Raw genomic sequence first — 283,558 nt, forward strand, 5'->3', positions numbered from 1 at the left:
TTTTTGGTACAAATGATGGTGTCACATTGGATCGGTGGGCAATAATGTGGCTTCGGCGGGTTTCGTCATCAGGGATGAGGATGGGAAGCCTAAGATTGCCGGAGCTTTTAATTTAGGAGAGAATACGATTATGGTAGCGGAGGATATGGCTCCGAGGGAGGCCATCTCACATTATTGTCCAAGGAGATTCCAAGCTGAAGCATTCTTGAGGATGCTATTGGGATGCTTGATTACTTCCGGGAGGTCCAATGGTCCCATACTTTTCAAAGAGACAAAATTTGTTGCTGATGTTCTTACATCTATTGGTAGGAATGTTCAAAATTTGCATGTTTTGATATTAGGAAAAGGGATGTGATATCTATACATCCGATTTTACTTCTCACACACTTTTTTTAATTTTCGGCTTTCGGATCGGATGAATTGAAGAAGATCAACGAACAGAAATTATCAAGGATGTGTGAGAAGTAAAATGAAATGTGTTGATAGCACATCCCTTAGGGAAATTGGTTGTGTAATAGGTTTCTTGCTTTAATATATTATTTAAAAAAATAATAATAAACATATACATTTTAAAACTTATACATACCTCTCACTTAAAGCAAAAGGTGTTAAATTTCGTTAAAAATGAATTTTAATCACATTATTATTTAATATAAATAATATCATTTAAAAAAAAAAAAGAAAAAAAAGCTTGATACAAAATTTGATTTTTGAAACTGTACCTTTGGTGTGTAGGACGTTGTCGATCCAAAAGTAATTTAATCCTCCTCCTCTCGTACCCCTTTCTCGTAAAGAACGGACTTAAACGGCTAAAACTCAAAAGGCTCCAGTCACACGATAATCAAATCAAACTCTCTCTCTCTCTCCAAGAAATTTCCAAAACCCTAGGGCATCACCTTCCAGTTCCTTCCTGCAAGATCCAATCTAACCATGGCCGACGAGCCCTCAGTGGCACCCCCCCAATCCGGTTCTTCTCCTTCACCCTCAGCTTCCCCCCTCGGCAACTCTGTGATCCCCATAGTGAACAAGCTCCAAGACATCTTCGCGCAGCTCGGTTCCCAATCCACCATCGAGCTCCCTCAGGTGGCCGTCGTTGGCAGCCAAAGTAGTGGCAAGTCCAGCGTTCTCGAGGCCCTCGTTGGCCGTGACTTCTTGCCGCGTGGTTCTGAAATTTGCACGCGCCGCCCGCTTGTACTCCAGCTCTTGCAGACTAAGCGCAACGCTGACGGCACCGATGAGGAATATGGGGAGTTCCTGCACGTCCCTGGGAAGCGCTTCTACGATTTCTCTGAGATTCGGAGGGAAATTCAGGTGCTTTCTATTGGATCACTTGTCTGGGTATTTTAAGTTTTGTTGTTTGGCTCCTCGGGCATGTTATGCAAATATGATCTGAATTTGAATATTGTAAGAAGTGACTTCATTGGGTTACAAAGTAAGTGCAATTTTCTTTTCTGAGCATAATCGGTTTAGTCCGTCTTCCTGGTCAGTAGTTTAAACGATTACTATTCAGCCGTTCAGTGTTAAAATGCCACCATAGAAATGGAATATTTGTACTTAAATGTAGCCCCTTTATTTAAAATATTTAACAGAAAGTTTGCTTCCTGTCTGACTCTAACCCTTACTTTCATTCTGCCAACAAATTTTTTGTTCCAATGCTTCCTACTTTTGAAATTAAGGTGGTGAGAAACTAAAATTGTTATAGTAAGATTCTGCTTCACTTTTAAGCTCTCTCTCATTTGCTTCTACTCACCCTAGTGTGGAGATCATAATTGAGTTATACTTTCATTTATATTATTTAGTTTTCGTTATATATTCTTATAGAAATTGATGTATTAAGTTATGTACACACACGTATGCGGTCATCCACTTCTAAATAAATTTCTATTGATGTAGGCTGTGACAGAGAGAGAAGCAGGGGTGAATAAAGGTGTCACAGACAAGCAGATACGCTTGAAGATATTTTCACCAAATGTTCTTGATATCACTCTAGTAGATCTACCCGGTATAACGAAGGTTCCTGTTGGTGACCAACCCTCTGATATCGAAGCAAGAATTCGGACAATGATCATGTCATATATCAAAATTCCAAGTTGTTTAATTCTTGCTGTTACAGCAGCAAATTCTGACCTAGCAAACTCAGATGCTCTTCAGATTGCGGGAAATGCAGATCCTGATGGTAATTTCTGCTCTTCTGCATTTAGCATTCCTGGTTAAATTGTATCTGACTAGTTGTAGTATGTGCAATTTCCTATTGACAGGTCTACGAACCATAGGAGTAATCACAAAGGTGAGATTTATTTTTTAAACTAGATTTCTTTTACAGGGTTAATACATTGACACATTTGCAAGATGTTTATTTCGTGCTGATATGGTTTTGGCTCATGTTTTGATGACTTCAGTTGGATATAATGGATAGAGGTACTGATGCCCGTAATCTGTTGCTTGGAAAAGTGATTCCCCTGAGACTTGGTTATGTAGGTGTTGTGAATCGTAGTCAGGAGGTACTTTATCTTAAACATCATAAAAGATTGTTTATTCTCTGCTGTATGTGAGATGATGGTGGTAAGTTTTAATGATACATTATTGCTGTGGAACATGAATATATAAATCTTGTTAAAGATTTAGACTTTTTTTACTACTCCCTTTTTGTTCCTTTGAAAGTCATACGACTCATACCTAATAGTTATTTTAATTTGGTGTTGGCTTTCTTGCGTATATGCAAATATGGATTATCAGATTAGGAAATTAATTTGAATTGTTTCTAATAAGGCTGTTTATTGTTGTACTTCAAACAGGATATTATGATGAACCGAAGTATTAAGGATGCTCTTGTGGCTGAGGAGAATTTTTTCCGCAGCCGCCCAGTATGCTTACTCTTCCTTGAATTATTATTTATCTGTTGGCATGGATTTAGAAACTCTTCTAAATAGAAATTTTTCATATGATGGTATAGGTGTATAATGGTCTAGCTGATCGCTGTGGCGTCCCTCAGTTGGCAAAGAAGTTGAACCAGGTATAACATTTTTTGAACTCTTATAAAGTTGTCTTGTGTTTGCAACTGTTATACTACTGTAATTTGGGCCTTCCCTTATGAAGGTTGCTATATTAATGCAGATAGATTATAAACTTAACCTTTATAATTATTTACAGATTCTGGTACAACATATTAAGGCAGTACTTCCGGGGCTCAAATCACGCATAAGCTCTACACTAGTTGCTGTTGCCAAGGAGCACGCCAGTTATGGGGAAATCACAGAATCAAAGGTGCGCTTATTGTTAGTTAAAACTATAGTGATCTATATGGATTATATTATTGGATGATTGAGTTTTATGCTGTAATATCTTGAGGTTATTGGGTTTCTGTCCTAACCACAATACAGGACTGGTTTGTAACTTATAATCTCTGTCGTGCAATCTTCTGTGCTATATATTGATGTGATAATAGGCAGTTATAAATGTGATGCAACTTCAACGACCGTTGCGATGCCAAAGAGTTGTAAACTTGACTATTTTGACACTTGAATTCTATGCATAGATTCCCCACTTTAAGTTCTGGTGGTCTTTGTCCTGAATATGATTTCTTTATGTTTATATAACTACCTTTCTTATCTTTTGTTGCCAATAGGCTGGTCAGGGAGCTCTTCTTCTTAATATTCTTTCAAAGTACTCTGAAGGTAAATATGGTTTTACGTGCTATTTATCCTTTTGTCTTTCCTAATAAATGCTACAGATCATGTTGTTTAGTTTGTATATTTTACCTGTGTATGCATCTGTTTTGTGTAGAATGTGTAAACTGATCTATGGTATCTGAAATTTCTTGTTGAAAACAGCATTTTCTACAATGGTTGAGGGAAAAAATGAAGAAATGTCAACAACTGAGCTTTCTGGTGGAGCGCGAATTCATTATATTTTTCAAAATATCTTTGTGAAGAGTTTGGAGGTTTGAACTTTGTGTTACATATCTGGCTGAGATCTTATATGGCCGAATCTCTCTGATATTCTTTAATTAGTGGAGCAGCATACAAATAACATTTATGCTTTAATTTTGCATGTTACTTAAAATACAATTGTTTTGCTCTATCCTAAGCATGATTTATTAAATCCTTCATCTTCAGTATGATGACAGCATACTGTCTTACAGTTCCAATAATATTACTTTCAAGAATCTGTTCTATATTTTAATTTGTATGCCAATTTAGGTTATTGGTCCATTTGGACGGTTGAGAGCACAACAGATTGCAATTTAAAAATTATACTATTTTTCACTTCACCAATTAAATGGAGTAATTTTCTTATTTGTTTTTGTAGGAATGATAACTTTTAAAATCTTTAAAAGCGTATGCAGTTTTTTTCAATGTGGACACTGGCGCGACTGTCCGATGTTATATGGATATATGGGTGCTTAAAATTCAAATTAATGCAAGTTTGTCCTTTTTACTTTTTTTCGTTTTTAGCTGTTTAAGTCTTTCTACATGTATAAAGGGTAACTCAACTGTTAAATGTTTCAATTTAAGTTTCTTTGTGATGAAAACAATATGACCTTTGTCCTTAACACATTTTGAATTATATTTCTGTGTGCAACTTTATAGAGTTTAAAAGTGTCAGATCTTGCTTATAGAGAAGTATGGTATGATGAGGTTTAAAAGCTAAATGACTATTATTCAGTCTTTCCCTCTTCCTAAGGTGTTTTGTCGTTGGTATAGGGGTCACCTTTATAAGCTTTGCCATCATTAAATGATATGATAATCGTCTGTAGGAGGTGGATCCATGTGAGGATCTTACAGATGATGACATTCGAACTGCCATTCAAAATGCCACTGGTCCTAAATCTGCATTATTTGTACCAGAAGTAGGTTTTATTACTTTCTCACTTTCTGCTTTCTTTTTTTCTTTTTTTAAATTTGTTTACTTATGATTTAGAGGCAGATTGTTTAATTTTACATTAGCATGTCCATTCTTTCTTTATGTCTTTTCTTTTCTTTACTTGGACTCTCTCCATTAATCTAGAGTGTCATTTTAACCTTCATGCATATAGGTACCTTTTGAAAATCTTGTCCGGAGGCAAATAGCTCGCTTGTTAGATCCAAGCCTTCAGTGCGCTAGGTTCATATATGATGAGTTGATGAAGGTAGAAAAAGTGGTACTTGTATTTTCATTTGTTTTCTCGGTTATACACATTCCTAATTCGGTTTTCAAATAATATTGTTATCTGTTCAGATTAGTCATCGCTGCCTAGTAAGTGAATTGCAGCGATTCCCTGTTCTAAGAAAGCGTATGGATGAAGTCATTGGGAACTTCCTGCGGGAAGGTCTTGAACCCTCTGAGACAATGATTGGGCATATTATTGAGATGGAGGTATGGTGGTTAAGATACTTTGCACTATAGTGGTGGTGCATTATTTGAATTAGTTGGTAATGCTAATTCTTTTTGACCTCTGTGAACCATAATTTTTTTTTTTAATAACTGCCTTCTATCTTTGCTGGTATCATCTATTGCTTAATCTATGCCCCTGTTCTGCCCGAGTTGGAAATGATGTTGGGGCTTTGGTATTTAGTTTCCTTATGTTTTCTGCTGTATCTGGCCCTGCCTGCTGTATTATTGTCATTTGGTGCATATACTGTTAGTGTTTATGGCTATTGATTCTGAGTTTTTATGAAGGATTATGTATTTCAATTTCTGGGTAGAACTGCAGAGAATGTGCGGCGATGGTGATGTGAAAGATGATGATTCTATTGATTGTTTTTTCACACATATAGTGTGATATTACTGTTAAGGAGAGAGGAGAGATTCTTCTCTAACTTACATCAAGATCAAATCCTAGCCTTCAATCTTATCACCCTATGAGATGATTACACATGTCATAATTGATCGCTTAAATCTTAGGCTAGCTAGAGAAGCCGCTTGGACTATGATCCAACGGCTCTCGTTACATCCAAATGAAAACATTATAAAATGAACTTCAAATGTAACTTTGGCTCTAAGAAATCTGGAGAAAGGGTTAAGCATCAACACATAGTCATGGATTGGTTGGCATTAGTGTTTTTACTTATAACTTGATTTTGGTAATAATTTACATTTGTCTAAACTGGATTCAACAAATTCCCTACTGCATAATGTCTCAGTGATGCCATTTTCGTAACGCGGAATTCTATTGGGACCCAATACTTATTTTAAATGTGAATCTTCCATTTTACCCGATATGAAATTACCATTACGGACAAAGCATTTAAAAGAAATTTCACTAGACCCAAAAGCTGAAACACATACCTACAACCCACATCTTCATCAAACCCTCACCGACTCTATTATTCTCACAAGGTCAAACATCTAAGTAAGGCCTAACAAGGTTTAGACGCTCACATTGATGCAAATAAGCTGTTCTTGACGGATGGAGGGTCAAATTGTTGTTTGAAAGCCTCCAAATGAGGTATTGACCAACTTTTTTGAGTTCTTTTTAGCAACCTTTCCATGAATTGAAAACTACTGGTCACGGTTTTGTTAGCCTTCTGAAATAGTTTCTTGGGCATATAGAACTATTGGGAAAAAGTCAGGTTTTGGGAATCATAATAAGCTTCACTTTCTCCACCATCTAGGGATCTGTCATTGTCTGTAATTTTATTAGATTGGGGAGCTTGTGTAGGATGGCTGTTCGAGTTGTACTACATTGTAAGAGAGTACTTTAGTCTTCTTTGAGAGGGTAGCTTTTCAAGTTCTACCACTATGTTTTGTATGGGTTTTTAACTCTGGTAAAATTTAGTTTCTCATAAAAAAATTTGAAATGAGCATGTTGGGTCCCAATAAGGATCCCATGCTTTAATACAGATTTTGGAATAGCAACTTTAGAACCTTTCAGAGCATCTGTAATTGTTTTTTTCTTTGTCTAATGTATTTTTGCGAGCATATTTGGGTCTTATTGTAATTCATTTTGCAGATGGACTACATCAATACTTCACACACAAATTTTGTTGGTGGGAGTAAGGCTGTGGAGCTTGCATTGCAACAGGTGAAATCCTCTCGGATACCACTGCCCCTTTCAAGGCAAAAGGTATATGCATTAGTTGTATAATTTTTTCACTGCAATCAGTCGGTCCCTTTTTTTTTTTTTTTTTTTTTTTTTTAAATTCTTTAATGTCTTTTATTTCTGTTATGTGAATTAGGATGGTGTAGATTCTGATAAGGCACCAACATCTGAAAGAAGTTTGAAATCTAGAGCAATTCTTGCCAGACCAGTAAATGGAATCGTGCCTGACCAGGTATGGGAAAGTTGCCCCTTTTCTGAGGTTCATTATATGGCAACTCAACTTGAGTTGCGAAGCAATTTTTCTATAGTTACCACAGTTACATGTGTAGAGAGACGCTACATTTACTACCATTAATCACAATCAGTGTTTTCAATGGCATTAGCCAAGCGCTTCTTAAGGTTCTATTCAAGTTGAGGCGCAACCAAAACGGTTCAGGTAGTCCTCTGAAAAGTGAACTCCTGAAATTTGTAAGCCTTTTTCATGAGGCGTACTCGTCATTCCTTTAAATTTACCCGTGCCAACGAATAGAGTGAAAGTTAAAACAACCCAAAATATCCCTTTCTCCCTCTCATTAGCAATTGACTTGGAAACCCTAAGATTGAACTCTAAACTGAATAACAGCAGCTCTCAGCTTTAATCCATAAAACCCAACTATCTTGGAGGTGAATTAGGAAATAATCCCTATCTCTGCAGAAATTCTGTAGTTTCTGCTTGTGCTGCTTGTGCTAGTGTCCTTGATAACCCATTTTGGGTTTTTTACATATAAGACCTTGATAAGATTACACTTTTAGAGAAAAACACTTCAAACCCCATGAGAGAAGCGAAACAATTGAATTTCGCAACTAATAATAAATTAGAACATGACAAGTGGATAGTTGAGGTTTTTTCTTCTTCTCCAATTTATCTCAGGAAGTGTTTTATTATGAAACTCATAGTTGTCAGGGTGTGTTTTGTTTCTTTCCCTTTGTTTTTCTGGTTTTAAGCTTTCAATAAAACTTCAGAATCTAGGAACTGGTTTTGTCTTTTTGACTTTCGTGATGAGGACATCAACAAGAAGTTTTTATGGTTCATTGCTGGAAGAGTTAAAAAGAGAAAGAAGACAATCCAATTCCTTTTAGGACTGGATTAAAACTTTTGGGCTGGGTTTTATGATTAGTTCCTAGATTTATTTAAAGTTTCCCGTTTCTAAAAGGATTTGGTTACTTTCCTATTCTAGTGGGAGTGTCATAAAAATTGTAGGGGGTTATTTTATACTATCATATTGATATATCGAGACTTCCACCACCTTGCAATAACCAAACGCCTTGCCTTATGCCTTCACCATTGAAAACACTGGTCACTATTTCAGCTTGTAATTGTATTTGTGATTTGTATGGATGACTGACAGGGTGCACGACCTGTGGCAGACAATGAAAAAGTTGCATCTTCTGGGAATATATTAGGTAACACAATTTCGTTTTTAATATTTTTGGTGATTATGGTAACATGTTGAACACTAAACGATGAATTCAACAATACCTGTATAATATCTATGTTGTCCTCTTGGTGGGATGATAGTGTATCAATGCGTGACATGTTGGAATTCACATGAAATGATGGAATTCAACGTATTTTACTGTGTCATCTTTGCAATTATTTAGGAGGTTCAACTGGTTCAAGTTGGGGGATTTCTTCAATTTTTGGTGGGAATGATAACAACCGCACACCTGCTAAAGAGAGCTCAATAAACAAGTCATATAACGAACCTATCCACAACATTGAACAAGCAGTCTCAATGATCCATTTAAGAGAGGTATTTTGTCATTTTCAATATTGACTTTGCCTGTGGGCCTTTATCTTGTAATTCATTTTTAAATATCCGGCATTATTTTATTTTTCTGTGTTTTCCTAACTTGTTTACCCTTTCAGCCCCCAACTGTATTGAGGCCCACAGAGAGCCACTCAGAGCAGGAGACAATAGAAATTGCAGTCACAAAACTCCTATTAAGATCATACTATGACATTGTTAGGAAAAATATAGAGGATTCTGTACCAAAAGCAATAATGCACTTCCTGGTAATATCGACTTTCATGGATGTGCCCAGCTATTTACTTTTTATTTTGCGTGTTTTTTCCTTTTCCTTTTCTTTTTTCCAATTTTTTCTTTTTCATATTCTAGAATGGTATGATATTATAGTTTTGTGTTATACAATTACCTATGCGGTACAAGTGGTAGAATTGATTTTCATTTAACATGGGATGTCAAATTTATACAATGATGAAACTTCAACTATTTTCTTGCAACCTCTTAAATCTAAATGCTTCCTTATTATACCCACAAATTTTTGGAGTCTTGTGAGTAAACAAAGGTTTTTTTACCTTATATGTGTATTTGTTTGCTCATCCGCCTTGCATATATTCTTGTACTATTTTATTGTATGAAAGTATATGCAGTTAGTGTTTTTTTTTAAGCCATAAATTTATGTGTATTTTCCCAAGATTGATATTGCATGATTAAACTCATTATCAGTTGTGTGATCTAAACTGATTTATGAGCATTTCATAGATTCTAATTACTATTTTCGTCATCAATATGTACTCAGGTAAATCATACAAAGCGTGAGCTGCACAACGTCTTCATTAAGAAGCTTTACCGGTAACAGAAAAAGCATCTGCCAATTTTACATGACACTCTATATGTTTTATGCCATTTACTAGTTTCCTATATTGACTGTTGATTGATTGGTTTGGTTTTTATGATGTCAAACAGTGAGAACCTATTTGAAGAGATGCTGCAGGAGCCAGATGAAGTAGCAATGAAGAGAAAGCGCACCCGGGACACCCTCCGAGTTCTGCAACAGGCTTTTCGGGTATGTTTTTCCGAATTGAGCTTCAGAGGTTGAAGGGCTCAAGTTTTTTCTTTGCTTATGAACAACTCCACCTGGAACTCCGTGGAAATAGTCTCTGCATTATCTGTGCGCATTCCGTACATTGGTGTGTGTAGATCATCCCAATTAAATGCCAATGGCAAATTGAACTTCAATCTGGGCAAAGCAGCATGGGATTTTAGGAAATTTTGATTTACTTAAAACAAATATTACATATTTTGACATAGGTTAATGGACATTTCATTTTCTAATAAAGGTTAATGAAAACAAATTTTCTCTTCAATTAAGGCCAATACTTGTTAAAACTTCTCATCAACCTCCCCTTAAAAACACAAAATGTTGATTGACCGAATCCTAATAATTTATATTTTGTGATCTCAAACAAATCACCCCTTTAGATTTCAACCTCTGCTTTGCAAAAAGTGTCAGTTGCCGAGTATATTTTAAATTCAAAACTAAACATTTATAAAAATGTGGTCACTAATCTGTGCTACTTTACTAAATCGGAACGCTATGTTTGGTAGATGGCTGGGCAGTTTGGGTCTTGTTCTACTTGGAGGTTAATATGCTTCATTTCTGGTAGTTATGTTTGAGATTGTATGTTTTTAATGAACAACTTGTCGACAATGTACTCTATTGTGTCATTAATTAATTGATGATTCTTTTCAGAAAGGAAAACGAAATTACTGCTTTTAGAACATACCGCGGGAAGTGCTCAGTTTAGTACCTGGTACTCACTGTTTTTCTTTGTTTGTAGACATTGGATGAACTGCCTTTGGAAGCCGACACAGTTGAAAAAGGTTACAGTTTGGGTGCTGATCCAACAGGGTTGCCAAAGATCCATGGATTGCCAACATCATCAATGTATAATACAAGTAGTTCACATGATTCCTACTCAGCATCACCTAAGAATACGAAGTCTAGAAAGTCGTCTCACTCGGGGGAGCTTCACTCGCCATTTTATTCTAATGCGGATTCAAACGGAAGTGGACGCACGTACATGCCTGGTCAATATCCAACTGTTGATCAATAAGCGGTTCGAGTAGCACTGCAAGTCTTTCAAAACAGTGTCAAAAGTATTATATTCATTTGATTGCTCTATCCGATTGGAGGTGATTGGAAGTACACCTTCAGTAGGCAGATTGTTGGGGAGTTAGTATCCGGCATTGCCTTTACGTCTGCGTATTTCTCGACCCGTTTATTTTACATAATCGTATAGGAAGCTGATGATTGTATTGTTTTATTGTTCTTAACTGGGCCCCAAGAATAACAGGGACTCACTCTTACCTATTTTTGACAGAGTCAGATGGTTCTCTCAAGTCCGCACTCTCAGATATGCATATTATGTTACCTATATTTTTCGTTTTTGTTTTTTTCATTTGGTATCTGTTTCGAAATTATGCGTACCGCAACAACCATTTGTCAATTATCCAAGCGCGGGGAAATTTCTTTTAATTTTCTTATGTGTTTTTTTATTTTATTTTTTCGGTAAGGAATTTTCTTATGTTTCTTTTCTTTATTGTAAGACTGGATTTCTTATGTTTTATTTGCCATGGATCCTAAGATCAATGGGAATGTAATCACAGCCGTCCTGTTATGACTCATTCTCGTCATCTTTAGTTGTGTGTGTATTTTTTTTATGCTTAGGTGCAAGTCAGTGATATTGGATGCTAATTTGTTTCGTAATTGTATATTCAGTTAACTCGTTTCACGAGATGGGGTGGGCAAACGGGTCTAGCATTTGTAAGTTGGGGCGTGTCCAGATATTCTAAATACAAAATGGCCGTGCCATGGTGGGTTCAACTAATTGGCAGCGCAGGGCGGGGCAAGTCCAATTGTCTTTAATTAGAATTTGTCAAAAAAAAGGAATTGAGTTGGTTTAATGTGTAGGTAAGTGATAGGAGCATATTTGCGCACCTTAGTTTAGCTTGTTTTTGTGCATTTATAGTGTTTTTCCTTAGTAAAGTAGTCTTTTAAGCTAGTTCTATGTGTTTTCAGGTTTTAAGAGCAAAGTATGCAAAAGGATGCATTTTGGAGCCTTTTGGGGCAAATTAGAGCTTGGAATGGACATCATATGCTTGGAGCCAAGAGGATGGACGAAATTGAAGACTTGAAGATGATGATTCCTACTTGAGCAAGGTTTCCTAGTTGAAGTAGGAAAGTCCCTAAATGGAAGATGGTTTCCTAGTTGAATTAGGATTCCTAGTTAAGATGGGTTTCCTAGTTGAAATAGGATTCCTAGAAGAATGAAGATTCCTACTCAACTAAGGTTTCCTACTTGATGAAGGAAAGTCAAAATCCAAATGGTCTCAAGTGAAGCAACAAAGAAGCTTTCCAAGTCCAAGAAGGAGAAGAATTCCAAGATGAAGAAGGATTAGCTTTCCTAATCCTAATGCACAAGGTTTTCAGCCACAAAGAGGAGTCCTAAACACTTTAGGACACCTTATCCTAATCCTATAGGGATGCCATGCACTTTACCTTATCTTGGAGGGTTTCTAGAAGCCTTAGATGCCCTATCCTATCTTTGCCGTGGGTTTTATCCAAATCCCCTTAGTTTTTAGGCTTTCTAGAAGCCCTAACATTATCCCTACAAAGGTGCTGCACCCTTATCTCTTTTTCCCTACAAATTTGGCCCTTAAAACATGATTCTAGGAACCTTATCTTATCTCCTACAAAAGTGGCGCCCCAAATCCTTCTAGAAGTGCCAATTTCTGCCACAAAACACTTTGTTTCTAGAACCCTAAAAATCTGGCGCCTCTATTCCTTTTCCTTTGGGGTTTCCTACCTTCTAGATGGCCTATTTCCTTGTGGATTTGGGTTATTCAAGTCCATATCTGATTACCCTAGGGTTTTAAGTGCCTATATATACTCATATTAACCCCTAGATCAGATTACCACCTCTCATACACATTCATTAATCCCAGAAATTCGTCCAACCCTCTCCACACCCTTGCCGCAGCCACTAAACACCTTTCTCCTTAGTTTTAAGCTTTGCCACACCATCCCCTTCCCCTAAACACTACTACACCCCTCCATAACCATGCATCCATACACCTAAGGCCCTAAACCTGTCCCTAGACCTTTACCGCACCAAGGAGGAGGAGAAGGAAGCTCGGGAGTTCATGCAATTCGAGTTCGCGTCGCTGGAATTTCTAGGTGTTTCTTTTCCTTTGATGTCAATGTTTAATTTCAATTCTCTTTGTTTTGTGCGTATGAGGAACTAAACCCCCCCTTGGCTAGGGGGGGATTCGAAATACATGTTTATGCTTGCGATATGATTTGATTACTTCTAATTGCGTTTCATAAGTTGTGAATTCAATTTACTTATCTATGTGAATTACATTGATTTGTGTGTGTTGGTTGAGAGTGCACGCTTAATTATCATGCATAAATTGGATGCTAGGATATAAGGAAATTTCACCTAATCGTTATGGAATTATATTCACAAGTAGTAAAGGTTGATGATCTCAATCGCGTTAAGTAAATTCTTGGCATAAGTTTCATGCAATCATAGTAACAAGTGCTTCGTCAATGCTTATGGTTTTCATAGAACTTAATGATTCTTGCTTGTATCTCTATTATGCAATCATGTAGGGGACTTGTGGGGAATGTTTTGGGTTGTCGTATGCAATCATCCAATTCAATAACGTTAGGAAAATCTGAAGGTTAATTTAAGCGAACCTAATTAACTTGGGGCGTTGAGAATTCATGGGTTATTGAAAAGCAATTGGAAATCGTTTTATATGCAAGTATAACATGTGTGGAGATGAACCCCTTAGCTAGCTTCCCATCCATTCAATTTCATCAAATTCGTTTTTACAATCTGTTCTAATTTAAAAAGTTTGTTTTGTTTTTAAATTCGTCCAAAACCAATCCCCCTTTACTTTGTTGAGTCATAGTAGTTAGAAATCACTTTAGTTTGTGTTTTTAAGTGTCTTAGGTCAAAGTAAAACCAATTTCGTCCAAAGTTGTGTCTAGTGTTCAAAACTGCCCAGATTGTGTTTTTAAGGCAGTTTTGAGTGTTTTGGTGCTGTTTTGAGTCTTTTGGTTTGTTTTGGGTTTTAAAGTTTAGTTTTGCATTCTTTGAGTTTAGTATAGTGTTTTAAACTTGTTTTTTTACGTATTTGAGTCAGTTTCCAAGTGATTAACAATCCCTCCTAATCCCCGGTCCAGAACGATCCCTACTTACATTCTTCACTACAATTGATAAAAAGAGGGTTTAATTTGTGTGCGTATAATTCTCGCATCAGTAAGAAATAAACAGATAAAGATAATTTGTCAAAAATACTTTTGAATTTAACAGTTGTTTAACGGAATGGAGCGAAGTGAGTCCAAAACAGTTGAAAATGTCAGGTAACAAAGTGACACAAAATCAATTTCAGGAATAAATTGAGACTAAATGACAGTTATAATAAACATTTCAATTGGTAGGCCTTATTAATAATTAACAATTTAATATAAAACATAAAACAGAAACAAGTGTGTCCTTTGTTAAATAATAGATTCCCACTGTGACAGATGAGAGTGGAAATTCAAAAAAAGAGAGAAAAAAAATTGTGAGAGGATAGATCGGAATATAAAATAGGACAGTTTTCAAATATAATTCCACCTGCACAGATAACTGTCAAACATATGATCGACGATTCAGGAGTAGAATTCTCTCTCATTTTCTTATTTCTTTCTTTCTTTCCTTTCACATTTTGGTTTTTTATTTTATTATCTCTATAAAAAATTAATATAAAATGTTGACGTGACTTAACTGTAACCATTCAAATAGAAAGTAAGCAAGGGAAAGAGATATTAGGAGGTAGGATATTCATTCCATGGCTCGAGGGTCTGTGGGCCGAACCTCGTATGCCTGCCTATTTGGGAAACCTTACCACTTTATTTCCTAGGATTCTTTCTCATGCACCCCTCCACATCAACTAATTGGAACTTGGTCGTTACAAAGCATAATAATATAATAATATAGCCACATGGTCACCCATTTCAAACCCTCATCGTTCAGCTAGTAGCTACAACCGATCCCTATCCAACTTGGTCGGCCACCTCCCACAGAATTGAACCTCAATCCTGGGTTTGTGATATGAGTAATATTTTATTTCTCATCATTTATCATTAAGAGATTTTATGTTCAATTTTCATCAAGCAAATTCGAACTAAATTGTTATCGTCAACTCACTGTAAGATTGTGCACAAAAATTTTCTATTTAGATAATAAATATCGTACTTCATGTTAAATACATGTATTATAATTTGGTTAAAGTGGTTTCGTGGTAATCATTATATATCTAGACAGTCAACATACCACGCAATATCTAACTGTCACGCACAATAATTTATTTTTATTAAGAAGCACTGGAATAAATTCGATTCCCGCTTCATTTACTTTATGCAAATTTCTTTCACTCTCATCTCTACACACATTTCCCACTGTCAATATGGTTGCCTATGGTCTAGCGAAGCTTCCTTTAGTTTTTTAGTATGATGATATTTTAAATGGTTGAAGAACCTCCAAACATCATTCTGGGTATTTTATTTCGATACTGTAATATATTCTTATTAATTACAATCGAATCTCTATATCACGCTTTTCCTCATATAATTCCACAAGTTTAGAAGGTAAGCGTTGAACTATTATTCGCCAACCCTTTCAAAATTTTAACAATTATGTCTATAACATTACCACATTGTATTATATATATATAATTGATTTTTATAACTTTGTTTACGGTCGAGCTGCATTTCTTTATTTTTGTATTTGCATGCTTCACCCGATCAGGTGTAGCTGTTGCTCCATGGATAACCTTTTTTTTATTGAAAGTATCTCCATGGAATTTGACAAATTGTACGGAATCACATGCAAATCCTTGCATTACAAGTTGCCAAAGCAAGTGTGCGGTCCTCCTTCTGTCGATCCTTGGTAATTGGATTCGAGCTCAAGTGCTATAGAAAATTAAGACGGAGTAAGAGGACAAAATACATACAAACAAACAAACAAACGAAACCATATTTTAACTTGGCCATATTTCAGAGTTGTATATGATCGGTGAAAAGGTCTGCTATCAATTCAATTCAAGAGGGTTTTTTTTTTTCACAGAGAGAGAGAGATCGAGAGAGAGATATATATATATATATATATATATATTTTTCTGTAAGAGGAATACAAATTAATCTAGAAAATGATGTTAAGAAATAATAAATAAAAAATCCTAAGACTGTAACAATACATTAGAATATGGGTCGCATGCATGATTTGTAGAAGTCAAATCCTAGGTTTGTAAAACGAATCATTCTTCAAACGTACTTAAACAAAAGGTTGTCTGAACGGAAAAGTAGTTATGAAATGTCTTCACTGCACATATATCAATTTCACATGCATGGAACAAATAGTTTTATCAATGTATTTGAACAGTACAGACAAAGTGTGAACACTGAGGGTACGATTCTTAATTAGGTTTTATCTTCCCCCTCCTATCATTCTTGTATTATAAATTAACTAGCTTATGTAAACATTTATGTTCAAATTTATTAGTGAGTATGGCATTAAATAAATCAAATAAAAGCATGCTCAAGTTTGGATCGTACACAAGTTAGTGGTTATCCACGCTTTAATATGTGGTAGCTGTCAGCAGTAAATGTTTGTAATATATATGAATTAAAGAGAAACAAACTAATCAACAGTGACAAACATCCAAACTCACACATGCTCGTATACATATAGTGTTATTAGATTTTAAACTTATCTCTTAAGATCCCAACTTTATATTTTTTTTCTTTAATAATAATTAGATTAATTTACAGACAGCCTGTGTCTTCATATTCATGAGAATCTAAATAAGTAACATAATAGACTCAATTAAAAACATAATTCAATTTGAATCGATGATAAGCTAGACAAATCAAACTCTATCATATATATAATCTAAAATATCAACGTCAGCAACAATAAGCACTTAGTTAAAATCAAATAACAAAACTTACTTATATATGCATCATTTATTAAGAATAGTTAGAAAATATTTCATGTTTAAAATTAGTTGATTACCAACGCTAGCCTTTGCTTGAACTATTATTCAAAAGAAGGAAGAAAAAAAGTCAAACATAAGAAACTCAAACATATACATATATAACCTAAGTAAGTACTCTGCAAACTTTCTTTAAGTTGGTACATATATAATAAACATAGAGAACAAAATAAACTTGTGTTTGCATCTCTATTTCAAACCTGCTTCCTTCACACGCTAAATGATTGTCAATCGTTCACTTACATAAAATTCTGATACATAACTAACAAACGCACTGGACAATCTAAGTGTACATGTCATTACCAATGAAAATATAAGAAAATACTAATTTTCTTCGAGTCTCTTAACTCTCTTTTAATTTACACAATTCAAATATAAAAATAAACATAAGCGCCTTAATTTTATAAGAGAAGAATAGCTGGGCATATACTAGCTAATCGCTAGTAGGCAGACTAATGAGAATTGACTGAGAAAGCCAAAACCCCTCCCAGTCCCAAAAAGCATGAGAGCGCCCTTGGTTTCCAAACACAACGTGTCAATCATCTATACGTCACCCTCGCCCATCATTTGTGCACTCTGCACTCATACAAACAACGAATGCCGGGCCTCTCTGAGAGTCCGAGGTTTCCCAATTCCCCACGCTTTTCATTTACGCTCGCCAACACTCGCTCTCTTCCTCTTACACGTGCCCATTCTGATCTGCCTTTTGTAACGTGAGCACCTCCTCCGATTCCCTCCCGCTGGTCAACAGGCCTCTGTAACTTTATTTGATTCTCCTGGCAAAATATGGCCCCAGAAAGCGAGTAGAATTGTCTTTCTCTACTCTAGTGAGTGGGGGATGCGGTCCAGACCATTACCACTAAGCGGTTTCCCTCCAGAACACTCCATACAGCGTTTCCTCAAATAAACAGGGTTTCTACTTTGTGGCTTTGCGTAGAAAGCATTTATAGGTAGGTATATCTGAAGAAATTAAGGAAAGAGGGAGGCTGCTAGTGTTTTTTATCATAGCTTGTTTCTTCCAAGTAAGAAACTACTACTTTATTTTTTGAGGGAAAAATCAAAAAGGAAAAACGATTTTTTCTTTTTTTAGATAAATATGATGATTTTTGTTCTTTTGGGTTTTCTTGGTTCTTGTTGGTAATCTCGTTTTGCTTCGTATTACTGTTATCTCTAGCATGCTTTTGATCTTGTTTGCTTCAGGTTTTGATAACCAATTCAGACAAATGGGAAAATTTTCTTGAATATGAGTAACTAATTTAATTTCTCTATGTATATATCTACCGATCTGATATAGAAGAAGGTATGGGGAGAGGAAAGATTGTGATTCGAAGAATTGACAATTTAACGAGCAGGCAAGTGACCTTTTCGAAGAGAAGAAATGGGTTGATTAAGAAGGCTAAGGAGCTATCAATCCTTTGTGATGCTGAGGTTGGATTGATTATCTTCTCTAGCACCGGCAAGCTTTACGATTATGCTAGCACTAGGTTAGATATCTCTCTCTCTCTCTCTCTCTCTCTCTCTCTCTCTCTCTCTATATATATATATATATATATATATATATTGCCAGTGAACCTTTTTGTTGGATTGAGTTTGCACTGGAACTAGAGCTACTTGTTCTTTATATATGTCTTTAATGGTCTATCGAATTTTAATTTTCCTAGCTGACTTAGTAGAATTTGTGTATCCATGTTGATGATATGCTGTATGTTCTAGCATAGGATTTGAGGTGGACTTGTTATTGGACTAGTTCAGACGACATATATCAGCTGTAGCGTCCTTTTTTTATGAATCTATATATATATTGCATGTCGAATTACTTACCCGAAGATGTTATTTGGCTATGTTGCTTCCTGTCTTAGGTCATGGATTGTGTAGATCGAGCTTTCCCTTGTCTATTTTGCATAGGAATTCAGAAAGCTATATTATCTCTGATAAGAAACTGCTTTTAAAAACTTCCAACGAAAAAAAGGTCACAAATATAAGTATTTACATATGAATGCTTCTCACAGTGTGCTATATGTAGGATTCAATTATGATATATATGCAAGAGTTGACTATCTACATATAATGATAAATAGACACACGATGGAGTTAATGGATGATACAAAATTACATTAAATCTAGTTATTTAGTAATGTTCAACGAAGAGAGGTTTCTGAGGTGTATGTGTGTGTGTGCATGCACGCGCGTGTGTCCCTCTCAGTTATTAGACCGTTTTCTCTTTAGCAGTTTTGGTTGGGGAGAGAGAGAGAGAGAGAGAGAGAGAGTTTATGATACTTCAAAGGTCTAAAGCATGCACGAGGAGAACTTCTACAGAAGTACTATTCAGGCAACCCCTCCATACTTTGACGTCCTTAAGAATGTGTTGCATGAGATGTTGTCTTAAAGGAGAAGTTTGTAGGTAGTTTGTCAATTCTCGCGAAAAACAAGGATTATGAGGTGTACAGATTCAAGTATATACATGTTAGCAACTGTAATATCATCTAAGAATATCACATTTCTTTAGGGACTAAATTGAGGAATAGTGTAGGTCGCAATTCATCGGTGTCCTTTCTTGGTACAAAGGAGGATGATGGGAAGGGCAGTGTTTTCTGAAAAGACTTCTCTACCACTGAAGTTACAATTTCCCACTCATGTGCACCAATATATATCAAGTTAAAAATTAGGGAATTGTTATTAGCATTCTAAAAATTTCATTCTACACTCATCACAAGTGTATTTTTCTTTTTAATTATAGAAAGTTTGGAGTGCCAAATGAGATTTTTGGAGTGCTAATAACAATTCCCTAAAAATTAATGAACTTTAATTATTGTTTTTAGTATTCAAGAAAAAAAAAAAACATAAGAGATAAAGTTTGATAGGGATGACAATGGTTCAATGGAGCACGTTAATCAGTGCTATTAAATCGTAACTACATATATATATATATATATATATATGTATATGTATATATATGTAGTTGACAAATCCACTGTAATAGCATACCACACACTTACTTTATAAGTGACCTCATCATTCACAGACTCATTTGTGACATTTTGACAACTTGATCAACAGCAATGATGTGGGGAGATTTACTGATATATACCTACTCTCCATGTTAAAAAACCGATTTCTCTTCTGATCTTCCTCCATGATGATTTCATAATGTTCAGCAACACTTGGTTGTTGTAGCCTTTTGAATGCTCACTTGTGAAGAGAACCTTTAGCAATTTGATGTGAATGATTTGTTCACGATTGTTTTATCTTCGTTCAACGTCTCAGTCAAGTGAAGGAAGAGTCTTTATACTTATCAGAACAAGTATGTTTTTGAAACATGATATTATAGTTATATTGAGTTATACTTTACTTTTTAAGTTATCAAATCGTGCAATTTTATAAGCATGAAAAAAAATCGAGAGTTGCCCAATTGGCTACACCAATAATGCTTAGAGAATCTCCAACACTGGTAGCTACAAATTTGTTAGTTACCATGAAAATGATTCAAAATCTATTATAGCTAGTCAGTTTATTATGAGCACCTCCTAAATTACTAGCTAAATAATTCATTTGCAAGAGCTAGTTGTTTTTGTAAAAAATGTTGATTCATTTAAGATGAACAAAGCCTCATGAAATATTGCAAACCTTAAAACCATTTAAATCATTTTTCATCTCAATTGGTTAAAGGGTCAACAAATGAAAAGAATAGTACAGAAACTATAAGTCCTCAATCACAACCCAGCTCCCTTCCCTTGCATTGGATACTCACCTAATAAGTGCTTGAAATATCCAGCCATGGTCAAAGCCAAATAAGCCACAGACACCAAATCAATGTGCCAAAGTGAAACTCGTCATTCATCAGTCAAAACTTCTTGAAATGATGATTTGAGGGTGCAACAAAGCGGTATATTTTGGTTAATTTTCTAGCTAGTAGAGCCTCAATTGAGACAGAAAAAAATAATAATGTTGAAAGTCAATATTTTTCTTTCTTAATTGTAAATTTTGTCTACAAATTTAGTTTCCCGTGTATTACTCTTTCATTTTTATTTTCTTTCATTGGTTGGCATTTGCACATTATTTGGTATTGATATTGGAATTTGCATTGGCATTGGTAACAACATCAACATCAAACTAGCTTTTTTCTCAGTAAACTCATGATCTAGTGTACCTTCATGAGTTTGATGTGAGGTCTTGGAAAAGTTTTGCAATTTGGTTTCTTTATGCTAGGCTATTTTTAGTATTTTATGTCTTAGGATTTCCTACCTTATGTTAAAATATACAATGACGATGATGCATACGTGGGTGTAGCCACATTTGGAAAAAGGGATCATGCATGTGAGTCCAAATCTCCCTCCCTATAGTTTTATGTTTGTTTACTTTTTATCTACTAGGATAAGTATTTTTCTTTGCTAAGTGGGAAAATTAATTCTTGAAATGTAACCATTTTGTTCCCTAGTCCCCTTGGGAAATAAAGCCAAAATGTAACTCTTTATACTTGTTAGCTTCAGTTACATATGAAATAGGCGTATTACACCCCAAATTTGTTGTTGCAGTTGCATTGGTTGTTAGACCAAAAGGGTATCAGCTTAAGAGAGTATTGGCTCTTCGACGGCCGGTCACCAATGTTCTTGATATATATGGCCACCAACACTTTCTTGTAGGTAAAAGTCTATTTGGAGTTAGACGGAGCCATTATTGAGGAGGGTTTGAGTACGCTTGCAATGGTTACTAAAGTTTTCAGAAGATCTCTCCGCATAGATGTTTCCAAACATTTGACATATATGCCCAACGTCAGGTTAGGGTTAGGGTTAGGGTTTTAAGACTCCGAAGAGCTACCAGAGGTGATGGTTGAGTAGAAATGAGTGTCTGGGAGATTTCTTGGTAAGGCTAGGGTTAGGATTTTAAGGGTACAAAATAAGAGGAGAAATGAGTCTCGGTAACTAAGGTAGGATTTCAATCAACTTTTTTTAAGCCTACAAACTAAGGAACCGGATTCTCACTTCAGCAGTACGCTAGATAGCAGCTAGATCAGTGACCTAGTTACCGGATTTGGCTATCAACTTAGATTTGATATAGGATGGCTTCTTTTTCATTTTAATCAAGTGTGGCTTCCTTTTTTGTTGGGAAGAAAAATATCACTCAACAGTGGCTATGCATAATGCGAATCATGGCCAACAAATATCATCATTTAAGCAATTGAAATGACCAAATGACCAAAATATGTAACAACATGAAAAACTATTGCTAGATTCCTTAATACTCAAAGGGACTCTAGCTTAAGTTGCCAATGGCATTTGGCGCTCCCGCAGTTTGTCTGCATACAAAAAACCGGGTTACAGATTTCCACAAATCCATTTAAAACAAATGTTAACAAATATTACTAGTATTTCCCCTATATGCTTCATAAGCTTGTTTAAACAATAGTTAAAAAAGATTATAGGGATTTTTGCTTTAGTTTAGTCACTTGAATAAAGTAGCGGAAGCATTTCAACTTACGTACCATACATATACATAGATATTATTCATAACATAAACAGTATTAACACTATATAGCAATCACATTGGTCGAGAAACATATGAAGTGTATATATCCATTGAAAAAGGAAAGGACAGAAAATATCTCATTACAATCAAAATCTAAATAATATTTACAAGGTACATGATTGTTGCATCTAACGACCATAACGCTTTGACTTTCTTATCAGCATGAAATCAGTTATCGATCGTTTCAACAAACTGAAAGGGAAGCATCAACTGCTGAATCCTGCTTCGGAAGTCAAGGTAACCACTCAACAAAAAAAGCTCCAATTTTCTTTGTGCTGAATACCTGCAATTGTACTGAATAAAGGCATTATATCTATCTGACACTGTCACTAAGCTTCGTCGACAACGAGTACATACTAGCCAGAGTTTCTTTAATCTAATTTTTTATGCTCTACTTAATGTCTACGCATGCATACCACTTCTTTAATTACGTAGCTCTATGGTTTTGCCTATGTATAATAACAAACATTAGCAAACATATATAATCCCTTATGAATAATGTTGGATTATATCCTTTCGGAGAGATTATAGACAAGCAAACATAGAAATAGAGAGAGCTAGCTATCCAAGCGCCAGTGGTCTTTCTTAGTCACAAATTTAACTGTATGGGAAAGTACATGATGGGATTAGTCTAGATAGTCTGAAATAGCATTATGAAAGAACATGTATGCCTTGAAAGTTAGAAATTAGGACTCGGATGTTACCAGTTTTCATTACAAAACTTCTGATAAAATCATAGAGCTCTATCCTCTTCAACGCATTCTTGGCACTTGACTCATGAAGAGATGTATAAAGGATTCTGGGAAGAGAAGCTCAATACATTAAAAAACCGTCAAACAATTGCACCATTTTCCAAAGGTCTAAAATGCATAAGATTGAAAGCCTGATAGGACATTCAGGAAAGACAGATACATGCTCTTGCGACACTGACAATAGTAACTATGAAGTCCAAATTGGAAAAGAAGCATGGAAGAGAAGGGATTTATGTTATTGACAAAATACTATTACTACAATGCGAAGAGGGAAAGGGAGATGAGTTTCACTAATGATGATCTGGGACAGCTTTTTTCTCATCTAGCTGACATAACTTAAGTTCAAACAACTTGTTAAAGTCTAAATGAAGTTCTAGCAAATAGAAACACAAAGTTTACAAGTTGATATTATAATTCGAATTTCTGTCAGAAGCAAAATCTGGTAGTAGTAATAATTCAAGGAGTTCTCGTCAAGGGGTTTTCTTCTATATATCTGGACAAAAGCCCAGCGTTACTTAGGGAAGGGTAGCACTTTCCTTTTAGGGATGCTATTGCTACTTCAGAATATACATGAGACCTAGATTATAATTTTTCTTTTACGAGAGAACTAACCATATCTCAACCACTTTTCAAAAGAATGTAGCAATCTAAAATAGCCATGGTACTTACGGAGACGGGACGGGACGGAACAGGACGGGACAGGACATGACGGGAAGGGACGGGACAGAGGTTTCGTGTATGTTTGGTACGCGCAGGGACGGAACAGAACGATTGTTCCGTGCTTGCAAAAAACAGAAAACCCCAACCCAAATCAAACAAATAAGAAATCTTTCAGACCGATTTCGAACAAATCGTCGGGAAAAACCAAGTGGGTACCTCTCGATTTCAAAACTTTTTCAATAAATTTTCGTTCTTTCTGGCCTTAAAACCAAATTTATCCCAAATATTTTACAGCATAACAACAAATGGTAAAAGAGGAGTAATTAAGTAGTGAGCTCATGAGATGTTGTATCTTGCCATGGAAGTGGTGCTTGTTCTTGAAAATGGCGTTGTAGTAAGCGTCCATGCGGACTCGATCGGAGAGCTTCTCCTTCTGGTGGTAGTGGAAGGCATAGGTGCAGAAGTAGTTGGCGAAGTCGACGCCATTCTCCACCAGGGCACCGCCAGTGTCACCATTGCTGGTGCGGCTTTGGTCCCCGCCACGGCCGCTGTTTCTGTTAGCTCCCCATGCCCTCGGATGGAAGGGAGGAGGAAGAAGAAGGAGACGGAGATGTTATAATTTTGTGTTCCACGGATGTGGAATGAGTCGTTCCAGGGGGTGGAGGTGGAACGAAAATTCACCAAAAACTCGTCCCGTGGAACAACGCGTTCCACCCGTTTTAGGCGTACCAAACGTGGGACGGAACGCCTCGTCCCACTCTGTTCCATCCCGTCCCACGTACCAAACGGTACCTAAAGGAACTATTTAACATCCTTGCAACACCCCACTATCCTGAAATCGTTGTGGAATGAATGCAATACATGAACATGCGGAGTTGACAATGAAGCCTGTCTTTAATGGATTGTAGAAAAAAAGGAAAGTTAAGATGCAAGGCAAGGCAATGCCGTGAGCTAATGCATATTTGTTTGCATTTGCAGAAGAAAATAACAAAAGTCTAAGAGGAAGTATGCTGGTGCTGAAGCTTTGATGGCCCCAAGAGTTTTAAGGATCCAACCTTCAGAAAAATTCCATGAATAATAGTTCGTTTGTGTTGAACCATCAGTTTCAGACTATTCCAACTTGTATCCAATTAGAGGGCTTTATATTTACGAAAATATAGACAACCCGGTAAATGCTATCCAGGCTGAAATTTCAATAATCAAAGGTTTCAGGCATCAGAATTCTGAAGAAACAACAAAGAAGTTAATATATTGATCCATTGAGAAATTCAACTTGCCCCATGTAACGAAAAACTTCGGCCTAGGATTGCAGTACGTGGAAGGGATTATTTTCATTTCCATAGTTATTGGTAACATATGGTTTCTGGAAATGTAAATCAATGTTGAATTATAAGCTATGAGCTGATTAACACTAGTGAATAAGCCATGTGTTTAATTGTGTATCACTTGTGGTTAAGATTGCCAAGTGTAAGGCTCAAATATGTAAGGCCAAGAGTGCCATGTGTAATGATCCTAGTTGTTTAGCTAGATGAATGGCTGAGATCATCTTCTAGAGAGAGAGAGTGATCCAGCTAAGAGTCTCTAATTGTTTTATTCTCTTTTGCACGACTTGTGTGAGAGTAAGAGAAGCAATCAATGTGAAGAATTATTTCTGTGATTTGCAAAGAGAAAAAGAAGCAACTATTCCCTCTCTTTGTGTGCCTTCATCTTCCTTCGGTTCTCTTCTTCCAAAATTATCAATTTACTAAGCTATTTTTCAACTCACTCTTACATGGCCTTAGAGCCAGGTTCGATCATTTGTAGCTGGATGTAAACTGTGAGATTGGGACGTCGCCAAAATTGGAAAAATCAAGTTTCAACTGAGCTCATCTTAGTTTGGTGAAGTTCACCGGAGTTCCTTGTGTGATCTAAAACCACGTGTTTTCGATACATCGGAGCTCACAATGGCTTGATCCGGAAGTTCAGAAGTAAGAACTTTGATCTTATCCGGTGAGAACTACGAGTTCTGGAAGATCAAAACGACAACGATTTTCAAGTCTCATGGACCATGGAAATGGGTAGAGAAAAGGAGTGCACTCCTTGAAGACTCGAAAAAGAAAAAGAAGGGTTGATGAAGCTGAAGCAATGGATGATGATGATGAACAAACTGTTGCGATGTTCATGAAGGATGCTAAAGCACTTGGGATTATTCAAAATGCAGTTTCCGATCAGATTTTTCCTCAATTCGCCAACACAGATTCATCTAAAATGGCTTAGGATATGATGTATGGTGAATACCATGGTGGTGATCAGGTAAGATCGGTGAAACTTCAAAATCTCATACATGAGTTTGGATATGCTAGAATGAGAAATGGTGAATCTTTATCTAGTTATCTACTCGTTTAAATGAGATGATTAATCAAATGAAAACATTTGGAGGGACACTTTCAAATGAGAGATTAGTACAGAAAGTGGATTAGTCTGAGTAAGGCTTATGACCCTATATGTCTTGTGATTAAAAATACTAAATGTCTTGAAACTGTTGAGCTACAAGAAGTGATTATAATTTTGAAAAGCCAATAGCAGCGTTTTGATTTACACTCCTCCGATGCAATTGAGAAGGCTTTAGCCTCTTTATCTATGAGTAACAATGGATAGAATAAGAGCAATACTCAATCTGGTAATTACCAAGCATAGAAGAGTAATTACTAAACAAGTACAAGTAAAACAATGCTAAATAATGGTGTTATTGTCGCCCAAAGGCAAATCCATAAATCTCATCAATGTTGTACTTTCTAGGGGTATTATAGTCGCCCGAAGGAAGTACCTGTCCATCACTTGAAGGTAAAGTTGTATGATACTAGGTTACGCCAGTGAAGAAACATGGTAGGCCCCATCACCTAAAGGTGAAGCTATACACCTTTGGGTTATGCTAGAGAAGAAACATATACATATAACATCACACACCAACACTAGCCGTGGCTAATGAAGTTGTTCGACATTGGTTTCGCCAGTGAAGCTGGGGGTATAACATAAGTATCCTCAACTGTGTCCTATGGCCATAGACGTCTACATATCCATGCTGTGTGGATGTGTTGTATGATAACTCACTAGATATTTACCGAAAACATATCTCAAAAACTCATGCCAAAACATCAGAGCTCAAAAGCTCAATACCTTGCCGAATAAAGCCATGCTAATTCATATTCGTAAATCCACCGAATTTTTTACCTATAAAACAAATAGTTCATAACCTTTAATAGAATGTAAATTAGATAAATCATAAATATTTCGTAAAGCAATTTAAATAAATCACAAATTCTCCATAAACCAAAAATATAGAAATCCGTAAAACATAATAAATCACAAATTCTCCATAAACCAAAAATATAGAAATCCGTAAAACATACTTTAAAATATGCTCAAATTATGAAATAAGATATGCATGCAATCCTAAGATTTATAAAATATTCATTTGAAAAGGAGTCCACTCACAGTTATTCCACTACTGGGATGCCGCTCGAACGAGGGAGGACGAGGTCAAACCACAATTAGAGACCAATTAATAAAACGTTACTAGAACGATAGAATTTGTGAAAACAGAATGCGGATTTGGAATCAGGATGTCAAAATTAGTCTAAGAGAAGTCCTGAAACCTAAAAAAGTCAACTTAAAAGTCAACGATCAACAAGGACCGAAAAGTCAAAGGGTCATGTCAACGGGTTGGATCTAGGCTTAGGTTGTTGGGTTGGACTGGAGTTATTGAGTTAGGCCTGAGTTGGATCTGAGTTCTGGGCTTGATGGATTGAACTGATTTAGGGCTAATGGGCCAAGGGTTTTGGGTCATGAAAAATGAGTTAAAAGATTTGGGCTAGATAATAGGTTGGACTTAGTTTGGGTTGTGGGTAGGGTCGACCCGGATGAACTCACGGGTCGTCGGACCCATTGAAGGAGAAAACCGGAATTTGGGGATTTTGGCCGAAAAATTTCTCAACGGAAACTAGAGATTTGAAGAACAAGCATGCATGAATATATATATATATATATATATATATATGTGTGTGTGTGTGTGTGTGTAATCCCAAACTCAACCCCAATTCATCAAAAATATCTAATAGAACTTACCTCCTTCCAAAATTACAGAAATTTGAACACGAATCACGCCAGAGCTCGACAAAGGGATTTGGAGCTCATGGTTTCATCAAGTCCAGTGTCTTCCCATCATCTGATCGTCCATTCACTGGGAAAGTGTGTTGGTGTGAGTGGTTCCCTCGGTGGTGCTCGGGAAGAGAGAGAGAGAGAGAGAGAGAGAGAGAGAGAGAGAGAGAGAGAGAGAATTACAGAAAAGAGAGGTGAGGGACAGGTTCGAGAAAGAGAGAGATAAGTGTCAGCACTGTCAGGGGAGTGAAAAGAAAACCATGGGATGATCCTACGAAACCACACAGGGGTATTTTCGTAAATTTGTACACAGTTTGAAAAACGGGTTGTTTCACAACGTGCGTTGGCCCTTGCTTCATTCATATGGTAGCAAGACTTCCTTGAAACGGATTCTTGGAAGAGGTAGACAGAAACAGCCGAAGAAATTAACCAACAATTTGTGCCCTAAGCTATGATGAAATATAGTTTACCAATGTTCCTATAATCTTTAATTTGTGAGCACATGCAACCAAAATCAATTGGTGATGAGTGGAGACGCCCAATATATGTATTTTCAAGACAAATATAAAATAAAATAAAATATGCGTGATTTTACATTGACTAACATTTTCTAGTGCTCTTATAAATGTGCTCATCTAGTGAGTTCATATTTCATGTATAACAATATTTACCGTATTTGTATTTAATAGTTTTGGCGAAGGGAAGCAGCAAGCTTGAGGCAACAATTGCGGTACTTGGAAGAATGTCACAGGTACAATCATTGCTTTTTATTGAATCTTCAACATAACCTAGCAATTTGATTCAAGTACCAAAACCTAACAATGCATATTTCATGATGCTTACTGGAAAAGGATATCATACTAACTACGGTTCATCTAACTACCAAACCAGAAAACCTTTTCGACATGGAGGATGAGTAATGAAAAGATGTTTCTTGATTATTCATAAGAAACCGAACAAATAATTAGTAACAATTAATTAAATGCGGTATCAGTGGGCAAGAAGCTACCGAAAAATAAAAAAATAAAAAAAATAAAAAATTAGTATCCAGCTGCTCAGCCCTAACATAGAATATACAGACGCAAAATCAAGAAATCTTCACAAAAGGAAAAACGAAATGTCTCTGAACTCCTAAAAACTGAGCTCCCGAAAAAAGTTTCACATCTTGTCTAATGTATTGATCTAACATATAAAAATATTAATTATATAATAAAACATGTATTGATAGCAAAATAGTTTCACATGTTGCCAAACATGTATTGATCTAACATATAAAGATATTAATTATATAAGAAAGGTTCTGCTAATTTCTTTATATTACAGAGATTTGAGCCAGAGTACTCAATCCCTTCAATCCTCTATTTAGGAGCTTGAGGTAGTGACTGTTATTGTTAGTGTTCTTATTTATATGGTGATGAAACGATCCCGGTGAAGTCTACTTTTCGGCAGTCAAAACTAGTTTTTGGGGACATAAGCCAGTAATCCTTTTGTATGTATTACATGAATTGGAATCGAAGGGAACTCCAAGGATTTTAGGTCTAGTGTAATTGCACTACTAACTTAAACAGTTTGCGCGACAAGGGAGATTTTGTCGCGCAAAGCATTCTTAGGTCGCACAAAAACTATGGCGACCAAAAATTCGTCGCGCAAATTTTGTCGTGCAAAGGTCGTGGAAAAAGACATTGCACGACGAACAATTTCAAATTCGTCGAGCATCAAAACAATTGCACGACGCTTTATTACTCATCGCGCTAAAGTTATACGGACAAAGGTGTCCATCGTACGATATGAATGGGTACAAATGCGCTTTGTGATTAGTTTGTCTCGAAAAGTTTACGTGATGAAAAATGTAAGAGGTGCGTGGTAATGCACGACGAAGTAGTAAGATGCATTTAATTTTGGGCGATGACCCGTCGGAGTTGTGCAAGTCTAATATTATTAAATAAATAAAATAGAATAAAAGGAAAATTAAAAAAAAAAGATTTCATACTAATGGCCAAAAAAAAAAACAAATTAATGAATAAAAAAAACAAATTTTATTTATAATATAAATAAAAATGTACGTACAAATATAAAGTTTTAAAAGAAAGCGGGAACAAAACTATAAAAAAAAAAAAAGCGAAAAAATTTATAGGCATGTCCTTCGGAGGTGTTTGGTAATCTTGCTGCTGGTTGGGGACGGGGTCGGAGGTCGACGGGCTTGATTGCTGTGCTTGCTAATGTGGAAGGGCTCTGAGGGCAATGGTGCAGAAAAACCGAGGAGATGTATTCCATAGGAACTGAGGGCTTATACAAGCATTGACATTTAAGACTTGTACGATGCCAGCTCACTCCTCAAGCCAGCGACTTCCTGCTTCAAAGCCGTAACCTGGCTCTTTGACTACGAGGATGACGAGGCTCCATTCTTCCGCTGCTTGGCACTTCCCATCCCCCGACAATATGTCCCTGGCCTTCGACCGAAAGTCTGGTCCAACGTTTCTGTGATAATGTGAAACCATGCATCCTCAGAGGGATCCACAAACTTGATCGGCGTGTCTGAATGAAGCTGGAAGGCAGACTCCTGAAGCACTGACTGACCATTTTCCACCATAGTCGCCTGTGAAAAAAAAAAAACATGGATTATTACAATTTGAAATAATTAGTATAAATGTTTAATGCATAAGAAATTACTTACATGAAGGGACTCAGTCAACTCATCCCTAGGCCGAACATAAACGTCAGCAAAGACGTTGATCTCCGAAAATTTTGAACCCTCCTAATATCGAAAAAGATAAGGAAAATGTTAGTACGAAGAAAAAATATATTAGCAAAATTTTAAAATTGGAAATAAAAGTTGTAATATATACTTTCCATCACGCCTCCATCATATAGGAGAAAGGCCTTAAACTTGAATGTTGGAGAAGAGTCTTTTTTTCCTGGTTTATCTTGTTCGCCTTCGCCTTCTTCTGTTATACACAAAATAAACGTATTAGTTGTAATACTTAAAGAAAATTAAAAAGTTAATAATAAACATTAGTAAAAATTAAAAAAGTAAAATGAAAGAAGTCATAATTAAAAACGCATCACATAGCCTGGGTCCTGAAAATGATTGCAAAGCCAAACCCAACTATCTTGTCGGTCCTCCAACTCATTCGGACAACCCTCCTCGAGAGCGACATGCGGATCATCAAACTGTTGGAAACATTGGTGCATGTCACTATTCCATTGCTTGTAGCGTTTGAAGAAGAGCCGATTGAGGTACGCGAACATGTCCTCGTCCATGTCCTCCAAATTGTAGTTCATCTGCACTGTAACAAATATTTTGAAAGTATTAGTAATAAAAGACAGTAATAAATATAAATATATAAATTTTACATGAAAAGCATTAAAAAGGTAACGCTATTTATGGACAATTGATTGCGCACCGTGTTCTTTGTCTTCTTTCTACATCGCCTTCCAAAACTTCCACTGCATAGGGCGATATATCCGCACGACATGCCCAATGTCGTGGGTCAATGCACTATGCTGCTCTGCCTTTGGTGCTGCCTGATGTCGCTCATCGTATCTGACTGGGATACGACCGTTGGTCACCCGGATAACCTTCACTGTCTTCAATTACTGATAAGGTCCCCGGGTGTTTTTCTTCATTGCAAAGAGATGAAAAAAAAAATCATTAACCCAAAACTAATAACAAATCCTACTAAAATTTCGGCATAACCTCCCCTATAATTAAAACATTTCTCAAAACCTTGAAAATAACATAAACAATATACGTGTCCAATACAATGATCACAACAGTTTAATAAAAGGTTCGGAACGATGAAAACTTTTTAATCCTTACATGACATAACTTAACAAATAGAACCTAAAATAACAAAACTCAGTTAACATGGGAATGAGGGAGTGAATTAGGATTGTATACTTAGTCGTGTACTCGAGGCATCAGTTGTGGATCCCGATGGTGACATCTGGTTCGTAGTGCGAGGGTGTCAATGAGTACTTCGGGCGTTAACAGGTAACGCCATAAAAAAAGGTGACAATGCCTGCGCCTGTGGAACTGGAGGACCAACTGGGTCAATCGAATTGATCGGCCTATGATCCATCTCTGCCGGAGCAGTGGCGGCAGTAGTAAGTGTAGCCGTAGGACTAGGTGTAGAAGTTATCGCCCTCCGAGTTCTAATAAGGTGTGACATCTACAAAATTGGAAATCAATTTGTTTCGTACACAAATATTTAACTTACCGTACACATGCTAATAATTTAAAGTCAAATTTAAAACGAAATTTAAAAACCCTAATTTAAAAACCCTAATTCTAAACCCAATTCAAGTTTGGTAGAAACAAAACTTAAAACTAATATACTATACACAAAATAATCAATTCATATAGGATATAGACACATCAATTATAACTTATAAGAAGAAACCAGCATAAAAGAGTAGTTGGAGGCAAAATCATAGCCTATGAGTGTATGCGTCCGTCTGTATGTATGTGTTGTGTGTGTAGGTGTGTGTGTATGTACTATGTCTATGTGTGTGTCCATGTATATATGTTGATTTTGGGTGTGTTTGTGTGTGTTGATGTATGCTAATTTTCCATGTACTCTGTCTGTATGTGTGTTGATGTTTGTAAGTTGTGTGTGTGTGTGTATGTACTAAGCAACATAATTTCAAATAGTTTCCACCATAATTACTTAATAGTTTCACAGGTAGTAATAATTTCACAGGTAGCAATGAGAAAGGGGACCATATAAAGTGATTCTCAGTCTTTTTAAACATCCACATTACATATAGAAGTCATATGACTATTGGATATAAATAGAGCTTGCTAACTAGAATAATTAACAATGCAATTTATTTATAAAAGAGTGAGTAGCAGCAAATAACACTTTCTATCTATTTAGGAGTCAAGACTTTCGAGAAAGAACCATTAGTAGGCTAATTAAGCTATTTATGTTCTTCAATTTAAAAAACCCCACAACCCTATTTCTAAAACTATCTCTATCTGATTGTATGACTAACTAATTAAGCTACAACACTATTTCTTTAACAGAGTCATACATTCTTCACATTGAAAAGAAAAAAAAGTTACCGCAATTAATAAGAAAAATTCAATCAAGAGCGAGACAAGGCCCACTTGAAAATTGAGGAACACAGCTAAAGATAAGTGGCAGAAACCCCAATTTTACAACCAAAATTTTTAACCAACATCCAATTCCAAATTCCAACACCAAAGTAGCAGAAATCACACTCGAAAACTGAGGACCACAACTAAAGATAAGTAACACGTTGGTCGTTTAGTTACTAGTACATTTGTTTGACTTATATTAACTGTAACAATACTCTACTTGTTTGAGAAATCCATAACCAATTTTCTAACTTTGGTTCCTTTCCAAGATGGAATGAGTTACAAATTTTCCAGATTATGCATTCTGCAAAATCCAACAACTACATCCAACAACCAGCATAAAAACTTTCAACAAATATCCAAATCAAACACAAAAGTAGTAGAAAGCCCAATTGAAAAACCGAGGAACAAAGCTAAATTGTTGTCTTCATGATTTCTTGTTTAAGAACAGTGGGCCAAGCAGCAAGTTGTTTGTTTAGTTACTAGTTTGTAACAATACTTTACTTGGATAAAGAAATCAATGTCATTGCATTCGTTTGTAGGAAAGGGAACTGCAACTCAATTACCATAACAGAACGACCGAATAAAAATTATTATAGGGTGGGTAACCAATTGTCTAACTTAGGTTACTTTCCAAGAAGGAAAGAGTGTAAATATTTTCCAATTTCTGCATTCCGCGGATTCCACCTACATCTAGCAACAAACATCAAGTTTTTCAACAAAAAACTTCAACCAACATCCAATTCCAAAATCCAACAGCAAAGTAGCAAAAACCCTACTCAGAAAACCAAGGAACAAAGCTAAAGATAGTAGTAAGTTCATTTAGTTCCATTATTTCTCAACATACTGAATCACTTTGCATGGTAACAAGAAAAATTCAATCAAGAGCAAGACAAGGCCCTAATTCTAACTTTTTACTTGAAATCATAAAACCCTTAATTTAAGAACCCTAATCTAACGAAGCACCCTAAATCTAACCCCCAATTTAAGAAAACCTAATCTAACCTCACTACCCAAAATCGTTTCCCTAATTTAAGACCCAAATCTAACCCCAATTAAGAACCCTAAAAACTCTAATTTAAGAACCTAAATGTAACCCCCCCAATTTATGAACCCTAAATCTAACTTGATTGCCCTAATTCTAACCCCCAATTTGAAAAAGAAAAAAAAACACCTAATTAGCATGGTAAATAAAGAAAATTGAAAATAAAAACTGAAGAGGAAATTACCTTTGGAGACAAAGACACGACGGCCGGAGAGAGGGACAGAGAGACATATGGAGATACAGAGGAAGGAGAGAAAGGGTATCGCGCGGGGAAAAAAAGGAAGAAGAGGAAAGTGAGGGGAGGAAGGAGAGACATGGGATTAAAATATAGAATCTTGCACGACAGAGTCTTTGCCTCGCAAGGCTAAAAAATCGTCAAGCAAGTTTTTTAAAATTTCCGCAAAAAAAAAAGCATCTTAATTGAATTTTTAGACACTTGCGTGACGAATACATATATTTCGTTGTGCAAATATACATTGAATGACAAAATATATGTATTCATCGTGCAAGTGTCTGAAATTTCAATATTCCCAATAAAATTAAAGCGCTTGCGCGACTAACAATTGTTATGTGTTGCGCAATTATGTTTTAAAATGGTTTTTTTAATTTTTTTTTAATTTTGTTTACAATTTATTATAAAATACAAATAAAAAAAATTTATTTACAAAGTAATTCACATATAAAATGGGAATTATTCATACCATTTTCCCCATCACTCTATATAATGCATTAACCATTTCATGTGTTTTACAAAAAAAGTTACATATAAATTGCCTTAATCTTCATCCGAACTATAATAACTTTCAATTTGGTCGCTATCATCATTTTTAGTGTCCCATTCCTTATCATTGATAGGTACGTCACCATTGTCGTTTGTGCGCATTGGACCATCATATCGTGGAATATTACCGAGGTCAATTGTGATCGACTGAATCGATATTTTGATTGAAGAAACTCCTTTTATCTGAAATGGTTCTTGGATAAGATTAGTATCTCAGAGTGTTTCCGCACCATTGTCGATGTTGTTGTTAGTACGGTCTTGTTCTAGTATAGTATACACATTCCTATGATCCATCTTCTGAACAACTTTCCAACTCTTCCCTGCTTTAGGGTCATCTAGATACACAGTTTGTTTTGCCATGGTTGCTAAGATGTAAAGGTCATCATTGTACCAAGTTTTGGTAGTGTTCACTGATAGTAATCCATGATCTCTTTTCACACTTCCATGCCTATTTGGGTTTGTATTAAACCATCGACACTTAAATAGGATCATTTAGCACCGGTCTTTGTAAAGCAATTTCACGACACTTGTTAGTTTGCCGTAGAATTCAATGTCTGTACTTTCGCCTCCCCGGGGGACATGAACATCGTTGTTTTGCATACACAACTTGTCATCTCGTGCACCCGCTAAGAACTTGACGCCGTTGACATGGTAACCTATTCAACGTGAATCGGATCGAACTCCAAGTTATATAACTCTTCACTGTATGCAGGGGAATTCAATGCTTTCAGTTGATTCACGTAATATTAGACAAACATTTAAATTTGTTAGTTCGAGCAACTTAAGTGGTACAATATATATGTCCAATACAGAACACTGCAAACTTACATATTCGAGAAACCACTGCAGAAACAATTCATGGTGTTTCTTGGCATACAAATGTGAAGGATGTGCCTGCTTCATCATACTTTCATGCTCGTCTAGGTATGACAGTGTCTCATCACAATTGTTGAGTATGAACCAATGTGCTACCTCCATGTCCTTCATGGAAAACGACTCGCCACAAATCGGATCTTCGAATGGTTGAGCTAGTTGGGCAAAAACTGAAAGTTTCTCCTTTCTCACACCCTCATCATTATCGTGAGGATGACGATTGAAAGTTGTCTCAACATCCTTTAAATACATTCCACAAAATGTAAGCTCCTCATATGCCACCCAAGCTTATATAATGGATCGTTCGAGCTTCACTTTGTTTCATAAACTTTTCTTCAAGTCTTTGAGAAGCCTGCCAAAAGAAAATGATACGATACACATATTACTAATCATAATATATTTAATATTGATTAATAAAAAAGACGAGGAATATATACCTTTCTATTGGATACATCCGTCGAAAGTTGACTAGTCCATCAAGCAATGCCTCCTCTGGTAAGTGAACCATCACGTGTATCATACTTGTGAAGAACGCTAGAGGATATATCATCATAAACTTGCATAGAACTTGCACAATGCCATGGCACAACTGATTAACATCCGTTTTTCGCAACACTTTCAAAGTCAATTGCGAAAAAAAAAAAAAAAAAAACTGGACAATAACATGATTGATTCACTACATTGGCTAGCAAGAGATGTCAAATACCCACAAAAAGTGGGCATTGCAGAACCATATGGCAGTCATGACTCTTTAGGCCAGCTAATTTACCCCCATCAATGTTCACGCAACATGTGATATTTAAAGCATACCCATTGAGAAACTTTACAGACGATAAAAACTTTAAAAATTCTTTCTTGTCATTTGGTTTCATTGAAAAAAAATGCAAGATCCCTTTTGACTTTATCATTGTCCCTATTCATCCATAAACCCCATCGTATTCCCATTCGTTCCAAATCAAGATGAGCTTTGATCATGTCCTTTGTCTTGCTCTCAATATCTAGAATTGTGCCAACCAATGTGTCAAATACATTTTTCTCAACATGCATAATATCGAGGTTGTGTCTCAATTTTAGTTTGGACCAATACGGGAGCTCCAAAAACATAGACTTGTGTTTTCAGTTCATGTGTAGATGGTCTTCCGAAATGAGCAAAATCCAAACGATTAAGCTATTCCAAAATTTGATCACTGGACCAGTCTCTGGGTTTGAGGCGATGCTCTTTCTCCTTGTCAAACTCTTTATCCTTTTCTCACCACTCGTGGTCCCAAGGCAACCATCTTTGATGACCAAGGTAACAAAATTTTCCCCCGTGCTAACTAGATGTTACGCCTTCCTTGCATACAGATCATGCCATATAACCCCTAGTGCTCCACCCGGAAACCATTGCATATGCGGGGAAATCGTTCACAGTCCACATCATTGCAGCATGCAAAGTGAACATCTTGCTAGTACATTTATCGTATATGCGCACACCGTGTGTCTATAAATCTTTTAGCTCATCCACCAACGACTGTAAATATAAATCGATTGACCTACCAGGATTCTCAGTTATCAATAGAGTCATCATCATGTATTCTTTTTTCATACATTTCCATGGCGGAAAATTATACGGAAATATGAAAATCAGCCAAGTACTGTGGTGTTGGTTTGAAACCCCAAACGAATTAAATCCGTCAGTGGCAAGTCCCAATCTAACGTTACGAGAATCAGCAGCAAAATCAGGGAATGTTTGATCGAACTCTTTCCATGCCTCTCCCTCTGCAGGATGCCTCAGGACATCGTCATTAACCCACTTTTTCTTATGCCATCTCATGTATGTGGTAGTATGCGTTGACATATACAATCGCTGCAACCTAGGTTTCAGGGGTAGATAATGCATGACTTTTTGTGGGATCTTAGTCCTTCTATTCTGAGATGTCATTTTGAACCCCAACTCATTGCATACAAGGCATTTATCCAATGCTTTATTGTCTTTGTAGAATAAAATACAATTGTTTTTGCAAGCGTGAATTTTTTCATAACCCAATCCAAGACCATTCAACACCTTTTGCGCATGTCTATGGTATTTCGGCAAACTTTGTCCTTCGGAAGCATTTTCTTGAAAACCCCCAAAAAGTAATCGAAACACTATTTCGACATACGATACTTTATTTTTCCGTGCATTAGTTCAACAATGGCCATGAGAATTGAAAAGCTCTCGCACCCCGGGTATAACTCTTGGTTGGCATTTTTTTAATAGTTTTTTATATTGTTCGAACTCTACACTGTCCATTGGTGTAGGCACGTCATCTTCCCTTTCCTGATTGGTGTTTGTCAATGCAAATGGAAAATAATCATTTATAGTATCCATGACTTGTTCATTAGGATCCACAATAAGTTCAACATTGTCCATTCTTGTGGCGTTTGAAGAAGAAGCATTGTCTAATTGTTCCCCATGATGGTTCCAAGTATTATATGTTTCAATCATTCCATTCCTTATTAAATGAAATCAAACATTTTCATTTGTCTCCCTTAATGTGTTTCTACACCTCCTACAAGGACACCGGATTCTAGTTGCACCCGAGTTGTGTGTACATGCAAAGTCAATAAAATCCTTGACTTCATCCAAGTATTCGTCCGTGCATCTATTCGGGTTCTGTATCCACGTCCTGTCCATAATTCCTCGAACCACAATAACAATACAACAATCACAACAACTTCATACAAAATGATAATGTCACCTTATGCCTCCGGTAAGGGCCTTATCCAATTCAGGAATGCATAGTCAAGTCACGTAATTTACGGCTACATCAGATTAGATTTCGAAGTGGATGAATTTCGGAGCATCTCGATATAGTTCTTCAGATGTACGACCTGAAGAACGTACAGAGATGACACCGAAACCTAATCCTTCAACCATAAACTACGCATCATAACTATGCATTCCCAAACTATCCAAATAATGGGACAATCCAAGAATTAATTGGATCGTAGTCATGCTTTCACATTCATGCACGAAATCCAACTAATCCTTGAACGGGAAACTAAGTTTTACTAAAAATAAAAAAAAAACAAGTACGAAGTTAATTTCAATTAACTCCGTACATTACAACACATATTTGTACTTCACGTACAAATTTAACAACATAATATAAATATAATTTCACAACACAATATAAACATAACAAACTAAGTTCAACATAATTTTATAATTTTATATGTTTAAAAAATAAAACAAAGAAAATACATTCTCAATCGTTCTCACCAATCGCTAATCACACACAATATCCTATAGACAACAAAATTAATGGTGTTAGTTTGAATTTACATTAATACGTTTACACTAAAGACAAAAAACGCTTACCAGACACACTGAGATATCTCGATCAACCTAGAGAAGAAGATGGAGGGAGTATTAGATGATGAAATTGAGAAAAAAATGGAAATGACAAATGCTGGATTGAGCAAAATCAAAGGGATGAGTGTAGAGGCAGAATATGCAATTTTTTTTTCCAGTTTGTCTCTACACATGGCTAAATCCAGATTAAAAAGTTCACTTTTGGACAAACGATTTTGTGCGACGAACCAAGTCTTCGTCGCACAAACACCCATTTGTGCGACGAAAAAAGAAACATTCGTTGTGCAAGTTTACCATTTTTTTTATTTTATATCCTTTACTTTACAATTTATTATTTTCAACACATTGCACGATGAAAGAATGTATTGTTGCGCAATCATATTTTTTAATTTTTTTTTATGTTTTTCTTTTTTATTTGTATTTATTGTAAATTTTTATTTTATTATAAATCAAAAACTCAAACCTAATTAAACATTAAATTAATTAACAAAACTAATTTACTATCCGAAATAGAAATTATAATTAATGCAAATATTAATACTCATCCACATAACATATATTTATTCATTAAATTAAATATAAAGTCCACAAATTCTTATTTTATTAAAAAAATAAAAAAAATAAAAAAAATAAAAAAACCCAACCCTTATCAACTTCAATCCTCCCTCGCCTGCAACACATCAAACTTCCACTGCTGGAAACTCTGCTTGAAAAGCCCATCCACATAAATCCGTTGCTTCTCATCAGTTTCATCAACATCCTAATGAACCTACATTAATGCCAATAACAATAAATTAGTAATTTAAAAAATATTACGTTTTAACAAAAATAATTGTTCATTATTTACCACATACTTACCAATAACTCTCCCAGCATGGACTTCTTCAACTCCTCAGGGACCTTTTTTCAAGACTCAAACTCAACAGAACAATCTCTCCATACCAATTTCCCAATGTCATACTTAAATTCAGTGTACGCCTTAGCCAAATTTTTGCCTTCAAAGTACGGCACTTACTTTCGTCGATACCTCTCTAATTGCACTACAAGTTTCTTTTTGCCATAACCTTCTCCAGAATCGGCCATGCTTTTTTAAACAAAAAAAATTTTGAAAACTAGGGCTCTGAAACTGTGTTTATATAGCACTAGGACACCTTTATGCGACGAACATATTCATCACACAAATCTCCAAGTTCATCATGCAAAATACGTCATAAATGCACAATAAATTGGAAGGTTTGAACGCAGTTTAACTGTGCTTTGCGCGACAAACATATGGGTTCGTCGTGCAAAGATGTTTGACGCGACGAAGGTAGCGTTGCGCAATATATTGCGCAATGAATAAAATAAGGGAACTTTAAATAAAAGCTCCCAGTACTGTTCACTTTAACGAAAAACCACATTTTAACATTAAAAAGTCAATCCTGGTACTATTCCTATAAAATAATTGTAATTATAAAGTTTACGTAAACATAGATATCTTTCTATGTTTACGTAAACTTTATAATTACAAACAAATATTCATAAAATATTTAATACCTTAAATATTTATTCTAAAAATAATTAATACTTTAAATATTTATTCTATAAATAATTAATACCTTAAATACTATTCTATAAATAATTAATACCTTAAATATTCATTCCATATATAATTAATGACACACTCCGACCGAAATCAAGGCATGATGGCCGTCACGTGAGGGTGACGTAGCCATGTGCATAGTGCGGAAGCAATAATAATAAAACAATTACGAATAAATAAAAACCAAACTACTAGATAAACTGGTTAAAGTAATACGTTAGTGTAAGACTAAGTGTGATAAACATAATCATAGCACAAAAAGCCTAAGTGCAATCCAAAAGAACGAATACTAATTATACAACACCTAAAGGTGATCCTACATTTGTGTTGTTATGTTAAAACCATCGTTAAAGTCCTCGTGAGCCACCAAAGCGCTTCAAACTAGAACTTGGAGAGGCGCAAAACAGAAAGTGTGAGTGGGCAAAAACAAAGCTTTTCAAAATCATTTCATTCTCAAAAGTTCTAACCTCTCTCCATAAAACCTGTATAATTTCCCAAAAAATAGAATATATATACCACAACCATGCTTAAAATAGCAACATTCACAAATATGCCATATCGAATATCTCAGCATAAAGTATAAGTAAACCAGGTGATATCAATCAATGCAAATGATGTGTCAGCCGAAGTGACCTAACGTGACCTGTACGGCTGAATCTAGAGCTCAAATCCACATCTCAACAACTATACATTCACACGAGTCGGAACCACCTAAAGTGGTTTGTACGACAGGATTAGGTGTAAATAAATACGCTCAAGTGCTACGATCACGTGAAGATTGTGCGAATAATCGCATGTCACCTACGAGTTGGAACCACCTAACGTGATCTGTACGACAAGACTGTGCGCCTAACTTGGATCCAAGGTGAACGTATGTTGGGGGAGGTGAACATCACGTGAAGGACTGTGCCCTACTCTGGGCGGGAGTACTAACACTGGGGTGCAGGTTTATGAGCTCTCAATGCATCTCACATAACCACTAATTCACAACCATAATTTATAAACTTACCTGGCACTTACCTGTGCGTCCGCTGCACTAAATATATATATATATATGCAACTACTAATGCATAAATAAATAGGTAGACACTTTGCATGGCATTTTAAAACATATTAGCATTCAATTTCATTTTCTGGAAAAATTCTCAAGTATATAGGTATATACGAAAAACTAAAAGCCCACTCACTGGTATGTGGAAGGGTCATAACCCCCAAGCCTCAAGTGACTACGCTCGTCCTTAGGATAGGTCTCACCTATATGCAAAACAACTATAAAAACATCAATTTAAAGCACATAACCAAAACTAGGTAACAACTTCTCATACAATGCTCAAATAGGGTGTTTGAATATACCAACGTGATCTACTTAACCTTACGAACATCCCCATATTTTTAAAATAATTTTCTGACAACCCACACGCCGTCACGTGCTGGCCAAGGCACCGCCAGAAGCGCCTCCCACGCACTGACACGTGCTAGGCACACTGACCGTAAGAGTTAACACTGTTAGGGAATATTCTGTTAAAATAAGCATATACCGTTAGAACTAACCTGACACCGTTAGAATATTCTGTCAAACTTGACGGAATATTCTGTCGTCTCCTTCCTTGGTTCGCCGGACCATCATCGTCGCCGGAAAACTGGAAAAAAAAACTTTAAACCTTTATATCTCAGTCCTTTTTCATCCAAATTTCATGAAATCAGTACCAAATTGAAGCTCATAACTTGTAAAACATTCCCTTACCTGTTTGAAGCCCCAAAAACGATGGAATATCACTGGAAAAATCACGATATTCTGATCACCTTTGCAACTTAGTATTCTTGAGTTTCCTGACGTTCAATTTCTTCCAAAATGCTTCTCCGAGCTTCGTGACAATGTCTTAAAGCTCACTATCACCTTAGAATCCTCTGAAACCTTTGCATTTACGTATGCATGAACAGTACCTCAAACTGGGATCTCAGGTTCTCGGATTTTCGAGGGTTTCAAGTTCTAAAAATGGTATGGATGTACTCAAGAGCTTGCCAAGAACTCAAAGACACCAATTAAAGCCTTGATCCGTGAGTGGTTTATGGTGTTCGAAGGTTGTCTGTACGATTTGTATAGAAAAATGCAGAAAATCGAAAGAGGAAGGAGAGAGAGAACGCACAGGTGGGTGGGTGTGTGTGTGTGTGTGTGGTCCAAAGTTTTCCACCCCAACCAACCAAAACAAAAGAAAATAAAACCCAAGTCTGTTTTTCCAAAAAAAAAAAAAAAAACTTAGGAAATATTAAAATTGTCCAACTTAAGTACATATTACACACAACACACTTTAACGTCCAAGGGTAATTTCGACATTTCACGCCATCGATACTAATATTTCGGGACGGGCTGTGACAATTAATGCATTAATCCATACAATTATTTTCAGCATAAGTACGATATTCATTGAAGATTAAAAACACATATAAACCGAGGATAGGGTGTTTACATTAGGTTTCAATAAAAAAAAAACCAACAGGGTTTGAAACCTAATTAAGTCCAAATACATAACATAAAAATAAAAAAATAAAAAAAATAAAAAAAAACCCTTAAATTTAAATATTGTCATACAAAACATAAATTTAAAACTACTATTTCGATGGTCCTGGTCCATTCCACAAGACTTCATAACACCATCGATTGTAACCTCCCTCCAACGCATTATCCATCAACTTCATCAAATGTTCGTTTGTATCATCATCAAGAGTATACTTACACTATTACACATATATGCAAATAATTAATTCCAACATATAACTAAAAATTTCACAAACTTAATTATTAATCCATCAACAATATACTTACTAATAGTTCATCCATCACAACCTTCTTCACATTCCCTGGCACATCTTCCCAAGAACGTCACTCAACAGTGGGACAATTATTCCCCATGGCTACAGCGATCACATGCACAAACTCAAAATGTTACCTCAAATCATGCGAGTTGGTGTCGCGTACAATCTCATCCTTGTTTTTGTCCGCCATCCCAGCACGAATAGAATTTTGAAGAATAAGGATAATAGAATTGTGAAGAATCAGGACATCAAAAGCGCATATTTATAGGAAGGCTAGGACCTTTGCGCAACGAAGCCTTTGTCGCGCAAACACCTATATTAAATGTGGTATTGATTCCTAGGATTCACCTGCAGTAAATGGTCAAAACTAACAGGAACTTGCGCGACGAATCATTGGTCGCGCAAATGCCCCCCTTTTGTCGCGTAAGTTTTTCATGTCAAACAAAATTACCCCGCGTTTTCTTGCTGACTTTAAGCAACGCCAACAATTATTCGTCATACAAAGTGTTCTTGCGCAATAAATATCTTCATTGTGGATTTTTTTTGTCTTTTTTTTTTGTTCCTATCTTTTCTATTTTGTGCGACAAAGTATATTTTTCGTTACTCAAGTACATCTTGCGTGACAAAATACTCTTCGTCGCGCAAGCTGTTTTTTCTACTAGTGTTGGGTTTTAACTTTTAGGGCATTTAGGTCTATTTAGGTGTGTTTTTTTTGCCATAGTTAATAGTTTTTTTTTAATAAAAATTGGCATTTCTAAAATTGGAAGTTAAGTTTTGGCTATTTATGATAAATTCTCCTTTTAAACCAACTGAAATGCAACTTTGTAAAAATCGCTTCACAATATCCTGATACTGTAACTTAAATATTGCTAAAACACTTAACGTTTTCCCATGAAATGTGAGATAATGATTTATTGGAAAAAAAAATGGTATTACACACACACAGAGTAACATTTAGTATATATGAATTAGTTTGTGAGAACGTTTAGAGTATACCCTCACACCTTCTGTAAATTATGCAGGCAGTTAATGGGGGAAGAGCTTTCTGGTTTGAGCGCCAAAGATCTACAGAATTTGGAAAGCCAACTTGAGATGAGTTTGAAAGGTGTCCGAATGAAAAAGGTATCAAAAGCCTTAGCCCTAAATATAGTCACACTTAATAATTTTATGCTGCCTTATTTATTTAACACATGCATGGCACTCATTGTTTTATTTTTTCTATTCTGCAGAACCAGATATTGAATGATGAAATAAAAGAACTGAACCAGAAGGTTGCCTAAGAGCTGGCTCAATTTCTCCCAGTTGATTAATATCAATTCATTTTATTGGGGGTAAATTGATGCTTATTACTGTTGTTTTTACTTTATTTTCAGGGATCTTTCATACATCAAGAGAATATAAAACTGCATAAGAACCTAGACCTCGTAAGTAAAGAGAATAAGGAACTGCAAAAGAAGGTATTGTCTATACATTAAGTTCTACTTTTATATTTATCACATATTATAATTCATCAAAAGGATAGAGAAAGGCAATGGGTAGAGGGACAGTGAAAGGAATCAAATAAGCATAAACCTTAAAACCATTATGTTATTTTACTTATCAAGCAAATGTGAAGATGTCTTCTCTAGCAAACACTAACACAAAATATTTGGACACCAGGTTTATAAAGCAAGGGATGTGAATCGAGGAAACAAAAGTTCCCAGCCTCCATATAGCATCAGTAATGAATATGATTTGCATGCACCCATCCGTAGGCAGCTAAGCCAGCCACAGATTCAAACTTAGCCTAAGCATGGGCCTTCGAACAATGAAGTACCAGCAAAAACTATATATAACCCTACTAATGTGTAATATATCATACCATATTGATCCAATGGACCAACCCCAAAAAGAGAGAATAAGCAAAGCTCACTGCTTTGATTGACATCTCTTCAAAGTGTGCAAACATATTACAAGTTGTACATAGCTATGTCATAATGCAGAATGCAGGCAACTTGCACCGCAATGAAAGTCAACCTTCAAGGAGTGAAATGTCATACAGTAAATGGATCCAACGGAAGGACCAATAGCTTTGGTATGAAATGTTCTGTCAAACAAACTTTAGCATTCTTGTAAGAGAATTAGACAACCAGTTAGGTGTGACTTATGCAATAACGTAAAAGAATTGTGTTAGGACCAACTTTATCTATATTAAAAATGTGTTGTGACCAATCAAAGAACAAATGTCAAGATTGACTCCTACTTCCAAGACACTTTTTAGAGACCCAAGATTTCATTTTACCACTCACTACAACCAGTCTATGGTATGCCTAAAAGATAAAATGAACAAAAACAGTTGCAAACATAATATATATATATATATAACACCAAGCTGCTAACACTTCTGATTTGAAGAGAAGATGTTTCATGATTGGTATTTATTGTTATCCTAAAATCAAAGAGGGGGCTATGTGCCTACATTATCATCATTTCAAGAAATACATGTCTTATTTAACAATTGATTTTCTGCTTTTCTATGAAATCTATTAGATCAATCTCAACCACTGATTTTAGTTTTGAATACCAAACAAACAATGTGTGCAGCAATCAATAAGTGAATCTACTATAAGATAACACAAGATTCTTGCCTGTGTGGAAATATGACTACTATTGCAGCTCTTAGTTGCTAAATAATCCTTTGTTGCTGGCGACCCAATATTGGAGGAAATTTTTGTGCCAATTGATGTTAAATGCATAAAATAAAGGTAATGAAAATAAATTAATCACCCATTTCATTAATCACTATTTTCTAAACAGATGCAGAATGATCTTTATTTACATTTGGGGTTCAACAGATGTTAACAAAACTCTGCTTAATCTTCTAAAAGGTGGCCTAGGAGTTTCCAGATAAGAAGGGATGCAATCCAATTTTCACTACCTCCATTTCTCTTAAAAACTAAGTAAATATTTCTATCAAAGTCTCCCAGATGAGATATTTGCATTCCTTTTTTTTAATTCACTTTGCATGCTACAAATGAATATTTGTTATCTTGCTTGGTTTGAAGAGTCATTCGATTATTTATTATTTTTGGTTTAACAAACTAGGTAAAAACCCAAGAAAGCTAAGTAAAAGAAAACTTAGACCATAGAAATATGAGTGTTCCGAAGATTATGTTTTTGGATTGGTGATCTGTTTCGATATTTTTGAATACCAATATGGAAAAGGCGACAGAAATAGTTCATGGGAGAAAATTGACTCATCTGGGAGATATTTTATTCATTAAATATTCTAGATTCTTTCATACTTAAAATTGCTTCAGTTTAAATTATCTGGTGGTTGGAAAAGGAAGAGATATTAGGCAACATTCAAATGAACAATTTGAAGACCTGTTGACTCTAACAATTGATTGCAGAGTTTATCAAGTTGGAGGATTGCCTACATATCTCTGGGAAAGAGAATTAAATCACCGGTATAGTTATAAGAAAAAATGATATAACATAAGTAATTAAGTATAACATCATGCGTGGATCATTTTTTATAAGCGGGCTATGGTGGGACGTTAAGGAGATGAGTTCTCCATGGACTTGTCTTTGTGCAGATGGCGGTGTTGCAATTGAGTCCGGAATAGAAAGTCTACATATCTTTAGGAAGGGAATCAAATCTTGTGTAGTTCATATTTTGCTCTTCTAATTGATCTAGAGGTGTCTGAAAGGGGTCCATCTTAGAGTGATGGGGACTCTTCTTCTTGGCGTTAGTCCGCTGCCCTCTATAAATACAATTGATGTTGAGAGTAGGTTTCTTCGCTGGGCACCAATCACCATCATCATTGCACTTATCAGACATGTCCCTATCATTTGGTTCAACTGAATCCTCCTTTCTTGCCTTGCCCATAATGTGTTCCTAGCAATGTCCCTGATCCAGCAATTCTTCAATGTGGTCTCTCAGAAATTTCAAGTTGTATGGCTAGTACTCTAGTGGAAAGAGCAATATTCGTTTGGATTTTTGTTTGCTAGGTGCTTAGGAAGTGACTTTGGACATCAGAGGTAGGTTTGTCCTTGATGTTGTGGAGAATGTTGTTGACATTAGTGTTCAAAGCGGTGTATAACTTTGGCTTGGTAGAGCTTGCAGGTCCCTATGCCTCCTTTTGTTTGTCTGACGCGGAGAAGGTGGAAGAATGTCATGTCGTTCATCCTTTAGTCAATCTTTTTGGTATAGTCCTAATCAGTGACTATCTTCAGGGTTTTATTGTCCCAGTTTGTGAGGTCATCTTCCACGTCGATGCACTCCGCTAGAGTAACATAGTCGTATTTTCTTTTGTTCAGCTTCTGGGAGAGAAGTGAATCGGTCTTGTTTAAACACCATGGGGTCTATCCTATTGTTTGGCTTATCTACTCTCCTAATTCAGCACGGAAACGCTTTAGGTAAGCCTTAAGACTTTCATCCTTACACTAAGAAGTCATTCTGAACATGGCCTCATGACGTTTGTGGACATCACAGTACATTGAGAAAGTGTTGGTCAAAAGGTCAGCTAGGCTCTTGAAGCAATCGACGGATCTGGCTAGTAACACCGGGAACCATCTCATGGTAGGTCTTTCTAGTGTGGATGGGAACATCTTACACATCCAGGCATCATTAACACCATGGCATTTTGGTAATGCATAATGTGGTAATCCGAAACCCAATCTCCGCGGAACGTCTTGAACCGAGGCTGAGTGAACTTCTCAAGTGGTGGCATAGACTCAATTGTCAAGGAGAGGGGGCTCCAGATCTGAATTGTCAGCTTAATAGGGATAAGAGGGTGGTATTCTCTCATCGTCACTTAAGAATAGTTAGTACTACGGTTTAGTGGTATTCCTCTTCACTTGTGAGTGAGAAGTCTTAGGTCCGATTCTCGTCAATAGAGATTTTGAGCCACATTATTACTAACCCATTGTGAGGCTTAGCCCACTCCCTCACCCCTTAATTAGTGTAGATAATATTGTTTGTTAAAAAAAAAAATTAGTTGATTATCAACTCTAGCCTTTGCTTGAACTATTATTTAGAAGAAGAAGAAAAAATGTTAGACATAAGAAACCCAAACATATACATATAAGCTAATTAAGTGCGCAAACTTTCTTTAAGTTGGTACATATATAACAAACATAGAGAACAAAATAAACTTTTTCTGGCATCTTTATTCGAAATCCTCCTTCACACGCTAAATGGTTGTCAATAATTCACCTACATAGAATCCACAGAAATCAGCAATTGACCAACAGACACACATAGCAATTTGAGAGTGTATGTAATTACCAATTAAAAAATAATAAAAAAATTCAATCACAATAATAAAAATTACATATTGATTTTGAGAAAATAGTTTCCTCTCATTTATTTCTTTCTGTATCTTAATTTTGTTTTATTTTACTCAATTTAAATACTTAAAATAAACATAAGTCCCTAAATATATTTTATGAGACAAGAACAGGTGGTGGGCATATATATTAATAGCAGGCAGGGCAAGACTATATATATATATTAATGGCAGGCAGGCAGGACCAATGAGAATTGAGAAAGCCAAAACGCCCTCCCAAAAAGGAAGAGAGCGCCCTTGGTTTCGCAAACAACACGTGTCAATCACCTATATGTCACCCTCTCCCATCATTTGTGCACACACACACACCACGAATCCCGGGCCTATCTGGGAGTCCGAGGATTCCCAATTCCCCACGCTTTTCATGTACACTCGCCAACACTCGCTCCCTTCTTCTTACGCGTGCCCATTCTGATTCCCTCCTGCTGGTCAACAAGCTTTGTTTGATTCACCCGACAAAATGTCGGCCTCAAAAAGCGAGTAGAGTGGACTTTGTCTACTCTACCGAGTGGGCTTTCCGGTCCAGACCATTACCTCTAGGCGGTTTCCCTCCATGGTCCATACCATGTTTCCACAAAAAAACAGCGTTTCTACTTTTGTGGCATTCCATATAAAGTATTTATAAATTTTAGTTAGAGGTTACATCTGAAAAAATTAAGGAAAGAGCGGAGGAGGTTGCAACTGTTTTCTCCATAGCTTGTTTAATCTTCTAAGTAAGCTCTCTGCACCTTTATTTTTTTAGGAAAAAAGACTTCTTTTTGGGGATAAGTACGATGGATGATCTTTGTTCTTTTGGGTTTTCTTGGTTCTTGTTGATGATCTCCTTTTGCTTCATATTACTGTTATTTCTGACATGCTTTTGGTCTCATTTGCTTTAGGTTTTGATAATCAATTCTCTTGAATAGAAAAAATCTACTGAATATGAGTAACTGATGTAATTTCTCTATGTATCTACCGATCTAATAGAGAAGGTATGGGGAGAGGAAAAATTGTGATTCGAAGGATTGACAATTCGACGAGTAGGCAAGTGACCTTTTCGAAGAGAAGAAATGGGTTGCTTAAGAAGGCTAAGGAGCTATCAATCCTTTGTGATGCTGAGGTTGGACTGATTATCTTCTCTAGCACCGGCAGGCTTTACGATTATGCTAGCACTAGGTTAGATCTCTCCCTCTCTCTCTCTCTTTCTCTCTCTCTCTCTCTCTCTCTCTCTCTATATATATATATTGCCTGTGAACTATTTTGTTGGACTGAGTTTGCACTGGAACTAGAACTACTTGTTCTATATTTTGTCTTTAATTTTCCAAGCTGACTTAGTAGAATTTATGAATCGATGTTGATATATGCTGTATGTTCTAGCATAGGATTTGAGGTGGACTTGTTATTGGACTAGTTCAGACAACATCTATCAGCTGTAGCGTCCATTTTTTATGAATCTGTATAAAGCATGTGGAATTACTTACCCGAAGATGTTATTTGGCCATGTGGTTGCTTCCAGTCTTATGTCATGACTGTGTATAACTTTCCCTTGTCTTTTTGCATAGGAACTCAGAAAGTTATATTATCTCTGATACGAAATTGCCTTTAAAAACTTCCAACGCAAAAAAGGTTACAGATAAAAGTATTTACATATGAATGCTTCTCACAGTGTGCTATATAAAGGATTCAATTATCATATATAGGCAACAACTGACTATTTACGTATAATGATAAATAGAAACATGATGGAGTGAATGCATGATACAAAATTACATTAAATTTAGTTATTTAGTAATGTTCAATGAAGAGGGGATTTTGAGATGTGTGCGTTTGAGCGTGTATGTCTCTCTCAGTAATTAGTCCGTTTTCTCTTTCGCAGTTGTTTTTTTTTTTTTTTTTTTGGGGGGGGGGGGTTTGGTTTGTGGTGGTGGTGTTCGAGAGATAGAGTTTATGACACTTTAAGGTCTAAAGCATGCACGAGGAGGACATTCAGCAACCCCATGCATGCTTCTCCTTACTTTTTCGTCCTTAAGATTAATTGTGTTGTCTCGTCATTGATTTGTCAGTAGTTCTTACAATGACAAAGTTCTTAGATGAAGTGTACTTGATCATACCTCCTCCAACTGGAATAACACAACCATGTTAATTCGTGCTATTAAATCGTAGCTACGTTTATATCGTCGACAAATACACTTTAATACCATAACCATGGACAAACTTACTTTATAAGTGCCCTCATCGTTCGCAGACTCATTTGTGACATTTTGACAACTTGATCAACAGCGATGATGTGGGAAGATAGTTTACTTCTCTATATATACCTAATCTCCATGTTAAAAACCGATTTCTTTTCTGATCTCCGTCCACGATGACTTCATAATGATCAGCGGCACTTGGTTGTTGTAGCCTTTTGAATGCTCGCTTGTGAAGAGAACCTTTAGCAATTTGACGTGAATGATTTCTTCACCATTGTTTTATCTTCGTTCAGTGCCTTAATCAGGTGAAGGAAGAGTGTTTGTACTAATCAGAACAAAGATTTAGTTGAAACATGATATTGTGGTTATATTAGGTTATATTTTGTTACTCTTAAGTTTTATCTATATTGGATCGTGCAATTTTGTAAGCGTTAAACAAAATTTTGAGAGTTGCCCAGCAGGCTATAGGCTATATCAATAATGCTTAGAGAATCTCTAACATTACTAGCTATAATTTGATAGTTAGTGTGAAAATGATTCAAAATCTATTATAACTAGTCAGTTTAGTATGAACGTATCTCCAACATTACTAGCTAAATAATTCATCTGCAGGAGCTAGTTGTTTTCGTGAAAATTGTTGATTCATTTAAGAGGGACAAAGCCTCATGAAATATTGTAGCTTCTGTAAAATATTGCAAGCCTTAAAATCATTTTCCATCTCAAATGGTTCAACAAATGAAATGAATAATACAGAGACTATAAGTCCTCAATCACCTAATAAGTGCTTGAACTTTCCAGCCATGGTCAAAGGTAAATAAGCCACGGACACCAAATCAATGTGCCAGAAGCGAAACTTGGCATTCATTTGTCAAAACTTATTGAAATGATAGAATATTTGATTTGAGGGGTGCAACGAAATGGTATCTTGGTTAATTTGCTAGTAGAGCCTCAAATGAGTCGAACAAAAAATAATAATCTTGAAAGAAACGGAGGATTCAAAATTCCAAGAGATGGTGGAATTAAGGAAAGCATCAGAGTAATGTACGGAAGTTGCACTCAATTTTCTTCAGAAGATAGTTCTTGTGGTAGAAAGAAAATTAGGATTTAAGCTTTTGTGTCAAAGTCTATTAGGATTTACAATTTAGGTCCAAAATTGAAAATTCTGTCAACTCTCTGTTAATTATTAGTACTCGAGCCATACATATGAGGCTAGAACAAAACTCTCCGTTAATTGTTAGCACGTGAGGTTTACATGTGAGACTAACTTTATCTTTTTATAGCCTCATATGTGAGGCTCATGTGCTAACAATTAAAAGATAGTTGATGAAATTTCAAATTTTAGGCCTAAATCCTAGCAGACTTCACTACATGGACTTAAATCTTATGAAGGTATATTCAATTGAGATTTTGATAGATTTTAATTCTTTTAATAAATCTAGGGGTATTCAATTAGGATTTTAAGTAATTCTCTGAAATTCAATGTGTATTCAATCAGGATTTTAAGATAGTTTATTAAAATCCTTAGAAATTCGGGTGTATTCAATTAGAATTTTAAATAAGTTTATAACATTATAGGTGTATTCAATTAAAATTTGAATTTAAAGAATTTGGAAAAGTTGAGATTTGGAGAGATTTTGTAATGTATTTTAAGCATCAACAAATCTCACCTCTGCCTATGAGATTTCGAGGGAATTGAATCAACATAGAATCTCTACAAATCGGTTAAACTCCATAAAAATCCATAGATTTATAAATCCATTAAAATCTCTCAAATTCCCAATTGAATACACCCCCATTAATTTTTTTAACCACATGAGTTATCTTCTAACTACCCTATCACCACGGAGACTATTTATCCAATTAAGCCTTTACTGAATGGAATAAGAAATACACATTGGTTGGCCTCAACTTTTCTTGGTTTTTTGCTATTTCTCCTTCTCTAGTTTTGGGCTGTTTTCATTTTTGTTTTGTTTCATCGGTTCGCATTTTCTTTGGTATTGATATTGGAATTTGCATTGGCATTGGCATTGGTATCAGCATCAACATCAAAACTAGTTGTTTCTTCTTAGTAACGTCTTAGGATTTTCTACCTTAACATAAGGATTATGATGCATACGTGAGTGTACCCATATTGACTAGAGAGAATTATGCACGCGAGTTCAAATCTCTCTCTCGGCAGCTTTATGTTTGTTTATCTTATATCTACTAGGATAAGTATTGTTCTTTGCCAAGAGGGAAACTTAGTTCTTGAAAGGTAGCCATTTTGTTCCCTAGTCCTCTTGCTTTGTATGACAGCCCCACATCAGCTTATAGGGGATTCAACTATTCACATACTAATTTTTAGCAATTGATCTTCTTCAATTCATCTGGTTCAATAATCGAAAATTGAGAGGAGTGTGTAAGAAGTAAAAGGAGTGTGTGGATAACACTAGCCAATATATATATATATATATATAGGCCATCCAACACTTTCTTGTACGTTAAAGTCTACTTGAATAGAGTTAGACGAAGCCATTATTGAGGAGGGTTTGAGTCCACTCTTGCAATGGTCACTGAAGTTTTCATCAGATCTCTTCGTTAAGTTGGGGCGAGGGTTTTAAGGCTCCATAGAGTTACCAAAGATGATGATTTGAGTAAAAATGAGTGTCTGCGGGAGATTTCTTGATAAGGTTAGGATTAGTGTTAAGGATTTTAAGGGTACAAAAATAAGAGGAGAAATGAATTTCGGTAATTAAGATAGGGTTTCAACTAGCTCATTTCAAGGCTACAAACTATGAAACCGGGCCACTTATATTACGGTCTAATAACATTCCTCTTCACTTGTAAGTGAAAAGTCATAGGTTCGATTCTTACCAAAAGTGAATTTGAACCACATTATTGCTAGCCTATTGGGAGGTTAAGCCCACCCCCATCCCTTAGTTTAAATAATATTGTTTGCTCAAAAACTAAGAAACCAGATTCTCACTTGAGTAATACGCTAGTAGATCAGTGACCTAGTTACTGGATTTGGCAATCACCTCAGATTTGACATAGGATGACTTCTCTTTCTTTTTAATCAAATAATGGAGGGGGATTCTAACGTAGGGCCTCTTTTATTGGCGGGAAGAAAAATATCACTAAACAAATATTATCATTTCAGCAATTGAAACGAACCAAAATATGTAACACCATGAAAAAGTATTGCCAGATTCCTTAATACATAAAGGAACTTATAGCTCAAGTTGCTGAACATTTGCCCCTCCTGCAGCATTGTCTGCATAGAAAAAACGGGTTTACAGATCTCCGTAAACCCGTTTAAAACAAATGTTAACAAAGATTACAAGTATCCCCTAAATGCTTGATAAACTTGTTTAAAACAATAATTAAAAAGATTATACGGATTTTGACTTTACTTTAGTCACTTGAACACATACGGTACAAATCAATTGCACTTTCTTTCTTACATTTGCCTTCTGTCTTTTTACGCACAAAATTGTAGGAATTTTACTTGCATCAACACTAAAGCAATCACATTGGTCCAGAAACCAAAACCTATAGAATATTCAGAACTTACATGATTTTTGCATCTAACGACCATAACGCTATGAATTTCTTACCAGCATGAAATCAGTTATCGATCGCTTCAACAAACTGAAAGCTGAGCATCATCGACTGCTGAATCCTGCTGCAGAAGTCAAGGTAACCACTCCAATTTTCTTTCTGCTGAATACCTGCAATTATACTGTATAGAGGCATTATATCTATATCTAATACTGGCAAACATTAAGCAATAAACTTCGTCTACAATGAGTACATGCTAGCCAGAATTGCTTTCATAAAGTTTTCTATGCTCTACTTAATGCCTATGCATGCATACCACTTCTTCAATTCCGTAGCTCTATGGTTTTGCCTATGCATAGTAACAAACATTAGCCAACATAATCCCTCCTGAGCAATGTTGCATTACATCTTTAGGAGAGATTATAGAAAAGCAAACATAGAAATAGCGAGAAAGTAGTAGAAATTACGACTCGGATATTACTACCAGTTTTCACTACAAAACTTCTGAGACAATTGTAGAGCCCTATCCTCTTCAACGCATTCTTGGCACCTAACTCATTAAGAGACGCATAAAGCATTATAAGGAAAACAGGCTAAGTACATTGACAAACTAAGTGGCAGGAGAAATCATACAATTGCACCATTTTCCAAAGGCCTAAAACACATGAGAATGAAAGTCTCAAATAAATTATCAAAAAGTGAGAACACTTAGGTCGGAAGAGTAGTGGAATGCAAAAGGAAAAACAATCCGATGCCTGGAAATACAAGATCATTCAGGAAATACAGGTACATGTTCTTGCGACGCTCACAATAATCAACTGTGGAGTCCAGATAGGAAAAGAAACACGTAAGCGAAGGGATTTGTGTTAATGACCTTGTCCTTCAACGGACTCAGGTGAAACGCGGTGTTTAATGAAGTTGTAAGGTATGCCATGCAAACTAGTCATTCTTCCTAGTTGAGGGTTTTAATTTAAAATACTAATACTACGACGCAATGAGGGAAAGGGATATGAGTTTCACTAATGATTTTCACGATCAATAGACTGCTCTGGGAAAGCTTCTTTCTCATATATGATATAGCTGACATTAGTTAAGTTTAAATAACTTGTTAAAGATTAACTGAAGTTCTAGCAAATAGAATCACAAGTCTACAAGTTGATATTACAATTCGAATTCTCTTCAAGGGGCTTTCTTCTATATTACTTAGACAAGGATAGCACTTTCCTTTCAGGGATGCTACTTAAGAAAATACCTGAGTAAAGCCTAGATTATATTGTTTCTTATGAGAAGAGAACTACCCGTATCTCAACCACTCTTCAAAAGAATGTAGCTATCTAAAATAGCCACGGTACTCAAAAGAACCATTTAACATCCTTGGAACGCCAAACCAGCCTGAAATTGTGGTGGGAAGAATACAAACGTGAACATGTGGAGTTAACAATGAAGCCTGTCTCTGAGGGGTTGTAGATAAAAGGAAAACAAAGATGCAATGTCAGGGCAACCTACACTTATCTTATGTACAATAGTCCACTTCAATGAGGCAATGCCTTAAGCTAATGCATATTCGTTTGCATTTGCAGAAGAAAATAACAATAGTCCAAAAGAAAGTATGTTGGTGCTGAAGCTTTGATGGCACCAACAGTTTAAGGATCCAACCTTAAGAAAAATTCCATTGAATAATAGTTCGTCTGTCTTGAACCAGCAGTTTCAGACTATTCCAACTCATATTCAATTTGAAGGCTTTATATTTACAAAAAGATAGACAGCCTGGTAATCCTGCCCAGGCTAAAATTTCAATAATCAAAGGTTTCGGGCATCAGAATTCTGAAGAAACAACAACGAAGTTAATATATTGATCCAATGAGAAATTCGACCTGCCCCACATAACAAAAAAACTTCAGCGTACTATTGCAGTACGGTGGAAGGGAATATTTCCATTTCCATAGTTATTGGTAACATATAGTTTCTGGAAATGTAAATCAAGGCCTCCCACAAGAATTCCTTGATTGATGGGAAGAAAAATTGAAGAAACAAGTGCAGAATGAAAATCTTTGTGTTGATGGACACAAATGGTGATATAAATGGTGTGGGCAAGCAACTTCCATATCTTTTGAAAACCAGCAATAACGATGAAGAGAAAAAGGTGACATGGTTGTATCCTAGGGTTTCAGTAAAACATGGGAGCTATTAGAGTTTACCAAACAAGATTGCAGCACTTCTGAACAGCTCACAACAGGTGAATGTTGTTGTAATTTGCTCTTTAGTGCGGAGGATACTATGCATGGCAGGTAACATCCTTCAATTTCAATAAAGGTAAGTCATCGGTAATGTTGTTGTTTGTTCCATCAGTAGAATGATCTAGACACCTGCTCTCAACAAGTTTGTACCATTAGTAGTCATCAACTAGCTTAGTAAATAAGTGAAAATGCAACCTTTAGAGCAGACATATGATGCACGTTTGGGATCAAACAAGGAATAATAATATTCACCAGCATAAGATGCACGTTTGTGACAAACCTCAAACCATACGCCATCTGAGTGGACCATCCATGATGTTCTCAGTTGGCATGGTCCATCGGGCTAGTTGACCATGTGTGGTATAGACGTATTCATGTAAACCCCAGTCAACGGGCATTGGCCTTTGCTTTATTCAGATTGGCTATGATAAGAATAGAAATGGAACAAAGCGAGTTACTACCATATGGTAGCAAGACTTCCTTGAAACGGATTCTTGGAAGAGTTAGACAGAACAGCAAAGAAACCACCAAATTGTACCCTAAACTATGATGAAATTTGTAGTTCACCAATGTTCCTATAATCTTTAAATTGTGAGCACATGCAACCAAAACCAATTGGTGATACGTGGAGAGGCCCAAGATATGTATTTTCAAAACAAAGAAAATACAATTAAAAAATAAAATAAAATACGCATGCTTCAGACTCCTGATGTGTGATTTTACATTTGCTAACATTTTCTAGTGCTCCTATAAATGCTCATCTAGTTAGTTCTTATTTCATGCATGACAACATTTATTGAATTTATACCAAATAGTTTTGGCAAAGGGAGGCAGCAAGCTTGAGGCAACAATTGCAGTACTTGGAAGAATGCCACAGGTACAATCATTGCTTTATATTGAATCTTCAACATAGCCTAGCAATTTGATTCAAGTACCAAAACATAACAATGCATATTTCATGTTGCTTATTCAAAAGGATATCATACTAATTAAGGTTCATCTAACTACCAGCCCAGAAAACCTTTTCGATGTGGAGGAAGACTAATGAAACGAGGTTTCTTGATTATCGATAAGAAACAGAACAAATAATTAGCACCAATTGAGGAAATACAGTAGCAGTGGACAAGAAGTCCACTGAATCTACCAGAAAAAATAAATAAATTAATAAATAATTAGTATCTAGCTGCTCAGCCCTAACATAGAAAATATAGATGCAATCTCAAGAGATCTTCACAAAAGGAAACAGGAAATGTCTCTGAACTCTTAAAAACTGAGGACCACAATGGAGCCCAACAACACATTGACCTAAACCTAAATGATCTGGGTGTTCCCTATGCTTCCTCCTTAGGCAGTTTTTAAAAGAGACGGAGCTTTAAATCAACTGAAATGCAACTTTGTACAAAACATTTCACAAAGTAACATTCAGTGTATATGAATTAGTTTGTGAGAATGTTTAGAGTGTACCCACACACCTTCTGTAAATTATGCAGGCAGTTAACGGGGGAAGAACTTTCTGGTTTGAGTGCCAAAGATCTACAGAATTTGGAAAGCCAGCTGGAGATGAGTTTGAAAGGTGTCCGGACGAAAAAGGTATCAAAAGCCTAAGCCCTGATTATAGTCTCACTTAATAATTCCATGCTCCATTCTTTATACAGCACATGCATGGCACTCATTTTTTTTTTTTTTTCCTATTCTGCAGAACCAGATATTTAATGATGAAATAAAAGAACTGAGCCAGAAGGTTGCCCAAGAGCTGGCTCAATTTCCCCCAGTTGATTAATATTAATTCATTTTATTGGGGGTAAATTGATGCATATTACCTTTGTTTTTCTACTTTATTTTCAGGAAATTTTCATACATCAAGAAAATATAGAACTGTATAAGAAGCTAAACCTCATAAGTAAAGAGAATGAGGAACTGCAAAAGAAGGTATTATCTTCACATTAAGCTCTACTTTACTATTTAACACATAATATAATTCATCTAAAGGATAGAGATAGGCAATGGGTAGGGAAAGTGATAGGTACCAAATGAGCTTAAAACACAAAGCCATTATGTTAATTATACTTATCAAGCAAACGCAAAGATGTTCTCTCCAGCAAACACTAACACAGAATATTTTAATCTCAGGTTTATGAAGCAAGGGATGTGAATCGAGGAAACAAAAGTTCCCAGCCTCCATATAGCATCAGTAATGAATATGATTTGCATGCACCCATCCATCTGCAGCTAAGCCAGCCACAGAATCAAACTCAGCCTGGGCCTGGTCCTAAGAACAATGAAGTACCAGTATATAACCCCACTAAAGAGTAATATAGCATACCATATTGATTCCAATGACCAACCCCCAAAAAGAAAAAATAAGCAAAGCTCACTATTTTGATTATGTTATTAACATCTATTCAAATTGTGCAACAGATTACAACTGCATTAGCAAAGCTGTTTCACAGTTGTGGATGGCCATGTCATAATGCAGAATGCAGACAACTTGCACCGCAGTGAAAGCCAATCTTCTAGGAGCGAAATGTCATACTACAGTAAATGTATCCAACCGAAGGACCAAAAGCTTTGGTACGAAATGTTCTGTCAAACAAACTTCGCATTTCTGTAAAAAAATTAGACAACCAGTGTGTAAGTTCATACAATATGGGAGAGAATTGTGTCAGGACCAACTTTTATCTGCATTAAATATGTGTTGTGACCAATCAGATAACAATTGTCAATTGTTATACCTAGATGACTTTCAAACTGACCATTATGTTTTTATTAATTCTAGCAGTAAAATTCTGATGGAAAAATAGTTAAATAAGAAATATGGAGACACGGAACAATATCATGGAAGATACATTTAAGAAGATAACGAGATATTCTCCTTTAGAGAGTAAACCTGTATTTACCCTGCTTGTACCAGTATATGGCTTCTATCGTATTGTTTTATTTTTGTTTTTCTTGTTGTTGAGGATTCACAGGTATATTGAGAAAAACATCTTTTGCATGAACAATTAGTACTTAACAATCCAATTATTATTTCAGATAAATCTTGTACCTCTAAGAACAAAGTATTGATAACTGTAGATAAACAACCTGCTGAAACTATGAGTCAGCAACATACGCAGACTAACAGAGTAACACATAGAATAGATGAGAAAGAAAAAAAGGCATGTCCTATAAACAGGATGAAAATATTTTTATAACTAGTAAACATTTATAAACCAACAAAAAAAATTTAACTATAATTTCTAAGAGTTTATCAATTTGTAGTTGAGTTAAAGATTAGCAGTACATGAGATCACTCATATGAAGTTTGTTATAATTCTGAAGGTGAAAAAGAAAGATTTCCCTGAGTTCCATTCATAAATTCCCTTGTCACTTAAAGGTAGTACATTAGAAAGTGCAGTGACAGAAAGCCAGAATTTCAGACATTGGACTCCCCAGAAGTAGAAGTAGATTACCCAAAACCACATAACATTGCTCTGCACATTAAAGGAGATCTGAGATACAACAATGAGAATGTGTGCACTATGTTCACATTTTATATCACTACCACACAGATGATACAGAAAACACAAGTAGGCATGGGTTAATATATTTAGTCCGCACAATGTCCAGCGCATTAGCAGACCCATTTACTTTGATTTATTAATTTGGCACATAATAAGAGACAAACCACTAGAATCTTCGTAATGTAAGGGCTTAATTGCATTAGTAGTGCTTGCAGGCTTCTATGATGTACTCAGAGAAATTAAAACGTATAGCACATTATGTGCATCTGCAGTGAAAATTGATAAGAGGAAAAACCTCTACACTGAAATTCTGAAAATCATGGAAGATCCAAATCTCCCGCAGCAATCTTTTCAATCTCAGCTAACAGATAGGACAATTCACTACTGTCGTTAAAGCTTCTCAACGTGATTTTAATCCAGAAAGGAAACTTCCAAATAGTAGATTGCTGGCTCAATAATTTTTGCCAAATTGAAACTGTTCCTATTATTAGCCACTGTGCTAGTCTAAAACAGGCCTCCTGAATGATTGAATAAGATATTTTACTACAAAATCTTCAACTATATCCTCTGTTTCTAAAACCAATTTGTGGTTGATATGTGGTAAGTAGTAACTTTCTGTTTTATTTGTAATCATGATAAAAAAAACATAACCAGTGCATATTTAATAACTTCGAAGGCAATCAATACATATTTAATAAACTAGAAGGTCATCATGCCAATACTTTAAAAGTATTAACACTCTTCTCAAGATTTACTCCTACTTCCAAGACACTTTTTAGAGGCCCAGGATTTCAAGAAGGAATACTACTCACTGCTGTCATTCTATGGTATGACTAAAAGATAAAATGAACAAGAACAGCAGCAAGCATAAAAACAAACAAGCTACTAACACTTCTGATTTGAAGAAAAAATGCTTCATGGTTGGTATTTATTGTTATCCTAAAATCAAAGAGGGGGCTGCCTGCACTACCATGATTTCACAAAATGCAAGTCTTAAAAATAATCGATTTTCTGGTCTTCTGTAAAATCTATTACATAAAGCTCAACCACTGATTTAAAATTTGAATACCAAACAAACAGTGCGCAGCAATCAAAAAGCAAATCTACTATAAGCTAACCCAAGATTCTTGCCTGTGTGGAAACAATGATCAATATTTTAGCTCTTTAGTTGCAAAATAATCCTTTGTTGTTGGTGACCCAATATTGGAGGAATTTTTGTGCCAATTGATGTTAAATGTATAAAAAGGTAATGAAGATAAATTAATCACCCATTTACTTAATCACCATTTGCTAAAAAAGTGTGGAAGGATCTTTATTTACATTTGAAATTCAACAGGTGCTAAAAAAACTCTCTATTTAATCTTCTAAAAGGTGGCCTAGGAGTTTCCAGATAAGAAGGGATGCAATCCAATTTTCACTACCTCCATTTTTTCTTGAAAACTGAGTAAATATTTCTATCAAAGTCTCTTAGATGAGATGTTGCATTCCTTTTTTTAATTCACTTTGCATGCTGTAAATGTACATATGCTACCTTGCTCGGTCTGAAGAGTCCTTTGAATATTTTTTTATTTTTGGGTTAACAAACTGGGCAAAAAAACGCAAGAAAAAGATAAACAAAAGAAAACTTAGACCTTAGAGCTATAAGTCCTCCGAATATTATGTTGTTGGATTAGTGATCAGTTTCGATATTTTTGAATACCAATATAGAATAGAAAGGTGACACAAATAGTTCTTGGGAGAAAATTGAGTCATCTGGGAGACATTTTATTCATTAAATGTTCTAGATTCTTTTATACATCCAGTTGCTTCATCAATTTGAATTATCCGGTGGTTGGAAAAGGAAGGGATATCGGCAGCATTCAAATGAACGATGTGAAGACCTGTTGATTCTAAAAACTGATTGCAGAGTTTATCAGGTTGGGGGGTAGGTCTGGATGGGGAAGTTCTAGCACATTTTCCTTGCTTTGTGTGCGAAGTACTTCACTTAACTTGAGGTACTGGGTGTAGCTTTTCTACGGGAAAAGATGCCTAATATTAAAACAATCAAGTATTTAGAAGAGTTTTTATTTCTAAACACCTCTTCTTCCAAACTTAATCTGTACTTAAGAACTTGAGTTTCTTAACTAATATGCTAATCAGGTATGCAGACCCATAGATAAACCTACATGCGCATGCGTGCGCACACACATACACACATACATTTGGGAAAATAAGATATTAATGATCATACTGTGCTTTACTTATACTGTTATTGTATTTATACAGATGTAAACTTTACATCTGTATACTTCAGCTTGCCTATATTTCACCACAAACGAACCACAATGGCCTAAAACCAATGTAATCAGGTCACCAATGTTGTGGTTTGGTTTGGTTCGGTTTGCGGTTTAACATGCATGTTTACCCAATGGAAAATTCAGAGCTATTGACAAAGTAAATATTAGAAAAAAAAATTTTAACTTATCAATTAAAAAAAAAAAAATCATAGTCAACATTGGAACTTAAATTTACAAGCTCATAACGTGAAAATACTTAATCTCATAACTCAACTAAAAGTCTCAAACTTCTAATCTCATAACTCCAAGATGTTTGATAAAATATTAATATATATAATATTTATGTGTGTTCTTCATACAATATTATATGTATTATGTATTATGTATTATGTACTATTTTATATTTTATTATAAGTGGTTTGGTTTGGTTAACCCACGTTTGTAAAAATCAAAACCGCACAGTAAACTGATTCTTTCTGTCTGGTTTGGTTTTATAAACCAACAACAACAACATAGCATTTTCCCCCTAGATAGGGTTGGCTAACCAACCAAACCAACCAACCAAAATGGCTTGGTTTGGTTGGTTTTTCAGGTTTTCGTTTTCTTTGCCCAAGTCTAATGTAAACCTACACCTATTATCTTAAACTTTAATACAAAGTGAATTATCACATTCTTACTTTTACTTTTTAATACACTAGACTAGATACATAATTGTAACTTATTGCTTGAACCAAGTGCAGAAGTTGGTGAGTTACTTTCATACCAAAGCATCGATAATTTGGCATCCAATCATCTATTGATCCACAAACAAAATTTTCAATGGGTAGATTCAACAGATACCCATGATCCATAAGGCTTCATAAAGATTACTGAAAACCCAGACCAATTTATATTCAAAAACAAAACCCTCAATTGCTTTACGCGATATGAACAGAATTGATTTATACCAAAAGATGGATTAATTAATAACAATTTTTTTTTTTTTGAAAAAAATAAATTAATTAAACAAGGGTCATTTTGGGACTGCATTTGTAGGAAGAACTTATGCTCATAAACACTTTTTTCTAGAAGACAAGTTCAAATGACCCAAAATCATTATCAAGTTTTTCTGCCAAATGATGTTGGTAATGGTAGGGCTTGTCCTTAGCAGAAAGCACCTTTAGCCGTTCCAGAAGCAGTCCCAAACTATACATATTAGTACTAACTCCTTACTACATTATCATATATTACAATCTGAATGGGCTGGTCACCGTATTACTCTAGTCTCTAGCACCATAACATGAATATGATAAGAAAACATTACCCTACACACACACATATATATTCCTAATACACAGCAGAAAAACCTACAAACCCAAAACTTTGCAATCGTTCAAGTAAATATCTACCAAAAGCTTTAGAAACTCTAATATTCAGTACTAGTCCAAACCCAAAACCCTAAACCCTAAACCCCAATCCCTGTGGGCAATATAATAAATAACTAACTTGCATCCAATTAAAAGTGCTATTTCTTTGTAGAAAATAGAATTTCATTACCTGTTTCACCAATTTCAATCCAATCCAATCCAATGCAATGCATCCACCTCACTTTGATCGAACAAAAACCGCTACGCCGAATCATCCCAGCCACAAAGTCTACTGTCAATATACGGAAGAAAATGCAAGAAAATACATAAATATCAAAAACCATCACAAACAGAGGAAATACTTTCAGTATATACACGTTACAGAAATACAGTCGCCGCACAGATATGCATCTTCAGATACACATCACGCCATAAATAACTATAACTATATATATATATATATATATATGTATACATACATATACACACATATGTTTATCGTCTTCACCTGTGCGTGAAAAGGAAGCCATGAAAAATACATCTGCGGATCTGAAGTCCTCGATTACAGGAAACAAAGTGTGATCAGCAAGAAGCTTAACTCGGATTAAGGAGAGGAGATGAAATCTGGTTCAACAAGCAACGAAGAGTCCGAATTCCGACGAAACCAGAAGGAGCGTTGCTTGTGCGTAGAGAGAGAAGAAAATATCTCAGGAGCTGTTGATTACTTGATTACATTTGACTACATGAGCCCACGTAACTTGGGCCCCATTAACGGATACAAGTTTAGCGTACAAGTGTCGCATTGGCTGCCAATGTGGCATATACTAATGAATCCGGATCCTCTTGTGAGGATTTGGAAATATGTAAATCGCATATGTTCATTGTGTATTGTGTAATTATTTTTAATCAGATATTATTTGTGTTTAATTTAAAATAATTTATGATTGCACGATATACCGTGAATGGATACGATACACGGATTCAAATAATCCTCACAAAAATGATCCAAAGATGATCCTTATTCTATACTAACATCATAAATAGTATTTGGATATGTTAGGAGATTTAATTTTTTTAAGTATTGATTAACGTGCTTATTTACTATTTATGATACATTATTTAGTTTACAAATTTGGTTTATATTTTGATCTGTAAATTTAGTTTAAAATTTTGAACACTCTAGCATTATCCATAATCTTTAAACTGAACTAACTTATCATATAGTTTTTAACTTTGAAAATTAATTAAAATCTTCTTTAAACTTGACTATTGCACATTAAGTTGATCATTGCCGTTTATTTTCTTCAAGTTTTTCACGTAGCACACTTGTGGCCAAAACAACCAATGATTTAGTGTCATTTAAACTACATATTAATGAAATCTTTTTTGTCAACCAAAAGATGATAAAAATACATTTTTATCTTCTATCACAACAAAAAAAAATTAAGGATAATAACGTAATTTCATAAAGCAAAATTTTGTTGTTTCTTGTTTAAACCTCACCTACAAATGATTTTATCATCTCTAATTAAAAATAAAAATAAATAAATAAATAAAACATAAAAAAAAAAAATAAACATCTCTCCCCTCTCTACTCCAACGTTCTCTCTCACCCTCTTCCTCTCTTCTTTAATTTTAAAAACAAAAGTAAAAAATTTCACACACTTTATGTGTGGGCATATACTAGTGCAAATGATAACAAAAGAAATATTGCTATTTAAGCAAATAAAATTAGGAATCTTTTAGTGTAAATACTGATTTTTAAAGAACTTTTAGCTAAAATATCATTTTTTTTTTTAGTTTAGTTGTAATGAAACGTTAACCAAAACAACTCTATAAATACTATAATAAAATATAATTACATGATTACCGCTCAATCTACCACATTTTAGACCAGTTGATCAAATTTTTCAACCATCGGCCAATTATAAATTTTTTAATTTTGTTGTGTATACATGTAGATACATGTAAAAATAATTAACTCACGCAAGAAAACATAATTGAAAATTGACAGTGCCCGGTGACAATTTGTGCAAAACATAATGAAGATTGATCAAATTTTTCCGCTACCATAAAAAGTCGTTTTGCTTATGATTAGATATAGTTAGTTTTCGTCTACCCGCCGATGAAAACATATTTGAGAATATTAATATATTATTTTACTGGTCAAAATGATTTACGATTGATAATTAGAATTTACATTAATATATTTTTAATGTGAATTAAAATGAAAATTATGACATACAACGATTTTGGCTTAAAAGTTATTCTTGAAAAGAAAAACTAATGAAAAAAATTAAAAACTTTGAGTTTAACGATAAAGATAAAATAAAAAATAAAATAAATAATATTATATTTAAATTTTTTTGTATAATAATATAATTTTTCGTTAAAATAAACAGGACAACGAAGTTTTTGTACAAACTCCCCTTTTGAAAACATTTATAATTGCCTGGTTTCGACCGAAAATAAAGGAAATACCTTTGCCTGGCCCCGCCATGGCAATCTCTCGCTGAAGTGAAGTCGACCCTCTCCTGAACGGCGTCGTCAATGCCTCATTCCCATGTCGGAAAATGGAGAACCACCATCTTTGCCTCGGCTTCTCTGATGTCACAAGCCCGGAGCTTCCGTTCAGACGCAGCGTTAGAAGCCCTGGCCAAAGCCTCTCAAGACAAAGTTCCCAACTTGCTTCTCTACAACTACCCTTCTTTCTCTGGAGCTTTCTCCGCTCTATTCGCTTATCTCTTTCACTCTCGCCTCAACCTCCCCTTTCTCTCTCTTCCTTTCTCCTCCGTCGAACCCTTCAGGTTCAATCTCTCTCTCTCTCTCTCTCTCTCTCTCTCTCTCTCTCTCTCTCTCTCTCTCTTATATTTCTTAGCATCCAAACATTCCCTTAACTTTTTGTTCTTAATTTTTTAATTTTGGTTTTACAGAGTTGATGAGTTGCGGACTGAAGGGCTGGAAAGGTGCTATCTTGTTGATTTTCTTGGCCGGGAGGGATTTGCGGTCGAGCTTGCGCAGAGAGCTTCGTGCGAGTAGGTTTCCATTTGTGCATTCTCCAGTGATGAATTTGTTTTGAAATGCATGTACATTTGTGTGAATGATTGAGATGTAGTTGTTGCCAAGTTGTTTTGCTTATGATTGTCGACTGTTGCTCTCAAATTTCAATTAGGGTAATTGCTTTTGATCATCGAAAAAGGGTACTTCCACAGATACCCTCTAAGGAAGATTGTCCAAAGAACCTCACATTTCATGTGAATCTTGAAAAGAGTAGCTCTAGCGCTGCGTATGACTACTTTTCAGCTCAACTGGCCGGTATTAAATATGCTAATGTAAGTTGGATTGTAAATCTTTTTCATTTGCAGTTTTGGTATCGAGAAATGGTCTATTGAGATTCTTCAATTTTATTTTGCTTTTCTTGAAATTAGGGAATGGATGCAAGTTTATTAGAACCCGAGGACAGAGATCGTGTAGAAATGGTGCTGAAGTACATTGAGGATGGAGATCTCCGTCGGTGGAGCTTGCCCGACATTAAGGCATTTAACATTGGACTTGGCGAATGGCGCTCCAAGTTAAATTGTGTTACTAATCCGTACATGTATGAACAGGTTTGGAATCTAAATTTGAACAAGGCGCCTACCCATCCCAGGAATACTTTTCCCTTCATTTTCAGTTCACCATGCCTAGTTCTGAAGTCACTATTGACTTTCTTAACATCATCCTTGTTGCAGTTACTGGAAATAAATGCTGTGGATGTAATTGCCAAGGGGATGTCTTATATTTCCGCTCGCCAGAAAGCTGCAAACAAGTTACTGGATAAGGTTTTTAAAATAAGGCTGGGCAGAGGGTTTTACGGGGAGTGTCTGGTAAACTATTGATTTCTCCCTTTCAAACTGTTTGCCTATGTGCTACTTAGTCGCGATTAGCTTACATTGACGACAATGGTTTAGTAGGATTTGCATGATTGGCATGAAATTATGTAATGCCATATTATATGATAGGATTAAAAGCAGTTATTCTATTGCTTCCTCAATGGTTTCTTCTCACCATTTCTATTTCCTAGTTTGATCCTTTGGAAGTATATAACCAGATGTTTATTCCTACATTTTTATTGTAGGGAGTTAGAGCTGACGGGAATTCTGAGTTAAGTGATGAAATTGCCAAGCAGCTTAGTGTACAAAGTGCCGCTGCTGGTCTTAGGTAATTTAACTGGTAAAATTTTTTACAGTTTCTATTTCTTAAAGGATCTGCTCTCTTAATATAAGATTATTTCTGCACTTTAACGCAGATGCCTATCTGTACAGTGACTACAGTCAACAGTTAAGTATGGAATTGGTTTATGGGTTTTTGTATGGACTTGGATTTATGATCTGCCCCCAAACTGTGCACATTACTAGATTCCTTTATTTTTTTAATTGCGTGACCCTCAATCATGCAAGGTTCCTGGGGATATACAACTGGCTTGATCTTTACATTCATGCCAAAACGATTCCATAAAGGTTTTCAGTAAGATGCTTCTATTTTTTGTTCAGGCTTTCACAGAGTCAGAATGTGGTTCATTTAGTTTAGGATTCCCTAAATCTTGTAAAATTGATGAGCCAGCAAAATCTTGTTTTGGAGAAGTATGAATGTCGAGCAAGACATTTATAGGTGTTGTGGCTACAATTTTATTAGAAAAGAAATATCCACTTTGGATGCCAAGACTAAGCCTATTAGTAACAACGGAATAAGTTAAAAGGTCAATCTAAGAGTTAATGTCAAGCGCCAATAAGAGTGAATGCCTATTTGAGCCTAATTTTGAGACAATCTGTTTTTAAGTTTTATAAGGGTCTCTTATTGTTTAACAAGTCTCTTGATTTTTCTCTGTAATTTAAAGGATAGATTTTGAAAGCCCTGGCGCCTTGATATGTCCTTTACTTTTCTCCTCTACCTTTTGTCTCCCGTTCTTCTATGTTTCACCAATTTCTATAAAAATGGCCATGTATAGCTAATAGCTATTCTATTTACTATATAGCAAACCAGTTTGTCCTGTTCTACATCATATAGGTATTAGAGCTCATGTCGGCTCTTTTTTGGATGGTGAGGAGAGGAAGGAATCGAAGAATTTTTTATGATCAAGAAGAACAGGTGGATTTTTGTAGGGTAGGATTCACACTTCTCTATGGACTTCTTTGCCTAAACAGTTTAAGATGCTCCCTTGATATTTTTTTTGTATTTGTCTGTTTTTCTGGTTTAAGAGTGTTTGTGAATGTATAACTCACAATGTACTTGTATTCTTGGGGTTTTCAGTGCCTAGGCTTTGTGTAGCATAGGATTTATGGTTTTGAGTCTGATTGCTTGCTGTTTGCATTTCTGCATTTATAGTTCATAAGTAATCAAACTTTGGTGGAGGAATTTGCACCGTGTAGTGTTCGTTGGATTAAGTTTCAGAATATCTCAAAAGCATTTCCATTCATGATGCAGGCCTATAGGAGCAGTTATATTCATGCAACGGAGAAACCTGAAAATGTGTTTAAGGAGTACTGATACTGCTACTGATACCTCTGAAGTTGCAAAGGTGTGGCTTCAGTACTTAAGCACGTATCAGTATTTCTTTTCATTTTTTATTTTTTTGCATAACTATTGAGTTTTAGTGTTGTCATCATCATCACTATTAATTATTGTTGTTGTTGTTATTTCTGATAATGCAACTTGATATGTGAAGGCATTTGGAGGAGGAGGCTCCCCAAGTTCTAGTTCTTTTATCATAAGAATGGATGAGTACAATCAGTGGGTTTCAGGATATTCAAGATGAACATGTCAAGATGTGAAACACTATCGTTAAGGTAATCCTCAAAATTCGTTGAATTACCGACCACCTCTTCTTGCTGACCTTTCTATTTAAGCTATAAATACAGAAATTTTAATCAGGTGTTCTACCTGTCTTAATTTCATCTTGGAAATTTAATATTTTCCTGCAACCACTTTTGAATTTACTCGCACACGTGAACTTTGATCCGTGCAAACAAACATTACCATTATAAGGGTGACAGGGTTCAATTATATTTTTTTTTAATGTATCTCGCTATATAGTAGTTAGTTTTCACCAGTTCAGTGAGCCAAATAATAGATTTCGGTAGACTGTTTGAAGTTCAATGTTCCAAGCCGTTGTCAATTATTTCCAATGGGGTGTGGTGAATGCCTTGTGCATTTGGATGTGGCCTATGTCAAATATTGTGGAGGATGAGAAAGATTGGTTGCAAATTATTCAAACACTAAGTTTAGATTAAGATTGTTCTATATGGCTATGAGGGCTCTAAGTAATGGTGCTTCCCTTGTAACGAGATATGGGTCTACAAATCCTCCCAAGTAGCCATTTTCAGTTTGATTTCCAATCAACAGAAGAGTTGGATAAATTTAACTTGTTTATGTCTATTGTTTTTGCTTTCATATAAGGGAGAGCAAGCCAGTGATTCATCTTTATCGCCTTAGGAGACAAATCCATTGTACATTCAATTATATTCTAATAGCTTCTCGTTCTGTCTCTGCAATTTTAAAAATAAAATCATTTGTAACTGGTGACGAAAATGGGCTTTAGTTCACCGGACAACTGTCTACTGCTATGCCCTTGGCAGTTGGACAAGTAGCCAGGTCACAGTGTTCACCATTTGTACCCCACCAGGTCAAACTTTTATTCTCCATGCCTACTGAAAGGTACAATAGAACTGCCATGAATGCCACCCCAGCATCCATCGCTGCTGAAAGAATATAGTTGTACCTCTGCCACCAGTTCTTCCTGTAACGGAAAACAAAAAAATTGAAAATTGTTCCGACTATGATCCAGGAATTGTAGTTCAATGCTGTTGCTGGTGGCATCAAGCCTGTTGCTCCCAGAAGGACTGGAAGATTAATCAGCCTTATCCAATGTTGCTTTGGGTATGCCTTGTGCAGTACCCAAACAATGACCGGTCCTACTGCACCTCCAAGGAAGAACCAGTTCATGGCACCATAGTTTCCAAGAGATCCAAATATACGTTTAGGTCCTGCCAAACCCCATATCACGGATGCATCAAAGAAAACTCGGTCATTTGGGCATGTCCAAGGGCTATCCGAATGAGGATCATCCACGCACATATTCTTGATAGAGTTTAGCAACCAATGTGCTACTGCAAGGTTGACGGTTCCTGCTAGAATTGTTCCTATGAACTAGGCATACATGTAAGAATGCATCAGAATATATTCTGAAAAGCAAAGTAAAAATATAAACTGGAATATGTTACCATAGATTATTTCAGATTTTAGTTCTTTACTTCAGCTCTCCTGGTATTTGTTAAGAGGTACTACTTTTAGAAAAAAAAAAATCTCAAGTTTTTCACAAGAATTTTAAGAATGTTTTCAACTATGCCATTAGATTTTTCATTTGTATGTTTCTGTTACATTAAATTTAATATACCTGAACTAAAAACATTGATCTTGGAGGGATCTTCATGTAATGCCCAAGCTTGAAATCGTTCAGGAAGGAGACTGCCTGAGCCATGCTCATATAGCCATAGGTTTTGAAGCATACATTGGCTATTGGTCTTCCCGGTAATATGATTCCCATGACGTACTCTGTTATTATGTTTAGCCCTGGTGTCTGTACATGGAGATTGGAACATTGGTGAGTGCAGCAGAGTAAGGGGACTGAAATGATGTCCTCTGTGTTATATTTATATAAAAATAAAAGTATCAATTGTTGTCAATTATAATGCAGGAGTGTGATGGTGTGAACTTATGCGTCCAATTAATTTGAGCTGGATAAATTTATAACCAGCCGTTTAAAGTTGTATATCACTAAACTCAAGTGTTGTGTCATGCATTTGTTTACTGAGCATGTGACATGGAAGTCCGGTATAGGCCACCTTGCATGGAAAAACCCACATGACTACTCTAGATAAGCTGTTGTAATGATGACTTGATAGGTTTGATTTTCTATCAAGTTATCCTTTTGCTGCAAGTTAAATGAAAAAGTGAAGACGTCTGAGTCACCTGGTTTGTTGTTGCTGTTATGATGCTGATAGGAAGGGTGAATGTAAAGGCCATGGCACCAGCAAATAGGAGTCCCCACCATGGCATCTGAACCTCATCATTCAAGACGATGCAGAGTACAAGAGAAACTGCTACTGTAATGATGAGCAACGTGTAAAACCACCAGCTAGGTATGTCCTTGTATCTTCTCATCAATCTTGTATGGATATCTTCCTTTCCTTTGTAAGAAGCACGATAGCGATCAAGGATCTCTCTGCCATTTAGGTACATCAAAATGTAACTGACTTTAAATCTTTCAGAATGATAATCTTATAGGGGAGAATAGTGCTTTTGTTTGTTGATTTAAAAGGTCGTATATGTTATTTCTTTTCATATGTATGTGTGTGATAAAACATTTAGGAAAACTGGAGGAAAACAAGTGAAGTAACATGATCAAACAATGTGTTACGTTGTTACAAACACTTTTCAAACAGAAGAAACAACGCTCTTACTATCAATATGCAATAAACATTAAAAGAATTAAGTAAACTCTAATATTCTCTCTTCTTTTTTTTGCAAAGTTTATGTGAAAATTTTACATTTGAGAGCTTATATATAGAAGGTTTGACATGTGAAAGTTGTGAGAGCTATGTTACCTTCCATAGAATAAGGCTACATGTGTGAGGGTGGATGCAATGGTTGCAAAACCAAAGCCATAAGTGAGAGCGAAAAACATGCTTAAGTGAATCCGCCCTTGCTCCTCATACTTTGAAATATCTAACTGAAATTTATCATCGACTATAGCTGTTATGTTGTAATCTTGACCTTCTGCCGTAAACAAGTGCGAGGAAAAAATGGGGAACTTTTGTGCACTGTATGAGTCCAGTCCCCAGTATGCCATAGGGATAACTAAATAGAGTATCAATGCATACCCCGCAAAAACATTAACGATGACAAAGAAAGGGCAGATGAGGGGGCTGAACAAGAAGGATGCCACTGCCGACCAGTCAAGTGTCAGGGCTCCTACTCCGAGGCCTCTCATGCCCGAGCCAATCTGCTGAGCTGTAACTGACTTTGAGAATAGCCAGCAAACCCATGAGATGTTAGTGAGTGTTGTGAAGAGATACCCTGGGAAAGCATACCATGTAAAACTGCAAACTAGAGTAATTAGGAAGAACTTTGCCCGCGACATACGTTGCTCATCTTTCTCGTGCAGTGCCCTGCACGTTAAATATAAAAACGTAGTTAGCCATCAGCCGAGAGGTTGACTGTAATAACTGATTATCTAACATAGGATGCTATGCACTGAAGATTTTGAAACTACATTGTCATGAATTTAGCATGTCGCAATGGGATGTTTAGATGGATGACGTTCAATAGAAAGATAGTGTAGGTTCTGTGGATTACTAAGTAGATAACGAATGTACATGAAGTTAGCAGTAATGTCTGTTGAGATTGCAAGCATGTGAGAAATGTGGATGCTATGAGTATTTTTGTTAAGGTCTTGAGAAAATATACGAAAGCGGATATTTGATGTTAGAATTGAGAATGGTACCCATACCCATACCCATACCCGTATTTTTCATACTTATTCAGTGATGCGAATAATCGTGTCGACTTGATAGAAGTTATTTGTAAATTCTTTGTTTGTCTTTGTAATGATCATGTAATGCATTTCCCTAAATCCCTTGGTATTTGAGAAATCACCCATCCAAACTTAGGGTTAGGGTCACGTGATCCCTAAATTGGATTGGATAATTCTTAAGGTTCAAGGGTATGTATGTTCAAGTAAGAATGGAAAGTAGATGTGAGGGATTTATTAGTTTGTAGGAATTAGAGGCTAAGAGGTGTTGAGATCCTTTCATTTTGTACGAATTAGAAGTGGCGAGTGTTATTGATGAGTAATTCATCTTCCACCGTCAACTTGGACACAATATTTTCATTTCTTCCTACGATATATTTTGAAATTAACGAGTTGTACATTTTAGACGCTAAACGAGCCATTAATACTTTAAATCAAAAGTACTATTTCATCTCCAGACTATAGTATTTAGGAAAATGGAAAAACTTGTCCTGTTTCAATTTCAAAATGGTTTAACAATTTAACACTTCAGTGACTTCAAACCTCCTGGGTTTATGTTTATAACATGGGAACACACGCTTTTATTCTGTTTGCATATCTTTGTTTAATCTTTTATGTTGTTTTTGTTTGATTTATTTAATCAGTATAACCCGAAATTAAAAATAAGAAGAAGAAGGTGGTTTTGTAAGAAAGAAAAGATATGTTAAAAAAATCAACTTCTCCAAGTTTCTTTTGTTTTTTTTTTTTTTTTTTTTTTTTTTGAAAGGGATCCTCTTCGGATCCTTTTCTTCTAATCCACCAAATCAGGTAAACGGTGTTATTGAAATTTAATCCAACGGCTACAAACAGGGGTTTACTTTAAAAGTTATAATAACTTCAGTCATTAAATCAAATTTTAATAGCACAGACTGATTTGATGAATTAGGAGGAAGGGATCCGAAGAGGATCTCTATACGGTTTTTTTTTTTTTTTTCAAGTAAATAAAAGGACATACCGGAAAAGTGAAACCTGTACAAGTGTATTGGGCCACCACATATGGGCAGGCTCCACAACATACTTCCTTAAAAGCCCAGCCCAGCCGTATCCCAATACCTGCAAGCCATTGTTGTCATACTTACCAATTAAAATAGGTTTTTTTTCTAGTAGTCATCAAAAGTTGCACATAGTAACGAAAGTCGTCGGATTATTTGATTTACCGTCAGTTTTCACTTTTCATAAAAATGTAAACTAGAAACCAAAATGTGAAGGCCAAATTTTAAAAATTCAAGAAAATAATTTTCAACCAAGATCTCAGTTTTCAGATTTCAAATATGTGAAAACAAAATATTTATTGCAAATGACGCTTTACTTCAGTGGCGGAAACAATCATGCATATGTATCCTGGTGAAGGTTCAATCCTCACAATTTCTCCTCACCTCTAACAACTAACAATTTAACTCACTAGCACTATCGCTAGTTAAAAAAAGGAAACTTTAACAAAAAGCTCTTGGTACTGTTTACTTTAACAAAAAACTATATTTTTACACTAAAAAATCAATCCTAGTACTATTCATTTTATCTTTTATTTTGTCTTTATCGTTAAAACTCAAAGTTTTTTAAGTTATTTTCATTAATTTTTCTTCAAAGTTTTCTAAGTTATTTTCATTAATTTTTCTTCAAAACGGTCCAAAGATAAAAAAACCAATAAACAAGAAACAAAAACAAAACCAAAATATCCGGCAAGCAAGCCAACTAGCAGTTAATACGACAGGTTAGCACATTTATTGGCCAACCACGTTCGAAACCCACTTTTTATGGGACTAAACTTAAATAACTTGTACTCCTAAAAAATCAAATTAAAAAAAAAGCATCATACCTGGGTAGTGATGATAAGCAGCCAACTAGCCAGAAGAGAGATTTTCCGGTGATAAAACACTTTGATTATGTTAACAATCCCAACAGCATAAGCTGAGCCAGCTCCAAAAGCACTTCCGGCATTAGCAAAAATAGTAATCAGGACGTGCTCTTTTATGTTAAAAGGACCCGGATTCAACGAAAACGTCCGGGACCCGAACCCGGGTACGTGGAACGTTTTCGTTGGGAGGACTTTGGCCATGAAATAACCAATAGGGAGTGTTGATACTTGGACAGTGATTTGGGTGATGATGAGGGGCTCAGTTCTGTAGGAGAAGAATTGGTTGAGAAATGAGAGGAGGGCACATGACACAAGGCCCAAGAACCACATCCGGAATGTCCATACGGGCAGGGTCGGGTTGTCGGTGTTGGTCACCGTAAGACGGACTTGTTCTATCGGAGAAACATCGTCGTCTTCGGTGTCCGGTTCGAGGGAGTGAGTTGGCTTGGGGGTGGTGGCAAAGGAGGGGTTGGGATAGGGCTGCTCTATTTCTAGAGTGCTCATTGAGGATGGGTTGAGAAGTTGAGAGAAATAGAGAGGAAAATTAAGAGTGTGAAGTTAAGGTTGGTTTGTTGTTTGGTTTAGTATAATTTGTAGGTAGGGTTGCACGCATGTCAAAAAGTTGGAAAGTAGACACATGGGAGACACTAATTTGGGGACAACAGACCTGACCCAAAACCCATACGGTAGCGCCTACAAAATCTAATTAAATGCACTTATATTATGGGTAATATTAGGAAGATCAAAATTTTAAATTAAATTTTATAAACACGTGATTGTTGATGATTGGATTATTACTTAAATGTTGATTAACGTGTTTATTTCATGTTGATAACACATCATGTGGTTACAAATTTGATCTCCCTCACATAACTTCTTATATTATATATACAACAACCAAAAGTCTTCAAATTTACTTCAAATTTCGAAAGTGCTAGGTTTTGTTGGTAGACACCACACCAGATGGGCTCCAAGCTTTAATTAGATAGAGCCTAATTAACTAACCATATCTACCAAGCAATCGCGACAACCAAGAAGAAATCGAATCTTAATAAACTTAAATAACCAAAACAACCCATTGAAAGCATCATTAAAAACAAATAGTTCTAAATCACAACTTAAACTATATCAATGCATGTGTATGATATGAGGTACTTATCTTAGTGGATGTCTCCGATTTTACTTGACACTCGATCAGAAGCACGTGAAACAAACTTAAGACTCCAACGATTATATTAAAAATATGTGCTAGTCTAAAATTACAAATTGATGTATTTTATTAGGAATTGTCAATTTCTTTTATATTTAAAACAAAATGAATGTATAATGACCTTTTTTGGAATGACACTTGTAAAGGTACATGGGCAGTGGCAGTCAGGGGGTGGGCAAACGGATCATGGACCCGCAGGTCGGGACGGTTCCATGCAGTTCGAGGTGGATACGGGGTGGGTCCAAAAATTATAAATACAAAACGGGAAGGGTCGGGCCGAGTCCTAGTAAATAACAAGGTGGGCCAGTTCTAAAAATTGGAGAAAACGGGTCCTCGGCCCTGACCATTCATTGCCTAATTAAATCTTTACCGTCTAGCTGTCTATCACCCAGACGCAATTCACTCAAACTCTCCCTTCACCCTCTCTCTCTATCCCGACTTCGAGTCTTCGACAACACCACTATGAGTCTCTTCCCTCAATCTCTCCTCCTTGAATCTTCTTTCCTCTCTCGTGTCAAACCTCAATCTCGAGCCCAGGCTCCCATCTCAGTACATCGACTCTCCACACTTGTTCGTTCTCCCCCACCCCCACCCGTAGTGACTGAGTTGACCTTGACTGTGTCAACATCACAGCAGCCAGCCACCATCACCATCGTGGCATCTTCTCCTGACTCTCCATCATGGCATCCCTAGGTAATTTATGAATTAGGGTTTCTAATTTAGGAATTTAGGGTTTTTGCATAAGCTTTTTGATTGATTTAGGTTTCTGATTTTGTTTTGATTTTGTGTAATTTGTAATGGTGAGGTGGAGGTCTTGGATATGTGAGGAAGATGATGTTGTCTCAGGCTCCTACTTCTCTTCTTCTCGGCATCTAATTTCAGTTTTATATTGAATTCGAATTTGGGGATTTGGGAACTAGGGATTCAATTACTTTGTTTTTCAGAAGATCAGAAGGGTTGCAGTTGCAAATCAAATTAGCTGGGAGTTAAATAATCTACTTGCATTTATAGAGAGAAAGTAGAAGATGAATCCCATGTTTTGGAAATCTGTGGTTTGTTGATCACTGAGATGTGGCAAGCAGATGATGGCGATGCCTTTACACAACGAACTTTGCGATGGAAAACTGGGGTCGCAGACTGGTGGCAGCAGTAACGAAGCTACACTGGGGGCAATGTATGCTCACGACCCCAATAACCTAGTGCTCCTCCTTGTAATTTGTTGTCTTGACCACATAATTTATTCAAAGAAGACCAAATTTGCTGCTGTAGGTGGAGCAGGGCTAGATATTTTGCATACCATCCATTTGGAATTTGGCTTCATCCATTGGATTGAAGATACGAATTTTACTTCCTGTTCATGTGGGCTGGTCTTTGTTTGACCAGTTTGTGCACTACATATGTTCATCTTTCGCTTGCTAATTAGAATATTACATAATTCACTTAGTTACGTCTCTCATTAATTGTTTCAGCAACTATCTTTTATTAAGTCTTGAATTTGATTACATTATCATACTAGTATCAATGATGGAGTATCATTTTTCTTTTCAATGGATTAAATTGATCTAATGATTGAGCATTTGTAACGTAAGACATACAATGTGAGCCTTATGACATTCTTCTAAGTCTCAGGGCAACCGATTACATATATTTTGTAATCTTTTTAATACAACGAAATATTTATACTAAAGGGTGGGGGAATGAATTGGGGTCAACTCATCATTCACGAGATTCGAACCTAAAAACTCTCATTTATAAGCGACTCATGTATCTATACTTATAAGTAGGTTAATTCATTAAGTTTTCTTCCTTGTGAAAAGTTTATTTATCATGACCCCATCATTACAAAATCCTGGCTCCGCCACTGGGTGGCAGTATGCCCAAAACCGAGAAAAAAAAAAGAAAAAAAAGAGTAGTTGGACCCGTGGACCCTTCCCGAACCGGGCCATTTGAAACGGTCCGGGTTAGGTCCGGTTCCTAAACTCAAAATACATCTACCCGCCCTGGCCTGTTACATTTTAAAACGGATAGGGCCAGGTTCCTCCAAATTTTGGCCCGACCTGGCCCTTGCCCAACCCTAGGCAGTCTTAACCATTACTCCACAATTTCTGCAATTGTCCTCGACAAGCCTTTACAGATTATAGTATTTGTCGACATATGTTTCAGCAAATGTTAGTAGTAATACACAGACGTCCACCAAATGCTTGATGAAATGATCCAATATATATATATATGTATATATATATATTTTTTTTTTTTTTGTCGGAATCATAGCCCCGTATGAAAATTATGGCTCTGCCACTCTACTGGGGGACGTGGTCCACAGCCAAACGATAAAAAAGGCAACCCAAATAAAGAGAAAAATATTAACAAGATAAAAATGGTCGGTAATTTAGTGAATCCCTCCTTTCACTCTTTCACCTCACAAATCTAACAACAAATCCATCTTTCCTTGTTTATCTCTTGAATCAAACAAATGAATTGTAATCAATTATCTGAATAATTAAATATTACTTAAGCAACATAAATAGAATAGTAATAAGTGATTTGATCAAATTTTTTTTTTTTTTTTGAAAAATCAATATATTATAGCTGAAATGATAGATAAAATAAAGAAAGTTGAGTCAGCGTAAGATCAATTGATAATATAAAGAATAGTAAGTAATTTATAAGAACATGCAAGATCTCTTTCAAGTGAAATTTATTCTCTAAACAATAAAACAAAAATACAATATTTGTACGAGTATTTCTAATTTGGCTTGTTTCTTCTTTTGTTTTGTTTAATACATGGGAGTTTTAACGAAAAGCCGCGGTATTATTCTCTTTAACGAAAAATCATATTTTTACACTAAAAAATCAATCAGGATACTATTCACTTTGCCCTTTATTTTATCCTTACCGTTAAAACTCAAATTTTTTAAACTATTTTTCATTATTTCTTTTTAAGTTTTCAAGCCGCTTTTGAAGGTAGTTTTCAGTTGTTGGAGGCGGAACTTTCCCAGAAAACTATTCGTTATCTGCAGAACGTGTGTTGTGTCATCTTTCTTGTTTTCAACGCCGCTTTGTCTCCCAAACCATCCCACCATCTCTCGAGTTTGACCAAAACAAAAAGGGTACATAAACATGCAGCTGATACATCATAATCTTCGTTTGGAATTGTTCAATAGCGTGTGGCTGCTCTGAAACTTTCTGGGTTTTCTGTCTTCCGCCGCTTTTTGATGGATTCTGCTGCCTCTCATTTGGTGCAGTGCTGGATTTCTAGCTTCCCAATGAGGTAAAAAGATTATCCATTTCCCCAATTTTCGATCTGGGTTTTTTGTTTATATTGTTGGGGATGATTTGAATATAGTTTTCATGTGTATTTTCAGGAACTGATGATTTGGGATGATTTGAATTACATGGGCTGTTCAAGTTGATAAGTAATATTGATTTCTGTTTCCATTGGATCCAAAGAGCCTTTCCTTTCCTGTATATATTTGACTTCCACCATCTTTGGCGTTTGTAATATATTTGGACCAAAACGTATTGATTTGACAACATACAGATTTGCAGTTGGGAGGCAGCCTGCAGTTTTTGGTTGGACCCGAAAAATGATTGGTTAGAGGTTTTATATGATTGGTGGGTAGGTGGATTCAGGATTTTGTTGCTTATATTTGACTTTGATATAATTGCAGACCTGTATTGGTAGTATTAGATTGATTATATTATAAAAGCTACACAATTATGGAGCTACCTGATGAGGAGGCCGTCGCCAACGGAGAGGCGGAGGAAATGAACAGAGAGCTCTCTGCGGAGGCTCCTCTCCGGGAGCCCCATTCCTACCAGAGTCATTTTGGGGGGATGGTGAGGAAGAAAGCTTATATCTTTGATGGTCTTGGAAATTTTTACAACAAGGAATGGGATCTTACAGAAGGTAGAGGCAATGAGTTCTGTTGGTACCATGTTGAACTTCCAAAAGGACATCAGAAGCTTTCTCAGTCTGCACAGTACCTCATTGGTGTTCTTTGCCCGCCTTTGAAACTTCAGGATATTCTCTCTCTTGTCAGCAATGGACCATTTTGTGGGTATGTTGATGGGGCTCTGGTCTTCAGAGTCAACTCTCCTGGCCCTCCCTCCAGTGATTTCACATTTAGAATTGCCGCAAGAATTACCAAGAATTCAGTTATAACTGTGTCTTTGGGCCGCGTTCCCAGATTGGGTTTCTCACCGGTGGGTCAATCTCTTCTCTCAGAGATTCCTAGTGTGGAGAGTCCCTCGTATCATAGAGGTGAGCAGAGGGAAAAGAGCGGGATTGTCATAGGGGAGCATGTTCTTGAGTTCTTATTGACAATGAATCACTCTGAGGAAGCTGATAATCCCGTGCCAAAATCTGTCTCAAATCTTGTAGTTCATATTGTTGACACGCATGTGGACCACCTCCAAGATGTTGTGACTAAACTTGAGATAGAGTTGGATTCTGTTGAGCTTCAGATGGATAAAGGTGAGTTTCACCTACTACGTTTAAGCTACCTTCCGGCTATTAATTGTTCATCCCAGCATATACTGTTTTTTTCTAACAAATTCCTAGTCAATTTCTTATATCTCATCCAGTGTGCAGAAAATGTTATAAAACTTACAAGTTTCATATTTCATTCCTCGCATTTCTAATCAATAGTGCTGTTCTCTATCATAAGCAATTCTAAGTTCAGTTGATTTGGTATACCTTCAGTAGCGGGTGGGACGTACTTCGTTGTTCTTTTAGTTATCTGACATGAAATTCTTGAAGACATATTTTCCTTAGACATCATTTTAAACTGCTGATGTTTTTAGTAATTGTATTATCTCCCATTTGTAATTAGGACTTTGACTTCAAGTGTAACAAAACCACTACGGAAAGATTAAAAGAGATAAATGCACATTAGGAATTGGTGAAATTCCATATACACCGACTAACAATCCTATCCTTTGTTTTGTGATGTATTTTATATTCTTTCTGTTTTCCTTGCTTAACCATTTCCTCAATCGAGAGATTTGGTAAATTAACATATCAAAAGAAAGTGTTGTATACCTTGATAATATGCATCTGGGACAATGTACATACGCATGTCCTTCAAATAATGTACATAGTTAGCTCAGTACTAAAATATTTAGAACATTCTTTGATCGAAATGCATTCGTGTTCTGATTTGTAACAGGTGGGCTTGCTTTAAAGAAACAAATGCTGGATGACAGGAGATTTCCTAAAATGCATCTAGATCTGCAGCGGCTCCTACAGGTAGTTTATCAGTCCATTGTTTTCTTTAGTTTGTGGAATGGAACAAAGAGGGACCAATTAAAGCATTACTGCTTATTTTGAGAGGTTATTTCTCAACCTTTATGATAGCAAACAACCCAAACAAAGAAACTAGCGCACTGCAAAATTTCTTCTGTTTGGATTTTTATGCTCCTACTGTTTTGGGGCATCCCGACAATTATATACCTGCTAATCCAATGCTCACCCCACATCATATTTTGCCAGAATGGTATTTCCTACCGATCCATGCCATTCTTCGTAGTATACCTGACAAATTGGAAGGTGTAGCCACAATAACACCTGTTTTATGTCTGTTGGCTTTACCTTTTTCTAAAAGTATGTATGTGTGTAGCTCAAGTTTTTTCCCTATTCACTGAGGAATATTTTGGTTGCTTTTGGCGGATTGCTTACTAGGGTGAGGTTAATTGTATATTGCTGTTCCGTTCTTTCAATTAAGCTAATTCCATGAGTTTAAAATATTTGATTGTTCTTCCACCAGCCATTTTGGAGGCTGGGCCTAATAGCACTTAAACATCTAGTTTGTAGACATGTGTATATGCTCATTGATTGTTCAGAAGAATGTGAATGGGGGGGTAGAAATTGTTGCTCCGAACTGATTTAAATTCTCGTTTTAGGAATGACCATGTGGGATAAACCTTCTTGATTGTGCATTTAATATTAATGACCTCAGGTGATTGCTCATGGGGAGCAAGTTTTTCCTCGTGTCAAAGAAAGATGTTCCTCTAAGCAATGGTTTTTGGGTGAAGATATTACCTCTCTTGAAGAGCTGATCGGACGGTTGAGGAGGCTAAAGGAGAATGTAGGCTTTATAGCAAATCGTGTCACGGCAATACAGGCTGGTCTAGACAGTTGGCAAGCTGAGCAGATAAACAGGAAACTGTATTATCTCTCATTCCTATCTATAATATTCCTTCCTTTATCCATCGTGACTGGAGGTACAGTTGTTTGTTAGCATAAATTTTCATTTGCAGGTTTTTATGAGGCATTCTTATATGTTCCATTGTGAGCAAGAAGCTTTTGACAACAAACCCTTGTGTCTCTTGCAGTGTTTGGCATGAATGTGGGGGGAGTTCCGTGGACGGAACAAAAAAACCCAACGGTGAAAAATGGTTTCCGTAATGTCATGTTACTCTGTGTAGCTATGCTTCTTCTGGCACTTCTCTGCTTCAGCTTTCCTGTTTTTTATACCCGAATAGCTGCTTGGCACAGGAGAAGAGCCATGAAGAGGAGCTGGTCCCTCAACAGGAAATCATACCTAAAGAGAACCCATGGAATTGAAGCTCGAGAAAGAAGGGGCTACCTCCGCATTTGAGAAAAGCATCTAGATTTGCAGTATGTCCTTTTATTTCTTCATGCTTGGTTTCGCATTCTTTCTTGTTTCGTTTTAACATTCATATCGTCAAAATTGCTTTAATTCTGCTCTAGTAATCTTGTGTTGCTTTCTAAGTTCATGGGCAATAATATCATTTTACTTTGCCCTAGATCGGAGATTTCGCTTGTGCACTTACTGTTATCTGGACAACCAAGAGGAAAAGTTAGAGATTTCTCGTTGGAGACGGCCTGTTCTTTGGATGGTTTTGTTTCTTTACTTGATTTACAGTTCCTCCATTTTTTCACCTTGGAGGTCAGCTTGTAAATGTACAGTCTCTTGTATCATATGTTTAATACTGCTGCAGATGGTGTTGTACAATTTCCACTCAAAAGATTAACAGCTTCATGATCATAAGCAAACATTCATTTCAACTGTTGTGAGGATTTGGGACATGGGGAATAAGCTGTTACCAGTTTCATTTCGATTACAAATTGCTCTTTTTCGACGAAAAAATGAAAGAAAGAATTTAGCAGTTTCAAAATGATGAGAATGTCCATTACAGTTTCATTTCGAATCATGCGTGCTGAAATTTCAACAAATTTTCAATGTTTTACATTTTTTTTCTTCGTGTTTGGACCGTATAATAACCTTTTGTCGAGTGTTAATAACAGTTTTCTCTAAGTTTTGCAAATGAAAATTTAATATGGACTTGTATTTTGTTAAAAAAAAAAAAAAAAAAAAAAAAAACTATATATATAGTAATTGACCATTACCATTACCCACAATCCTATGCATACCTTGAAGAACAAGATTTCATGAAGGTTAGCTCTCTGCAATTTGACGCCACCATCTTACCGGATCATCTCCAGCTTCGAGCTTCTCAACGAATGGTACGGAGCGGAGCTTGGCATCCAAGAATTGTGCACACCATACACGATCCGAAAGTGCTCAAAGCAACGCTACTTCCGCATTCAAGATGCTGATGGCAATTTTGTTGCAGCAAGATCTCCAGGTTTTGAGAATGTCTTTTCCCCAATTTAGATCGAAGCTTTGGCCACTAGATAAGGGGCTGCCTTGGCAGTTGAGACTTGAGAGGGGTATGAAAAATGAAGTTTGAAGAGCCACGAACCTCATTCTCGATTTTCTCTTACGAAGGCTCTGACTAATGGCTCTAGGTGTTCTGATGGATTATGTTTTGTCTCCCTAGATGTTTAGCTTGTATTGCCTCTTTCTCAATCAATGAATGAATCTACTATCGTTGCTTTGAAAAAAAATGATTCACTAGAGCTTGACGATTTAGAGTGCTACCATCATAAGAACGTGTCGTCTTGTGAAAGATAAGGGGTTTTTTTTTTTTTTTTTGAACAAGCGATATTATCTACATTAAAAGGAAATGTGAATTTAGCCTCACAATGGGTTACTTAATAAAAGAAAACTAACGAAAAGTCATCAAAAACTTTAGTTTTAATCAAAATGACAAAATAAAGGTATAAGTGAATAATATCATGAGTGATTTTTCAAGGTAAAAATGTCATTTTCGTTAAAAGTAAACAGTACCAGTATTGTTTTTATTAAGATTCCCTAATAATAATGTCGTTCAAACTCGTCTTTTGCGAGAATCAAACCTAAGATCTTTTTTTATTTTTTTTTTATTTTTTAGCAAACGATATTATTTACACTAAAGGGGAAGGGATGGACTTATCCTCATAATGGCTAACAATAATGCGGTTCAAATTCGCCTTTGACGAGAATCGAACCTAAGACTTCTCACTTACAAGTGAAGAGGAATACCACTAGACCGTAGTACTAAGTGACTCCACGCAAACAAGCATAAATATCGTAATGGGACACAAATTGTCTTAATGAAAGGAATCAAGTTCTTGCCTCAACTGTATTTCAAAATTTCCATTTATCATGTTTATTTAACATTGGTTGATCATATCATGTGCATGTATTAAATTGTATATTTACCTGCATGATTTATGTGATTGATTTAATAATTGAACTCTAATTTTTCAAAGAAATTACACAAATTTATTTAATTAGATTTGAATTTAGAAGCAATTAATGAAACACGCTGCTTTAATTGAGTTGAATGAACTAAATCTAAACACGTCTAGTTGGACAGTTCGGGGTGCAGCTCAAGAAAGCTTCTTCATCCCGTTCCCACTAAAGCAGGCCGGCACATGATCAAAGGAAAGGTCAGATCAGACTTCCTCCTTTGGCCACGTAGCAAACAGCTTACCCGACGTCGTCTCGCCAATACAAACCACAAATGACAAAAGCCCTGACGGCGCCGTTTCGTGTAAGCAGATAGATCCAGAACCTTCCATACGCATCCTCCGCTCATTTTTCCGCCTCATAAAGCAACACCCTTTCCCCAACAAAAACCCTAAACCCTAACTCAAAACCCTCTATCGTCTTTTCTCGACCTCCTCGTCTCTCTCTCTCACTTTGCTCTAGTCAGCCATGGCCACCGCCGCCTTGCTCCGCTCGCTACGACGCCGTGATTTCGCATCGGCTCCTCTCTGCGCCTACCGATCCGTACGTCTCTTTACTTTTTCTGAGATTCGTTTTTAAGTTCCCAACCTGTCACTCTCGCCACGCGATCATTTCTCTGTTTCATCTGTTTTTTGGCTGAAAGTTATGAGATTTTCAGCTTGTTGTAGAATTTCTTGATTTTATGGAGTATTTGTTTGTTGTGATCCAATAGAATTGAACAAGTAAAAGATTTATAATTCAATATTTGAATTTTTTGGGGCTTCTGATGTGTTATTTTGTCGGTTCGATTGGGTAATGATAGATACCTTTTCCTGATCTGTTATTTACGCCGCTGGCGTATTGTTGTTTTTATTGTCAATTCAGATTACAATCGTTTGATAGAGCTTTATTTTTTTATTTTTCTTTTATCTTGCATATATCACTGCAATTCCCTTGTTGCAGTTTGCTTTTTGTTCTGATTAATTGGAGCTAATTGATGAAATGGGTTGGAGTAGGAAGCTTGGGTATTAATATAGATGAATTGAGGATTGGTATAATAGCTCGATATGAATCGTGGTGATTATTTACGTGATTTATGTTTTTGCAGTTGAACAGCGCATCTAAGTCGTCGCATCTTGCTCAAAAATGGGCAAGCTTGGCAAGACCTTTCAGGTATTTTGGGCATTCCCTTGTACATTACGATACTATGTCATTCTTTTTGTATTTTGGATTTTGTTTCTAATTGTATCCTGTAATGTGAATAGTTCCAAACCTGCTGGAAATGATGTTATTGGCATTGACTTGGGTACAACCAACTCATGTGTGGCGGTGATGGAAGGAAAGGTAATGGCCGTTTACAAGTTCTTGTTCATGTTCTGACTCAAATTATTGTTTAAGCTTTATGCGCATGTGGTTTATGTCTCATTAAGTGTGAAATTGTTATAGAACCCCAAAGTGATCGAGAATTCTGAAGGAGCTCGAACCACACCATCAGTAGTTGCTTTCAACCAGAAAGGAGAACTATTGGTTGGTACTCCAGCAAAGCGTCAAGCTGTTACCAACCCCACAAACACTGTTTTTGGAACCAAGCGTATGATTGGTAGACGCTTTGATGATCCCCAAACGCAAAAAGAAATGAAGATGGTTCCATACAAGATAGTAAAGGCTCCAAATGGAGATGCTTGGGTTGAAGTCAACGGACAGCAGTACTCCCCAAGCCAAATTGGAGCCTTTGTTCTAACAAAGATGAAAGAGACGGCGGAGGCTTACCTTGGAAAGAGTGTCTCAAAAGCTGTGATTACAGTTCCAGCTTATTTCAATGATGCACAGAGACAAGCAACCAAGGATGCTGGCAGAATTGCAGGTCTAGATGTTCAGAGAATCATCAATGAGCCAACAGCTGCTGCACTTTCCTATGGTATGAACAACAAGGAAGGGCTAATAGCAGTGTTTGATCTTGGTGGTGGAACGTTTGATGTATCCATTCTCGAGATATCCAATGGCGTTTTTGAGGTTTGCTACTTTCCTAGTAAGCTAAGTCTTTTAATTTTCCTTCATTTTGGACAATATTGTCAACAACTTTTTCTTATCTAGGTGAAAGCAACAAACGGCGACACATTCTTGGGAGGAGAGGACTTTGACAATGCTTTGTTGGACTTCTTGGTGAGTGAATTCAAGAGGACGGAGGGTATTGATTTGGCAAAGGATAGGCTCGCCTTGCAGAGGCTTAGGGAGGCAGCTGAGAAGGCTAAGATTGAACTTTCATCAACATCTCAAACCGAGATAAACCTTCCCTTCATCACAGCTGATTCTTCAGGTGCTAAACATCTGAACATCACATTAACTAGATCCAAATTTGAAAGTCTGGTGAATCACTTGATTGAGAGGACAAAGTCCCCGTGTAAGAACTGTTTGAAGGATGCTAATACATCCATTAAGGACGTGGATGAGGTTCTTCTTGTTGGAGGGATGACACGTGTTCCCAAAGTGCAAGAGGTCGTTACAGAAATATTTGGAAAGAGCCCAAGCAAAGGAGTGAATCCTGATGAGGCTGTTGCTATGGGAGCTGCCATCCAAGGTGGTATCCTTCGTGGGGATGTGAAGGAGTTGCTTCTTTTGGATGTTACTCCTCTGTCACTAGGTATTGAAACATTGGGTGGAATCTTCACCAGGCTGATTAGTCGCAACACGACAATTCCAACCAAGAAAAGTCAGGTCAGTCAATAAAGCCAAAAATATCTCAGATTACATTGACTAGGTGTGTTGTGTCAAAGGGCAATTTTTGAGGGAAGCATTTTGTTTGTTTTTATCTTCTAGCTAGAGTTAATTGCATCTTTTCTAATTGGAATTAATATGACTTGATCGTAACCTTGCCTCTGTTAGCCTTAGAGTTTGATCTGACTAAACATTTTGCCAAAGTATGAGACTCTTTCCTTTTGTTGTGGATCTTGTGTTCCTAATTTTGATTTTTATTATTGCAGGTGTTTTCGACTGCAGCTGACAACCAAACCCAAGTGGGTATCAAGGTGCTACAAGGAGAGCGTGAGATGGCTTCTGACAACAAGATGTTGGGAGAGTTTGAACTTGTAGGCATTCCTCCAGCACCAAGGGGCCTGCCTCAAATCGAAGTGACCTTTGATATTGATGCCAATGGTATTGTCACTGTTTCTGCCAAGGACAAGGCCACCAACAAAGAGCAGCAGATTACTATCCGCTCATCTGGAGGTCTTACTGACGAGGAGATAGAAAAGATGGTCAGGGAAGCAGAGCTGCATGCTCAGAGAGATCAGGAGAGGAAAGCATTGATTGACCTCAGAAATAGTGCGGATACAACGATCTACAGTATTGAGAAGAGCTTGAACGAGTATCGTGACAAGGTTCCAAGTGAAGTTGCCAAAGAAATTGAGGATGCGGTAGCAGATTTGAGGAAGGCAATGGGAGAGGACAATGCTGACGAAATCAAGGCCAAGCTTGATGCTGCAAACAAAGCTGTTTCTAAGATTGGGGAACACATGTCAAAGGGTTCTGGTGGCGACTCATCTTCCGGTGGATCACAGGGTGGAGGAGACCAAGCTCCCGAAGCAGATTACGAAGAGGTGAAGAAGTGAGGTGGCCGAAGCTGGTAACTCGGCTTTTTACTTACAAGTAATTTCTGATTCACCCCTGGATTTTTCTGTGCTCGTAAAACCTCATTTATGTCGGCTTTTGTATCTAAGTGTTGGGAGTTTTAAAATGTATTAGGATAGCCATAATCTATTTTGCCTACTTCCTGTCTTTTCCAGCAAGTACATTATTAATTGAGAGGATTTTTCTTCTGCGGTGGTTAGTTATGCCTGGTTTTGACCAGGCTTATTACTGTTCATCATTTTTCCGGGTAAACTACTGTTCATCATTTTTTGAATAAAGAAATAGGTTCAGATTGCTCGCTCAATCTGTTTAAATGTGCATTGTGTTTTGCTTCAGTTCAGATGCCCTTGTGAAAAAAATCTTGAGGATCAAAATCGCTTTTGCTTGCTTCAAAGGAAATTGTCATAAAATAATAGAAGGATGGCGTTAGTGGGTTGAACAATTAGTTGTTAGGGGAGTTGGTTGGGATCATTCACGCACTTTGTAATTGGTTGTCAGGGGAGGGAGTTGGGGATGCGATAACGCCAGTGGGTTGGACAATTAGTAGTTAGGAGAAGAGCGCTGGTGCATATCATGTTAAGGATTTTGGCTCGTCAAAGTTAGTATCTTATTTTGTATAGGATTGATTGTATTAGGGAAATTAAAGGTGCACTAATTCTTCTCCTAAATGGAACTAGGAAAGAACCAAAATTTCCTTACAATTAGATTGGGAATTCGTACTTTCCTGTTCCATTTAGAATAAAAAACTTGAATCAGAAAATAGGCATGTAAATCGCACCCTATACTTAATCAGAGAATAGGATAGTAGTTGGAAAGCCAGAAACAACACAAGTGAGAAAACCCAATGATAGCCGCCGGAAAGAGGGAGACAGTTGCCAGAAAGAGGGGGATTAGTTTTAGGATTTGCAAAAGTATTGTTACTCTATTATTAATTAAAAGGACCTGTGGTTTCTCTTCCTAGGGAAATCACAACTGGACGGTGGCCAAAATTCTGCCGAACAAATATAAATCTTGTGTGTTTGTAATTTTCTCTATTTTGCTAAGTTTTAGTGTATTGTGGGATAGATCAAAGAGCAAAATCCAGAAAGTCAGAATTATGACAGATCAATCTCACACCAAAGTGTATCGGCTTATTGTTTTTTGCACTATGGTAAATGGTCATTTGCATAGGATGTGTTTTTTTGAATGTCAATAATAGCTCATATTTTAGAGGACATTGGTTTTCATTCACACTGACAATCCTAACTCGATTTTTGAGATGTGTTAATGGTGTCACCCACCAGTGTTATACCGCCATGATTAATTTCTAGACGTTTAAGAAATAATAAAGGGCGCCTAAATTCGTTTGGACGCCCGCCTAACCTGCCTAGACTCGCTTGAGATAAAATATCTTCAGGGTAAGTTTAATCAGCAATTCATGAATAGACAAAATTGAAGCAAAATGATCAGCAGGATGTGCTGGCTACTGGACCATTTTTCATGTTAGTACAGTTTGAAACATATGCAACAAAGAAATGGTGTACAATGACTACATTACCTTGAAGAAAACACTTGTTTTGACGTGTTTTTTATTTTTTCATAATGATAGATAAATCAAATAATTAAAAATAGATAAATCAAGTAATAGATAAAGTCAACGGTACGACAAACAGCACTACTTACATGCCAATTAGCTTCTGAGGTTGAGCAGTTTCAATTTCACTATAGGATTTGCAAATGAATGTTGGGTTGGGGCACCTCGAATGGTAGAACTCAAAGCAATCATAACATTGATTCCCTTACCTACATAGCCATTCTTGGAGACCGGGTGTTGCATGGTTGTTTAGAGCCAATGACACTGTAGCTACTAAAGTGTCAGTCTAGTTGGTTCTTTGTGCCCAATTTTGGTGTAGCAGCTATATTTTGATTCATCCTCTTTTTCCAGGGGTTTCATAATTGAACATTGAACTCATTTCATATGATGGGAGTTGTTGAAGTGTTGGGCATTGCTCTGTTATGCGCTATTCATGGTGCTACCGTAGAAGATACTTTATTTGAAGATAATGATGGTGAAAATACATTCCATGCTTTAACCCAACTCAAGCTTACTTTTAGCTTGTAAAGCTGGCTTCTGTTATAGTTGGATCCTAGGTTGCAACTTTAGAGAAAGACTTTCTTTTGTAATAGGCGGAGGCCACCCTTTTTTTCCTTTTTCAGATCAAAATATGCTTGGGGTTCACTAGCATTACAATTTATACAATACAGACCACCAAAAGTTAGTCTAGAAGACAGTTCCAGCTCAATCCCCTCCATCTTATCTTCAAAAAAGGACTGGATTGCATCTGTGGTCTGATGCCGATGTAATGGGGCTTCTAGGATAGCTCATATTCCATGATACATGCACATTCATGCTTGAGTTCCCAGATCCGTGATCCCTTCTTGAGTGGCTCTCTATTCTTGCAATTGTTAAGGTTAAGGCCCTTCCACTATTAAAACGAGTCATGTAGTTCTCTTTTACAAAAAAGTCATCGTATACACACGGAACACTAACCTTATCTCAAAGAAAAAAGGGCTTTCCTTTTATCAATCCCTATTCTTGAGTCTTCATCTTCATTGGTGATTGTTTATGGTGGTGAACGTCGTGAACATGAACTATTGTCTGTTCTAGTATCTTTGACTTGTCGAGGTAGAGCATACCCCTGATAATTGCATTGTTGTGCTTGAGCTATGAGGCTCTCAGCCACATAGATAGTTAAATGTGCTCATCAGCGTCTGACCATGCCTTTTCATATTTTTCTCTCTCTCGTCTGTTCCTATCCTAGTAGCTAGTTTTGAGTTCTCTTCCTCTTCTTCGTGGTGAAATTCAGTTGGGGCAACTGGGCCAGATGACATTGATAGCTGAGTTTCCAAATGTCGGTCTTGGGCAGACGTTCTCCACTAGTACAAACAATCATCCAATGAGTGATGACACTGGCGAGCAAAATGCAAAATTCGAATTTAAATACGTACAAAAATTTTAAGAAAACTCAGATACGTGTAGGCTTGTAAAGCATCTATCCTTTGGGGAAAACTTTTGAACATTTTCTTCAGGATATTGTTCTTCAGACGACTCTAAAGTACATGTAGGGTGATTTGAACTCTTAACTCAAATTTGGGTCATAAAGAGAGTACTTCCGCTACAGCTAATATGGGTAAACCCATGTTTGATACACAAGATTGACTTGAGTTGAACTAATTATATGGGTCGTCTTGAATTAGTTTGGCTTAGGTTGAGTTGTTTCTATTTAAGCCGTCATTTTTAAGGTTCTAAAAGGTGTTAGACACTAGTCGGCGGGAACAGGCGGATAGCGGTCTTATATAGGTGTCTAGGCAAGGCCTCTACAGGTTTTTATTTTTTTTATTTTAATTAAATTTATTATATAACATATAAATAAATGTTTATTCATACTTAAAATAGACATAATTGTATTGAAATATATAAATTACAAAATAGAATGATATATAAATTAGAAAATATTAAAACATGAAAACATTACAAACAAGCATATAATGAGTGTTTATTCAAGTATTGAACAAATATCTTATAATTTATTGAAAACATAAAATATAAAATAAAAGTTATATATTTTATGTTTAAGTGAAAGACGCGACCTAGGCAGGTGCCTAGGCTGGTCTAGACGCTCTTTCTTAATTTTCAAACATCTGGAAAAAAAAAAAAGTTGAGGTTCCACCATCAAACCAATTGATAATATGGGGAGTAGCTCAACTTATTTATAAGCTCATGCAAAGTCTCTCATTCTATCAATGTAAGATTCTTCTCAACAACATTTAAAAATTAATCGAAATGATGACTAGCCTCTTAGCGTTTAGGTGAGAATTGTTAGAATAGTGCTTATGTCAAAATATCTAAAATAAGCCAACATAACACGTCAGCCGTCAAGATCCATCGTGTGGCTCTTCTTAAACACGCACTTAATCCCCCACAAAAATGACCTCCGTACTAGAGAAGCAGTGCCTCTTCTATCCAACCTAAACCCCCAAACCTAAACCCTTCTTTCTCTTCGGCTCTTCCCTTCTCAGCAGCCTCTTTCATTCATTCTCCCATTGCCTCCCAAATTTCCACAACCCTAAGCTCCGATTGAATTTTGATTCAGATGGGCAGTAAAAAGAGAAGCTCCACTTCCATGGAAGCTGCGGCTGATGCCGTCTTTGACGACGGCGGCTTCAGTAATCTGAAGAAATCGAAGAAGGGCAAAATAAAGCAGGAGACAGCAGAAGCTTCTGCCCCTTCTTCTTCTACCGCTACCACCGCCGTCAAACCCATGGAGAGACAAAAGAAAAGAAAAGCTTTGGACAAAGTGAGGCGCCTCCACACCGAGGAGACCAAACCCAAAGAACCTAAAACAATGGAGGTTCAATTGACAACTGAGGTGCCAGCTTCGTCTTCGACGAGCGGGATTCTTCCGGAGTTCCATGTGGGTGTGTTTAAGGACTTGGCTTCGGGTGATGGGTCTGTTAGAGAAGCTGCGGCGGAGGCTTTGGCTATGGAGTTGGTGGCGGTGCAGAGAGCTTATGATGGGCTTGAGAATAAGGAGTTGGTTGAAGGTGGAGTGAAGATGGAAGCCGAGAAGGATGATGGGTTGAATGATTGTGCGCCTTCCTTGAGATATGCCGTGCGGAGACTCATTCGCGGTGTTTCTTCATCAAGAGAGGTTTTCATTTTACCCCATTATTTTGTCTTATTTGTTATGTGATTGTTGCATGGTGTTCGTGTTTTTGAATTTTTGTGTGTCATGATTATGGTTTTAAGTTTAGGCTATCCTGAATTGAATGCTCCTTGATTTAATGTTGTTGCTTTTAAGAGTGTAATGTGGGACATATTTGTATGCAAGTCTTGGAAGTATTTAGTCTTGCAGGAATCTAAGCTTTTGGAGCTTTGGTATACTTACATTAGTCATTGTTTGACCTTTGTTATAGGCTGTGGTTTATTATCTGATTTAATACTCTCTCGAATGTAAACTGTTTCTTTCTTTTGAAGACGTCGTTCTTCAACTTAGATTTTGTGGTAATAGGTTCATTATATGTCTCGCTACAAGCAACCAGAAGCATCTTTGTTTTTCTATCGTGAATCTCATCCAAGTTCATTATTGAAAGCTTGCAATTGCATACAAGAGGCTTGGTTTTGGGGTACATAAAGGATGTTTTGTAATTCATTTCTGGACCTGTACAATGTGCAATAAAGTTTTGGAGAAGCATATGTTAATGTGTTGAGTTCAATTTTGTGGGTTGTTGTAGTGCTTTTTTGTTAAAATCTATACAGGGTAATTTGCTTTTCAATCTGTCAGTTGTGCAGATTATTATAATATAGTTATCAGTTTGACCTGTTTCATGGTTAGAGACTATATTTGAGAGTTTGAAAATTTTGATTATGTCAGTTGTGGTATGGAAATTTAGACTGTGCGCGACATCTTACTGAAATTCTACTTACATTAATAAATTTTGTTGAATATAATTTATCGAGAATTTGGCATGAGTTAGTGTGTTCTGATTTTAACTTGAAAACCTTCGAATATCCTGTGCTTACACTAATGCATGTATTTTGGGTTTATAAACAGTTTGATCTTGCCAAAATAAACTTGAGAAGCTAATGTAGTGCAACTTGTTTGGCTAACTTTTGTTATATGTATTGTATTTCTTTTCCAGTGTGCAAGACAAGGGTTTGCATTAGGTTTAACTATTTTAGTAAGTACGATCCCTAGCATCAAGGTGAAGTCATTGTTGAAACTCATTGTTGATTTCTTAGAGGTTTCTTCATCAATGAAGGGTCAGGTAGGCAAAACCTTTGCTTTATATTTCAAAGAGTTCTTCGATTCAGTTTTTCTGTATTTTCCCTAGAACGTTTAGTTAGTTGCTTCCTCGTTGCATTGCAGGAACAAAGGGATCATCTTTTGGGTCGCTTATTTGCCTATGGAGCTATTGCCCGATCAGGAAGACTAGCTGAGGAGTGGGTTTCTGATAGAAATACTCCTCTCATAAAGGAATTCACTAGTCTTCTCATTGCCCTTGCGTCAAAAAAGCGATACTTGCAGGAGCCTGTTGTTTCGGTTATTGTAGACTTGATTGAGAAGGTAAAGTTTCCTAATAAACGAAATATTGGTTTGCAAGTGGAAAATTTATAATCTTTATGCCTAGTCAGGTAACGATTATGATTTCAGCGATCTATGCCGCTAAATTCAGTTCCAATCAATATAAGGTGGCTACATAATTGTTCTGAAATTTACTAATTATTAAGTATTTTTTCAACTCATTGAATAAGCCGTAATATATAAGACTGGTTGTATAAACTTAGCATGTTATGTCATTGGACTGTGTTAGTATTTGTCAGCTCCTATCCATGAATATAGTATCTGCATATAACTTTTCATCAATTATTCGGATTTTATTTATCAGCACAGGCTAGGTGGTGTTAAAATTTGCCAAAATTCTCAACCTTGTCTTAGCTTTCCAATTGTTTATGCCTCTGTATTACAGTAGGCTGGGTTTTTATTAAATTGTCTTATCCTAGATGTTAAATGTACATTAAATTCAAATGGTCCTTGATTTGGTCATGAGTTGCAGAAGCTTTCCATGTCGATTAATTTCTCTAGGACTTGGGCATTTCGCCAAGTGCCATGTCGTTTATGGTACAGGCGACTGTTTATAGATTGTTGTCCTGTTTCGTCATAGTCCATATCCAATTTATTTTAGAAGACAGAAACAGCAAGTAAACTTGTGTCTTTTTATTTCTTTTCATCATTGCTTTCATTTAGTGAAGGCTATCCTGATAAATTTATTTCACTCACATTGTAGATTTTATATGTTAGTTGCATTATTCAATAATGTATTCTACAGTGTTTCACTGAATATCCACAATAGATAGATTAACTGTGATTATGTGTTCTAAATACAGCCTTCCTTTGTACAAATTTTGTAAGACAATTTCGTACCTAAATTTTGGTACTAGACTATAAATCATGCATTGGCGTATAAGAACTGGTTAACTTTGTAGCTTTTAGACAACATCGGTAGGCTGCAGCGCTGGTTTCAACTGGTGTGGTTCTATGCTTTGAAGTCTACGTTTTACAGCTTGATTGTGGATCTCTTTTCTTTGTCCTCTAATAGGACTTTTATGCTTGTAGTTCTAGTCAAGCTCAAGTCTTTAAAAGATATAGAACTAGAAGGAAAAGAAAAGCATTTTTCATTCAAATATATTATAAGAGCAGTCTATAATGGTTAGTCCCACGGTTCCTTGGAAAGAATCCAGCCCGAAGTTGAAGGGGTGGGGAAATAGTGAGAAAATATGTCTTTGTATGCAACACTTTGGTGAATGGTTCTTGTACTTACATTATGCCATCATTTTGAGGGGTTGTGCGTTTCCGCTTCTGGAATCTGTCTATGAGTAGAGATTGGGGGTTCTTGCTTCTGTTTCCACTGCTTTGTTTAGCTCCTTGTTCTTTCTTTTTTTAACCGGATTTTTTTGAATGTGAATACATACTTCCTTGTCATCATCATGTCGTAATACATTTACTTCTGTCTATTCGTTGTTTGCAGTTGCACTCGGAGGCCTTGCTGAACCACATGCTGGAGGCCCCAGGACTTAATGAGTGGTTTGAAGGAGCTATTCAAGTTGGAAATCCTGATGCATTGCTTCTGGCTCTGAAAATCAGAGAAAAAACACTTATTGAAAGTTCAAGTTTTGGGAACCTTTTACCAGTCCCATTCAGCCCCAACAAACTGTTTTCTGCTGACCATCTGTCTTCTCTTGCTACCTGCTTGAAGGTAATGTGGGTTTGTGTTGCTGGGTGATGTACACTTCACTATGGTGGAAACTTTAACTCTTCACAAAACCATTCCTGAACTTTTTTGTTTGTGTGGAATATGACAGGAATCCACCTTTTGTCAGCCTCGTGTTCACAATGTGTGGCCTGTTCTGGTGAACATGCTTTTACCTGATAGAGTTTTGCAGGCTGAAGATGCAATTTCTGTTTCAAATTCCTTGAAGAGGCCTAAAAAGAATCGCAAGTCTAGCTCTTCTGATGAAGAAATTGCAAAGAATTTCCAGTGCTTCTGCGAGGTGATCATTGAGGGATCACTTCTACCATCATCTCATGACCGCAAACACTTGGCCTTTGATGTTCTGCTTCTTCTTCTACCAAAGTTGCCGGCATCTTTTATTCCGATTAGTCTGTCTTACAAAATTGTTCAGTGCATGATTGATATACTTTCTACAAAGGATTCTTGGCTCTATAAAGTTCTGCAACATTTTCTTAAAACTTTAACTGATTGGGTTGGGGATGATGACGTGAGAAGGGTTTCTGTCATTGTGGCTTTGCAGAAACATAGCAATGGAAAATTTGATTGCATTACACGAACAAAGACAGTTAAGGATTTGATGTCAGATTTCAGAACAGAATCTGGTTGTATGCTGTTCATTCAGAACCTGTTGAACATGTTTCTGGATGAAAAACATGCTACCGAGGAACCTTCAGATCAAAGTCAAACGACAGATGACAATTCAGAGATAGGTTCTGTTGAAGACAAGGATTCTGTTGGAACCATGGGAAATTCTGATTTTTTGAAAACATGGATTGTGGAATCCCTCCCTAGTATATTGAAAAATTTGAAACTGGATCCCGAAGCAAAGTTTAGGGTCCAAAAAGGAATTTTGAAGTTTCTAGCAGTTCAGGGATTGTTTACCGCATCCCTTGGGTCTGAAGTAACATCCCTTGAATTACAAGAGACATTTAGGTGGCCAAAAGCTGCCACCTCAAGTGCCCTTTGCAGGATATGTATCGAGCAGCTTCAGTTACTGTTCGCAAACTCTCAGAAAGGAGAGGGGCCACGCCCTTTGCCAAATTGCATAGAGCAAATTGACCTTGGCTCATACTTTATGCGCTTTCTTAGCACTTTGTGCAGTATTCCTTCCGTCTCTTATTTTCGGCCTTTGGAAACCGGGGAAGAAAACACTTTGAAAAAATTGCAAGCAATGGAAACTTCACTCGCAAAAGAGGTACTTTCTTTTACCATTTTCAGTTCCACATAATTATTGGTGAGGTACTTTCTCGAAAGAGGCTTCACTCCACGTAATTATGCATCTGATCAACTTAATTTACTTTTGATCTCAACGTGGGTTTCAAATTTTAGATTGTAATAAGTTGGAACTTGGATATGACCACAATATGTCATAAAACATGAACTCAGTGAGGATTAAAATTAGGGGATGGTGTTTCTGATGCGTTATTTCCTAGTAAAGGCCATTTTTCTCGTTGTTTTCATCCAACTCAAGATAGGTTTGATTCTACTGATGCCTTATTCAGGGGTCTTATAAATGGTGTAGTCTTGCCTTCTAGGCCATCTTCAGTAGAACTACTTTGAACTCAAGTTTAAGATGCAAGCTTCTTAATTATTTCTTTTTATTCTTTCAGTTTCTTGGTTGTACTGTCCTTTCCATGTTCTTTGGCATGACATGAAGCTTCTTGAATGCTTCAATTGCAGGAAAGGAATTGTGGGCTTAGTGGTGATGCAAATAGGTTGCATGCACTAAGATACTTGCTCATCCAGCTGCTTTTGCAAATGCTCCTTCGACCAAAGGAATACTTAGAAGCAGTCTCCGAGCTTATTATATGTTGTAAGAAAGCTTTTCCTGTTGCTGATCTTCTTGATTCCCCTGGAGAAGATGACTTGGATGATGATGGTGCACCTGCCGTGATGGATGTTCTTGTGGATACATTGCTTTCTTTGCTGCCACAGTCATCAGCTCCCATGCGAACTGCAATTGAGCAGGTGCGGTGGATGCTCTTGTGCATACTTGAATGATTGTACAGATATGCTATGTTGGAATGTTAGGAATTTGTTTGATGTTACAATGTTTTGAATTTTATTTAGGCAGTCGGACAATTTATCTCTGAATGATATCATATGCCTTCACTGATACTTTACTGGAATTATTCTTTCTAATTCTGTAATTTGATTAGTTGGGGTGTTGAATTATCTCTTCTGATGCGAGAGTAATATATTTCATGCTGGAGTTGCATTATTGCATGCCAGATTGATGAACTAGAATACCACATTGATGTACATGTGTCTGTGCGCGCACATGTGGACGTTTAAAGCAAAACCTAAATGAAGTTAAAATTTATGTGACTAATTATCTGGAGTCCTTGTCTTGTAGGTATTTAAATACTTCTGTGGTGATATCACGGATGATGGTCTGTTGCGGATGTTGAGGGTCATTAGGAAGAATTTGAAACCTGCTAGACATCAAGATGCTGATAGTGACGACATTTTTGACGATGAAGAAGATGATGAAGATTTTCTTAACATTGAAGAAGATGAGGGAATTGATAAAGCTGAGACAGGTGAAACCGGTGACAGTGATGAGCAGCCAGATGACTCCGAGGCTGAGTCTGAGGCTGTTGATGCTTTTGAGGCAGTTGGCAAAGAAAGTCCTGAAGCTTCTGATGATTCCGATGGAGGAATGGATGATGATGCAATGTTTCGAATGGATACTTACCTTACCCAGATCTTCAAAGAGCGAAAGAATCTAGCTGGGGGTGACACTGCCCATCACCAACTCATGCTGTTTAAGCTTCGTGTTCTTTCATTGCTAGAAATTTACCTACATGAAAATCCAGGCAAGTGTGTTGTATTCAAATTAGCTGAGATACAAAATGGCGTACAACATGTTTTGCAAGCACGAATTTAAAAATATGTTTCTTCCATTTAAAAATTTATCCCTTGGAACTTTTTTCATTTTTTATTCTAACTTTTCCCTTTTGTGTTTGTGGGCATGGTTGACTCAATTAAACAGGCAAGCCGCAGGTTTTGTTGGTGTACTCAAACTTAGCTCGGGCATTTATTGAACCACCCAGTGCAGAAAGTAGCGAACAGCTAGGACAGCGTGTATGGGGGATACTGCAAAAGAAAATATTTAAAGCAAAGGACTATCCGAAGGGTGAAGATGTGCAATTATCTACTTTAGAATCTTTGCTGCAAAAGAATTTGAAGTTGGCCTCAAAACCAATTAAGAGAAAGAAATCCGCAACCAACCTGTCCAAGAAGAAACAGTCAGCCTCGTGGAACCGACACAAAATGATGACCAGCCTTGCACAGAGCTCCACTTTCTGGATTCTGAAGATCGTTGAAGCAAGAAATTTTCCAGAGTCTGAGCTGCAGAGGGTTTTTGATATTTTCCAGGGAGTTCTAGTAGAGTATTTCAATAGTAAAAAGTCTCAAATCAAATCTGGATTTTTGAAAGAAATATTTAGAAGAAGGCCATGGGTAGGGCACCATCTCTTTGGCTTCCTTCTGGAGAAATGTGGCACTTCAAAGTCAGATTTTCGGCGAGTAGAAGCACTTGATTTGGTGAGTGAAATATTGAAGTCCCTGGGCTCTACTGATGGAAGTAGCCAGGAAGCGCTGAAGAATATTATGAAAAGCCATCTGGAGAAACTCTGTCGTCTGATAGAACAATTGCTGACAAATATATCAGAAAAACAGTCGAGGCAGGCTGAAGCGCGGAAGTTTTGTGGCAGGATTCTTCAGATGATAACAACCCTTAAGCTGACCAAGTCTTTCTTTAAAAATTTATCCCCAGATGCTCATGCCCAGTGTGAATCGCAACTCGGTGCCCAATTTATTAAAATGAAGACAGTAGCACATGAGTGAAACTTGCTGGGCTCATGAACGAATTATGTTTCATATTTATGTTTAGGGAGCTTCTTTCAGTCCCCAAACAACAATACTCGGAAGCAGTCTGGAAATATCAGTCACTATTTTTGACTTTTGAAACAAGGTTGAGCCGATGCTCTTCGACATCATTTTCTTGAGGTAGGTACGTATTATAACTTGAAAGAACTTTCCGTTGTTCAAACATTTATTAAGTTTTAGTGTGATTTCGTTTAGGAGTTCTTTTACTTCTTTTTACGAGTAGTTTTTTCGGACAGGAAGAGTTTAGGCGATAGCAGAGAATTATGTACTTCGAATTCTCAGATTTCACTTATTTTTGTACCGAAGAACCTTGCGGTACTTGAATTCCCCAACTTATCTTGTTTTCAAGTGTATGCTGCATGAAGTGCTGAGCTGATTGGTCTATTTTGTGCACGTCACGTTTCGAGTCATGACATTTTCTGTTTTGGGGGCTGCATTTTTGAATTTGAAGACTATGAAATAAACAGATTGGGACCATTTGAAAAGCAAACATGATTTTGACATTTCGCATAGTTTAGAATTCATTTTCCTCTATTCCATACAACACCAGATGGAGACACGTTTACCCCAGTCCAAAAAATGACCCGAAATTGAGGTCAACAGCAGCATAAAAGTGAACCAACAAGACTTGGTGGAACTAGTGTTGTGAGTTTCTCATGTGTTGGGGATCTTATCATCCCGACAAGTTCTTCTGCCTGGGTTTGGTAAAGTTCATTTGGAGATATGCTAGGATCAGTTGCTCTTGCGGTTGAGGTTAACTACCAAGTGACACGTGGATATTTACTATTAAGGTATCAAACAAAGCCAAAGCCTTTACAGCCACAGGTAGACTAGTCATATGATCATATCATGCCGACTTTTCAGTTTTTAATTTTACTTTGTTGGGGAATATGGTATTTGGAATATCAACTTTGGTAGAAGCTGCCAGGCATTTTCCCTTTGATTTTTGGCAGGCGGCAGATGCACTACACAACAAGCACATCAATCTGTTTTAAAAAAATCACTCACCTTACCCTTATTTACACTTTAGAACTGTTATTGATATTTTAAAAATCTCATTCTGTATAGTAAAAGAAAATATAAAGGTTTAAAAGACAAAATTAAAATTTTAAAACGTCAATAACAATTTCGTAATTTAATTATGTTGTTTGGTTCAGTTTTGATATAAGGAATTTTAACAAAAAACTCCTGATACTACTCATTTTAACAAAAAAATCATATTTTTATACTAAAAAAATTAATCTTGATACTATTCATTTTACATTTTATTTTGTCTTTATTGTTAAATTCAAAATTTTCAAACGGCCAGATTCCTTATGACAGTCGGCTAGTCTATTAATTTAGCGGCTACGGAAGAGCAGCACATGCTTAAAGAGATGGAAAGTCTGGCAACTTATCATGCCTCCTCGACCTGCAAATGCAAATATTAATACTTCTTTTTACTCCATCATATCATATTATTATATTCAAAGCAACCCCTAAATTGGTATTTAATTACCTCACCACCACCACCCCCATCACAGGTTGTTTACTCTAAAATATACTTTCCAACTTGCAAAAAATCTGATTTGGAAGGATTAAGGGTCAAACCCTCGGTCTTGTTCAAATAAGATAAAGCACTCTAAACAACTTTTGAGTTGCAATCTCTCTCTTCTACATGGTAGAATCTCTTTGTTTCGAGAGGAGGAAAAAACAGTCAGCAGGCACGGAAGCACAACAAATAAGAGCAGAATGTAAATGGGGAAAATTATGTACTAACTCTCTTTCTGTAAAATATTGTGTACAAAAAGTGTTTCAAATCTCTCCCTAATCTCTCTTTTCTCACTACTAACCCCCATCATTCCTTCTTCCTTCTTTCCACTACTAGTCCTGTTACACTACAATTTTTACCACCTCTCTCTCTCTCTCCCCCTCCCTCTCCTCTCTCTCCTACAAATGTTTTCTTCACACATTTCTTTGTTTTTACACCTCCAAGCAAAACTACCAATTCCCGCTACTTCTACTTCCAAATCCCCCACAATTGCAATGCAAGCAACAACCACCACCACCCGATCATCACGCCACAAGTAGCTCACACATTTCACTTCTGCTCAGTAGTTCCGATTCCGTCAACTCCCAATCCTGCTTGCATCAACACAGCCAACAATACAATTCATTCAGCTCGCGTTTCCCAAACCATCATCAGCAGCGGCAACAATATCATAATTTCACACAAGCAATTTCAGCAAACCGTACCTCAATAAAGCGATCCACCCAAACAGTTAAAGGCCCTCCTCCCCACATGGAAAGCATGCTCTTTAGCTTCCTTCCCACTTGGAAAGCATGCTCTTCAATGTCTGTCTTTCAATCCAATGCAATTGAATGCACAGACTAGGATTGAGCGTTATCGTCATCTGAGTCACTCCCTGAAGAACTTCCAGAATCTGAATCTGCAAACATCCCACCCCACAAGACGTTTAAGCACTCTCTTTGTTTTGTTTTTTTCATTCTAATTCAGAAACAATAAAACTTCATTTACACCAAATCTAAATCCATTTCAGTTTTGGGTTATACCGCTTGATGAGGAGGAGCCACTGCTCGAACTACCAGAGCTGCTTGAACTATCACTACTAGCATGGCCACCAACATCTTTCTCAATCTCCACTGGTGGGAAGCTGCTCATTGGCATGTCATCCCCAATGTCCACATCTTCATCTCCCGCTTCACCCTTTTTCGACCTCTTATGCTCTGCAGTTGGTGCAACTTCAACCTTCTCACAAGAAGGTTGTTCCTAGAACAGTAAAAACAAAGATTACAATTTCAATAAGAAAACAATGTGCAAGAAAAATCATAGTATGAACACAATGCCATTGTAAAGCGACTTCAAAATTCAATCAGGCCCTTACCCGGTGCCCTCTGTTTGAAGCAATGTTGCTATTGCTGTTGCTGTTGGCGTTACCCATCAATGCTTGCCGCTTAATCTTGCTAACCATCTTCTTCCAATTCGTCACAAGCCGATCAAGCTCCCAAAGGGTCTCCGTATCAACGGCCTCAATGTCAAGCTCAATCTCATCCCCATCCTGCTTCAAATGCCCATTCCTCTTCCTTATAATCTGCACAACCTGCTCCATCTTCTCCTGAGGCAAACTCTGCAACCCAATTCCCAACTTTTGCTTCTCCTCCATACTCATATTCCTCTTGTTTGGGTCCTTCGCCTTTGGCTTCGGCTGCTTCAATGGCTTCACTCCCGACCCCTTCAACTGTGAATTCGTCCTCACAGGAGAAGAATGCGCCAATGCTGGATTTGACGACGGGTTTGATGAGCTCACAGGAGCTGGAACGGGAGACGATCGAACTGCCGGAGGCCGAACCGGCTCAGGTTTCTTCTCTATCCGAACAGGCGTCTCCCTCCTTGAAACCCTCTCGGGCTCAACATGGTTCCAGGAACTCGCCTGCAATTCCTCATCAGAACCCTTTTCGGACCGGAACTCATCTCCGTGTTTGTCAATCAGAGGCTGAAACAACTCCTCGAACCTCGAACGAAGCTGATTGGCAAAATTGTAGACCTCGTGGCCTTGGGGATTGTACCGCATGGCATTCTCGAAAGTCAATCTCACATCAGCTGCAAAATCAGAAGGCGTTAGATAGAGACCCTTGGCGAGATGGGTTTTGACGGTGCCGAGATCCATCGGTTTCTTGATGATGTCGTAGTAATCGTGAAGGCCCAACGCAACTACATCAACTGGTTTGTTGAAGATCCAGGCATACTTCTGCTTCATCAGCTTGGATAATACCTGCCCGCAATTCTTCATCAAATCCCCATTTTCCAAATGCGACCTCTTGGAATTGGAACTCGATTCCTTGCCGTGAGCGACCGGCAAGGGCCGTTTCGACCCGGCCATCTTCTTGTTGCCGATCGGCTTCTTATGAGCCGACTTAGGGTTGAAGTCGCCGGCTTCAATTCGGTTCTTGAGAACGCGAATCTGGTCGAGCTCAAAGAGGAGGCGGTTCTTGAGCTCAACCAGCTCTTTTCCCGAATAGCTCGCGATGTTGAAGCTGACGTATTGGGAGTGAACGAGATTTACGTCGTTCGTGTTCGATCGCCGATGGTGGTTGATCGACGAAGCGTCATCTGATGCAGTCTGAGTGACGGCCGGTGACTCATCGTTGAAATCGGGATGATGAACTTGGAATTGTCGCTTTTTAGGGTTAGGGTTACGGTTAGTGTTTGAAGAAGAAAAGGGGACTTTCCCCATGAATCCTCCTCCGGCTCCGGCTCCTCCACCTCTGGGTTGCTGCGGCCAATTGGGTTCGTTCCGGTTCGCTAAGACGGCGGACGCCATAGCTGTACGGTGTTCGAAGCTTCGGGTAGGATTCCAGTTGGGCTCCGGTTAGGGATTCTCAATGCAGATGAAGAACCAGGCACCATGAATCGGCCCCGACGTAACCCACACGCGCCGCCACTAATTGGGATATAAAGAGGGGGACGAAGAAGGTTTGCGTAGAGAGAGGTTAGGGTTGTGGGACTTCACCCTAATCTGAGCGAGGAACGAAAGGAGGACGAGGGCCGCTTCTTAAAGGCGGCCAGATCTACCCGAGGACGTTTTGGGCACTTTCATGACCGTCAGTTGGGCTAGGATCGTTGATCCGACGGTACAACATGATTTCCTTGCTGCCCGCGGAACTGACCTTGTGAACTGGCAGGGACGGCAAGGATGGAAAAGATGAGTGCACGTGGCGGAATGTGGACCGTCGATTTCCGGCGAGGGTTTCCTCGAGGCGGGATCTGTAATTTGGAGTTTGATTTTGGCGTGAATTTGGTGTGAATGTGTCGCGCATTTAGGGTTTTCCGAAAAGTTTGAAGCGTGGGATCCACCGCCGATGACGTGGACTGGGCTCGGTCATGTGTGACTGTGCGTTCCTGCCGTAAACGAGAAGTTAAGCACCCGCGCAATGGAAATATTTTTTTAGTGTGATCCGCACATAAGATCGTACATCACTTATCATTATATAAATGGTATAATATGTGTATTAAAAAGTTAATAATTTAAAAAATAAAAATTTTCATCATTTACATAAAAATACATAATGTATTATCCGTATTCCGATCACAATAAAAATTTCTCCATGCGATGAGGGGGCAGTGATCTCTTGTGAGGTTCCTTTAGTTTCTTCAAGGGCATTTTGGTAAATGAAAACAATATACGGGTTTATGAAAAAGTGTTCACATCTACCGCATCCATTTTTTGTGTGGCATCTACCATTAATTGATGCGTATCCATAAATTTAACATTTCTTAATTCTCTTGTAATAAACTTAAGACGTATTAATCAATAACATAAGCCACAAACAAAATACGTACAGAAGATTTAAACTCTACCAAATGGGTATATATCCCAGCACGAGACCTAAAACAATAAGAGTTTCAGTGTTTCACCCCAAAAAAGAAAAATAGACAATAAAATTAAAAACATGTGCGTAAACTTTTTGATATATATAAAGCGTAAATTACATAATACCCCTTCAGGTGAGACCTCATACAACATCCTTAAAATAATTCACTTTCATACCTTACGTACTATTTTATTTCAAAATAATACCTCTGTTAGATTTTTCATCCATTGATCTGTTAAATGCTGATGCGGCTGCCACGTGGCAAAAAAAATAATTTTTTTATACATTAAAAATATTATAATATTAACCCTATTAAAAAAAATTAAATAAAAAACCAGAAAAACCCAAACCCATAAATCCTTCGCCACAACCCCACATCCCACCCCAACCCCCTTACCCATCTCTTCTGTGAAATCCCGTTCCTGTATTTCATTGTTATAATCTACGTATTTGTATTATTGAGATTTTATATTATTTCTCGAGAATTTATTTTAAATTGTTTGAATTTAGATTTTAATTAAACTAGTTATAGAGTGAAGTTTGGAAAATTATTATTTACTAGTTGACCTTTTGAGGTTACAAGTAACGTTTCTGAATAGAGCTCGATCCCACGAACGCAGAGGCGAAAGCTGTTTGCAAGTCCAGATTATAACGGTATAGTTACGGACGTTTGAAGTTGTGATACTATAGATTTTAGGAATTAATTAATTCCCACTTTGTGGGTAGGAGGCCAATCAGATATTTGGGTTAAGGGGCCAATTAGTTAAAAGAGGGAGGGGACGAATCAGATTTTGGGGGGTGGGAAATGGATAGGCAGCAGCCAATAGAAAGGGGAAAAAAGAAAAAAGAAGAGGGGGGGGGGGGTGGGGTGGGGTGGGGAAGGGACCTCCCTCTTCCCGTTAACCACACCCACGACAAAACAGGTTTCGACCCGGTTCTAATTCCGGCCAATTTCTGCCATTTTTCAGGGGAAATTCACCCATCCAACACCTGAAAACTACTCCATAACCTCCCCTCTACCACCTCCACCCAAATTTGAGGGTTTTTAGGCCCAAAATCGTGAGGAACTCCACCGGAGTATCGAAGGTGCTCGACGGTGATTCCGCCGTTCCGGTGAGTTTCACCACGCACCACCACCCTTAGTCAACTTCCCTTGGACCCAGGAACAAGAGCCATCAGGTTGTAGGGGCGTTGGAACATCGAGGAAGTCGAATTGAAGAACACCCATCTTAGGGTTCCGGCGGTTCGTGGCTAGTTTGGGGTGTTTTCCGGCCAAATTGGCCTTAGCCGCAGATATAAAGTTTATTCTACTTGTTGAGATCTTCATTCTTGTAAAATTTGAGAATTTTTTAAAAAAGTCGAATTTCCCGTTGTGTGACATTTGATTTATGAAAATTCTGTTGGTTGAATATATTATCGTTAAGGTCTACCACTTGATTATTCTAACAATTGACAATCTTACCATTGAATTGACACCAAATTTTAGTATGCTATGGTAGATATTGTTTAAGGACCTTAGGAACTTACTAGTGAAAATCTAGTGATTGGATCTTATGAAGCAAGTGACGTAAGATCATGGACCCTACCTCAGAACGACGGTTCGATCCCTCATTAAATGTTGTTGTGGGAAACATATAAGAGTTTTTGAGTATGTAATATGGTTATTACCTTGATTTCTTATATTGGTATCATCTGTGAATATGACTTGGTTTTATAATGTGATTTCTATTGAAATGTGATTATATATATATATATATATATATATATATATATATTTAGCCATAGACCTATGTTATTAAACATGATTTGGCTTGTGTACTGATGATGATAGTGATATGTGATTGACGTGCATATTCGAAAGGTGGTTGATTTGCATAGATGGTATGGTATGATATGATGAAATGTGAGTGACTTTAATATATGTGAATATGAAATGGTTTTATAATAATGTTTCCTATAAATTGTTAATTTTTACATTTAGCCATCGATATAGTTATATGAAGTGGGATTTGTGAAATGGTTTGTTTTGTATGATTGGCTTGATTTAATGAAAGGTGAGGGCTAGTAGTGGACTGTTAACTCATTGTCATGGGGTTTGTTGTGTCGAAACATGTGTCAATGCTCGTGTCATTATTTCATTCTCGATCGTTGAGTCTTTGTAACTTAAGTAACTTGATTCATGTGTTGTTTCATTGATTGGTTATTATGCATTGTGCTCCACGATTCCGTTGAGTGATGGTCTAGGATCCTTTCTACTCCACTCCGTGATTCCGTTGAGTGATGGTCCGGAATCGTATCCTGGTTTAGATTCCGTTGAGTGATGGTCCGGAATCTCTTTTACTCCACGATTCCGTTGAGTGATGGTCCGGGATCGCATCCCCCTTGGATTTCATTGAGTTTGGTATTGATTTCTTATGAATGGTTTATATTCAAGGTTTATAAATTGTGATTGATGGCTGGTTTTATTATTGTATCACATGCTTATATTATTGTCACTCTCCCGAGCCTCGCAGCTTATATGAGTGCCTGATTTGCCAATGCACCAATCCCATAATGTAGGCATTGACTTTACATATGACAGGTCTGGGTAGATTACGAGAAATTGCTTGATATTTTGGTTCCGTTGAATGCTTCGGAACCCGATGTTGTTGGATTTCGTTGAGTGGTCCGGAATCCTTGCTCTTGTTCATTTCCTTAAGGTGATCTTAGAATTCTAAATTCGAGTGGATGGGAATTACCCACAATAGATATTGTGAATATAAATTGCAATTACCATGTTTATTACTCATAATTCAAGTGGGGAATTATATAGAGTTCCTTGGTTAATTCGTGAAATGTTTTGTTATCGCATTGCTTGATTAACGTAATTAAATGCTAAGATTGTGCATCTTGATTCACGAATTGATTAATTGACGGGATTGTGGAATGACGTTGGATATGAGTATTGTTATTATGATTATTTTAGTTGATTAATATTTCTAGAGAATAATATTGTGCTTTGTTAATTCTTTAATATGTTACACGCTATGAATTGTGATTTTATGTGGGAACGTGATGATTTATGTGATAGATGAAGTGGAAATGTTATTCGTCTTGTGGGATTATTATGTTGGATATCATTGTTATGGTTATGCTAGACTTGTTGATAAGTATGGCGAAAGAATATGATTGTGCTTCGTTGTTTGTTTGTTTGAAGGATTGCATGATATACATTGTGATATTTTGTTGGGACATAACAACTTCTGTGATGAATGTTTGAGTATAGTGAAATGGTGAACTACGAAGGGTTTAATCCCTATTAAGGGTACATAGGCAGTCTAACGAGAAGGTTAGATGCAGCCATAAAATATTTGGAAATTACTAAGCAATTTGGACCTTGAGTGGTGATTTATTCATATCCCGGAGGCGAGGTATGTTAGATATACGAGTATTTGGTGGCGTCACGTGTTGATCTTGGACGTATGTCTGGATCGGGGCGGGACATCTTCCTTCCTGTCCGTCCATCCCATCCACCCCTTCACTCGAGCACCCCTCAGCACGGGTCTCACCTCGACCCCTCTCTCTCTCTCTCACTCACTATCTCTCCCAAAAATCCTTCCCTGCAACCCCACATCCCACCCCCACCCCTTACCTATCTCTTCCTTCATGTTCGTCCATCCTAACTTCGACGACCTTCTCCTTTTCAACCCTTCCAACCTCGACCTCTCCTACCTCGCTTCCCCCAACCTCCTGCCATGTTTCTCGAGTTCGATGACTTTTTTTCATTATTCGAACTGGACCACCCTTTAAAGCAGGTTGCGCTCGAGTTCGACCCAACCCACGAAACCCTATTATGACAAGGCTCCAATCTACTCATAGACCTCTAAGTGCCTTGAGCAATGCGGAGCACTTGAGCCCGATGACCGAGCTTCCCTAGTTGCTTCGTACGAGAACGGATGAGGGTTTACTGCAATTTGAGTTTTTACAAGCTTGAATTCAAAGAGGGAAGATTATGGTTTTTATGAGCTTGAATCGCAGAGATAGCAAAGCTTCGAGTTGGGGAAGTTGAAATTAGGGTTTTTACGAGCTTGAACATAGAGAGAATATTGAATTGCAGAGAATCAAGGTGTGATTTCGAGAGTTTCGAGGGTGTGGATGTGGTTTTGGTGGTGAAGACAAGGGGGGCGGATGAAGGGTGAAGAAATTAGGGTGCATATGTGGTTTTGGTGGTGAAGGGAGGGGGGACGGACAGAGGGGGAAGATGAGGTTTTGCTGATGGATGGAAGGAACACATGGATGGGTGGGAGCCAATGGAGGTGAGGCAGCTGACGGCTTTGTGGGATCTGAGGAGGAGGGCGCCATTTTTATGGGTGTGAGTTCTTCTGGGCGTCGGTTATGGAGAAAGAAGGGAGGGAGGGAAAGTGGGTGGGGTGCAGGAGAAGAAGGTGAGTCGAGAGGGGGGGAAGGGGGAAGATGGGTTCTGGGGATATGTTTTTTCTTTAATTTTTACAATAATTTTTCTTTAATTGATTATTTTTAAACGTATAAAAAAATTTATTTTTTTGCCACGTGGCAACCACATCAGCACAAATGTGGCAGCCACATCAGCACAAATGTGGCAGCCACGTCAGCATTTAACAAACCAATGGATGGAAATCTAACAAAGGTATTATTTTGAAATAAAATAGGACGTGAGGTATGAAAGTGAAATGCTTTAAAGATATTGTATGAGGTTGTAATAGACCTCAAACCTAAGGAGGTATTATGTAATTTACCCTAAAAAAAAAAAATTCAAAAATACACTCTCTGATGATTTTGCAAGCATCATCGTAAGGTTGAATTATAATGTTTTGCATGTTTAGAGAAATGAGTGAAATTAATTAATTTTGATAATTTTAATTGAAGGATGTGTTTGGTGGTTAATTATGGTAAGATGGTTGTATTGATATGTTTGTATTTATTCATAAAAATAAAAATAAAAGGAATAATTCTTGCATTGCATTGGAAATTTGAAATGCAAGTACCAAAAGCATTTGGACAAAAAGAAAGTGGTCTGTGTAGGGAAATTGGATTTGTGAGTTGAATTGATGGAAAAACTAATCGAATAATGCATTTTCCATTTTACAATCATACCAAATTAATGCAACTTGGGTATTGTTTGAGTTTGAATACTTAACATGTCTAAAACCATGGTCAAAGCCTTGATTGAGTGCGTTTAAATCGTATGTCACCAACGTTTCCTTTGGTTTTTATTTGGTTTCCCATTTTGCCCCTTATGAACAACAAGAAACTGCAAACCTTCTAGATCTTAATTACACACTCATCATCCAATGTGGGGGGGCCACTTGATAATGCTAAGTGGCAGTACACAACACTTACAACTTGCCATGGTTAAGCATTAAATATGATTTCTTATAACACACTGGATTCAAATAACTAGATGAAAACCCGAATCGAAATAGGTTGGTCGACACTCGAAGGGAGATGAAACAAGAACGTGCATGCAAATACGTATAATAAATAGCTTCGAATAATCTACTAAAAATTCGGCAAAATTTCCTTTGAAAATAGGTTTAGGCCCAAATTCAAAATCTTGTTGAAAACTTTATAATTATTTCAACACAACATCCCCAAAGGGCCACACCTAATCGATTGTATGTCATCCATTACATGCATGATAAGTTGTTCAAAGCACGACATAAGGTTACAACAAAAAAAAGGGAAGACATGAAGGTGCTAGGGAATCTTAGTTTCTCATCCACTAAGGAATACACGTTCATACAAAAATGACATAAGGGACTAGTTCTACTGAGTAGGAACTGATCAAGGCTATAACAAATCACCTCGACGTCAAGACGATCTATGCCACTAAGTCTAGTAGTATAGCATACAATTCCATATACAAGCGGTAACTAGTGTGAGTTGAAAATGTAGCCATACACTAGCCGTAGCTAGTGGAAGTTGAATGGACATGCCCACGGTAGGGACAAGTTGAATATACTGTAATATAACGCATACACTTGTACGCTGAATATCATGTTTGTATTATAGACAAGATGAATATGAATCATATACGTGTAACACGAATGACATGCTGGTAGTATGGACAAGCTGAACATGAATCATACACATAAGTGATAGCTCATATATTTCATACATTTATACCATCCATGTCTAGTCCCTTTGTGATATTTTTGAGTTAAACTAGTTGCATTTTACACTCTTTTGTGTTGGTGTGCAGCTAATTGTATTTTGGAGCACAGTTGACGACAGCAAAATGGTGCTAAAAGTGGAGAGTTGAATAAGCATGCTAATGTAGACAAAGAATTAAAATTGGAAATTGAATATGGCTCTTTATAAGACCATTAACAGAAAAAAAAAAAAAAAAAAAAAAAAAATGGGAATTAAATGCCCAATTATTGAGATGTGTTGGCAATCTGTAACAGCCTCTTTAACCTTATAAAACTGAGAGTTTCAGCCACTTTTACAAAAGTTTCCCCTTGGGGACGTCCATAGCTCTCTCCCTCTTCTCTTTCTTTGGCTTTTCTTCCAAAAACAAAATCATTTCTCTATTCACCATCTGCAGCCACCAAATAAACCACGCAGCTGCACTGTTCTTGGAGAAGTTTAACATCAGAATTGCTTCAAGGGGGTTTCTTCTATGAACTTTAATTTCATTCATGTTGTTCTTGATATTTCTATATTATGTAATCATGTTGTGTAATTAAGTTCATAACTGGGGATTTTGATGTAGCTTTGCAAGCCTATTCTATGTTCTTAAGTTAAAGTATTCAAATTCATCAATCTGTTTTCATGTTTCATTCACTGATTTTATAGTATAATTTATTTGTTAATCTTAATGTTTGATCACCATTAGGACTGCTTATGAATTATTTGATCAAGGTTATAGTATACATCATGCTTACTCTTGGTGGAAATGTGAATGAATGAAGAAACTGATATGCATACATCCTGCCATGTGATTTCTTTGGTTCTTTGATTGTTCTTAATGGATTCTTATTTGGTAATCTAAGTTGAACATCACAACTAGGTTGCAGATTAGGAGTACTTGATCACAACCACACATCAAATGGATGATCATAAATAAGTAAAACGAACCCTAGTTGCAAATTGGAGAGTTCAATGCGTTTTGACTTAAATTTCATGAAATTGGCTTGTAATGGTGAAATCGGTATCCCTAGTTCCGTTCTCATCGTTTCTGAATCAATCTATCATTCATCTTTATCTTGTATTGCATTTTAAGTTACTTTAGATTCCAAAACAAAAATCTAAATGCAGTTTTCATTTTCATTGTTAGTGAGGGTTCACATAAAGCTAGTAATTTGTAGAGTTCTAATCAGTCCCTGTGGTTTGACACCCTTACTTATGCCATTATACTATCCTTATATTTCCACTTGAAAGGAACACAACAATAAGCTAAATGTCATATTTGTAGTATGGTCAAGCTAAATATAAATCATGCATGTGTAAGTTGAATGTCATGTTCGTGGTACAGACAAGCTAAATATGAATCATATATGTGCAAGTTGAATGTCATGTCCGTGCTATGGATCATAGATATGTAAGCTGAATGTTATGTCTGTAGTATGGACAAGTTCAATAGTATCATCATACTCGTGTAAGTAGAATGACATGTTTGTAATATGGACAAGCTGAATAATATCATCATATATGTGTGAGTTGCGTCCTACGACCATATACTGGTACAATACTCTAAATATGTGTAAGTGTATGCATATCACAACATAAATAACAATCGATTAATCAATATTCATACAATCATCATCATCATTATCATACTCGTGTAAGTAGAATGACATGTTCGTAATATGGACAAGTTGAATAATATCATCATACACGTGTGAGTTGCGTCATACGGTCGTATACTGGTACAATACTTTAAATGACACGCCTGACCCCAATATCTTCCAAATATCAGGGTAGGTATGTGTTGGCCGACATTCGAAGGTGACGAAGCCATACTAACATGCATGAGAACTATGAAGAAAGAACGAGCATAAATAAAACTTGTAAATTTAACTATAATGAGAATGCAATTATGGAACGTGTTCAAAGCATACAACTAATCTAGAACATTTAAGAAGGAATATTATACAAATATACGAATAAAGGAAATGATCCTACACCGAGATGACTCAAAGATACTGATGCGAGAGTGCCTTGATGCTAGGATTGTACGCCTCGATTCTACGTCTTGAGGGGGCGCAAAATAAAACATGAGTGAACCAAGTTATATATATATATATATATATGGAATACTAAAATAGTTATTCTTCAACGTATTAACCTCCAGTTTAGAAAACTCATATAACTTAATAAGTAATAGGTTTTCTGAAAACCCCAGCATGCCATAAAACCTTCATAAAACATATATCATATATCATATATATAATGCTTAGTAGTAGTATCACAAAGGCATATATATATATATATATATATATATATATATATATATATATATATATATATATATATATATAACTTCATTCGCTCGAAGGCTCTTCATCTTCTACCTGTAGGCATATATAAATCTTCATTCGCTCGAATGCCCTACATCACCCGACCGAAGCCATATATAAGTACCATTCGCCCGTAGGCCCTACATCACCTGACCGAAGCCATGTATCATTTGCCCGTAGGCATATATAAGCACAGAAAATCATAAACATAATATTTCCAAAATATATCTCATCAGAGCTCAATAGCTCAAACATCATATCATAAATCATTGGAGCGAAATCATCATCATAAACCATGGTCATAAGTATATAATCATAAATATTTCAAAGGACGTAAATCCGATAAAGCATGATATTTCATAAAGTGTAAATCCAATTTCTTCATAAACGTTTCATAAAACTTAGTAAAAAAATCATGTTTTTCATGTATGTATTTCTAGTAATAAAATCATGCATTTTGGAAGGGGTCCATTTACCTTACTCTGTCGTCGAAGAGCTGTGCAAACTAGAGAAGACAGAAATGCCACTAACAAATGCACCTAAGCACATAAAGGGACCAATTAATAAAATTGTACTATAACAATTGAATTTGAGAAAACGGACGTCGTAAATGGATTCAGGACATCGAAAGACCTTAAGGGGGACCTCGGGTACCCCTACGCACACGTCGCCATGCTCTGAGTTAAGTCGCCAGAAAGTTGGCCAGAAAAGTCATCGCGCCGCCGTCCACGGTGGTGAAGCACAGTACCTCCAGCGGAAGTGCGTGTGCTCCACTCGCCAGCCATGATAGGTACCTACGTGCGACGAACTGACCTGGAACCTGGGAACTGGTCGAGTCGGGTCGAATCTGGGTTTCAGGTATAGGCTTGGTTTATAGGTTTGGGTTTGGGCTTGGTTTAGTAGGCCGAAGGCCTGGGGTGGCCGGGTAGTAACTTGGGTTTAGATCCAGGTTTAAGGGTAACGGGTCGGGTCGACCCGATTTCAGGTCGTGGGTTCAGTCAGAAACGGGGCAACAGTTCTTGAGTTCCATTCGAGTATATGTCTACACCATTTGCAATGATTCAAAAGCCAAAAAGAAGCTTAGGATGAAAAGAAAAGATTTGTACCAATTTGGAGCCGTATGGTGGCCAAAGTTGGCTGGAAAATAGCATCGAAGTTTCGAGGTCTCGCCGGAATCTGGGAAAAGCTCATTTCAAGTTATTTCTGCATCTAACAAGTGTGTACAACTTAAAACAAGCTTTGAGCTAACCTTAAAACACATTGCGAAGGTTCTAGAAGCTTACCATGTCGGAAAAACCACAAAACACGTCAGAGTTCGTTGAGGAAGATAATGAACATTGACTCTGTCACTGAAGGGGTTCCACGACGACTATTTTGGGGTTTTTGAGGTTTCCTCGTCCAGTGATTAGGTTATTGTCATGTGAGTGAGGCTTAGAGAGGAGAAAGAGAGTTTGTAGAGGAGAGAGCTTGGGGGTGAAGGAAATGGGAGAGAAAAGTGAGAGGGAGAGATCTGAGAGTTGTACAGGGGAAGGTGAGAATGGAGAGAATGAGAAAAAGTGGGGTCGGGGGACCAAAAAGGAAAGTGTGCCCCACATGACACACCAAACAAGATCCAAAAAGTAACCATTTCAAAATATCTCCCAACCAAAGTGAAATTACAAAATTGCCATTTCGATTTGTAAAATTCAGGACGAGTCGTTACACTAAATATGTGTAAGTGTATGCGTTTTGGACCGCCACTCGATGGGATAGGCGAAGATCTAACCATTAGATCGTTATGGAATTATAGTATGTGGTTGTGTATGTAACACAATGCCTTTGAGAATTTACAGATAAAAATACGATGTGCAGATCTTCCCGATTAGAATACATATGGTTGTTGATCGTAGCGTTGACCGCTTTGACTAATGGTTGACTTTTGGTCAACATGCTGCGAATCATTCTCGAATATCAATGTTAGCATCACTAGAAACCCAATAGAGCCTAGCAGTCAGATTTTGCCCATCGTCACTGTATTTCTTATTTCGGTGAAACCTTCATTTCTACTAAGTATGGATATTCAAAAATGTAGCATACATTGAATTTCTGTTATGATGGTGAACTACAATTAGCTTGATCCATTCATATAGTATGTAAGCAGTCTAACTCAAAAGTAGATGCAGCCATAATGTTAAATAAAATTAAATGTTGTGTAATGTATGGAGTTCGGAACATGACATTATTGTGTTTCGGTCTAGGTACGAACTTTACTAGATTGACAAAGACAAAACTCCTTAAGGGAAAGCTAGCCGGAGGCGTGTTTCGGTCTAGGTACGGACTTTACATGTATGAATATTTTCAGAAATGTTTTCTTTAGCAAATATTAAACATACCTTCATAAATATGAATTTTAGTAGTTAAACAACCTTTTAGATTTACTACAAAGTCTTATGACTTATGATGATGATGATTGTATGAATATTGATTTCTTGATTGTTAGTTATCTTGTGAACTCACCAAAAGTTTGTCTCGGAAAATCAAGCTAAACACAAGTTCACAGGTCACTAGAAGGTCTTTAGCATTTAGATAACACTCGTGAATGGCCCCACGCACTGCCACATATGTTGGTAACCATGGTGGAAGGTTTTGTAAACTTAATTTTTCGACCTTAACCAAAATGGTACAACTTATGAGGTAGCTAAAGCTCGACAAGGGAATCAAATTTCATAATTGGGGCCACAACTAATTGTGGCCGGAAACCGACCAAGTGCACTTGCCAAAACTGGAATTTCAAGGGTTTAGATCCCAATACTGTGGACACAAGACCAACCCAAAGAATACCAACATGTATATAATGAAGAGTAGATAAAGTTTCATACCTCACTCGACGGAAATAGTTGCCAGAAACACTAGAAAAAATGACGAAGAAAGTCCAAATGTATTGTTGCCTTCTCAACGTATTTTCTTAAAATCCGGTGGCTCCTCAACGAAATTGACACTACTAGAATGATGCGCTCGTTGAGGCTTGCCATAGAAACCAAGATCACCCCAAATAGAGGACGGATGAGGGAGAATCGATCGGGTCAAGTTTGTGGGTTACAGGGTCCAGAGTGACCCTCAGTTCTGATAGGGGCTTTCCTGTTTAGGAAGGCTCCTGATGCTTATAGGGAGAAGAGGTACTCATTTGATCACCAATTGATGTTATGATGAAACCTCAACTTACTCTCTTCATACAAACATAAATATATGTAGTGGTACTGAAACATATATTTATAAAGATACAGGTATATGTTTTGATGGTCAGTACAAATTTGTGTGTATTTAAATACATGAAACACAAGCTGTCCTTTCAATTTGTTCCAAAAGATGATAACATTATCAGGTAACAAATATAATGGAGGGGTCGCAGCAACACTCATCCAAGAGACAACAGCAACACAACGCTGCAAGGCTGCATAATTAGTGCAAGAACAAATTAATTAGTAACTGCATAAGAAGTATATTAGAAAGAAACTACCACATCCCTTATTCATACATGCATCCTCATGTGATTACATAATACATACATTTATATAAACATATGACTTGTTCAGAAGTACTTTTGGAATAGCTGAAAGTGCTTTTAGAAAAAGAAAAAAAATGTTTTTAAATTTCAAAAGCATTTACATTTTTATTAAGAATTGATTCTAAAAATATGCTTTAAACTATTTTATAAACATTTTCAAACAAGTCCGACGTTGTCGAATTAAAATAAATTCTGCTAAAAGTAACAAGGAGAAAAGGAAAGAAATAAAAGTTAGCGTGGCAGAAAAAAATATAGAATAAATAAAGAATAAAGTTAATACCATCCTTCAAGGAAACCTGGTTCTCTTTTTGGTGGTGGAGCAGCATTATATTGTGGAGGAGCCATCACAGGAGGTCCTTGATAAGGCCCTGACATCGATTTACAAGTAAAAACTACGTTAATCAATAATCTAGCTCCTAAATGCTATCAATTCCCAATAAACTACATCAAGATCTCGATCTCCTAATTAATTATTTTATCATCAAATCATATATAATTAGAAGAAGTCCAAGCAGTCCTAGCACAATATCAAAAAGATGAAAATAATTTAGAGATGGTTAATCCATGGGGATGCAGCAAATTATTTGATATAAAATACAGATCAGATCGAAACCTAAATATATTCTTTAGATTGTAAACAAACACAGAGCAAATAATATGATCATGACCAGCAAAGAAGGATCGATCAACGAACCACAAAACCAGTAATCATTATCCATATAGATTAAAGAATAGATCAGAATTTTAATTAAGCAAAAGATTAAAAGAAGCCCTGCACTACAAATATGATATATAGTTTGGTAATCAGAAAGAATAAAATAACAAGTAGAATACGTTCGTACGTACCTTGAGGAGGTGGATACGGGTAACCATACTTAGGCTCATTCATCTCCAACACAAGACAATGATCGATCAGTAAAACACCAGAGAGAAACACAACTGCATATATTTTCACAAGTTTATATAGATATGGGATTTATATATGGTTCTGGCACTCATATATATAATATTTGCATGATGAAAAGAAGGATCGAGAATATATTTGTTGTGATAAGAGTGAAAGGTACTGCTTAAGAACTAAGAAGGAAGGCTCCAGAATATGGCTTTGAAACTTGACGATGACTAAACATCCTCTTTTCAATTTTTATTAATTTAATTGGGGTGTTTTGATTGGTTGGTTTACAGGCATATCAATTTAAAGTTTGAACTTTCTTTTCCATGATCTATTTTCTTTTCTATGACCTCTGTGTGTGCGTGTGTGGAATGATGAAGAGGGAATATTAATTTTATTTTTAGGGAAGCTGCTTTTTTCTTGAGACATGGGAGTTGATCGAGTTGCGTGCATGAGATGAGAGATTATCGGAAAAGCTTATGTATTAAGTTCACAAGAATATCATGGGAAGTACCACTTGGGGCATTGAGATATTGGAAGCTGCTCCGAAAAGCTTATGTATTAAGCTCACAAGAATTTTGGGAAAGAACTACTTGGTGCATAGAGATACTGGAAGCTACCGCACAACTTTTTTATTTATTTTTCTGTTGCTTCTTTTTTATATCCCCTTCACATTGACATTGTAAAATAATATCTTAATTTACTTCAAATCAATACATTTTGGATTCAAACTCTCTTTCTCTTCTTAGTGTAGTTTAATAGAAATAAAATCTCTTTGTAACACATCCTCGTGTAGGAAATTTTATCTCACTTGTGAGAGTTGGAAATTACAAACATTATATTTGCACGATGATTTTGGTCATTCTTTTAGGCTTATTAATATATTTCAAGGTTCTAAAAAGCGCTAGACGCTAGTCGGGCGAAGAATTGGAGCCTAGCGCCTAGGCAGACTAGACGGTTTTAAGTATATTTATTATATATTATATAAATTAACTTAAATCATAACAATAAAATAATAACTTTATACGTTTTGAATGATTAGTAATTTAAATTAATTTAATTTATAGGCATAAAATAATAAGTCAAGACATTTTAAATAATTAGTATTTAATTTTAAAAAATAAAAAATAAAAATCCCACGTAGTGGGTTGTGGTTGTTTAAAATTTTAAAATCAAAGGCTTGTTTTGTAAAAAAAAAAAACAAAAAACAAAAAAAAAAATCAGTATGATGAGGTGTATCACTATTTTATAAAAATTGGAACGTGTCAGGTGTGACCCCCCCCCCCCTTCACCCCACCCTTCTCACGTCAGGCAGGATTCTCAAAACGGTGTGCCATTTTACACCTTGGAGAGCACACAACATTATTTCTTTGGTTTTTCCCTTCCTCTTCTTCCTTGGAAAGCGGAAAGCATTATGACTTTGGATTTTTTTCCTTTTTCTATTCTTCTTCTCCTCCAATTACTCATCTTCTTTTTCTTTTCCATTTCCTCTTCTTCTGTTTTGCTCTATAATTCCCTTTCTTCGATGGAGTGTAGAAAGAAAGGGAGTCACGACGGCGAGAGAGAGGAGGTCATGGTTTAGAGAGAGGGAGTTGAAGCGGCGATAGTGTTTTCAATTCTAGGTTTTATTTGAACTTTCTTCCAAAATCCCTTCACTCCTCCACCTAAACCGCCGCCTAGACCGCTTAGGCCGAGTAGGAGCACCTAGGCGAGTGACTTACAGGTCCACGATTTTGCCTAACGATTTGGACCAAATCGTAGCAGCACAACGACGCCCAGCACCTAGGCCGATTTTTAGAACACTAATATATTTGCTTGTTGAAACTGCCATTTTCATCTCATTTAGTCCCAGTTCACCCATTTTCCTCCACTCCTTCTAATCGACGTTAAATAAGAAGGTAATATGGACATTTCGTATCTTACATAGGCGAAGATAAACCCCATGCCTAGCAATGCGGTACTTACATGGAAATTTTGGGTGATCACCCAATATTTACTAGGCTGCACGTGAATTGTAGCGAAAAATGTTGGGGAAACAAACTAGGGTTAAGTGAAAGAGGAGAAATGAATTTAGGCTTGCGAATCTAGTCCTTGAGTTCAATCAACAATTAATCTTCTTGTAAAATGTTTATTGTATGTTAAAGTCAAAATTTTAGTTTGAGTTGTCAAAAATAGAATTGGGATCGTTTTAGCTGGCAAGATTGGAGGCAAAGAGTTGTGGTAAAAATGAAGCGTCCATACTACCCTTTACTTTAGTGTTTATATGATGGAATGAACGAAAAAGGTGATTGTGACTAAATGAGATGAAAATGTCAGTTTAGGGGGCAAAGTGAGATAAAACCAGGGTTATGGCTAAAATGAGACTAAATAATAATTTCACGGGAAAATTAATTAATAAACCTAATGTTTTTTAGCCACTATCGTTACATACTTACTGTTTAATGATCTTCCTCAGTCCCTTGCAGAATTTCATTTCTGTTGCATCTCATCAGAAGTTGGCTCATTTACTAATCAATGATCAAAGTGGGAGGAATTGATTTGAGGGGGATTGAATTGTTGAGGAGTACTTGAATGGAGAAGAGTCAAAATCAGATTCGTGTTAAAGTTGTTTATTAAAACCTTCCGGAATCGGAATGGATTCCATATAAATTATTTACTAATTCACTTAAATCAGAGTGATAATTAATATAATTACTAAAATACCCTTAGTTGAAATAAATTATTGGGTAAATTACATTTTACCTCCTCAGGTTTGGAGTCGATTTCAATTCATTACAACATCTTTAAAACATTTCAATTTCAAACATTTACTTATCATTTTATTTCAATTTCATACATCCGTAAGAAAATCTGTTAAGTAAACCGTTAAGTGATAACGTGGCAAATATGGGATCCATATTTGTGCTGATGTGGCTGCCAAATTTGTGTCACGTTGCAAAAAAAATATTTTTTTATGCATTTAAAATATTAAAATATTTATCCTATTTATAACATAAATTTTAAAAAATAAAAAATAAAAAAAAACCCCAATCAAACCTAGAAACCATTCCCCCCCCCCCCCCCCCGACCCACTCCCCCTCCTCCACCCCACCCCTACCTCCCCCGCAATCCCCCCCCCCCCACCTATTATCTTTCACCTCAACCCAACAACATGGGGCTTCGTTCCCCCCTACTCTCTTTCTCCTTCCGTAATCGAATTTGATTCACAACCCAAAACCTGCACACCTCCACACCCGTAAACAATGAGCAGAGCCGGAGAGGAAGAAGACTAAAACAATAAGTGCTTCTACGAGTCCCTCGATCGCATTGTCTCCTCCTCTTGTTCTTGTTCAACATCGAACTTTGACAAATGAGGATGGTTTCTGGGTTAGTGGGGGAAGGAAGGTGACGGACGAACGAGGATGGATGGGTTGGTGGGTCTCTGGGGAGAGAGAAGGGAAGGGAGGTGAAAAGAGTGGAGGAGATGGAGAAGGTGGGATGGGGTGGGGCGGAGGATAGGGAATGGGTCAGGGAGGGAGATGGTTTATGGGTTTGATTGGGGTTTTTTTTTTTTTTTTTAATTTTATTTTAATTTTATAAATATGATTAATATTTTCATACTTTAAATTCATTAAAAAAAATTTGCCAAAGATATGAATTAGATAATATAATTATAAATATGTGGAGAAAATCGAAAATAAATCAATTTATGGTTATGAAAATAGAATTGGGAATTTTAAATTTTTATTTCTGTAAATTATTATAATTTACGTTGTAAATTTTATCAATACGTGGGAAAAGGAAAAAAAATGCCCAAGTGGTATTACGTAGACATAGGAGGACGTATTTTATTCTCATATATCTTGTCGTATTTCTTAGCATAAGTTGATAGAATTCAATTCTATGAGTGTGTAGGTGAAAACCGTTCGTCAAACGAAATTATAATGAATAAAATAGAAGTGAACGAAAGTAAGGGCAAAATAGTCATTTAACCATGATTTGGAAAATTCTAGATTTTGGGGTGTTGTGGTGGAAATATGCCACGAGAGTGGCTGGCAAGGGAGGAGAGGAAGTCAGTTGGAAAAGAAAAGGGGGAAAAATGGAAAAAGGAGGACATACCAAGGAGGGTGACCAATGGGGAGAGAGAATCGGGAGGAGAAAAGAGAGAAAAGAAAAACGGAGGATCGGGACCCGGGCATTGGTGACCCGACCTGATCGGCGCCTATACATGTTTCCAACGGGTTTTCACCCCTTTTTTTGGTGAATTACATCAAACAACCACTTGGAAACCCCTCCACGACCTTCCCTCTTCCTATTACATCCCAAAATATGGGGATTTGGACTTTAAATTGGGAGAAACCGCACGGTGGGGTGCGGTCCGTGCGGTGGGTGTGTGTTCGAATCAACCAAATCTGAAGCAAACTACATCCATCTCCACCACCATTAGACTCCCCTTAAGGTCTGAAACAAAACCCAAACAATGGTAGTGGCGGTGGAGCACCGGAGGTGACGTTTTGAGGCCACCCATTTATAGGGTTTCTGGCGGGTTCGAGACAAATTAGAGCCTTTACAGGCCAAATTGGACTTCGCCTCAGGTATAAAGTTTGTTCTACTCTTTGAGATCTTCATTTTTGTAATTTTTGAGAATTTTTAGAAATAGTTGAATTTTCTGGTGAGCTGGGGCCGCTGACCGCCACCTGCGGCAGCGCACGACCAGGGAACCAACATTGTGTTTTTATGCAAATTTCGTTATTCTAATTATGCTTTTGAGACCTAACTGCTGAGGTTTGAATATTAATACAATTGCGGTATATGTTGGATTAAATGAATATATTCGGATTTGGTTTGAATTTTGGAAATGTGAACTACGAATGGCTTGATCCCTGTTTAGGGTATGTAGGCAGTCTAACGAGATGTTAGATGCAGTCATAAAACAAGTAAGATTAAATTAATTATGTTTATGTTTATTGAGAGGGAGTTAAGGAATTTAAATAAAGAATTGTGATTTAAAATTCTGTGAAATAAAGCAAAGTTTTTGGGCCGTCACCAATATCATTTCCCGAAATTAATATTTTCGGGCCTGGGAAGTGACATCAGCACAAATGTGGATCCTATATTTGCCACATCATCACTTAACGGTTTACTTAACAGATTTTCTAACGGATGTATGAAATTGAAATAAAATGATAAGTAAATGTATGAAATTGAAATGTTTTAAAGATGTTGTAAGGAATTAAAATCAATCCCAAACCTGAGGGGGTAAAATGTAATTTACCCTAAATTATTTTATAAACTATTTTTTTCGTTAAATTTTATATACTAATTATTAGAAAAATATGTCAAATGCCTTTGTTCACCAAATATTAAACACGCTGAAATTTGAGTTTTTAATTAATTCTAATTATTGTTAAATTTCATATTGAACTTGTCAGCAGTTGGTCTGTTGGGTTAATGCGAATGGTAATCTTGGAATTTTAGAAATAAGTAGGATATAATGGAGAAGAAAAATCTATTCTGATTACCCAATAACTAGGAATTCAAATTATCTATTCTAAAACTAGGGAGCAATTGACTGTTCATTGGGCTACAGTCAATTGTTTGCCCCTTGATTTCACGCTATTTACAAAAAAACCATGAGAATTGGGCTGGGTTTGAAGGATATTATTTGAACTGATAAGGGTGATTTTGTCCGGACGGTTTAGGACGAATTACCCCTTCATTTCAACTTATTTGCAAGAAACCCATTATATGTGAACTAGGTTGGAAGGGCAATTTTGTCCTCTCGGTTTTGAGTGAATTAAGGGGTTGCCGTGTAAGGGTTCCACTTCCTGTCCTTCATTTATGGTTTCGGGGAAATTAAGCTCTCACAGAGAGCGGAAGAAACGGAGAGACAGAGAGACAGACAGAGAGAGAAAGAGAGAGAGAGAGAGAGAGACAGAGAGAGAGAGAGAGATGCCGAGGGGAAGACAGCGCAGGGAGAGGTATGGCTGATGGATTTCAGAGGTGGGAAAGTGGGTTTTTTCTTCTCGGTTTTGAGTGAATTCGAGGGTTGTTGTGTGCAGTTTCGTTTGCTGTCCTTCAAGGAGGGTTTCGGGGGGATGGACTCTGACAGAGAGCGGAAGAAAGAGAGAGAGAGAGAGAGAGAGAGAGAGAGAGAGAGAGATGACGATGGAAAGAGAGCGAAGGGGAAAGGTATGAGTCATGGATTTCAGGAGTGGGGATAGGGGTTATCCGGATCTACCGCTGCATGCCTGGATTTCGAAAGCTAAGTGCTTTTAAATTTTTTTTTTTTTCCTATCAGCTTAGATCTGGCTTTTTGTTGTCGATTATTTTCGAATTTTTTAGTGTGTTAAGTCAGATTTTGGGGGAATCATCAGAGATATTTATTTCCCTTATTAGTTTTCTTTTCTCTCATTTTGCACATTTTGGGGGAATTCACATCAAGTCATTTTGCACATCAAGTTTGGCTGACAAATATGTTGAGATATGTTATTTTTTGTAGCAAATTATGGTTGCTGTTGTTAGAAATAGATTTAATGTTTCTGTTTGGTTTGATTATAGCTTATGTCTTTTAACAAGCATGCTTTTAAAGTTGCTGTCAAGTGTTTCTCATCGTAAACATGATCAACAACTTTGGCTTTCTTTGCGTTTTGCGTGATAAAAACAACAAATATATTGATCTTCAAAACCAAGGTTTAGGGTTGACTGTCATTCGATGTATAGAATTTCACCCCTTTTATTTGTTTTTTTAATATTTCAATCCTCTTTCAGAATACTAATCCAAATTTATTAACCAGGTGATTTTTCACTCAATCCCGAAGTTCGTATTTCTCAGATTGGTGTTGTGTGCAGATTACTGGTGGTCAGCTTGCTAAAGCATTGTATTTAGGTGAAGGTATTTGACCTCCTGATCAGTATTCAAACTTAACTTTTTGTCATATATTTTCAGCAGATATTGTAGTTAATCAATTCGTCCCTGACGTGTTGAACTTAACTGAAAATTTTAAATTCAAGTTTGAAAAATCTTCTTTTTGGTGAAGCTATTTGTACAAGTAAAGAGGGCACTGACAACTTTGTACAATCAATTCGCATCCCGCCTCAGCCTCTAAACAGGGCACTGACAACTTTTCATTGTTTAACTTTTCCCTCCCTTAGATAGTTGCATATGTTTGTTAATCTGCTTCTTACACATGTTGTGTCCTAATGGTGTAGGTGGGTTGCCGGATGCATGTGCATATTACTCGAATAGACGAAGCTAAGAATGACTTGGTATTGAGTGAGAAGGAAGCTTGGGTCAGTTGGATTTCGACATTTAATTTATTCATGTTTTTTGTTGCTTGCTATGTTCTCTCATTGTTTGATCTGAGATTCTATGATCTTAATTTTCATAAGAACTGACATTGGTTTGCCATATAATGTGTCAGGAACTGTTATACCTTTAAGGAGGGAACACTTTTAGTAGGAACTGTCAAGAAAATCTTTCCATATGGAGCCCAAGTGAGGATATGAGAATCTAACAGGAGGTATAATGACTTTCAAACTTACGTGTGTAATTACCTCCATAAGTGTGGTTACAAGTTGAGCCTTTTCTTTGTTTTGTTTTTGGTTGAAGCTTTCCACGCCTTCTTTGTATTCTTTTTCCTGTTTGTTGACAAATAAGATCATGTTTATTTTTCTTCTAATTTTTGAGTGTGTGTGTGTGTGTGTATATATATATATATTTCTCTCCACCTTCCAGTATCATTCTGGTAGTTTCCTCCTGTCTGATAACTCTGTTTTTATTTTTTTCCTGTTTGTGGTTTTTAGTCTTTGTCATTTTGGTGAAGCTTTGCTAGCATCTCTGTTCCGGCAGTGTGTGATTAGTGCTAATGGAATTTCAGCATTGTTTCTGAGCTATTATTTTCGTCGTTGTTCTGTGAGTTAGTGCTAATGGATTTGCAGTGTTTGCGGTTTTCAAAAACTTGGATCGTTGGATGGAGCACTTGGCCCTTTGGCTTTTAAGGTATATTTGTTTACGGTGGTTTCATGACTGTTGTTACATTTTTTTTTTTTGCTCACGTCGAGACTGGATTTGGCTATGTAATTGTGGCATCCTTTGACTATGTATGACCACGATAACAGTGGAATGTATAATTGCTATGTCTTTAAGTTAGTGTAATGTTAATGGTTTGCAGATGCTTAGGAGACCATCTATTGCCATCAATAAAATTGTCATCGATGAAACTGGGGAAGAAATTTCGAGAAGTAATGTTAATGGTTTGTAGAATTATTATTAACAAGCTTTTGTTGCTCCCATTGTTTGTTAATTTTTATTAACAAGTTTTAAGGCACAGACCCATTAGTTATTGATGGTTATTGGCGCAAGGCCATTATTGTTTCACCGCTGGTGAGATTGTGTTATTTCTTGAAGCTTTTTTGGGTAAGGTTCATGCTGTGTGCATTTTTTTTATTTTTTATTTTTTTTATTTTTTGTGTTTCTTGCAATCATAAAGTGGGTTGAGCTTGGTTCATGAAAAAAAAAAAAAAAAAACAACAACAAATTTATTGACTTTTGGACGTGTTTCGCTTAAAAACAAGAAGTTGTGATGTGTTTGTCGTTGTAAACATGATCGGGAACTTTGGCTTTTGATGTGTTTCGCATGATAAAAACGGAAAATATATTGAGCTTGAAAATAAGGGTTTAGGTTTCACTGTCTTTCCATGTATAGAATTTTACCCCCATTTTTGGTTTCTTTATGATTTCAATTATCTTTCAGTAACCTAATCCCTAAACTTATTAAATTCATTGACCAGGTGATTTTGGATTCAATCCCAAAGTTCCTATTTCTCGGATTGGTGTTGTGTGCTCCTTTCTGGTGGTCAGATTGGTAAATCATTGCATTTTACTAAAAGTATTTGACCTGCCTATGCGCCTTTCGTCTCTAAAATGTTTGAATATAGTCGTCTTGGGAGTCTTAGGGGAGTCTTAGTGTGATCGTTCTTCTATTTCTTAGATTCAAACTATTTTTAATTTCTCATTTAATTGGTGTAGCTTTGCTCATTTAACTAGAATTTAATCAGATTTGGTCCTCAAATTTCTCTGAATTGCTAAAGGATTTATTTTCTTTGGAATTTTCAAAAACTCGGGTCGTGGGAGGAAGAAGCTGGTTCATAACTGTTTGGAGTCCAGTGGAGTGGTATCCATATCTTATAAATATGTTGGTCAAGACATATGTTAGCTTTCATTTTGCTTTTGCTTTCATTTTGTTTTTTCATTTTCGTTTCTTATATCTTGCTTTTGCTTTTGATGCGTAGTTTGAAAGCTTCTGGATCATAATATGAATTCCGGTGTGTGTGAGTGTGTGCAGTGTTTGTGCATTTCAAATTCTCAAGCGTGATGATATTGCCTAAACATGTAGATTTTACACTGCTTTTGTGCCATGCAGTACCGATATTCTATGTGGCCTCTTAGCTAATGATACAATCACATTATATGAACTTTAATTAGTTTTCATGTCACAGTTTCAATTTCTTTGCTTTGTTTGGAAATTTGTGGGTTTATCTTCAGAGCACTTAGTTGATTTAGCTTACAGTTTAACTATTGAGGATTCTTAATGCATTTTGGTTTTACCTGGATTCCATTTATGTGATTGCGACCCTTAGTCGATGGTATTATCTTTACAATGGATTTAAATTGGGGATTTGGAGAATCTAATAACAAAACTGAATTATACGTTCCATGCTTTTCGTTTTCATTTTGGGTTAAAAAGTTGGAGCTTTGGATCAGGATTTTTCTTTATTGAACTATAATTTTGTGCTTAGGAGACTATCTGAAACTGCTTAAATTTGTTTGCATAGGAACTTTGTTTTTTCTTTTCGATGTAATCTGTTTTGTTAAAGGTGATGATAAAGATTTATCAATATTGTTTGTTTGGAGTTAGGTGGAAATTGGAAGGGAGTAAATTGTGATCATTTATCCAGCATTTGATAAAATTGGGCAAATAATGTTAATGGTTTGTAGATGCTTAGGAGATTGTCTGGGGCTGCTTAAATTTTATATATTTAATTGCATAGAGTCGACCTGACATACACAACCATGGTCAGATTGCCACCCTTAGTTCATGGTTTGTAGATGCTTAGGGGATTGAGAGGTCATGCTAAGGAGAGTATATTACTTGCCATTGAGGAATATACTTCATATATTAGCAATGTGATGATGTGTGGCATGCTTTAACTAAGGGATATTTTTGTGTAGTAAGAAAGCCATATAGAGTCACATTTTTGTTTTTGTTTTTGTTTTTTTTTTTTTTTTTTTTTGGATTTGGTAACTGAAATTTTATGTGTGAACTACATGTTTCTTCAGGAAACAGAACTTTTTTGGAAACCATCTATTTCTAATCAAAGACATTCAGTTTCTTCCTGCTCATTGTACAATGTGTTTATATGCCAGCTCACTTGAATGTATATAAAAAAAAATTGCTTATCTTATCAATCTCATTCACTCATGTATCCCTCTGTTTGTTCATAATTGTGTTAAATTTATTCAACTTAAATGTGTTTCATTCATCCGATTACACCTGAAACAACAGGTTCCCGCAGCAAAGCGCGGACATTCATCCTAGTACTACCTAAATGTAGGGTCAATTCCCCAACTTTTAGAGTTAGTTACTAAAATTTGTGTAGATTCCACCAAATTTTAATTCCCCAATATTCGATAAACATTGTAATATCACGTAAACGGAATTTAATTTCACTTTTGATTCCGATTACCTTTACCAAAACGTGACATTAAGCCCTGGTTTGATTTAGCTTAACTTTTTTTAAAAATGGGTATGAAAAAAAAGTTGAGATATTTTAGGTGTTTGATAAACACTTCAAAACAATTTTTTTTTTTATCTATTTTCTTTTCTATGACCTATATAGATATTTACGTGGAATGATGAAGAGGGAATATTAATTTTATTTTTAGGGAAGCTGATTTTTTCTTGAGACATGGGAGTTGATTGAGTTGTGTGCATGAGATGAGAGATTATCTGAAATGCTTATGTATTAAGCTCACAAGAATATTAGGGAAAGTACCACTCGGGGCATTGAGATATTGGAAGCTACTCTGAAAAGCTTATGTATTAAGCTCACAAGTATTGTGGGAAAGTACTACTTGGTGAATAGAGATACCGGAAGCTACCACACAACTTTTTTTTTATTTTTCTGTTGCTTCTTCTATATCCCCTTCACATTGACATTCTACAATAATATCTTAATTTATTTCAAATCAAGACATTTCGGATTCAAACTCTCTCTCTCTCTTCTTAATGTAGTTTAATAGAAATAAAATCTCTTTGTAACACATCCTCGTGTAGGAAATTCTATCTCACTTGTGAGAGTTGGAAATTACAAACATTATAATTGCACGATGATTTTGGTCATTCTTTTAGGCTTATTAATATATTTGCTTGCTGAAACTGCCATTTTCATCTCATTTAGTCCCAGTTCATCCATTTTCCTCCACTCTTTCAAATAGACGTTAAATTAAAAGGTAATATTGACATTTTGTTTCTTACAGAGGCGAAGATAAGCCCGATGCCTAGCGATGCGGTACTTACATGGAAATTTTGGGTGATCACCTCATATTTACTAGGCTGCATGTGAATTGTAGCGAAAAACGTTGGGGAAACAAATTAGGGTTAAATGAAAGAAGAGAAGTGAATTTAGGCTTGCGAATCTAGTCCTTGAGTTCAATCGACAATTAATCTTCTTGTAAAAAGTTTATTGTAAGCTAAAGTCAAAATTTTAGTTTGAGTTGTCAAAAATAGAATTGGGACCGTCTTAGCTTGCACAAATGGAGGCAAAGAGTTGTGGTAAAAAATGAAACGTCCATACTATCCTTTACTTTAGTGTCTATTTGACGGAATGAACAAAAAGGGTGACTATAACTAAATGAGACGAAAATGTCAGTTTAAGGGGCAAAGTGAGATAAAACTAGGTTCATAGCTAAAATGAGACTAAATAATAGTTTCAGGGGCAAATTAATCAATAAACCTAATGTTTATTAGCCACCATCGTTACATACTTCCAATTTAATGATCTTCCTCAGTCCCTCGCATAATTTCATTTTTGTTGCAACTCATCAAAAATTGGCTCATTCATTGATCAAAGTGATAATTTCTTTCTGATGACTGAAAATATATATTGCGGGATTTACACTTACAGATGGCGTGGATAATTTTCAAATTGGTTTCAATTCTTAGTTTCCTAGTTATGCTAGGGAGCAAAATGCTGATATTTTGTCCACGTAAAGCTGATGAAAAACAGTTCCTTTGTTACTGTGACGGACTCCAAGGGGAACAAGAAATTTGGGGCGTCCGCTGGTTCCTAACCGGAAATGAAAGGAGGACCAAAATTGGCCTAGTATGCTGCTGAAGCAACTGCCGAACATGTTGGACGGATGTCAAGATATTTCGGATTGAAATCAGTTGTAAATGAAGGTGAAGGGGTTTACTTATTTTAACAAGAAAAGGCAAGCTATCATGAGCTCTCGAGTGGGAGTCGCAGTCCAATTGTATACATTGAAGATACAACCCGAAAGCCCCACTCGAGAACTAGTTTGGACGAATGCTATAAACAGGTCATTGTGTGTTGGTAACTGGTTGTGCTTTGAATGAATTCCAGTGTGTCAAGGTAAGGTCTGCAATCCGAAAATTGGCAGAGTTTACGAGTTAATGTTAAGCAAAGGCATTGTGCTTCATGTATATGCAGCTGATGGACCATAAAAGCCACCAATTGCTGCAGATGCAAGCTGTGTTAAACTATGACTTGGAATCGAACAATTTGGTTTTCAATTCCACCATGCACCCTTCTCCGATTCCCTCATTCTTCACCATCTTCGTGCTTTGCTAACACCGAAAACTTTGTACATGGCAAGAAATTCCTGGTTCTATAAGATTCAGCGGGAAAATAAGGTGTCAATCTGCATATGCAACCATCACGACACGTTTTCCTTTGATGCTTAAATCACGCAGTAAGCACCATAACGTTATCAGTGTATTCCGACAGAAAGGAAAGGATCAAGGGATAGTAGTAGATGCATACAATAACTACATTTGTACAAAGGAACTGGGGAATGAAATTAAAAGCACAACTGAACTGACCTCGGAATGCTCAAGTCCTTCCCAGATTGCAACTTGAGAACCAGATTGATGGAACTTGGGAGATTCTGTGGAGAATTTTGGAAGATAACAGAGGCTTTAAACCTTCCGAGAATGATCTATTTGACTTTGTTGATATATATTGTAGACAATGACCTATTTGACATCACCTGTAATAATATAGAAAACCAAAAACAACCAGGCTGCAAGGGACTTCACAACTTCCTGCCTACGGTCATGCCTGAATTATCACCATTAACAGCGGAAGGGGCAATGTTGGTAACCATGGCTATAACATCTGAACCTTTAGCTTCACCGTCAATCTGATTTAATAGCAAAAAACAAAGAAAGGTAAACACCCATGAGGAATTTCCTATGACCTATCAAAAAATAAGGATCCTTAGAACATAAGGAACGATATATGGAGAGATGGATTGACACTCACAGAGTTTCCTGTATGCTCTCATCTTGTACAGATCCCTGTGTAGCACCAGACGAAGCAGGGGACTCAAATTCAATCACTGAAATCAATTAAATGCATATTAAGAGCATATTCGCGAATGAGCAGGTCAACACGTCACTGAGAGAAGCTGAAGTACACAATTCTCGGGCTCTTACCTTGATGACTGACCTCTTTTCCAAATGAACCGAACCTCGATACCACATTCATCATTAGAACTAACCTTGGATGATGTAGATTGACCTTTTTACGCTGCATCAGAAATATGCACACACAATTGAAAGCGGCAAGAACGATTCTGCATTGCAAAACGTGTCATTGAACAAAATAGAAGACAACGTACCTCTCCATTAATGCTATCATCTTTCAGGTCTATGATAACTGCAGAAACCCGGACCTTCAATTTCATTTCATATCCGTGCCAGTTTCACTGTGCTACAGAAAGCATCACAGATTTCCAAATAAAAGACCAGATTGTGTACATATTCAAGATAGCAAACTGAGAAAACATGTACATGAATCTGTACAGCAAATAGTCCTCTATGGAAGAACTTAAATGTTTTATAACGCTTTATTTTCTTCGAAAAAGCTACTTATACCAAGTCTCAGCTCGAATATATTTTGTCTCAAAGGAGAACATCAAAAGCAACAACGTTATCAGAAGCTGTATACAAATGACAAATGGTAGTAGGAAACGATAGAATCATGAACTACTTTCTTTCCAAAGGAGATGGAGTGTGTTTGTAAGAAGGGGAGAGAAATTTCAATTGACAAAAGACAAGGAAAATGAATAAACAAGTAAATGATCTTGCATTACCTGAGTGTAACAGATTTTCATATCAAAACAACGTTCTTTTCTCTTCTCGCGAAATCGAGTTAAAGATGCACCTCTCTGCGGTTGAGTTGGCTCTACAGGCAAGTCATTCGTACCCTGGAAGAGAAGAGATGTCATTACAGCAGCAATGTGACAGAAAGTAACAGCAACTGAGAGACTATATTTTCGAGAAACTTGAAATGATATACACATTACGCATCTAAAACTACATGCTGGTTAGAATGAACCGAACCAATGGAAGGAGGATCCAGAATGCTAAGAGTAGGTTGCAGTTGCACAAGAGGTTTATAACTAGGGACATTTTGGATTTTCTATCCTCTAAAACTTTCTATACCGGAAAAGGCTTATCACGGTAATGAAAATAGGAAGAATTGAAAGGAGGAGGAGTTAGAATGAGGAAAAGTCAGAATCGGATCCTTGTTGAAGTTGTTTACTTAAATATCTTGGAATCGGAATATAAATGACACTAATTCCATAAAACTGTTTACTAATTCAGCAAAATCGAAATATAAACCAGAATGATTACTAAAATGCTCTTGTCCCAAATCAAATATTTTATATACTTTTTTTTAATAAAATTTAATACAAAATATAATAGTAAGAAAAAACTTAAATTGCTTTTTTATTTCATAGACACACTAAAATGCTTTTGTTTATTTATTTATTTATTTTTATAAATTTAAGTATTTACTTTAATGTTTAAATTTTCTCTCTTAAGTTGTAGTTTCTTCTCTTCGGCATATGTATGGAGTTATGCATAATGTGAATGAGAATAGAAATAAAAAAAAGTAAGGAGTTGTGTATACTTAAACTAGGGTTAATGGGTTTGTAAATGATAGTCTTGGAAATAAAAAAAAGTAAGTGAGGGTATAAAAGGAACAAAAGTGTCATTCCGATTGCCTAAACAATTAGGAATTGGATTACCACCTACATCTAAGAAATCCAATTCCACCAATACAAGGAATTGAATTCCAAAATTTATGTGGGCCCCACTACTTTTTTTATTCCTCAATGTTTAATAAACTCTGATTACGGATACGTAAACATGCCCTTAAAATATTTCTATTTTGGCACTTTGAAATCCTTCTATTATGGCTATTCTCTCTCTCTCTCTCTCTCTCTCTCTCTCTCTCTCTCTCTCTGTGGTTAGGTTGCTCTCTCGCTTTATTGCGGAGAGCCTTTGTGATTGGGGTTCTGTGTTATGGTTTAGTGCTTTTGTTTATTTTATTTAGGTTGTGGTTTTGTTGTCTATGCCTGGCAGAGGACTATGTCGACTTCTCTGTGTTGTCTCATAGCAGGGCTTCTTTTGCGAGGTGCATCGTTGTGTGGAAGTTCATCAAAAAGTGTTGCAAAGGTTTTGCCCTTGTGAGCGTAGTTTTCATCTAGTTCAATGTGGTTATGTTGGTTAGGTTTTGTTTCATCTTTTTGTTGCATTAGTAATTTGAGAATTTATTCTTGAACGGTGATGTATTTGGTTTTGTTGTTTAATGAAATTTCTACCTTAAAAAAAATAGAGAGTATTTTTTAAAATATGTGAAAAGGAAAGTGCTATTCACACATCCAATTCTACCCTTCACACACATTTGTTAATTTTTTATCATTAATCTTATTTAATTCATTTGGTCGACGCTTGAAAGTAAAAAAAATGTGTAAAGTAAAAATAAAGGTTATTTGAGAAAAAGATTATGCCGCCATGATACCAATTTTTTTATTTTGCTTTTGGGTTAATGGACTACCACCACATTAGGCGGTCTGCTATATTAACCAGTTATATCAACCCAAAATTAGGGATGGGCAACGGTTATGGCTAGCTGGTAACCGCAGTTATTTATCTATAACCGTTTATTCTCATACCCGCATAACTGTTTACCTGTTGGGTAATTGTTTAAACGGTTATACTCATATCCATAACCGTTTATAAACGGTTAACCATACCCATTTAACTATAACCGTTTAGTATCCATTTACCCATTTATCCTTTCTTTTTTACCATTTACTCATTTTTTACTCATCTACATGTTTTTTTAACAACTTGAAAATTAAAAAAGAAAAATTTGTCATAATTTTTTTTTCTGACAATTAAACACCGTTATTCATCATACATTTCCACATTTTAATTTTTAAAGTCCTTATACCATTCTAATAATTAAAATAATAGTTTACAGACGATATTTTTAACTGTTATCTATGAAAGTAATGTAAAATTTGCTAAGTATTCTTGGGTTACAAACACTGTTAAAAGACAATATTCTTGGATTATTTAACTCAGAATGTAAAGTACTAAGATAATATATATAATCGACCATAAAATTTAAAGTGGTTAAGGAAAACTATATTATATTAGCTACAGAAACCATGCACTATAGTCAATAGCATTGAGCTAAAGTTTTGTCTGATAGGGAACATGGTTTATGTTAATGTTACATATATCCATAATCATCCATTTAAATTTCACAAGTAAACTATTTATTTATCTAAACGGTTATTTAATCGTAACCGTAAAATTTAAATAGGGAGTAACCGCGGTCATGTTATGGGTATTTGCCCATCCCTACCCAAAACCCTAAAAACCACTCTCGTCTCCGTCTCTCCTCCCCTTCTCTGTCCCCGTCTCTCTCAAGCCCTCGTGGTTGTCGAAGACTGACAAACACTTGGACACGCAGAACAGAGTTAGGGCAAATCAAGATGATCATCCCAGTGCGCTGTTTCACCTGCGGCAAGGTACCCCCAATTCTCCCTTTACCTAACCGTAGGCCTTTGGTTTTCTGCCCCTATTAGTTTTATTCATCGTTTCGATAGGGTTTTGGATTTGGGGATGATTGAATAATTGGTGGTTTATATGTTTAATTTTAGGTTATCGGAAACAAGTGGGATACGTATCTCGACCTGCTGCAGGCCGATTACACTGAAGGGTAAGTTGCTCAATTTGGATTTTTAAAATTTAATAATGTCAATGATTCTTTCTTTGTTTATGCTAATGGAGGCATGTTGTGAATTGCACAATATAATGTCACAAACCAGTTCTGTAATGCTTAGGCATAAACATAGACTAGGGTTTAATTGGGTTGATTATGAGGGGATTATGACGATATGTATGTTGTACGATTGGCAGAAAAACAAATAATAAAATAGGCTATTACAATGACATGGATACGAGGTTTTTCGATGACCAATTCTCATTTTTCAGTTTTGACAGACTAATCAGTTGGGTGTAGTTTATCGATCCTTGAATGGTACATAATCTGTTTCCATGATTTTTACTGTTACATCTGCGTGCATAATAAAATAGGCCTTGTATTGACATGGATGAGAGGTTTCTCGACGGGCAATGCTCATTTTTCAGTTTTGACAGACAAATCTGTTGGGTGTAGTTTATCGATCCTTGAATGGTCATAATAAAATAGGCCTTGTAATGACATGTATAAGAGGTTTCTAAATGGGAAATGTTCATTTTTCAGTTTTTACTGAGTAATCAGTTGGGTGTAGTTTATAGATTCTTGAATGATGCATAATATGTTTCCAATATTTTTTTCTGTTGCATCTGTGTGCATACAATGTGTGTCCACAATCCACATTGGAGTTTAACGTGCAGACAAATAGCTATAAGTAATTTTAAAAGTGTGCTCATCACCGGTTGTAGACAGCCAGCGTGAATTGTAGGAATAAGTTATCAAACTAGTTTGTTCTAGAAGAGAGTTTACTAACTGGTTTGAATTTTCTGGAATACAGAGACGCACTAGATGCATTGGGTCTGGTCCGCTACTGCTGCCGGCGTATGCTTATGACTCACGTTGATCTTATCGAGAAGCTTCTCAACTACAATAGTAATCTATCTCTCTCTCTCCCTCCTTCCCTCTCTCTCTCTATACACATGCACAAAATCTACTAAAAACGTGTCCGAGAATTCATGTACTAACACAGTGACTCTGGGCTTTGTTACAGCTTTAGAGAAGTCTGACGCCAGTTGAGGAAGCTCGTGTAACAAGTGCGAGATGCTCGTTTTATGTGATCTTTGTCAAGTGTCTTAATGTGGTAAAACCTTCCATGTTGTTTTGTCTGGATCACCATCGATCCTTATTACCATACTTAGAAACTTGAAATGTCTAATATGATTATCTATATGTAGGGAGATACTTATGTATGCACTTGATGCATTTATGTTGCTGCACTAGTTTACGAACTTATTAAATAGAATGAAAGACTGAATGCTTCTGACAAAAAGTAGTGTTATTGTTAGTGTTCCTTGATCTAAATGATGATGGTATGCAAACTTTCGTCTCGCATGTAACTTTGGTGTGATTTGTTCACCATGCTACTGTAGATGCAGGATTTCTAAGGTTAGGTTCCAGGAACATGGTTTGAATTGCTCTTAGTCACAGGGGATAGTTTTCAGAAAAATGGTGGAATGTTGGGAAAAAGAAACAGGCCAGGAACACGGTTCCACCTGATATCTTTTTGTTTTCCTCCCACCTCCACATAAGTGAATTCCCTGAACTCATCCTCCCTTCCTGTTTCTAGGTATTGACACCTAGAAACAGTTCTAGTGTTTATTGTTCTCTCCTTTTCCATGGCTTTTTTTGGCCGCGTGATTGTTTTCTTCCGAGCAATTTACTCGTTTGTTGTGGAAGAAAGAACAATCTCCAAGTGGAATTGTGGGTGTTTTCTTACCTTCAAGAATTATAGGCTATTGTTACTGGCAGTCATGAACGGTCACCTTGTATTTGCTCTCCTAACACCAATTAGAGGACAGGACTTGTTTCAAGTGCAAATAGCAGCATCCTAAGTGTCTGTTTGGTATCCTATTGAAAGATTTTCAACATTTCTCAAAACATTTCTTAAGAACATGAACACCTCTTGAAAACAATTTTCTTTAAGACTTCAAAACTTGTTTGGTATAAGATTTAAAATAGTTTTTAAATTTTTAAATTTAAAATGGACAAAGAAGTCCAAAGAGAGGTCGCAAAAGAGGGAGAAAGAGGAGAGGAGGGAAAAAATAAAATAAAATAAAAGCGAGGATCGGAGAAGTGAGAAAGAAGAGAGGATCCAAGGAGCTAAAAAGGAGGAGAGAGGAGGGGGGAAAAAAGTGAGGATTGGATAAGTGAGAAAGAAGAGAGGATCCGAGGAGAGAAAAAGGAAGAGAGAGAAGAAAAAAGAGATTTGGAGTGAGAGGGGAGGGGGTAGAGAAAAAATGAGTAGGTTTAGGTTAACTCTTCAAGTAACGGGGTTACAAATGCAACCGTTGTGATTAGAATAGTACTAATCTATTCAAGGATGGCGGTATTTTGCGCAGGATAACTAATTATGGAATGCTAATCAGGTGGATTAGTCACTTGCCATGAAGGTGATGGTATGTATGCTATTGAAGACCTGCTTGATGCGTTTTCTGCTTTGCCCCACTCACATTATGGTTGATTGCATCCGGCCGACTGTATTTGACGTAACATCCACGCATTCCTTTTTATAATTCTTGCACTCTTTGAAATTGTAGTCGTCGTGTCAAATGAATTGGAAACGGTCAAAATGACATGTGAGAGTACCATCCTATATATATAACTCACTGGCATGTGAGAGAAATTGGGGCAATTTTAGCTTTTTATGTCAGGTGGATTGACTTGTACATTCAATATCTCAATGATATTCAACTTTAGAAAATGCGCCTCAATGACATCCTTATTTGTAAGGAAATTGCGGGAGTGAGGGTCACAATTTTCATCTCCAATAATGATTAAAGCTCGTAAGAATAACAGTTACGGCGAAAGTTATAGTTTAACCAGTGAAGGACCACTCCTGAATAGGATTTTATAGCACAAGATTTTTTAGAAGGAATTGGGTCCACTCTGGATCTTAATGTCCGGAACCTAGGAATAAAAAAAAATCTAGACTAATTGAATCTAAATGTTCTTATGAACTCATCTTGTTGGTCCATTTCACACAAACAAAATGATTTTTTCTGCCACACAAATCAAATGCTAAATTTTTGGATCTCTAAACTCCGAACACTAACATCTGAAGTGAATCCAATTAAGTTTTAAAGACGCTCTCGGTTTATTATTGATAGAGATGATTAGAGATGAAAATATAAATAAGCCTAGCAAACCCCGGTTGAGAAAAGGAAATAAAACGAGGAATCAAATAAATAACTTTATACATTGAAAATTGTTGCCCTACCAAACATCATAAAAACGTCAAAACCTACTTTTGTGTCATGGTGGAGTGACAACCTGAAATCATCACCTCATTTCCTTTGCGGAAATTTAAATACACTCTTCACCGTAGGATTTCATTATTCACATTATACATCACGTTAACATTTCGAGCTTAAGATAAGGTCTCTTCGGAATACAAATCATTCAGTAAAGATAATATATGCAAAACAAAACAAAAAATTAAAGTCATTTAGTCAAATAATTATAATAAATAGGATAATTTTTTCATAATATTTTTATTAATTTTGAACATCTAATTTCATATAGTTCAATGGCTAAATGATTTTGTTTTACATAGTGCTTTATAAATAAATTAAAAGGAAAACTAATGAATATGACTTTAAAACTTTGAGTTTTAATAAAAAAAGATAAAAAGTGTTGTAATTGAACAGTACCAGGAGTGACTTTTTAGAGTAAAAATGTCATTTTCGTTAAAAGTGAACAGTTTCGTTAAAACTTCCTAAAATAAACGATTTTGATAAAACAAAAACATCTGTTAAATAAGCACAAAATGTTTTGAAGAAAACTTCCTATAAAACTCTAAAATAGTCAAGTATTGTTCCATTAATAATGCAGCATAGAAGTAGTGAATCAAAATTTGAAAAGGAAATATTAATGATTGACACGAACGCTAACATGTAGCTGCACCCAATTGGTCTAAACAATAAAATTTTCCATGTCCTTGTTAAATATATATATATATAGATATATCAACTAATTGTGTCAATTGTGTGAATGGAGACATTATGATGGTGGACAGTAGCTAGGAAAATAAGATAAGAAAGGGACTCCTGATACATGATTCATCCTTACCTTTTGCTTGAATTCAAAGAAACATGTCACGTGGCAACTCCCAAATGCCTAGTGGGGCAGATATTTTCTGATACAACGACTTAATACACTAAATATCATAATACAAATAATTGGATACTTAAATAAAATTCTAACTGTTTAAATTATACAAGGGAGTATTCCCAATAATTTGTACAGTGTAGTTGTCATTACTTATTATTCATGCTTGATTCATTGCCAAAACAATCGCACACCTGTCTCTGGAAATCTCTTTCATTTTTTAATTAGTTTAATTTTGTTTGGATTTGCATGACATTTTAGAGATAATTACACCTCAGCACTCCGTCGATGTACGACGAGAGGGAAGGACAACATATATATTTATAATAAGTTTCGACAATTTTTTTTGTCACAATTATTTGTGATCAGTTTCATGGTGCCGAAGTGGTTTTATTGTGATAAAGTTCTTAGGAACTTGATGAATGGACATTTTTCGTTAGGACAAATACACATTATTTGCATATCAACCAGCTTATTTTGTTTATTTGCATTTGGCAGCAGAGTATAATATATAGTACATTGCAGATGTACAAATAATTTGTCATTGATGCCGTTTTGTTTTATTTCGAAGTAATATCTTTTTTAAAGAGTCTACTTCGAAAAAACAAAGAAGAGAAGAAGGATTCCTACATTCCTAAGTCCTTTTGGCTGTGCTCTCTCCCCCTCTCTAAACGGAAATTCTAACTGATTGTAAGTCTTAACCGTCGGTCCCTTGCTTTAGTTTGAGACCGGCGAGAGGCAATCCCCCTCCTCTAACCTATCCATCTACTTGGCCTCTCCCCGTGCCTCCCCCTACCTTTCCCCCGATCACTCCTGTGCTTACCTTTTCTCTCTCTTTTCTCTTTCTCTCCGGTCCTTGGTGCTGCACAACACCTTTTCTCCCCCCCCTACCATTGTATGGACAACTAATTTTCACGGCTTTGCAACTCTAGTTTGCGTGTGTTTGTGATAGCTAATTAAGGTATTATTATTAATGCTTGTTTGTGCAAACTACACCGATAAAATTAATCGCTATCGTTTCATTTCATAAAAATTAATAATTAATGAGAGTAAAGGATTATATTTGCGCTTATAAAATTCTCAAGATCGTAAACAATTGACTAGAGTTGCAAAGTTCAACACGGAACATGAATAAGATTATTCTACTAACCTCATTACTAAAGTTTTCATTGCCCCGGCCCCCCAAATAAAAATTTGCATAAACATTAGTACTTCAAATTCAAATTAGACGAGTAATATCTTTTGTCAAAATTTGAAGATATCTCAAGTTCAAATTCTAACTTCTAAAACTAATTACTAACAACTAGGTTTAAATAAACACACAAAGCATAAAGCCATTAATCTCTCTCTAGTAAACCATACAACAAAAACAAAGAAAAACTGATAAGATCTTTGACTATTTAATCAAAATATAAGATGAACAAGAACATAACTAAATGTCGAATTACCAACAAAAACAAGAAACCAACTTTCAAATTTATGTCGTCATATATAATATTTTCAATATCATAAAAGAAGCTGCTAAATAATTAACAATCACACTCAAGCTTGTGGGAGCTTTGAACCCACCACCTTACCCTCCTGACCCAACCCACCGGCCGCTCGCATTTCTCCGCCGACCGGCGCGGGGCCCACTGCTTGGTACGCCTGCTGCTGTTGCTGCACAACCCCTCCCGGCGCGGTATAGTATACCTGCCTCCCCGTCGTGCTATCGTACGCCACCTGTGTATATGGTGTTGTGTCGGCGTACGTCGCCACGTACTTTGGCGGCTGTGGCGGGAGATTAGTCGGCTGCTGCTGCTGCGGTTGTGGCACTACATTGTACATCGGCGGCTGTTCCCGGTAAACCTCAGACCCCATTCGCTGCGGCACGTGGTAATACCCTTGACCCGGTGGCCCGGTTACCGGTCGCACCATCGGTGGCTGTGCGTGGTACACCGCCCCACCTCCGGGAGCGGATGTAAACATGTACATCGGCTGTTCCGGAGCTCCCGCCCCCGGAAACCCCCCGCTTGTAACCTGCTTCTCCGGCCAGTAGCCAGCTGGTGGGGCAGCCGTCACCGGAGGAGCCTTCTCCGGCATCTTCTGTACGTAATAATCGCTGGGGCCGGTATAGCCTCCGACGAGATTGTCGTCGTTCTTTCTCCTGTACATAGCTTGCTGATCTTGTTCGCCGATTTGTAGCCTCTGCAAGTGCCTCTGGAACTCCACCGAAGTCACCACTGGATCCGATCCGATAACCCGGTCTACGTGGCCCGATCTGACAAACTCAGGCGGCGGCGCAACTTGTCCCGGTATCGTAGGCGCTGGAGGAGGAGGAAGCGACACGACAGCAGGGACGCCACCCTTTTCCATGCCGAAGAGAAAGTCGACATTATTTTCGACCGGAGGCTTGGAATTCTGGTCGGGCGCCTGGGTGGGACCCGAGTTAAGAGCCTCGACGAACCGATCCTTATCGGACCTTCCATCATCCGACCCGAAGCCACCGTTGGGGCTGGCATTAAAGAGGAACAATCTCATGCGGGCGGGCCTACCGGAAGCCCGGTAGAGGCGATCGTACTCGTGCATCATGTGCTCCAAGTCATCGTCGTTGGTAACGGAGATCAAGGCGTCGAGGTCTTCGCCGGGGAGTTGGTACTTGAACGACACGTCGTACTCGGAGAGGGAGGAGAGCTTGGAAATGATGGCGGCGAACTTGATGTTGCGATCGACAGCGAAAATCTTGGTCTCGCCGCCGACGTAGCAGAGCTGGTTGTCGTGCGGGCGAGGGAGGATCTTTCCACCGTAGCTGCACATGAACTTGGCCTTGTAATTTTGGGTCTGAGGATTGGCTGGGTCGACCTCCCATGGCGGAGTGTTCTCGAAATCGATATCTCGGGATCGTGGGGACGAGTTGCCTGACTCGGGATAGGAGCCGTACGAGTAGTTTTCCATTGTTATGGCGATGAAAGCTTGGTGCTGTGAAGAGACAGAGAGAGGTTACTGGGTTTCTGAGTCGGGGAAAGAAAGAGGAAGGTTAAAGACGACTTGGTGGATATTTTAATTTATTTTTTTATTTTTTCTCAAGATCTTTTATTTGGGTTTTGATAACCTTCACCTGGGATTTTTTATGACAAACCCTCAGTTGTTATCGGTTTAGAAAAGAGTTACTTTTTGCAATTAATATTACGGCAGTATTACAATAATAAATACGTAACTATTTGACAGTAAATAAAAGAGATACATAAAATAAAACTTCGAAGTATAACAAGTAACAAATATCGTGATCTTCGAGGGATATTTTAATGTGTGATGAATTAAAAAGTATGTCATATTATTATATAATTAGAAAAACGTTAAAAGAATTTTCTCTAATTATATAAAAACATATAACTTATATCTTTGTGTTTTAATCATAATGAAAAATATAATGTTATTTATATATATTTTTAATTTTAATTACCAATATTCTTTAATTTATATAATCAAACGGTCAAAAATTAAAAAAAAAATGTTAGAAACAAAGACAAATGTACTAACACTGTCCAAATTTCTGGTGATTGACAGGAGATGGGCGTGGTGATTGACGCAGGTGGCATTGAAGGGTTGGGTTGCGACTTGCGATTGTGTGAGGTGAGTGGGAGATAGACTTTTGGGGATGGGGTGGGGCCACTGAGCGTGGAGTAAGGAACGTGATAAGAGAGTGATGGGTTGACTGGGATTGGACTCAATGCCAATCGAAGTGAAACGGCTAAAACAAAAGTAACCACAGCTAATAACTGCAGTGATTCGTGATTGTTTGGAGCAGGTTCAAAGTGATGCTCATCGTACCACGTTCTAGAAAACCGGAAATCCAAATTTCAATTTAAAAATAATAAACTCGGGTTATTATTTCCTTCATTTAAAAAATTGATTTACTTAGATTATCTTCAACCGAAGATTGACCGGAGGGTTCGTTTTAACCCTCTCATCATCTAAGATATTAATATTTTAATAAACAGTACAAGACCATATTTGTCTCCATCTCCAACAGAGGGCCAAAGGGCCATAGGACTCGTTTTAGCTCTGTCACAAAAAACTGTCTTCAACCGAGGATCATAGGGCCAAACATAATTTATTATTTATAAACTACAACTTAAATTCAAATCCAACGGCTAAGTGATGTTAGCTAGCCATTTGATTTTTTTTTTCCGCTATAAATAGGGTGGATATTGGGTCATAATTCACACAACTTTGAATTCAATCTCTTTCAATTCAAGTTTGTAATGAATTTGGATCCTCTTCGGATTCCAACTAGGGGTCCTCATCCAATTCCAAATTGGAAGAAAAATGAGCGCAAATGAGACGAGAAGATGAGGAGTCTGATGAAGAAGTTATAGGAAAAAAATAGAATTTAAAAAATATATGAAACAAATTTTGTAAAATAGAAGTTATAGAAAAAAAATTGTGTAAAAAAAAAAATTCAAAATAATGGCTAGCTGACATTAGCTAGCCGTTGCATTTGAAATTTGGCCTAGAATTCCTATCGGTTATTAAATATATTCATGTCGGTTATATCCGATAAGAATGCTAGAATTTCTAGCCCAGCCCGGGACTGGCTGGCTGGATTGGGCCAACCGGTTGGCCCTTTCAAATTCTATGGGGTCCACGAGCCCTCTGGCCTAGCCCTCGGTTGGAGACGGTTTTCGGGTTATTTTTAACCCTCTGGACCCTTCAGTTGTAGATGGCCTTAGAAAACTCAGAGATCTTGGTTGCATTATAATGTTGTCAACAAATATTTTTATAGGAATAAATTAAAATTTATTTAATCATCTACTGCCACATTACGTGAGCTACAAATATGACCTAAAAACGTAGTTTCTCTAACATTTTCCTTATTTAAGTGTTGTTTTCTTAACTTCTGGTCAAGTAGAATTGGTTTATCGTTTGTGTCATGTGTTTGGGAAGAGATTCCTACGCAATTTTTCTTCTTCTATACAGTTTATTTAATTTTAACCTTCAAATTGATGAAATCAGCTAAACATGTGTTTCTAATGTCATTTCTCAAATTTGATCTAATCAAACGTAAACAATATATGTTGCAAAATTGTCAATCATAACCACATATACATTCAAATTGAATGATCGTATTAAACATTATTGAAATGAAAGGAAAAATGAAAAAAAACACATTAAGCATTATTATTTGTGTCTTGTAGAAACATATCATGGGCGTATCAATGTGCATGGCACAATTTAGAAGCAGCATACTAAAGATATGCTTCAATTATTTTGCATGTGTCCAAAATATGGGAAATTATGTCAACAAAGGCACTACATTCTCCACGCAAAAGCAACTCTTGGATGTTACAACTATATATTAACAACAAGCTTCCAAAATTCAAGTTTTCATCAGAATCTCGAACTATGTGGAGCCATACTAAGATTTTTTTCTTTCAATTAAGAAGTGTTAGTAACAACTTTCGAAATAATTAACTTTAGTCGGTTCGTGTTCAGATTCATAATTGTACCGGTATAAGTGAGACGAAGATGTATGACATAGCACTGATGTGAAAATTAACTTGACACACAAATTAAACCCTATTTGTGACAATTGTAGTAGATATGTAAGTAGGGATCGTTCTAGACCGGGGATTAACTAGGGATGCTAATCTATGTAAATAAGACTCGAAAACACTAAACTAGACTCTATGGACTCAAAACTAACTTTAGACACTTAAAACAGCAACCAATACTCAAAAAGACTCACTTTTAGACTCAATAAAGGTTTTGGACGAAAATAGGACTTGACTTGACTCAAAAGACTCAAGGAAAACAAGTTTTGACTCAAATATGAAGACTAAATAACATGGGGATTGTTTTTGACGAATTTTAGACTCAAAACAAAAACTTAGTAGAAAACACTTTTGAAAAACGAATTTATGTAAAATAAATGGGTAAAAGGCTAGTTAGAGGGTCCTTCTCCACACATGATATATGCATACAAACCAATGTCCAGTTATTATTCCTTTAGACTATGAATGACAACGCCCCAAATTAGTTGCATCGCACAACAAACCCTCAAGTTTTCCTTATTTCATTGAATTAGATGGAATACGCATCTAAACCAAATTATCTTTTTCAAGTTCTTTATATGAGACGCATAACAAAGATACATATCAAAAGTCATTAAGTTTTGTGAAAACTATAAGCATTGACAAGGCATTCATCACTATGAAACACATGAGACTCATACCAAGGATTTACTTAACGCGATTGTGACTAGCAACCTCCACTACTTTTGAATATAAGTGAATAACAATTACGTGAAACCCCCCTATACTCTAGCATCAAGTTTATGCATGCAAATTAAGTGTTAACCCCCAACCCACATACATAAACCAGTTTTAATAACTTAGATAAGCAAATCACATTCATGCCTTAAGAAGAACTAACCGGACGTAATCAATTCATATAAAACATATAATCATGGCTTCAAATTCTCCTCTAACTAAAAAGAAGTTAGTTCCTCATGTTCGCAAAACAAAGATAATTAAATTTAAACATTGAACTAAGACTAAGGATAGAATACATCTAGAAACTCTCCACACTCCAATGGCAGATTTCGAACCCTCCTTGGATGGCAGATTGCACAAGTCCTCCTCTCCTTGCTTACTTGCTTGCGGCACTAGGGTGGTGTAGAATGGATTGTGGTGTTTTATGGATGAAAGTATGAATGAATGAATGAGTGAGTGGATGGCTTAAATGGTGAGGCATTGGCTGTTTATATAGGCTAATTATGCACACTTAGTGAAGGACAAGGATTGCACAATCCCATGGAAAAAGGGTTAAGTCTTTGTAGAAACCAAAAGGGAAAGGGATAGGGAATTTTCGCCAGAAATTAAGGGCTTCTAGAAACTAGGTATTTTTTTGCAGAATTTAGACTTCTAGAAGGGGTAAAGGGTAGATTTCTGGACCTAAATGGATAAGGACTCAAGATATAGGTGTAGAGGAAGGATTGCAACTCCTAAACCTGATTTGGATAGGATAGAATAGGATAATGTTAGAGTTAGGATAAGATAAGGTTTCTAGGATATGATAAGATAAGGTTGGATAAGGTTCCTTGTTTCTTGCTTCTTCCTTATCTTCATTGCATTAGGACTTCTTCCACCAGATTTGTAGCCTTTCCTAGCCCTTCTTGACTTCAATTTCGTCCATCCTCTTTGCTCCATGGTTAAGCTATCCAATCCATGCCCAAAAATGCTCCAAATAGCCTAAAAATGCACTTTCTTGCTCCTTTTGCCATTAGGACCTAAAAACATACGAAAATAACTTAAAAGACTGAAATAAATAGTAATTAACTTCATAAATGCAAGGAAACAACATAACTAAGTAGCATAAATATGCTCCTATCAAGCACCACTACGAAAATGAAAGATGACCTCTCAAGTTAGTTGGGATATCTGATAATTTTAGTATGGAGCTTCAAGGATAGGTTTGTCCAAACATCAACTTCAAACCACGCGTTGGCCACTAACGAGGAAAGAAGTCTATGAAGGAACATAAATACTGGCATACCTAGCCCTCAAATAAAGTGATTTTCAACCATTCTCTAACGAGTGTTGTGCTCAAGACGCGTAATGCAAGTAGCTCATTGTAAGTATCACTTTATTTCCACATGTCGAGTGGATAATGGAAGAATAGCTTATAGGTCGTATCTACGTGTTCGGTCCATTATGCTACATTTTCTATAGAGCTATTGTAATCCACATCAAATATATACATGAGATCACTAAAGTGGGCGTAACCTATTTTTAAGGGTGAACCACTTGAATCATATTGCCAATTATATAGCTTTATATTTTTAGCCCACAAAGGGTTGACTGTACTGATCCCAGTTTTAAGCATTAAGAATGATGTTATTAACTTATTAGTTATGATATTAGGGACTCGTTATTAACATTCCTAACATTCAATATGTATAAAGAAAAATAATTTTCTTCTTAACAAACAATATTATCTACACTAAGGGAATGAGGGAGTGGGTTAAGCCTCACAATGAGCTAGCAATAATGTGATTCAAATTCGTCTTTGGCGAGAATCGAACCTAAGACGTCTCACTTACAAGTGAAGAGAAATACTACTAGCAATAATAATTTCCTTATATTATTCAAATGATAACACATAGGTTTAATTTTTATTAGTATGCTCTATAAGTGAGACATAAATCGTATAGTCCACCCTTACTATAACAGGTAAAATGACACGTCAAGTGACTTGTGTTCTTGATATTCGTAAAAATTTATCTTCTAACTTTAATATACACGTATGACAAAGTATTAGACACAAAACTAATCAATCTACTAATCATCTTCTCTAAGTGAATCTCAAGTACAATAATTTTCTCTGTATTCGTTGGGAGGGTTAAATTTACTAACGCGAATTTAAGTGGGTGAGATTTTTTTTTTTTTTAATTTTTATATTAGTATTTTGGATGAGCATAGAAAAGTGTAAAGAACAGTTATTAACAGCAAGAACAGAAGTGTTGAATATTATCTGTAATTGGCAGGAATACAATACAACTAGATCTTTCTAGTTGCATGTGCAGTTTTGTAGTTTTATTAACTTCGTGTCTTTCAAATTCATTACCCCCCGATTTTTTAATATTTGACTAATTTTAAATGTTTGTCTATTGATAATCTCAATGTATATGTTTATTATATTGAGTGCTTTAACTCAATCAAATAATTGTCCATGGCTCAATGGAATCTCTAGTAGAGTTTTTAAGTAGAAATTTTATTCTAACTCATTGTTCTACGTTGATCTTTACTAAAATTTCTCATACTTTATAACGCTTTGTCAATTTCAAAAACTGATAGGAGAGATGAACCATTGAGAGCAAAATTAGGCTCAAACCTTGAGTTTGAGCTTTTGGGGGTGTGATAATTATTTCATTCTAACGCATAATTATTTCATTAAATTCGGATTCAATTAATTATTCTTTAAATCAACAGACTCATCTTTTCGAATCAAGTATGAGATGAGGAAAGAATACCACATTAGCACACACCCCTTCTGAGAAGATGCCTCCCAGAAAATACATCCCAAGCATACCTATTGCAAACAAGGATATGGGCATTATATATAGATCAATCTGCATGGTTGGCATTTAGAATATAGAAAAAAGAATCCTCCTTATGAAATATCAAAACCTTCTTGCTGAGAGCAAAATGAAGATATTCACCAAAAACTAAGTTTTTCTGTGCTGGAATCTTAGTTTGATTGTTGAATTTTGATGAAGCAGATGTTCGTCGAACTACAAGGACTGAGTAGGGACGAAATTCTGTTTCGAGGACTGCAATATGCTAGCCTTGATCATTGTTTTTACTTGATTGATGTTAATAATCTGTCAATTTATTGAGTTGTAATTATTATTTATTAGCATATTCGAATATATATATATATATATATGTTATCATATCTTATTATATTATATTATATTAAATATTTATTATATATATAGAATGCCAATAGAAAAGTGCACAGTGTAAAACAGTGCACATGCGGACGAAAACTTTGGTGTCACCGGCTTCGACAAACAAAATTGGACGAAAATACCCCTCGACCAAAAAACTTTCAAAGCTTGAAATATGAATGCATAAAATAATCCAAAGGTAATTTGGTAAATTTACTTTTAAATAATCTTGTCATAATTGGGATGAACAATGCACATGCAGCCAAAATTTTAGGGTCACGCATGGTTGGACCAAAATGCCCCTCAGCCAGAAAAAACCACAACTGCAAAAATGAATGCAGTCAGGGTAATTTGGTAATTTGGCTATCTAAAATACAATATAAATATAAGTGGGAAGAGAGAAAAGAATAAAAAAATGAAAGGGAAGAAAGAAAAGAATAAACAAATGACAAAAACATTTAAAATGTATAAATCACAGGTAGCGCGTTGTGATTCAAAAATGCATTTTGCACGCGATTGTTTATTAAATATTATTTCTCAATTTTTAATTAAGAGATGCATAGTGCAGGTTATAAAAAATTTTCTCACACGCGTATAATAATGTGATTCAATTAGTTGTTAAATGATCATTTTTTTTCTTTATAAAAAGATTCTTTCGCACGCGGATAATAATGTGATTAAATTAATTGTCAAATGATTTTTTTTTTTAACAAATAATATTATCTATACTAAGGGAGAGGGAGTGCATTTAACCTCACAATAGGTTAATAATAATGTAATTCAATCAATTGTTTATTAAATATCATTTTTTCTATTCCTAATGTAAATTTTATACAAACCGATTTTATTATGTTAATTCAGCGACTTTAATTGGTTTATGAGAGGTTTGTTCTATAATGATCGGAAATTATTCATTTACTTCAAATATTTAATTTTTCCATTCTCTTTGAGGAATGTATATATTCAATTTTTATATTTTTATTGTATAAATTTTATACTTAAACTTTTCAATTCTTAATCTTCATTTGAAATGACGGTTGTGATCATGCTTGTGTTTAATTTGGTAATTTTCCTCAAATTATACTATCTAAGTTACAATTTGATATGTATGATTTAAAGATTCAGAGAGATCTTCTTTCTCATATGTTTTGTTCTTCCAAAAAAAGAAAAAAAAAAGAAGAAGAAAGAAAGAAACTGGTAATAATGAATTAATTAATTATTTAGTGGGCACTGCACTGACTAGAGTTTGTTTTAGTAGGTACAAATTTTTATGTACAAGGTTTTAGTAGGTACAAATAATAACTTTTTGGCATGGAGTTCCAAGGATAAGTTTTTTTACGCATCTCACTTGTTGATCATCGATGAGGAAACAAGTCTATGAAGAAACATATGTACTGTCAAGCTTAGCTCTGATAAAATGCTTTGCAACCACTCTCTAACAAGCATTGCGCTTGTTGCGCTCGAGACATATTGAGCCGAGAAATCATGCAAGTAGCTATATGTAAATGTTAATTCCTCTCCACTTGTCGAGTGGATAATGGAAGTATAAGTTATAGATCATATCCACGTGTTCGACTCATTAAATGATAGGATGGTGAGAGAATTAAGAGCCCATGATTTTTTGGGACTCACTCATGGCCTATATAAAGGGGTTGAACACCCCTTATAAGTCATCTGATCCACAAGGGTAAAATTACACTACTTTTTTCATAGAGCTATTGAAAATCCACATGGAATATACATACATTCATATATATATATATATATATAGGTAATGTTATAAAGACTAAATTTGTAGACAAAATTTTATAAATTAAATGACACAGAAATTGATGATTAGATTATTACTAAGTGTTGATTAACGTGCTTATTTTTATTGGTAACACATCATTTAGTCTATAATTTAGTCTATCTAGCATTACTATATATATATATTGTCAAATCCCGGCTCGAGCCCTCACCATATCACGATATTGTCTGCTTTGGGCTTCGATCACACTCTCACGGTTTTGTTTCTGGGAACTCACATGAGAACTTCCCAGAAACAAAACCGTGAAGGCGTGGTCGGGGCCCAAAGCGGACAATATCGTGCTACGGTGGAGTCGAGCCCGGGGATGTGGTGGGGGCCCGGGCTGGGATGTGACATATACACCACTACAATGGGTGTATCCCATTTTTTAGAATGAACCGCTTAAATCTTTTTGTCAGTTATCGAGATTTACATTTTGAGCCCACCAAGGATTGATCGTATTGGTCTTGTGTTTACCTCTCAAATTTGAGTATTAATAGTGATGTTATTAACTTATTAATTACTACGGTCTAGTGATATTCATCTTTACTTATAAGTGAGAGGTCTTAGGTTCGATTTTCGTCAAACATTAATTTGAACCAAATTATTGCTAGCCCATTGTGAGGCTTAGCCCAATGTCCTACCCCTTTTAGTGTATATAACATCCTTTGTTAAAGGAAAAAAGCAATTACTATATTAAAAAATTGTTATTGGAATTCCTAACATTTAATATTTAGAAAGAAAAATAATCTTATAAAGAGTGCACAATTACATGTTTGTAATGTCAATTGTAGATTTAATTTTTATTAGTGTGAGACATAATCCATTCTTACTATAACAGTCAAAACGACAGATTATTCTTAAAAATTTCTTCTTCTATTATAATGTACAGATATAGCAAAGGTATTAGACACAAAACTAATCAAGCTACTAATCACCTCTTTAAGTGAATCTCACGTACTTTAATCCGGTGAGATTTTAATAGTAATATTTTGGATGAGCATAGAAAAGTGTAAATAATAGGTATTAACAGCAAGAACAAAAGTGTTATTGTCTGTGCAGCCAGATCTTGTAGTTGCATGTGCAGTTTTGTATTTTTAAACTTTGTGTCTTGCAAATTCATTACTTCCAGTTTTTTTAATATTTGACTAATTACCTGATGGAATTATATATGAACCCATATTTGAAATGTTTGTCTAATGATAATCTCAATGTATATGTTCATTAAACTATTCAATTTCTTAATCTTCATTTGAAATAATGGGCACAATCAGAGGCAAATTTGAGATTTTAAGGGCTACCCTGTGCAGCTGCTCCTTTTGCTCTCCCGCAAAGTCGCCACTAATTATGATTATGCTTTTGTTTGATTTGGTAACATTCCTTAAATTATACTACCTAAGTTACAATTTGGTATGATGATTTAAAGATCCACAGAGATCTTCTTTGTAATCTGTCTTGTTCTTCCACACACAGAGAGAGAGAGAGAGAGAGAGAGAGAGAGAGAGAGAATTGCAACTGGTAATGATGAATTAATTAATTAATTAGTGGGCAGTGCACTGACCGGATTTTGATTTTGTAGGTACAGCAAATGAGAACTAAATTCTCGGCGATATTTGCTGAAATGAACACGCCAATGGCAGGCATGCACCATCTTCATGCATGTTCTTCCCATGCATTATGCATATGCTCTGTTGCTATACTACCCATTTCATAATCTATCTCATGTGTTTAAACTAAGGACCATAGGACATACAATAACATTACCTATCTATATAGGGTTTGTTTAGAAGTGTTTTCAAAATGGCTAAAAACGCTTTTAGAGAAAATATTTATGAGGTCCAAAAGTACCGATGATTGGTTTCAAAAACATTTTCACCAAAAACATTTTCAGTCATATTAGAAGCACTTCCAAACGAACTCATAATTATAGGGTTGTCCTTTGTTCAAGATTTTGAAAATAGGTTTTGTTCAAAAAAAAAAAAAAAAAAAAAAGATTTCTAAAAGAGAAGTGTTATTGGCACTCCAAAAATCTCATTCTATACTTCTCACAGGTGTATTTTTTTTTCCAAATATAGAAAGTTTGGAGTGTAGAATGAGATTTTTGGAGTGCCAATAACAATTCTCTTCTAAAATAGGTATTTAACCTCAAAAGTCTCTAGTCACTTATTAGATAAGGGAAAACTTTGAAAGTTTCAAAAGAACTACCAATAGTTCGTTTGTAAGTGTTTTTAAAATGACTGAAAACACTTTTGATGAAATTGATTTTGAATTTCAAAAACATGCTTTTTGAAAGAAACACCAAGAGCTCATTTGTAAGTAGTTAAGCTCAACTCCATTTGAGAAGAAAATGAAGGCCAATTCTTATCTAAGTTCTCCAAGATTTGAACGTGGGACGAGTGGAAGGAAATTTCTTTCAAGCGCACAAAATATCATTTTAAGGGATAAGTTGGTATAAATAAGAATAAAGTGGTACAAGAGAGTACAAGTACGTAGAATGTTACCTCAAGTAATAATTCAGTTAAGGCAAATGCATTAAACAAATTTATGAAATTTTAAAACAGAAGTAGAATCATCTTCACTTGTAAGTGAGAGATTTTAGGTTTGATTCTCGCAAAAGGCGAAGTTGAACCACATTTATTATCTCATTTGAGACTTAGCATATTCTCTCATCCCCTTAGTGTAGATGAGACTTAGCATATTCTCTCATCCCCTTAGCATATTCTCTCATTTGAGACTTAGCATATTATCTCATTTGAAAGCTTAAGACATAAAACTTGTTTGACAACTGCTTTTAATTTTCAATTAAAATAAATAAATAAATAAATTGAATTTCAACATTCCACTTGCATGAAAGTTGTTACTTGTGTTCAAGGTACAACAAAGCAGTGCAGATCACTTTGAAATGATTTGGACTTTCACGTTATCCGTTCAGGTTGAGAAATTAGCTTTTCAAATTGAAACTTGGTAATTAATTTTGGATGGTGCTATTTAGACACCTATTTTTACTTCTTTCACACCTTTCTCAATTTCTGACAGTTGGATCGAATGAATTGAAGAATATCAATAGACAAAAATTACCAAGGACGTGTGGGAGGTAAAAAGGAGTGAAACGAGAGAGAATTTGGTTTGGTAATCATACTACAGAAGCGTAGAACAATTTTGTCTATAAAATGAGCAAATGCTGAGATAGTTCAAAGACGAATACGCTGATACCGATTGAAGGACACTGCTGTTTGTACTTGAAATAACCATTTCCCAGCATCAACCATACAGGTCTCATAAAACGCAACCCTGTGCTGCCATCTTTTTCATGGACAATATCCAAATTTGTTCACAACTTCTGGCAGCTTCCTTTCTCTATAGCTATTTACGCTAAGTTCGGACCTTTTCGTTCTCACACTTCTTTTCATCAGCAACATCACTAGGGAGATCCGGCCCCGGAGGAATCTTTCCTGGATAATCAGTTGTTGATAAATCTGACCCTGTCATACTGGAGAACAAACAGAAATATAAGAATCCTAATCAAACATAAGGGAACCCTTGCGTAAATCACAAACTCACCTTCTGTCAACAATGATCATGGAGCGAAGTTCGCAATTTGCAAAGCTGCAAGGACATAAACGAATACGAATGTTGGCATGATAATTGTGAAAATAAGTGCCTAACTTTAGTAGTATTGAAACATCTACTAAGCTTGTGATTCTTGTATGGAGTGCACTTACTGTGTGGACACTTCTTTTTTCATCGAAGGATGACAATCATTTCCTAGTGCATTTAGCGTGTGAAACAAGAACCCGTTATGAGTAACAATCGCTATTTCTTTCTCTTTCCTTGTCCACAACCTGTGAAGTGACAAGAAGAAGGCACCAAACGCATATCAATTCAAACCCATATAAGTTTGATGATACAAGAAAACAAGTAAAAAAAAATGTATCGATCTTATGGAGGATGAGCCTCAAATGGGCTGATAAACTTTAAAACTCAAAATTTTGTGGAAGCGACAAAATATAGCAACACCAACGGAGCATGTGCTCCATATGATGAGCTTCTTGCTTCTGATGGTTACAAGATAAGATACCAGTTCATGAATTTCATTCCCCTAGCTGCAACTTCCTCTGTCGTCTCCCTCACATCGGCCTCCCACAATATATCCTCATCAGTTTCTATCTGTAAAATATAAAGACTATAAGCATACGCATATTGATAACAAAATATTGAAAAATATTATAACATCCAAATGTACAGCAACCAAAAGATGAAAAGCACCATAATGTAACTTATAACCACTAATTCCTCCCCCAGTTATCGTTATCTATCCAACTACTTGCCAGAGAAAAATTAACAGCAGGAAATAGAAACTGATAGTCGCTGATATTCCTCCTGCTATCACATGGATGAACGCCCTGCAACCAGAAATTTACAACACAAATTTAAAGCCCTGAGCATCAATATAACATCAAGACTACGCACCAACTCTACTAAGAACCAAGTTCACTATGAGTTCTAACAATTTCTAGTTTAACATACAGAAATAAATTAAAAAAGTTTTTCTGGCATCTATTCTAATCAACTTGATAAGAAAAATTATGACATTAAAAAATATTTGGCAAAGACAAGCCAAGTTAACCCACACTACATCACAGCAATGTAACTATCAAGGGACAAATCAAATAAACAAACCTGCCTAAGAAAACTTAGCTTTCTTCCATAGATATTGGAGATAGCCACTAGGTTAATAATGTGCAATAATTGAGGATTCACCCTTTTAATTGAGGATAGACGTTCCTCCCCCGACCCTCGCAAAGCAAGGAGCCTTGTAGGCTTGGGGTCGCCCTTTTAATTGAGGATTCACTCAAGTTCAGTTCAAATAAAAAATAACATCAAAAAGTCAAAACATTTTCGTTCTTAACAGACATACCAAATGTTCTCGACAAAGCTCTACTGCAATGATTGGTGGGCAGTTGAGACTTGAAATTGCAGGGCGTTCACTATTTCCTGCATTTTCCACCATTAGAGGCAGTACGTCCATTCCATCCTTGTAACCCTCGCCTCCAAATACTCCAACAGCCGTTTGCAGAGTCCTATTCAGTCAAATCAACTTTAATTACAGCATAACAGAATCTAAAAATGGAAATGTTCCTCCAGGGAGGAAGAATCTTCCTGATCAGATTAAGCAAGTTCATCAATTGTAACTTGGCTATTGCATTAACAAAGAAAGTTCCAGAAAAACCAAGCTTAATTACAATGAAACAAATGTAATATATTTCTTTTCTTTTCAGTAGCTTGGAAGAAAAGATAATTTAAGATTTGGTTCAAATTATATCATCTTTTCAACATAAAATAACTAAGAAAAGGCTCCATTTGCGATAACCTCTACAACCCTAAGTACTAGTTATCATTTAATCTGTGAATTCCTAATCATAAATAAAAGAAGTTATTTTCATACTTATGTCATCTTGTACCAAAGGGGTAGAGGAAGCCCTAGAAGGACTTTGGAAGAGACTCTAAGAAAAGACTTAAAGTACTTGGATCTAACGGAAGATGTGACACAGAACCGAGCACAATGGCGTTCTAGGATTCATATAGCCGACCCCACTTAGTGGGAAAAGGCCTTGTTGTTGTTGTTTGTCATCTTGTACCAAGAACTCTGGGAGTTGCTGTCACTGACTACCAGAGTCTATTCATGTCATAGTAAGAATATAATACTCAGGTCCCGAAATCATACGCCAAAAATTTCTCTGAAAAGAAATAGTTATGTTATACAACTTCGAAATTGTTTCTATATGCTAACCAAAAACCTAATAAACAAAACTCTCTTGACAGAAGAAATTACAGTTTAATATCCAAATGACCCCCCAAATTACCATATTTTCGACTCTAAAAACTACTGTTAAGACCAAGATTCTTGAATACAAGTACAACCCAACCTTTTCGTTTCATCTCTCCTCTCAAGCTCCTGTATACATACAACTTAGTCCAACTAACCAGATTACGCCTTTACAGTTTTTCAATTTTTTTTCCATGAGAAAATTCACGAAACGGATCCTTTTCTACAATGATTTTGTTTGTTGCACTCAACCTTTCAAGCTGAAAATATTTCAACAAAATATAGAGAGATGAATAAAAAGCACCATCCAGGAAACAAAAAGACAGAGGTAGGCTAGATTCCACAACTATGGCATAAGTACCTTAGCAAAGGAGATGTGATGACCAACTCAATCCTCTTGGAAAGCCCACATTCATGAACATGCTTACGCAAATTATCAACCTGCCACCATAGCAACAAAACAATTCATAAAATTATCTTTGATGACAATGTCTGTTGTTTGTAGTAGGAAAATATCGTTACAGGCTTTGTAGTTCTCTAAGTTTTCGTAACATAGCATCTGTAGAAGAAAAAGTCCATGATTTTCTTCCCACCTGCTGCCAGCCTAGTGGAGTAAGTTGTGCATCAAAATATTCAGGTTTCATGTATGCTTTGTAGTTCTTAGCTCCCTCTACATTGTGGATTCCTTGTCCATGCCTCACCTGGATGAATGGATTTGTAAGACCACAATGCAATGATTTCGTGAGACAAAAAGACCAGAAGGAAGACAATCTTGAATGCCCTAACGAAGAAAGTTGAGGTTCCACCATAAAACCAATTGGCAATATGGGGAGTAGCCCAACTTACTTATAAGCCCATGCAAGGCCCCTCCTCCCATCAATGTGGGATTCACTCTCAAAACCTCAAACCAAAGAAAAGTACGGCTTCAAATCTACAACAAACTGTATGCAAATCCAAAATCAAAGTCGGTACCAACCAGGTGAAGGGTTTTGCTTCGGTGCAGCGGAAACAAACTTGGACCTGAACCATTCTCCATATATGCAGCTTAACCATAGAATGAGAGTACAATCAAAATAAGGACTTCAATCCAGTATTTGGTGAAAATTATAGGCATAAGTATATAGCTGTAGCTTGAGAATTTGAAGCTTGGCAATGATAAAAATCACATGTTAAAGAAGAGATTCATGTGCGTTTGTAGCTTTAGCCCATGAGAAGTTCGACCACAAATTTCATAGATCTTACAATCAGCCATTACAGTAAAAATTTTAATAACACGGCATGCTACTGTTTCAAAATCATTATTTGTTGCAGAACCCAAATCTCCAAGAACTATTAACTCTTTTCAAATTCATCGGTTTTCGATTGATACACTAGTGAAGACTTTGGGGAAAAAAATTGTAGTTACTAGGACATACTCTTCCTAGGAGTAAATTACCTACAACAGAAGCCTGTCACAGTACATGCGGAGTTATGGAAGTGAAGTGCTATAGAACAGTGTATTGTCAAGAATCAGGTAGTAGCACCAACCAAAGTGCATTTTATCAAATGTCATGAACTAGTACTGTACACTGTTAAGCATCGGGTGCAATCACCATTGAAAGTGCAAATAATAAACTATCATTGAGAACTCAGTCCACTGTCATACACAGATTTTATGCGAAAACTTTGAAATTGTAATTTTGTCTGCCTCTATAGTGATTTTGTCTCCACTTACTATCAACCTTACAAGCCTTGGCTCTCACATTGAGCACTCGAAAAACTATAAATTGGGTTAAAAACAATTGAACATAAAACAAATGAGAATGAATCTCTGGAAAAACCAACAGCAATCACTATCTCTGACTTTCTTAAATAATCGCGAGCAGTGGATTTCAACCAGAAAAAAGAAAAAAGAAAGCAAATTTAACAGTTCAACGTCAACCCAGTTACTTCAGGCCAAAAAAGTTTGGGGACAGATCACCATTCCCCAATGAGATGATCCAAAACCAAAATCATTCATGCAGTTTGGATTGGAGAATTTGACGATGTAATTCTAATAAAGCCAGGATCTTACCATCCAAATTCATAAATCAAAGATACCAAACAACCATCTAAGATACTATTATCCAAATCATAAAGTAATCTGGGAAATTAAAACAAGCCCATGTTAAAGAATTCACCAAAAACAAATTGCAAGTTAAGAATTGAAAATATATGCTATGAATATGAGAATAGTTTGGAGATGGGAGAGTTTACCAGGGCAGGGACAGACAGTGAAGATAAGCAAACGGCAGAAGGATGGTGATATCTGGGCAGTGGGGAAAGAGAGGAATGTTAAATAGGAGGAGCAGTGATAGTGATATCTGTAAGAGTGGGATTCAGAATCCTGCTTTCCAGTCTCCACTTGAGAGACCGACAGTCTGTCTGTGCCTCCCAATTTTTTCTTAAACTTTTGGACACGGTTTCATCTCTCCTGTAGATTGTAAACTGTAAAACAGGAGCCTCTTTTTTTTTTTTTTTTTTATTATTTTTATTGTTATTTACGGCAACCCCTTATGAAACTCAAAGACATTCTCAACGTCAAAGTCAATCTCGCTTTGTCCATGAAACTTAAATTGTGCGATTGGAAACCCTGAAACTTAAATTTAATTCCATTTTGCCCATACAGTCCATGTCCATAAACAAATTTGTCAAAAGAATAATGCTAGGTAGGCGATATTTTTAAATCACATGATGTGATTGTTATTTATCGGAATATCACTTAACTTGTTTATTTTCTATTAGCAACATATCATTTAATTTACAAAATTAATTTAAAAATTTGGCTTACTTAACATTATTGTGGTCAAAAGATGACATGATAAGACCCAATTAGGTTGCATTGTAAGCCATGTGGGCCAAAATTATAAAAGAATTTAAACTTTTAAAAATGTTAAACATTTGATAAATCTATAGAAAATTAAATGTTATATGAAATAATACACCTTTTTTAAATTGTTATATAGAATAAAATTTTAAGATATTTGTCATTAACTTTCCAAAATCATTAATTTGTCATCTTATCCTAACTACGTTAAGTTTTTCATCCAAATAAACCATGTACTTTGCACATAAATTGGCTTCAAGGTTATTTCGGGCTTTCTAACTCCCCAAACCCCTACAAGATTATTTCGGACATTTCAACTCTTTTTTCTTTTTTTAAGAACGAGATAGACTATTTAGAATCTCAAAGCTTGCAATTTGTTAAACTTCATATTAGTGAGCCTAATGTATTTGTTTGGGCCCAAAATAACATTGTTGGGCCGAGCAGCAGGTTGTGCTCGGCCTAAGGCGTGTCAAATGCTATGGGGCGAGTGATAAATCCCGGGCCAGTTGGCAGGGTCGGTCGAGTCCTATCCTAAGAAGTAGTCCAGATAAACAGAAAGGGTCGAAGAAGTCCTGGTGCGACCAGGATTCCCGACCGGCAAAGAATAAAGCCTCGGAAGAGGGGAAAGTTCAAAGTCCTAATGGGAGTAGGTGTGTTCGAAGTAGAGTTGGAACGGGACAAGGACTCCCAATCCAGATAAGGATGCAATTCGGTCTCAAGGAATGGGGTGCTATAAATACAAGAAATCATGCAACAAAAAAGACCCCTTCAATTCAGCATACAATTGCCCTGCGCAAAACCTCTCAAATACCTTGAGATTTTTCCTTTTCTTTTTCTGCCGACACACCTTCAGTTTGGATAAACAGCACTGTGAAGGCACCCGGCGAACACCTTCAGTTTGGATAAACAGCACTGTTGCCGCAGAATTAGTCGACCGAGAAGCACCTTCAGTTTGGATAAACAGCACTGCGTTGAGGCCGACCGGTTACCTATCTAAGTCTCGGCCGAGAAGGGTTTTCGAACCCTTGTTGGTAGAGGTCACCTTGCTAGCCTTCTCGGCGTAGCCAGGTGTTACGAATTGCGTTACTCAGCGTACTGGACGCCGAGTGATTTTATGATTTTATACTCACAAGTGAGTTTCAGAGTTCGACATTCCGACAGCCGAACTACATTCACCATCAAGACATACATCACATTTGAGTACCTGTGTCCATATAATTTGGTCTCGATTCGACGTGCTTATACTCTTACGAATATAATCACAGTGACCGAATCGGGCTCCGACGATTTGTGAACTTCGCAGAATTAGTAGCCTTGTCTTCAGGCTCTAGAACCCAGAGACCGAAAGTGTTCCTTCCTCAGTCGCAGTCGCAAGATAAAGAAGTCAACAACGTGCTCAACGCGACATCAACGAATTTTACTTCTCGGCCGAGCTCGGCCGACGAGTTGGTACGCCCCGCATTCAACCGAAGAACGTAGTTAGCTTATTAGTTACTCGGCCTGCGCGCCACGTATGTTTTGTAATTTTTAGAGTCAACAGTATTACACCATAAGTTTTTGAGACGAACATGACATGTTTTTTTTATAAGCCAAATTTCTTTTGGGGAGTACTAAAAAGAAGTAGAGAACTTGTGAAAAGGAGTTCAAAAGTCAAAAAACCAATACCATAATAAAAGATCCTATTGAAACGGCTAATCTCACGCGTATTTTCTATATATTTGGTCGCACAAATTGCATGGTATCATAAATACAGATCTTTGATATTATCCTTCCAACTCCTTGGGTAGATATATCATTGTGTAAAATCAAAAAATTCATAGAGGCTCAACTCCAATTTTTATGAAAAATATTTTTTAAAAGCAACTTATAAGATATTTTTGAAAGCTGAAGGTTGTTTCTTTTAAAATAAGCAAGTAATTTTACTTTACCGGACACTTTTATTGTTTAAATTTAAAATTAAAAAACGTTGGATGAAAAATAAAATTCCAAACGGGGCTAAGAGTTAAATGATCTTGGTCAAGGGGTTGGTTGCAATTTGCTTAAAAGGAAGAAGAGGGCTGAATTCAATAGAAAAGCACCTTCAGCCGGTTTTTGCAAAGACTGAAAAGACATTGGTGTACCTCTTTTTTCTCAAAAATAGCAACAGATGACAGATGCTTCTAACAATGGCACCCAAGCTCCTCTCTCCCCTCTTCCCATGGCTTATTCTACTGACCCTCTTCCTCCTCTTCCTCTACTCCTCACTCCTCCCCTTCCACCCACCCTCTCCACCAACCCCTCCATCCAACAAGTTCCCCACTTTACCCTCCTGCAATTTCTTCAAAGGTCATTGGGTCCAAGACCCCAACCGCAGACCCATGTACGATGAGACCTGCCCATTTCACAGAAACTCCTGGAACTGCCTCAGGAACAAGAGGGACAACATGGGAATCATCAATTCTTGGAAATGGGTCCCTCAAGGTTGCGTCTTGCATCGGATCGACCCGGCACGGTTTCTGGGTCGGATGAGGAACAGGAATATTGGGTTCGTCGGCGACTCGCTGAATGAGAATTTTTTGGTGTCGTTTTTGTGCATTCTGAGAGTGGCTGATGCGGGTGCTAAGAAGTGGAAGAGGAAGGGGGCTTGGAGAGGAGCTTATTTTCCCAAGTTCAACGTTACGGTGGGGTATCATCGGGCAGTGTTGCTCGCTAAATATGAGTAAGATATCCTAGTTTTGTATCAACTAATTTCATGGGATTGTTAGTTTTTGCTATTTTGTTTGATTTATGAACATGCGTTGCGCCTTGCATTGACCTTTTTAACTATCTAGGATTGTGGTCTTTGATTGGATTGTGAATTTGTTGTTGTAAACCAATTTGATGTTTGTCTATTCTATTAAAAGAATGCAACTCTGTGTTAGATTAAGCATTTTCGGGCTTTCGTTGGCACTGACATTAGGAAGTTTCTGGATCTAACCTTGAGCTTCTTAATTTTGTATGTCGAAATGCATGCTAGACATATGTAGATCGACTTGAATGAAGTCATGGGAAACTTTGATTTATTCTTGCTTATGCATTTCGGTATTGGGTTTCCTTGAGTTTTACGGGGACCGGTGGTGGTTTTAGTATTTCCCTAAACTGGAATTTTAATCTGGAATACTGTTTACTGTCTTTTTTCTGAGTTTCATTTTTCGTGTAAACGAGTTATGAAAATGGAAACCTCACATGCTCATAGCTGATTGAATCAAGGTGGCAACCAAAACAGACTGCGGGTGGGGATGAAGATGGATTGAAAGGAACTTATCGAGTAGATGTTGATATTCCTGCCAATGATTGGGCCAACATTGCTGATTTTTATGATGTCCTAGTTTTCAATACAGGGCACTGGTAATACCCTTCTCCTTCTGATAATTCACCAAATCTGTTGATTAACGAATTGATTTATTTATTGATATCTTTTTTAAAGCATCGTATATTGTATGGTCCTCTTCAGTAGTCTATTTGATTGATGAAATGGCCCATTCTAACCCTAATCATCAATGAGATTAAATTGATTAATGAATGCCAGGAAAAGGTAGTGGACATAGAGATAAAAAAGAATTTATTTATTTATAAAATACACACACACTCACACAGAAAGAGAGGTTACAGTCTGGTTTTTGAAAGGAACATAAATAACTTCAAGTAATTGAAAAACTTTTTAAAAAAAGAAAATCAGAAAGCTTGCTTTACAAGTATCCTACAGTAATCCTAATTGGTATATACGGGAAGCATTTCCTCTATCTCCCGAAAAGGACATCATATGGGTTAAAAGGGTCGGTGGCCCTAAAATTAGGATTCATTTGATATTGAACACACTTGTGCTACACTCAAATCTCCTGTTGAGTTTGTTACTCTGAGCTAGCACTTCATTAGTTTTTGTTTACATGTCTGGCCTCTGTTATCAGTTCATATTCTGCATAAAACAGCATCTGAAGAATTTGTGCTTAACTAGGTGGAATTCTGATAAGTTTCCAAAAGAGAGTTCTCTCACTTTTTATCGTGCGGGCAAACCAATACTACCTCCCCTTGATATATTAGATGGATTTAAAGTTGTTCTTGAGAATATGGTACCATACATACAAAACAAAGTTCCTCACAAGACACTCAAGATATGGCGTTTACAATCTCCAAGGCATTTTTATGGAGGTGATTGGAATCAGAACGGCAGTTGCTTGTTCAATAAGCCCCTTGAGGAGCAGCAGGTATGAATTCATTATGGCTACCCTTATACCACTGACCATGGTTTCATACACCTGCCCATTGTGAAACAAAACCGTAAAATTTTGTGATTTTCTTTTGAATTTGATATTTTTTGGAACATGTCACCAACAATTCATAATCAAACAATGGCTTGAAATTGAAACCAGATCTTGTACTTCCATTTTTTTCCTTCCTTTGATTTTTGTTTAGAGTGTTTTCTTGATAAACTCATAGTAATGCCTCAACAGCTTGACTTGTGGTTTGACCCCAGCAACAATGGACCAAACAAAGAAGAAAGACTGCTGAATCGTCTGATTGAAGGTGCATTACAAGGAACCAATATTCAACTGCTTGACCTGACTCAACCGAGTGAATTCAGAGCAGATGCCCATCCAGCGATTTGGTTGGGACAGAAGGATGCCGTTTCAGTCTGGGGCCAGGACTGCATGCACTGGTGCTTGCCTGGTGTACCGGACACATGGGTTGACATATTATCAGAGCTGATCCATGTTGGGTTGGAGTTGGGATGATGAACAACACTTGGTACACCTAGACTGGAAATTGCATACAGGGATGACTTTTGTGGAAGCCGGGTTGAGCAGAATCAACTGATTCTTTTGTAACACAAACTAGGCTGAGATAAAGTGGGGCATTGGCTGCATACAATCACGGCACAAGTTTAATTGGAAATTTGTTGACATCTTTTTTTATGGAGGATGGCGGCTTTCTGTTCCTTCTGTTGTGAAGGAGAATGGCACGGTGCAGATTCCACTGAAACTGTAACAAAACCAGACCGCGAAGAAAAAAATTGTAACAAGTGAGAGGCATCATATTTCTTCATTGTTCATTGAAATTATTTCCGGAGTCAGAGAAGGTAGTTCCTGGATAGATCGTGGTTTTCTCGATCCTCTAGGTTAAAACAGAATTATCAAGCATTCAGAATCGGGTTTATGTTTGTAATTCAAACTCTTTGTTGCTTAAATGCTTGCTTTCTAAAGAAATGCAAATCAGTTCATATGTTACAGGCTGTTGTATGCCGTACTTGAACTCTGTACACTTAAATTAAACAGTAGCTGGTATAGCGGAATGATATTGTAAAAGTATACTTGTGTTTGTATGTATGTTGTTTATCACTCGAGAGCGTTTATCCTTACACTTGTTGTCATGTGTTCTACAAAATATCGATTGTATCGCGGATATTGACAACTTTTTGGGTTGGACGTCATATAATATAACAGTGCAAGGGCCACAAATGATGTTAGCATCTGGGCTGTGGCCCAAAAACTCAGGGTATTAGACCCAAATCAGAAATCTGCAACAGCATCTCATTAGCTGTACTACTTCATGGTTCCTTTCCTTCTTCTGAGTTCTCAACCTTAAAGACATCAAACAACCTTAACTCCTCTGAAAATGGCGTTGAGAATCCATCTCCTTTCCCCAAAACTCCCCCACCAACCTCCGAAACTGCACACCAATCCCTTCCCCTCCTTATCCAAATCCCATCTCAGCACCGCCACAAGACCCAAAACCCGAACAATCCACTGCACTAGCAGCGGCGGCGGCAGCAGCAGCAGCAACAATGACGTGATGAGTGACGTGGAGCTTGCGTCGGATTTGTCCAAGATGAACAGTCTCTTGGCGCAGAGGGAGGAGGCCATGAACAAGAGCAGGCAGCTCCTCTTCGCGGAGCTCTGCCAATTCGTGGGTTCGAATTCGGAGGAGGTGAAGAAGAAATGGGGGAAGTTGGAGGAGGAGGAGAAGATGGTTTTGGTGAAAGGGTTTGTTTCGGTGTGGGGTGTCAATTTCCACCCGCTGTCTGCAAAGTCCGTAAAGCAGTTGGTGGAGGAACATGTCCAGGAACAAAACCCTAAACCTGCGAATTCGAAATCGTCTTCTTCTTCTGCTGTTTCTGTTCTGTTTCCTGGTTTCAAGAGAATGATGGGCTTCTCTGATGACGACAGTTAGATCGATCGATCGATCGATCGATCGATCGATCGATCCATCCATCCATCCATCACTTTTCATTTTTCACTTTTGTTTTGGATTTCAGTTTCATCAGTCATTCATTTTAATTTATTATCCAGAAACATGGTTTTTCGTTATCAAAGTTCAAATAGCATTGTAAATCCACATAAATGAGAATCTCTTTGGGGAGCATGAAACATCAAAATTGGAAAAACATATGAAATTTGATGAGAGAGGCAATCTTCATTTGATAACTAGTCCGGAATGATTTTCTATATACAAACTGATAACCCACATGGATACAATTTCCCCAAATATCTTACCATACCTTCAGTGGCGAAGTCAGGAATTGTCGGGAGGAGAAGCAAAAATAAAAAAGCATCACTCCAAGCCTGTTTCGACAAGGCAGGAAGCTGTTTAAACAGTAGAAAACCTCCTCCTTGTGATAGAAGCAATCCTACTCTTACACTTTATGTAAAGCGAGTCCAACACGGCGGCCTATCGCTGTTATTATCAGTGTTCATTACAATAAAACCAGCCAAGAGTGAAAGGAATAAAATGCATAGGCATAACTAAGTTACCTATTTTCTTACATAAATGCATTAGGGACCATTTGGTGCTTGGCTCACCAGTAGCCGTATTCTATCAAGTTTCCCAAAATTGCTTTTCACAAATGCAAAGTTCAGTAACACAAGCTTGAAACCAGAACATAAATGAAGTTTGAAACTAAAAGAACTTCAGTACCGGCCAACAGCTTCAATCTGCGTCCGGGAATTTGTTTCCGCTAACAGTGCTCCAGTAAAAAATGCTTCAAGCTGCATATACAGTGAAAATCAACTGTTACATAGAAAGAGGAGGTATTACTCTCAAAAATGCTCCATCTATGAGAAGGGATATCAAACTGTATCACTGAAACACAACTTTTGGGTGAGAACTGAGAAGTGAGGTTCCTGCAACTGTCAATAAGCAAAGTGTGACAAAAGCTTCAGAGATTTTAGTGGCCAGAAATAAAGCATACAAAAGGAGTTTAAACCCGTTCTGTTTTCCATGCGCACCGCGAAAACTCGTCTAAGAAGGAATTTTCCACCAAGAGAAAGAATACCGAGTCCACCTAAGGCTTTTAGACTTTCCCTTAGAAGCATTGGCCAAAAATATTTCCTCTGCTAGGTTCTGCAGAAAAATAAAAACGAAGGAATGATGAACAAGTGACAAAGAGCATACACGAGATAAAAGGTGCAAAAGTGACAAGACAAATTAGGCATAGATGACACATAAAATTCCCTTAAAACATGAAGCCATTGATAGTCAAAACAGGTTTCCTGTATTGATATAGATGAGGACATCAATCATATCTTTGTGATTGGATTGTGACATTTTATTGGACTTCCCGAAGTCTCCCCTCATAACTCATGGTACTTTACGTTGCTGTCCATCTTTGCGGAAGATGCTCTTGACTGCAAGATTAACGTTTCAATCGAATCCCACTTTTATCTCCTCCTCTCTCTTCCCTCCATCGAAATTGAATCTTAAATTGAATTCTCTGTCGTCCTTCTCCTCCCTCTCCTCTCCTATGTTCACCAAAATCTCTTTCCTCCCTCTCCTACCTCCATCAAAATCTCTGTCCTCCCTTCCTCTCTCCACTGAAATTTAATTTTCAACAAAAATACACAAACCAAACCCACTATAACCAAAACAAAATTAAGATTTTTGTTTCTTCAATATATTCTAATTTCTGCAATTTCAAAGAAATCAATGACATTTCAAGACTTCAATTTTGGGTTTTGAGTGACATTTTCGAAGAAATCAACTTACATTTCCAGATTTCTGTTTTGGGGTTTTGAGTGGCAATGGATTATAGGGTAAATGAGTTATGCCGGAGGAGGAATGTCAAGAAACTATCATTTTGGTGATCATATGGCAGGAAGGAGGAGGAGTTGATGCCAAAAGATTTGTTCTGGTGAAAGGATCTGACGTGACCCCATCAGCTCAAGGGTCTATCCGAGATGGGTAGGAATTTAAGATTACAAACGTTAGTGGTTGTGACATTATCTGGGACTTCGCGATTACTTGTGGGACTCACACTCCTATCCATCTACACGGAAAATGCTATGAGTCAGAGATATTGAGGAGCTCCGAGATGGAGAAGAATTCAGCATTCGTGATCCGACAAAGTTTTAGGTGCTACACTTACAATGGAGCTCTGAGATGGTTTGGTGGTTGCCTCAGTGGGTGACATTCATTGTAGGTGTAACACATAAACTTTGTCGGGTCCCCAATCAAAATGTCTCCGTCTCAAAACTCCATTGTATGTCCGAGCTTAGCTAACGTGGGTCTTCTTTCCTCCAGCCAAGAGCATCTTCCGAGAAGATACGCAGGAGCGTAGAGTCCTACGAGTTACTGGGAGACTTTGTGAAGTCCAATAAAATGTCACAACCATTAACTTTTCCCGATCGCAAATTCTTCCCCATCTGGAATAGACAGTTGAACTGGCGGCGATCCTAATGGTGCTGCGTAAGATAATTTCACCAGATAAAAACGAATCTTTTGACACCAGATTCTCCTACACCGAATGTAGTTTCTTGATATTCCTCCTCTGTCATGACACCTTTACCTTTATAATCCATTGCCGCTCAAAACCCAAAATTGAAATCTTGAAATGTCATTTGATATTCTTCGAAATTCCAAAAATTGGAATATATTGAATAAAAAGAAAACAGCAAGAGCCATAATTTTGTTTTTGTTATTGTGGGGTGGCTTGTGTATTCTTGTTGAGAATTCAATTTCAATTGAGAAAGTAATGGGAGTGCAGAGATTTTGATGGAAGGAGGAGAGGAGAGGGAGGAGAATGATGACAGAGAATTCGATTGAAATTCAAATTTGATGGAGGGAAGAGGAAGGATGAGATAAAAGTGGGATTTATCAGCCTTCACATTAGCTTCGTTCTTCTTCAACTACATTAAAACTTCAACACTACATGCAATGGTAGGGTTCTAAATTTTAGTCCAGAAAATTAAGAGCCTATTTGGTACTACATGAACTCAACTTTTTAAATCTAACGGTAGGGTTAAAACTTAAGTCTGTTTGGTACTCTACTTGAATTCAACTTTTAAAATTTAAAAACAATTTTCAAGTTTTAGATCTTAAAAACTTGTTTGGTATGGTTATTTTCAAAAACTGAATTTAAGACTAATTAAAAAATATAATCTATTATCTAAAAATACAAAAAATGAGTTTTTAGAGTTTTTTTAACTTAAACTCATTTCTTCATTTTCTCTCCCTCCTCCTCTCTCACTCCAAATCTATCTTTTTCTTTTCTTCTTTCTCTCCCCCTTCTCTTTTTATTTTGTATTTTTACCTTTTTCTTCTCTCAAAAGAGGTAGAGATGAGAATATACATACAAGGCTTACAAGATCTACTTCCCTAGACGATGTGGGGTGTTACAAATATTTAGCATGAATTTAGACTATTTATTCTCGGTAACTTTTTAAAAATAAAATTCATGTAGATTATCATAATTTATTTTTACGAAAATTTTAACAAAAAAAAATATTTAAAGACTGATAAATAAAGAAAATTTCACTGAACCTATCCCATGAAACATGAAAGTCATAGAATAACATGAAATATATGTTTCATGTAATACGTGGAAAAAGAAACATGAAGGTCATAGAATAACATGAAATATGTGTCTCATGTAATACGTGGAAAACCGTTTTTACACGTATGAAACACATGAAACAACAAAAAACACATGAAATATATATGAAACACATCCATCCATCCACCACCACCACCTTCCTGTCTATAAGCATAGGTTGAAAGTCAAATCTACATACACCGTATTCTTCAATCATCCAATTTTATATCATTTTTGTCTCATAGAATGCTTTAACAAAATATGATTGTCAGTTTAGGAATAAATAATATAACTGCAATATTGTTTCTCTATTTTAGACTGGAAATCTAATTAAACAAATACACTAAAATAAAAAAAATAAAAAAACTTACTTAAGACTAGAGAATTACTTGAATATGTATACTTGAATTTTTATTGGAATTTTTTTTATAAAATAGAGTGTTGACAAAGGATGTTTACGAAACTTTACAAAGAAGGATTCGATGCTTGCTTTGTGAGTTGAGATGTAGACGTAGGTATTATTTGTAGGTATTGGTGTCTTAATTGAATACAATCAGGCTATATATAAAATTGAAATTCATTTAAGGTCATGTCCAATGAAGAAGGCAGGTCTAGAGGTAAAAATGGGCATCTCGATGATAGGCATGTGCGCCGACACCCAAGGGTGATGAAACCATTTTAAATATGCATACAAATAAAATATGTAATTAGAAAGAAACATGCCAATGCGGGAACATGTTCAGAGCATAAAACTAATCAAGAATAATGTGAAAGAACTATTATAAAAAGGTACGAACAAAGGAATGGGTCTTACACAGAGAAGGCTCGAAAGATACCGATATGGGAGTACCCTAACGCTGGGATCATATGCCTCAATTCTAAATCTTGAAGGGGCACTAAACAAAGGGTGGATGGACCAAAGTTTATAATAATAATAATAATAATATTAATAATAAGAAAATCATTTTCTTTCTGAACATACTAACTCCCTGTTTTGAAAACTCGTGTGGTACTACATAGTAGGTTTTCTGAAAACTGTAGCATGCCATGAAAAACATTCATAAAACATGTATGTGTAAACTAGTGCTCAGTAATGGTAATATAGTTGCCCGAAGGCAAATCCATAAAACATCCGTAAATCACATTAATGATGTACTCAACTAAGGGTATTATAGTCACTCGTAGGCATGGTCATCACCCGAAGGTGAAGCTATACGACATTAGGTTACGCTAGTGAAGAAATATGGTAAGTCCCATCACTCGAAGGTGAAGTTGTACGACTTTGGGTTATGCTAGAGAAGAAACATATACATAACACACCAACACTAGTCCTGGCTAGTGAAGCTGTCTGACACTGGTTTCGCCAGTGAAGCTGGGACTATGTCATAAATATCCTCAACTGTGTCCTATGGCTATTGACTTCTACATACTCGTGTTGTTTGTATGTGATGTATGAATACCCACTAGATAAGCATAGAAAACGTAACCAAATTCTCATACCAATGTAGAATTCAAAATCTTGATTAAATTAGGGGTGCAACTCGGGCGGGTTGGGAGGGTTAGAAGGCCAACCCAATCCTAACCCAACTTTTACAATTCAGGCTCAGGTTCAGGTTAGGTTTCATTTGGGTTCATTTGGGCTCGGGTTTGAGTTAAGGTTTACTTGGGTTGAGTTTGGGTTGCCCAACTTTTTCAAGTTTAATCTTGTAACAACTTAGTTTCCAAGAATTCCTAAAAAAAAAATTAAGTCAAGTAGCATCAAAGCTAGCTAACTCTAATTTCATAAATCAATCTACTATAATGTTTTAGGATTTAGAGACTGCGAATATGGGCTGACTAATCAAAGCCTCTTATTCCCTAAAAGCTTAAGTAATTGTAAAGGGTAATTTACTAAAAAATTATTAGAAATGGTGTTGGTTTTTTTACTTGGCACACTTGGGTGTAGTATGAGTATAATTGATATGGGTTACAATCTGGTTAGACTGGGTTTGGTTAGTCAGGTTAGGTTGGGTTGGGGATGGACGGGCAAATGATCAATCCAACTCAATCCAATCAATGAATGGGTTGAAATTGGGTTATGTTCGAGCAGGTTATAACTAAAAAAGAACCCGCTTGTTCGGGTTGGACATGGACGGGTTCGGATTTGCCCAACCCAAGTTGCACCCTTATCTGAAATCATAAACAAGCCATAAATGTGATTCCTCTAAACATGTCAATTTATAAGCCGTAAAAAGCCATGGTTCATAAATTTTTCGTAAACGTAAATTCAACAAATCGTAAATAAATCATGAAGCGTAAAATCATGAAACCATGCTTTTCATGAATGCAAGCCTAGCATTTAATAAAAAGCTACAATTTAAGAAGGGGTTCACTCATAGATACTTTGTTGCCAAAGAGCCATTCGAACTAGGGAGGACTGAATTGCCACTAACAAATGCACCTAATCACATAAATGGATTAATTAGTAAAACCTTACTAAAATGATTGAATTTGGAAAAACAGAACGCGAATTTGGTATCAGGGCGTCGAATTACCCTATGAGGGGTCCTGGGAAAAGTCAACGAAAAAGTCAACGGTTGACATGAAAAGTCAATCGAGATGCCGAGCCGGTCAACTACGTTAAAACTTCAGAATTTCACTAAATGGATGTCAAAAATGGACTCAGTGCGTCGAAATTAGTCTAAGAATGTTCCCAAAATTTTTTTGTAAAAATCAACATAAGGAATATTCCCAAGAATATTTTATCTGTGTCGGGTTAATGGGTCAAGGGGTCGGTCAACGAGTCGGGTCAAATGGTCGGGTTGTTGGGTTGTCGGGTTGGGTCGACCCAATTTAATGGAAGAAGAAAGCCATAATTTGAAAGCTCTGTTCATCCTCGAATCTCAACTAAAAATAGCAATCTAATATACCAATTTGAAGCCCAAGGAACAAGGAAGATTAGTATACCTATCCCGTGGCCGAAGTTGGTCGGAACATGACCTGGAAGGTTGCAGGTTCTCACCATAATCTATTGAGGTCTCCCCCGAGCTGTTTTTGTGATGCTCCGACATCCAAACATACAAACACGATAAAAAAATGAACCATGAGAATAAAAGGAGAAGGTTTAGAATGTTTTCAAAGCTTACCTATGTTGGCATCGGCGAGAGGTCGCCGGAGATGATGAACAGTGGCCATGGTAGCTGCGATGCAGTGAGATATAGAGGGAGTTAGCGTGTTTTCCCCATGTTTCTGGTTTCTGGGTTACGAGGGTGGTAAATTTCGTCGAGATTGCTACCTGGTGGTGCAGTTCGCCGGATAAGATGGCGAATGGTGATGGTGTCGTGGGTTCGACAGAAGGGAGAGAAAGTTTGAGGAAAATGAGAGAGTTCGAGAGAGGGAGGAAGGAGGGTCCACAGATGGTGATGGTGCTCGTCGGAGTGGCGAGGCTAGTGGTAGTGGAGGTGATGCTGTCGTTGTTGGTTATGCAAGCTCGGAGAAAGAGTTGCAAAGATGAGGGGAAGATACAAGGAGAGAGATGAGGGAAAGAGTTCGAGAGAGTCCCCGAGAGTTTAGGGAGGAAAATGACACGGGGAAGGAAGGGAAGTGGGCCCCACGGCCACAAAAACCCACCAAAAAACAAATATCCAACCATGATATCTAGAATAATGAATTGACTACTTTGCCCTTCGACTTCGTAATTCTGTAAAACGTTCATCGTAACTCGGAATTCGATTTCACTTGCTCCTACACGTTCGTAGTGACGAGTTCTATGTGAATAAATTAAGAAAAAAGTTTGTACATGTCATAGAACGAGAGTCAGCGAAAGTCAACACTTTCTTCGTTAGGGGTATATTCGTAAATTCACGTTTTAAAATTATAAAACTGTAATATTTGGGGATAGGTTGTTACAATCTACCCCCGTTAAGAAAATTTCGTCCTTAAAATTTGAAGGGTGCTGATCTTAAAACTTGCATTCTGGTGCAGGACCATCTAGGTTACCCTCTGTCCAAGATGGTGAATGTTTTACCAGTGTAGCCATTTAGACATTTCATTTGTTGTGGGTGGAATATCTATGAATAAAAATGTGATTCTTATTATATATTTGTATCATTCATTTGTATCATCTATCTAATAGAGATGAAACTCACATGTGTTAGCGGGTTTTACCTCTATTAAAGAGATGAGACAAATAGATGGTAAGTATATGAAGACTAAATTTGCTCTATTTTCTATTCAATTTTTATATCATTAAATAATTTTTACGCAAATTATTTAGAAAATAATTTTTTTTATTCAAATCTTATGAAGACTAAATTGTCATTTCATATTATGTAGACTAGTCCTAACACATGCTTACGTGTTATTTTTTACTTGTAATTTTATTTTTGTTTAAAATATTTTTTATTAAAAAAAATTAAAAAATAAAGGGAAAAAACTGCCCACTAACCTCTTCCAAATTTGATCTTGCTACCTTTTTGCCTTCTTGCTTTGTATATATAGATACGTTATTAATTAATAAATTTTGATGTGAAGTGTATGTATTCAACAAGATATAGGGTGCTAATAAAAAAATTATTTAGTTTTCTTTCTTTTAAATTGTTTTTGACAAAACAATATTCAAAAGTTTCATTTGGAATTGGTTTTTTGAAAGAAAAAAAAACAGTTATGTTTCAAAAGTACTTCCATTATTACATCAATATTATTGGTACAAATGTGAGTACTTTCTTTGAAAAATACTTGAAATGTTGTTTGATGGAAGCACATGAAAATGATTTTTTATTACTTAACAACACTTTTAACTTTTTTTTTTAATCAAACAATGTCAAAAATAATTTGTCTTAATAATCTAACAATGTTTTTAGTTATTTCCAAACGTGTCTAGTTAATTATCAGTAAGTGAATATGAACCTGAGTGTTAAAGAGAAGACACACTGTTTTGACCACAATTAAACCGTAGCTTTGAAAAATCATTATTAAAATTAGACAGTAAAAGCAGATGTGTCGATAACATCGATATTGAACAAAAATTAAAAAAAAAAGAAAAAAACTCATAATCCAACAAGGAAGAAAAGAACTATGAAATAAAAAAATAAAAATAAATAAAAATTGAGAACGAAAAGTATATAAATTGCAATTTTTTTCTCAGCTGCTTCTTCCTCTTCAGCTCTCTCAGGGATGGAGTATAATTTCTCACCACAATCTTCGGTTCCACTGCCCAAATCTAGGGTTAGGGTTCTTCCAATTATGCCATTCTCCTTCTTCTTCCTCTTCCTCCTCAATTTCTCCGCCACAGCTTCCGCCTCTTTACCCCAAATCCCAAAATTTAGGTTCTGATTCTAACATCCACCAAAATCTCTTTCAGTACATTAATTTAGTCTTCAAACTTGAAAGACTCAATTAATGTACCTAAATGTTAGTACCGAAATGTATTATATTGAACTAATGTATTTAAATGTTAGTACCGAAATGTATTATGATAAATTAATATACCTAAATGTGTGTACCGAAATATATGCACCGAAATGTATTATATTGAATTAATGCACCTAATGTATGTGCTAATGTACCTAAAGGTATGTGCTAATACGTACCAAAATGTATTATATTAATTTCCAGTAACAAGTTATGATTCTAACATCCACCGAAATATTTTTCAGCCGTCTTTGAAGAGATTCTTTACTAGGGTTGGAGTGGTTATGAATTTGAGCTTCAATGGAAAACATTAAAGGAGTCATGACTAGCAATTCGAGAGAAGAAAGCATGACTCCCAATCAAGAAGCCATGACTTCGAGTCAAGAAACCATGGTTGCTGTGATTAGAGTGAAAGAAGGAGTGCAAGCTATTCCCATAAAGAAGGCGCTGATCTTAAAACCTGTGTTCTGGTGAAAGAATATGCAGGACCATCTGGGTTACCCTCTGTCCAAGATGGTGAACGTTTTACCATCGGAAACGAAGATTCTTATGATGTTTTCTTGGATTTTTATGCCTTAAGGCCCTCTATCAACACAAGTGAAGGTTCTCGAAGGGCCTTTACCATCATAACTGAAGGTACAATCTAATGGAGCATTCGAGTACCTTCACTTGTGTTGATAAAGGGCCTAAAGGCATAAAAATCCAAGAAAACATCGTAAGAATCTTCATTTTCGATGGTAACACGTTCATCATCTCGGACAGAGGGTAACCCAGATGGTCCTACAGATTCTTTCACCAAAACGCAGGTTTTAAGGTCAGCGCTTTCTTTCTTGAGAATAGCTCATCCTCCTTGCACTCATTTTTTCACTCTAATCACAACAACCATGGTTTCTTGACTCGGAGTCATGGCTTATTGACTGGGAGTCGTGCTTTCTTGGCTTGGATTGCCAATCACGACTCTTTTAACATTTTTCATTGAAGCTCAAATTCACAACCACTCCAAATCTAGTAAAGAATCTCTTCAAAGACGACCGAAAGAGATTTCGGTGGATGTCAGAATCAGAACCTATTGCTGGAAATTGATATAGACCGGTAACAATGTAAGAAGCGAGAGGAAGAAGACATGAAGTTCAAAAAGAAGGGGAGATGTTACAATTTACTGGAAATCAACCTAGACTGGTAACAATGGAGAGGCATGCAGAAGAAGATGAAGTTGAGAATATATTTTTAATTTGTAAAATCCAATCTGACTATTACACGCATGTGAGAAACATTATACGGTCATTTTGCGCTGCCACATGTCCAAACTAAAACAACCCACTATAGGTTTCCCATTACTTTAAGGTTCCTTACAATTATACCCTGAACATTTTACCCCTTACAATTAAGTTCAAAATAGCTTACAATTTAGTCTTCATTACAAAATAACTTTTCTCCCTTGTGATCGAAGCAATCACAACACTCAGTTCATAAGAATACTCCCTCCTTGGAAAACCTTCACGTTGGCCTATGGGATTCAAATACGTTAAAAGCTCTATTAGTATGCTAATGTGGTATATGTGTATGCCAACTTCACATATTTATTGCCATGCGGATCAAACGAATTCAACAGGTAACCTAAATGATTATATTTTGGAGTTTATAGGCTTGCTAATAGATCCAGTGATGTTAGTCCTATTTTGCTAAAAAGTAACCTTCTAGGAGGATTAAAACGTGAATTGAAATATGATGTTAAGCTATTAAGGCCCTCTGTTGTGCATGATGCTATTGCAATAACTCTTCAGATTGATGCTAAGTTGAATAATTTGAAGCATAATCCCTCGACCTGTGTCCTTGCTTAAGCCTCAACCATAGTTGATTCTTCAACTGCCAAGTTTACTCCATTTGAAATTGTATATGGAATAGCTCATCCTCTCATTACTACTTACGAAATGGGCATAAAAGCTGAAAGTGGTAGAACAAACACTACTTGAGAGAGAGATAGGATGCTGGCAGTGTTGAAATCCAACTTGAAATGGGCTCAAAACAGATTGAAGTCTCATGTTGATAAGCACAAAACTGAGAGAGAATTCTCTGGGAGATTTGGTGTATTTGATACCAGTTACAGTCTTTAAACTCTCATGCCTGTCACAGGTTACATCCTAAAATTTTATGGTCCTTTCTGAAGTAATGAGAAAATTGGAAAAGCAGCTTACAAACTGAGATTGCCAGAAGAAACCAGGATTCATCCAGTTTTCCATGTCAGTTGCTTGAAGAAAAAGTTGGGGTCTTAAGTCATTCCTATTGCAGCTTTACTACAGCAAGCCACAGATGACTTCAGCACCAAGGTTCTTAATCAAGTGTTGCAGAGAAGGGTGTATAAGTGTTAGTTCATTGGGATGGTTCCATAGCAGAAGAAGCAACTTGGGAAGACTTTGATGCCTTCACTGCCAAGTTTCGAGAGTTTGGATTTTAAACCTTGAGGACAAGGTTGTTCTCTAGGGGAGAGGTAATGAAAAGAATTTGTAACTTAATCACTTTATTTGGGTTAATTGTGGGATTAGTTATTATTTTATGGACTACAAGGTCTGGCAATCCTTTTATGGACTACAAGGTCTGGAAATACACTGCATAAATAAGCAAACCCTGATGACCAAAAAACAAGCTCTGATATAAGCCAAAAGTACCATTAAATGAGAGTTAACAAGCAAACTTATACCCAAAACAAGTACAGAAACTACTTCTGCGTACAATGGCCGCAGCAAAAAATTATATATATATATATATATATATATATATATATATATATGGGCAAAATGGGTCGAGAAATTGAGTTCCAGAAAATTTCCATACGAGTGATGATGAGATCACATGCAGCAATGGAAATAAACAGATTCAACACTCTTTTGCTATAGTTTGAGATTTAGGTTTACCAGATTGACTATACGTCCAAAGTCTCCATTCTGCTTCACCTGGCAAATGATTTTCTCCTAGGAGACGTTTAACCCGAAAAGAAAGTTGCTTTTTATGATGTGCATAATATACAATTGGGTTTCTAAAAGTTCACCACATCATGTTCACTGGTTCACTGCACAACACAAGCTTCATTTGGTTCCATCTTAACAGAAAATGTGTGTTGATTAAGTTGTGATAGTTTTGAAAAAATCAAATCTTTTCTGTAGCACAAAATAAGGTCGGTGTGAGCAATCAAAAAATCAGTACAATACTCAATAAACACACCAAAAAAATTTGAAAGACTTACTGCGACCTGCTGTATCTAATTGTAAGGATTTCAATTCTCCTGTTTCTTCTTTCTGTCCTCGGATTGTGTCAATTATGCACCACAGTAGTGGCATATACAAGTACCATACATCCTAATACAAAAGAATACTAGTTACAGTTATCAACAACCTTTCTGCAAAATCCAAATAAACCTCACCCAGAAGGAAATAAATATTCAGATTTCGGATTCCATCTATTTGCAGATCCTAATACAAGCAAGCAAGCAAACAAGGCAGATGAGATAAATACAAGAGAAGAAGAAGAAAATAATCTTGCGGCTTCAAGTCTTGATCTGTATCACAGAACAGGATCACCGTCGGGGACATAAAGGCTCCCCACACAAACAGTTGTTGTAAATTTATGGGGCAGACCGTCAATTTCAACATGTTGGACACTCTTTGTCTCTAAATTATACCCAAAAAAAGGCTATAGTAGTCTGTAGAGTGTTGCGACACAAGAACCTTATCACCATCCTTTGAAAACACCAAAGGTTTGCAGCTACAGATTCTCCAAGACAAAGCTGCCTCCTTAATAGAATAAAGCAGGGTCCATGATTTTGTCCCTCCACATTCTTTCATAATCCAAACATCACTTCAGTTGTATAAGCAAACTGCGGAAAAACATAGAGATCTTCCCAAAACCTCCAAACGAAGGTGTATAAATAGACCACCCCCGTTGATAGGTGGTGGGAGAAACTCCTCGTACTTGTGACTAGAAAGATTAAGGGTTAGAATTTTGAAGGGATTTCTATCCGATTTGTTATGCATGAGCCCAGCTAGAACATCCTCCAAAGACACGATTGAACCAGCAAGGTGACAAGCAGAACTGCTGCAAGGCAAGGTTGGGATCCTTTTCCATGAGTTGGGCTATATATAGAGACTTGATAACACACAGATACACTACCTGCTACTATCTTCTCCTCCCTTATCTCCATCGTATGCGCAAGCTTCACAATTGCTAAAACTTTATAGTCATCATGAGTTGAATCATACCAGAGTCCATAGAAGAGGGTCTTGCATAAACCTGGCAGAATCCGATCAATGGTTGTTGGGTAAGGAATCGTCTTCCACCTTTGAATTGACGGATTCCACAAACCAATATCCTCGTGTTTGTTTTTAACGAAAATCAGGCCATTGGAGTAGCCCAACACAACAGAAAAACTTTGTGGGATTTCCAAAAGGTGTTTAATTTGCTTATATATGTGGAATTGGAAAAATTCTCAAGTAGAATTTTCAACAAAAATCTTAATCTCAAGCAGCATAAACCAGATCGCCGCCGCCACATCTACGGAGGAAACCAAACTCCGAACTGAGAAGGTAGACATCACCAAGTCCCCTTCCCGAATCCTTGCAAATATATACAAAGAAGGTATCTTATGGGTAGAAAGTGAGCTAAAGGGGTTTGTAGAATACCCTTAATGTGGCTAAGGCCACAGAACACTTGACCTCAATGAAGATCCGACAAGTTGGTTGGGGGAGGTGGAATGAGGGAGAGAAGTGGATATGAGATTCAATTTTTGATCGAAACCCATCGATCCGAGCACATGGTGGGGTGGGGATAGAATATCACGGCTAAGGAAGTGGGAGGAAGGAAAATTTAAAAAGACAAAAAACAGTAAAAGCAGGCGAAAAATGAGTATTTATCAAATATAGCCAAATATTAGCCCTTAATTTAAAAAATGTTATTTTTTATAAAAACTTTCAAATATATACAAAATATCACTTAAATAGACACAAATTCCCTTAAACTTTAAAACCAAATAAATTAAAAAAACCAAAACCCTATTAGATTGATATTTTGGACGGCAAAACCTAAAAAATAGTGGAGAGATAGTGAAGACATCGGCTACTGTGGAGACTTTGTGCAACCCTAAACGTATGAAGGTGAGTGTAGATGGTTAATTTTTTCATTCTTCCTAGTCTATGTTTTCTCTTTGCTTTTGTAGTTTCTTCCTTTGGTTGACTTTTATTGAAGAACGAATTGTCAATTTTTGTAAAGTTTACGAAATAGAAATTCTTTAGCGCATATTAGAAAAATTAGGTTTTTTATGTCAATGGAAGATTGACAAATCTAATAGCATTTGCCAATCAATTAGAGGTAGTGCTAATAGTTCTTCAGTGCATATTTGAAAAATTAGAGTTTACGGAATAAAGTTTTTCTTTCTGTGTTTTTATTCATCTTATGTTGGTTTGGTAAGCAATATTAATTTAATTTTTTTCAATGCGTAAAAGTAATTGGAAGTTAACTTCTAGAATAGCACCTTAATCAACAAGGTTCGTCTTCCATTGCTGAAATGCATGATGTTTTGCGTAGATATTAACGCCCAACCTTTCTCATGATTCGGTCCAGGCGAGGGGTTAGAACTTTTGAGAAATGAAATGATTTTGAAAAGTTTTGTTTTTGCCCACTCACACTTTCTGTTTTGCGCCCCTCCAAGTTTTAGGTGGAAGCGCTTTTGTGGCTCACGAGGACTTTGATGATGGTTCTGACAGAACAACACATATGTAGGATCACCTTTGGGTGTTGTGTAATTAGTAATCGTCCTACTGGACTGCACTTAGGCTTTTTATGCTCTGATACCAAACTGACACATCCCGACCGAAATCAAGGCGTGACGGCCAGCACGCCTTAATTTCGGTTGGGGTGTGTCAGTTGAATATATATATATATATATATATATATATATATATATATTTTAGGTGGAAGCGCTTTTGTGGCTCACGAGGACTTTGATGATGGTTCTGACAGAACATCACATATGTAGGATCACCTTTGGGTGTTGTGTAATTAGTAATCGTCCTACTAGACTGCACTTAGGCTTTTTGTGCTCTGATACCAAACTGACACATCCCGACCGAAATCAAGGCGTGACGGCCAGCACGCCTTAATTTCGGTTGGAGTGTGTCAGTTGAATATATATATATATATATATATATATTCATATATTCTATTTTCTGGGACAGGTTTTATGGTGAGGGGTTAGAACTTTTGAGAAATGAAATGATTTTGAAAAGCTTTGTTTTTGCCCACTCACACTTTCTGTTTTGCGCCCCTCCAGGTTTTAGGTAGAAGCGCTTTGGTGGATCATGAGGACTTTGACGGTGGTTCTGACAGAGCATCACAAATGTAGGATCACCTTTGGGTGTTGTGTAATTAGTATTCGTCCTACTAGACTGCGCTTAGGCTTTTTGTGCTCTGATTATGTTTATCACACTTAGCCTTACACTAGCGTATTACTTTAACTAGTTTATTTAGTAGTTTGGTTTTTATTTATTCGTAATTGTTTTATTAATTATACTTCCGCACTGTGCACATGACTACGTCGGTCGGGGTGTGTCAACTATAGTAGGAGGTGGGCTAACTCAACGTACAAAAATTACAAAACGAAAGGGTTACTTGTTTTAGACAAAATTACATTTGTGAAGCTTCAGAAGAAAGTACATGGTATTGTGAATGTGGACCCAAATGAGTATGAGATAAGTATGAAAGTCATATATAACGCAATGGAAACTACATGGCCTGCAGATATAGTTGATGATGATGATGTGAGGGCATTTATTTTTGAAAACCCTTCGAGGTCTTGAAAGATTCCCTTGTGTGTTACATTAAAGCAGAAAGTATTTTATTCGGAAGATAATGATGACCCATTACAAACAGGTCTTAACTTTGTTACTCAAGGTGATTTGGTTGGGAATATTTTTTTTGGTTGTTTAGTTCTTCTTTTGTTTGAGTAATATATATGTATGTGAACATGTAGGTATCGCTCATTGCAACATACTCATTTCATGTATACGATGGATCTCATATTGAAGTTGTGAATTTAGAGGAAAATAATTGCACATGCCGACAATTTGATCTTGACCAACTCCCTTGCTCACATGCTTGTGTTGCATGTAGACACAGACAACTTTCATGTTATCCTATGTGTTCTCATTAATATACTACAAACTCCTTAGTCATTGCCTATGCAGAAGTTATATGGCCAGTTGGTGATCAAATTGATTGGATAGTAACTGATGATGTGCGTGAAAGAATTGTCCTACCACCAATTACACAAAGAAGATATGGTAGGCGCAAAGAAAAGAGGATCCCATCACATGGATGATGCGAGATTTATACGCACACAAATTAAACCCTCTTTTTGTCAAATTGTAGTAAGTATGTAAGTAGGGATCGTTCTGGACCGGGGATTAGGAGGGATTGTTAATCACTTGGATTTGACTCAAAAACGTAAAAACACAATATAAAACACTATACTAGACTCAAAGAATGCAAAACTAAACTTTAAAACACTCAAACAAACTAAAAGACTCAAAACAGCACAAACACACTCAAATCTGCCTAAAAACCACTTTCTGGGCAGTTTTGAGTATAAACACAAATTTGGACGAAATTAAGTTGTAACTTGACTCAAGACTCTTAAAAACACAAACTAAATTGATTTCTAACTAAATTGAACAATAAAGTAAAGGGGGATTGAGTTTTGGACGAGATTAACTAAATGCACAAATTCTAATTAAAACAGATTGTAAAAACGAAATTGATGAAATAGAATGATGAGAAACTAGTTAGAGGGTTCCTTATCCACACATGAGCATATGCATATAATTTGATTCCCAGTTATGACTTCAACAAACGATGAATGACAATGCTCCAAGTTAATTAGGTCCGCTTAAATTAACTTTCAGATTTCCCTAGATTCATTGGATTGAATGGAATACGCATTACAACCAAATTATTCCTAATCAAAGTCCCTAACTATGGAATACGCATGATAGAGACATTCAACAAAGATCATTAAGTTCAACGGAAATCATAAACATCGACTAGGCATTCATAACTATGGAATACGCATGTTAATCCAACCTAGGGTTTACTAAACACAATCGTGACTAGCGATTTTTACTACTCATGAATATAAGTTCATAACGATTAGGTGAAATTCCCTTATATCCTAGCATCAAGTTTAGGCATGCAAATTAAGTGTCGACCCTCAACCCACATACATAAACAAGTTCTTAATCAAAATAGAAAAGTAAACCACATCTAAAGTTCATGAATTCATAACTGGAGTAAATCAAATCATAACCAACATATGTCCATGGCTTCAAATTCGCCTCTAACTAAAAAGAAATTAGTTCCACATGTTTAATATAATTGAACAACAAGTTAAATTAAACATGAAAACAGAAACAAGTTAATAAACTAGACAGAATGTAAATATGAAATTGTGATAGAATGAATGGAATGAAGGCTAGCTAAGGGGTTCATCTCCACACATGTTACACTTGCATAATAAAATGATTTCCAATTGCATTTCAATAAACCATGAATTCTCAACACCCCAAGTTAACCGTGATGCACTAATTAACCTTCAAATCTTCCTAACGTTATTGAATTGGATGATTGCATAAGACAACCCAAAACATTCCCCATAAGTCCCCTACATGATTGCATAATAGAGATACAAGCAAGAATCATTACGCTCTATGAAAATTATAAGTGTTGACGAGGCATTCGTTACTATGATTGCATGAAACTTATGCCAAGAATTCGTTTAACGCGATTGTTTATAAGCAACCTCCACTACTTGTGAATATAAGTTCGTAACTATTAGTTGAAACTCACTTATATTCTAGCGTCATATTCATGCATGAAAATTAAGCGTGCACTCTCAATAAACATACATAAATAAGTTCTCAATCAAACGGTTAAACAAATTGAATCCACAACTTATGAAACGCAATTAGAAGTAATCAAATCAAAATGCAAGCATAAACATATATTTCGAATCCCCCCCTAGCCAAGGGGAGTTTAGTTCCTCATACGTACAAAACAAAGAGAATCAAAGAAACACCTAAACATTCCGACAACTCAAACTTGAATTGTATGAACGTTTAGGCCCTCTTATCTTCCTCTTCGTTGTAGCACAAGGTCTAAGGATAGTTTGATGGTGTGAATGGTTTGGGGAGTGGTGAAAATGGAAGGGGGAGGCCACGGCAATAAGGGATGGATTTGGTGTGTGAATGGAGATGGTGTTTGGATTAATAGGGAAGTGCATGTGCTGAAATGATAAAGGGGGAAATGCATGTGGCTGCAATGGTAAAGGATGGGAGGGCATGTGCTGAAATGGTAAAGGATGAGAGTGTATGAAAGCCACGGCAATGATGGTGTTTTTCTGCAATGGTTGCAATGATTAAATGGATGTGGGTGGAAATGTGGCTGCAATGATGAAGTGAATGCATGTGGAATGGGATGGGAATGCAAAAAGGGGGGAGCTGGAAATGCATGTGTGATGCACGGCTTTTGGGCAGATTGGGTGTTGTTTATGAATGTGTTTGCATGTGGATTAAAGGGAGAAGGTATGGTTATGGTTATGATAAGTGATAAGTGAATGGTTTGATAAGTGATAAGTGAATGGTTTGGTCTTCAATTTCGTCCATCTACTTGGCTTTAAGCATATGCAATCCATTCCAAACTCTAATTTGCTCCAAAAGGCTCTAAGAGGCATCCTTTTGCATACTTTGCCCTTAGAACCTGAAAACACACAAAAGAAGCATAAAGGACTAAAATAACTAAAGAAACATAACGTAAATGCACGAGAACTAGCCATTTAAGTAGCATGAATATGCTCCTATCAATGGAGTAGAAAAATCAACTCGAAAGTGTTCAAAATGTGGTTCAAATGGCCATTATAAACAAGCTTGCAGGAATCCTGTTCAACTACATCCTACTTTGTAGAACCCTTTTAAATTGGAGTTTTATGAATACAATTTTCTTTCTATCATTTTATTGTTTGGGCTAAGAAATTAGGGTGCAACGAATAAATATTTTCTTTTGATCATTTTATTGTTTATTTTGGTTGTACGTATAATTCTTTACATTTCCGACAATTAAAAGATAATTACTTTTATTTCTTTACTCTGATAGTTCACTTTATAACATACAAGTGTTTTCTGTGAACCATGTGAGAAAGAAAGGTTTCCTTGATTATTTATTAAAATAAAATTGAGAGAAAACTTTTGCTCTCGTTTGGAAAAGAAAAGAAGAAAAAAAGGAGAAAGTTTTAGTTAGAGATTATAGCAAAGTTTGTAAGTCTAACAATTAGTTATTCATATAAATTGAGGGTAGTTATGTCTATTTAAGTAAGATTTTGAAAATATATGAAAGTTTTTATAAAAACTGATATTTTTGAAATTAAGGATTAATTTTTTGCTATATTTGATAAATTCTCGCGAAAAACACTGGATAAAGGGCATGAAGCCCGAAATAGTTGAGACTCGTCTCAAGAAAAACTAAGGTTAAACTCAAGGGAGAACCGATAATTAAAAAGGAAGGAAGAAAACTGGAAATGTAGAAGGAAGAGGATCAAGGATGTGGGGAAAAGGAATGAACAGAGGAGATGAGAGGGGAGGAAAAGAGGGAGAGGGCAAAGGAGAGAGAAACTGAGAAAAGCTCGGGGGTGGGGGGGGGGGGGGAGGAAGGGGGGAGGAAGAAAGAAGAGATAGGAAAAGAAGAAAGGAGGAGGTGTAGATGCCTCCAGCACCTAAGCCAAAGGCTAGGACAGGCGGTGAAAGTTTCCTGGGTTTGTGCTTCACTTTCACACAAAGAGTTTGAGAGAGAGAAAAAGGAGACAAAAGAAAGAGGTTTTAATATTCTTTTAATTCTAAATCACAAAATTCCACCACCTTGCACTACTCACTCAAAAAACTTCTATCATATAGTGATGAAACTACCAGTTGGTCTCCTTTCAAAAAAAAAAAAAAACCCACCACTAGGTTCACTACTTCACCTTCTACTTGCCATCATTTACAATTAGAATTGGGGCCGTACAAACTCAACTTTTGGTTTGTTCTTCAACCACGCAATCTACACATTGCAATTCCTTGATGAGAGAGGCAATGGTCATTTTCTAGGGTGGTTTCAAACTTTCAAACAGAAACTTTGTATCGCATCACATTCCAACACATAAAGAGGCAAGTTCGACACTTTTATGCAAATTAATCCTACATCAAGAATCAAACGAGTCCAGAAGGAATTTCTATATACAAACTGATAACCCACATGGATGCTATTTCCCCGTATATCTTACCATACATCTCTTCTTGCAGAGGACCATCAAATACCATTCAGAAATATAGCGGTCTGCACTGAGCAACTGAAGCCTCCGCCGGACAGTATGGGCATTTAAATGTACGAGTGCCGCTTTTTGACAGCTTCAAGATCGACTGCTTGCAGAGTACATGCAAACACGGCATCAACATAGGTGGATTCTCTTGGCTGCCTTGATCTCTACTCACAGGACAAACAAATATTGAATGGAACTGAAATTCCTTTCCCAAGTCCACAGGTACTGGCAATTGTTTCATTGCCTGCCACTCCTGCTTCCTTGCAGCCATTACATTTGCCAGCTTTAAGAGAGTCGGCAACCCCTCAAAACCAGCAGCCATTGTCATACTCAACGGGCTATTATAAGACTGCCCCAAGAGGCTGCAGAACTGCCGTGTAAGATCCTCCATCGATTTCTCCCAATGGGTTGGGGATGTAATCTCAGAATATGGGGAGCTGTCCAGCCTTCCAGCATATATCAGGCAACCCATGAGCTTCACGACCTCATCCTTGTGAGGGGAGGGAGGGGAAGCAAAAGGAGAAAGGCAAGTCCTGGCATACTGAAGTGCACTGGCTAGATTTCCCTTTTGTAAAATCTCCAGAAACTGCAAACTATGAAGTTTAACCTCGAGATTCGAACCAATTTGATTCAGCTTCTCACGGTTAGCCGAGACCCAGTTCAGAGCAGGCTCAAGGTTCTTAACCTTCATAGCCTCAACTATCTGATGCAATTCCATGAACTGAGATTTTAAAATGGTTGATTCTGGTTCTCCAGCCTCATCTATTATGCCATCTCCCAGATTAAATGAACCTTCCCGATAAAAATGATTCGCAATCATCTGATTCACAATATGATGGTCAAAATCAACATATCTGTATGCTTTTGATATGTCGGAATTCAAAGACCTTTCAAGGAGTTTAGTGTACTTGCTAAGGTTTACAACTAGTTCCTTATGTGACCCTTCTAACTGGGGGATTGGGCCAATTCCATTGAGTTTGACTTTAAGGTCTGCAAGGACAGATCTATAATCAACAGGAGAAGTGGGATCATGAGCCGAAAGGATTTCTGTCAGTGTCTGTTCAATTTCACGACCAACTTGGTAGATTACGTCTTGGGATTTAGAACAACATAGCTTTTGCTTCTTAACGACACACTCAAATGCATCTTTGATGGTACTTAGCTCCATCTTCCTGTCCAAGTGGCAGGCTCCTGCAAGGCTGACAAAGGCAAAAGTTTCTTTGACTCCACAACACCACAAAATAAGCAACACAAATGTATTTTCTTGAATGCAATTATCAGAAGGCTGGAATTTTGTTTCTCCTCAGACATAATTGTGCTAAAGGCAATTAACAAAAGCTAAGAAAATGGAAAGTTACGCCACTAATGAGAATAATTAAAAAATTCATTTGAGCAATAACGATCAAAGAGGATAACTGAACCAAATTATAGAGAAGGGTAGGCAGATGACATTTTATGCCATAGTAGTTAGATTCCTGCACAGCTCCACCTGAGTTAGCTAGTCATCTTTACTACAGTAAATTGGTATTGCGGATAGAGATATACGGGTCCGAACCATACTTTAAAAATTTTGAATCCCATGACCCAAAATCAGACAAGGTTCTACACAGCATGCCAATCTATGTGAAAAATCATCCTAACTTCAGTTACGGACCACCACTAAATCCCATAGAAGAGTTTATTTTCAAGGCAATCATTTTCAAGGATCAAGCAAAGAAGGGAAGTGACCAAATGAAGGGGCAGGTATGATATTTGGACAAATAAAAGCACAGAACACATCATATTTAAACTTTGAATACACTATATGAAGAACATATACAACAACATGATGCCAAGAGTGGAAATATTCTTATGAACAATATAACGTCCATTAACAAAAATGCCTAAAACACCTTTGGTGCTTAAATTACTCAACTGATTAAACAGTCAAGTGAGGGCTGCATCTTGGGTTGCACGGAATCATACATGCAAAACGAGGCTTCTGAAGTTCATGAAGATAAATGCACACATGAAATGTCCCCACACCATCCATATCATACAAACACCAATTCAACATCTTCCATCACTCCGTTTTAAGAAGCTCTCTTCTATGTATGAAAGACATATCCCAAGGCCAACAACTTGACAATGATGAATGAAGACGCCACAGATAGAAGAAGAAGATTCTATTAAGCTACTGCAAAGCAAAGTAACAACAACTACAAGGTAGGTATTCTCCCTACAGTTCACAAAAACCTCCAACAAAAAACACCACAGTGATATCATGGATTGCTTACAAGATGATAAAGTTAGCAACCAATATATAAAACTCTCTATTATCTTCATTAAATCAAGCGCTAGAGTGATATCACAAATTGCTTACAAAAAGATAAAGTAGGCAGAAAAAACACAAAACTCGCATTATCTTCAATAAATATTAGACACGATTTGCTGCCTTCAAGAAAAAAACACAAAAGAGAAACCTTAAGGAGAAGCAAGGAATACCTTTTCTTGCTCCTAATTGTATCAGTTGATCAATAAATTGTTCCAGTAACGAAAAAGAACGTATCAATAAAATGCAACCCAATAATTCATCAAAGATCAAATTTTGCACACCCTCATTGAAATTTTGAAACTTGTAAAAACAGAGACAATGCCAAATTCAAGTTACACAGAAAGCAATTGCGAAATTACAATCCCACACCAAACCAAATTTCACTACTCATCCAATTAAGTCTACTACTAATTTTACTTTTCAAAAACACCGGGTAGCGAAAACACGTCACAATTTCACACTTTGTGAACGAAAAACAAAAAACAAAAATTAAAATCTCCACCCTCGAGCCTGATAATTACAACTGCTACTACTAATTTTAGACAACCCCAATCCTTGTTTGATTCGATAAGAAAATAAACTGAATTAAAAAAAAAAAAATGACTTCGTTCAGCTAGTTTCGATTCAATCATGCCTTTACACAAAACATAAGATTTGGAATTTAATTTCACTTTTTTTTCCTACTATTTCTCGGCAACCAAACAGAGATTAAGAAATTGATATTTCACAAAAATTCAGTTAAAGTAAATGAAAATTTACCGAATTGGATCGAAGTCGAGGGGGTAAATTCCTCGAAAAGAAGCTCTGGTTCGATGTTGGGAGATTGAGGAGAGAGAGAAGACAGAGAGAAGAACGCAAGCGTGCGAGTTTGGGAGAGAAATTTTGGTGGTACACGTGCGAGTGTGTTGGTCTGCTGAATTTGCCCTTGAGCTCTACGTAATATCGCCTGTATCCTTTTCCTTTACGTTTCTGGGAAGTTTGGAGGTCGAAGGGTTTTGTTTGTGTACGACTAACAATTCCACCCATGCGTTTTCCATAAAACAATTCCACCCATGCTAACTTTGGAAAAGATCCCTTCCTTCTAAGAAATCAAATCTTCTGCATCCAAAGTGGGTGTGGTTTGCTCCAATAAACTTATATATATTAAATTTATGATAACAAAATTAACAAAAGTTAAGATAATAAATATGTCAGACACTTATTGAGGCCACAGGAAGGTCACACCTATTTTCGATGCAAAAGATTTGATCTCTACTTCTAATCCATTAGTTTGGAGATCCGAACCATTAAATTTGATTCAACGACTAAAGTTATTATAAATTTTAAAGTGAGCCCGTTAGATCAAATTTCAATGGTCCGGAACCCCAAACTTGATAGATTAGAAGGAAAGGATATGTCTTTCCACTAACTTTTTGGCGACAATCTTTAAACCATTCTTTGCTATTGAGTCGTTTATATTTTTTGCGACTATTTTTCAGTAAATATTTTGTCATTAAGATTTTTATTTGAAAGAAAAATGTAAAAAAGAAAATAAAGACAACTGATATGATTACATAGTTGTGAAATTGAGGAAAAAAAACAGTAAAACTATTTTGATCTTTTCATCATTTTTCAGTTGACATATAGAGTTTTATTAATAGTTACTAGATTCTTGGATTCAGTGATTTCTACCGTTTCAACATCTCCACCAGAGGCAATTGATCATTTTGACGTTGAAGACGAAGATATTTCTGATGAACATTAATAAAATAAAATATGCTTCCAAAAAAAAAGACATGATATTTTAGGAATAATACTTAACTACTCAAAGATGAGTATGAACTTTTTCTCAAAATTTCTCAAAATTGTTCGTTGTTAATTTATAAAACTTCATGTTTATAATAAGAACCGTTCATATTATAAATCATTCTATAAAGATCACCTCTGCCAAAAATTAATTAAAATTAAGATCGTTTAGTCATCAAACTGTTTAAAAACAAAGAAACGGTATTGGCAAAAACATTATGAATCGTCTATGTATTTGCTACAATAGATTAATTAAACGATCTTAGTTTTAATTTATTTTTTGCAGAGATGATCTTTACAGTGTGATTTATAGTATAAACGGTTCTGAACATAAGTACAAAGCTCTGTGATTAAAATACGAAGAATTTTGAGTAAGAGTTATATTGTTCACATCTTGGAAGGAGGGTGGTCAGCATACAATTTGAATTAAGGTTGTACGCAAAATGCTCCCGAAAAAGAAAGAGGACATGTCTAAAAGTAGTGTTATCTAGACTATAACACTGAAATTTCATTGAATTGTTACAAGAATTACATCAATTTCCCCTCAAAACTTTGGCTTTGGTGCCTACGATCTTGAACATTTGTTAACTACGTTGATTTGGGCAGATTTAATTGTCCCCCAAGAATATAAATCAATAAACACAAAGCCTCCAAATTACTTTCTATGCATGCAATGGCAAGCAGCAGCGTCAGTACGTGGAGCTCTAATATAATTGCAACTCGAGCTAGGACAAAAACAGCTACAAAGGGCTCCTTATCTCCGGGTTCGTTCCACCTTGGCTCGAACCTTTTCTTCCAACAAAGATGCATCTGTCTCGAGATCAAACATTCTGTTTAGAGCACGCATATTCTCTAGTATCTCACTCAAAGCACGATTGTCACTTCCATCACATCTGAGGTGTTCCATTGGACCATGAAGGAGTTTGTTCACTATTCCCATGCTAAGATCGTAAATAGCCTTTTTTTGCTTCTTAGAGATATCATCACCCATCTTTGACAAACACTTTTCAACCTCGGAAGCCCTGATCCTCTCAGCATAAGCTCTAAACTTCTTGATGGTAGGAACAGTCTCAAGAGAATCCTTCCAAGCTTCAAATTTATTTGATTCCTCGGTGATAATTGTCTGAGCTTCCATAGCCTTCCTTAGCCTATCCTCCTTGTGAGCAGCCACAACCTCTTTGAGGTCATCTACATTATATACAGTCGCAGCTTCAAGATCTGAGACGCATGGTTCCACATTCCTAGGGACAGATATGTCAATGAAAAGCCGATTTCCAAGTTCTGGACTCACAGAGGGAAGCGTCTGTACATGTTCTTTCAAGAATAATGGGGTTTCTGATGCAGTGCTGGTGAAAATGACATCCGCTTCAGCAGCACATGCTAGCATATCTGAGAGTGGCCTGTAGATTATTTCAACATCCTTTAACTCTTCGCGTAGGGCAGCCACTCTCTCCTCACTCCTATTAACAATCACCATTTTTGTGCACCCTTTTGCAACTAAATGTTTAATCACAAGTTTTCCCATCTTGCCCGCACCAATCACCAACACTCTGGCTGTAGCATAAGAAGGTTCTGGAAGCTTCATTAGGGCTAGCTCCACAGCAGCTGAACTGACAGAAACTGACCCTGAGGCAATGTTGGTCTCAGATCTAACTCGCTTCCCAACAGTGATTGCATGCTTGAACAGACCACTGATTTTCCTATCAAAACCTGGTACTCCCTGTCCAACTTTCACAACATGTTTGACTTGAGCAAGGATTTGACCTTCTCCTAGCACAAGAGAATCAAGCCCAGCAGCTACTTCAAATAGGTGCTGGGTGGCATCTTTGTTGTACAACAAAACCCGATGTTTACAAAGCTCAGAGACTGGAACACCACTGACCTGAAGAAAAAGGTAAATAATTAACCCATTTTAACATAATTTTGCCAATAAACTGAATGAAGGAAAATTGTTGAAAGAAGAACAAATAAGATTCGTACCTTTGACATCCATTCAGTCACTTCTTTAACCCCACGATGCTGAGAGAGAGCTACAACATATATTTCCATACGGTTACAAGTACCAAGCACAGCAGCTTCTTCTATATGGTTCAAAGCACAGAGCTCGCCAATGGCTTGAGACCACTGCGCTTCAGGGATGGCAAGTTTCTCACGTATCTCAACTGGAGCAGTGTGAACATTCAGCCCTATTACTGCAATGCTGCTCCTCTCTTTCGTATATCCTAATAGAAATTAAAAGATCCCCAAATTAAGTAGTGCCATCAATATCTTTGTAAGATAGATAACTACACACTCACTGTACAAAATGGAGAGTTGAGAGGAAATACAAATATTAACCCCGGATTTATCTGGCAGCTAGTTATTCAGCTAGCAAATTTCATCACGATTACACCAAATATAACACAAAACAGATGACCACTCCCTGAAAGTACACACACGTATACCACTACAACTATAACCCATAAACCCCAGAAAGGGAAAATCTTTTGACAACATGGGAAAAATCAAAGAAAAATGGCGACTCGCTCGGACACCTCATGGTTTCCAAACTTCTGAGAAAACCAGATTTCGACAATGGGTATCTGAATGCTGGATTAAGGCCCGTAAACATGATCAATTAAGAACCCACTAGCCCAAACCCCCAAAGAAAGCGGAAGAACAAGTACCCTGCACCTACAAAAGGATCTGAGACGCACCGCAATTCTCCTTAAACAAACAAGACAATCTAACCTCAGACCTCCCATGGACTCATCACCAAACATCCTTAGACTATTAGGAACCAAGCACTTCCAACTATGCTAATTGGCAGATGAACACATAATTAGTGATTAAGAAAAATGATTTTAGTATTAGCAACCACCCTTCCAATTGAATAATACACTAAAATACCAAATCAAGGATTGAGCATATTATGCAAATCAAGTCATTTGACAAATTAAAATTGCCATGCAATTGGGAAGGCACGGTATATGCAAATGAGTAATTGAATGGAGATGAAGGACTCACTGTCAGCTGCGGAGGTTTTGAGGAGCTCGAGAGCCGAAGAGCTCAAAGACCTGGAACCGATGTTGACCGTCTGAACCGAATTCTCGGAGCCCATTTCACACCTAGGGTTCAAAGCGGGTCCTCCCCTGAGCGTTGTGGTTTGGAGAGGCCTGTAGGGGATCCGGATTTGGGAATGCAATGTAGAGAAAGAATAGGAGGTGGTGCGCTCCGCGCTGGTCCGTGGAAGAGAGGCCGCGAAGCCACTCGCAGCCGCCGCCATTGGAGAGAGAGAGAGATATTCGAGTTGAAGGTGGATGATTAGATGAGCTGCGATGCGTATATGAAGAGAGAGAGAGAGAGAGAGAGAGAGAGAGAGAGAGAGAGAATGGTGGAAGGAATTATTCAAATGTTTTATTTTTATTGGGGATTTGGGATTTGGTGCGAAAGATGAAGAGGTTTGAGTCTGACCGACGACCAGAAGGGCGGAAGCCAATGTCAAAATTGAACAACACGTTTTGAATTTTGATGGCAGACCAAAACCGTCAAACCAAACCAAATAAAAAAGGAAGAGGAGTGTGTTTGGCATTAGTACTTCGCCAACTCCATTAATTGACCACCGTCCATGCCTAAGACTACATCCAATCCTAGGCTAAAAGCTAAAATACCTCACTTATTTCCCTCCCCCACCCCCTCCCCCCAAACATAACACAACCCAACCCAAATTTTTGGGCTAAAAGCCAAATACCCCCCAAGATTTAGTCCATAAACGCGTGGACTCGCCCAAAATTACCCCACTCTCGGCCCGTTCACTTGCCCACTTGCCCCACGTGGCCCGTGAGCCTTTAGCACACGACAAGGGGGCCCACTGTCAGGGCTGCTGATGGCCACAACCTAGAGCCCAACGACTCTTTTCTACATCTAACTGTTGGCATTTTTGGACCGTTGGTTGATCCAACGATCTATATTCAAATTTTGTTATTTTAAAAAATGTTAGTTAAAATACATTGAATCCAATGACTGAGATTGAATATAATCAAATATAACGGTAAAATAAAAGATCTAACGGCTCAAATTTAAATTAACAGCTAAAATAATTTAAATCTTTTATTTAACTCAAAGTTCACTCAAAAACTCTATAAATACCTATGTATTTGTTCAAACATCCACACAAAACACATTTTTCTCCTACAATTCTTCCAATTTTTCCTTCTACAATTTCTTTCCATTTCCAAATTGTTCAACATGGCAAAATAGCATATTAGATGACGTAATTGGACCTGTGAGGAAGATGTTGTTTTATGCTTGGCATGGGTTTCTGTTAGCGAAGATGGTGTAGTTGGCACGAATCAAAATAAAAAGGTTTTTGGATAAAATCATTGAAAAGTTTCATGAAAACTATCAACAAAGCATGCACTTTATGGAAGGGAAGCTTGGAGAGGGCCGTGGTTGGCATGGCTAGTGGAAGGAGGAGCGCCACATAAATTGTGAGTTTTTTTATATTTTATTTGTCATCTACATAATATTATTTTGCAACTAATTGTATTTATGTATTTTTTGCATAGGGTGACAAAGCAATGGAAATTTACAAGACAAGAGTAACACCAAAAAATCAAGTTTTTAAGTTGCAACATGCTTGGGACGTCCTCAAGAATTGTCCGAGGTGGGGAACCGATGCGGACCAACAATGGGGAAGATTATTTCAACGTGAAGCCGCTCCGACAAATGTTGGAGATGAAGGTGTCAATGAAGGTGTCGATGAAATGGCCCCAACTCCTTCTTTTGCAAGGCCTCCGGGAAGAGATAAACAAAAGGAAGCAAAGAGAAAAGGGAAGTCCCAAGATCCGATGAGTGGACACATTGCTACCGGAATTGCAAGATTGAGCGAAACCCATAACGCTTGCCAAGAAGAAACGGCCCGAATGCATTTGCAAATGAAGGAAGAAGGGGATAGGGAGCAAGATGGGTTTGAAATTAATTTCATGATGGAGGACCTCAACAAATACACTCCAGAGAAGAAGAAGTTCTTACGTGGTAAGCAAAGGGAAATTTTGCGAAAGTATGCCACAAGGAGTATATTTCAAGATGATGAATCATCTCAACCCTATATCCCAAGTCCACCACCAAGTCCATCACCAAGTCAAGATGGTGGATATCATTATTAAGTATATGTAGTGTATGAATTATCGGTTGTATTAAGTTTATGTGGTTTATTAGTTGTCGTTTGTATTAAGTTTATGTACTTTATTAATTGTCGTGTGTATTAAATTTATGGCTTACTAATTATTGTTTCTATTAATCTAGATGCCTTCAATAATTATTGTACTTAGTATTCCACACTTTGATGTAGAATAGATGCCTTCAATAATTCAACCTCCATTCAATAATTTATCCAACGTACTAGACAAAATACTTTGCACAAGAAGACACTTAAAAATGTATTACTAGAAAATACCAACATAGTACACTTAAAATTATTACATAAATGCTCAACCAACATCATCAACGTTCACCTTCTCGGTGCCATACATGCTCAACCAAATCTATGCGGAGTGTGTCATGACCTTGAGGAACTTGAATTTTATTTAAATGTCTCATATACTCACTCAATGTGACCAAATCCTGTCGGGTCTTATATGTGGTTGTAGCGAGATATTCAACATCTCTTGCAATAGCTCTCGCATGTATAGGTTGGTCATCATCCACATCTTTGTCTAAATCTTCTTCAATTTCGATGTACTCATCTTCCACAATCATGTTATGCAAAATTATGCACGTCATCATGATTGAATGGAGGTCTTCAATATGCCAAAGTCGTGCAGGCCGTCTAACAATGGGCCATCAAGCTTGTAGAATCCTGAACGCTCTTTCCACATCTTTCCTGTAAGACTCTTACCGCTGCGAAAATAATTTCTTCTTTGCACTATCGGGATGAGAAAAACTTTTGACAAAGGTAGACCAACTAGGATAAATACCATCAGTTAAGTAGTAACCTAGCTCATACCTATTACCATTTACCTTGTATCGAAATTCTGGTGCCCATCCATTGACAACATTATCGAATAGAGGAGAAGACCAAAGAACGTTGATATTGTTGTTTGATCTAGGAACGCCGAAGAATGCATGCCAAATCCTTGTGTCATAAGACGCCACAGCCTCGAGCACGATGGTTGGCTTGATATGACGGCCTTTGAATTGGCCAGCCCAAGCAGTAGGACAATTCTTCCATTCCCAATGCATACAATCGAGACTTCCTATCATGCTAAGGAAGCCTCTTTTGTCTGCCTTGTGTAGAAGCCTCTTCAAGTCTTCACGATTTGGCTTGCTGAGGTATGTGGCTCCATATATAGCTTGAATTGCCCTACAGAAGTGTTTCAGGTTCTCAACAGCAATAGTCTCCGCAAGTCGGCAATACTCGTCAGTGAGTCTACAGAGCACCCATTAGCTAGCATCCGAAATGTAGATATGAGCTTCTGATGAGGTGATAGACTTTGTTGGCCTACGACATCTATCTTTCTTGCAAAGTAGTGGTCATGATTGACAACTGCGTTCAAGATGCTTTCAAAAAACTCTATCCTCATTCGAAATTGCCTCCGAAAACCATAAGCAGAAAATCTTGGACGCTCGATGAAATAGTGTTTCATCATTCGGTCATGACACTCTTCTCTATCACGCTGCACAAATGAACGCCACGTGACAGAACCACAATAGCTAGATTTGGCATGGTGCTCATATTGCATAAGCAAGTTTGCAAGTTCATTTATGCATCCTCAATGTCAAGGTTTGCTTGGTATTGTGTCGTCTGTATTGCCATGTTACACCTTCTTCTATCACTCATTGATGAGAAATTGAGGATTTTTAGGAAACAAAAACACTTTGAAAGTTGAAAGATTGGTGAATATAGAGGATGATTGAAGGTTGAAAGATTGTGTGGTCAACTTATATTGAACCTGTGTTTATATAGAGAATGATTGATGAAAGTTGAAAGTTTGGTGAAAGTTAAAGGCTTGCTTTATGGAAAGATTTAGTGATTTTTCAATATTTATCAGAATTTAAATATTTTTAGATAAAAATGTTCATAAAATTAATCACAATAGTCTACGTAAATTTTTTTAAAAAAAATTAGCCTAAGTTCATTCTTTAATAATCCCCGGCTAAAATTTTAAGCCAGAATGATTGGAGCAAAAAAACTGTTTCTGGGCTAAAAACTAAATTTTCCTGGCTAAAAAATTTAGTTTTTAGCCCAAGGGTTGGAGATGGTCTAAGGATTAGGTAGAAGTCTTATATTTTTTTTTAAAACAAAAAATAATCAAATTTTAAAATAAAGTAGTTGAGCATTTGATAAAATATATATTTTTTAAATATTGTGAGAAAGATTTTCAAAAACACTTGTCGAACCAAAGGCGTATCTAAGTGAGGCCTGGGCGAGGGCTTAGGCCCTTTTTTTAATTCTAATTAAATTTATGATTAAGTACCTAAAACTTCCAACCTTTTAGTGTCATTTCAAAATATTGTCAACCTTTTTAAACATTTCAAATAAGTAATCAACCTATAAAATGTCATATCCGTTAAGCCCCAATTAAATTTTTGTTAAATTAACTAGGGCTCACTTTGTCTCCAAAATCAATATAAGGTCATGGAAGCATAGCCTCCACCAACTTACTATCAACACCACCCCCACCATACTATCACCTCCAAACTCAACGCACAATCACCAACTCCACCCTACAACTCAAGCCACCAACATCAAGAAGAAGGTCACAGAGGTTATTGAAATGGTATGGACTGCCTTGATGCGGCCATCACCATCTTCATCTCTCGTAAAGAAGAACTGAAAGCTTTATGAGCCAAGAATCGGCGAATGAAGAAATCATGAGTAGAAACAAGCTCTTCGATTCAATTCAATACTCATTTGACCGTTGGATTCCATATTATATAATTTGTTTTCAAAATTCAGATTAGAAGGCAACTAATATTACTACTAACCATGATATACCCAATTGGTGGGTTTTGAATATAAAGGTTGGTATGAGAATGAGGTTTTAGTGGTTGTAGGAAGTGGCGGAGGCTTGATAATTTGGCACGACTGTAGTCGATGCTTCGAATCATTTTTTCGTCCTTTATGAAAAAAATGCGTTGGAGATGTGCCAAGAAGGGACCTTTGGCAACATCTGCAAAATCTAACACTTATTACGAGTCTTGCAAGGCTCTGTTATTTGTTGAGGATTCCAAAAATGCCCCAAGCGACTACAATGCCAAAAAAGGTTCTAGAACCTAAACAACTGGGGACAATCATCATTTGGTTCACGGAGAAGTTAGTCTTTTTAAGTGAAGCAATAAAAGTTCCAGATCTTATAGTAAGGAATTCTAACCCCAATACACCTCGAGTATGAGGTGAATCTACTTGCAGTTCTCGTTTTCAAACTTAAAGTGGTTACAGCAGTTTTGTGCCCATTATGTCACAGATGTAACACTCGTCACTACGACGAGCGTTAGCAAGGGAACAAAAGATGTTATACATGTGGCCAGATTAGACATAAGGCCAACCAGTTTCCTCGAAATCAGCATACCCAACTCCCAAGATCAGTTCCCCAGCGACATAATCTACACATGGGACCTGGCTCATACCAGCAACTAGGATACAAAGATGCCTTCCATTATCAAGGCAATACAAACATAGTATCAAATAGGTGTTTACCAGTACCCGATTGACGTGCCACCGTACTAAGAAGGTTATCCAACCATTCCAGGGTGGTAATGCATAGTGGTATGGTGGTGTTAATATCAAAATCATGTTATAGCGTTCAACTGTGGCGACATGGTAGGCAAGAAATTCAAACAAACTAGGGACAAGGCAATCAGGGTCTAGCCAATCAAAATCAAGGGATCAGGGATGCCATGTAGACGGTCAGCAGACCCATGGCCATGTCAACAAAATCACTATGTATGACGCACAAAATAACCCTGGCTTGAATGTTCTACGCTATTTTGCTAAGGTCTTAACTGATTCAGGTGTCAAGCACTTGGTTATACCTCACTCGTTTTCTTAAAAGACTCAACCATACTCTACTCTTTTTGGGTATGATTTGGAATCTTAATGCCTAGATGTGAACTTTGTTATGTACAAGAGGAGTACCAAGGATGTCTCGTCCATGTCGAGGAAGAAGTGATGCTAGCTAATCTTATTCCTTTGGACATCGTGGATTTTGATGTTATCTTGGGTACGGATTAGCTGCGTCACATTAGGCTTGCCAAGTCTCTAGAAAGTAACTACTTTCTGATGACAATTCACCAATTATTGGTGATTCTGACATCGACCTAGTAAATGTTGGAAATTAATTTCCTATATTTATATAAATATCCATCCTGCCTAGGGTGAGAATATTCTTACCCTGGTTCAAGTTCAATCCCCGTCCATCCTCTAATAGATAACCTACTAACACTATAGTTTGTAAAAAAAGAAACATTTAATCAATGAACCAAAGAAATGCTTGAATATAAGTTCACTTTCTTTTGTAATTTAGGTAACCTCCTCTGCATTCAGACAAATTATGTTACTCCACTAAGTTTGCCTAACAATTTACTTTCTCTACATTTGGACAAATTATGTTACTCCTAGGGGTGGGCAAACGGGTCATGGACCAGCGGGTCGAGGCGGATCCATGCGGTTCGGGGTAGGTCCAAAAATTATAAATACAAAATGGGGCGAGGTGGGTCCATGTAAATAATGGGGTGGAATGGTTCTAGAAATTGGAGAAAACATGCCCTTGGCTTGGACTATTGATTTTCTATCTTGATTAAATCTCCATTATTTATCACTCTGTCTCTCTCTTATTCGTGTTCATCCATCCGTTCACCATCGTTCATCTCTTCGCGGTCGTCATGACTTCGTGTTCTTTGATCTGTTCACTGTCCACAGTCCCTGCCTCACATAACTCGAAACTCAAGGTCCTTTTCGCAACTCAAGGGTTGCAGTTCAAACGCAAATCGAATACCCTGGAAAACCCCAACTCAAAGCTTCCAAAACCTCAACCCAGCCAAGAATCCTTATGTGCCCGCCCTAATGCCCGCCGTTTCCCTTTTCCAAGCCGCTAGTGAGTATCTTTCCGATTTCGTTTCATTCGATTTCCAATTTAAACTATAAATCCTCAAATTTTCATTATGGGCCAAATTTAGGGGCTAGGGTTCTTCTTTGTTTCTATGAACGACTCTTCTTCGAGCATACTCTGATTAAAACGACGACGAATCAAACGAGCCAGAGAAGCAGAGTTGTTGGAGATTAAGGACCCGAGGACCCGTAAGAACTGACTCGTTTGAAAAGGGTTGGGTTAGGTCCGGTTTCATTTTCTAAAATAGTAAAACCCACCCCGTTTCATTTATAAACGGGTCAGGTCCAATCCCTTTAATTTTCGGCCCGGCCTAGCCCTTGCCCACCCTTAGTTACTCCACTAAGTTTTGCCTAACAATTTGTTTACTTCCTATTTTCATGACTGACACCACGTGACATAAACTCAATAGTTGTTTTTTTTTTTTTGAACAAACGGTTTCATTTACGCTAAGAGGGAGGAGGTGAGCTTAGCTTCATAATGAGCTACCAATAATGTGATTCAACTTTGCCTTTAGCGATAATCGAACCTAAGATCTCTCACCTACATGTGAATAGAAATACTACTAGACCGTAGTACTAAGTGACATAAGTAGTTGTACTTATATATATATTAAATTATATTTTGTAAATTACATGATATAATAATTGATGGTTGAATTCTTGTTTAAATTATTAAAGAAAGTGCAAGTGGCTCTTTACCACAGTAGTGAAAATGTGTTATGTCCTTGCATGACGGTGGGTTCGAACCTCGTCAGTGGTTAATCTAACATTTAACTTACTAACGTTATCATTTCATTCAAAAAAAAAAAATCATTAAAGAAGGTATCCAATCATCTACAAAATATAGTTTAAAAACATAATCGTCCTAATATTTTTCATTCATAAAACATAAAGATTTTGTTTGGTCAGAAATTAAATAGAAAAATTGAAAATATGAAATTGCTTCAACAAAAATGAAAAATAATAAAAGATGGCTCCCAAAATGGCAGGGTGCATATTCTATTGCAGTTGAACGAGTCCTATCTTGAAATGGGCTTGCACATTCTGAGGTCATCTCCCCTTTCTTCCTCCAAGACCATAATCTTCAACCCCACCACCATCACCACACCCACTCTCTCCAACCTCCTCCGCCCTCCAAGCCCTAAACCCGCTTCTCTCTTCCGAACCCATTTCACAACTTTACCTCCAAAACCCATCGCAAGCGTTATACCGGCTGCTGGGTTTGCTGGGTCTTTGCACCGCAGCAAGCGGAGCTTTCGTGGCGGGGTAGTTGTAGCCATGGCTGCACCTGGGTCGGCTCAGAAGTCTGAGGAGGAGTGGCGGACCGTGCTCTCTCCCGAGCAGTTTCGGATTCTGAGGCAGAAAGGCACAGAGTAAGGCATTTTTGCAATTGTTAGTTTAGTTGCTTGATTATTTTGATTTAGACTTGCAGTTTTGTTGCATTAATGTATAAATTAGAGAAAGAATTAGCTGTTTTGAAGCATGTTTTGATTTATTTTGTTTATTTAGTTGATTTATTTTTGTGGATGTGTGGGCATCCGAGGAATAATAAGATTAGAAATGAGGATATCTGAGATAAAGGAGGAGTAGCTGAAATTGAAGGAAACATGAGAGAAAATTGGTTACGGTGGTTTGAATATGTGAAACGAAGGCCTATTGACACTCCGGTTAGAAGATGCAATTACGGACAGAGGTTCAGGGCCGAAGGGATAGAGAAATACCGAGGAAGACTTTGGAAGAGACTCTTAAAAAAGACTTAGAGTACTTGGATCTAACGGAAGAAGCGACAGACGACCGAGCGCAATGACGTTTTAGGATTCATATAGCCGACCCCACTTAGTGGGAAAAGGCTTTGTTGTTGTTGTATTTAGTTGATTTATTTTTGTCTAGTATAGCAGAGATAGCTGTTTTTCACTAAATGAGGGAGTTTCCGTTTTTTGTCTAAATATAAGTGGCAAAACAAGCGTCATTAGGGTTGTTTTTACTCTGTCATCTAAAGTATTCTGCTTATAAACATTGGCATGTTGATTGCCATGACTGCCACTTGCTCGAGGAAAGTGATGTTAAAATGTTAATATGATATGAGAGATATGATACGAGTAGTATCCAAAAACCAAATAGTTCAGATTCTGTACTGAAATTGGCAGACTTACATGGATTGTCCCGAACAGAGAAAAAAAAAGAGGTCCATGTTCATAATGTGTGACTATGAGACTAAACTTGAATGTCATCCTAATCCTATAGATGTTTCTCTCTTTGGGACCGACTACTATAGAAGGAAGACCTGAAACATTAAGCATTATACAAGTGGAGTTGAAATAGGGGATGCTGCTTTACATTGCAACGGTTACATCTTACACTTTTAGAGAGATTTCAAGTATTAATCTGTGAGCAAATAGACATTTGGTAAAACAGGAAATGTGATATGTAGTCTCTTACACGTAGAAAGTGTCGTTAGTATCTGTTATTTGTATTTCATTTCTTTGCTAATTTCTAGAGGACCCTTAGATTCATTCTAATTACTGAAACTCTGTGCGAGGAACTTGCGGGACTTATTTATTTCTCCTACTTCCAGTTAAAACAAAAAATGAAATGCATGATAGGCTTCAATCGAAATTGCTGTTGCAAGATCTTCAGAAATAAAATGGATTGCTGCATTGAACATCTAAATTAATCTATCTTCGAACTTTCATTACAAAAGTGTAATGTAACATTATAACATGCTTAATACTTTACGATGATTTGTAAATACAAGAATGAAGGCTAACTTGTGCTCTGGAAATTATTTGGTGCTATAAAGGTATCCGGGCACAGGAGAATATGACAAGTTCTTTGAGGAGGGAATCTATAACTGTGCAGGATGCGGGACTCCTCTCTACAGATCCACAACCAAATTTAATTCTGGTTGTGGCTGGCCAGCTTTTTACGAGGGTCTTCCTGGGGCCATAAATTTTAACGTGAGTAATCTTCCTTGTGGTAGTCCTTGTTTTTTGGTTTTTTCATCTTAATTTAATTGGAGCTATCAGTTTTATTATTAATGAAAATCTTATGCTTTCAGCCAGACCCAGATGGAATGAGGACTGAAATTACATGTGCGGCTTGTGGTGGACACCTGGGTCATGTATTCAAAGGAGAAGGTTTTCGAACACCCACAGATGAACGCCATTGCGTTAATAGTATTTCACTCAAATTTGCCCCTCCCACTTCTAATCCATCTCAGTGAAGCGTTTGATCCTCCCAGTTCTAATTCATCTCAGTGAATCCCCTTGCATATTACATTTCAATATCGTAAGTTACTGTCAATAAAGTGGTTGTCATGTGAAGAATAAAGATTGATGGTAAAACCTTTTGTGCTAATGCTATCGTTCTTCTTTTTGTATGCTTCAACTAACGCATAATTTCGCCAAATGGGTTTTCTTTTGCTCCCATTCCTCCAGCCATCCCAGATTATGTTCTGTCTGAGTTCTGATGTATGGTCACCTTGGTTTAACGGAAGATTTGTGTAAAAGGATAACACGGTTTTGTTCGTTTGTCGTAGGGAAACCCTTATATGATGTCTGTTGAGTAAAAAGAAAATCTTGCGTCCGTCCTCATTGTAAAGACTTCAGCTGCTGGTGAGGTTTATTACTGTGAGAGGGTTGCAGTAATATGCATCCATTCTGTGTGTGAATTTCTTTACAATAGTACGGTTTAATGGTTACGTGCGGTAGAGCTTGAAAGGATTTTGTAGAAAGACAACCTTCGGAATCAGGGTACACAATAATGCAATTTGAACTGATAAGACATTAGCCCGTTAAGGTTTGATTACAACTAAGGCATGGATTAAGGACAGCACAGCAGAGCGAGCTTCTATATTTTACCTTGAATGCTGACAGTTTCCTCAAGTTTCTAATTTGTTGCTGCATAACTGAGGATGATGCCTTCTTTTTCATATGCGGTTTCAAGTAGGTTTCCAAGATGAGAAACCTAGAAAAACTTGGAATTGCGCTACTAGAATTCAAGAGAATTGTTATTAGCCCTCTGAAAAAGTTTATGCACTCTAACCTCATTCGTCCTAGCACCTGATAATGAAGTGTGATGGTTGCTTAAAAAATGGAGAGGCTTTAAGCACATCCCATGGAAGCGGAAACGCCGTAAATCTTGAGGTGCTCTGTGTTTCCAGTGGCGGATGGGTGAGTAACGCGTAAGAACTTGTCCGTGGGAGGGGAACAACAGCTGGAAACGGCTGCTAATACCCCGGGGACTGGCAAGAGAGATGGTTTGTAATCATCCCCTCCCACAGGACTATTCAGATGAAAGCTTTGGAGGAAGCATGGTGTTAAATGAGGTTAGAAGCGGGTTTTTATTTTCCTCGTATTCATTCAGTCACCGCCCACTTTACGACATTACCTTGAGGTAATGTTCACTTACCATGAATGAAAATAGGAATGGTTACCATCAATTTTAGGTACAAGTAACTTGAAAAATGAAGGTATCCCATTAACATATGAGGTTGTTATCCATGACCGTTTGAAAGTGATTTTAAAATAACTGAAAGCGCTTTTGATGAAATTTTTTTGAAATTAGTCCCAAGTAAAAATCTAAGTGAATTCTAGAAAAACACTTTAAATGTTTCATGCAAGAAGCACATATGTAGTTCTTCTTCCGAAAAACACTTAAAGTGATTTTGGCACTCAAAATCAATGTTATCAAAAGCGTTTTCGGTCATTTCAAATCCAAACGAGCCCCAATCATTCACATCCTCGCCCGTTCTAATCCCTTGTACCTTCATATTTTCATACCTATGCTAGCTGGTGGTAAAAGCTAAAGCCAATTTCACCAAGAAAAAGGGAACTTGCACAAGCATTGGTGGTGATTCTTTTCTTTATTCTCTTATCTGCTAAAAATTCTTGTCAGATAATTACAAGTGGCAAGGTCTTTGCAGCCTTGGAAATCGCCAGGTTGACAGTATTAAGGAAAAATCAGATTGGCTTTTGTCATTTAGTTGACGTGACTTGAAACCCATTTCTCGTTGCTCCAACGCCTGCCTCACACCCTGCCCTTCCTCCACAAACTGTCAACACACACAGTCGCATGCAATCCAAGCTTATTGGATTAAATCTCTCTCTCTCGTTTCAAACACATTGGCAGGCAGGAGGCCTCAAACGTGTGCACTTTTCGTCCTCAGCTTTTGCTTCTCCCTCTCTCTCTCCCATCTTTTACTAAGAAGGTTCAAATGATTTGGCTCTCTGCGTTTTCCTCAAATCTTTGCATGACTAAATTGTGGGTTTTGTAAGAAAAGCAACATAAGTCGTGGGTTTTTCTTTTCTTCAATGTGGGTTTTCTTGTGTCATCAGCCTCAGCACTACGTTGGAGTCACTCACTTATTTTGAAAGCTCTAAGGTAAATATGCTTCTACTTGTTATCCTTCTTCTGTATATTTCATGCGTACCAAATGATGAACTGAAAAGATGTTGTCTTTCTTTTGTACCTGGTGACCATCACCATCAGTAGGGAACAAAAATTCAAACTTTTATTTATGTGCTCAACATTTTGCCAATTTTTCCTTATATTATGTCAAGTTTTCAATCCACAACAGGAAACCAGAACATGCAATCAGCCAAACTTTCGGAATTTTGTTTAAAATCGAAAGCCATTAAGTTTTCCATTCTTCTTTGTTCCTGCATTTTGATAGTGGAGTACAATTGTTTAAGTTAATCTAGCCTATATCTTGTCTTCTCTTCCTTGCAGGGATACAACACTGTCAAACAAAAGAGCCCGTTTATGGCCTGCTCTCTGTCCATATCACGGTTTTCTGGGTGTTCTTTTATTCCGTATTCCAGTAACCAGCAACTGCATCCATTATCATATGCCACTAATTACAAGACAAGGCATCGCCCTTTTGTTGCAAGAAACTTCTTGCGAAATCCTTTACTAGCTTCCTCTGTATGCGGATGGAGAGGACTTTATTTCTCAAACCACAGACCAGTCCTTTCAAAAAGATTGCGGATTATACGTGCAGGACTTGATGTTGCCAGCGCTGCTGATGTCATTAATGATTTGGGATTTGATACTTTGACGTTCTTAGCTGTTACTGTCATTATCGTTCCAGCATTCAAGATCATTAAAGCTAGTCCTGTAAGACTGTTGTTGAATCGCACCTATATTATTGTTATTTTTGTAAAATTTACACGAGATCACTTCTTAGATGAAATACAGTATACGTTATGGTTTTCAGATACTTGGTTTCTTCTTTGCGGGGATTACACTCAATCAATTTGGCTTGATTCGGAATCTTACAGATGTGAAAGTTTTGTCTGAATGGGGGATTCTTTTCTTGGTAAGCATTCTTTGTTGATGTTTACTGGCAGAAAAGTTAATAATATCTGGCCTTCTATTCTTATGCTGTACCTGTACCATGTCTATGAATACTGCAATTCATCACCTTTCTTTGTGCACCTGTGATAGCCCTCTGTGTTAGCTTGATTTACATTATTGGTTCATTTTTTTTCATATTCAATTACTGTTATCTATGAGATTTGACTCAAGAACAAAGTGGAGACTAAATGTCTTTATTCCAAATGGTCATTGCCGATATACATAGTTGGTGTATTCCCTAACAACTTATCCTTTTGGGGTTCAGTAGTTGTCTAACAGGGTATCAGACCTGAGTCGCATGAGATCATGCCTTGAACCTCCTATTGGCATTTCCCATATTTTGCTGTTTAGGGAGGTGCAGGTGAGGAAGGAGGGTGTTAGCTTGATATGCATGCTTGGCTCATTCTCTAACTTGAGTTTTTGAGGTCTAGTGGTTGCCTAACACTTGAGATAAGCCGAAAAATTCTTTTCCGTTATGAAGACAGAACTTCTTCTTTTTGCTTCGGCCACCCCTGTGTACTTCATAGAAAGAATGAAAATATACATTCTCGTGCGTACTTATTGATGCTCAAACATAAGTACAATAACAACAACAACAACAAAGCCTTATCCCACTAAGTGGGGTCGGCTGCGGGTCCCAAGCCCACATAAAGGAGGAGGGGGAGGGCCCAACACTCCTATCTTACGTCGAATCCTTATGATGCTCAAAACATAAGTACATCCATCTTAAATTAGTTTTCTATTGGTTAATTACCGGATTCACCTAACTGTGACACTAAGAGTAAAAAAGAGGATTAATACTTAGGGTTCACTGCCTGGACTTACCTCAGATTATGGACAGCGAAATACCTGGGAAGGTGTTTGGATGAAGTGTCCTCTGCTTTGCATAGTTTTTTCTTAGACGCTTGTGCCATTTCTTCTGCAATTTGTGTTCTCCCAAAAGTTAAAGAATATGATTTCTAAATAAGCTTATATTCCTCTCATGGTGATATGTTAGTGCAAACCTTTTACATTGTTTTGTTTGACTGTTATGTTTCCCTTTCAGCTGTTTGAGATGGGCTTGGAGCTTTCATTCTCGCGCCTAAAGGCTCTTGCAAAATTTGCCTTTGGAATGGGATTAACTCAGGTAATTTGTAGACAAAGAGAAATACTTGGTGTTTCTAGTGTCCATCTGGTTGTGTAAATTAGACGATACTATTCTCGTTATTGAGGATAATTATGAAATTCAAACTGGAGTAGTTAGGGTATTGATATAACTGGAAAAATGTAAGTTTTGAGGTTATTTCAGATTTTATGGTTGTATTTGTATTCTGGAAAGCTATAAGGCACCCAAAAAAAAATAAAGAAGAAGAAGAGTATTCATATGGAATGGAATAAGATAGGAATTGAGTTGCTAATAAGTAGGAGGAAGAAATGGACGTTGCATTTCAGTGTTTTGTTCGCTTAACAAATTAATTGATAGGAACCAAATAATTTAATTATAGTTTTATATATATCATTTTGTGAAAAGCTATTTATATAACAAATTACTTTTCAGTAACAAATATCACTTTTTAGATTCGTCTCTCTCTTACTCTGTGTGTCTGTGTGTATGTGTGTTGATCAATAAGGGTTGATATAAAATTATAATTAAAGTTCTGAACTTCTGATTGAATAGGCATAGGGACATTTGCATTTCTTAAGGGCTAAGGCTCTTGCAACATCTTTGTTGTGGAAAATTCCATGAACGGTTATTTTAGCATAGCTGGAAGCATACTTGGTGCTGTTGATTAATAATTCTAAACACCTTTGAATGGCACCTTTGTCATTATGTAGTCCTATAATTGCTCTTTGCCCTGATCTTTTATGCCAAGCTTCTGTTTGCACTTTATGAATGCTGCAATTGCATGGAAAAACACAAATGACCATCTATAGTGCTGCTTGAATTTTTGACCTTGTTTTTTTTTTCCCTCTTGAAGGTCGTATTATCTACTCTTGCTTTCACAGCCTTCGAACTTCCACCTAATGGGGCTATTGGAACCCAAATTTTGACGTTCCTCTTTAACTCAAGGCCCGATTTGGTGAGAGCTCTGTTCTGTAGAACACTTTTAGCATTTGTTTCATCTATCTGTAACACGGTATTACCATTCGTATTCTCTTGTTATATATTTGAATCTTTTGACTTAGTTACTTGTTTGATTCCACTTTATTATATAGTTTTCAGGATTGCATCCACATTAGGTGCAGTGTTTACGGTTTTCTTCTATTATTCTCTTCTTTTAGTTTCAACTTATGGGAACATACTTTTTAACTTTATTAGGATAATAAGATTTGAGCTTATGGGCAAGGTCAGTAAGCTAGTGGCTAGTTGAACATATCAGGTCTGATATTATTCTTATCCGTCCTTTCTGTCCATAAATTCAGGATGGTTTTACTTTTATGTTCTTTGTTTGATATATTTTTGGTCTTTGGTTCATTGGAAGGGTTCAAGCTCTGGGCCTATCTTATTCCCAACCCATTACACAAATAACCCGAGGAGAATAATTTAGTTTTTAGCCCAAGGGTCCTTTGTACATTGAAGGGGTTCAAGCTCTGCACCCATCCTAATCCTAACCCATTACTCCACCCTCCCTCACATCTTGGGCTAACCCAGCGAGTATAATTTAGTTTTCGTAAAGATTTGACAACTAATTTAGTTATAGTGGTAATCCAATTTTCTTTATTATCTTTGTCCAAGTGCTTGTCCTGGTAAAAATATTCAAGTATGATAGATTTGTTTTGTTAAGTTAGCAGGTCTTCTTGATGTTTAAAATCACTATTGGTTTGTCTTTCAGTGTCACCAACTCGAGTATGATACGGATTGACCTCTGTCCTTGTCCTTGCCATTTTTAATTTTTATTTTATGTTCTTCCTTTCATAATAGGTCAACATTAGAAGCGTTGATGAAGCCGTAGTGATTGGTGCTGCTCTCTCTCTGTCTTCTTCAGCTTTTGTACTTCAGGTACTTTAAATATGGAACTGCAGAATTTTTCAAATGAAGAAATCTGTTTCAGTTAGCTGCTATTATGATTCCAGATATAGCGGTGGAAGAAAATGGCTAGTTATATTTGAGGAAAAGTGATCATTTTCCTTCTTCCTTCCCCCCTTGCTAAGCTAAAGTGGCGTGCTTTAAATATTTCATTTTCTTTCCAAGCTTTAGTAAGAACCCTTTGATGATAGTTTACTTCTTACCAGGGGTAATAGCAATCTATATAGTTGCAGTCACACCATGACATTTCAGTTGTTGGGTTAACCTGACCAGGAATTGGGCTGTACTGGCTTTAAACTTAAAGTCGTTTTCATTGTTAAGGATGCTTTGTTGTCAAACTTTAAAACCATGCTTTTAAGCTTGCCCAAAATCTCAATCACCATGCATAATGTATGACCTATGAAATATAGTACTTGTGTCCAATCTATTACATATCCTATTTGTAACAAATATTTTCACATTTTTAAATCAAAGCTGAACTATTAATCTAAAAAGGAGATTACCTGGTTTTGATTAATTGTCAAATACACCTGAAGTTGAACGTTAACAATATAATGGTAGAAATAGTTGTCTAAGGAGGTGCTGGAAGGGTTTGCTGTTTTATCATTGGTGTTAATGGTGCTTGTATGACCTGACTATAACACCTTACCAGCAAATAAAGCATAACAATTTAGTAAGAATTACAATAAGCATGCATGTGTGTATTATACGCTTCCCAGCATATCATATCTTTTATCCAAATTTTGGTCCCTTGAACGGGCATAATCCATGTAACACGTTACACATATAAGATCCTAGTGTGGGGAATTCACTGTCTTAGTTTTTGAGAGTATCCAGTATTTCAATTTCATTAACTTTTACAAGTTCTAAAATGGACAACAATGCAGAGTGTGTACTTTATTCCTAGTGCCAATAAATTTTCTGTTAATTTATATGTAATATATTTAATGACCATTGATATCGCTGCTTACATAGCATAATATATAGCTACTTGCAGAGAAAGGTGAACTCCCTACAAGATTTGGGTCAGCAACTCTAGGGATACTTCTTTTACAGGTTCTATTCCAAACCATGCTTGGAGTAATATTTTTTCTTCTTTTCCTTTTTGGGTTCGTTTTGATTTGTTGAATTGAATGGAATAAGCAGTGTTGTTGCTTTTTCTTTTACTTCCCGTTATGGATTTTGATAACGTTGCCATGCAAAGTATATAACAAGAGTATGATATCGGTAACTTTTGGCCCCCCACTACTTGATATTTTCAGGACATAGCAGTCGTACCTCTCTTAGTCATACTTCCAGTGCTGGAAAGCCAGGTATATGAGAAATTCAACTAATATTTTCTTTTAACTACATAATTACAGTTGAATGTACAATTGTGTTAATGTAATTAGGATTACTGAATACTGATGGTAGAACACAAAATCATTGCCTCCTTATATATAATAAAAAAAGAATTGATTGTATGACCGTGAGTACTGGGTGGTTTGTCTCTTTAAGATGAGCAGACCTCTGTTCATCTCATTATGTAATCTGTGCAATGTCTTCTGTGAAGAGAATGGAGTATGGAAGAAAGAAATTCCAGAGAAAATCCAACGAAAAACTCAAATTGATTTGGCAATTTTCAATTCTAATTTCTAGGTCTGATCCAAAATATATTATCAGTGAAGGATACTTACTGCTGGAAAATATCACTCTATTTGTAGGGAATTTTATTTTTGATGAAGCTAGCTTCTATTCTGTTAAATTATTAATACAGAAAACCTGTTTTTATTATCAACGGCTTCATGTTTTGAGTAAATTTTATTTTATCAACCATCCCTGATTTGTGTCGTGACTTTTTGCACCTTTTATCTTGAGTGTGCTGTTTTATTACTTTTTGTTTTCTTTTTGAACATTTTATCTGCTTTCAGATACTAGTCACTCATTCAGCATTCCTTCAATTTTTATTTTCTTCAGAACCTAGCAGAGGAAAGTATATGGCCAATGCTTCTGAAGGAAAGTCTAAAAGCCTTAGGTGGACTCGGTATTCTTTCTCTTGGAGGAAAATTCCTTCTTCGACGAGTTTTTGAGGTGCGCATGGCAAACAGAACAGCTTAAACTCTTTATATATTTGCTTTCTGGCCACTAAATTAAGTTTGTCAAATCAGTTTGTGGCAGAAGCAAGGAGCTCTGAGGCTTTTGTTGCACTTTGCTTATTGACAGTTGCAGGGACCTCACTTCTCACCCAGAAGTTGGGTTTCAGTGATACGGTTTGATATTCCTTCTCATAGATGTAGAATATCTAAGATTATTACCTCCTCTATCTATGTAATAGTTGAGTTTCACTATATATGCAGCTTGGAGCATTTTTGGCTGGAGCACTGTTAGCGGAAACAAATTTCCGGACACAAATTGAAGCTGATATAAGGCCATTTCGAGGCCTACTTCTTGGATTATTTTTTGTAACTACAGGGACGTCCATTGACATGCCGGTACATAAGTACTGTTTAGTTTCGAACATCGTTTGCTGTTTCTGGTTTCAAGCTTATTTTCTAAACTTTTCTTTTCTGAAAAGCAATTTTTGGATACTTGTGTGGCTGCCTGCTTGTTTTCAAACGGTTCTCTTTGTTAAATGTTTCAATGACAGAATACTGTTAGTGAACTAAGGCACCAAAATGGTCCCTAATTTATTTTTTGTATGAAAACAGTAAACTTGGTTATGCCTATGCATTTTATTCTGTTTCCTTTAATTATTTTATTGATCTGGTAAGTGATCCTATTTTCTTGATAAATAACCAAATAAAGATTTTTTGACCTGCGTGACATTAACATATCTAACTTCGTGTTCGGTTTTCATATACAACATTTACAGATGCACCAATAATAGAAAAAAACAGAATAATCATTCATAATTTAGCCTTCCTTTTCTCTTATATAAGTCATATATTCTTTTATATGCAGCTTCTTTTCCGAGAGTGGCCGAATGTGCTTTCTCTCTTGGCAGGCTTGATTGTCATCAAGACACTGATAATAACAGCAATAGGCCCTCGTGTTGGACTTACTTTACAAGAAAGTGTAAGAATAGGACTGCTTCTATCTCAAGGAGGCGAGTTCGGATTTGTAGTTTTTTCGCTTGCAAATAGGTGAGTTATAACTCATAACTCATTATATCAAACAAAGAATAACATGACTGAACATGTCAGGATTTCTATCTGTTTAAATAACTTCCTGCCTTGTCAAAACAGGCTTGGTGTACTTCCACTCGAGCTTAACAAGTTGCTTATAATTGTTGTTGTCTTGTCAATGGCATTGACCCCATTGCTTAATGATGCTGGAAGAAGGGCTGCTGAATTGATTGATGACAAATTTGGTGCCGAGGATGTAAGTTCCTACATCAAGTAGGAATTGATTGATGATAAATCTGGCATTGATGTATCTGGATTGATTTTTCATGCATCAACTCTTTACATTACAAGGCCATAACATTACTTGTTTAACGTTTTATCAGAAACTGAATATAACCGTTTGAAGTTTCTTCACTCTAATCAATTTTTTTTTCTACTTTTCCTTTTAATAATTATTTATGATAAATCATAAAGTACAACCATCCAGTTTTTCTGAATTAGTTTTTTATTTATAATATTCCCATATATTCAGTTTCAATTTAGTGCCTGAATTTTGAACAATTGTGTACAGAAAACTGCTGAGGTGGTGAACTTTGATTCAAGTGAACCTGTTGTTATTCTTGGATTTGGACAAATGGGACAGGTAAGGTTAACTTATGTTCTTCTGCAAGATTATAATTGCGAGTGGGCTGTGGGACTCTGATCCTATTGTAATTCCTTTTGCTCTCTTTCCTTCATGTCCAGGTCCTTGCCAATTTCTTGTCCACCCCATTGGCTTCCGGGATAAATAGCGATAATCTGGGATGGCCGTTTGTAGCTTTTGATCTGGATCCTTCTGTGGTGAAGGTCAATGAAATTTATTTTCGTTGCTTTCTATGTTAAAGAGGATTTTATATGAATGATTGCTTGCTCAGTCCGAAATATTTGAATGACTTCTTTTTTAGTCTGAAATAGTTGAACACTTTTAATAAAGCAAGTGAAATCTTCTTAATTGCCATAATTAATTGAGGAAGTCTGGTTTTAATAACTTCAACAGAACAGTGGATTTTGAATTGTCTGGTATAAAGTACTATATAATTTTACACCCCCTGAGAATGAAATGATTGTCACCCACCAAATTGGTTTTTGTATAGTTGTAATATTTTCTGATGGCATGAAAACAGTAAGGATCTCATCAACAATGCAGTAATCTCGATATCATAAACGCTATATTTAACAAGCCTCAAGAGCTAAACTGTGGTAGACACACCTTCTAATCTAGATATCATATGTTGTTTTGGGACTCTAATTGCATAATTGCATTAGAAGCTGGGAATCAGTGCTGAAAAAGTCAAAATGCTTAATATGCAGATTGGAATTTGCTACCCAGATAAAGTTTATGATTGTTTTCATTTTATTTTCCTTAAACCGTATTAGTTTTTTGATTGACACTTGAAGTTTGACATCTTCTTTAAACAAATGGAAAATCTATATATTTATTGCGGTTCTTTTTTTTCTTTTACGTATGTTAAGGATAAATTGATATACTTGGTGATGACATTAAACTATTTTCACCATTCCATTTACAGGCGTCTAGGGAACTTGGTTTTCCAATTCTGTATGGGGATGGATCACGTCCAGCAGTTTTGCAATCTGCTGGCATCGCTTCCCCAAAAGCTGTCATGGTTATGTACACTGCAAGGAGTAAAACTACTGAGGCCGTTCAAAGGCTTCGACAGGCTTTCCCAGCGGTAATGCGCTCTCTCTCTCTCTCTCTTGTCAATCCATTATAAGCACATAGGATGCAATCACACAAAGTAGACAGAAAAAGTCCTTGCCTTGTGACAAAACAACAAGAGGACAGAAACTGTATTTGGGTTCACTAGAAGCCACATCAAAGGGAAAAAATTGTTGTCGGGAGCTTGTGAAGTTTCAGTGCTTGTGATTTGATAGAAACATTTTTCCTTATTTTAAATATGTTGTTTTATATGTAAGGTCCATGTTATCCAATCTTGGGCTAAAAGCGCAGGTTTCAAACTTGCTATTGCTGCATGAATTATCCTTGAATTGAGCTTCTCTTGTTTTGGATTTCAACTCAATGTAGGACATTCAGTGGTTTTTAAACCCATTTTTTAGATGAAGCCTGAAATTGTTTTTGTTTTCCTCTTCTTTATACAGTTTTCTACTGACTTCGGCACGTCTCTGTGTGTGTGTGGGGAACCCCGTCCCATTTTGCATTATCTTCATTCCAGCTCTTCTGTATTCATCTGGACCATGACGTGGTTTAGTTATACAGCTTACAATCATAGAAATTTAGAGTAAGAAATATTACCTATACACACCGAGTGAGATCATACCGTTTGTGCTTCAAGGAGTTTCCCATTGAACTCTGATTTGAAGGGCATTGTAGAACCAATGAATTTGATACTGGCATCCAATTCGATTTGAGAATCCCAGTCCTTTTTGGCTATACATTGATTGCACCAGCTCAAGTACTATGAAGGCTAAACTCCTGCCAATACCATTTCCTTTCCTCTGGATTTTAAACCCTTTTGTATACTTCTCCACTGTGGTCTGAATATGGTAAAAGTTCTGTATTGCAGATCCCAATTTATGCGAGAGCTCTGGATCTCAAGCACCTTTTAGAACTGAAGCAATCAGGTGCAACAGATGCTATTCTGGAAAGCGCAGAGGTATCAAATTAATTGATTGTTATTGTTTGCGTTATTGAATACATAACTAGCAAGTCTTTTTTTAATACAATTTGACACCAGACTAATATTTTAATTCATGCAGACGAGTTTGCAGCTGGGCTCCAAGCTTTTGAAAGGGTTTGGAGTTATGTCCGATGATGTGAACTTTCTTCGTCAACTCATTCGGGATTCCATGGAGCTCCAAGCTCAAGGAGTGAGCAAAACTGATGATAAAGAACTTAATGATTTGCAACCGATGCAGGTACTTGCAAGCATCCTACACTGAAATTGCTTTGTCTAATCTTATTGCTCATTATCTTTCCCCCTCGTTTTCATTGTTTCTTGTATAATCAAGCGACCTTGGATGCCCTTCGTGACATTTTGAAGACGCAAAAGTTATAGCAACGTCAAGTTGAGCTACTAGAATTATTATGTAAATCTTATTGATAAATGCAGTAGAATGATCTATGTATAATAACGATTGGTTTGGTTGACAAGGTGAGAGTTGCGGACTTAATTGATGATGCTGTACCCCTTTCACCAACTCCATCAGAAGACGAATCATGGGGGGTAAACCAGGAAGATGCTTCTTATAGCATGGCATTTGAGGGCGATGTGGATGAAGCAAATCATGACAGTGAGCTCCACCGGTCAGAGAATACAGAAGAAAAAGAAGAAGTTTCATATCGCAGCTTAGATACAGAGAACGGTATTGCAATGAAATCACAAGACGTTGAGGGATCAACCTCTTGCGTAACAACGAAGGATGAACTGTGATTAAGGAGGGAAAATAGTTTATAAGCTTGACTTTTCGGTCAAAGTGAAATCATAATTCCTTGATGAAGGTGTCAAAAACTAGTCTGTTTTGCTTGAGACTAGCAATGCGCGCAGGAACAAACTGAACTCTCGGACACCAATATTCTCTGTTTCAGGAAACGGAGCAAGGGGTGCTAATTCTTCTTATCAACCCACAGGCTTGTATATTGTTTCAATTCTTTGTTTCCTGACAACGCTCGAGAAATATACGATAGAATGTTTTAGTTTTAGTGTTTTTTTTCCTTCCTTTTGTTCCGAAGTCTTAAGCCATGTGGTTTACACCAAACCAAAAACAAAGGTGCACGTAGAAAAAACAATGGAAATGATAACCATATACCCTTTTTAGCCTCATACACATATGTTTAATTTTGTTTGTCGTTTTCGTTTGATTTGTTCAATTCATAGTCATAAATAAAAAAAGGAATATGAAAAGTTTAGAAGTTGTGTGTATAAAACTTTCTCGCAACGTTAGAAATCCGGTTCCAAAAAGAATCCTCGCCTTCCAACACAAAATTGAAAGAAAAAGAGAGAATTTTTTAAGATTTTTCCATGAAACATGTGTCGTCCCACCATGAACCAAATGAAAAAGTGAGTTGAAAAACATGCACATATGTTTCTTCCAAAAAAAAAAAAAAAGAAAAAAAAAAAACATGTACATATGTCCGCTGATGGAAAATATAGAACAAGCATGAAAAAGAGGAGAAGTAGGATTTTCTTCCCTTTTATTATCATTTCCTTTCATCCGTTTCTCTCACACTTTTTCTTTTTTGTCTTATTCTCTATATAAAAATTCAAAACAAGATGTAAACGTGGCGTAATCGCAATCATTTAAACAGGAGGAGATTGAAGGGAATAGAGATGAAGAGAGAAGAGAATCCTACTAAAAAAGAGGGTGCTTGCTGTACAACATGACTCTTTATGCTTTTATTCTTTTGTTGTGCAAGCGAAAGAGTAAAGTTGGCACAAATTGTTTATTGAAATAAGTACATAGAAAGAAAAAAAAAACTAATGAAAAGGGTTTGAAAACTTTGAGTTTTAACTATAAAGACAAAATAAAGAGTAAAGTGAATAATATCATGATTGACTTTTTAGTGTAAAAACGTGGTTTTTCGTTGAAGTGAATTGTACCGGAAACTTTTTGTTAAAAATCCCTAGAAAAAATGGGAAAACTTTTACATTACGAAGGTCTCTTTATATAGGAAAGCCTTATCATCCATAAAAAATAACCGGCTCTCATTCATTTTACTATTTCATCCCTCTAAGACTTATTTTATTTGTCACTTAGTATTACGGTCTAGTAATACTTCTTTTCACTTGTGAGTGAGAGGTCTAGGTAGAGGGGGCGTTGATGGGGAGCGAATGGTGCAGTTGCACATAGTCCCAAATTTGAAGGGGCCTTAAGCTTTTGTCATTTAACATCATGTAATAATGTTCTATACTTAAAAAATTGTTTTTATTAGCATTTTAAACCGCATTGTGCACTCCTTATAAAGGATACTTTTTTTTATTTCCAAAACATAAAAACTTGGAGTATAATGAGATTTTTTTTAATGTCAATAATAACATCTTGAAAAGCAACAGTTTCTTAATTTATAATATAACAACGTTATTATATATTCAAATGAACTTTAAAGTTAGAGGTCTGATGCTTTTTTTTTCTTCATGTTTGGTTGTTTAAGATAAAACTACTTTTGATTATTTAATGAAGATTATGTTTATAGCTCTTTTTATTTATCATTAAGGACATTTATAAACATGCAATCAGTGAGTACTAAAGTTTGTTTTGATTTTTTTTTTTTAAACAAACGATATTATCTATGCTAAGAAGGTGGGAAAGTGGTTTAAGCCTCACAATAGACTAACAATAATATGGTTCAAATTTGTCTTTAACGAGAATTGAATATAAGACTTTTCACATACAAGTGAAGAAGAATACTACTAGATTGTAATATTAAGTGAATTTATTTTGATTTAAGTGAATGTTTTCTAGTATCAATAAATTGTCATACTTTTTAAAAATTAAAACTATTTTAAGGAGGATTCATTTTATAAATTTCGCACAAGATTTCTAAAATCTCAAAGACGGCCATGGTCTTCGGTTTGATCCTTTAATTGGTGTCACTGAAGACTTCAACTGCACGTTGCCTTGTTTCTTCATGCATTTATATATATATGACAATCACACCATATTTCACAACATATCAATCATTTGTCCTAGTATTCTAAACCAAGCTATTGACCTATAATTTATTGAGAATGTGTTTTGATCCTCTGCAAGCACACGCATAGAATCGAATTCCCCACAAACAAAATAGGAATCTTAAACTCAGACTTTAGTTTTGTTTTATTTCTCTAATTTTTGGAAGGAGACGATTGGTAGACAGAATAATAATCATTGGAAAGATTGATCCAACTTTGCCATATTCAAAACTCCAAAAGTGATCAAATTTTCAAGCTTCTTAAGCTTTACCATAAAAACTAGCAAGAAACGAAGCCATCAGAGAGGGAGGAGGGAGGAGGAGGAGGAGGAGGAGGAGGGAGGAGGGTAGAAAGAGCACCCTTCCCCCACACAACTACCATTCCAACTTCCAAATTCCAAATCAGAAAAATTAAAAACATTTTCTTTACTTAAAACTAAAGATATTTTTTTTTACCAAGATTAAAGAATATTAAAAGTATATTCTACTCCACTTCTATGGCACAAAAGGAAGAAGCAACAAAGTCTTCTGAAGAAGGCAAGCCCAAGCCCCCTCCGGCGGACACAGCCATGGCTATTGCTTCAACCGCAGCTCCCGCTCCTTCCTGGTTCACGCCCAAGAGGTGATTCGTTTTCTTACACTTTTGTGTTTATTTTTTCTTTTTGTTCTGCTCTGGGGTATGTTTGGTTGGTGAGAAAATACGGAATTCAAGAGAAAGTTTTGGCCTTTTTATATTTTTTAGGGTTTTTGATTGTTTTTGTTACTTGGGTCTGGGAAATACACGGTATTTCTATGTGGGTTTCAGAGATTTTGGTGATTTCTTAGTTTTTCTCTACTTTCCCGGCAACCAACCCGGAAATTCGGTTTTTCTCCATGGTGGGCACTAATGTATTTATAAGTTTGAGCTTTCAGCTGGGTTGAGTCAAGTATCATTTGAAGGTTTTGCAAGACTTTTGAGTCACTTTAGTATCTCGTTGTGCAATATAAATGTCTTTATGCTGTGATTGCAGGTTACTTGTTATCTTTTGCTTGATTAACTTGATAAATTATGTGGACCGAGGAACAATAGCAAGCAATGGTGTCAATGGGAGCCTCGGAACTTGTACAGATAGTGATATATGCACGGCTGGTACCGGGATACAGTAAGATACTAAGAACTATTTGATGGTTTCCTTCTTTCTCTGGCTTTTCATATTTGGCTGTCTTCATGCATTGGTTGATTCCATTTATTTGAATGTGCTGAGTTTTCAGGTTTTTGCATATAATCACGTTCTAGGTGCTATGGTACAGCAACATTATTGAGGCTTCTGAAATAAACAAACGTGCATCCGTATCAATTTGTTATGGATAAAAAATTTCACTTGATTTCTAAGAGAACCATATTTGAGATGTTGCCAAATTTGTTCTCTGATTAATATCCTTAGCTATGGTGTGTGAAACATATCCACCAACTACAGTCTGCAGCGGTGTTGAGACTTTAAGGTTGAGGCAGTTGCGGATTATCTGCATTTTATCCTTTTTTAACCAATTTCTGTTCTGTTTACTACACGATGCTTGCAACATGCAGTATTTTGAGATAAGTGTCTTCCTTTCTAATATAATATTTTCCTAACAATTCTCACCATTTCCTTGGGTATAAGATTTGCATAAAAATACTTTTGAACAATTGTTTGAAAAGCGTTGTCCTGGTCACCTTTTATACCTTTTATACTTCTTTACATTCTATGCCTTTGTTTTTGTTATTTTTGAGCTACTCGTGGGCCTTTCCTTTTCTTGTTGCCCTGCATGTGATAATTGTTTTCCATTTTATTTTTCCTATTTTCTGATAAATGTTTTACTTTCCATAGAAATATAAATAATCCTTGACAGTTCCAATATTCTTAATTTCTTTTTGTATGTAGGGGGGAGTTTCACTTGAATAACTTTGAAGATGGATGTCTGTCATCAGCTTTTATGGTTGGACTGCTTATTGCTTCTCCTATATTTGCATCATTAGCAAAGAGGTAACAATCACCTGTTAATATAGACCATACATCAAACAACAGTCATACATATTATGTCTGTCTATGAAGAGAATTTTGTTGCGTGTGTACACACACACACACACACACACACACACACAATCCCTTCCTCCTTTATGCACGCATCTATGAATATACATACATATAGATGAGCTTCAAGTGCAAACAGTCTACGTGCGGACTAGTTTCGTTTGAAGAGCAGGCTGGTTTTCGCCCCATTCTGTTGACAAGTTGATGACACTCCTCCTCCTCCTCCTCCTCTTCCTCCCCCTCCCTCCTCCTTTATGTACGCATCTATGAATATACACGCATAAAGTTGAGCTTCAATTGCAAACAGTCTACATACGGACTAGTTTTGTGTGAAGAGCAGGCTGGTTTTCGCCCCATTCTGTTGACAAGTTGATGACGTCAGGGTGTAGGGTTTAGGATTTATCTCGGTTTCTGGGCTTAGGGTTTAAATTTTAGCACTCAGGCTTTGGGTTTCTGGAGAGAGATAGGGTGCTGTCTATGATGCAGTAGCAGTACACACGATCATATAAGAAGTGGACTATATATATGTGTATATGTGTGTGTGTAGATATGTATAAATTCAGAAGCATTTAGATTTCTTAATTATGCCATTTTAAATTTTGCAGTGTAAGTCCATTTAGGCTCATTGGAGTTGGATTATCAGTTTGGACCTTTGCGATAGTTGGTTGTGCTTGTTCATTCGATTTCTGGTCCATTACTATTTTCCGCATGTAAGTAACTTCATCCTTCTTGTTTTATTGATATACCTTCTCCCCCAGCTTGTTGCTCCTTGATGTTAAGTTTTTGAGCAATCCAGTAATATGGGATATTGTTTGATCATGTTTGTTTGTTTTCATTGTTTTAATTCCTTTTCTGTTCTCTAAAGGCTAGTTGGTGTTGGGGAAGCTTCGTTTATTAGTCTTGCAGCTCCATTCATTGACGATAATGCCCCAGCTGCTCAGGTATGGTATCTTGTGTTTCATGGCATGCCAAACATTTTAAATTTGTTGGTTCCATTTGGTTTTTACTCAACGGTGGGATATACTTCCGAAGATTTTGAACCTTATTAAAAAAGTATATCTCGAAAGAAAAAACTACATTACCTAAAAATAAGTATATCTCAAAGGAAAAAACTATATATTTATTCTCAGTTTAAGTGTGTGAAAAATTAAAGAAAATATATAAGCAAAATATTGTGACAAAACCCATTTAAAAATATGGCATCTAATGGATTATAAAAAATTCAAGATGTATTAAGTCGAGCTGTAATTTTCCTTTTTTTTCTTTTCTTTCCCTATATAAAGCCAGTGTAATGTAACTTGGCCACTGCCTTATCTAGGAATGCCATAGAACATATATGATTCCCTGTCAGAAATATGTTAGAGTTGCAGTGCTAATTGACTTTTCTAAACTATCAAGAGCTTTGGATATGTTCTTAGTAGTAGGTTTTCTTTTACGGTGTCATTCTGAACACACCCCACCTATTCATTCATGTATATATTCACCCCATTGCTTTTTTATTTTATTATTTTAATATCATATATATTTTTAGATTTGCTGTCAATTGACTTATGCTGTGTCTATTATTTCAGAAAACTGCATGGCTTGGTATGTTCTACATGTGCATACCAAGTGGATATGCACTTGGCTATGTTTATGGTGGGGTGGTAAGTTATACTTAATTGCGACGGGGGTTAGTTTCATTTAGCATATGTGGTGTCTTGACCCAAATAAAAATTTCTAGATAGAATTCTTTATATAAAAATGCATATTTGTTTACGGTTTGATGGTCCTCACTTGTTCCCATGTTGATCATTTTTTGGTTGTCTGTTATTTATAATACATAGGTTGGAAGTCACACCAAGTGGCGTTATGCATTTGTGGGGGAAGCAATCCTTATGCTTCCATTTGCTATTCTAGGGTTTGTTATGAAGCCTTTGCAGCTGAAAGGTGTGATTTTAGGCATCAATTCATTGTCTTCCACGGTTTTACCATATTTTTAAGGGTCATTGCTAAGCAATTTGTGATTACAGGTTTTTTTCATCCTGAATCAAAAAAAGCACTGACAGCAGTGGAAACGGCTGTTGAAGAAGTTCAAGTTAGTGATACATATGGTAATGTGGAAGCTGTATCAACAGATAATAGACCATTATAAAAACAAAGCCATGTCCTCTACCTGACTAGCTGCAGAATAGCTTATAATTAATTGGAACATCTCTAATAGGCTATGTAGATGTGAAGCATTCATCAATGAATAACTTTGTGATTTTAGTATTTTACCGTCCGTTTATACTGCATAACTGCATTTTTTAGGAGTTATATTAATTTATATGATAACTTTTCTCAGATTTTCTTTTTGGGATAAAAACTAAGTTGAGTTGAGTTGAGTTGACAGGAAAATTTTGTTGAGAGTTGTCCCACATTGGTGAGGGACAAGGTTTGCTATGTGCTTATATGATCTTGGGCTACTCCTCATATTGCCAATTGGTTTTATGGTGGAACCTCAATTTCATCATGGTATCAGAGCAAGGTTGTCCACGTGTGAAGCTCAACAGCCACACACGCTCCACGTCATCCAATTGTTGTCCACGTGTAGGCTTGAAAATCCGCCACACGTGCGGGGGCGTGTTGAGAGTTGTCCCACATTGGTGAGGGACAAGGTTTGCTATGTGCATATATGATCTTGGGCTACTCCTCATATTGCCAATTGGTTTTATGGTGGAACCTCAATTTCATCAAATTTATGTTAGGATACGGCCGTCTGATAAAATTTTATGAAAAATCTCTAAATCCCCTATCCTGTAAGAGGATTGCTTAACTAATAGGTTTCCTCATTTCCTCAAGTTTTTAGGTAGCAAATGCTCATGATTCTGAATAAATTCTGAACATTGTGTTATGCATTACAAAGTAATGATGCAATGTGTCATGTTCGTTAGAGGTGCTATTTGGCAAATCTTAGAACCATAAACTCTTATGATGTAAAAGGTGTAAAATATGTATTTTAAAAGTTCTGTTATGTTAGTTAATCACTGTTACCTTAGTTTCTGTCCCTCTTTATTGACCAGAAAGTACTGCTGATAATGTTTTATGAACTTTTTATTTTTATCAGGATAGTGAAGGTTTCCGTTCTGTTAATTGTATTATAGTTACTCTTTTCCTTTGACTGCTAATTTTGTTTTGAAACTCTGCACAGATTCAGATATTTCGAATGGTGAACAAGCTTCCTGTTCGATGAAGGAACATGTGAGAAATTCTAACTTACAAAAATCTTCCAAGTGAGTCACTCATCCTTAAGCTCATATGTATGTAATACATTTCTTAGTTCCACAATCAAAGATCTTGTCAAATATTAGATAAATCCAAAATCATTAAGACATCTAGTTGTTGCAAAAAATTAGATGAACAGAGTGTTTCAACAAAACACTAAAGTGGCCACCATTTAATTGAGAGGGTAAATAGTTTCAGATTCGGGTGACTTTTTGCTACAATGATCTTTGATAGAGGACCTAAAAACTAGACATTTTGGATTGTTGAAATATAATGTAGAGTGGGCCTACAACGGGTGTCCCTCAATTGAAGCTACCTCTCTGTAATATAATCTCTAAAATTTATAGTTGTGCTTGTATATACCTAGACACACAACCACCTTTTTGGTGGGGGATAAAGCATTATGATTCATGTGAAAATTAACTAAGCTTACAAGTTCAGTGTGCGTTAGCCTTGCTCAACTTGAAACAATATTTCAGCCGACATAAATACACTGCTTTTTTTTTCTTATGGGATGAGAAACACGAGGTTTATTAGAGAAAATGCAAGGGATACAAGAAACATGGACTCATAGTCCATGAAACACTATTCCAGTTAATTAAATGACACTCCTTTCCTAAGGGATAAGAAACACCAATATTGTTAGAGAAACACAAGGAATCCAAGAAACATGGTCGTGCATTCCATGAAACACCTAAAGAAACTACAGAAACACTCCATAAACTTCACTCTCTATTTGAATTTCTGTATCCTTCTTAAGTGGTCAATTATTTCCATGCTCACCCTGGTCATACTGAGACAGTAGTTGAATTACACAAGGAACAAAGAAATTTGAAAAGAATTAAAAGGTATTAATGAAATATATATCGTTTAAACGGAACATTTATATATCAAACCCTGAATATGTTAAGCATTAATGATTAGCATAAAATCAGTAACCAGGTGGACTTTTCAGTGAATCATTTATGAGAATTGGAAAGATTAATTGTAAGCTGGACCAGCCTATGAACCTGGTGTAAGTTGCTCAGGTGTTTTTTAATGTTGGCCACCGTTTTCTCCTCATAATATATCCTTGAGGATAAATTCGGCTTTTTGTTTAAATGGTAATGGTATGCACATGTTTATCATATCAATAGTGTCCACTATAACTGTTAAATAAAGCAACTGTGAGAGGTCGCATTAGGCATTGTAAGGATTAGGACAAACAGCTGGTTTCCTATAATGAAGTATATGTGGGTTCCACTTGCATGACAGTAAAGCATTACTCGTTAAATTATTGTTTCGTTTAACTTTGTATGTTATGTCACGCGCTATTATGCTCAATAAGTTTTAGAAGAAATAGTAAACATATATGTATTGATACCTGAGATCTTATTTTATGGCAGGTCAAAATTGGTATCAATCATAAAGAATCAAATTTCAAGGTTTTTGAAAGATGTGAAGGTGCTATTGGTGGATAAGGTTTATGTTGTGAATGTTCTAGGTACTTATCTTTTTCTTTCCCCACCTGCTTTACCAACTAGTGTTTGTATATGAATTTCTTTGGTTCATGGTTGTTTCTTTGTATAGTTCTTTCACTGGCTAGTTTCCTGAGAACTCATTCAGTGGTGTAATATTTTAGTCATCATTTTGCTTTCATCTTTATCTAAATACGAATTCCCTGAAAATGTGAAATTTTCATTTGTAGGTTACATAGCATACAACTTTGTCATAGGTGCATACTCATATTGGGGGCCTAAGGCTGGATATAATATATATCATATGGTAAGCATTTCACTTTGATTGTATAGATTTGTATTATTCAATATTTTTTTCCTTTCTTATTCTCGGTGTAGTCATAGTTGATGTTAAGTAGTTAGGAGATAGCTCCATGATAAAAGCTGCTTTAAATTCATGGTCTTTTGGCAGACTGATGCAGATCTTATATTTGGAGGTATTACAATTGTGTGCGGAATATTGGGCACACTAGCGGGAGGCTTTCTTCTGGATTATATGACTAACACCATCTCTAATGCTTTTAAGGTAATCCAAAATGTTTTACTTGATACCATTATCTAACGAATCTATAAAATGAAAGTTGTGTATATGCAATACTGCTGCTTGGCTATGGATAACTTGTATAGTCATTATCCAATCATTGTGTTCCTTTTTGTTTCTTTGCCTTTGCATCACTAAGTACCAGACCGTATTGCAGCTTCTTTCAGTGGTAACGTTAATTGGGGGTGCCTTTTGCTTTGGTGCCTTTTGCTTCAAGAATATGTATGCTTTCCTAGCTCTTTTCGCAATCGGTGAACTACTTGTCTTTGCAACTCAGGTACGTTCCTATTCAAAGAAATTTTCTCCTATTATTTTTTTGGTTTTGTTCAATTTGCCTATGCTGCCGAACACTGAACTACTTTGCATGGCTCAAAAAGTAGATAATTACCGTGTTCCACTGTTTGCATGATAGATATTTAGTGCCAGACCTACGGAATACTCACCTCCTCTTGGTCTTCTATGTTTCCCTTTTGCAGGGTCCTGTAAATTACATTAATCTCCATTGTGTTAAACCTAATATGAGGCCATTATCTATGGCTATTTCAACGGTTTCAATTCATATCTTCGGTGATGTACCTTCCGCACCTCTTGTTGGAGTTCTCCAGGTTTGCCTTCCAGTATTTCATTATATGTCATTTAACTTGCAAATGATCCCTTTAGAAATCCTTAGTTGCACATTCTAACTGAGTATTCTTCTTTCTTTCGGTTTTGGATTGGTTGTCGACTGTGCAGGATGCAATTAACAACTGGAGGAAGACTGCTCTTATTCTAACAGCTATTTTGTTTCCATCAGCTATAATATGGTTTATAGGTAAGTTTCTAGCAGTTGCCCCGTTATTTTACAGTGGAACTTTTTGAATTTGACATTTTGTCAGACGATGGAATTTTAATTAGTGCATGGATATTTGAGTAATTCCAAAATAGATGAGACGTTAGTATTCCATGTGTCACAATACAAGTGGAGGGACACGGAAAAATATGTCATCTCTCTACTTGTATTGTGACACGTGAATTACCAGCTTGTGTAATGGGTACATGGAAATCGAGATTTGTAATCCTTATTTGGCTACCATCACAGGAATCTTTCTGCACAGCGTGGATAGATTTAACGAGGAAAGTGAGCATCAGGTGACCATCCAAACGGAAAGGTCAAACACAACGCCGTTGCTTGAAGGGAAGAAGATAGAAACAAGTGAATCTGTTGCTGAACCATGAGACAAGATATTTTCTTTTCTTTTATCTTTCGTTGCAACCTGTCACATATCCAGGTCTTGTTTAGTAGGGTGTTTGAGTTCCTGTACATACGGTCCCAAGTGCTATAATTTCTTATAAAATTTCTACTTTCCAACGCACGTGTTCATATTTGTTCTTTCTGAATTTTTTTCCTCCAAGGTTGTACAAATGAGATTGTTGTTTAAGGTTTTTTTTTATTTTTATTTTTTTATTATTATTATTTTTATTTTTTTATTTTTAAATTTTTTTGTCCACATGGCACCGATGACAGCCTTGTCATAAAATTATAGATGCCCCCTGGGGCGAATCATTATTTAACAGACCAATTAACAATTTTTAACCGTTGTATGACATGCGATGAAATTCTAAGTTATTGTTATTGTATGAAATTGTAATGTTATAAGGATGAAATCTATTTTTGGGCAGCAATAGTCTGTGAATCTCTTCCTGACCAGGCCAGGCTGAGTTTCACTTAACCCTTCCCCTCCTGCAGCCAAGTGTTAGCGGCTACCCTGCGGGGGTGGGCTTTCTTATGATGCATGCATGAGGTTGTAATTGAACACAAACTTGAGAGTGCATACTTTAATTTACCCAAATAACAAGTCGGATGTCCAAATACCACTTTGAGGCTGGGAATAGATCTCACAAGATTAGGGACTTTGAAACAACGTATACCTTTGCTACTTCACCACCATTATTCCAAACCTGCAGTATGCTGCATAATAGAACACAAAACTAGGGGCTAAGTCCAGCTTAGCATCACCAGTTTGTCAAAAGGAAATATCTCTAATGAATCACCAAGAAACAAAATATATCTAGGCGCGTGGAGTGGAATTCCAATTCTAGCAATTTATCTATGCAAGTGATAGTTCTCCAGCAGGAATTGATCTCTTGACAAGCTTTGCCCACGATTCATTGGTTTCGGATATGACCTTAAGAGCATAATCCTGTTCATCATAGGAAATGTTTCTAAAATTAGACATAAAGCACATCACGCACGCAGAGGTTGTATAATTCATATCTAATGTTTTGCAGATGGTGGCAATGAATTTATTTGTTTTTTGCTTATACAAGAAAAGCAAGAGAAGAAGGTTTAAGTGCGACAATTAGTGTTATGCTACTGTGGACAGTACCAAACCACACCAGGAAAGAATTTCCAGCAATAAATAGACAGGAACAAGAGATAACTAACAACCAATACGATCAAAGTTAGAACATCGAACTTAAGTTTTAGGGGCGACAGACCCAAGAGCGAAGTCTTTAATCAGAAATTTCTGAATGTGCAGCATAAAACCATGCACAAAGCCTCTTAAAAGAGTAATTCTATAGACTTAAAAATCAAATCATCGACCTTGATTTCTTAATAAATAATCACGTAACCCTATCCATAAAAACAAAAACAAAAGATAGAGAGAAAGCAATTGGATCAAATTGGAATGTTGATAGATGAGTTCTAAGGCAAAGAGACCAAAGAGAAACCCTAAATCTGATTGTTTGCGATAAGTTGGAAAAAAGCTGCATGCAAATCCCCTCTGGAAACAGCATTTAAACCTGGGTAATAGCAGCCCAAGGATCCAACCCCTTGATTACTTAATTATTTAATCCTAATCTTCCAAAATACTTTAGACTCACATAACTGTCGGATGATTGATTAAAAAGACTAGGAGTTTACCAAATAAAACATGGAATTCAAACAAGACAAATAAAAACTAAGAAGCAACTAAAACCCTGAACTAACTAGAACCCAAGCCAAAGTTGGCTACCTATTTACGTTGGCAGGTATATTTTCCCGCATGCCATGACCACTATACTAATTTCACAATGATGCATGAATTAAGACTTGCAATTAATGTCCAGCTAAGGTAGATTCATGCATCGTGTTTTGACTGCCTTTATGTTGTGGGACACCAATTCGTTTAAAGCATGCCCTATTCCTGAATATTGAGTCCATGCAACATATCAAATGTATCACACCAAAAAAATAAATAAATAAATACTGCAAAGAAAACAATTACCTCGCCCTTAACCTTAAACCCTCCCACTGCACCCCAATCCTACTGCCTGATTTTGAAGTAAACTCTTGATACACTCAAGTCCGATGACATAAAGAGACAGTCTTCATGAATTATGCATTTACATAAGCAATTATTGAAGACATTGAAATCAGAAAATCAGATTTGACTTGGACAAATGCATTTTCTAAACCCATCAGTGTGTGCTCTAGAACAAGTAATTGGGCTATAAAACAGGAGTAATCATTCGATGACCTTCACCCTCCCCCCATAACTAATTTTGTAATCAAATATTGTCATCCCTCCTTGCAACACTGGCACTTTGCAAGGAGTACTATACTACTAGGCCAGAGTGTCAACAAATGCTGGTGACTGAATCAATAAAGGAACCAATAATGGGAAAAAGAAAAAAGAAACACTCCATAATAGCAACTTGGCAGCCTAGATAGAATTGAAAAATAGACAAAACAAATAGAGTACTCAAAACGATTCAGGGATAGCAATTGAAAATGTCACTGTAAAATTACCTTGTTTGCTGCTTTGTTGCCAAGACCAAATTTGTTAGCAGGCTTTCCATCAGGTATCTTGTAGTCTCTGAACCAGTCCCTTATTGCAGTGAGAGTCCCCTGAAGTAAACCATAAGATTAAGCCTCATGGGTTTTGGCACATTTTACTGAAATTAATTCTTCAGCTTACCCTTAACCACTCCACTCCTACTAGCATATGAGTAATGTCCAGGTACAAATGCCAATGTGGCTTGTGGATTAATTATGATAAAAATAAGAACTACCATGACCACCAATGCCTTTAGTTGTTTTCAACAATAATTTTATCCCCATACATTTTTATGTGAAAAATATTTATCACCATTTCCTTTCATTTTAGTACAAAATTTACTCGCAACACCACACACGTACTAAGTCCATTCGAAAAGCTTACTCTAGTTTATGAAGGTAGATAAATTGTAACTAAACAGTAACGTATATCATAACCATCCACTTCACTCAAAAGAGTTAAGGTAGACTTTATCCATTTTTTTTACAGTAATCATATAATGGAACAACAATGAATTTAAAATCTGAAAACATCTATAATTGAATATATTAATTACGGTGGCAAGGGTTGGTGAGTGTGTAATTACAGAAATTTGATAGTGCTTGGTTAAAAGTAATACATACTGGGAAATGCTTCTCAACATCACCAATGTCGTTAACTAGAGAAGCCCTTGGATCATCCAATGAAATTGCAACAATTTTCCAGTCAAGTTCCCCTTCATCAATCATAGCTAAAGCAGCCAATGGCTTTACTTTGAGAATCTCACCAATCTTTCTCCGACTATCACCTATCTCAACAACGTCAACTACAGGTTGTAGAAAAACAAGATTTTTAGTTTTCCTTCTAAAGGTGACACTTGCCTCAGACAAAAGTTGGTAACATAAAACACAGACAAGTGAGCATACCTGGATCATTATCCCCAAATGCTCCTTCAACTTCATCGTTAGCAAGCGATGGGTCTTCCCACGTTTGTGGAAGCAACCCATAATTCCAATTAATGTTGTAGCTGAGAAGGATAGGCATTCAGATAGATAACTATTTTTTTTATACAACGATGCATTTACACTAAGGGTGGGGGAACACATCAGATAACTTTAAGAATTTAAATAAACAATGATAGATAGATCGTGCACACCCAATACCCGTGCAATGTCATGGTGGTTGCGTAAAAGAAAGACACACTTAGAAATGATGAGATAAAAAGAGTAACTTGGAAGCAAGGTAATGTGTCATTTTATAAACTTTAGTTCCTAATTTTATAACTAAAATTGCTTAATGGAATTATTTCGTATAGTGTGAATTTTCTTTTTCTTTTATATGTAAAGAAACAATTGTATATGTTTCTCTTAATAATATAAACAGAAGATGACACGTCCAGAGTGTGTATAGCATGTGTGTGATGTCGTTCCAAAGGAAGAAAGCGTAAGATATGTGGAATGAGAGTAACTACTCTAGCATGTCTGTAAATAATGGTAACAGAAGGTTGTGTAACCTCAATATACATTGTTTGTCCATCTCCTATCATCTTAAACTTTTGGGTAAGTGGTTGTGTAACATTAGTTTGTAAGAAGTCCTCTATTCAGTCCCCAATCCCCATTTCTTAATTGGTTTATAGGAAAAAAACAAGTAAACTAAAATATCGAACTCTTGCCACAATATTGCTCATATATGCATGTGCTTATCTGCGTATTACTCATATATGCATGTCCTTATCTGCGGGCATCTATCACCCAGGGGAAAAAATGTGCATCTAAGAAATTAAACAAATAAAGATAATCAGCAGCAACAGTGACTTACTTATAGTCATGATGCACCCTTAGCCAAAAATTACATTGATTCAGGTAACATATCCAAGCATCACAAGAACAAACACTATAATATAACCTTGAGAAAAGTAAAATTAGACTTACGGATAGTAACGAAGTTTTCCTTTCTTTGTATCCTGCTTTATCGGGGTGTGTGGCTCATCAGTAGCAACCTCCATCTTTGCACTTGATTCTTTGGGTATTTCAACCACTAAGTTGAATACACCATCACCCACTTGCAACGGTATATCATGCCAAGGCGAAACCTATGTATAAACCAACACATTGTTATAGCAGATTGAAACAAGGTGAACTAATTAGCGTGAAGAAACCCAACGATGTATCGAATACTCCGGCAATTTGAAATTCCTCTTACAATTGCATATACACATTTTCTCGTTTGAGTACAAATTTGAACTACGAATAATCAGAGACAGCCAAGGGCTTAATCTCAAACAAAGAAAACACATAAGCATATCCATATAATCACAAACCATGGCATTACATCAGTCCTCTCTCTAAGGCCCTAACGTGGTTACTGAATGTTTCATTTCGTTTTGTTGCCTCCATTTCCCAACCAAAACGACACAATCCTGAAAACTCAATCAAATTTGAAACGGAGAGACCTCAATGAAATATATGCCATCTAAAGTAAAATAATTCAAAATTAATTCACACCTTTTCTGGCCATCAGAAGCTTCCATTATTCCATTAATTACCAAAAAAATAGTATATATAGTAAGAAATTTAAGAATTCATGAGTTATTACCACATTTTATGCATTTATGGGAAGTTTTCACATTGTCCAGTTTTTTCCTGCATTTTCTCAGAATCCAAACAAACAACACAACAGAAAACGGAAAAATGGAAAGAGAGCAAACCTTTTGACCGGAACGGTCGACGAAGAAGAGGCGGTAGTCTAGGGTTTCGGGCTGGCCTTCCTCCTTGATCTGAACCTCGGGATTGTAGATAGCTGTGCAAATGAAGGACCTCCAGCTCCTGGACGAAGACGACAACGACAGCGACGCTGCTCTTCTTCTGGTGAAGCAAAGGCTGGTAGTGCTGTAGGGACTCTGCTTCGGAAGGAACGACGTCGCCTTGGAGAGCAAGCAGGAAGTATTGGCGGCGGTCAGCACTCTCGCGGTGGCCATGGCTCCTGAATGACGGCTCTGATGAAGGGACGAGTGAGAGTGGGATTGATCGAGTGAGGGTGTGTTTGGGTTTCTGAGCCACAGGAACTAGCGGTAAGCTTTGATTGGCTCTTCTTGTCGTTTGCGTAAATTGTTGGGGGTGCATTTTTGACCCTGATTAAAATTTTTATTTATTATTAATCTATTTTATTATATTAAGAGAAGAGCGTTTGTCAACTTTTTATCCCATTTTCTTCCAATTTTGCCATCACTTTTGAAAACACAATGTTGACATGTGGAGGACAAAATAGTAATTTTGTATCTTTTGAACTTTTTCTTTTTTTCTTATTTTGCTTTCACTTTTGATACACAATATTTACATAAAGAGGACAAAATTGTAATTTTATATCACAATATTTAAATAAGATAAAAAATATGCATTTATTAAGAGAAATTGTTCCACCATTATTTTTTCATATACGTAAGTGAAATCATGATTTTTTTTTTTTGGATAGTTTGAATGAACTAAAGTGATTGCGCTTGAGGAAAACGTGGGAGGAGATAGGCGGTTGAAGATGCTTTAATTTTGTACCTTTTGATAAAATGACAATCATATCCCTATATTTCCTATTTTACCCTCATTTTTTTTAGAAAATGACAATTATATGCTTATTTTGTTCACACACATAAAGTGTGTGCTCTCTGCTAGCATTTTATTATTATAATGCTGTAATCATCATTTTAGCATTTACCTTTTAATTTTTAGTTAATATTTTTATCTCAATAGTTTCATCCCTATCTTCCTCCTTCCTCCCATCTCTCCTCGTCCCTCCGCCGCATCAACATCGTTCCACCTTCCCTCAGCCCGAAAACCCAGAAAATAAAAAAGCAAAATTGAGGAAAGGTCTGCCCACCAAGCCCCAAATAATGTCATGGAGGTGGGAGAGAGGCAGGATTCGTGGCGGTTCTCGAACACGATGAAGGAGGATATGGTAAGTGGTGCGTGGGCCCACCCACCAGACGATGTGCTCTATGTGGAGCCGTCGCTTCCGGCGCCTATAATTTCCATCTCTCTGTACAACTTGATCATGATGGATCCAAGCGGAGCCGTCGTTGGTGAAGATGCAATAAACAACAATGGAGAAGAAAGAGGGGACACAGTGAAAAAGGGAGCGAGAGAGATGAAGGGTTGGTCGGCGCCTAGGGGACAAGTGGTTGCTTTGGTGATTGTTCGGTTTTTATTATTTTATTTATGTTTAGTTTTTAATTTTTGAATTTTTTTTAAAATCAATTACAAAAGTTAACTATGGTTGAGTGGGATGACACATGACAGCCTAGAAAGTGTGTGTTGAGCATACACCACAGTTAATGTGGGTGAGCAAAAAAGCACCCTTTTGTTGGGAAGTTGATAGATCTTTAATCCTCTGTCCCCATTTTCTCTGTCTCGCTTATGTTCCCTTGCTAATTTGTTGCCAGTTGTACATTCACTAACACTATATAAGGTACCAGATAGGACTAGGAATACGAAACCAGGTGTTTGGTGTCCATACATATTAAATAGTCACCGGATTAATTAATCTGGTCCTACCTCTTTTATACGGCTTACACCCGCTTGGTTTTACGCTCCAAAAGCACCGTATTATTTAGTCAGGTAGAAAATGTTATGGACTAAATTGAGAGATTTTGGATTAATTAGTGATTGATACTTTGTTGTGAGGTAATTAAACTCAAAATTGGGAAAGATTTCGTTTGGGCTTTTGAAGGAAATTAAAGGTGGTGATGAATTGATGATAGATTTGTAAGTTAGGTTTTCTTGGGAAATATTTCAAATTGAGAAAGATGATAAGTTTTGCTGGAAATTGATAATAGGATTTGATAGAAAATGATAGGATTTGAAAATTATGAAAGATTTCATCTAGGCAATTTGATCGGGGAAAGATGAAGAAAAGAAGACAACGAGCTGGGTTTTTTTTTCTTCCTCTTATCGGCACAACACGAAGCATAGTATAAATAATGCGGTCGTTATCTGATATTGCACCAAATGTCCGTTAATTTAGTCAGTACTATCCGATGACTATTTATCCTATCCGACTGAAATAGTCAGTACAGTCCGAACTGTCAAACGATGCTTTATACACAAAATTAATCAGTACGCCATCATTTGATAAAGAGGTATTTGTTAGTTTCTCTCTGAACTTATATAAAGCTGCTAATTTCCCTGAACTTTAATTTTAGCCATTAGGCTTGTTACCCCTTAGAGAAGTTAAGAAGGAAGCGAAGAAAGTTGTGAGAGAAGTTAAGCTAGCGACTTTTGACGATATGTATAAGCGTCTAGATACCAAAGAATGAGAGTTGAATATCTATAAACCAGTTAAAGCAAGGGAAAAGAAGACAAGGGACCTAAACTAAGTGAGGTGCATCAAAGATGAGAATGGAAGAGTTCTTGCTACAGAGAATACGGTCAAAGACAGATGGAGAGGTTATTTTCATATGTTTTTCAATGAAGGACATGAAATGAGTACTTTTCTAGGAGAGTTGAGTAACTCAAAAGAGTGTAGAAACTACTATTTTTACCGTTGAATTAGGAAGGAAGAAGTGATTGTAGCTTTGAAAAAATGAAGCATAGAAAAACAGTGGGCCCATATGATATATCAATCGAAGTGTGGAAAGTCTTGAGAGAGACAGGTATAGCATGGCTCACAGACCTTTTCAATAGGATTTTGAAAACAAAGAAGATGCCAAATGAGTGGCGAAATAGCACTTTGGTGTCTATCTACAAGAATAAGGGTGACGTACAAAATTGCATGAATTATAGGGGTATTAAGTTAATGAGTCATATAATGAAGCTCTTGGAGAGAGTAATTGAGCATAGACTGAGGCAAGAGACATGGGTCTCGGACAACCAATTCGGGTTCATGTCAGGGTGCTTAACCAGAGGCAATCTATCTCTTATAAAGATTGATGGAAATATATAGATGAAAAAGGATTTGCACATGGTCTTTATAGATTTGGAAAAAACGTATGATAGGATCCTAAGAGACATTCTTTGGAGGATTTTAGAGAAAAAAAAAGTACGAATAGCATATATCCAAACTATAAAGGATATGTATGATGGAATAATGACTGTCATAAAAGACATTCTTTGGAGGATTTTAGAGAAGAAAGGAGTACGAGTAGCATATATCCAAACTATAAAGGATATGTATGATGGAGCAATGACTATCATAAGAACTTATGAAGGACAAATCGAAAGCTTCCCCATAACTGTAAGGTTACATCAAGGCTCATGTTTAAGTCCTTACTTTTTTGCATTGGTAATGAATGAGTTAACAAGACATATTCAAGATGATATTCCTTAGTGTATGCTTTTCCCAGACGATATAGTGTTGATAGATGAAACTTAGGAAGGAGTAAATGCGAAGCTTAACCTTTGGAGAGAAGTGTTGGAATCTAAAGGTCTTCGCCTAAGTTGATCAAAGAGAGAGTATATGGAGTGCAAATTCAGTGCAAACGGAGACTCAAATGAGTTAGAGGTGACGATTGGACACCAAGAAGTACGAAAGAGTGACCGCTTTCGCTACCTAGGATCTATCTTGCAAAAGAACAGAGAATTGAAATAGACTCTAAGAAAAGACTTGGAGTATTTGGATCTAACGGAAGACGTGACACAGAACCGAGCGCAATGCCGCTAGAATCATATAGCCGACCCCATTTAATGGGAAAATGTTTTGTTGTTGTTGTAGGCCCGTTACCCCTAAACTTTTATAATCAGCCACTTTTCCCCTGGATTTTAACTTTAGCCAATTACCTCTTAAAATTTTATAAATAGTCAATTTCTCTTATAGCTTTACGTTTTAAAAATTTTCATCTGTCTAATTTTCCCTTTTTTTTTTCCTTTATACAATTATCATGTATTGTCCTGACCAAAATGAATGAAAACTTAACTAATTATAAAACTTTAGGGAGGTAATCAGTTAAAGTTAGAGTTCAAGAAGAAAATTGGTAATTATAAAAGTTCATGAAGTTATTGATTAAAATTAAAATTCAAGAAGAAATTAACTTCTCTGTACAATTTCAGGAGTCAAATTGACAAATGTCCCTTGCAGATAAAACCTCGAAAGAAAAAAAAAGGGTAAATTACACTTTACCACTTCAGGTTTGGGGTCAATTTCAATTCCTTACAACATCTTTAAAACATTTCACTTTCATACCTCAAGTACTATTTTATTTCAATATAATACCTCCGTTACATTTTCCATCCATTGATCTGTTAAGTGCTGACGTGGCTGCCACATTTATGCCACATAGCTGCCAGATGTGCGCCATGTGGCAAAAAAAAAAAATTAAACTTTTTTCTAAGAAAAACCTTAATCTTCTAAATTAAAAAAAAAAAAAAAAGGTTAGAAAATCCAAATCCCATCACCCCACCCCCAAAACCTTGAACAAGAAGAAAAAACCCGGATCCCCTAAACCCCTCCCCCCCCCCCCCACCCCACACCCCGCCCTCGTGCGAAACCCATATCCTATACCCCCTGCCCCCCCCGCGAGACCCAAATCCCCCCCCAGGTCGGAGCCTCATCATCTTCCATCCGTCCGCACCCATCCTCCACCACCTCCTCCGCACCCGTCCTTTGCCTCCTCTGTGCACCCAGCTTCCCTCTCCCCAACCCAAGCCCAACCTGCAACCCAGAAAAAAGAAAAGAAAAAAAAAAACCAGCGCACCTACCCTCGCACGCATCCTCTTCCCTCCTCTACACACCCCACTCCTTATTGGGAAAGACGGGATCTGGGTTGCAGGGAAATAGAGATGGGTTTTTTTTTTCCTCTTCTTTTCTAGGTTGTAGGTAGTGGGTGTGGATGAGGAGGTGGAGGATAGGTGCACGATGGGTTTGGGGAAGATGGGAGGGGGAAAAAAGGGGTGGGTTGCAAGGAAAGGGAGTCAGGGAAGATGAAGATGGGTTTTTTTTTCCTTTCTTTTCCTCTCCTCTTCTTCTTCGTCTGGGTTGCAGGTTGGGTGGGTAGGGGGTTGCGAGTTCAGCTTTTGTTTTTGGTTTTTTTTTATTTTAATTTAGAAGATTAAGGTTTTTTATTTTTTTTGCCAAGTGGTAGGCATTTGGTAGCCATGTGTCATAAATGTGGCAGCCACGTCAGCACTTAACGGTTGAACGGATGGAAAATGTAATGGATGTATTATATTGAAATAAAATAGTACTTAAGAAATGAAAGTGAAATGCTTTAAAGATGTTGTAAGGAATTGAAATTGACCACAAACTTACCCAAAAAAAAAAAAAAGACTCAGGAAACAAAACCCAGCAAACCAAATACCCGCCCCCTTCTTCCCTCTTCCTCCCTCCCTCACTCCCCACGGCCCAACCCACCACCGTCAGAATCCATTGCTGCAGTCAAACCCCTCTCTCTCTCGGAACTCCACCAGTCCGAAGGCTCAACCCTCCTTTCTCTATTCCAGCTTCGTCGCAAACCAGGTGACTATTCTCTCCGACTCCTTTTCTCTCTCTCTCTCCTTCTGCTCGTTTGATTTGTGATTCTTGTTCCGAAAACTGAAAAGAATTAGAAATAGAGTTGAAATTATGAATTATTGTTCTTATTTGCGGATTATTTTTTCCTCTCAATTTTTACATGTCGTTTTTTTTCTTGAATCATTTTCGACAAAGAAATGCGTAATTAGTAGTTAGATGGATGCATTTGGATTGGACCCATTGCAGTTGAGGACATGGTTTGTGGTTTTGTTTTGTCGCTTGCATTGGATGGATATTAGTGTTGGACAGGTAGCCGTGGCTTGGAAGTCTGTACCAGTGCAGTACAGCAACATATGGAATTAGGCTTCGAGTATCAGTCACTGCAAAGGTAGAAGTTTGGAGTCCACATCACAAATTGAGGGACGTTAACGGCGCCACAGAAATGAAGGTCAGGGTGGTGTGTCGGAAAGTGTATGATTACATACGTTATGATCTGAAAGAGATTGCATTTCCATCTTCGCTGCCGGACCCTCCTCATATCAAGAAGCGCCGTAAGCTCACCATGCATGAGTGGTTCTTGGTATGCCCCTTACATTCATTTCCATTACACATATAGATATAGGCTATGTAGTTAATCATACTCACATACAATTCTTTTAACTAACTCATGGATCGTTGAAGTAATTACAAGTACTGGATTGTTAAAATGCTTTTTGAAAATAAACTGGACAAGTTACAGCATGTTTGGGAGTTCTTTTGACCTTTCAGATATCAGAAAACACATTTTTTAACAATTGCTTCATGGAGAAGTACTATTGAGCTAACGGATAGGTGCTTTCCAGGAAACACTTGGATTATCACTGAAATCTACTTATACGCTTAATTGCTTATGATAAAAGTACTAATATAAAAGTGCTACTGAGCAGAAGCGACCCGTGTAGAAAGAGTCTAGTTTTAGTTTGTGTGTTTTAACTGTTTATCTAACACGGGGGTTGGGTACATACCAGCCTCTTATTTGGCTAATCTAACCATTTGATCTTTCTCTTGACCAATTCTGATATGAATTTTGATAATAAGGTCAATTGTTCAACCGTAGAATGCATTAAAATTTGAAGTTCTGAGTGTTAAAGTTGATTTTGTTTCTGATGATTTGAGCTATTAATAATATTTGGCTATTGCTTTTCTTTTCATCTAGGTTCAGATAAAGTTTGTCTTGTTTTCATTGAGTATGAACTATGTTTTCTTGCTTAGGATATGTTAAAGCTTATTAGTACATTTATGCATGTGGTGTTAACATGAAGGATGGTAATTTATAATTTTATACCTTGTATTGGCTGTCAGGTGTTGAAGGAGGCTTCTAGGCTTTATGCTGCCAGCTGGGTGCGGGATGTTGGTCCTGAACTGCGACCTAATGATTATAAGAATAAAGAGAGTGAAGATGGACCTGGTGGAGCACAGAGAACGGCTAAAGAGAAAGAACCCTCAACCTTAGAGGATCTTGGTAAGTAATGTCTACATTATGCTGCCATATCGATCAGTGTGACCATTTTAACAATAACTTAGTGGAATGCCTGCTTGTTCTATATGATGTATGCATGCATATGACTACGAAGATAATGACTGATGCCCTATAGATCTTTGCTTTTTGTTCTTTGATTTGGTTTGCATTGGTGTCCTGCAATGTTCTTACTTAGGAAGTTGGCATAAATAATCATTGAATCATGCAACTTGATCATTCGATCCCATCAAATATTTTACATGCATCAATTCTGCTTCAAGTACAGTAGGTTAACTTTTTAATAGTTGTTTGCATATCCAAACAGCTTCAAATAAAATAAAATAAAATAAAAAATCTACATATGCTTCTTTTGAAAGTGGTTCAACTTTATGATTGTAAAGGGAAGATGAAGTAAACCTGTATGAGTAACAAATATAGAAAGGAAGATTTGCGGACACTTTTTTGTAAGGCAGTTGTTCCTGGCTGGTTTTTGTGTGTGGGTTCACTTTAATCTGTCGATTGCCTATGTCTCTAAACTTCTGAATAGAATTTGGGTTATGATTCTGTAACTTTTACCACTCTGTGATAAAAACACATAGTCCTCTCTCTCTCTTGCCCGTGTCATTTTCTTTTTCTGTCGTAATAAGCTTTTTTCATCTCATCGGCCCCTTCTCTAACAACATAAACAACAAAAGAATACCTGTAAAGGGAAGATAAAGTAAACCAGTATAAGTAACAAATATAGAAAGGAAGATTTGCGGACACTTTTTTGCAAGGCAGTTCTTTCTGGCTAGTTTTTGTGTTTGGGTGCTCTTTCATCTGTCGATTGCCTGTGTCTCTAAACTTCTGTATAGAATTTGGGTTATGATTCTGTAACTTTTACCAATCTGTTGTGATAACAACACATAGGCCTCTGTCTCTTGCCTGCGTCGTTTTCTTTTTCTGTCGTAATAAGCTTTTTTCATTTCATCTCCCCCTTCTCTAAAACATAAACAACAAAAGAGTACTTGTTTTTAGTTAAATCTTTATGCTTTCCAGTTATAAGGGTTTGAGATCTGATTATGTTTAATGCTTTTCTCTGGAAATAAAAACAAATAGCTGTGGCTGCGAGGGGAGGAATGGAGACATTAAAGCCTGCTCTGCAGCGGGTGTACATGACAAGAGCGTCTGCATATAGAGATGCTCTTCAAAGTTTTATACATGGGTACCAAGAAGGCATCCAGCAGGTCATGGAGAGAAAGGCAAAAGATTCTAAATCTGAACAAGAAAGTGATAAATCTGCGTAACATCCTTGTTACTCTTCATAGTTGTTACCGCACCTACTGACACCCCTTCTCTCGAAGTCATGGGGTCATTTTGCCAAGTTCCTTCGACATGGTTCTCCCAAGCACCCTATTATGGTGTACTTGTTATCTGTGTCAATTGCAAGTTCTTGAGCTCTACTTTTAGCTCTGTTTTAAGAACACCTGCCATGGTTTTTCATTCAAGTATTCAAGAACTCGAAAGCAAATTTAAGAAATGTAAATATAATGTAGAGTTGCACTATTTTTTCTCTTTTGGGACTGATATAAATCTGCTTTATTGAAGTGATGAATTTTTACTTTGTCACTAGTGGTAATAAATATTTACTTTTAGTTTTATTATTTTCTTGAAAATCAAGTAATCTGCTTTAATTTTTTTTTATTTTATGGAAGTAATCTGCTTTATTGTCTGTAACATACATTTACTCTTTGGAAGGTTTTTACTATTTTTTTAATCTTCCAAATGAACAATTACATGTCATGAGACATGAATGCCTGGCGTGAAGGATATCTTACATGATGTATGAGTTGACTGTCGCATGGTATCTGATGCTTTAGCTTTCACCTGTGGGTCTAAACAGAAATACTGCCCGAATCAGATAGAATTGGCCAGCTTGGTTTGGTTTTCAAATAAAACTAATTCTCTGATGTCAGATTGCCACATATCAACAAATTCCCACGATTCTTTGAAGACGATTATATTTTTATGAGTTGTATCATACTATTACGGCGTTATTATCTAAGCATTTTTCAATAAAAATTCAAAAGATGTTTTTTTTTATTTTTTTTATTTTTTTTTGACTAATAGATAGTGTAGTGGATTAAATTGTTAAATATTTGGGGAGGAGGATCGATGGAATGCCCGAATCAAGGTGCCCAGACATAATTGTTTTTCACTACTACGATGTGGCGCTATATGCAAAATTCACAAGATATATATAGCAATATTTTCTTAACATGATTTGGTATTAAAAAAATAGATTAAATTAATTAAAAGAGTGATGGTAAGCTATCTTTAAACTGAACCCATATCTTCTCTGGATCTAATGATCTTGAGCCTAAGGATCAAATGATCCAGGCCGTTGAAATTTGATCCAACGGCTACAATTATTATAACTTTTAGAAGGTTTCCTATTTGTAGCCGTTGGATCAAATTTCAACGGTCCAAATCATTTGATCCTTAGGCTCAGGATCATTAGATTCGGAGATGATCTAGGACCATCTCTTTTATAAAGAAAAGATCTAGAATAAAAAAAAATATTATGATGGAGATAGCCGTCATCATGACACATTGTGATGGATTTTTGCAACCAAAACCTCTGTCAGTAGTAGTTACTATAGAAGTAGAGGAAGTAGAGTTCCGCAATTCACTTGAGAGCAAGTCCACCGGGGACTTTTAGGTCGGCACCCAACACCATTTTTGGCCCGGCACCCAGCCAATCCCCTCCAGCCCATGTGGATAGGACAACACCCAGCCCAACCTGGTCTCCAAGCCAACCCAAAATGGACTAAGCTATGGGACGGCCTGCTTGATGTCATGTTGACGCCAACATGACGTCCCAAGCCAGTTTAAATTTTTTTTGCGCTAGGCGTGTGTGAAACACGCTCGCATGACCATGCGTCCTGACAAGAAAATGTGGGGGTGGCCCACTAGCGCAGGCGCACTTAGGGATCTGATGGGGGAGGCCACACGTTTATTTCTCGGCCGTTGGATTTCCAATGGCTAGTTTTTTGGACTGTTGGATTCCCAACGGTCAAAAAATTTTGAATTTGACATCCAACGGCTAGTGACGTGGCTTGATCTGGACCATTCAATCCAGAGATCAACGGTCCACGTTCTCCCCCCCCCCCCCCAAAAAAAAGGCACAACAGTCATAATTATGACTGTTGGCCACGTGTCAACGTATGAGCTGTTGGATTTGAATCTTTTTCAAATCCAACGGTCCAGATTAATTAACTAAATTAAAATTTATAAAAAATTAACAAATACAGAAAAATTTTAATTTTTTTATTTATTTTTCTATAAATACCTAACCCTTATCTTCCACTTTACACCACATTTCAATATTTTCAACACTTTCTACCAAAGCTTTCATATAATTTTTGAGAGAAAAAAATGACTACATGGAAGCTCATCGAAGATGTTACGTTATGTGAATACTGGGTTCACATTACTCATGACTCGATTACGGGTAATGAGAGGGATAAGCGAGAAATGTGGAGTAAAATTACGAAAGCGTTTTGCGATGTACATGGAAAAGACGCCAGAAGTAGTCAAGGTCGTTGGAAAAAACTCAACGCATCCTTTACTTGTTGGAAGAACGCTATCTCTCATGCTTCCGGTAATCTGCGTAGTGGGACAAGTTTAGTGGATCAGGTGACAATATTTTTATTTATTTATATGTATTCCACCTGCATCAATATTTTAATTTATTTATTTGTGTTACACCCGCATTTTATAATATTGTCTTATCCCACATTTATAGACAATACAAGCACAACCATTCTACAATGCGAAGATCGACAACAAATCATTCAGCAAATGGGAATGTTGGCAAATTGTCAAAGATTGCCCCAGATACAGAATTGTGGCAACCGGCCCAAAAGTTGTCATGCACGGCATGGGTCTACATAGTTCACTAGAAGTAGACACGCCCGAACAGGAAGAAGACACAACCGCACAGGAAGAAGACACATTTGAAGAAGTGCCAGTGACCCAGGCGACTAGTCGGTCCCTAAGGCCTCAAGGTAAGAAGACGGCAAAGAAAAAAGGGAGTTCTTCCAAAAATGACTACACAAAATATATGGACGGACTTGCGCGCCAAGGTGAACTGAACATGGCGCGGGAAGCGGCTAGGGATGAGGAAAGAGCTACTGTTATGGCAGCAATATTAACAGCTACTGAGAGACGTGATGCAGCGGCTGAGAGACAAAGAGAAATAGTTAATTGAGAAAATGAGATGATTAAAGAAGCACTTAATCTAGAAAACGAGATGCTTAGAGAAGAAAGGATAACTCAAGTAGATTGTGACACTATGAACAAGCCTCTAGTAGGATTGTCTTCAAATTCAAAATATTTTTGGACATCGGAAAAAAGGGACGTGGTGCGAATGAGGCGTGCAAGAGACGCGGAAACAAGTCGAGGGGGTTCTAGCTACACAGATCCTAGCAACGAAGATCCTAGCACCACATATCCTAGCTCTACAGACTTTGTATAATTTCTTATTTTTAGTACTTTATTTAATTTCATCTTAATTTTTAGTACTTTATGTAATTTCGTCTTTATTTAATCCTATCCGAAATTAAAACTATTTATTTATTTATTATTTTATAAAAAATTTAATAATATTTTATGGGCTAGATGCTAGCTCATTTTGTAGAGGTGAAGATCATTTGTGCCAGCGTATTTTTTAGACTTTGTTTCAGTGCATTTTTTAGAGAAAGAGATGTATTTGGAGTATTACTATTCGTCTATCACTGTTCACTTTCCCTGAGCAACCCTATCATCTGAAATCCTCAATCCCTCCTCCGTTACAGTGATTGATTGCCCTCCCTTACGTTGTTTGCTCTGCAGCGATGGCTTCTTCAGAGATAGAGGTGGTGTCATCGGAACCAAATACCCAGAAAAACCCTGCGGAGGTGTCCGTGCTCGACGTCTTCTCTGCTTCTGCTTATGGTGATTTTCAGAAACTAAGAAAGTTCGTCGAGCAAGATGGTGCCTCTCTCTCCAAGCCAGACGTCCATGGCTACTACGCCCTCCATTGGGCTGCTCTCAATAACTTCCCCGATATCGCTCACTACATAATTCAGGTATCTGTGCCCTAAAACCTTTCTCTTTCTGTGAATTAGCTTGTTTTCTTTGCTGGGTTTGTGAGGAAAGGTTGAATTTTGCAGTGGGTTTGTGTGGAAATGTTGAAATTTTGCAGTGGGTTTGGTTACTGATGATGAACCATATTCTGTTTTTATTTTATCCCATTTTTGGTAGTGGACTGCTGTATTCTTTAGTGAGGTTGGCTTGATCTGTATTAATATACTTGTTATTGATGTGGTCAAAGCATGGCTGCGATGTCAATGCGACTGACAATGTACAGCGGACAGCATTGCATTGGGCAGCTGTGCAGGGTGCAATTGCGGCGGCGGATGTGCTCTTGCAGAATGGAGCTAGGGTTGAGGCAGCTGATGTACATGGCTACCGGGTAATTGTCTCATTTCCTCTCTTTTTATTTTTATTTTTTCATTTTCCTTAATTTTCTTGGTTGAGTTTGTCTATTTTGAAATAGAAACTATTATATTAGGCTGAACCAGGTATATGATTAAGGATTAGGATTCATTGATGCATACATTTCTTGTGAAACAAATGATGAAGACCCATGGTCCCTGGATAATCGGCTTCCTTCCTTGCTTCTGCAATTTCATCCAACCCCACAAATAGACCACCTCAACAATCTCAGTGCCTACCCCCTTAATGCCCGCCAAATAATCTGGTACTGGACTACCCACCAGTCATTTGCACCAAATACTCCACAACTTTTTCTTCTGTTCATCTGAAATGATACATCTTTTCCCATACCGCATGTGTATCTCTCTACTGCAAAGGATCTCTAATTAGGGTTCTCTGAGACTTCTAGGGCGGTCCAAACCCCCATATCACCCAGTTCTTGCAAAAGGAATTACAGAAGCTCCATTGGGGGGGGGGGAGATTAGAGAGAATTTAGGAAGAGGCTTAGAAGAAAATGCCTTGGGAAGGATGCTCATCCTGTCATACCTATTTTGGTTCCCTGTGTATCATTCTTTACACTTTTGACTTGGGACCCATTTCTTTAAAAGTAGTTCCCCAAAGTCTTGCCCTGCTCTTGTATATCTGTTTTGTGGGACATGTATGTTCTATTCATGTTCCTAATTTTTTCAGCTCTTGTATCTATGTTTATGTTTTACTGATGTTCTTTTCTCTTACAAAACTGTTAGCTTTGAGTTCATTGAGATTCCACCATTTTATTGGTGGAGATGAAGAACTGAAAGTGGAGATGTGGCGTGGATGAGAGCTGGATGAGATTCCAGAAGCGAGGGAGTGTGTTATTCATGGGTCACATGTAGTTTTCATTAGTTTTACTTAAATTAAGTATTCAACTGCCGAATCCAACGACTAAAAGTGAAGCCCAGTTTTTAACACTAGTTGCATATGTAACATACGTTAATGAGATGAAGTACATGTGTACAAATTTTCTTTGGTGTGGTGACTTGCAGATAATCAGTTTTTGGCACTGCAGGTTGACTGCGATGTGTTGGCATACTTTGTTGCAATGTTCTCAATATGTAGCATTATTTCTTTTATAAAGCGATTATTATATTTATAATCATATTATTGTTTGGAAGATTTATATTTAGTATGAATTTAATTTTGATGGGGTGATGTATACTTTAAAACTAGTTGTGAGTCCTATATTTTCATGCATGCAAAGGATGTTATTGCTACTAGTTTTTTCTTGTCACTTGTTTAATTTACCGCAGGCAGTTCACGTTGCTACTCAATATGGGCAAACATCTTTTTTGAATCACATTGTTGCAATATATCATGCTGATTTTGATGCCCCTGATAATGAGGGGAGGAGTCCTCTTCATTGGTATGTTGAAAGGCTATACTATGGCATATTGACGTGGTTTATGTTTACATAGATATTCTGTGACATTGACATCGTGCTTTTTTAATTTCTCCATGACAACATGGGCTGTCATGAATTAAATCTATTATTCTGTGGTTTAAATTATTCTGTTCTGTGTAGCAGTCTTACGTATCTGGTAACATGAAATATTTGTTTTGAGACTGTCTACAGGAGAATTAATCAATTATTATATTTTCAACCAGGGCCGCAGATAAAGATTTTGCAGATACAGTTAGATTGCTTCTGTTTAGAGATGCATGCCAAGGGAGACAAGATAAAGAAGGTAAATGTGCACTATTCACCTAAATATGTTGTGTTCTGGTTATTTTAGTAGTACAATTAAATTTCTACATCAGCTGTTTATGTAATGTGTCAAAACTGGCTTGAGTAGAAGAGAGTGATTAGACATGTTTCGTGACGGGTGTCAAATAATGCAATACACAACACATCGACGGCTATGATCATGAATTTGCTACCTTAGGATACCTGTAAAAAAATGATTTTCTTTTATATTGAACAATATTACTTTCAATCATGCTAATTCTTCTTTGTGGTTCTCTGCTTTCTGGTCTGATTTGAGTATACTATGGTATTAGGTTGTACCCCTTTGCACTGGGCTGCTTTAAGGGGGAACGTGGAGGCTTGCACTGTGCTTGTCTATGCTGGCTCTAAGAAGGAATTAACGGTCAAAGACAATGCTGGTTTTACTCCTGTTCAGATTGCATCTGATAAAGGTCATCAGCGTGTCGCTCTCTTCCTTGTACGTAAATTTATATTTATAGCACTACTGATAGCTTTCTGATCACCAAATCTAACGAGACTTGAAAAGCAGATATGGGAATATGAGGTTCAGTTTGGGAGGAGGTTTTGATATCGGACCATGTTTTGCAATGGTTGCATAACTTGTAGATTCATCTCATAGATTTTGACATTTGTTATTATTCACAGTTTCTTTTCTTTGTTGAGAATTTAGTGTAATGTATAGTACATATATAAGGTAAACAAATTGGTTACTGGTTCTCATGTACTTTCCATAACTTACATGCCTCCCCAAACATGAATTTGTTTTCTCTTTTCTGGAATAATTGCAGGAGTTTGTAAACATATATGTCATATGTATCCTTATGTATATTTTCTTCCCACGAGAAAAGTAATTTCAAGTGATGTGTCCCCTGTGGATGGGAAAATTGTATTCTACAACATTTGGTTAACAATTAATAGGTATATTTAAAATATAACCATGTTAGAAACAAGAGTTTATTTGTATCTTGTGCAGGCTAACCAGCAGCGGGCTCATAGAAACTGCTGGAGAGACAAATTTTGCATTGGGAAGATGGCGGATGTTGGTTGCGCACCTGTTTTGTTGTGTATAATAGTCTTTCAGACAGTTCTCTTTATGAACTCAGTCCTCGCAGGTAGTAAAGCCTGTTCCAGTTTTCCTTAAGATTTCAGATAGATTGAGTTCCCTTGCTAATTATTCCTTACTGACTTCATACTTACTCATGTTAGCTCCTCATCTGACAAAGGTTACTGCTGCTGTCGGTCTCTGGGGATGGGCTGCCATTTCATTAGCAGTGGGTTCCTTGATTATGTTCTACAGGTGCAGCAGGTAATTCTTTCCTGGAATCCATAATTAAATGTAAATTCAAATTTTATGTTTTGTCTTCTCCAGTTCTCTGAAATGGGTATGTTTTTAATTAGTTTCAGTAAGAAAATTTGAATGTACGTTGATACTTGAACTTCTAATTTACACAATTTAGTAGTCATTTAGCACTAAATGTTGGTTTCCAGAGCCACCAGATAATCCCACCCAGTCCTTTTTTGGAGGAACCTAATACATCTGAAACATTGCCAAGAGATTACCAGCCTGGCAAATTTATGCTTTAATAGTAGATGTGCTTTATATATATATATATATCACAAATCTTCTGTTTAGTAATGAATTATCTGAACAATTATCTGCCACATTTACTACTGTGATGTCGTTAAACAATTACCACATTTGCTTGTAGTAAAGATCCAGGTTACATCAAAGGAGCAGGGGATTTCAGCAGTCCTATAAATACAGAGGTATGCAGTGTTTCTGTTTAGTCTTTGTCATCTATGTTCAAAATAAGTAGTCTTCTGATGACTAACCCTAACAATTTCTATTTATTCATTTATTTTCTTTTCTGAAGCCATCAGTTTCTCTAAAACAGAAGGTGGTAGGCATGAAACTTACTTCGAACATATTTAGGTTGATAGTTTGAATCTCATCTGATGCAAAAATGTTAGGTGTATCTTTAGTGACAGCATCACATATGCATAAGTAAAAAAATCGTGTATCACAAGATTTGGAAGAAACGGAACTGAGAGAGGTCCAAAATCAAGGAATTGTCATGTAAAGAAAACTCTAATCCTTCCCATCAAAATTTTGAATGATCCTTGTTTTTGTTTCCAACCACAGCACTGAAAGCTAAGCTATTGATCTGCAACTACAGAAGACTTTCACCTTCTTCCCCAAACTCAAAGATCAATTATTCTGATAGAACAAAAGAACCCTTGATTTTGGAATAATGCAAGACAAGTCAGTCTCCCTCAGCAATATTTATGCGACTAGGCAATAAATGACCCATATAATGCAATTGAAAAATAATGATGTCACGAGACATGCTCGAGTTTTTAAACCTACATATTCTGCGTGCATATGTGGTAAAAACAATTTTACTACTCTGTATGTGGCAGTGTTCAGAAATGCAGCTCCAGATGGGGCTTTGCTGACTTATATACTAGTGTAACTGAGCTTACTAATAGGGCACCAACATTTTTCAGGATCCTTTGTTGAATATTGCTTTAAACAATTCCTCTGTATGGATGGGAAATTGGTCTCAACTTTGCCCCACTTGCAAGGTTAACTTGATGTCCTATTTTCTTTCAAAGAGGATACTAAATATAATAATATATTTGGATATTTCTTTATGGTGCACATGATTATTGTATATTTGATTAATGTCATGTTTTTCTGACGTTCTTTTATTTCAGATACTTAGACCTGTTCGCTCTAAACACTGCCCCACATGTAACCGATGCGTAGAACAGTTTGACCATCATTGTCCATGGATATCTAATTGTGTTGGAAAGGTAAGTAGTGCTAACTTCTTATCATAGTCCAAGTTGTCCAACTCAGTATAACTATGTTATGGATTCTTGAGGTCACATTTGTTTCCACCAGCTCCACTGTCTCTTAATTTGCTTCTTGCAGAGAAACAAGCGGGATTTCTTTATATTTATCTGGTTAAGATCTTTGACGTCACTCATTTCTACTGCTGTTGCAGTTCAAAGTATGTGGGTAGCAGACATTATGAACTTTGTGTTGAACTATTTGTTTCATTTTTTTACTAGATGACAGCTGTCTTTTCATGATGACAGGGATTTGGAGTGCATTGCCGGGATTGCAAACAGAAGAAACATGGATTTGCCGTGTGGTAGTTCAATATCCTAGTATTGTTGCTTTTCTGTTTGTGGACATAATCATTTTGATATATGCTACAACCCTAACGACGGCACAGGCAACTCAGGTAATTGACGGAACCCTTACTACATAATGTTAGCTTAAGTTAGCAAAAGACAAAACATGTGTTCCTCCAAAAATGTGAAAACTACATCTTCTGAGGTGGGAATCATACTCTCGAAATGGATTAACTAGCATTCTGTTGCATTCAAGGATTAGCCAGCTCATACGGTCTTTAATTTGGAAGACAATTTATTTTTTGTTTACCTCCTTTTTCTTCTTTCTTGAGATTTTTCCATTTGCGGCGGTATAAATATGGATTGAAGAACCCATTAAGTTATGGGAAAAGAATGTGGGAGCAGATAGCATTTGATAAGAAAGTTGTGCCCCTTTTGGCATCCTGTTGAGAATACTAGCAAGAGAAACGAAAATGGCCACTAAGACTATGTACTTACAGTAATTGCCTTTTAAACTCATCTAAGTTAGTGAGACTATACTGATTATGTTGTTTCATTTCTGAAACAGATAGCTCGAAATATCACCACCAATGAATTGGTAAATGCTAATCGTTATGGGTATCTTCGCGGTCCAGATGGGCGGTTCCAAAACCCGTATAACCATGGGTGCAGGAAAAATTGTTCTGATTTTCTCATTCAGGGCCACACAGATGATGATGAAATTGCCTGGTCTCCATTGCAGCAGGTTGCCAGTTAGTACTCAGAACGTTATTCGGTCCTCTCCATTGTCCCAGGCTACGGATGACGCTTGGTGTTCCACCTGTATTTGCTTGTACTTTATCCCACCATATCTAGGTTACCCAATTCGTATACATAATTCCCGGTCATTTACTACTACAAACTCCATTTTCAGTTAGCCACCACATGTACACAATTGAAACAACAAAATGCAAAAGAAATGAAAGCTTTTTATCTTGCGATTGTCTTCTGCACAGATCGTCTTTCTCCTCAGTTTCAGATTATTATTGGCATGGATAGAGAGTTGATGCTTGAAATAATGCGACCTCTTATGCCTCCTGATAATTTGTTTACCATGATGAGAATTGCACATATTTCATTTTATTTTTTATTCTTGCATGGTGGATGTCTAAAAGTTGTTGTAACTTGGTACTTTGAAACGTACATCATAGAATTTGTTCAGCTTTGACACCATGACACTGTCAATCACAAGACTCAACTGGATTGAGATCCACTTCTAGATTTGTGTCTCGAGCTTGAAGAGATTTAGACTACTCAATTTCAATCATGTGACGCCTATTAGCCCATTTCACTGGTCACTTTCCAAACACTCAAACTTGAATGGCTTGGATCTCGTACTCTCTTTTGAACGATTCGAACACAAAGATCTGAAGTGGATCTCATTTCCAACTTGAAACTGAAGAGTGTCCCACAATATATTACTATAAATAGATAGAGCCACCCACTGTTTTCCGGAGATTGAGAGAAAACCACCATCTTTTCATCTCTTCAATGTTTTGTAACTTCTTGACGTAATTGGCTCTTTGAGGGTTGGCTTTGGCCGGGTACTTAAATGGTCAGGCTCTTAAATGCGTCTCAAATATACTACACAAAATTTGAAAAGTAACTTATGTAGAACGTGTTACCGTCAAGTGACCATCTTTTCTAATAATATGTATTGTCACGGTAAGTTTTTCTATACATCATGTAAGTTGCACTCGACAAATGTAACTCTCAAATACTAATTTGTTCATTACGTGGCAATTTAAAGAGTAAAATTTACAAATTTACAATTTTAGACCTCAACTTACTTTACAAACTTTATTGTCGGATTAAAATCTTTTTTCTCACTGTGTTTATGGTCAAAATCTATTTTGGCAATTGGGTTTTCAATTTAGCAAATTTTGACCACTCTGTTTTACAAAATTTGCAATTTTAGTTACAGCAGTCAATTTTGTTAATGCAATATTAAAAGGGAAATGTTATTGGCACTCAAAAAATCTTATTCTACACTCCTTATAAGTGTATTTTTCTTTCAAAATATAGAAAGTTTGGATTTTAGAATAAGATTTTTGGAGTATCAATAACAATTCTCTATTAAAATTAGTTTACCAATAAGTTACAATCTGTGGTGTTTATTGGAGATGCTCTTCTTAAAATATGTTAGAATTTGAGATGTCAGCCAATCACTCATCCATGAAAGGAAAGATTGATGGAGGCAGATTTGTCTGCCCTCCTCTTTGGATGCTCTTCCCATCTCCTCTTATTTGTGCGGTCACGATTAAACCACGTTAACATTTTATATTCCTATTACTTTTTGTTTTATTATCTCCTATAAAGCATGGATACGGATACGGATATGGCGATATGACACGACGATACAAAAAATCTCTAAAAATTAAGATAAGATACGATACGTTATGGATACGGCAAATAAAAATGTATATAGCAACAAAAATATACATTTTAAAACATAATTCATCATTCAAATCAAGTACATTTGAGTCGTTAGAGAATAAAATTTCGAAATCTAATCCTCTTTAAATTGTAGATGAAGTGTGAGAGTCGTATTCATGGTTTTAATTAGAGGGAAGCTCTTTGTATTTAGCAACTTTCAATTATAGATGTCTCCTATTAATTTTCTTCTCATTACCTTTTTTGAAAGTGTAAATGTATTCTAAAAGACGGATACGTGTATCCTAAATGTAGGATACGCATATCCATCTTGTCAAATTCATGTCCATCAACTAGGATACATGTCGGACGAGTATCCAAGAGTATCGGACAAGTATCTTATCTGATACAGGACCAAACAGAAGTATCCGTGCATCATATATTATCTCTATAAAAAAATCAATAGAAATATAAAATGTTGACGTAATTTAACTATAACCGCATAAATAAAAAAAGATGAGAAGGGTACCCAAATAGGAGGGTAGACAATCTGTCTTCAAGATTGATGCCAAGTAAGAAAAAGAAATCAGAAAAACTGCAAGTGATGTGGGATTGAAGTCAGTAAGGACTCAGGACTCACCATATTAATCATCAATGACAGATCAGAAAGACGCAGAATCAGTTATATACTGAGTGCTGACACTACATGCGCGTTTCAATTCATTGCCCATATGGATGGAAGTAGCCGCAACTACTACTTTCTGCAGATTGGTCACAAGTGACGCCACACCATATAGATGTATATATTATATCCAATGAAATCATGCCTTTCTAAAGCTCCATTCTGTATACACTTGTCCAGAATTTATATATCCAATCATGCAACTGCATATATCATGGGAAGTGATTTTAATACAACCTTTTTTGAACTCATATTTGATTTGATGTACAAACATTCAAAATTTTATTTCTCTTCATAATTCTTCTTTAATTATGTATTCCTTTATCTCCCATCACCCTTCTTTCATCTTTCATTTCTCATGTATGTTTTTCTCGTATCCCAGATAGATAAAATGTGAAAATTAAAAAGAAAAAGAAAAATCACTATCAGCCAAACTCTATATTTACAAATAGTATAAAATAAGGGTGATGATAGAAAGGCCATTTGTTTTTTTTTTTTTATCATATTTGTACACCACAAGGTGTGGCAATTGATGGTTGAATTTTTTCTTTAATTCATTAAAAATAAAATTTCAACCATCAACCACTACATTATTTAGTTACAAAATATGGTCTAAAAAGATAATATCCTTAGCATTTTTTACAATTTTCGATGAAAAAAAAAAAAAAAACCCAAAAAGCTAAAGCAGCAAAAGGGGGCTTCAGAAAACTAGTTTTTTTGGTCTCATAACACAGGTGAATAGTACCCATGAAATGAATTTTTCAAAATTCCAATCATGCATGCCATCCTTTCTCTCTTTGTTGTACGCTATCAGTCTTGCAAGAACCAAATTTGAAATTTGGGGCGTCCCTTCTCTTAGCGATCTCTCTCGTCTCCCACGTCGTGTTCTACCAGCTCACATCCTTCCTCTTGTAAGCTTCTCTTATATGAAAATTTCAACCAAATTTGATTACTACAATGACTCTTCATAACTACATGCAAGGGCATTCTGAACGTGACCGTCATTTTGATGACCCTAATGACTTTTCTAAAGAAAGCGATAATGATACTGATAAAGAATACCATAATTATCAAGCTGAACGACCATATGAGACAGAAGCATAAAGAAATTGCATAGTTTTCAGTTTGATGAATGCATCTAATTAGACTACTTTGTTATTGAAACAACTTTTGGATTGTTTTTATATTTTAAGTGTGTATCAGTTGATTGATGGTATTTCAAGTGTATAGTAGTGTTGTGCTAATGAATCCTAGCTACCAAGTTTGTAATATTCTAATATTTTAATATTAGAGATCAGTTTAAATTAAGATATAATATATTTTTAAAGTATATTTAATAATTGACCTTTATTTGCCAAACAATTAAAGTAATAGCACTGTAGACATCGAAATTTCGGTGAAATGAATGTTAACCAATAATTAAAATTTCAACGCTTACGTGTCACATAAATTTTACATGTAGCGTGTGACTCAACGAAAAATCGAAATAAATTGGAAAGGTCATCAAATAGGACACGTGTCAATATCTGGCAGAGATGATTTATTTCATCTGATTATTTAAATCCAAAAATCAAGTTTTGGAATTCTATAAATAGGAGGCCAAGGCATTCATTTCGGAGGGGGGGAAAGAAAGAAAGGAAGAAGAGAAAGAAAGAAGGGAATTTACATCACACCAAAACCTTGAAGCCTCGAAACTCTAAAGCTCTCAAGCAAATCCCGAAGGATCAAGAAAACACTCTTCGTTCTTCGTCAAATCCTCCTTCAAAGGTCAAGCCCCAACGGCCCTTGAAGAACTTCCGCCGACTCAAGATCAAGCCCCGACGGCCCCCTTGAAGAAAGTGTTCATCATCCGTTCGTCCTAAGATCAAGCCCCAACGGCCATTTGGATCAACAACCTCAACAAATCCACACATACACTCAGTCTTCAAGATTAGGCCCAAAAGCCCTTGAAGATCCGCTCATCCATCAACCCTCAAGATCAAGCCCCGACGGCCCCTTGAAGAAATCCATACACCCAGCCTTCAAGATCAAGCCCAAAAGCCCTTGAAGATCCGTTCATCAACTGTTCATCCCTAGATCAAGCCCCGACGGCCCTTTGGATCAACAGCTCATCCACAAACCTACACCCTACGAAGATAGAATCAGAGGATCAAATTACAAAGAGATTGTAACCCCAAAATCATTAAACATAAAATATATTTTGTACACGGTATTCTTGTTTCTTGTGTTTCAGGAACTTGCCGTGTTTACAAATTTGGCACGCCCAGTGGGACTATCTCTACCTCTCATCTCTGTCTCCGTTAAAGATATTCAAGCACAGTCCATGGCTTCAAACAAAGAACAAGTCACGACTATCGGCACTACCTCCATTGAAAAACAGCTGGTTCAGATGAAGGAAACAATTGCAAGGCTGATAAAGACTGCAGAGGAAAAAAACTTGCAAACCGCCGGACTCATCAACCGTCTGGAGGCGCAACATGGTGTCATAGTGAAACCAAGCTCTCTTCCAACTAAGAGGACCGAAGAAGGCTTCAACCCAAATGCCTGCGAACTCATGTCAAAGGCTAGGCATGACTTTGCTTCCTCTTCAAATCTTGGAAAGAAGGTTTCAAACACCGTCAACGACAAAGATCGCGACCTCACCAAAACTCAAAAGAAGTTGAAGGAGCATGGTTACGGAGTTGACAACAACCAAAGCACACCTCCAAAATCAATGGCATCAAGCAAGGGACAAGCCGTTCTTGCAACCACCAAGGGAAGAAGCATAAGCACTTCCGCCACGAATGGAGCATCCATTGGCACCACAACCACTCATCAACATGCCGCTTCAAAATTGGTACCGCTAAGCGAGCAAAGGGAACATCAAAGGCGCGAGTCTATCATCAACCTAACCTTGCTGGGGGCACCAAAGCATGCTGCTAAGGCGCATAAGATGACATCCCAAAATGGCCAATGGGTTTCTTCATCAGCACCCTGGATGTCTGAAGGAAAGTCATGCCTATTGGTTGCACAAGTCATGACCATCGGCGTCACCTCTGTTGAAGAACAGCTAGCTCAGATGAATGAAGCAATCGCAAAGCTCACACAGACTGTGGAAGAGAAGGACTTGCAGATTGCCGCACTTGTTAACCAACTAGATGCACTGCCCGACGTAAAAGTCGACCCAAATATTAGCCTATTAAAGAAAGAAGGTGACGAAGAAGAGGAGCCACCAGTGGAGAAAGCTGAAGAGAAGCCGAAGCCAGACCAAGCAATGACATCCATGGGATCTCTCTCTATCCAGCAGCTACAGGAGATGATTGCAAGCACTATCAAGACACAGTACGAAGGAAGCTCACACGACTCCGTACTGTACTCAAAGCCTTACTCCAAGAGGATTGATGCTTTGAAGATGCCGAGGGGTTATCAGCCCCCAAAATTCATGCAGTTCGATGGAAAAGGCAACCCGAAGCAACATGTCGCCCATTTCATTGAAACTTGCAACAATGCTGGGACAGAGGGGGACTACCTCGTCAAACAGTTCGTGCGTTCGCTGAAAAGTAACGCTTTTGACTGGTACACCGACCTCGAACCCGAGTCTATCAACAGTTGGGACCAGCTAGAAAGGGAATTCCTCAACCGTTTCTACAGCACTCGTCGTACTGTAAGCATGCTAGAGCTGACCAGTACGAAACAGTGGAGAGATGAACCTGTCATCAACTACATAAATAGATGGCGTTCATTAAGCCTGGATTGCAAAGATCGGCTTTCTGAAACCTCCGCCATCGAGATGTGCGTTCAAGGCATGCAGTGGGGACTACACTACATCCTTCAAGGCATCAAACCACGAACATTTGAGGAGTTAGCCACCCGCGCCCATGATATGGAGTTAAGCATCACCCGTCATGGGAAGAAAGAACAGATCGCCGACTACAAGAATGACAAAATTTTGGGGCCCAAGGTGGATAAGGCTACGTGGAAACCCACCAAGGAAGCGATGACGGTCAACACAACTCCAGTCAAAACCCATACACGAGGCAAGGCGATTCAAACCGAAGCTTTTCGTGATCAAGAGATACGTAGACGCACTTTGAAGGAGCTTGAGGAGAAGACTTATCCATTCCCCGACTCTGACGTGGCTGCCATGCTAGATGACTTGCTGGAAAAAAAGGTGATCGACCTACCTGAGTGTAAACGGCCAGAAGATATGAACCGTACTGACAGTCCAAGGTACTGTAAATTCCACCGCTTCATTAGTCATCCGACAGAAAAGTGCTTTGTGCTAAAAGATCTCATCATGAAGTTGGCTCAGAAAGGGATCATCGAGCTAGATCTTAATGATGTGGTGAAGTCAAACTATACCACCGTCACTTCTGGCTCTTTGAACTCAAAATCTTCACCTCAACTGTTGGGGGCATGCTCCAAAACCATGTCAGTCAAGTCAAGTGAAGATGAAGGATGGATTCATGTCACTCCAAAGAAAATGTACAAGAAACATAGGTCTCCTCCACAAGTTCACCAATCGGAAAGGGGGCAAAGCAGCTACCGTCAACCTTCAAAGCTACATGAAAGTGTTGAGGATGATGAAGTTATGACACAAAGATCGTCCGTTGCCATCACGATGCGCGATTTCTTCCCAAAAGACTTCATCAATCACTCAGTCAAGACTCCTTGCTATGAAGATTGCAAGGAATGCCTCTCTAAGATCGCCTGACAACAACAATCAAAAGCTCCTCGTTCGCACGAGCCTAAAAGGCGACAATCAAAAGCTCCTCGTTCGCACGAGCCTAAAAGGCGACAATCAAACGCTCCTCGTTCGCACGAGCCTAAAAGGCGACAACCAAAGCTCCTTGTCCGCACGAGCATAAAAGGCGACAACAAACGCTCCTCGTTCGCACGAGCCTAAAAGGCGACAACCAAAGCTCCTCGTTCGCACGAGCCTAAAAGGTGACAACCAACGCTCCTTGCCTGCATGAGCTGAAACTGCAAACGGCAACCAAAAGCTCCTTGTCTGCATGAGCTGAAACTGCAAATGGCACCAAACGCTCCTGGCCCGCAAGAGCATAAACTATGTACGGCAAAATCATCACCAAAATCATCATCAAAACCATCACTCATTTGAACTACGTTATGACTTGATCTCTTCTTTGGAAGAGTACGTAGGCAACTTGAAACTTCAAAACTTCAAGTACAGTCATATCAAAATAAATAAATAAATGTTTCATTAAAGAAAGTTAATTTTATTACAAAAGAAAAGAAAAAAAATATATATACATATGTTACTATGTATTAGAAAAGAATATATATATAAAAAAAAATATATCTATCTTGGTGGATCAGCACCACCGAGAGCAAAAGAAAAAAAAAAAAAACAAAAAACAAAAAAAAAAAAAAAAAAAAAAAAGACATTTTCCTGTTTTTCCTCCCCAAAACAAGGAAAATGTTTCTCCTTTTCTTCCTTTATAATTTTTTATAGCCAAAAGCATTTGCAAGTTGTGGTCTAGCTCCGGATGTTGAAGAAAAAAAAAAACAAAAAAAAAAAAAAAAATTCCTGTTTTTCCTCCCCAAAACAAGGAAAATGTTTCTCCTTTTCTTCCTTTATAATTTTTTATAGCCAAAAGCATTTGCAAGTTGTGGTCTAGCTGAAAGCATAGCCAAGTTGGCCACTTTCAAAAAAAAAAAAAAAAAAAAAAAAAATCTTAGTGATGTATATGTTTTATCTGTATTTAGCACAATACGCTGAATAAAATAAAGCATGTCCATTATATCTCTGATAAATTACAGATATGTGCTTACATATGAAAAAAAAAAAAGAATTACAAGATTGGAGCTTTCACAAAGGATGTTCACGTGAAGCCCCATTACTTGGCAAAACTCTAGAAGTGGAAGGCATCGGAGCAGAAGGCATCGGAGTGGGAGGCATTGAAGCTAGAGCATTCCAGGCCTCAATACTTGGCCAAACGCTGGAAGACCCAGGAAAAAGGTGCCTCTGGAGGAAAGACGAAAACCTTTGACGGTCACTTTGAAGCCGACCTTCAGATTCTTGCAGCTCATCAAGCTTCCTCTTCATGCCCGTCGAATAGTTGTTTGCAAGCACGTGCAAACTTCTATTCTCATACTTCAGCTGCTTGATCTCTTGCTTGAGACTTTCCACCTCTGCCATCAACGATTCAACCTGACGGGAGCGAGCAAGTAGGCGTTGGCCCATGTTGGACACAGAGCCTGCACACTGAACGCTGAGAGCGAGGGACTCTTGAACGGCCAACTCATCGGACCGTCCTGACAGCAGCCTATTATCTTTTGGAGTAAGGAGGTTCCCAGCTACTATTGTAGCTGTTGTGGCATCCTGCATCACGGAGTCTTCACCTGTAAGAGGACCGTTAGAAGATAAGAAAGAAGGGCGCCATACATTACCTTGACCGGGTGCAACCGGATCGCTGCTGAGACTCAAATCTAAGCAAAGGTTCGATGAGTTAGTCATTTTTTTCAAAGGTGTTCAGAGAGAATGGGTGGATGAAGATAATTCTCAAAAGGCCGGAGACGATTTTCAAGAATGGGCAATTTTCAGAGTGTGTATGTTGGAGTGATCGATACCTCTGTAAAAAGCCAAGCGACACGACCACCGATTCAAAAATCCGGATTTTCCTGCGTGAAGTTCGGCGACGCGTTCGCGGCTTTTCAGAAAACGCGTTCAACTTTGTCAAAAGATATCTGACAAAGTCGAGAACACGTGGAGGCCATCATCGCAACTACACGTCTTTAGCCGACAAGCGCAAAGTTCGGCGACGCTTTCTCTGCTTTTCAGAAAACGCGTGCAACTTTGTCAAAAGTGGCGCTCGTTCAAAAATCGAAGAGGCGTCGTTCAGAAATCGAAGAGGCGTCGTTCAGATATCGAAGAGACGTTTGTCGACAAGGGTAAAAGAACGGTACCACCACTTGCTATTAAGAAATCCCTATATGTGTCGACCTTCGTCTCTTATGGCAAGGCAGACCTGAAGAAAATGCCCAACTCTTCCTCACCTCTGAGGGCGCACTCCCAGCAAAGCCTCTCGAAATACACAATTCTTCTTCTTCCTTTGAGAAAACCTATTCAACCTTTGAAGATACCAGATGCCTGGAGTACAGATGACCCAGGAGGAAACGATAGATTGAAGCATGTGCTGATTCATTCACCGCTTCTTCAAAAGCAAAGGTATCTCATATCATCAAGGGCGAAAGCAAAGGTATCTCATATCATGCTTTTTCCCTATCTTTTACTTTGCCCTTGTTCTCACCTGCCAAGACAAGGACAAAGAAAGCAATATGTCGGAACCTCCACTCAAACCAGTTGCCACCAAGAAGTGAAGCACCATTTAAATGCAAAGGTTGCATTCAACTCCTGCATCGGAGGATAAATACTACAAGAGAAGATGCTAAACCTGCATAAGGAAATACCACTTCTGCAAAGGGGAGCAAGTAAGGCAAGTGAAAATGATACATCGAAGCATGTGGAGACAAGCATAACAAATATATGTGCTGATTCATTTGCTGCTTCTTCGAAAGCAAAGGTATCTCATATCATGCTTTTTCCCTGTCTTTTCCTTTGTCTTTGTTATTACTCGCATGGCAAAGTAAAAGAGAGCAGTCAGCGGCACTTGGAGTCAGTCTTCCGATCTGGAACCGACTACCTGGAATCTATTCCTGATTGCTTACCTAGTATTGCTCTCGAGTAGTCATCTTCAACGGTTGATACACTGCCAGAGAAGGGACAAGGAAACTTCAATCTTTCCAACCCTCTTCAATACGAATTGGAAAGATTGAACAAAGAAACAGGTCAGCACCTCCACCTTGTACTTGCCTGCCATATCCTGAAACCGCTCGTAGACCTTCGGGGGGAGACCAAAAGAATCCTGCTGCCCAGTTCAAGAGTAGCACAAAGGAAAATCAACGAGCGGAGGAGACCAGAAAAATCCTGCTGCCCAGTTCAAGAGTAGCACAAAGGAAAATCAACGATGGGAGGAAACCAGAAAATCTTCCAGTCGAACTCAAGATCAAGCCTCAATGGCCCTTGAAGAAATCACAAGTCCGATTCAAAATCAAGTGTTCACCACCCTTGAATCAAATTCAACTCCTGATAAAAGGAGTAAGTTCAAACCTTCGGAGGAGACCAAAAGAATCCTCCAGCCCAGTTCAAGAGTAGCACAAAGGAAAATCAACGATTGGAGGAAACCAGAAAATCTTCCAGTCGAACTCAAGATCAAGCCTCGATGGCCCTTGAAGAAATTTCCAGCCCAATTCAAGATCAAGCCCCGACGGCCCTTGGATCGACATCTACATTAAGGAACTTCAAAACGCATCTCATACACGTGACAAGCACATGTCAACGACGCGCCTTGAAGTGGGGGCATTTGTAGACATCGAAATTTCGGTGAAATGAATGTTAACCAATAATTAAAATTTCAACGCTTACGTGTCACATAAATTTTACATGTAGCGTGTGACTCAACGAAAAATCGAAATAAATTGGAAAGGTCATCAAATAGGACACGTGTCAATATCTGGCAGAGATGATTTATTTCATCTGATTATTTAAATCCAAAAATCAAGTTTTGGAATTCTATAAATAGGAGGCCAAGGCATTCATTTCGGAGGGGGGGAAAGAAAGAAAGGAAGAAGAGAAAGAAAGAAGGGAATTTACATCACACCAAAACCTTGAAGCCTCGAAACTCTAAAGCTCTCAAGCAAATCCCGAAGGATCAAGAAAACACTCTTCGTTCTTCGTCAAATCATCCTTCAAAGGTCAAGCCCCAACGGCCCTTGAAGAACTTCCGCCGACTCAAGATCAAGCCCCGACGGCCCCCTTGAAGAAAGTGTTCATCATCCGTTCGTCCTAAGATCAAGCCCCAACGGCCCTTTGGATCAACAACCTCAACAAATCCACACATACACTCAGTCTTCAAGATTAGGCCCAAAAGCCCTTGAAGATCCGCTCATCCATCAACCCTCAAGATCAAGCCCCGACGGCCCCTTGAAGAAATCCATACACCCAGCCTTCAAGATCAAGCCCAAAAGCCCTTGAAGATCCGTTCATCAACTGTTCATCCCTAGATCAAGCCCCGACGGCCCTTTGGATCAACAGCTCATCCACAAACCTACACCCTACGAAGATAGAATCAGAGGATCAAATTACAAAGAGATTGTAACCCCAAAATCATTAAACATAAAATATATTTTGTACACGGTATTCTTGTTTCTTGTGTTTCAGGAACTTGTCGTGTTTACAAGCACATCTAGAATTATACCATTTTGAGTCATTTTACAAAGTTCCAACTATTTTACATAAAAATTTACCAAACCCAAGCACTTATTATATATTTTATTTTATTTTTTTTTCTCTAAAAGCACTTACAATTATAATTTTCCAAACATTTTGCTGCTTTATTTCACAACACAGCACAATTTTTTTTCAAAGCACATCAATATCAAACTAGCCCTTAGTTATGTATTGCTTTGCCAAATCACAACTTGGAATGCTACTCTTACATGTGCTTCCATTGCATTTCCATGATCAACAATAAAATTTGGTTGGCTCTTTCCCATTTCACGAAGACCTCCCTTCCTGCAGCAGTACTTTCTTCAGTTAAGGCAGACGGCTGAGATTGATTGAAAGCAATATTGAACTCTAACATCCCAGATGGATTTCAATTCCCTGCTGCCAACTCTTGAAGTTATTGCCATTCAGTTTCTCAATGTTAATAAGAGCATGTTAAATCCTGCAGACAATATTAAAAAAAGATTTGCAAATTCATCAATGTGTTACCAAAACAATGAACATTAATCCTTTTTTGTCACACTTAAAACTCTAGATCCAGTCTACCCACTTTTTTTGGCGTGAAGGAGGAGGATCGGCTAGGGTTATTCAGGAGAAAGAACCTAGACCTAGGATGATACCATGTGAAATTATATTTTCCTGTAGTGATTAATTGTCAATTTACAGATTAGATAGAGTACACATATACAATAGAGTAATTACTATTGGATTGCTTGGAGTGCACACCAAGACTCGTCATATACAACTTTATATATTTAACGTAATCTAGGAGATTGCGGATAGATTTGAGGAGATGAAAGAATCTCGCTAACACTATTCACTTTCATGAAGCTATAACTGCCTCTTATTTCAAATTTGAGTTCATTAGTTTGCCTTCATATAATGTTTAATACTAGTTTAAACAATATTAAGTCTAATAATAACGTCAGTCCATACACTTATATGTCGACATATATATATATATATATATATATATATATATATATCCTTAAGTGATAGTTTGATCTTACTCACACTATGGAAAACTCATGTACACCACTTTTGTATATGGTATGAAGCAACAAGTTAAGAACTACTACTGAATTGCGAGTGACAAGAGCAAAGTTATTAAATGTACATATGGCATTCTTCAACCATTTACAGAACTATGAACTAAGGCAATAATTAACTTGCTATGTAGTCTCAGAACTTATCTAATATTTAAACGGAAAGTGAGGTCCGTAAAATGCCTTTCACTGCAAGGAATTCTAAGGCCACCCACTTGATGATCAAAACCAAACTCTTCGGCAGCCTGACTCAACAAATCTTGGAATGAAGGGTGGTTCAAGTAGGAAACCGGAATCACAAACCGCTTCTTCTCCTCGTCTTCCTCTCCGACATAAACCGCAAAACAGCCTTTCGGAACATCCAACGTTGTTGTTGCTGTTATTGTCGATGCAAGTGGTATATATAAGAATTGGTACTTGAAATGTTGAAACCTCTTATGTCTTCGGACAATTTGCTTAGCATGATGAAGAACAATGTCTGCTACACGAATGCCCATTTAACTTAGTAGAGCAAACTGAAATTGTACACAATAAGAACTTGAGAGCTTTTCCTTGAGACTTGATTGTGTTGATGTAATGATTTATTTGTGGGTGTTTATATAGAGAGAGCAGAGGAGCCTGATTTTTTATGGACAACTTGTACCTCGCTGTGTACTGTACTTTTTTGTTCAATTATATGGCCCAATTTGGAATGGGGTCCAACGATCAGATGACTTGCCCATGGTTTCTCCATAGAAAGAAGAGAAACCATCTGGTTTTAGGAGTGAATTTTTTATGGGAAATGATATTCCACAATTTTTTTAGATTTCTATAATTTTTGTTTATTTATATCTATTAACGTTCTTTTATTATTCAATTTAACAGTTACAAATTAATAGGCACGTGTAAATCTCTTTATTTTTTGACATGTTTACGCAACAACTCGATTTCAATTCTTTATGAAGTTTTGAGTTTAAGTTACTCATTGCTCAATGAGAATACAAAGCATTACATGATTCGCTAAGTATGAGTAACAAACTGATCAAGTTAGTATCAAACTCACAGCTAGTAGTAACATGAGTTTGATATGGCAAACATGTTTTATGTGGTATTACATGAAGAAAATGATATGAGAGTTTGTATCCATTGGATGTCATGGGAAAATATGTGCCGTTCCAAGGAGGAGGGTGGTCTTGGCTTTTGGTCGTTGTATGACTTCAATCTTGCGCTCCTTGCCAAGCAAGGGTGGCGGTTGGTTTAGAATCCAGATTCCTTGGCGTCTTGGTTGTTAAAGGCCAAGTACTTTCCTCATAATACTTTATGGCAGACGTCACTTGGATCTTCCTCGTCAGTGTGTTGGAGGGGCATTTTGGAAGCATGATCAATTTTGGAAAATGGGTCCTGCTGACGGGTGGGGAATGGTAGCTCGATTAGGATATGGTATGATCGGTGGCTTGATCGTCCCCATCTTTTTCGACCTCTTATGCCTTCTTCTCCGGTTGTTGGAGTGGAGTATGTGGTTGATTTGATTTTTGCGAAAACGGCATCTTGGAACATCAACTTGGTCACTGACTTATTTCCTCATGATGAGGCTGCAATGATTCTTGCTACTCCGTTGAGCTGCAAGCTTCCGTCAGATAAGTTAATATGGCATTACAATGCAAAAGGTTTGTTCTCTGTAATGAGTGCTTATAAAGTTGCTTTTAAGTGTTGCTTTGAGGCTTCATCTTCATAGTCGAATTCGAGGAGCGCTTTGGTGTTGAAAGCTATATGGAGGGCGGCTATACTGAGTAAAGCAAAGATGTATAGTTGGAGGGCTTGCCGAGATATTTTGCCTACTCGTGTTAATCTGGAAACCAAGGGAGTAGTTGTGGACAACATATGTCTGTTTTGTAGTTCATCTTCGGAGTCGGCGCTACATGTGTTCAATGATTGTCCATTCGCTCGTGTAGTATATGCTTCCTCTCAATTGAGAATGGGCTTAAGGCTCTCGGGTCAAGGTTCAATGTGTGATTGGCTATCACTATGTGTGGACCATTTATCCAAAAGCCAAGTGGATTTGTTGTTCATGACTCTTCAAGGAATCTGGCGTGCTAGGAACTTGCTGCTTTAGGTGAACAAAGTAAGTAATCCGTCTTTGGTCTCTCATCTTGCTAAGTTGTAGCTGGCTGAGTTTGTGAAAGCCAAACCTGGTTCCACTTCCTGCCCCCTTCAAGCACCGTCACGTTGGAGCGCCCCCCCTCAGCTGGGTGGGTGAAAGTCAACGTTGATGGTTCTTTTCTTATTGGATCCAATATGAGAGGTATAGGTGCGGTATTTCGCGACGAAGCTGGTAGCTATGCTGGAGGTTTTGTTTGGAATTTCACGACGAAGCTGGTAGCTATGCTGGAGGTTTTGTTCGTAAAATATCTCCTACATCAAACCCTACTATGGTGGAATTGCTGGCTGTTCACGAGGGTGTTCGTTGGGTTGTGGATCGGAATTTGGCTTGAATTATTGTGGAGAGTGATTCATTGCAGGTGGTTCAAGTTATTGGTAACTGCGTCCAGGGGTCTTCACTTATGGATCTTCTGGTGGATGATATACATGCCCTTTTGCGGGCCTTTGTGGACTCACATGTTTGTTATGTTCGTTGCACTGCTAATGTTGCAGCACATGGTATGGCCAAGTTGGCTGTTTCTTCTTCTATTGATTTTTGTTGGTACGAGGAGCCTCCAGACTCGATTGTGGAGGACTTTCTGATGTTGTTTGAATTATGATTCCTCAATAAAATGCTATCGTTTCTCTTGAAAAAAAAAAAAAAAAAAACTGACTACAAAATTATTTTTGTTTTTCAATGTACGGTTTTTGTAGCGTTCATGATTAGGGATGGCAATTTAACCCGTCAAATCCAATCCCTGCAAGCAATTGATCCGAATGGTTCGGTTTTGGGCATAAATTTCGGGTATTTTACGATTATGGGTAACCGTCGGGTAAATTTTTCGGTTTCGGGTTCGGTTATGGTTATTAGGGTATCCGTCCCAAACCCTGACTCGAAGCTGAACCATTTCATCTATGAATAAAAAAAATATAAATATTTATTATATGAAAGGGTTGTTAATAATCTTGCATTATTAAATATGAAATTAATTATTTACTTTTATATCATTAATAATAGGAATTATATGCTTATAATTTTCAAGAGTGTAAATGTTTTCTTAGTAATATAAAATTTTAATATTACTTATTAGATGCATTGTATCAATTGTATTAATTATAGAAATTTATTTATTATTCTTCGTTTAGTGAATAATATAAATAAATATATAAATATCATAACTGGGAAAACCGTTCCCTGATAAAAAAATCCATCACCTGATGGATTCGGTTATGGGGAAAATCCGTTCGGGGAATCTACGGGTTCGGGTTCGGGTATGGGGATAACACACTCGAACCCAATTCGCCCCGTTGCCATCCCTATTCATGATTAAGTGACCTTTCATAGTTTAAACATGCTAAATCACAAATAGTTTGATAATCGTTTTGCTTATCGTTTCAGTTTTTAGGTTTTGCTTTGGAGAAATTAGATTCACATCCCTCTTTTTGCTACTTCATTGATTAAAACCTTATTCCTTTTCAATTTTTTATTAAGGTCCTTAGGTTTTGATAAACGCTATTAATTATTTCAATAATAAAATATTTTTTTTTTATTTCTAAATACATTCATTTAGTATTAGAAACGTTACATTTAATATATTTATATTTATGGCTAAATTTTTTATCATTTATTTTTATTTTTTGTTTGTACCCATTTTTCATTTGCAATCATTTTTTAATTTGTACCAATTTTATTTCCAGTTTTAATTTGCATTCATATATTAATTTCTTTTTGTGCCCATATATTTTAAACTTTTATTTGTATTTGTACCCATTTTTAATTTTGCTAAATGTACCCATGCTAATTATATGTATTTATTTTATGTTTTAAAATATATTAGTAGTTATTTTTTAAAATATGTTAATAATTAGGTGGGTACATTATTTTTTTGCTATAATTTTGTGAATAACAATATTACTCTATTATTGTTTTTTAAGTATTTATTATATTTTAAAATATTATTTAAATTTGATTAAATTTCATAATTTGAGGGACATTAAATGCATGAGTTAAATATCTGAACTAATGCTAAAGACCTCAATCAAAATATTTAAACAAACAAAATTTCAATCTAACAATTAAATTGATAAGGGACCGGAACCAAAATCAACCTTTGCTTTTTAGTTTTTTTTTTTTTTTTTTTTTAAGAACGTACGGAGGATGAAATCCAGTGTTTATGCAATTGTTTTATATTGATACAAGAAATCATGAAAGATAGATCCAAGCTCTATATATAATGCATGCGGTGATGTTCTTATCCAGCAAATAAAAATCTGAAATATGGAAGATTGGTGGTAGAGATATGGGGCAAGTAGTGTATATGTGAGTTGGAAATCAGCAATCATCATCTTAATATTCATAAATGGCAGAGGCATGTGCATGCAGATGAGACAGCTGCCAGACTACTGACATCACTACATGTGGCTTTGAAGCTATTGCCCATATCGAGGGCGAATAGCTGCAACTGCAACTTAATTTCTGCAGCTTATTGTTGGTCATGAGTGACGTTTAGCTACCCAATCACGTAGGAGGTAGATTGTCTATCCTCCTATTTGGATGTCTTTTTCATAATTTTCTATTTTGTACGGTCACGGTTAAATTACGTTAATATTTTATATTGATTTTTTTATTGAGATAATAAGACAAAAAGAAATAGGAATATAAAATATTGACGTGACTTAACAGTGACCACACAAATAGGAGGGGATGGGAAGGGCATCCAAACAGGAGGGCAGAGCGTCCAATCACGTATGGCTTTACAAAGAAGAATAAACTTGTACGGTTTCACCGGTGGCCTATCAACATCATAAAAATAAAATAAATTGTAGCAATGGTCCTTCAATTTTAATTAAATTGAAGCAATTATCACTCAACTAAAAATCCATTACCATTGGTTCCTCAACTCATCCAAATGTGTAGCTATAATCATTTTCATCAACTTCGCTAGAATTTTGTCAAAATAAGTTATATTGGAATGACCATTGCTACAATTGGGGTCCATCAACTCATCAAAACGTGTATCTATGATCCTTTTCGTGACCTTCATAAAAATTTTGTCAAAATGAGTTATGTTGGAAGGACCATTGCTACAATTGGGTTAAAGTTGAGGGACCATTGATTCAATTGGGTTAAAGTTGACAAACAATTTCTCCAATTGGATTAAAGGTAAGAGACTAATGGTAATAGATTTTAAGTTGAGGGACCCTAGCTGCACATTTTGATGAGTTGAGAGACCAACGATAATGAATTTTTAGTTGATGGACTATTGCTCCAATTGAGTTAAAATTAAGGGACTATTGCTACAATATACTCCATAAAAATATGTAAAGAAAAAGTAACACATATATTATAAGAATAATAACATATGTATAAACATCATGTGACGATAAAACAGTGACATGCAAATCTTTCTCTTTACAAAGAAAATACAGCTCAATATGCCCCAAAGAATGGAAAGAGTAAAGTTGCATAGAAATGAATTATGCATATTATTTCTCTCTCTTTATTTTTATTTGATTTTTCCCTCAAATAATAAGTCGAATTTCCACCCCATTTTGGTGTGCATTTTCTCATTCAAAAAATACAAGTGAAGAAATGTTGCCTTATATGATGAATTTGAAGACGTGCTAACGTGATGAAACTACAAAAATGCGTAATCAATGAAATAGGGAAAGAGAGGAAAAACCATGAAGACTAATTTCAAATACGTTAGACAATCACTAGTCTCAAAAGCAAATATTGCGAGAGAATAGACCAACAATATATCAAACTTACTATTTGTGGTGAAGATTTCTCCGGAGAGGGATCCTCGAACCTCTGCACAGCTCCCCAAGGGATTGGTACTTTAGATGTATAGTCGGGCTCTTGCTTGTCGATGTGCTACAAGAAGAGGACAATGTTAGTTCTGAAAAGTGCCTTTGTAGGGCCTTAGGTGTAGGCCTTGAGGCTTGCAATCAAAACTAACTAAGTGCTAGGCGTGCCACTGTTATCTCAGTATAATAGATGTAGAACAAGAGTGTTTTTAGTCGATTACTTGCGCCCTAAGTTATTTTGACTTCTTGTTATCAAATGATTGTCGTGGATGGGTTAAGTCCACATTAAGTTCTTTTTCTTACCTTGTGACCAAGGAATTTTAGTTCATAGTCTTGTATGTTCGTATGAAGGGAGTTCAAAGCGCTTTAAGCCATCTACTTGGTTCTTGGTTGGTTTTAATGATGACCTATCCATTAAACTAACTAGATCCAACTACAAATGGCATTCTCGAAGTAGGAAATCCGATGGAAATAACTTAAATACATACTGGAGAATGCATTAAGTAATAGATCTACAAATGTAAGTACAAACACAAGGAAGTCGAGCAAGATTTCACCTTGTCTGTCAAGGTTGAACCTCTTGCAGCCACTTGTCTTTGAGTTAATAGGGGTTTATATGCTAAAAAGGGATGGATGGTAAACAATTTTATATGACGGAATCAATACTACGCCACTGAGGGAGGTAGCAGAGCTTTTAAACTAAGGAAAGATCGACTTTCTAAGGAGATCTAAACAAGAGATAACTTGTTGCTAAAAAATCTGAGATCTGGGCTAATTACAGCTTTTGGATGCAAATCTGGCTTAAGAGCAGAGTTTGTATGTTTGTTTATTTGATTGGTTGAGTGTCCTTGTCTCTAGGGCATCTTCTTCCTTTTATAGGCCAATTAGCCCGATTGCTGTGACTTTGCTATTGCCCGAAAGCATATGAAGGGTAGTGAGTCATCAATATTTTTACTTGGAATGCCACTAGAAAGTATTCTTTGGCTAGTAGTAGGTTCATCTCCATCACTTGTCACTTCAATGGTAAGCATGTGGCTTTTATCTTGGCTGAGAAGCCTCTATTTTGCTCCTGGGCTTCAGGCAAGTCTGCTTGAATTAGGTATTCTTGGGCTTTTCTTCATCTAAGTCCAATGTTCAAATATTAACCCAAACAGTGCCCCCTTTAATCATTAAAGTCTGCAACCCAAGACATTAATATTGATTAAATAGCCGTCGCATGCACTTACTCGGGACTTGCACCATTTAAAGCAGCCGTAACCTTGGCACTAAACCACGAACTCCATCGTTAACAACCACTTACTATATAACCTTTACATAAACTCCTCAACAAAATACCTTAGCCATTTCTAATATTCAAATCCCCAGAACTTCCCATAATTCTCTGAGCCTTCAGAAACTTCTCTTGTTCTTTAGTTCTTACCCCTTAATTTCGATATTCTTCCCATCTTCTCCTCAAAATCACCCAATGGCACCCAAAGTTGCTTAAACTCCATCTCCATGCGAGATTGGTGAGGGGATTTCCACCATGCACCGCTTGCTCAATGGCCTTCATCGCCATCGGGCAGGCCTACATACTGAATTTTTCTTCGAGGAGGGAAGAGTGCATTCCTTGGGACATATATAGACTTCTCTAGTCCATGTAGCTGTTGAAAACAACTTGCCTAAGGAGAAATGGTTCACCCTGAACCCATTCTTGGCCGAGTTGGGCATCTCTTCATCCAAATGGTCGAACCATCGTCGTGGGTTCCCTTTGATGAATGATGAAGGATGGACGCAATGGATAAAAGAGCTCGAGCTAACTTTCAAGAAAAAGTAGATGAACAACGGTATCTATGAGCTAATAATGCTCTCGAAGACTACTATCATTGCCAAGCTTGAGCTATTGATAACTGCACTCCTCTTCTAGAACTCAGGCACCAACACCTTTGACTTCAGGATGGGTCCAATGTCCCTGACCATCCTCGACATGGCCCAAGTCTTCGAGCTAAGGCCCTCAGGTAGATTCGTGGACGTTACTCACGATTGGGCTCATTCCTTTCGCCCGACCGCTGAGAGCTCGGACAACTTTGGTCCCATAATTCAATTGGAGTATAACTTTGCGACTTTTAAGAGTTACGAAACTTCTTTCACGGGTTTTATCCCGTTTGCTAAGAAGGAATTTGGCACCTCTTCCTCCAATGCCAACAAAGACCAAGAACACATGTACTTTCTCTTGTACTGGCTCAATAAACATGTCTTCCCAAACAAGTCTAAATGAGTGAAAGTTGAATGAATCCCTCTAGTGGAAGCTCTGCACAACTTTGATGATGTGGCAACGGGCCCCTTCCTCCTCGCACATCTCTATCATCTTTTATATGAGATTACCAAGGGTGAACCATTTGAAACCAACCTAAATGGTCCAACTTGGATGATTCAACTTTCGCTTCAATGGTATTTCCCTGAGCTTCGGGCTCCCAACCTTGAATTCCCCGAGGGTGTTGCTTCTGCCAGAATTCTAGCTGAAGGTTCTCTAACCAATCACTCTATATTTGCTTATCTCTATTTCTTTAAAGTTTGTATGACTCGGGTAAATCTGGAGTGGGGAGCTTCAGTTCTTATGAGGTATCCTTGGTTTTCTGACCATGCTTGTCAAGACACCTTTGGAGAAGACGCCAATCCCTTATGCAGAGAGAGGTTTATCAGCTGTATTCAACCAAAGGACCTGGCTTAGGGGATGAGGAGCGACCGCTATGAGCGCGGGTTGGAGGTTTACCACACCAACTTCTGTGCTAGGCAGTTGGGGTTTAGACAAGCTATCCCTGTACCATTTTTTGATTCAGTTCACTATAGTACTTCATACCGTCTCTGTTCTCCACCCGAAGTTATATTCCTAGCTACCTGAAGGAGTTTTGAGGTCATGAGCAAGGTTGCCAGAAAACCTATGGCTCTTAATTTCAAATGTACTTCAAACTTCGCTTCTTGGTGGGAAGCAAGGTAGACTAAGAAATATGGAGGAGACCGGCACGAAGCTTATGACCGCCTATTTAAGCAACTATCCATCAAGTCCCATCCAAAGTGAACTGAGCTTGAAGATTGGAAGGAAATGATTCATCAGAAGAATCAACTCATTCTGATAGGTATTTCTTTCTCCTTTAACTTGAAATTTTTATGAATCTGTCATCTCTAATCATTTCCTTGGTTTCTTTGTACTTGAAACCTAAGGCAACCCTGCAGAGGTGGATGTCGGGCAAGATGAAGAAGCTGGGGATGCCTTTGTGCTTCAAGAAGCCGCGATTGAAGGAGAAAGACAAGGTGCTGGAGCAGGTGGGGATGTCTTTGAGTTACTTAGAGACTCTGAGGGTGAGGCAGAACCTATAGTGGAGCATCGGGCAATGCGTCGAACTCAGACAATAGTAGTAGTGACTTTTGAGTCTGAGCCCGAAGAGCGGCCGGTTCTAACAAAGAAAAGGACGAGGGCACAGACTTCCAAAACCTCTAAGTCTTTTACTTCAGTAGTTGAGGCAGGCGTGGGTAGGAAGAAATATAAAGCCTCCAGTAAGTGAATTTTGTTTCAACCTTTCCTTCTCACTTGCATTTTGTGCCTAAGAGCTAACAACTTCATCTTCCTCGAATTTAGGGGCTTAAGCAACCAAGAAGTCTACCATTATTTGAAGGGAGGATCCCTTTGGGGCTGAGATGTATCAAAAGGCCAAAGATCTGCAAGATTCCATTCTTGCAGCTCTGGAGGTATAGTTTGCATTTTAAGTTTCACTCTTTTAAGTTCTTCCCTTTCTCTTTTCTACTCTCTTTTTGACTCTCTGCCCGATTTCTGAAACCGGCCATAAGGAAAGAAATGATCTTTCCACCTTAGGCCTCTTCACCTTCTGCGGTTCTGCCTGACCAAAGCATGCTTCTCTTTCTTGGGCAAAGTCTTCGTAGGTATATTAAGGCCTTATCTTCACAGTTTCCTTACCATGCATAATAGTGGTAACAAAATGCTCATAAGAGTCCGGCAAGGAATTCAACAATATTAAGGCCTTATCTTCATCCTTAATATCCTCATCTAAATTTCACAGTTCCCTTACCATGCATAATAGTGGCAATCAACTTATTAAAAGTATCAAGGTGTCTAATCATTTTTGTACCTTCTTTCTATTGGAAGTGGTAGGCCGGTTCTTCGCACTCTTCGTCATGTACTTGTCTTCTAATTTTTGCCACAACACATTTGCCAATGTCTCCCGCATCACAAAATATTTCTGAGTTTTTGCAAGGCACAACCGAATTGTGGAGCAAGCCCACAAATTTAATTTCTCCCATTCCGACTTCGACATAGCTTCCGGCTTATCTCCCAAAGTGGCAAATAGATCTTGTTGAGCCAACACATCCTTGACCGCACATTGCCACATCCCAAAGTTGTTTGTGCCATCAAACTTTTCCACTTCGAACTTTGCATTTTTGCACCGTAGTTCTTGCAAACCCGGAGCTGCTTCCAAAAGGATTCTCATCTTGCCGATCTGACATCTTTAGCAACTAGACGGTACCCAAGAGCAACCAGTGCTTTGATACCAATTTTTGTGCTAGGATAGCACTAAACCAATTGAAACCAACTCAAGCTAACCCACAGGAAATATATCAAATGAAAGGCAAGAACAAAATATAAAAGACACCAATATTTTAACGAGGTTCCTCAACAGCCAATGTAACTGGAGTACGTCCTCGGAGCAGTAGGAGCTCACCCAATAATCCACTATCAACCAAATAGGAGTTTATAAAGTGTTGACAATCTCACAACCCAAAACCAAAAGTTCGCACTCACCAAAGAAATAAATAGAGAAGGAAATATAATGAATAATTTCCTCTTTATACAAAACTCAAAGTTAATACAACAAATACAACTTTGATGGAGTGAGAACTAACCAAAGAAAAGAGCACCTTCTTCTTCTCTTCAAAGTGGGGCTGCGGCACAACCTTTTCTTTTTCTTCTCTGCTGCTCAAAAACAAAGGTAGCTACTGCTGCCAATTAAAACCCTAGCCACACCCGTGGCTTTTCAAATGGGCTAAATAAAAGGCCCACTTAATGGGCTAGTGAGATTAACTTAAGGCCCAATGTAATTTGGCCATAAATTCAACAGTTTTGCCTTACAAATGTCATCAAGCAATTAGGAAAAATATGTGAAGCAAAATCAGTTGTTTCAAATTTCATATTTAATTTTCGGGTGTCTGTGATTCAACAGAGATGCGAAGTCTCAATCACTACCAAGGAGTCTTGGTGATGAACTGGGAGATGGTGCCATGTGAACCTTCAAATGCTAATGTCTCGAAGACCAGTCACGCCAACTGCTAGAGATTTTCCGACACATCGATCGTCTTATCAGTTTGGACATGAAACAAAAGAAGCAAGATAGCAAGTGGTATAGAAAACTTGGAGCTATGAAAGAGTACTTCATGAACAAATGCATGTTGAATTGGTAACCTGCAGAATAAGATGACTGTCAATGTGATTTTGAATGAACTATTGTCTCTCTTCATTGGGTTCAAGCTGGTGCCTTATCACCAATTATTTCAGATAAAAGATGGCTTTTGGCATGTACCAATTTATCTATATATAGATACATATGATAAGAATTGGGAGCAAAGCAACACAAAGTCTTCTAAATCAAAACTCCTAAGCATCTCTAAGCTCTATTTTTTTTCACAAAATTGAAATCTCCATTGTTGGTTTTCTAATCTAGAAAATCAAAACAATGAGTTTCTGATTGCCTGGCATCGTTCATGCTAAGAAAAACCAAGTTCCTTCAAAGGCCTTGTATGTTCCTAAAGGCTATTTTGCTGTCCGTGTTGGGGAGTGCCAAAAGAAGCGGTTTGTGATTCCACTATCATAGTTGAAGCAACCTTCATTCCAAGATTTGTTAAGTCGAGCTGAAGAAGAATTCGGGTTTGATCATCTCATGGGTGCTATCACAATCCCGTTCTGTGAAGATACCTTCCTTGATCTCACCTCTTACTTCAGTGTATGAGCTTTAGCCTGCTAACATATATTTTACAGCACAGTTTTAACACCCGTTGCTGCAGAGGTATAACGACTTGCTAACTCGGATAAATTTTTGGATGCAAATATCACATCTTCTGAGATCTTCAGTTGGAAGAGGCTTCTGATAATTCCATGGGCTCCAATTCCAAACCGCTTGAGAGCTGATGATCAAAATGGCCAGCCCAGCGAACTTAACTTCAATGACACCAAGCCAAGAATGTCATATGAAGTTGAAAGATATCAAGAATGTTTATTGAAAATCCTTTGTACTTATTACTTGTTCTGCAAAGATAATTGATATTATACATTCTTTTTTTTGTTCATTTTCACTTTCTTATTATTTTGTACTGACCGAGCAATATCACTAATGCTACTTACTAATCATATATTTCGTTGTTGATTTCCAAATGAACGGCTAATGAGGTTGTAACAATGAAATGAATACTTGTGAAGCACCCACTAGATGTGGAGACATTTTTCAGTGAGCCAGAAATACGGGGGTACATTAAGTGTGTTAATACAATTGGTTAGAAATTTAAAAAAAAAAAAAAAATCTCTAACGACTTATATTATGACACATGATGTACTGGAGTGTGTTCCCGACACTTTGAAAAGTTTCTCCCAAATATGAGGATTCACTCTATTAAGCCACAGCATTGTCTTTAAAGCTGCTAATTTAGATGGACGACGTCCACAACAATTATTAATCAGTGTGCAGGCTTTGATACCATCAACATGAGCCATGGCCAAAGGAAGCGCATGCCACTTCTGCCTATAACCACCTAAGTCCAATACCTTGAGTGAGTCGGGCCCCATGGAAGTAGGGTTAGGGGATAGGCTTTACGACTGCACCGGTGGGTGTAAATGAACCGAGTAATAAGGTGCTCATACTCGGTTCCTAGAAATTATTCGAATCTAGGCTCAAACTCGAAATATGATTATAGATTCATAAATGTAAGCTCAAACATGGCTTGAATGATTTTTTTTTTTTTTTTTGTTAAGCTCGAGCTCAGCTAATTTGTAATTAAGCTCGAACTTTTGTTTGTATCGACTTAATGATAATTAAAAATTATTAAAAGTAAAAGAAATAGAAAAATATATATAATAATAAGCTAAGTACTTTAAAATGAGAGCATGCCCACCACAAAAAAAATAAAAATATCAGGTCCAAATACTTAAACTGTCTTTCGGACTTTGTCTAGTTGTAACATACGTATATCATACCAACGCAAATATATTTAAGATATAAATTAATATAACTAATTCTGAAAGAGGTGAATTACAAGCAAAAAGATCTATAATATAGGTAGCTAAAAACAATTTATCTCTGACATAGGTAGATTTTGGACAAAGCAAAGATGTTATATAAATCGATAAATATAAGTAATCTACGATACAGGTATATTAAATAAATAAATGTGATAAAGCGGTCGAAGGGACTTAATTCCGAGTATTTATTTTATGATTTATGATATTACAACTAACATCTAATAAGATAAATTTATTAATTGATGTGGTATTGTTGACCCTTAAAACTACCAAGCCTACGTGGTGCACATGCCGAGTAACTAATAAGCGAACTACGTCATTCGATTGTGTGTGAGGTGTGCCAACTTGACGGCCGAGTTCGCCCGGAAAGTAAAATATGTTGATGTGGCGTTGGGTATGCTGTTGACTTCTTGATCTTGCAATTGCGGCCGAGGAAGGAACACGTCTCGACCTTTGGGTTCTAGAGCCCGAAGACAAGGCTGCTAGTTCTTCGAAGTTCACAAATTGTCGGCACCAGGTTCGGTCTCGGTAATTATATTCGTGAGAGTATAAGTACGTCGAATTGGTACCAAATTGTATGAACATAAATACTCGAAAGAGATAAATATCTTGATTGTAAATGTGCTTCGACTGTTAGAATGCCGAACTCTAAAATGTACTTGCGAATATCCAATCATAAAACTCGGCTTTCAATGTGCTGAGCCTAGTAATCTGATAACACCTTAGTTCGCTAAGAAGGCTGATGAGATGACCTCTACCAACAAGGACTCGGAAATCCTTGTCGACCGAGACTGGGATAAACAACCAGTTGGCCTCGAAGCAGTGCTGTTTATCCAAACTGAAGGTGCTCCTTGGTCGGCTGATTTTACGGCTTCAGTGCTGTCTATCCAAAGTGAAGATGTCGTCAGTTGCCTTCATAGTGCTGTTTATCCAAACTGAAGATGTGTTGGAGGGAAGAAAGGGGAAGAAGAAAAATTCTCAGGGTTGTTGAGAAGCTTTGCGCAGGGCAATTTATGTGTTGATTTGAAGGGGGTTGAATGATGCATTCCCTTCTATATTTATAGCAGCGCACCCCCTTCATGGTGGAACTAGAACTGCACTCGGATTAGAACTCTTCAACCCAATCTGATTAGGTTTTGGCCAATCCTAACCCCAATAGGACTTTGAACCAACCTCCTTAACGATCTAGGTTCATCTCCTAATTTTAAGCATCTTCAGCCTTAAGACTCCTTGTTGCACTAGGGTTTGACTACCTCATCGTTGTCTAATCCTCCTCGCAACAGGATTCAGCCGACCTTGACCGGACAACCCATGATAAAATTCTAGATGAATACTACTGGGCCGAGAATAATTCTAGGCTTGGCCCAAAATATTATTTTGGGCCCAAACTAGTATATACATATATCAGTTGCCACATGAGATTTATATACAAATATGGTACAAAAATGTGGTTTCTCTAACATTTTCCTTCTTTATCACAAACTTAACAAAAAGAATATAGTTCCAAACTAGCCTTGTTTCTCTTGACAATTTCATATGTGGTTCAATATCCTAGTGGAAGGATATTGGATTCCCAGTTTTCCATGCTTGCTTCCCAAAAAAAACCCTTCCCACTCCTGTTAATAATAATAATAATAAAGTTTTACAAAAAAATTGACAAAATTTTTATTTATTTATTTTTTTAACTCTCAATGGAAAGTGCCTTTCTTGACAACAAGCATCTTAGGATTCATAATAGTAAAGGCAAATCCCTCCCAAAAGTAACCTTAATCCGATTATTAATAAATTTTTGTCTCCTAATATAAATATTAATTTTGGAATTTTTTTTTTACAAATGATCATCTAGGGCAAATCCCTTTAGACAAACCTTAAATCAGTTGATTCGTCAGATCAAATAAGAAACATTTTGATGCTCAGAATAATGGATACGTGAACGAACGGAATTAAGTAGATGCGGAATTTTTTTTATATATTAAAGAAGCTATGAATATTGCTAAAGTCTCCATTTACATGCATAACCGATCTGCGGAGACAATAATTCTCCCTCCTCAATCGAAAAAAAAAAGTGTAAATATTCCATTGCACAAAATTGTGTGACAATCACAGAGTTCATGTAATTGTTCTCCATTATCCAATCTCATAATGCTTTCAAGCTAGAAATAAGATCAAGGAAGGCATCTTTTCTGCAGGGAATTGTTAGACCGCCCATTGGGTGATCAAATCCGAATTCTTCTTCAGCCGCACTTAGCAAGTCTTGAAATGCAGGCTGGTTGAGGAATGATATAGGAACAACAAACCGCTGCTTCTCACTCTCGCCAACATAAACCGGAAAATAACCTTTTGGGACATCAGCTAAATTATTCGAAGCTCCTTGACTTGAATTTGAAAGAGAACGCTGAAGAAGTTTCTTGGCAGGAATTACAGATGGAAGACGGAACCCCATTGTTGTAAATTGTGATTGTAAAGACTAGTAGTCGAGTTTATAAAAACTTGAAGAAGATCACAAGGAGTTTGTGGAACAACTATACTTGAGAAGTTGTAGATTTATTATTTGGTGGCCATTAACCAATGCAGTCATATGGTATTTATAGTTGACAAGCCTTGTAGAATATCCTCTACTGAAGAAAATATATGGTGAAGACAATCCGGATGGGGTATTGAAGGGAACAAGAGCTCATGAGGGATCACATGGTTTTGTCTTCCCATCAAGCCTTTGAGCAAAATATGTGGATCAAATTTACTATTTCTCTTTCCATCACATATTTTTGTTTGTTAGGCAGATATGAAGTGTCAATCACTACCAATTAGGAGTCTTGGTGATGAAATGGAAGACAGACGCATGTGAACTTCGATCAAATGCTAATGTCTCTTACCAATCCCAATTCAATTGCCTCAAGACCACTCACACAAACTACTTGAGATATTGTCCGCCACATAGCCTTTTGTTTGTTTGGACATGAAAAACAAGAAGTAAGTAGTTAGAACCTGGTTTCGAAAACTTGCATTTCTGTCTCTGAATTTTTAGGCGTATACTTATCCTTCCAAAAGGATTCAGATATTTATTTTAGGTTTAACCCGAATGCCTAAGTAGTTATATAGGCAAGTCCATGTGATTTTGCTTGAGATGATGTTGCTTCATTGGGTCCATCCGGATGGCTTAACACCAACATTTAGAATTTGGATATGGTCATCCCGTGGGTGCTATCACAATTCCAGCAATGAAGTAGGTCTTGACTGTTGGATTGATTATTCATTGAATGATGAATAATATCACATCTTCTCTGATGGTAGAGGCTTTTCATAATTCATGAGCTACAACTTCAAACCACTTGAGAGTTATAAACAATTTTATTATAAATCCCATTACTCAAATGTAATTAGTTGTTTTGCAAAGATAGTTGAGAATGTGTACTTTTCCTTGTTCATTTTCACTTCTTTTTTTTTTTAATTTTTTTTAACTATTTGCTGAAAAATACAAATCTCTAAAATATGTAGAGCATACAACAATACCCAGATCAAAATGCTTAATTGAAGGGAAAACAGCAGTCCAAAATGTGCTGTGACATATAGTAAACATTATACATATGCATCATTCGATGAAACTGTCCAAATTAAAACGCTTAAGGGGTTTACACATATAATCCCGGGGGAATATCACAATTTAGAGAAAAAACACTTCACACCAATACATCAGAGAAATTCAACACTTTAGAGCAAGACAAGTAGATAGATGGTGGGTTTTTTTTTTTTTTTTTTTTCTTTTCCCAATTGAGCTCTTGAGGTGCTTTTGGAGCTTCAACTTATTTCATAATTTGTCCCTTTCATGACTGTTTTCACGTGTGTATTTGCTCATGTGAAATTTCACAAACAAATATTTTCATGCTTCCAAATTTTTTTCTCTATGTAGTGAGTTTGAATGGAAGGACGGATGGTGGGCTCTGAGCGAGGGTCGAACCCTATCTATGCCTTCTGGTCCGGGGGTGGATGCTTTGCATCGTATTCCGATGAGCTAATATTGTCTAGTCCTGTATTTTATTATGAAATAAGTACACTCCTTTGTGGCATAAAATGAAGCCATGATTTTTCATTTTTTTTCTTCAAATAATGTTAGGCCAAAACTGTTTATTAGGTATTCTCAGAGCAACTAAAAGAGATCCTAAAGGAATAATCAATCAGAGCGGAATCTGAAGAACAACTATTCCAATTTCCTCTTCGATCTTCTCTATAACAAAACATTTATAACTGAAAAGGATCTCAATTACCACCTAAGTTAAGCTGCAAAAGCTACTAGGCTTTGGATATTAAAATATAGAAGGTATCATAAGATTGATAATAGTCAACCTTTTTTTCGAAAAGAAATTTCGTTAGTGAAAAGTTTACGTACAAGATAGAAGGTACCATAGATTATAAATATGTTGTATTGAAAAACCTTTATGATTAAATCAAACGATTCATCACACGAGCATGAAATATTTTGATGCGGGAAATTTTATTTGAACCCATCTAACCTATTTCTACACCCAACTTACTCTCTTCACCCATATTATTTTTTTATTAAAGAATTAATATCTCTTTAAACCCAAATTTATTACCTAAACTACCCTCTCAAACCGAATTCAAAATGTAAAATTATCTTTACACCCATTTCCTTTATAAAATAACATCTCTAATTGAATGTATTTTTTTTTTTCCAAAGAGGTGCCCTTTGCCCCTCTATAATTGCATATGCTGTATAGGACTAGCATTTCCATGGCTGTTTTTTATCTTTCTGCTACCACAACCCATCCATGGACTTGGGATCCAAGAGATCATTCCTTGGACTTGAATTTGCCAAGAGAATGTTATGCAAGCTCCAGTTCAGTTCTTTTTAAATCGAGCATTTTCATGTTCTTTTTAAGAAACTTTGAGGTGACATAGGGCTGGGTATTTTGTTGCTATGTTAATAAACAAATAAACAAATTGGAGCTATTTCGAATAAAAAAGGTGCAAGACATGCCACCGGCTAGTTCGTGGTTAAGGTTGAGCAATCTTTATTTGTACCAAGAATCAAGTTTTATGTCTTTGCACTACCAATCAAAAGTCCTTGCATTGGTGTTTTGGGACGCATATAGACGGCAGAGAAAAACAAATACAATATAATATAAAAATTATGAAATTTAATCCAAAGAAGAAGCAAACAAACAAAATATCCATAGATCGAGTCATACCTTGGTTGGAGGATTAAAAACTTCAAAATCACCATCCATCAATAGAAAATCTTGTTTTCCTCTATCAAAGCTATTAGGGTTTTAGTCGGAATGGACGTAGGATAAACAAAGGGTGATGCTAGGGTTTAATTAGAGTATGTGGGTCTATTGATATATAAATTTGATTTTTATTATTAATTTGATTTTGTACTTAATAGTAACTATGCAATAGTGTAAAATAGACAATTAACATTTAAAATTTAAGTTGAGTGTAGAAAGAGGTTAGATGAGTTTAAATAAAATTTCCCTTTTGATGCTTGTAAACAGAAGACCAAAAATGAGGCAAATAAAACGTGGTAAAGATAACAGTTAGTAAAGGGAAATTTTATTTGAACCCATGTAACCTCTCTCTACACCTAACTTAAACTGTAAATATGAATTACTTTATTACCTTATTGCATAATTACCATAAAGTACAAGATAAAACTAATAATAAAAATGATTATAAACCCACACCCAATAATCAAACCTAACCATCACCATCACGTATCATTCTTCTACGTTCTATTATGACAAAAATCATAAGACACTCTCATAGTGAAAAACAAGCCTTTTTGTACGGATGAATAGTAATTTTGAACTATTGACAATCTATACCAAACCAACTACCCCTTCTCCTATACCCAGCTAAAATGGAAATGCATGGAGTTGACGGGAAAGGGAAGGAGTTTTCTCTTCCTTTTCTATACAAAGGAAGAATGGAGGGGTGTGGCGTACATGCAGACCCATCATATTCAATCCCTTAAAAATTGGACAGATTTCAAGGAAGAAACAAATAAAATTTTTAATAAAGTTTAATGCAAGCTCAAATTGTAAACATGGGAACATAAACTTGTATGCATCACATATGATGCATGTGAGAGTCTAATTTCAAAAACATCTTTAACAACTTAAGTCTTTAAATTCTACCCAAGATATGTCAAATAAGAACATGCATTGTGCTACAATTAATTATATTAGAAACTAGCTCTTGTAGTGAAACGAATGATTAAGTAGCAATTCAAGGACTCCCCTCAACAAATCTAATGAGAAAATTGACCAATACTATCAAGTCCCGACAAATACGAACTAAGTTGAGGGAGCAACGCTATAAAGGGTGA

At 36.9% G+C, this 283,558-nt stretch overlaps 26 protein-coding genes and 3 long non-coding RNA genes across 40 annotated transcripts; 17 read left to right on the forward strand and 12 right to left on the reverse strand.

Moving 5' to 3' along the window:
* Nucleotides 1-819: 819 nt before the first annotated feature.
* Nucleotides 820-11,347, forward strand: LOC137728058 (dynamin-related protein 3A-like). The gene is made up of 20 exons (XM_068466941.1): nt 820-1,311; nt 1,894-2,176; nt 2,259-2,287; nt 2,400-2,501; nt 2,796-2,864; nt 2,954-3,013; nt 3,151-3,264; nt 3,626-3,674; nt 3,831-3,940; nt 4,757-4,849; nt 5,036-5,128; nt 5,218-5,355; nt 6,932-7,045; nt 7,158-7,253; nt 8,410-8,464; nt 8,663-8,814; nt 8,931-9,077; nt 9,605-9,657; nt 9,772-9,871; nt 10,647-11,347. Exons 1-20 carry the CDS (start codon nt 931-933, stop codon nt 10,920-10,922), a joined length of 2,514 nt encoding a protein of 837 aa, XP_068323042.1. The 5' UTR covers nt 820-930; the 3' UTR covers nt 10,923-11,347.
* Nucleotides 11,348-18,219: 6,872 nt separating this feature from the next.
* Nucleotides 18,220-45,310, forward strand: LOC137730117 (MADS-box transcription factor 23-like). The gene is made up of 7 exons (XM_068469181.1): nt 18,220-18,401; nt 22,602-22,677; nt 28,679-28,740; nt 44,548-44,647; nt 44,755-44,796; nt 44,899-44,982; nt 45,185-45,310. Exons 1-7 carry the CDS (start codon nt 18,220-18,222, stop codon nt 45,308-45,310), a joined length of 672 nt encoding a protein of 223 aa, XP_068325282.1.
* A 4,140-nt stretch (nt 45,311-49,450) lies between these two features.
* On the forward strand, nt 49,451-59,363 carry LOC137727746 (MADS-box transcription factor 23-like). The gene is made up of 9 exons (XM_068466564.1): nt 49,451-49,571; nt 49,825-50,013; nt 54,629-54,707; nt 57,622-57,683; nt 58,297-58,396; nt 58,506-58,547; nt 58,652-58,735; nt 58,937-59,115; nt 59,225-59,363. The coding sequence occupies exons 2-9, from the start codon at nt 49,832-49,834 to the stop codon at nt 59,238-59,240; spliced, it is 744 nt and encodes a 247-aa protein (XP_068322665.1). The 5' UTR covers nt 49,451-49,571; nt 49,825-49,831; the 3' UTR covers nt 59,241-59,363.
* Nucleotides 59,161-64,638, reverse strand: LOC137727747 (uncharacterized). The gene is made up of 3 exons (XR_011067848.1): nt 64,440-64,638; nt 64,122-64,223; nt 59,161-59,411 (listed from the first exon to the last, which is right to left on the reverse strand). It is a non-coding gene; the product is annotated as an uncharacterized lncRNA (long non-coding RNA).
* Nucleotides 64,639-66,400: 1,762 nt separating this feature from the next.
* LOC137729308 (uncharacterized) lies at nt 66,401-72,089 on the forward strand. The gene is made up of 9 exons (XM_068468215.1): nt 66,401-66,738; nt 66,865-66,966; nt 67,104-67,263; nt 67,360-67,539; nt 67,663-67,797; nt 68,049-68,131; nt 69,395-69,488; nt 69,636-69,756; nt 71,971-72,089. Exons 1-8 carry the CDS (start codon nt 66,482-66,484, stop codon nt 69,723-69,725), a joined length of 1,101 nt encoding a protein of 366 aa, XP_068324316.1. The 5' UTR covers nt 66,401-66,481; the 3' UTR covers nt 69,726-69,756; nt 71,971-72,089.
* On the reverse strand, nt 69,782-75,897 carry LOC137728091 (oligopeptide transporter 4). The gene is made up of 6 exons (XM_068466975.1): nt 75,355-75,897; nt 74,494-74,591; nt 72,574-73,137; nt 71,939-72,191; nt 71,364-71,546; nt 69,782-71,116 (listed from the first exon to the last, which is right to left on the reverse strand). Exons 1-6 carry the CDS (start codon nt 75,895-75,897, stop codon nt 70,505-70,507), a joined length of 2,253 nt encoding a protein of 750 aa, XP_068323076.1. The 3' UTR covers nt 69,782-70,504.
* Nucleotides 75,898-79,566: 3,669 nt separating this feature from the next.
* LOC137729126 (uncharacterized) lies at nt 79,567-83,784 on the forward strand. Of its 4 annotated transcripts, none has more exons than XR_011067969.1 (7): nt 79,567-79,874; nt 79,969-81,080; nt 81,775-81,854; nt 82,564-82,828; nt 82,940-82,992; nt 83,090-83,225; nt 83,376-83,784. XR_011067969.1 is itself a non-coding variant. In XM_068467965.1 (7 exons), exons 2-6 carry the CDS (start codon nt 80,324-80,326, stop codon nt 83,203-83,205), a joined length of 1,287 nt encoding a protein of 428 aa, XP_068324066.1. In that variant the 5' UTR covers nt 79,567-79,874; nt 79,969-80,323; the 3' UTR covers nt 83,206-83,225; nt 83,376-83,783. The 4 variants fall into 4 exon arrangements, 2 of the variants coding, with proteins under 2 accessions (XP_068324066.1, XP_068324065.1); XR_011067968.1 differs by having other exon boundaries at nt 83,103-83,225; XM_068467965.1 differs by having other exon boundaries at nt 82,940-83,008; nt 83,376-83,783.
* A 1,769-nt stretch (nt 83,785-85,553) lies between these two features.
* On the forward strand, nt 85,554-89,002 carry LOC137728019 (heat shock 70 kDa protein, mitochondrial). Its single transcript, XM_068466896.1, has 6 exons — nt 85,554-85,749; nt 86,294-86,358; nt 86,451-86,529; nt 86,632-87,198; nt 87,280-87,900; nt 88,167-89,002. The coding sequence occupies exons 1-6, from the start codon at nt 85,675-85,677 to the stop codon at nt 88,791-88,793; spliced, it is 2,034 nt and encodes a 677-aa protein (XP_068322997.1). The 5' UTR covers nt 85,554-85,674; the 3' UTR covers nt 88,794-89,002.
* Nucleotides 89,003-92,808: 3,806 nt separating this feature from the next.
* On the forward strand, nt 92,809-101,024 carry LOC137728675 (rDNA transcriptional regulator pol5). The gene is made up of 8 exons (XM_068467404.1): nt 92,809-93,503; nt 94,495-94,620; nt 94,722-94,919; nt 96,382-96,609; nt 96,716-97,840; nt 98,326-98,613; nt 99,002-99,464; nt 99,641-101,024. Exons 1-8 carry the CDS (start codon nt 92,946-92,948, stop codon nt 100,495-100,497), a joined length of 3,843 nt encoding a protein of 1,280 aa, XP_068323505.1. The 5' UTR covers nt 92,809-92,945; the 3' UTR covers nt 100,498-101,024.
* Nucleotides 101,025-102,273: 1,249 nt separating this feature from the next.
* Nucleotides 102,274-105,050, reverse strand: LOC137727899 (transcription factor GTE7-like). Its single transcript, XM_068466763.1, has 4 exons — nt 103,425-105,050; nt 103,093-103,309; nt 102,775-102,968; nt 102,274-102,660 (listed from the first exon to the last, which is right to left on the reverse strand). The coding sequence occupies exons 1-3, from the start codon at nt 104,859-104,861 to the stop codon at nt 102,910-102,912; spliced, it is 1,713 nt and encodes a 570-aa protein (XP_068322864.1). The 5' UTR covers nt 104,862-105,050; the 3' UTR covers nt 102,274-102,660; nt 102,775-102,909.
* A 12,577-nt stretch (nt 105,051-117,627) lies between these two features.
* LOC137727501 (uncharacterized) lies at nt 117,628-119,028 on the reverse strand. The gene is made up of 3 exons (XR_011067802.1): nt 118,783-119,028; nt 118,217-118,304; nt 117,628-117,822 (listed from the first exon to the last, which is right to left on the reverse strand). It is a non-coding gene; the product is annotated as an uncharacterized lncRNA (long non-coding RNA).
* A 6,263-nt stretch (nt 119,029-125,291) lies between these two features.
* LOC137727569 (uncharacterized) lies at nt 125,292-126,330 on the forward strand. Its single transcript, XR_011067810.1, has 3 exons — nt 125,292-125,702; nt 126,020-126,100; nt 126,232-126,330. It is a non-coding gene; the product is annotated as an uncharacterized lncRNA (long non-coding RNA).
* Nucleotides 126,331-132,146: 5,816 nt separating this feature from the next.
* LOC137728092 (uncharacterized) lies at nt 132,147-133,418 on the reverse strand. The gene is made up of 5 exons (XM_068466976.1): nt 133,209-133,418; nt 132,735-132,788; nt 132,550-132,643; nt 132,406-132,452; nt 132,147-132,254 (listed from the first exon to the last, which is right to left on the reverse strand). The coding sequence occupies exons 1-5, from the start codon at nt 133,416-133,418 to the stop codon at nt 132,147-132,149; spliced, it is 513 nt and encodes a 170-aa protein (XP_068323077.1).
* Nucleotides 133,419-135,779: 2,361 nt separating this feature from the next.
* On the forward strand, nt 135,780-137,447 carry LOC137729474 (DNA-directed RNA polymerase subunit 10-like protein). Its single transcript, XM_068468436.1, has 4 exons — nt 135,780-135,947; nt 136,080-136,138; nt 136,956-137,050; nt 137,169-137,447. Exons 1-4 carry the CDS (start codon nt 135,912-135,914, stop codon nt 137,192-137,194), a joined length of 216 nt encoding a protein of 71 aa, XP_068324537.1. The 5' UTR covers nt 135,780-135,911; the 3' UTR covers nt 137,195-137,447.
* Nucleotides 137,448-141,741: 4,294 nt separating this feature from the next.
* On the reverse strand, nt 141,742-143,278 carry LOC137729346 (uncharacterized). Its single transcript, XM_068468272.1, has one exon. It carries the CDS (start codon nt 143,216-143,218, stop codon nt 141,827-141,829), a length of 1,392 nt encoding a protein of 463 aa, XP_068324373.1. The 5' UTR covers nt 143,219-143,278; the 3' UTR covers nt 141,742-141,826.
* An 11,372-nt stretch (nt 143,279-154,650) lies between these two features.
* LOC137728677 (phosphoglycerate mutase-like protein 1) lies at nt 154,651-159,764 on the reverse strand. 4 transcript variants are annotated; one of them, XM_068467409.1, is made up of 10 exons: nt 159,569-159,764; nt 158,310-158,377; nt 157,927-158,034; nt 157,695-157,774; nt 156,425-156,587; nt 155,835-155,909; nt 155,585-155,673; nt 155,229-155,348; nt 155,068-155,112; nt 154,651-154,996 (listed from the first exon to the last, which is right to left on the reverse strand). In XM_068467409.1, the coding sequence occupies exons 2-10, from the start codon at nt 158,367-158,369 to the stop codon at nt 154,879-154,881; spliced, it is 858 nt and encodes a 285-aa protein (XP_068323510.1). In that variant the 5' UTR covers nt 158,370-158,377; nt 159,569-159,764; the 3' UTR covers nt 154,651-154,878. The 4 variants fall into 4 exon arrangements, with proteins under 4 accessions (XP_068323510.1, XP_068323509.1, XP_068323512.1 ...); XM_068467408.1 differs by lacking the exon at nt 159,569-159,764 and adding an exon at nt 159,387-159,416; XM_068467411.1 differs by lacking the exon at nt 158,310-158,377 and having other exon boundaries at nt 159,569-159,763.
* A 2,503-nt stretch (nt 159,765-162,267) lies between these two features.
* LOC137729625 (protein trichome birefringence-like 12) lies at nt 162,268-165,440 on the forward strand. Of its 2 annotated transcripts, none has more exons than XM_068468604.1 (4): nt 162,268-162,876; nt 163,407-163,544; nt 164,152-164,401; nt 164,648-165,440. In XM_068468604.1, exons 1-4 carry the CDS (start codon nt 162,332-162,334, stop codon nt 164,927-164,929), a joined length of 1,215 nt encoding a protein of 404 aa, XP_068324705.1. In that variant the 5' UTR covers nt 162,268-162,331; the 3' UTR covers nt 164,930-165,440. The 2 variants fall into 2 exon arrangements, with proteins under 2 accessions (XP_068324705.1, XP_068324706.1); XM_068468605.1 differs by having other exon boundaries at nt 164,671-164,853.
* A 310-nt stretch (nt 165,441-165,750) lies between these two features.
* On the forward strand, nt 165,751-166,626 carry LOC137730227 (uncharacterized). Its single transcript, XM_068469293.1, has one exon. It carries the CDS (start codon nt 165,810-165,812, stop codon nt 166,362-166,364), a length of 555 nt encoding a protein of 184 aa, XP_068325394.1. The 5' UTR covers nt 165,751-165,809; the 3' UTR covers nt 166,365-166,626.
* Nucleotides 166,627-186,622: 19,996 nt separating this feature from the next.
* Nucleotides 186,623-190,188, reverse strand: LOC137728941 (protein RMD5 homolog). Its single transcript, XM_068467752.1, has 2 exons — nt 189,855-190,188; nt 186,623-187,980 (listed from the first exon to the last, which is right to left on the reverse strand). Exon 2 carries the CDS (start codon nt 187,947-187,949, stop codon nt 186,783-186,785), a length of 1,167 nt encoding a protein of 388 aa, XP_068323853.1. The 5' UTR covers nt 187,950-187,980; nt 189,855-190,188; the 3' UTR covers nt 186,623-186,782.
* Nucleotides 190,189-191,348: 1,160 nt separating this feature from the next.
* On the reverse strand, nt 191,349-194,369 carry LOC137729009 (glutamyl-tRNA reductase 1, chloroplastic-like). Its single transcript, XM_068467825.1, has 3 exons — nt 193,887-194,369; nt 192,861-193,102; nt 191,349-192,762 (listed from the first exon to the last, which is right to left on the reverse strand). Exons 1-3 carry the CDS (start codon nt 194,143-194,145, stop codon nt 191,635-191,637), a joined length of 1,629 nt encoding a protein of 542 aa, XP_068323926.1. The 5' UTR covers nt 194,146-194,369; the 3' UTR covers nt 191,349-191,634.
* A 7,586-nt stretch (nt 194,370-201,955) lies between these two features.
* On the forward strand, nt 201,956-204,349 carry LOC137729010 (peptide methionine sulfoxide reductase B5-like). Its single transcript, XM_068467826.1, has 3 exons — nt 201,956-202,343; nt 203,771-203,927; nt 204,029-204,349. The coding sequence occupies exons 1-3, from the start codon at nt 202,000-202,002 to the stop codon at nt 204,191-204,193; spliced, it is 666 nt and encodes a 221-aa protein (XP_068323927.1). The 5' UTR covers nt 201,956-201,999; the 3' UTR covers nt 204,194-204,349.
* Nucleotides 204,350-206,110: 1,761 nt separating this feature from the next.
* On the forward strand, nt 206,111-217,277 carry LOC137729762 (K(+) efflux antiporter 3, chloroplastic-like). The gene is made up of 20 exons (XM_068468782.1): nt 206,111-206,179; nt 206,307-206,352; nt 206,701-207,087; nt 207,188-207,289; nt 208,373-208,453; nt 209,286-209,387; nt 210,230-210,307; nt 211,322-211,390; nt 211,597-211,647; nt 212,291-212,404; nt 212,482-212,583; nt 212,671-212,805; nt 213,275-213,456; nt 213,559-213,694; nt 214,010-214,081; nt 214,183-214,284; nt 215,007-215,168; nt 216,021-216,110; nt 216,214-216,372; nt 216,609-217,277. The coding sequence occupies exons 3-20, from the start codon at nt 206,734-206,736 to the stop codon at nt 216,885-216,887; spliced, it is 2,370 nt and encodes a 789-aa protein (XP_068324883.1). The 5' UTR covers nt 206,111-206,179; nt 206,307-206,352; nt 206,701-206,733; the 3' UTR covers nt 216,888-217,277.
* A 2,213-nt stretch (nt 217,278-219,490) lies between these two features.
* LOC137729763 (probable sphingolipid transporter spinster homolog 2) lies at nt 219,491-227,802 on the forward strand. The gene is made up of 16 exons (XM_068468783.1): nt 219,491-219,746; nt 220,135-220,266; nt 221,026-221,127; nt 221,781-221,885; nt 222,041-222,116; nt 222,747-222,821; nt 223,002-223,104; nt 223,188-223,268; nt 224,348-224,429; nt 225,807-225,904; nt 226,109-226,185; nt 226,330-226,443; nt 226,616-226,735; nt 226,935-227,063; nt 227,191-227,269; nt 227,537-227,802. Exons 1-16 carry the CDS (start codon nt 219,622-219,624, stop codon nt 227,671-227,673), a joined length of 1,635 nt encoding a protein of 544 aa, XP_068324884.1. The 5' UTR covers nt 219,491-219,621; the 3' UTR covers nt 227,674-227,802.
* A 561-nt stretch (nt 227,803-228,363) lies between these two features.
* Nucleotides 228,364-233,308, reverse strand: LOC137729764 (soluble inorganic pyrophosphatase 6, chloroplastic-like). The gene is made up of 6 exons (XM_068468785.1): nt 232,945-233,308; nt 232,169-232,329; nt 231,164-231,264; nt 230,882-231,063; nt 230,231-230,329; nt 228,364-228,638 (listed from the first exon to the last, which is right to left on the reverse strand). The coding sequence occupies exons 1-6, from the start codon at nt 233,212-233,214 to the stop codon at nt 228,546-228,548; spliced, it is 906 nt and encodes a 301-aa protein (XP_068324886.1). The 5' UTR covers nt 233,215-233,308; the 3' UTR covers nt 228,364-228,545.
* Nucleotides 233,309-238,545: 5,237 nt separating this feature from the next.
* On the forward strand, nt 238,546-241,808 carry LOC137729851 (uncharacterized). 4 transcript variants are annotated; one of them, XM_068468895.1, is made up of 4 exons: nt 238,546-238,676; nt 238,866-239,250; nt 240,012-240,171; nt 241,267-241,808. In XM_068468895.1, the coding sequence occupies exons 2-4, from the start codon at nt 239,113-239,115 to the stop codon at nt 241,452-241,454; spliced, it is 486 nt and encodes a 161-aa protein (XP_068324996.1). In that variant the 5' UTR covers nt 238,546-238,676; nt 238,866-239,112; the 3' UTR covers nt 241,455-241,808. The 4 variants fall into 4 exon arrangements, with proteins under 4 accessions (XP_068324996.1, XP_068324997.1, XP_068324998.1 ...); XM_068468896.1 differs by having other exon boundaries at nt 238,552-238,676; nt 238,917-239,250; XM_068468897.1 differs by having other exon boundaries at nt 238,552-238,676; nt 238,970-239,250.
* Nucleotides 241,809-243,585: 1,777 nt separating this feature from the next.
* Nucleotides 243,586-244,420, forward strand: LOC137728093 (uncharacterized). Its single transcript, XM_068466977.1, has 2 exons — nt 243,586-243,846; nt 243,956-244,420. The coding sequence occupies exons 1-2, from the start codon at nt 243,586-243,588 to the stop codon at nt 244,418-244,420; spliced, it is 726 nt and encodes a 241-aa protein (XP_068323078.1).
* Nucleotides 244,421-244,934: 514 nt separating this feature from the next.
* Nucleotides 244,935-251,883, forward strand: LOC137729506 (probable protein S-acyltransferase 23). 2 transcript variants are annotated; one of them, XM_068468469.1, is made up of 13 exons: nt 244,935-245,279; nt 245,525-245,665; nt 246,978-247,090; nt 247,333-247,412; nt 247,726-247,889; nt 248,406-248,544; nt 248,639-248,738; nt 249,142-249,199; nt 249,941-250,018; nt 250,151-250,249; nt 250,371-250,449; nt 250,538-250,686; nt 251,145-251,881. In XM_068468469.1, exons 1-13 carry the CDS (start codon nt 245,046-245,048, stop codon nt 251,331-251,333), a joined length of 1,623 nt encoding a protein of 540 aa, XP_068324570.1. In that variant the 5' UTR covers nt 244,935-245,045; the 3' UTR covers nt 251,334-251,881. The 2 variants fall into 2 exon arrangements, with proteins under 2 accessions (XP_068324570.1, XP_068324571.1); XM_068468470.1 differs by lacking the exon at nt 249,941-250,018 and having other exon boundaries at nt 251,145-251,883.
* A 12,265-nt stretch (nt 251,884-264,148) lies between these two features.
* On the reverse strand, nt 264,149-264,502 carry LOC137729507 (auxin-induced protein 15A-like). The gene has a single exon (XM_068468471.1). It carries the CDS (start codon nt 264,500-264,502, stop codon nt 264,149-264,151), a length of 354 nt encoding a protein of 117 aa, XP_068324572.1.
* A 14,646-nt stretch (nt 264,503-279,148) lies between these two features.
* Nucleotides 279,149-279,780, reverse strand: LOC137729798 (auxin-induced protein 15A-like). The gene has a single exon (XM_068468821.1). The coding sequence runs from the start codon at nt 279,653-279,655 to the stop codon at nt 279,350-279,352; it is 306 nt and encodes a 101-aa protein (XP_068324922.1). The 5' UTR covers nt 279,656-279,780; the 3' UTR covers nt 279,149-279,349.
* Nucleotides 279,781-283,558: the final 3,778 nt, after the last annotated feature.

The sequence above is a fragment of the Pyrus communis genome, chromosome 3, assembly GCF_963583255.1.
Source record: "Pyrus communis chromosome 3, drPyrComm1.1, whole genome shotgun sequence".
NCBI classification, from domain to species: domain Eukaryota; kingdom Viridiplantae; phylum Streptophyta; class Magnoliopsida; order Rosales; family Rosaceae; genus Pyrus; species Pyrus communis.

Excerpts from the sequence above, each read along its gene's own strand:
- LOC137728058 (XM_068466941.1), top strand. The coding sequence starts at position 931 with ATGGCCGACGAGCCCTCAGTGGCACCCCCCCAATCCGGTTCTTCTCCT. Across the intron at positions 2,502-2,795 it reads TTGTGAATCGTAGTCAGGAG|GATATTATGATGAACCGAAG; the intron begins GTACTTTATCTT and ends TACTTCAAACAG. Across the intron at positions 7,046-7,157 it reads TGCCCCTTTCAAGGCAAAAG|GATGGTGTAGATTCTGATAA; the intron begins GTATATGCATTA and ends TATGTGAATTAG.
- LOC137730117 (XM_068469181.1), top strand. The coding sequence starts at position 18,220 with ATGGGGAGAGGAAAGATTGTGATTCGAAGAATTGACAATTTAACGAGC. Across the intron at positions 22,678-28,678 it reads ATCCTGCTTCGGAAGTCAAG|TTTTGGCGAAGGGAAGCAGC; the intron begins GTAACCACTCAA and ends TGTATTTAATAG. Across the intron at positions 44,648-44,754 it reads AAGGTGTCCGAATGAAAAAG|AACCAGATATTGAATGATGA; the intron begins GTATCAAAAGCC and ends TCTATTCTGCAG.
- LOC137727746 (XM_068466564.1), top strand. The coding sequence starts at position 49,832 with ATGGGGAGAGGAAAAATTGTGATTCGAAGGATTGACAATTCGACGAGT. Across the intron at positions 54,708-57,621 it reads ATCCTGCTGCAGAAGTCAAG|TTTTGGCAAAGGGAGGCAGC; the intron begins GTAACCACTCCA and ends TATACCAAATAG. Across the intron at positions 58,736-58,936 it reads ATGAGGAACTGCAAAAGAAG|GTTTATGAAGCAAGGGATGT; the intron begins GTATTATCTTCA and ends TTTTAATCTCAG.
- LOC137729308 (XM_068468215.1), top strand. The coding sequence starts at position 66,482 with ATGCCTCATTCCCATGTCGGAAAATGGAGAACCACCATCTTTGCCTCG. Across the intron at positions 66,739-66,864 it reads TCCTCCGTCGAACCCTTCAG|AGTTGATGAGTTGCGGACTG; the intron begins GTTCAATCTCTC and ends TTGGTTTTACAG. Across the intron at positions 67,264-67,359 it reads CCGGTATTAAATATGCTAAT|GGAATGGATGCAAGTTTATT; the intron begins GTAAGTTGGATT and ends TCTTGAAATTAG.
- LOC137728091 (XM_068466975.1), bottom strand. The coding sequence starts at position 75,897 with ATGAGCACTCTAGAAATAGAGCAGCCCTATCCCAACCCCTCCTTTGCC. Across the intron at positions 74,592-75,354 it reads TGCTTATCATCACTACCCAG|GTATTGGGATACGGCTGGGC; the intron begins GTATGATGCTTT and ends AATGGCTTGCAG. Across the intron at positions 72,192-72,573 it reads GTAGCCTTATTCTATGGAAG|AGAGATCCTTGATCGCTATC; the intron begins GTAACATAGCTC and ends CCTAAATGGCAG.
- LOC137729126 (XM_068467964.1), top strand. The coding sequence starts at position 80,324 with ATGGAGCTACCTGATGAGGAGGCCGTCGCCAACGGAGAGGCGGAGGAA. Across the intron at positions 81,081-81,774 it reads TGAGCTTCAGATGGATAAAG|GTGGGCTTGCTTTAAAGAAA; the intron begins GTGAGTTTCACC and ends GATTTGTAACAG. Across the intron at positions 81,855-82,563 it reads ATCTGCAGCGGCTCCTACAG|GTGATTGCTCATGGGGAGCA; the intron begins GTAGTTTATCAG and ends TAATGACCTCAG.
- LOC137728019 (XM_068466896.1), top strand. The coding sequence starts at position 85,675 with ATGGCCACCGCCGCCTTGCTCCGCTCGCTACGACGCCGTGATTTCGCA. Across the intron at positions 85,750-86,293 it reads CTCTCTGCGCCTACCGATCC|TTGAACAGCGCATCTAAGTC; the intron begins GTACGTCTCTTT and ends ATGTTTTTGCAG. Across the intron at positions 87,199-87,279 it reads TATCCAATGGCGTTTTTGAG|GTGAAAGCAACAAACGGCGA; the intron begins GTTTGCTACTTT and ends TTTCTTATCTAG.
- LOC137728675 (XM_068467404.1), top strand. The coding sequence starts at position 92,946 with ATGGGCAGTAAAAAGAGAAGCTCCACTTCCATGGAAGCTGCGGCTGAT. Across the intron at positions 98,614-99,001 it reads TGCGAACTGCAATTGAGCAG|GTATTTAAATACTTCTGTGG; the intron begins GTGCGGTGGATG and ends CTTGTCTTGTAG. Across the intron at positions 99,465-99,640 it reads TTACCTACATGAAAATCCAG|GCAAGCCGCAGGTTTTGTTG; the intron begins GCAAGTGTGTTG and ends TCAATTAAACAG.
- LOC137727899 (XM_068466763.1), bottom strand. The coding sequence starts at position 104,861 with ATGGCGTCCGCCGTCTTAGCGAACCGGAACGAACCCAATTGGCCGCAG. Across the intron at positions 103,310-103,424 it reads CTTCAAACAGAGGGCACCGG|GAACAACCTTCTTGTGAGAA; the intron begins GTAAGGGCCTGA and ends TTACTGTTCTAG. Across the intron at positions 102,969-103,092 it reads TGGCTCCTCCTCATCAAGCG|ATTCAGATTCTGGAAGTTCT; the intron begins GTATAACCCAAA and ends GGATGTTTGCAG.
- LOC137728092 (XM_068466976.1), bottom strand. The coding sequence starts at position 133,418 with ATGTGTATATCATTTCAAGTTTCTCGAAAATATAGTCTCTCAGTTGCT. Across the intron at positions 132,644-132,734 it reads ATGATAGCATTAATGGAGAG|CGTAAAAAGGTCAATCTACA; the intron begins GTACGTTGTCTT and ends TTTCTGATGCAG. Across the intron at positions 132,453-132,549 it reads AAAAGAGGTCAGTCATCAAG|TGATTGAATTTGAGTCCCCT; the intron begins GTAAGAGCCCGA and ends AATTGATTTCAG.
- LOC137729474 (XM_068468436.1), top strand. The coding sequence starts at position 135,912 with ATGATCATCCCAGTGCGCTGTTTCACCTGCGGCAAG. Across the intron at positions 136,139-136,955 it reads CAGGCCGATTACACTGAAGG|AGACGCACTAGATGCATTGG; the intron begins GTAAGTTGCTCA and ends TCTGGAATACAG. Across the intron at positions 137,051-137,168 it reads GAAGCTTCTCAACTACAATA|CTTTAGAGAAGTCTGACGCC; the intron begins GTAATCTATCTC and ends GCTTTGTTACAG.
- LOC137729346 (XM_068468272.1), bottom strand. The coding sequence starts at position 143,218 with ATGGAAAACTACTCGTACGGCTCCTATCCCGAGTCAGGCAACTCGTCC.
- LOC137728677 (XM_068467408.1), bottom strand. Across the intron at positions 157,775-157,926 it reads CTCCACTAGGCTGGCAGCAG|GTTGATAATTTGCGTAAGCA; the intron begins GTGGGAAGAAAA and ends CTATGGTGGCAG. Across the intron at positions 154,997-155,067 it reads ATGATCATTGTTGACAGAAG|TATGACAGGGTCAGATTTAT; the intron begins GTGAGTTTGTGA and ends TTTGTTCTCCAG.
- LOC137729625 (XM_068468604.1), top strand. The coding sequence starts at position 162,332 with ATGCTTCTAACAATGGCACCCAAGCTCCTCTCTCCCCTCTTCCCATGG. Across the intron at positions 162,877-163,406 it reads GTGTTGCTCGCTAAATATGA|GTGGCAACCAAAACAGACTG; the intron begins GTAAGATATCCT and ends GATTGAATCAAG. Across the intron at positions 163,545-164,151 it reads GTTTTCAATACAGGGCACTG|GTGGAATTCTGATAAGTTTC; the intron begins GTAATACCCTTC and ends GTGCTTAACTAG.
- LOC137730227 (XM_068469293.1), top strand. The coding sequence starts at position 165,810 with ATGGCGTTGAGAATCCATCTCCTTTCCCCAAAACTCCCCCACCAACCT.
- LOC137728941 (XM_068467752.1), bottom strand. The coding sequence starts at position 187,949 with ATGGAGCTAAGTACCATCAAAGATGCATTTGAGTGTGTCGTTAAGAAG.
- LOC137729009 (XM_068467825.1), bottom strand. The coding sequence starts at position 194,145 with ATGGCGGCGGCTGCGAGTGGCTTCGCGGCCTCTCTTCCACGGACCAGC. Across the intron at positions 193,103-193,886 it reads CAAAACCTCCGCAGCTGACA|GATATACGAAAGAGAGGAGC; the intron begins GTGAGTCCTTCA and ends AATTTCTATTAG. Across the intron at positions 192,763-192,860 it reads TGACTGAATGGATGTCAAAG|GTCAGTGGTGTTCCAGTCTC; the intron begins GTACGAATCTTA and ends CTTTTTCTTCAG.
- LOC137729010 (XM_068467826.1), top strand. The coding sequence starts at position 202,000 with ATGGGCTTGCACATTCTGAGGTCATCTCCCCTTTCTTCCTCCAAGACC. Across the intron at positions 202,344-203,770 it reads CTGAGGCAGAAAGGCACAGA|GTATCCGGGCACAGGAGAAT; the intron begins GTAAGGCATTTT and ends GGTGCTATAAAG. Across the intron at positions 203,928-204,028 it reads CTGGGGCCATAAATTTTAAC|CCAGACCCAGATGGAATGAG; the intron begins GTGAGTAATCTT and ends TTATGCTTTCAG.
- LOC137729762 (XM_068468782.1), top strand. The coding sequence starts at position 206,734 with ATGGCCTGCTCTCTGTCCATATCACGGTTTTCTGGGTGTTCTTTTATT. Across the intron at positions 211,391-211,596 it reads TAGGGATACTTCTTTTACAG|GACATAGCAGTCGTACCTCT; the intron begins GTTCTATTCCAA and ends TGATATTTTCAG. Across the intron at positions 212,806-213,274 it reads GGACGTCCATTGACATGCCG|CTTCTTTTCCGAGAGTGGCC; the intron begins GTACATAAGTAC and ends TTTTATATGCAG.
- LOC137729763 (XM_068468783.1), top strand. The coding sequence starts at position 219,622 with ATGGCACAAAAGGAAGAAGCAACAAAGTCTTCTGAAGAAGGCAAGCCC. Across the intron at positions 220,267-221,025 it reads ACGGCTGGTACCGGGATACA|GGGGGAGTTTCACTTGAATA; the intron begins GTAAGATACTAA and ends TTTTGTATGTAG. Across the intron at positions 227,270-227,536 it reads AGCTATAATATGGTTTATAG|GAATCTTTCTGCACAGCGTG; the intron begins GTAAGTTTCTAG and ends CTACCATCACAG.
- LOC137729764 (XM_068468785.1), bottom strand. The coding sequence starts at position 233,214 with ATGGCCACCGCGAGAGTGCTGACCGCCGCCAATACTTCCTGCTTGCTC. Across the intron at positions 231,265-232,168 it reads GGAAAACTTCGTTACTATCC|CTACAACATTAATTGGAATT; the intron begins GTAAGTCTAATT and ends TATCCTTCTCAG. Across the intron at positions 231,064-231,163 it reads ATTTGGGGATAATGATCCAG|TTGACGTTGTTGAGATAGGT; the intron begins GTATGCTCACTT and ends TACAACCTGTAG.
- LOC137729851 (XM_068468895.1), top strand. The coding sequence starts at position 239,113 with ATGAAGGTCAGGGTGGTGTGTCGGAAAGTGTATGATTACATACGTTAT. Across the intron at positions 239,251-240,011 it reads CCATGCATGAGTGGTTCTTG|GTGTTGAAGGAGGCTTCTAG; the intron begins GTATGCCCCTTA and ends ATTGGCTGTCAG. Across the intron at positions 240,172-241,266 it reads CTCAACCTTAGAGGATCTTG|CTGTGGCTGCGAGGGGAGGA; the intron begins GTAAGTAATGTC and ends AAAAACAAATAG.
- LOC137728093 (XM_068466977.1), top strand. The coding sequence starts at position 243,586 with ATGACTACATGGAAGCTCATCGAAGATGTTACGTTATGTGAATACTGG. Across the intron at positions 243,847-243,955 it reads GGACAAGTTTAGTGGATCAG|ACAATACAAGCACAACCATT; the intron begins GTGACAATATTT and ends CCACATTTATAG.
- LOC137729506 (XM_068468469.1), top strand. The coding sequence starts at position 245,046 with ATGGCTTCTTCAGAGATAGAGGTGGTGTCATCGGAACCAAATACCCAG. Across the intron at positions 247,890-248,405 it reads AGCGTGTCGCTCTCTTCCTT|GCTAACCAGCAGCGGGCTCA; the intron begins GTACGTAAATTT and ends TATCTTGTGCAG. Across the intron at positions 250,687-251,144 it reads CGACGGCACAGGCAACTCAG|ATAGCTCGAAATATCACCAC; the intron begins GTAATTGACGGA and ends TTTCTGAAACAG.
- LOC137729507 (XM_068468471.1), bottom strand. The coding sequence starts at position 264,502 with ATGGGCATTCGTGTAGCAGACATTGTTCTTCATCATGCTAAGCAAATT.
- LOC137729798 (XM_068468821.1), bottom strand. The coding sequence starts at position 279,655 with ATGGGGTTCCGTCTTCCATCTGTAATTCCTGCCAAGAAACTTCTTCAG.